Source organism: Homo sapiens, chromosome 19 (genome assembly GCF_000001405.40).
Source record: "Homo sapiens chromosome 19, GRCh38.p14 Primary Assembly".
In the NCBI taxonomy this organism is placed as follows: domain Eukaryota; kingdom Metazoa; phylum Chordata; class Mammalia; order Primates; family Hominidae; genus Homo; species Homo sapiens.
In genome coordinates this window covers 9,409,821-9,691,875 of record NC_000019.10, presented here as the reverse complement: position 1 = coordinate 9,691,875, position 282,055 = coordinate 9,409,821, and the positions used below count along the sequence as shown (strand labels likewise).

The 282,055-nt window shown below is 43.7% G+C and overlaps 6 protein-coding genes, 5 long non-coding RNA genes and 3 pseudogenes across 89 annotated transcripts in view, besides 18 other annotated features; 10 read left to right on the top strand and 4 right to left on the bottom strand.

Annotated features, from left to right (window-relative positions):
- ZNF812P (zinc finger protein 812, pseudogene) overlaps window positions 1-3,016 on the top strand; it is an 11,917-nt pseudogene extending 8,901 nt beyond the window's left edge. For all 3 annotated transcript variants that reach the window (NR_146446.1, NR_146445.1, NR_146444.1), the window contains one exon: window positions 607-3,016. The product of NR_146446.1 is annotated as a zinc finger protein 812, pseudogene, transcript variant 3 (transcript). The remainder of the gene's footprint in view (window positions 1-606) is intronic.
- On the top strand, window positions 7,780-8,637 carry RPS4XP22 (ribosomal protein S4X pseudogene 22; annotated as a pseudogene).
- Window positions 10,867-11,449: an enhancer, noted in NCBI's record as "NANOG-H3K27ac hESC enhancer chr19:9791103-9791685 (GRCh37/hg19 assembly coordinates)". NCBI's record gives its function as "activates a minimal SCP1, AML or CMV promoter by ChIP-STARR-seq in primed H9 embryonic stem cells {active_cell/tissue: H9 hESC(primed)}" and the evidence as "EXISTENCE:reporter gene assay evidence [ECO:0000049][PMID:30033119]".
- Window positions 15,570-16,569: an enhancer, noted in NCBI's record as "NANOG-H3K27ac-H3K4me1 hESC enhancer chr19:9785983-9786982 (GRCh37/hg19 assembly coordinates)". NCBI's record gives its function as "activates a minimal SCP1, AML or CMV promoter by ChIP-STARR-seq in naive H9 embryonic stem cells {active_cell/tissue: H9 hESC(naive)}" and the evidence as "EXISTENCE:reporter gene assay evidence [ECO:0000049][PMID:30033119]".
- Window positions 16,570-17,069: an enhancer, noted in NCBI's record as "OCT4-NANOG-H3K27ac-H3K4me1 hESC enhancer chr19:9785483-9785982 (GRCh37/hg19 assembly coordinates)". NCBI's record gives its function as "activates a minimal SCP1, AML or CMV promoter by ChIP-STARR-seq in naive and primed H9 embryonic stem cells {active_cell/tissue: H9 hESC(naive and primed)}" and the evidence as "EXISTENCE:reporter gene assay evidence [ECO:0000049][PMID:30033119]".
- Window positions 16,570-17,807: a biological region, named in NCBI's record as "CDK7 strongly-dependent group 2 enhancer GRCh37_chr19:9784745-9785944".
- Window positions 16,608-17,807: an enhancer, noted in NCBI's record as "CDK7 strongly-dependent group 2 enhancer chr19:9784745-9785944 (GRCh37/hg19 assembly coordinates)". NCBI's record gives its function as "activates an origin of replication core promoter dependent on BRD2, BRD4, P300/CBP, MED14 and CDK7 cofactors, with strong dependence on CDK7, by STARR-seq in HCT116 cells {active_cell/tissue: HCT116}" and the evidence as "EXISTENCE:reporter gene assay evidence [ECO:0000049][PMID:35650434]".
- Window positions 16,776-50,069, top strand: ZNF562 (zinc finger protein 562). Of its 8 annotated transcripts, none has more exons than NM_001130032.2 (6): window positions 16,776-16,861; window positions 31,055-31,156; window positions 32,409-32,497; window positions 33,741-33,867; window positions 35,223-35,329; window positions 37,995-50,069. In NM_001130032.2, the coding sequence occupies exons 2-6, from the start codon at window positions 31,132-31,134 to the stop codon at window positions 38,925-38,927; spliced, it is 1,281 nt and encodes a 426-aa protein (NP_001123504.1). In that variant the 5' UTR covers window positions 16,776-16,861; window positions 31,055-31,131; the 3' UTR covers window positions 38,928-50,069. The 8 variants fall into 8 exon arrangements, with proteins under 8 accessions (NP_001123504.1, NP_001123503.1, NP_001287814.1 ...); NM_001130031.2 differs by having other exon boundaries at window positions 31,002-31,156; NM_001300885.2 differs by having other exon boundaries at window positions 31,002-31,156; window positions 37,998-43,222.
- Window positions 16,832-16,891: an enhancer, noted in NCBI's record as "active region_13933". NCBI's record gives its function as "activates an Ori minimal core promoter by ATAC-STARR-seq in GM12878 lymphoblastoid cells {active_cell/tissue: GM12878}" and the evidence as "EXISTENCE:reporter gene assay evidence [ECO:0000049][PMID:35858748]".
- Window positions 50,070-57,013: 6,944 nt separating the features above from the next.
- On the bottom strand, window positions 57,014-70,394 carry ZNF561-AS1 (ZNF561 antisense RNA 1). Its single transcript, NR_122038.1, has 4 exons — window positions 70,231-70,394; window positions 65,016-65,092; window positions 59,459-59,648; window positions 57,014-58,416 (listed from the first exon to the last, which is right to left on the bottom strand). It is a non-coding gene; the product is annotated as a ZNF561 antisense RNA 1 (long non-coding RNA).
- Window positions 70,315-70,734: an enhancer, noted in NCBI's record as "active region_13932". NCBI's record gives its function as "activates an Ori minimal core promoter by ATAC-STARR-seq in GM12878 lymphoblastoid cells {active_cell/tissue: GM12878}" and the evidence as "EXISTENCE:reporter gene assay evidence [ECO:0000049][PMID:35858748]".
- ZNF561 (zinc finger protein 561) lies at window positions 70,644-84,547 on the top strand. Of its 12 annotated transcripts, none has more exons than XM_011528434.3 (7): window positions 70,644-70,714; window positions 70,827-70,960; window positions 72,294-72,444; window positions 73,710-73,785; window positions 74,705-74,831; window positions 77,773-77,855; window positions 80,540-84,547. In XM_011528434.3, the coding sequence occupies exons 3-7, from the start codon at window positions 72,389-72,391 to the stop codon at window positions 81,674-81,676; spliced, it is 1,479 nt and encodes a 492-aa protein (XP_011526736.1). In that variant the 5' UTR covers window positions 70,644-70,714; window positions 70,827-70,960; window positions 72,294-72,388; the 3' UTR covers window positions 81,677-84,547. The 12 variants fall into 12 exon arrangements, with proteins under 12 accessions (XP_011526736.1, XP_005260207.1, XP_006723001.1 ...); XM_005260150.3 differs by having other exon boundaries at window positions 73,697-73,785; XM_006722938.4 differs by lacking the exon at window positions 70,827-70,960.
- Window positions 70,883-71,465: an enhancer, noted in NCBI's record as "H3K27ac-H3K4me1 hESC enhancer chr19:9731087-9731669 (GRCh37/hg19 assembly coordinates)". NCBI's record gives its function as "activates a minimal SCP1, AML or CMV promoter by ChIP-STARR-seq in naive H9 embryonic stem cells {active_cell/tissue: H9 hESC(naive)}" and the evidence as "EXISTENCE:reporter gene assay evidence [ECO:0000049][PMID:30033119]".
- A 10,989-nt stretch (window positions 84,548-95,536) lies between the features above and the next one.
- LOC105376914 (uncharacterized) lies at window positions 95,537-101,407 on the top strand. Its single transcript, XR_936311.3, has 2 exons — window positions 95,537-95,632; window positions 101,137-101,407. It is a non-coding gene; the product is annotated as an uncharacterized LOC105376914 (long non-coding RNA).
- Window positions 101,795-102,441: an enhancer, noted in NCBI's record as "OCT4-NANOG hESC enhancer chr19:9700111-9700757 (GRCh37/hg19 assembly coordinates)". NCBI's record gives its function as "activates a minimal SCP1, AML or CMV promoter by ChIP-STARR-seq in naive H9 embryonic stem cells {active_cell/tissue: H9 hESC(naive)}" and the evidence as "EXISTENCE:reporter gene assay evidence [ECO:0000049][PMID:30033119]".
- Window positions 106,982-107,793: an enhancer, noted in NCBI's record as "NANOG-H3K27ac-H3K4me1 hESC enhancer chr19:9694759-9695570 (GRCh37/hg19 assembly coordinates)". NCBI's record gives its function as "activates a minimal SCP1, AML or CMV promoter by ChIP-STARR-seq in primed H9 embryonic stem cells {active_cell/tissue: H9 hESC(primed)}" and the evidence as "EXISTENCE:reporter gene assay evidence [ECO:0000049][PMID:30033119]".
- On the top strand, window positions 107,372-131,547 carry ZNF121 (zinc finger protein 121). Of its 3 annotated transcripts, none has more exons than NM_001308269.3 (5): window positions 107,372-107,415; window positions 122,794-122,874; window positions 123,701-123,781; window positions 124,171-124,228; window positions 124,767-131,547. In NM_001308269.3, the coding sequence occupies exons 4-5, from the start codon at window positions 124,226-124,228 to the stop codon at window positions 125,934-125,936; spliced, it is 1,173 nt and encodes a 390-aa protein (NP_001295198.1). In that variant the 5' UTR covers window positions 107,372-107,415; window positions 122,794-122,874; window positions 123,701-123,781; window positions 124,171-124,225; the 3' UTR covers window positions 125,937-131,547. The 3 variants fall into 3 exon arrangements, with proteins under 3 accessions (NP_001295198.1, XP_016882728.1, NP_001008727.1); XM_017027239.2 differs by lacking the exon at window positions 124,171-124,228 and adding an exon at window positions 107,528-107,690; NM_001008727.5 differs by lacking the exon at window positions 124,171-124,228.
- Window positions 108,608-109,420: an enhancer, noted in NCBI's record as "NANOG-H3K27ac hESC enhancer chr19:9693132-9693944 (GRCh37/hg19 assembly coordinates)". NCBI's record gives its function as "activates a minimal SCP1, AML or CMV promoter by ChIP-STARR-seq in naive H9 embryonic stem cells {active_cell/tissue: H9 hESC(naive)}" and the evidence as "EXISTENCE:reporter gene assay evidence [ECO:0000049][PMID:30033119]".
- Window positions 109,421-110,234: an enhancer, noted in NCBI's record as "NANOG-H3K27ac hESC enhancer chr19:9692318-9693131 (GRCh37/hg19 assembly coordinates)". NCBI's record gives its function as "activates a minimal SCP1, AML or CMV promoter by ChIP-STARR-seq in naive H9 embryonic stem cells {active_cell/tissue: H9 hESC(naive)}" and the evidence as "EXISTENCE:reporter gene assay evidence [ECO:0000049][PMID:30033119]".
- Window positions 124,992-125,493: an enhancer, noted in NCBI's record as "NANOG hESC enhancer chr19:9677059-9677560 (GRCh37/hg19 assembly coordinates)". NCBI's record gives its function as "activates a minimal SCP1, AML or CMV promoter by ChIP-STARR-seq in primed H9 embryonic stem cells {active_cell/tissue: H9 hESC(primed)}" and the evidence as "EXISTENCE:reporter gene assay evidence [ECO:0000049][PMID:30033119]".
- Window positions 151,010-152,209: an enhancer, noted in NCBI's record as "CDK7 strongly-dependent group 2 enhancer chr19:9650343-9651542 (GRCh37/hg19 assembly coordinates)". NCBI's record gives its function as "activates an origin of replication core promoter dependent on BRD2, BRD4, P300/CBP, MED14 and CDK7 cofactors, with strong dependence on CDK7, by STARR-seq in HCT116 cells {active_cell/tissue: HCT116}" and the evidence as "EXISTENCE:reporter gene assay evidence [ECO:0000049][PMID:35650434]".
- ZNF426-DT (ZNF426 divergent transcript) lies at window positions 152,146-153,210 on the bottom strand. Of its 2 annotated transcripts, none has more exons than NR_134920.1 (2): window positions 152,878-153,210; window positions 152,146-152,740 (listed from the first exon to the last, which is right to left on the bottom strand). It is a non-coding gene; the product is annotated as a ZNF426 divergent transcript (long non-coding RNA). The 2 variants fall into 2 exon arrangements; NR_134921.1 differs by having other exon boundaries at window positions 152,146-152,470.
- Window positions 152,864-152,933: an enhancer, noted in NCBI's record as "active region_13931". NCBI's record gives its function as "activates an Ori minimal core promoter by ATAC-STARR-seq in GM12878 lymphoblastoid cells {active_cell/tissue: GM12878}" and the evidence as "EXISTENCE:reporter gene assay evidence [ECO:0000049][PMID:35858748]".
- Window positions 153,134-153,183: an enhancer, noted in NCBI's record as "active region_13930". NCBI's record gives its function as "activates an Ori minimal core promoter by ATAC-STARR-seq in GM12878 lymphoblastoid cells {active_cell/tissue: GM12878}" and the evidence as "EXISTENCE:reporter gene assay evidence [ECO:0000049][PMID:35858748]".
- Window positions 153,190-153,925: an enhancer, noted in NCBI's record as "NANOG-H3K27ac-H3K4me1 hESC enhancer chr19:9648627-9649362 (GRCh37/hg19 assembly coordinates)". NCBI's record gives its function as "activates a minimal SCP1, AML or CMV promoter by ChIP-STARR-seq in naive H9 embryonic stem cells {active_cell/tissue: H9 hESC(naive)}" and the evidence as "EXISTENCE:reporter gene assay evidence [ECO:0000049][PMID:30033119]".
- Window positions 153,231-168,653, top strand: ZNF426 (zinc finger protein 426). Of its 4 annotated transcripts, NM_024106.3 has the most exons (8): window positions 153,231-153,301; window positions 153,531-153,617; window positions 155,520-155,668; window positions 156,597-156,688; window positions 157,910-158,036; window positions 158,951-159,031; window positions 160,809-160,891; window positions 162,240-168,653. In NM_024106.3, exons 3-8 carry the CDS (start codon window positions 155,644-155,646, stop codon window positions 163,494-163,496), a joined length of 1,665 nt encoding a protein of 554 aa, NP_077011.1. In that variant the 5' UTR covers window positions 153,231-153,301; window positions 153,531-153,617; window positions 155,520-155,643; the 3' UTR covers window positions 163,497-168,653. The 4 variants fall into 4 exon arrangements, with proteins under 4 accessions (NP_077011.1, NP_001304984.1, NP_001304985.1 ...); NM_001318055.2 differs by lacking the exon at window positions 157,910-158,036; NM_001318056.2 differs by lacking the exon at window positions 160,809-160,891.
- A 2,382-nt stretch (window positions 168,654-171,035) lies between these two features.
- Window positions 171,036-184,068, top strand: LOC105372268 (uncharacterized). 3 transcript variants are annotated; one of them, XR_001753862.2, is made up of 3 exons: window positions 171,036-171,741; window positions 177,222-177,361; window positions 181,369-184,068. It is a non-coding gene; the product is annotated as an uncharacterized LOC105372268 (long non-coding RNA). The 3 variants fall into 3 exon arrangements; XR_936308.3 differs by lacking the exon at window positions 171,036-171,741 and having other exon boundaries at window positions 177,160-177,361; window positions 181,369-181,665; window positions 183,320-184,068; XR_936307.3 differs by lacking the exon at window positions 171,036-171,741 and having other exon boundaries at window positions 177,160-177,361.
- Window positions 172,372-173,229, bottom strand: LOC100418883 (actin beta pseudogene; annotated as a pseudogene).
- On the top strand, window positions 185,184-246,000 carry ZNF560 (zinc finger protein 560). 5 transcript variants are annotated; one of them, XR_007066601.1, is made up of 13 exons: window positions 193,260-193,338; window positions 193,661-193,748; window positions 216,507-216,592; window positions 217,551-217,677; window positions 218,617-218,697; window positions 220,498-220,580; window positions 221,358-221,484; window positions 222,166-222,246; window positions 222,689-222,771; window positions 223,542-225,403; window positions 245,277-245,382; window positions 245,540-245,688; window positions 245,909-246,000. XR_007066601.1 is itself a non-coding variant. In XM_011527697.3 (10 exons), the coding sequence occupies exons 3-10, from the start codon at window positions 216,563-216,565 to the stop codon at window positions 225,300-225,302; spliced, it is 2,373 nt and encodes a 790-aa protein (XP_011525999.1). In that variant the 5' UTR covers window positions 185,184-185,304; window positions 193,661-193,748; window positions 216,507-216,562; the 3' UTR covers window positions 225,303-225,521. The 5 variants fall into 5 exon arrangements, 4 of the variants coding, with proteins under 4 accessions (XP_011525999.1, NP_001338607.1, NP_689689.2 ...); XM_011527697.3 differs by lacking the exons at window positions 193,260-193,338; window positions 245,277-245,382; window positions 245,540-245,688; window positions 245,909-246,000 and adding an exon at window positions 185,184-185,304 and having other exon boundaries at window positions 223,542-225,521; NM_001351678.2 differs by lacking the exons at window positions 245,277-245,382; window positions 245,540-245,688; window positions 245,909-246,000 and having other exon boundaries at window positions 217,551-217,673; window positions 223,542-225,521.
- LOC105372269 (uncharacterized) lies at window positions 229,347-256,235 on the bottom strand. 2 transcript variants are annotated; one of them, XR_007067133.1, is made up of 3 exons: window positions 256,104-256,235; window positions 231,537-237,525; window positions 229,347-229,850 (listed from the first exon to the last, which is right to left on the bottom strand). It is a non-coding gene; the product is annotated as an uncharacterized LOC105372269 (long non-coding RNA). The 2 variants fall into 2 exon arrangements; XR_001753860.2 differs by having other exon boundaries at window positions 229,347-231,786; window positions 237,372-237,525.
- ZNF266 (zinc finger protein 266) lies at window positions 256,303-279,447 on the top strand. Of its 45 annotated transcripts, none has more exons than NM_001370378.1 (12): window positions 256,303-256,592; window positions 256,683-256,768; window positions 257,017-257,078; window positions 257,641-257,801; window positions 258,093-258,208; window positions 271,658-271,811; window positions 272,577-272,825; window positions 272,981-273,110; window positions 273,245-273,371; window positions 273,968-274,048; window positions 276,134-276,222; window positions 277,156-279,447. In NM_001370378.1, the coding sequence occupies exons 9-12, from the start codon at window positions 273,338-273,340 to the stop codon at window positions 278,599-278,601; spliced, it is 1,650 nt and encodes a 549-aa protein (NP_001357307.1). In that variant the 5' UTR covers window positions 256,303-256,592; window positions 256,683-256,768; window positions 257,017-257,078; window positions 257,641-257,801; window positions 258,093-258,208; window positions 271,658-271,811; window positions 272,577-272,825; window positions 272,981-273,110; window positions 273,245-273,337; the 3' UTR covers window positions 278,602-279,447. The 45 variants fall into 45 exon arrangements, with proteins under 45 accessions (NP_001357307.1, NP_001357306.1, NP_001357326.1 ...); NM_001370377.1 differs by having other exon boundaries at window positions 258,090-258,183; NM_001370397.1 differs by having other exon boundaries at window positions 258,090-258,208.
- Window positions 256,383-256,512: an enhancer, noted in NCBI's record as "active region_13929". NCBI's record gives its function as "activates an Ori minimal core promoter by ATAC-STARR-seq in GM12878 lymphoblastoid cells {active_cell/tissue: GM12878}" and the evidence as "EXISTENCE:reporter gene assay evidence [ECO:0000049][PMID:35858748]".
- Window positions 279,448-282,055: the final 2,608 nt, after the last annotated feature.

The window sequence follows — 282,055 nt, the reverse complement described above, 5'->3', positions numbered from 1 at the left end:
ACTGCAAAATACCGACAAGTACATATTCCCACATATGTAACTAGACATTGAGGATTGGAACAGTTTCATGAAAATCTACACTATTTTGCTGGGTACAATGGCTGATGCCTGTAATCCCAGCAGCTTGGGAAGCTGAGGCAGGAGAACCACTTGAGTCTAGGAGTTCAAGACCAGCCTGGGCAACAGGGAGACCCTGTCTCTACAAAAAATAAAAATTTAGCTGGGTGTGTTGCCATGCAACTGTAGTCGAAGCTCCTTGGGGCACTGAGGCAGGATGATGACTTGAGCCTGGGAGATTAAGGCCGCAGTGAGCTGTGATTCTGCCATGGTACCAGCCTGGGTGACAGAGTGAGACCCTGTCTCAAACCACCCCCAACAATTAAAAACAGTTGTTTTTTTTTTGAGTAATTAGAGCCAGTGGCATAAAATTCTAGCAAAAGATCCCATCATTCAATCTGGAAGAAATCAAGAGGGTAGGAAATGAAAAAAAAATTAAACATTAAAAAGTAAAATGATAATTGTCACCAAAATAATGTTTCTGTGTTCAGATGGGTGAAATCTCTTAATATGTCTGAAAACATTTTAAATCCTTTATCCCTTCATCAGCAGACAAGAAGCTACAGTGGATGGAAACTCTGAGAATTGTGGAGAGGTCTTCAGTGAATGGTTTTGCCTTAAAACACACATGAGAGCTCAGAATGGAGGGAACATCTTTGAGGGTAATTGTTATGGAAAAGACATCCTCAGTGTGCACAAGGAAGCCTCTATTGGACAGGAACTTTCCAAATTTAATCCATGTGGAAAAGTCTTCACCTTAACTCCAGATCTTGCTGCACATCTTGGAATTCTCAATGCAAGACAACCATACAAATGTAAGGAATGTAGAAAAGGCTTTAAGTATTTTGCAAGCCTTGATAATCACATGGGAATCCACATTGGAGAGAAATTCTGTGAATTTCAGGAATGTAGGAGAGCCATCACTCATTCCTCACACCTAAAGCAGTGTGTAACAGTTCATACTGGAAAGAAATCTAAAAAGACTAAGAAACATGGGAAATCCTTCACTAATTTTTCTCAACTTTCTGCACATGTGAAAATTCATAAAGGAGAGAAGTCCTTTGAATGTAAAGAATGTGGAAGATCCTTTAGAAATTCCTCATCCTTTAATGTTCACATTCAAATTCACACTGGAATAAAACCACACAAATATACGGAATGTGGGAAAGCCTTCACTAGGTCAACTCACCTTACTCAACATGTAAGAACTCACACTGGAATAAAACCCTATGAATGTAAGGAATGTGGCCAAGCCTTCACTCAGTACACGGGCCTTGCTATACACATACGAAATCACACTGGAGAGAAACACTATCAGTGTAAGGAATGTGGGAAAGCCTTCAATGGATCCTCAACCCTTACTCAACATAAAATAATTCACACAGGAGAGAAGCCTTATGGATGTGTTGAATGTGGGAAGACCTTCATTACTTCTTCCTATCGTAGTAAACATTTGAAAACTCACCATGAAGAAAGGCCCTTTGTATGCAAGATATGTGGGAAAGCATTTCTATATTCCTCACCCCTTAATGTTCACCTGCAAACTCATACCAGAGAGAAAGCCCTCATATGTAAAGAATGTGGGAAAGCTTTTGCTGTTTCCTCACACCTAAGTAGACATGAAAGAATTCACACTGGGGAGGAACCCTATGAATATAAGGGTATGAATGTTACCATTTAGCTCATTGGTTGCCATCTTTAATTAGTGGCAGTGACACTAAAGATATTCAGATTTGTCCTAAATGCCTTTTGGAGGTTGTAATGGCTCATGAATTGGCCTTGGGTGCCATCACAAGGGTCTGAAATTAAACCTACAGGTTCTGAATACAACATCATGGTTGCCTGAGTCTGGGCATCTGTGAAGAAGGGTAATGGATGGTGAGGTCAGTACTGCAGGCTACCTTACCTTGGTGATTAGGTTTCTAAGATCATAGCATTAAGAATTTCTGTATGAGATAAGTCATCTAGATTGGTCCCAGCCCCTGTTAGTAGCTGCCAGTGTGGCACATTCATGTCAAAATTTCCCAGAAGCCAAGATGATGTAGGCCCCAGAGGTGGGTTGTTAAAAGATGCTCCTCTAAGGGTCTCTTCTGTTCCCACGGATCCTGCAGAGCATGGCAGGTATGAAACCATCCTTAACTGCCAGTGCACTTTCACAGCTGATTATTTCTGTGTCCCCTTCTTGTAAAATCTATGATATGTGACAGCCTTACCTGTTCTGTCTTCTCTGTCCATTTTAGGTGGCACAACCTAAGTGGAAGTGTCTCTTCTAGTATAATCCAGTCTTTGTGCTCACGTCTGTTAAGATGGCTGATATAGTCCATGAATCCCACTCATGATCTCTTTGTCAAATGATTGTTCAGCCACACTTTCAGGATTCTCTTCAGTACAAGTTTTCTAATTTTTGCATTATGGATAGGCTGAGAATTTTCCAAATCTCCAGGTTCTGGTTCCTTTTTCTTTAACAATTTCTTCTGCAATTCAGGTCTCCTCTTTTGCATTTTACTATAAGCAGTCAGGAAGAATGAAGCTTCCTGTGTCCTTTAACACTTTAATTACAGATCTTAGTGATACATACCCAGTTTTATCTCTCTCAAGCTCTACCTTCCACAAAATGCTAGAATACAGTTTTGCTAAGTTCTTCACCACTTCATATAAAGGGTTGTCTTTTCTTCATTTCCCAATAGCATGTTCCTCATTCCCCAATGACACCTCACCAGAATCACCCTTACTATTATTTCCAGCTTGCAAATCAGAATTTTTCCAGCCTCTACTCATTTGTCAGTTTCAAAGCTGCTTCACATTTTTAGTTTTTTTATTTGTTTGTTTGTTTTTAATTCCAGTGCCTCACTTCTCAGTGCCAAAATCTGCCTTAATCAGCTCAGGCAACCATAACAGAATACCACAGAACAAATGGCTTACAAATTCATTTAATTTTAAATAAATGAGGTTAAAAACACAAAATTTTATTTTTTGAGATGGAGTTTGTGTTTTTAGTTAACCATGTATCTTGGAAATCACTTAATGTGAGTTCATAGAGATCTTCATTCATTTCTAGAGCTGCAGGATACTCCACTGGTTGATGTACCATATATTCAGATACTCTAATACTTGAGAGCATTTAGGCATTCAAATTGAAATTACAAACAGTGCTGCAATTAATACTGTTGAACTTATTTGAATTGTTAAAGGTTTACCTTTAAGGCAAATTCTTAGAAGTTTAGACTGAATCCTGGACTTAGTATAAAAAAAAATTCTTAAAAGTAGCATTGTGGCTGGGCACGGTGGCTCATGCCTGTAATCCCAATACTTTGGGAGGCCGAGGTGGGTAGATCACTTGAGGTCAGGGGTTCGAGAACAGCATGACCAACATGGTGAAACCCCGTCTCTACTAAAAATACAAAAAATTAGCAGGGTGTGGTGACACACCTGTAATCCCAGCTACTCAGGAGGCTGAGGCAGGAGAATCACTTGAACCCAGGAAGTGGAGGTTGGGATGAGCCAAGATCATGCCATTGCACTCCAGCCTGGGCAACAACAGTGAAACTCCATCTCAAAAAAAAAAAAAAAGTAGGATTGCAAGGCCAGGCACAGTTGCCCATGCCTGTAACCCCAGCACTTTGAGCTCCTTAGTTCGAGACCAGCCTGAGTAAAATGGTGAGCCCATCTCTAAAAAATATACAAAAATTAGCTGGGTGTGGTGGCTCATGCCTGTAGTCCCCAGCTACTCTGGAGGTTGAGGTGGGAGCATCGCGTGAACCTGGGAGGTGGAGGCTGCAGGTAGCCCAGATTGCACCACTGCACATTCCAGCCTGGGGGACACAGCAAAACTCTCTCAAAAAAAAAAAAAAAAAAAAAGGGAAAAGAAAAAGTCCGTGCACGGTGGCTCACACTTGTAATCACAACACTTTGGGAGGGCAAGGGGGTGGATTGCCTGAGCTCAGAAGTTTGAGACCAGGCTGGGCAACATGGCCAAACCCTGTCTTTACTAAAAATTAAAAAAAATTAGCCAAGTGTGGTGGTGTATTCCTGTAGTCCCAGTTACTAGGGAGATAGGCACAAGAATCACTTGAACCCAGGAAATGGAGGTTGCAGTGAGTTGAGATCGTGCCACTGCACTCCAGCCTGGGCAACAGAGGGATACTCTGCCTCAAAATTAAAAAAAAAAAAAAAAGAAAACGGTTTCCAGATTGCACAGGTAGTGTTTTTGGGTATTGCCAATTCCTTCTCTGTAGTATCCAGCCTCCAAATTGTCCCCCAATAATCTCTGCTTCTCAATACTCATACCTTTGTGTAGTCCTCTCACATTGTAGCAGGCTTCGTCTCTGTGACTAGCAGAATGTGGCAAAAATCATGTTAAGTCACTGCTGAAGTTTGGGTTACAAAAGACCACACACATATGGAATCTCACTGGAGTCCACACAGTGAAAGCAATCTTGAAAAAGAAGTTTGTTGGGTAGGGCAAGGTGGCTCAAGCCTGTAATCCCAGCACTCTGGGAAGCTAAGGCAGGCAGATCATTTGACGTCAGAAGTTCGAGACCAGCCTGGCCAATATGGTGAAACCCTGTCTCTACTAAAAACACAAAAATTAGCCAGTGGTGAGCTGAGATCATGCTATTGCCCTCCAGTCTGGGCAACAGAGCGAGACTTAGTCTCAAAAAAAAAAAAAAAAAAAAAAAAGGATTGTTGGAAAATTCAGACTTTGTGATGTCAAAAGTTACTAGCCTGTAATACCAACAATTCAGGAGGCTGAGTCAGGAAAACTGCTTGAGCCCGGGAGTTTGAGACCAGCTTGGGGAACTTAAGGAGACTTCATCTCTACAAAAAATAAAAATAAAAAATAGCTTGGCATGGTGGTGCATGCCTGTAGTCCCAGCTACTCAGGAGCTGAGATAGGAGGGATCTCTTGAGCCCAGGAAGTCGACCCTGCAGTGAGCTGTGATCACACCATTGCACTCCAGCCTGGACAACAGAGCAAGAACCTGTCTCAAGAAAAAAAGCAGAAAAAATGGTACTACAAAGCTATAGTAATCAAAACAATGTGGTATAGGCATAACTAGACATGGAGACCATTGTTATAGCATAAAGAGACCAGAAATAAACCTTCACAGATATAATCAAATGGCTTTTGACCATGGTGCCAAGAACCTTCAATGGAGAAAAGGCAGTCTTTTTTCTTTTTTTCTTGCTGGGCTGCATTTCCAGGAGGTTAGGCATTCTTAGTCGCAGGAAGAGATAGGAGGTCGGCATAAGATACAGGTCATAAAGAGCTTGCTGATAAAACAAGATGCGGTAAAGAACCCAGCCAAATCCCACCAAATCCAAGATGGTGACAAAAGTGACCTCTGGTCATCCTCACTGCTCATTATAGGTTAATTATAATGCAGTAGCATGCTAAAAAGTCACTTCCGCCAGCTCCATGACTTTTTACAAATGTCATGGCCATGTTTGGAAGTTTACCTATATAGTCTAAAAAGGGAGGGATGTAGGCCGGGCGCGGTGACTCACGCCTGTAATCCCAGCACTGTGGGAGGCCAAGGCAGATGGATCACAAGGTCAGGAGATCGAGACCATCCAGGCTAACACGGTGAAACCCCGTCTCCACTAAAAATACAAAAAATTAGCTGGGTGTGGTGGCCGGCACCTGTAGTTCCAGCTACTCACGAGGCTGAGGCAGGAGAATGGCGTGAATCCAGGAGGCGGAGCTTGCAGTGAGCAGAGATCGCGCCACTGCACTCCAGCCTGGGCGACAGAGCGAGACTCCGTCTCAAAAAAAAAAAAAAAAAGAGGGATGCTAGGTTCCAGAAAATCTCTGCCCCTTTCCTGAAAAACTTATTGACAACCCACCCCTTATTTAGCATATAATCAATAAATAACCATAAGTATACTCAATAGAGCAGTGCATACCACTGCTCTGCCTATGGAGTAGCCATTCTTTTGTTTCTTTACTTCTCTAATAAACTTGCTTTCACTTTATGAACTCCCCAAATTCTTTCTTGTGTAAGATCCAAGAACCCTCTCTTGGGGTCTGGATCCAGACGCCTTTCCATTAACAATACCATCATGATCCAGGAATCCCACTACTGTGTATATTTCCATAGGAAATGACGTGAATATCTTGAAGAGATATCTGCATTCCCACGTTCATTGCAGCCTTCTTCATAATAGACAAGTATGGAAACAACCTAAATGTTCCTGGACATTTAGAAATGAAGAAAATGTGATTATATATGTGAATATTATTTAGCCTTAAAAAGAGAAGGAAATCTTGTATAATCTCACATATATGTGGGCTGTAACATAGCCACATAGTCCTTGACTCACAGAAGCAAAGAGGAGAATGCTGGCTGGGCGCGGTGGCTCACGCCTGTAATCCCAGCACTTTGGGAGGCTGAGGTAGGTGGATCACGAGGTCAGGAGTTCGAGACCAGCCTGGCCAACATGGTAAAGCTCCATCTCTTCTAAAAATACAAAAATTAGCCGGGCGTGGTCGTGGGCGCCTGTAATCCCAGGTACTCAGGAGGCTGAGGCACAAGAATCCTTTGAAGCCAGGAGGCGGAGGCTGCAGTGAGCCAAGATCCTGCCACTGCACTCCAGCCTGGGCACAGAGTGATACTCCATCTGAAGAAAAAAAAAAGTGGAGAATTTTGGTTGCCAGGGACTGGGAGAATGGGGAGAGACTGGAGAGACATTAGTCAAAGGGTATAAACTTTCAATTACAAGATGAAGAAATTCAGGAATTTAATGTACAGCATGGAGATTTTAGTTAACAATACTGTATTGTCCAGCTGGGTGTGGTGGCTCACGCCTGTAATCCCAGCACTTTGGGAAGCAGAGGTGGGGGGATCAAGAGGTCAAGAGATCAAGACCTTCCTGGCCAACATGGTGAAACCCCGTCTCTACTAAAAATACAAAAAATTAGCCCAGCATGGTGGTGTGCACCTGTAATCACAGCTACTTGGGAGGCTGAGGAAGGAGAATCGCTTGAATCTGGGAGGCAGAAGTTGCAGTAAACCAAGATCACACCACTGCACTCCAGCCTGGTGAGAGAGAAAGACTCCGACTCAAAAAAAATAAAAGAACAAAAAACAAAAAACTGTATTGTATACTTGGAGTTTACTAAGACAGCAGATTTTAAGTGTTCTCGACACAGTAAAAAAGGTGACTGTGAAGTGATGGATACATAAATTAGTATGGTAGTGGTAATCATTTCACAATGTTTATACTAAACATCACATTGCACACTTTAAGTATATACAGTTTTTCTTTGTCAATGAGGTATCAATAAAGCTTGTGGTGGGAGGTGGGGGAGAAGTGTTAGCAGAAAAACTGGATATAGACATGCATAAGAAGGGAGTTAGACCCTAACCTTATACCATATATAAAATGAACTTAAAATGGATCAAGGCCAGGCACGGTGGTTCACACCTGTAATCCCAGCACTTTGAGAGACTGAGGCAGGGGAATCACAAGGTCAGGAGTTTGAGACCAGCCTGGCCAATACGGTGAGACCCCGCCTCTACTAAAAATACAAAAATTAGCCGGGTGTGGTGGTGGGCACCTGTAATCTCAGCTACTTGGGAGGCTGAGGCAGAAGAATTGCTTGAACCGGGGAGGCAGAGGTTGCAGTGAGCTGGGATCACGCCATTGCACTCCAGCCTGGGCAACAAGAGCGAAACTCCGTCTCAAAAAAAAAAAAAAAAAAAGATGAAAAATCATTAACTCTTTCCTTGCCTAACACAGCCATGGCTCGTGGTCCCAAGAAGCATCTGAAGGGGATAGCAGCTCCAAAGTATTGAATGTTGGATAAATTGACTGGTGTGTTTCTCCTCATCCATCCACCAGTCCCCACAAGTTGAGAGAGTGTTTACCCCTCATCATTTTCCTAAGGAAGAGACTTAAGTATGCCCTGACAGGAGTTGAAGTAAAGATTTTCCCACAGCGGTTAAGATCGATGGCAAGGTCCGAACTGATATAACCTACCCTGCTGGATTAATGGATGTCATCAACACTGACAAGATGGGAGAGAATTCCCAACTGACCTGTGACACCAAGGGTCACTTTGCTGTACAACGTATTACACCTGAGGAGGCCAAGTACATGTTATGCAAACTGAGAAAAATCTTTGTGGGCACAAAAGGAATCCCTCATCTGGTGACTCTTGATACTCACGCCATCTGCTACCCTGATCCCCTTATCAAGGTGAATGATACCATTCAGATTGATTTAGAGACTGGCAAGATTACTGATTTCATCAAGATTGACACTGGAACCTGTGTATGGTGACTGGAAGTGCTAACCTGGGAAGAATTGGTGTGATCAACAGAGAGCGGCACCCTCGATCTTTCAAAGTGGTTTACGTGAAGGATGCCAAAGGCAACAGATTTGCCACTAGATTTTCCAACATTTTTGTTATTGGCAAGGGCAACAGACCATGGATTTCTCTTCCCCGAGGAAAGGGTATCCGCCTCACTATTGCAGAAGAGACAGACAAAAGACTGGTGGCCAAACAGAGTGGTGGATGAAATGGTCCCTGAGTGACATTTTAGATCTTTGTACATAATTAAAAATAATGTGGCATGGCCGGGCACAGTGGCTCACGCCTCTAATCCCAGCACTTTGGAAGGCCGAGGTGGGTGGATCACGAGGTCAGGTGTTCGAGATCAGCTTGACCAACATGGTGAAGCCCTGTCTTTACTAAAAAGAAATACAAAAAGTAGCCGGGCATGGTGGCATGCACCTGTAATCCCAGCTACTCAGGAAGCAATGGCAGGAGAATCACTTGAACCTGGGAGGTAGAGGTTGCAGTGAGCTGAGATCGCACCACTGCACTCCAGCCTGGGAGACAGCAAGCCTCCATCTTAATAATAATAATAATGTGGCATGATTTTTAAAAAATGGATCAAAAACCTAAGTGTAGTGTAAGAGCTAGAGCTGAAAACCTATTAGAAGAAAACATAGGTGAGAAAGCTTCATGATATTGGAATTGGAAATGACTTCTTAGTTATGTCATCAACCACACAGGCAACACAAGAAAAATTATGAGTTGAACCTAATCAATAATACAAATTTTTTGCATCAAAGCATAATAACAAGAGAATGAAAAGACAATCTACAAATGGGAGAAAATATTTTCAAGTCCTGTATCCGACTGGGGACAAATATCTGGAGTTTATTTTTAAAATTTCTAGAACCCGAGAGTAACAACAACAAAACCCAATTCAAATACAGAAAAAGGACTTGAATAATATCACCAAAGAAGATACACAGATGGCCAATAAACACAGGAAAAGATGCTCATGAAAAGATGCTTAACATCACTAAACATCATGAAAATGAAAATCAAAACCATGCTGGATGTGATGGCTCACACCTGTAATCCCAGCACTTTGGGAGGCTCAGGGTGAGGGATTTCTTGAGACTAAGAGTTCAAGACCAGCCTGGGCATATTGTGAGATTTCATTTTTACAAAAAAGATTTTTTAATTCAGCCAGGCATGGTGGTGGCATGCACTTGTAATCCCTGCTACTCGAGAGGCTAAGGTGGGATGATTACCTGAGCTCAGTAGGTTGAGGACTGCAGTAATCCATGATCATGTCACTGCATTCCAGCCTAGACAACAGAGTGAGACCCTATCTCAAACAAACAAACAAGATTAAACAGAATTACCATATGATCCAGACATTCCACTTTGGCATATATATCCAAAAGTGTTGAGAGCAGGTGCTCAAAGAAATATTTGTACACCAATGTTTATCTCACTAGTATTCACAATAGCCAATCCCTGCCAAACTGCAATTTTAACACACTTGATTGTTTGAAACATAGCATGAACAAGCCTATTTTTAGCCATCTCGAGTGTGCCTTCTTTGTATTCTCTGAAATTATGTGCAATATCTGATAGCCATAGATAAGATAACTCCAGAGGCTATGAAAATCCCATCCCCCTGCTGTCCTGCAGAACCTTTTTTTTTTTTTTTCTTTTGAGATGGAGTCTCACTCTGTTGTCCAGACTGGAGTGCAGTGGCAAGATCTCGGCTCACTGCAACTTCCACCTCCCGGCTTCGAGTGTTTCTCCTGCCTCAGCCTCCTGAGTAGCTGGGATTACAGGTGCACGCCACCACGCCCGGCTAATTTTTGTATTTTTAGTAGAGATGGGGTTTCACCATGTTGGTCAGGCTGGTCTTGAACACCTGTCCTCGTGATCCGCCCCACTGGCCTCCCAAAGTGCTGGGATTATAGGCATGAGCCTTCTTGCCCGGCCCTTCAGAGCTTTTTAACTGGAAGATATGCTGTCAGTTTGGTGAGTATCATCATTTAGTTATTTATAAGCCCCCTCTTTGATTCCCTTTCTCCTCTGGGAGTCTCTCTTCCTTTCCACGCTTTCTGAGAAGTGACCCACAGGTAGAAGCCTGTGGATACTCTCTTGCTGTTTCCTACCTCCGCAACTGCTAACCTGTGAAAGCACATCCCAAATGAAGCTTGTATGCTATTGCCGCCTTGTAGTTACATCTTTTTCCTTACTCAGCCAAGAAATCACTTGAACACCTTACATGCGTGTATGGTTTTATTTTTCACACTTAGATTACTAGTCCATTTGGAGTATATTGTATATGATATGAAGTATAGATTTAATTTCATCTTTTCTCTGATAGCTAACCAACTGTCTTAGACTTTCCATTACAAATGGCATTTTTTCCCTATCGATCTGAAACACCACTTTTTTTTTTTTTTTGACATGGAGTTTTGCTTTTATTGCCCAAGCTAGAGTGCATTGGCACGATCTCGGCTCACTGCAACCTCTGCTTCCTGGGTTGAAGCGATTCTCCTGCCTCAGCCTCCCGAGTAGCTGGGATTACAGGCACCTGCCACCACACCTGGCTATTTTTTTTTTTTAATTGATCATTCTTGGGTGTTTCTCGCAGAGGGGGATTTGGCAGGGTCATAGGACAATAGTAGAGGGAAGGTCAGCAGATAAACAAGTGAACAAAGGTCTCTGGTTTTCCTAGGCAGAGGACCCTGCGGCCTTCCGCAGTGTTTGTGTCCCTGGGTACTTGAGATTAGGGAGTGGTGATGACTCTTAACGAGCATGCTGCCTTCAAGCATCTGTTTAACAAAGCATATCTTGCACCGCCCTTAATCCATTTAACCCTGAGTGGACATAGCACATGTTTCAGAGAGCACAGGGTTGGGGGTAAGGTCACAGATCAACAGGATCCCAAGGCAGAAGAATTTTTCTTAGTACAGAACAAAATGAAAAGTCTCACATGTCTACTTCTTTCTACACAGGCACGGCAACCATCCGATTTCTCAATCTTTTCCCCACCTTTCCCCCCTTTCTATTCCACAAAACCGCCATTGTCATCATGGCCCGTTCTCAATGAGCTGTTGGGTACACCTCCCAGACGGGGTGGTGGCCGGGCAGAGGGGCTCCTCACTTCCCAGAAGGGGCGGCCGGGCAGAGGCTCCCCTCACCTCCCGGATGGGGCGGCTGGCCGGGTGGGGGGCTGACCCCCCCACCTCCCTCCCGGACGGGGCGGCTGGCCGGGCGGGGGGCGCTGACACCCCCACCTCCCTCCCGGACGGGGTGGCTGCCGGGTGGAGATGCTCCTCACTTCCCAGACGGGGTGGCTGCCGGGCGGAGGGTTTCCTCACTTCTCAGACGGGGCGGCTGCCGGGCGGAGGGGCTCCTCACTTCTCAGACGGGGCGGTTGCCAGGCAGAGGGTCTCCTCACTTCTCAGATGGGGCGGCCGGGCAGAAACGCTCCTCACCTCCCAGACGGGGTCGCGGCTGGGCAGAGGCGCTCCTCACATTCCAGATGGGGCGGCGGGGCAGAGGCGCTCCCCACATCTCAGACGATGGGCGGCCGGGCAGAGATGCTCCTCACTTCCTAGATGGGATGGCGGCCAGGAAGAGGCGCTCCTCACTTCCTAGATGGGATGGCGGCCGGGCAGAGATGCTCCTCACTTTCCAGACTGGGCAGCCAGGCAGAGGGGCTCCTCACATCCCAGATGATGGGCGGCCAGGCAAAGACGCTCCTCACTTCCCAGACGGGGTGGCGGCCGGGCAGAGGCTGCACTCTCGGCACTTTGGGAGGCCAAGGCAGGCTGCTGGGAGGTGGAGGTTGTAGCGAGCTGAGATCACGCCACTGCACTCCAGCCTGGGCACCATTGAGCACTGAGTGAACGAGGCTCCGTCTGCAATCCCGGCACCTCGGGAGGCCGAGGCTGGCGGATCACTCACGGTTAGGAGCTGGAGACCAGCCTGGCCAACACAGCGAAACCCCGTCTCCACCAAAAAAATATGAAAACCAGTCAGGCGTGGCGGCGCGCGCCTGCAATCACAGGCACTCGGCAGGCTGAGGCAGGAGAATCAGGCAGGGAGGTTGCAGTGAGCCGAGATAGCAGCAGTACAGTCCAGCTTCGGCTCGGCATCAGAGGGAGACCATGGAAAGAGCGGGAGAGGGAGACCGTGGGGAGAGGGAGAGGGAGAGGGAGGACACCCAGCTATTTTTGTATTTTTAGTAGAGATGGGGGTTTCTCCATGTTGGTTAGGCTGGTCTTGAACTCCCGACCTCAGGTGATTCACCCACCTCGGCCTCTCAAAGTACTGGGATTACAGGCGTGAGCCACCAGCCGAGCCTATTTTTTGTATTTTTAGTAGAGACGGAGTTTCACCATGTTGGCCAGGCTGGTTTCCAACTCCTGAACTCAAGTGATCCTCCTGCCTTGACCTACCAAAGTGCTAGGATTACAGGCATGAGCCACCACGCCCAGCAAAATACCACATTTATGAACCAAATTTCTACATGTTCTTGGGTCTATTTATAGATATTTTATTAGTCTGTTTCTGCTTCATGCACTAGTACCACATAGTTTTAATTATAGAGGCTTTATAGAATGTTTTCTTATTTTTATTTTAAAATAATTCTTTGTCTTGCGTGAAAATTGTCAATAGTATGTTTTAATATCTGCTGCTCATCATTGCTTTTGTTTTTGTTTTCCTTTTTTTTTTTTTGACACAGTCTCCCTCTGTCCCAGGCTGGGGTGCAATGGTGCGATCTCAGCTCACTGCAACCTCCGCCTCCCGTGTTCAAGCAATTCTCCTGCCTCAGCCTCCCAAGTAGTTGGGACTACAAGCACGTGCCACCATGCCCAGCTAATTTTTGCATTTTTAGTAGAGACACGGTTTCACCATGTTGGCCAGGATGGTCTTGATCTCCTGACCTTGTGATCTGCCTGTCTCAGCCTCCCAAAGTGCTGGGATAACAGGCATGAGCCACAGTGCCCGGCCTTGTTTTTGTTTTCTTGCTTATTATCAGATTTTCTTTTTCCATATAAACTTTTAGCATCAATGTACCTAACTCCAGAAAAAATTTTGGTGTTTTTATTGGGATTATGTTACATTTCTGAATAAACTTGGGGAGAATGTCTGGTATTACTGCTATTTTACAACATAGGAAATGCGGTCCTGGCCCATGTGGTAAGATCAGAAAAATAACAATAGAAATACATATTTTTGGTCAGGCTTAGTGGCTCACACCTGTAATCCCAGCACGTTGGAAGGCCAAAGTGGGTGGATCATGAGGTCAGGAGTTCAAGACCAGCCAAGCCAATATGGTGAAACGTCTCTACTAAAAATACAAAAATTAGCTGGACATGGTGGCGCAGGCCTGTAGTCCCAGGTACTTGGGAGGCTGAGACAGAAGAATCGCTTGAACCAGGGAGCAGAGGTTGCAGTGAGCCAAGATTGTGCCAATGCACTCCAGCCTGGGCAACAGAGCGAGACTCCATCGCAAAAAATAAAAGAAAAAAGGAATTTTTTAAAAATTTTATTGTTTTTTAAGGAGACAGGGTCTTGCTGTGTTGCCCAGGCTTGTCTCCAACTCCTGGCCTCAAACGATCCTCCCATATTGGCCTCTCAAAGTGTGCTGAGATTACAGGCATGAGGCAACGTGCCCAGCCAGAAATACATACTTGGTGAAGAAAAAAAAAATCAAGATTTATAGAAAGTATTATTATATTGAAAATGTGGCTGTGCGTGGTTGCTCATGCCTATTGTAGGGAAAAGAAAGAGATCAGACTGTTACTTTGTCTATGTAGAAAAGGAAGACATAAGAAACTCCATTTTGATCTGTACCCTAAACAATTGTTTTGCCTTGAGACGCTGTTAATCTGTAACTTTAGCCCCAACCTTGTGCTCACAAAACGTGTTGTATGGAATCAAGGTTTAAGGGATCTAGGGCTGTGCAGGATGTGCCTTCTTAACAATATGTTTACAGGCAGTATGCTGGATGAAAGTCATCACCATTCTCCATTCTCAATTAACCAGGGGCACGATGCACTGCAGAAAGCAGCAGGGACCTCTGCCCAGGAAAGCTGGGTATTGTCCAAAGTTTCTCCCCACTGAGACAGCCTGAGATATGGCCTCATGGGATGGGAAAGACCTGACCGTCCCCCAGCCTGACACCCATGAAGGGTCTGTGCTGAGGAGCATTAGTAAAAGAGGAAGGCCTCTGTCTCCTGAATGCCCCTGGGAACGGAATGTCTTGGTATAAATCCCGAATGTACATTGTTCTCTTCTGAGACAGGAGAACACTGCCCTGTGGCTGGAGGTGAGACATGCTGGTGGCAATGCTGCTCTGCTATTCTTTACTACACTGAGATGTTTGGGTGGAGAGAAGCATAAATCTGGCCTACGTGCACATCCAGGCATAGTACCTTCCCTTGAACTTATCTGTGACACAGATTCTTTGCTCATATGTTTTCTTGCTGACCTTCTCCCCACTATCACCCTGTTCTCCTGCTGCATTCCCCTTGCTGAGATAGTGAAAATAGTAATCAATAAATACTGAAGGAACTCAGAGACTGGTGCCAGTGTGGGTCCTCTGGACGCTGAGCGCCGGTCCCCTGGGCCCACTGTTCTTTCTCTATACTTTGTCTCTGTGTCTTATTTCTTTTCTCAGTCTCTCATCCCACCTGATGAGAAATACCCACAGGTGTGGAGGGGCTGGCCCCCTTCACCTATAATCCCAGCATTCTGCAAGGCTGAGATGGGCAAATCACGAGGTCAGGAGTTTGAGACCAGCCTGGCCAACATGGTGAAATGCCCTCTGTACTGAAAATAGAAAAAATAGCTGGGCATAGTGGCAGCCACCTGTAATCCCAGCTACTCAGGAGGCTGAAGCAGGAGAATCACTTGCACCCAGGAGACGGAGGTTGCAGTGAGCTGAGATTGCACCACTGCACTCCAGCCCGGGCAACAGAGTGAGACTCCAGTCTCAAAAAAAAAAAAAAAAAAAAAAAAAAGTAAAAAGAAAACGCAATGGAAACAGCAGGTTCTATAAAATAAAGAATGAAAAAATAGGCTGGGCGCGGTGGCTCACGCCTGTAATCCCAGCACTTTGGGAGGCCGAGGCGGGTGGATCATGAGGTCAGGAGATGGGGATCATCTTGGCTAACACCGTGAAACCCCGTCTCTACTAAGAATACAAAAAAATTAGCTGGTTGTGGTCGCGGGCGCCTGTAGTCCCAGCTACTTAGGAGGCTAGGCAGGAGAATGGTGTGAACCCAGGAGGCGGAGCTTGCAGTGAGCCGAGATTGCACCACTGCACTCCAGCCTGGGGGACAGAGAGAGACTCCGTCTCAAAAAAAAAAAAAAAAGAAAAAGAAAAAGAAAAAATAAAGGCCTACAGAAAGAATGACTGAATGGAAGAGACAGACCATGCCATCTATCACTGGCAGGTTTAATATGGAAGAATCATGGAAAGGCTCCAGGAACATGAGGAGCGGCATACAAAAAAGCTTGACACACACACACACACACACACACACACACACACACACACATATATATATATTTTTTCTTTTTGAGATGAAGTCACGCTCTTGTCCCCCAGATTGGAGTGCAGTGGCGCAACCTCGGCTCACCGCAACCTCCGCCTCCCGGGTTCAAGCGATTCTCCTGCCTCAGCCTCCTGAGTAGCTGGGATTACAAGCGCCTGCCACCACACCCAGCTATTTTTTTGTATTTTTAGTAGAGACGGGGTTTCAGCATGTTGGCCAGGCTGGTGTCAAACTCCCGACCTCAGGTGATCCGCCCGCCTTGGCTTCCCAAAGTGCAGGGATTACAGGCGTGAACCACTGGCGCTTGGCCTTATATATATATTTTAATAGAGACAGGGTCGAGCCGGGCACAGGCCTGGGCAACAAGAGTGAAACTCTGTCTCAAAAAAAAAAAAAAAAAAAAAAAGAAAAGAAAAAAAAAGACACACGGTCTTGCTATTTCACTCAGGCTGGTCTGGAACTCTTGGACTCAAGCTATCCACCTGCCTTAGCCTCCCAAAGTGCTGGAATTACAGGCGTGAGCCACTGAGCCCGCCCAGGATAAGCTTTGGAGGAGCATCCTCTGGGGTGCGTCCCATCCCCCATCCCCGCCTTTCCAACCCGTCTGGGCACCTGAAACGCGGGCTAGGCCGGGTCCCACCTCTAAACCGCCCCCAAATATGGGCCCCACCCCTCGCCCACGGTTCCGTCCAGAGGTCCGGTTCTAAACTCATCTTTTTCTCTGAACCCGTTTCTGCATCCCGCTCCCTGAGCCAACCCCAGGCACTGTCCGGCACCCACCCAGGAGGAAACTAGAATTTCTTTGTCCTACGTGCCTGAAACTCAAGCCCTGGAGCCCCACCCGGCCGGAGGCTCGGAGCGGAAGTGACGTCAGTGTGCCACCGCCATCTTTACCGGCTGTGGCTCAGCATGGTCAGTGCCGTTTAACCTTTATTGTGGTGGAGTCCACCCCGCTGTGGTGAGTTCTACCTGCTTGGGGGTCCGGGACATACCAGCGGGGCGGCAAAGGAAGGATTGGGCGTGGTCGCCCAGGAGCCTCTCAGATCCGCCTAGTTTCACTCGCTTTTCTAGGGGCTGTCAGTCCTCCTGGTGCGGCCTCTGGCCAGTTCCGAGAGGCCGCACAGTCCGTCTGGCTGCGTCGGGAAGTGTGTTTGTTCCGCCTCCGCCGGGTGTTTTCTTGAGTACTTTCATCCGCTGTGCTCCTCTCTTGAAAAGCTTGGAAAGCAACCTTTGGGAGTTTTTTTCTTTCCGAAAGGAAAAGGATTTCTGCCCTTCTGGTGAGGTTGGCTCTGGCCCCGCATTCTCCCGCGTCTGGAACCTATCTCTTCCGGCATGTTCCTGGTGAGCAACGGCGGAAAAATGGTTTCAAGAGGGCTGTGACTTCCATTTATTTGCTAAAAAATGTCTCATCTGAGAATCTGGCGTTGTCTTGATGTCCTTTACTTTTTTTTTTTTTTTGATTTGGAGTCTTACTCTGTCGCCCACGCTGGAGTGCAGTGGCACGATGTTGGCTCACTGCAACTTTCACCTCCCGGGTTCAAGTGATTGTTAGATATGAGTTTTAAATTTCTTTTTAAAAAATCAATATGTCAGTATGTTTAATTCTTTGCCTTCTACTTTTAAACTTCTCCGTAAAGCAACCTTTTTCGATCACCTGCTCCACCCTGACTCATTCTGATTACCTGCTCCACCCAGACTTATTTCGATTACTTACTCCACCCTGACTCATTTTCCACCCTGACTCATTCCAATTTCCTGCTCTGTTATAACCATTTTCCCCAACAAACCACTCACCCTGTCACTCTCTTTAAATTAGCCAATTGGAATTAGTTTAGCCTGTGGGGTCTAACCCTAGCCATCGGGGAAGGACAAAGCGGCAGGGGCCACTTTCCTCAAGAATAAGAACCCCTTCCCCTCCCTTGTCCTGGTGTGTGCTCACCATTGCTCCATCTGTGAGGGCACACCCTTCTGTAGAAGTAAATTGCCTTGCTGAGAAAAGAAAATGTTATATTTGAGTGCTTTTTTTTTGTGGCATGAAAACTTTATAACATGATTCACCTGCCTCAGCCTCCCGAGTAGCTGGGATTCCAGGCGTGCACCACCACACCTGGCTAATTTTTTATATTTTTGGTAGAGATGGGGTTTCACCATGTTGGCCAGGCTGGTCTCGAACTCCTGACCTCAAGTGATCCACCCGCCACTTATTTTTGACACATTACATTCAGATGGAAAAAACATAGTTGTTTAGGGTGTGCCCGTTTTTGTATGTAAATATGAACGCGTGTAGACTAAGCCTTTAGTTTTTAATTTTTATTTTCTTGCAGGTTATTTTTTTTCTAATTGTTACCAGCTGCAAGCCTTTCTACTTAAAGCCAGGCCAGATGCACTGGCTCACACCTGTAATCACAGCACTTTGGGAGGCAGAGGCAGGCGGATCACCTGAGGTCAGGAGATCCAGACTAGCCTAGCCAACATGGTAAAACCCTGTCTCTACTAAAAATACAAAAATTAGCCGGGCTTGGTGGTGGGCCCCTGTAATCCCAGCTGTTGGAGATAAAAAAATAAAACGCTGGGTGCTGCAAAGTGAAACCAGCACTCAGGCAAAAGTTTTCTCAGCAACGCAATTTATTTCTATAGAAGGGTGAGTCTCGTGGATGGAGTGATGGCGAGAGTACACCAGATAAGGGAGGGGAAGGGGTTTTTATTTCTAACGCTGGGTCCCTACTTCTGTGTCTCTCCCCCGTGGGTTAGGGTCAGACCGCAGAATCTAAACTGACCCTATTGGCTATCTGTGAATATTTTCCCCAAATAAGGAAGGGTAGGGGGATGTGTGAGTCATGATGGTGGGATGTGCAGTTTCAAAGAGTGGAATAGCTGCAGAATGAGTAGCCAAGGGAACAGATGTGAGTTATTGATTAGAGCTGATGGGAAGGTTGTTTACAGTAACTAGAGGCAAGGAGGCATGGAGAACAGGAAAGTTGAGTTTGAGAACAAAGAACAAGGAAGTTTACAGGCTGAACTTTTGAAGAGAAATTCAGAGAAATATATTGTATCTTACACAGCTACTCCGGAGGCTGAGGCAAGAGAATCACTTTAACCCGGGAGGCGGAGGTTGCATTGAGCCGAGATCCCGCCACTGCCCTCCAGCCTGGGTGACAAGAGCGAAACTGTCTAAAAAAAAAAAAAAAAAAAAAAGAAAGGCAATAATACTCAACTATTCTCTTCATCTGAAGTTCTTAGGTCTGTACTTCCCCACAGTGCTTCAAAACAGAGGCCTCCAGGAACCAGGAAGAAAGAATGGAGGCTTTATTACACTGACACTAGAATTATTTACTATTATAATCAGAATAGTATTCTAGTATCAGTGTAATAAAATATCTAGTATCTGTATAATTTATTAAGAGCATGTTTGGACTAAGTGTAGTTTTTACATTTTTTTCTGAAAAATTTGATCCTAAGGAAAACTTGAACATCTAACACACCCAGTCTAGTAGATTTACTTAATTTTTTAGCATTTTATTTCTTTCTCCTCATGTAAATCTTACAGTGAACAATTTGAGTGTAAATTGAGCATAAATTGTACATGTGATGCTTGACCTTTAAATACTTTGTAATGCACCTCCTAAAAATAGGCATTGTCATACTAAAACCACAATACTAGTATTTCACTTAAATTAAAAATAATAATGTCATCTAATGTCTACTTTCCGTAATAACTAAAATTCTCCTCATTGATTCAACGTATGCTCTTGGGTGTTTTTGGATCTAAGATCCATTCAAGATTTTTGCATTGCAATTGTCAGTGTCTTCAGTGTCTTTTTGCCTATAACAGTTATTACTGTCCATTATATTGACTTTCAGAGAGTCACACTCATTCTCTTAGAAAGTCATACAATCAGATATTTCTGATTGGATTCTCATGGTGTGTGTAAATATTCCTTTATTTCATGCGATTTCCTACAAACTTGGAATTGGGTCCAGAGGAGAGGCTGACAACAGTTGTTTGATAATGGGTGACAGTATGTACTTCATGCTTTGGGGACCAGAAAGTCTCAAATTACTCAGTTCAGCCTTAGTTACTTCATGTCCCATGACTAGTTGTTCATTCTCTGTCATGTGCTAGTGGCAAACCACAACCTGTTTCTCAAGAGAAAAACAGTTAATCTGCACAAGAGGGCATGGATTGACTCTGCAATACCAGAGGGCTGTACTCTACATCTTCTGTTGGTGCATGCCGGAGGCTTCCAATAAATAACATGCCATTTAACATGGACACGTTGAGTATCACTGGGTCTGCTGGATCAGGTGGACCAAGTGCTTAGGAAGCTTGCATTGCAGCCTGAAATTGCTCTTGTCTACAGTTGAAACTAGAATCCTTACAGGTAACTGTGTGGGGCGTTAAAGTACATGCAAATGTATGTGTTGCCTCCAAAATTCAAGAGGTCTATGGATGGTAGTTTTTGAGAAACCTCCATGCTGGGTTTTTTTTCTTTTTTTGAGACAAAGTCTTGCTGGATCACCCAGGCTGGAGAGCAATGGCATAATCATGGCTCATTGCTCCTTGTTAATGGTAGGTGGTATTAGGTGCAGTAACTTGGAGTGACATCTTGGAGGGATGTCTTTACATGATCCAGACAAGGGAATATCTTTACCCACAGACATGGTGGCCCCAGAATCTCCCACTCCCTATTTTACAATCCAGAAAAATTTTTTTGATTCATAATAGATGAACATATTTTCAGAGTACATGTGATAATTTGATACATTCACATAATCAGGGTAAGTAGCATACCTGTCACCTTAAATATTTATCTTTTCTATATTGTAGGAACATCGTTATTCTCTTAGCTGTGTTGAAATGTATGATAGATGCGTATTAAGTGTAGTCACCCTACTGATCTATTGAATACCAGTTCTTATTTCTTCTAACTGTATATTTTACCGATGAATCAACCTCTTTTTTTTTTTTTTTTGGGAGATGGAGTCTCACCGTCACCCAGGCTAGAATGCAGTGGCATGATCTTGGCTCACTGCAACCTCTGCCTCCTCCCGGATTCAAGTGATTCTCCTGCCTCAGCCTCCCGAGTAGCTAGGATTAAGGGGTGCACCACCACACCCGGCTAATTTTTGTAGTTTTAGTAGAGACGGGGTTTTACCATATTGGACAGGTTGGTCTCGAACTCCTGATCTCACATAATCAGGGTGATCTGCCCGCCTTGGCCTCCTAAAGTGCTGGGATTACAGGCATGAGCCACCTCACTCAGCCTAATCAACCTCTCTTTATCTCCGTCTCCTTCCTACCCTTCTGGCCTCTAGTAACCATCAATCTGTACTCTATGCTCATGAGATCCACTTTTTAGCTCCCACATGTGAGAATATGGGGTATTTGTCTGCTGTGCTTGGCTTATTTCACTTCCATGATGACCTCCAGTTCTATCCAGTTGCTGCAAATGACAGAATTCCATTCTCTTTATGGCTGAATAATAATCTGCTGTCTATATATACCATATTTTCTTTATTCATTCTTTCATTGTTAGACACTTAGGTTGATTCCATATTTTGGCTATTATGAGTAGTGCTGCGGTAAACAAGGGAATGTATATATATCTTTTCAAATATATTGATTTCCTTTCTTTTGGATATATACCCAATGGGATTCCAGATCATATGGTAGTTCTATTTTTAATTTTTTGAGAAACCCCCATACTGTTTTTTTTGTTTTGTTTTGTTTTTTTTGAGATAGTCTTGCTGTGTCACCCAGGCTAGAGTGCCATGGCATAATCATGGCTCACTGCAGCCTTGACTTCCTGGGCTCAGGTGATCCTCCCACCTCAGCTTCCTGAGTAGCCAGGACTACAGGCCTCCACTAATACACCTGGCTAAGTTTTTTTGTTTGTTTCTTTGATTTTTTGAGACAGAGTCTCACTCTGTCACTCAGGCTGGGGTGCAGTGGCACGATCTTGGTTCACTGCAACGTCCGCCTCCTGGGTTCAAGCAATTCTCTTACCTCAGCCTCTGGAGTAGCTGGGACTACAGGTGCACGCCACCATGCCCAGCTAATTTTTGTATTTTCAGTAGAGACAGAGTTTCACCATGTTGACCAGGCTGGTCTCAAACTCCTGACCTCAAATGATCTGCCTGCCTTGGCCTCCTAAAGAGCTGGGATTACAGGCATGAGCTACTGTCCCTGACTGGTTGTGTGTGTGTGTGTGTGTGTGTGTGTGTGTGTGTGTGTGTGCGCGCGCGCGCGCGCGCTCGCGCGCGTGCATGCAGACAGGTCTTGCCAGTTTCAGACAGGTTTTGTGCGTGCATGTGTGTACAGACAGGTGTTGCTGTGTTGCCTAGCCTGGTCTGGAACTCCTGGGCTCAAGTGATCTCCCACCGCAGCCTCAAGTTTTGGGATTAAAGGCCTGAGCCACCACACCTGAATATTGTTCTCTACAGTGGCTGTACTAATTTATATTCCCACCAACTGCATACAAGGATTATCTTTTCACCATATCCTCATCAGCATTTGTTATTCCCTGTCTTTTTTATAAAAGCCACTCTAAATGAGGTGAGATGATATCTCATTGTGGTTATGTGTGATTTGTATTTCTCTGATGATTAGTGATGTTGAGCATTTTTTTGTATGCCTGTTGGCCATTTGTATGTCTTTTTTTTGAGAAACATCTATTCTGACCTTTTGCTGATTTTTTTATCGGATTTTTTTTGTTATCAAGTTTGAGTTCCTTATATATTCTGATTATTAATCCCAGGTGGATAGTTTGTAAATATTTTCTCCCATACTGTAGATTGTTTCTTCACTTTGTTGATTGTTTCTTTTGCTGTGGAGAAGCTTTTTAGCTTGATGTAATCTCATATGTTTGTTTTTGCTCTTGTTGCCTGTGCTTTTGAGATCTTCCCAAGAAATCTTTACCCAGACCAATGCCCTGGATTGTTTCCCAAGGGTCTTCCTCTACTAGTTTTATAGTTTCAGGTGTTAGATGTAAGTCTTTAATCTGTTTTGACTTTTTTTTTTTATGCTGAGAGATGGCATCTAGTTTTATTCTGCATATGGTTATCCAGTTTTCCCAGCAGCATTTATTGAAAAGACTGTTATTTTCCCATTGTATGCTTTTGGTGCCTTTGTTGAAAATGAGCTGTCTGTACATGTGTAGATTTGTATTTAGGTTCTTTGTTCTCTTCCATTGATCTATGTGTTTGTTTGTTTTTTTTATGTCAGTACCATGCTGATTTGGTTATGATAGCTTTGTAGTATATTTTGAAGTAAGGCAGTGTGATGATTCCAGCTTTGTTCTTTTTGTTCAGTATTTCTTTGGCTGTTTGAAGTCTTTTATTGTTGCATATAAATTTTAGGATTTTTTTTCTATTTTTGCGATGAATGTCATTGCTATTTTGATAACGGTTGCTCTTAATTGTAAATTGCTTTGGGTAGTATTGTCATTTTAACAATATTCTTCTAATCCATGAGCATGGAATGTCTTTCCATTTTTTTTCTGTATTCTCTACAGTTTGTTTCATCAGTGTTTTATAGTTTTCCTTGTATAGCTCCTTCACATTTTTGGTTACTTTTTATTTTCTCTTTTTTTCAGAGGTGGGGTCTCACTTTGTTGCCCAGGCTGGAGTACAGTGGTGCAGTTGTAGCTCATGCAGCAGCCTTGAACTCCTGGGCTCAAGGAATCCTCCTGCCTCAGTCTCTTTTGAGTAGCTGGGACTACAGGTGTGTGCCATCATGCCTGGCTAATTTCTTTTTTTTAATTGAGACTGAGCCGTGCCATGTTGCCCAGGCTGGTCTTGAACTGTTGGGCTTAAGCAATCCTTCCACCTCAGCCTCCCAAAATTCTGGGATTACAATTGTGAGTCATCATGCCTGGTGCTGGCATTTTATAGTCTTTGCAGCTATTGTAAATGTGATTACTTCCTTGATTTCTTTTTCAGATTGTTCACCGTTGGCGTATATAAATGCAACTGATTTTTGTATGTTGATTTTGTGTCCTGAACATTTACTGAATTCATTTATCAGTTCTAACAGGTTTTTGGTAGAGTCTTTAGGTTTTTCTAAATATGATTATGTCAGCTGAGCATGGTGGCTCATGCCTGTAATCCCAGCACTTTAGGAGGCCAAAGCAAGAGGATCACTTGAAATCAGGAGTTCAAGGTCAGCCTGGGTAATATATTGAGGACCCCTCTGCCCCCAGTCTCTAAAAAAAAAAAAAGTTAGCATTGTCACACATGCCTGTGGTTCTAGCTACTCGGGAGGCTGAGGCAGGAGTATCACTTGAGCCCAGGAGACCAAGGCTGCAGTGAGCTATGATCACCACTGCATTCTAGCCTGAGCAACAGAGGGAGACCCTGTTTCTAAGGAGAAAAAGGTCATGTCATTGGCAAACATGGCTAATTTGACTTCTTTTTTAGTTGAGATGCCCTTTATTTGTTTCTCTTGCCTAATTGCTCTGGCCAGAACTTATAGTATTATGTTGAATAGAAGTGGTAAAAGTGGACATCCTTGTTCTGTTCAAGATCTCAGAGGAAAGACTTTCAATTTTTCCCTGTTCAGTATGATGTTGGACGTGGGTGTGTCATATATGGCCTTTATTATTTTGAGGTATATTCGTTCTATACACAGTTTGTTGGGGACTTTTGTCAAAAAGGGATATTGAATTTTATCAAATGGTGTTTCAGCATCTGTGGAAATCTCATACGGTTTTTATTCTTGGTTCTGTTAATTTGGTACGTCACATTTATTGATTTGCATATGTTGAACCATCCTTGTATTTCTACGATGAATTTCACTTGATTGTGATGAATGATTTTCTTAATGTGTTGAATTTGGTTTGCTAATATTTTGGTGAGAATTTTTGCAGGTATGTTCATCAGTGATATTGGCGTGTAGTTTTGTTGTTGTTGTTGTGCTCTTGTCTGGTTTTTGATATGAGAATAATGCTCACCTTGTAGACTAAGTTTGGAAATATTCTCTCCTCTTCAATTTTGTTTGAGGAGTTCAAGTAGTATTGGTATTAGTTCTTTAAGTTTTTGGTAGGATTCAGCAGTGAAGTTATCAGGTCCTGGGCTTTTCTTTGATGGGATTCATTTTGTTATCACTTTGATCTTGTTATTGTTGTGTTGAGGTTTTCTATTTCTTCATGGTTCAGTCTTGGTAGGTTGTATGCACCCAAGAATTTGTCTATTTCTTCCAGGCTTTTCAGTTTGTTGGGATATAGTTTTTCATAATAGTTTCTAATGATTGGTTGTATTTCTGTGGTTTCTGTTCTGTTTTCTTTTTCATTTTTTATTTTATTTGGGTCATTTTTTTCCCTTAGTCTAGCCGAAGGTTAATTTTGTTTATCTTTTCAAGTAATCAACTTTATGTTTTATTGATCTTCTGTATTGTTTTTTATTTTCAATTTTATTTTGGCTCTGGTCTTTATTCTTTTGTTCTACTAATTTTGAATCTGGTTTGTTTTTGCTTTTCTAGTATTTTAAGGGGTATCATTAGGTTTATTTTAAATTTTTCTACTTTTTTGATGTATGTGTTTACTGCTGTAAAATTCTCCCTTAGTACTGCTTTTATCCCATAGATTTTGGTTTGTCAACATACCAAAACCAAAACAAAGTTCCATTGTGTAATTTTTTTTTTTTTTTTTTTGAGACGGAGGTTTGTTCTTGTTGCCCAGGCTGGAGTGCAATAGTGCGATCTCGGCTCACCACAACCTCTGCTTCCCGGATTCAAGCGATTCTCCTGCTTCAGCCTCCCGAGTAGTGGGATTACAGGCATGCACCACCATGTCTAGCTAATTTTGTATTTTTAGTAGAGACAGTGTTTCTCTATGTTGGTCAGGCTGGTCTTGAACTCCTGACCTCAGAAGATCCACCCACCTCGGCCTCCCAAAGTGTTGGGATTACAGGCATGAGCCATAGCAACCAGCCTCTTAAATTCTTTTGATTTTTTTTTTTTTTTTTAAAGACTAGGTCTCTCTCTGTCACCTAGCCTGGAGTGCAGTGGTGTGATTATGGCTTACTGCATCCTCTACCTCCCATGCTGAAGCAATCCTCCCACCTCAGTCTCCTAAGTAGGTGAGGTGCACGCCATCACACCTGGCTACTTTTTGTACTTTTTAGTAGAGATGGGTTTTCATCATGTTTCCCAGGCAGGTCTTGAACTCCTGAGCTCAAGCCATCCACCTGTGTCGGCCTCCCAAAATGATTTCCTTTCTTTAAAATTTCCCTAGGTCACCGCCTCCTTTTCAGCACTAGATGGAATCTTAAACCCATGTTTGCCTCTGCTCTAGCAAACAGTCAAGAATACTGCCCATCCAGAATTGGGGAGTCCTAAAGGGCATATTCCAGCAATGTGGGAAGGCTGGCTGTGTGTTCTGCCCAGGGGACCTGTGTAGCATACCCCTACAGTATGCTGCTCCCAGGGCTGGGGATGGTAGTCCTGCCTCCCCTCTTTGTCCCTGGATGTCCTCAGGGTATTTCTCCCTTCAGGCTCTTGTGATGCTTCCTGTGGGTTGAGACAGGGAGGGACTGATCTTTTACCAGGGAACCCAGGATGGTGGAGAAGGTGGTTGTCCACCTTGAGCTCAGTTTTTTCCAGTGTAGAAACTGAATTGGTAGAAATTTTCCACATTCTTGGTGCTGGATTAAGGAGAAGGGTGTTGTGGATATGGAAATTTGATTCTCTTACCATCTCCTTGGAGTTTTTTTCACTTCGTTGTAGCCACAGAAACTGCTTTTTTTTTTTTTTTTTAGACAGAGTCTTGCTCTGTCCCCAGGCTGGAGTGCAGTGGCACGATCTTGGCTCACTGCAACCTCCGCCTCCCAGGTTCAAGCAATTCTCCAACCTCAGTATCCTGAGTAGCTGGGACTTCAGGCGTGTGCCACCATGCCCAGCTAATGTTTGTATTTTCAGTAGAGACAGGGTTTCACCATGTTGGCCAGGCTGGTCTCAAACTCCTGACCTCAGGTGAGCCACCTGCCTTGGCCTCCCAAAGTGCTGGCATTACAGGCATGAGCCACTACACCTGGCCTAGAGCTGTTTTTTAAAGCACATGTGTGCATATATAGAAATGTGTTATATAAACGGTGGTATTTGAGATATTTTCTTTTCTTTTCTTTTCTTTTTGAGACAGAGTCTCACTCTGTCGCCCAGGCTGTACCTCATGATCCACCCGCCTTGGCCTCCCAGAGTGCTGGGATTACAGGCATGAGCCACCATGCCCAGCTGGTCTCGAACTTCTGCCCTCAGGTGATCCACCTGCATCAGCCTCCCAAAGTGCTGGGATTATAGGTGTGAGCTACTGCATCCAGCCCTGAGAAACTTTTCAAAAACGGCAGAAACCCAAAAGTCCTCAGATCACATATATGATTACATCCATAAGCCAAACCGTGCAAGAAATGTACAAGATAATGTTGGAACACATGCCCTGTGTGAAAACAATCAGTGACTGTTAGGGTCTTGTCAAAAGGAAAGGAGCCATCTTGAAGACAGTCCACTGGCCAGTGGTGGAACAACTTAACCATAACATAATAGTTTTTGTAAGTACTGATAACAAATCCAACCCAAAATGTGCAGCCCCTCCTTGGGGAAAATTAAACTTTAAGGAACGTTAAAACAAGTGAACTATAATTCCAGCACTTTTGGAGGCTGGGGCGGGTGGACCACTCGTGGTCAGGAGTTCCAGACCATCCAGACCAACGTGGAGAAACACAGTCTCTACTAAAAACACAAAAATTAGCCAGGTGTGGTGATGTATGCCTGTAATCGCAGCTACTTGGGAGGCTGAGGCAGGAGAATAGCTTAAACCAAAGAGGCGGAGGTTGCAGTGAGCCTAGATTGTGCCATTGCACTCCTGGCTGGACAACAAGAGTGAAACTCTGTCTTAAAAAACAAAACAAAACAAAACAAATTCACAGACCAGGTGTGGTGGCTCACACCTGTAATCTCAGCACTTTGGGAGGCCAAGGCAGGCAGATCACCTGAGGTCAGGAGTTCAAGACCAGCCTGGCTGTCATTGTGAAACCCCATCTCTACTAAAAATACAAAAAAAAAATAGCTGGGAATGGTGGCATGCACCTGTAATCCCAGCTATTTGGGAGGCTGTGGCAGGAGAATCACTTGAACTAGGGAGTCCCAGCTACTCTGGAGTCCTGTAGTCCCAGCTACTTGAGAGGCTGAGGCAGGAAAATCGCTTGAACCTGGGAGGCGGCGGCTGCAGTGAGCCGAGATCGCGCCACTGCACTCCAGCCTGGGCGACAGAATGAGACTCTGTCTCAGAAAAAAAAAGAAAAAGAAAAAAAAGAACAATAGCTACAGTGGTGGCAATCGTGCTACTGCAGTCTAGCCTGGGCGATAAGAGCAAGACTCCGTCTCAAAAAACAAAAACAAAACAAAAAAAAACCCATCTACACAGTCAACCAGTGTGATGATTTTTGGAATGTCAGGACCCTTGAAGACTATATTTTGGAAGTGAACAGGAAGGAAAATTTATGCAGTCTGGAGGCAATGGTGTGGAGTGATTCTGGCTGTTTCTTTTCTTTTTCCTTTTTTTTTTTTTTTTGAGATGGAGTCTCGCTCTGTCACCCAGGCTGGAGTGCAGTGGCGCAATCTCACTTACTGCAAGCTCCACCTCCTGGGTTCATGCCATTCTCCTGCCTCAGCCTCCTGAGTATCTGGGACTACAGGCGCCTGCCACCATGCCTGGCAATTTTTTTTTTTTTTGTATTTTTAGTAGAGACGAGGTTTCACTGCATTAGCCGGATGGTCTCGATCTCCTGACCTCGTGACCCACCCGCCTCGGCCTCCCAAAGTGCTGGGATTACAGGTGTGAGCCACTGCACCCATCCAGTTCTGGCTGTTTTTTCAAATTGGCATAGAGATAAGGCCATTATCTACATTAGTTGTGTACCAAGTGGCAACTGTTGTGTTCATTCTTTTCAGTAAAGAACAACATTTAGAACAATAGCTGGCCAGGCGCAGTGGCTCACATCTGTAATCCCAGCACCTTGGGAGGCTGAGGTGGGCACCTCCCGGGTTCGAGTGATTCTCCTGCCTTAGCCTCCTGAGTAGGTTGGACTACAGCATCCATGAGTGGCTAAGGTTTGTATTTTTAGTAGAGATGAGGTTTCACCATATGGGCTAGGCTGATCTTGAACTCCTGACCTCAAGTTCACGCCATTGTCCTGCCTCAGCCTCCCAAGTAGCTGGGACTACAGCCGCCCAACACCACAACTGGCTAATTTTTTGTATTTTAGTAGAGACGGGGTTTCATTGTGTTAGCCAGGATGGTCTCGATCTCCTGACCTTGTGGTCTGCCTACCTTGGTACTCCCAAAGTGCTGGGATTACAGGCGTGAGCCACTGTGCCTGGCCTGTTGTCTATATTTTCTTTCTCTCTTTTTTTTTTTTTGAGATGGAGTCTCGCTCTGTCACCCAGTCTGGAGTGCAGTGGCATGATCTCGGCTCACTGCAACCTCTGCCTCCCGGGATCAAGCAATTCTCCTGCCTCAGCCTTCTGAGTAGTCGTGTGCCACCACGCCCAGCTAATTTTTGTATTTTTAGTAGAGACAGGGTTTTGCCATGATGGCCAGGCTGGTCTTGAACTCCTGACCTCAGGTGATCTGCCTGCCTCAGCCTCCCAAAGTACTGAGATTACAAGTGTGAGCCACCGCGCCTGGCCATCTTTTGAATATTTTAAATTCTGTTTTTCATCATCTTAGGTACACAATGAAGTTATCAATAACACACGTGGCTAGTGACTACTGAGTTGTTCTGTGCAAGTCTGGGCTGTCTTCTGGTCATACTGGGGGGTAACAGCATATACAGGGGATCAGGCTCTAGGGTCAAATATCAGACCAATTACTAGGATTATTTGAATGTAGGTTTTTTTCAGTATTAATAGAGGTAATAGGCCAGGCATGGTGGCTCATGCTTATTATCCCAGCACTTTGGGAGGCCAAGGTGGGAGGATTGTTTGAGCCCAGGAGTTTGAGACCAGCCTGGGCAACCTGGTGAAACCTTGTTTCTACTAAAAATGCAAAAAATTAGATCCAGTGGTGTGCACCTGTAGTCCCAGCCACTTTGGGGGCTGAAGTGGGAGAATCACTTGTTTGAGACCAGCCTGGCCAATATGATGAAACCCCTTCCTTACACATTTCTTTTTTGTTGTTGTTGTTTGAGATGGAGTCTCGCACTGTCACCTGGGCTGGAGTGCGATGGCACAGTCTCAGCTCACTGCAACCTCCACCTCCCGGGGTCAAGCGATTCTCCTTCCTCAGCATCCTGAGTAGCTGGGATTCCAGGTGCCCACCACCACACCCAGCTAATTTTTTCTATTTTTAGTAGAGACAGGGTTTCACTATGTTGGCCAGGCTGGTCTGGAACTCCTGACCTCGTGATCCACCTGCCTTGGCCTCCCAAAGTGTTGGGATTACAGGCATGAGCCACCGTGCCTGACCAACCCCATCCTTACTAAAAATATAAAAATTAGCCAGGCATGGTGGTGCATACCTGTAATCCCAGCTACTCGGGAGGCTGAGGCCTGATAATCACTTGAACCTGGGAGGCAGAGGTTGCAGTGAGTCAAGATCACGCCACTGCATTTCAGCCTGGGCAACAGAGTGAGACTCTGTCTCAAAATAATAATAATAATATAATAATAAGGCTTGACGATGCACACCTGTGGTCCCAGCTATTCAGGAAGCTGAGGTGGGAGGATCACTTGAGCCCGGGAAATGTAGGCTACAGAGAGCTGTTGTTGTGTCATTGTACTTAAACCTGGGCAACAGAATGAGACCCTGTCTCAATAAATAGATAGATGGATAGATACATAGATACATATAGGTAATGATAGCTGTTGGGAAGGATGGTTATGATAATTAAGTGAGCATGTATATATAAAGCTACTAGAGCTACTTCTGACATACTAGTCCTCAATAAATGTCAGTTGCTGTTATTAATACTATCATTACTGAGTGACGATACTGAGTATACAGTTTTTGGTGGCCTTCACATCTGTCACCTGCAGAGAGAAAGCTCATGCATAATGTTCAATGACTGATGTTTGATGCTTGTTGTTTGGTGATTGGTATGAACAGGGCCTCAGATAACCCTGTACAAAGGGGAATGGAGATTGCCTGTATCCACCTAGATTCATAAGCTGCCCTGAGGCGATCTTGGCATCAAGAAAGACAGCATTGAGGCACATCTCACCATCAGCTTCAGAGGATGTCAGCCTTTGATATGTCCCATGGTAAGTCCTTGTTGATGCTCTTTTTCAGAGATTCTGCTTTAGGTCGCCCTCCACAACATAAGAGTCCAGTGAGCTGGGCCTGAACAGGCATGCTGCTTTTTTTTTTTTTCTTTTAGATGGAGTTTTGCTCTTGTTGCCCAGGCTGAAGTGCAATGGCATGATCTTAGCTCACCGCAACCTCCACCTCCTGGGTTCAAACAATTCTCCTGCCTCACCCACCCGAGTCACTGGGACCACAGGCTAATTTTGTATTTTTAGTGGAGACGGGTTTCTCCATGTTGGTCAGGCCGGTCTTGAACTCCCGACCTCAGGTGATTTGCCTGCCTCGGCCTCCCAAAGTGTTGGAATTACAGGCATGAGCCACCGTGCCTGGCTGCTGCTAGTTCTTTAAGGAGGAATTCAAGTAAGACGCAGAATGCTCTTTTATTTTATTCATATTTTTATTTATTTATTTTTTGAGACCGAATCTTGCTCTGTCACCCAGGCTGGAGTGCAGTGGTGTAACCTTGGCTCACTGAAACCTCCGCCTGCTGGGTTCAAGCAATTCTCTTGCCTTAGCTTCTTAAGTAGCTGGGATCACAAGCATGCATCACCAGGTTCAGCTAATTTTTTTTTTTTTTTTTTTTTTTTTGAGATGGAGTCTCACTCTGTCACCCAGGCTGAAGTGCAGTTGCATGATCTTGACTCATTGCAACCTCCACTTCCCAGGTTCAAGCAGTTCTCTGCCTCAGCCTCCTGTAGTTTTTTTTTTTTTTTTTTTTTTTTTTTTTTTTTTTTTTTTTTTTTTTTTAGTAGAGACGGGGTTTTGCCATGTTGGCCAGGCTGGTCTTGAATGCCTGACCTCGAGTGATTTGCCCACCTTGGCCTCCCAAAATGTTGGGATTACAGGCATGAGCCTCTGTGCCCAGTCAGAATGCTGTTTTAGAATTCAGCCCTGGTTTGTGTGCCTTTGGAAATGCTACATAAGCTTCATGAGTGTTACTACTATGGGCAGATAGTCACATTTTTCAGGGTGTAAGTTTCCTTGAAAAATGAAACTGTTACCCTTTACACAACAGGCAGCTCAGCCCATATCTGCTTTTCTGGGTCTAGGTGATACAGGACTACTACGGCATTTCATGGAAGTGTTGTGTGTGTGTAGTTTTTTCGAGTGTGCAGGAGCATATGGGAATTTCAAGCTAGGATGGAATGACTTCTGGGCATAAGAATGTGGGCAGCTCTGGCTTCTCATGCCTTCTTACTTTTCCACTAGGGTTTTTTCCCAGGGAACCAATCTGTCCTTTTGAAGAAAAGACAAAGATAGGAACGATGGTAGAGGACCACCGGTCAAATTCTTACCAGGTAAACAGAAAATGTACCGTTGTACAAAATGACATACTTACATCCAATAGGTAGACACATTTCCTTCTAGACAGACTCATCTCCAGAGTTTTCTTAGAGCAAATGAAGCCTTACTCAAGGACTGAATCCCCAGGTGAATTTCCCCAGGGAATGAAGTCTCCTATACATAAAGTGTTAACTTGAAGATCATTCCAGTAGCTCGGTAATTACTACTTAAGCTTGACCTTCATGGTGCCAACTGCATCTTTCTTACATTGCTGGGTGCGGTGACAGATGATAAAGCAGATGAAAGTGTCCTTTTATCAAATAATTAATTCACTCATCAGCATTTATCAGGTATCTGCAGTGTGCTGAGGAGTGTGCTGCCCAGAGACCAATGGGACAGGAAGAGCTCCTAGCCTGTTTGTGCTGAGATAATGTAAGCAGTGTGCAGTGGCTCATGCCTGTAATTCCAGCTACTCAGGAGGCTGGGGTGGGAGGAGCACTTCAGCCCAGGAGATTGAAGCTGCAGTAAGCAGCGATTGTGCCTGGGTGGCACAGTGGGACCCTGTCTTTATATATAAATAAATAAAAAGATTGGATAGATAGATAGATAGATGCTAGATAGATAAAAATTAATGTTTAGGAAGTACTGTTCTAATCAAAAATTAAAATTAAAAAAAATTAAAAAATTAAAAATAAATAGATCAGACAAAAAAGATTTAAAAATTTTTTTAAAAAGTACTGTTCAGATGGGCATGGTGTCTCACACCTATAATCCCAGCACCTTGGGAGGCTGAGGTGGGCCGATCACATGAGGTCAGAAGTTTGAGACCTTCCTGGCCAACATGGTGAAACCCCTTTTCTACTAAAAATACAAAAATTATCCAGGCGTGATGTTGCATGCCTGTAATCCCATCTACTTGGGAGGCTGAGGCATGAGAATCACTTGAACTTAGGAGGTGGAGGTTGCAGTGAGCCGAGATCGTGCCATTGCACTCCAGCCTGGGCAAAAAGAGCAAAACTCTGTCACAAAAAAAAAGAAAGAAAGAAAGAAAAAAAGTGCTGTTTAAGGCATATGCCTGTAGGAGGTCAACCTTGATTGTTTAGACACAAGAGCTCCTGAGACATTAAACCCTGGAGTAGATCATGGGAGACTTGAGAACCACGTATAAGTGAGTATAAGGTTCCCCTTTCCTCATTCTCCAGTGAATATTGGTGGAAGTGTTCATTGGCTCAAACCAGCATGTGTTTGATGACTTAGGATTCAGTGACGTTTGATGATGTGGCTGTGGAGTTCACCCCAGAGGAGTGGGCTTTACTGGACACAACTCAGAAATACCTCTACAGAGATGTGATGCTGGAGAACTACATGAACCTGGCCTCTGTGGGTAAGAGTAACATCACTTTGCTTGGCATGGTGGCCTGCACCTGTAGTCCCAGATACTTGGGAGGCTGAGGTGGGAGAATCGCTGGAGCCTGGGAGTTTGATACTAGCATGGGCAACATTGTGAAACCTCATCTCTAAAAAAAAATCCTAAGAATAAAGACTAGGCCGGTCCCGGAGGTTCACGCCTGTAATCCCAGCACTTTGGAAGGCTGAGGCAGGCAGATCACAAGGTCAGGAAATCAAGACCAGCCTGGCTAACATGGTGAAACCCTGTCTCTACTAAAAATGCAAAAAAATTAGCCAGGCATGGTGGCACATGCCTGTAGTCCCAGTTACTCGGGAGGCTGAGGCAGTAGAATCGCTTGAACCCAGGAGGCAGGGGTTGCAGTGAGCCGAGATTGTGCCACTGCACTCCAGCCTGGTGACAGAGTGGGACTTTGACTCAAAAAAAAAAAAAAGATTTTTAAAGATCCACTTTGCCTGAGAAGATTTAAGCTGTTTTTCTCAGAATTTCAGATATCTCTGACTTTTACTTTCCATCTAGTCAAACAAAACTACCAGTTCTGTTTTTTTTGTTTGTTTGTTTTGCTTTTGGTTTTTTTTGGTTTTTTTTTTTTTGAGGGAGTCTCACTCTGTCACCCAGGCTGGGGTGCAGTGGCAGGATCTCTGCTCACTGCAAGCTCTGCCTCCCGGGTTCTTGCCATTCTCCTGCCTCAGCTTCCCGAAGCTGTTCTGTTTTTTTGTTAAGTTTATCATTTTGATATATGCTCTTTATCCTGATCTTTCCTGCTTTCCTTTCCTGATAATTTTCTCTTCCTGTTCCCCATCAGTTGTAATTTTCACAGAAGCAGTTTGTTATAAACTATCTAAACACATCAGTTGTGTAATAAACCCCACATCCTTATAGCCAAATTTTTGACATACCAAAATCCTCAAGGTTCTCTTGTTTTCTTTTTTCTTTTTTTTTTTTGAGATGGAGTCTCGTTCTGTCACCCAGGCTGGAGTGCAGTGGTGTGATTTCAGCTCACTGCAACCACCGCCTCTGGGGTTCAAGTGATTCCCCTGCCTCAGCCTCCTGAGTAGCTGGGACTACAGGCACATGCCAACGCGCCCGGCTAATATATATATATATATATATTTTTGTATTTTACTAGAGAGAGGGTTTCACCATTTTGGTCAGGATGGTCTTGATCTCCTGACCTCGTGATCCACCCACCTCAGCCTCCCAAAGTCCTGGGATTACGGGCCTGAGTCACCGTGCCTGGCCTGTGGCTTTTATTTTCATACTGTGTTTAATTTGAAAACAAGGACAAATGACTAATTTTAAACTAACACATTTCTTCTCTAAACCCTTAGATTTCTTTTTCTGCTTAACTTCAGAATGGGAAATACAACCTAGAACCAAACGGTCATCACTTCAGCAGGGTTTTTTGAAGAATCAAATATTCACTGGGATACAAATGGTAAGATTCATGAGGGATACTTATTTTTTTCTTCTGTTTTTTGAGACGGAGTCTTGCTCTGCCAGGCTGAAGTGCAGTGGCACCATCTCAGCTCACCGCAACCTCCAACTCCCAGGTTCAAGCGATTCTCTTGCCTCAGCCTCCCGAGTAGCTAGGACTACAGGCACCCACCACCATGCCCAGCTAATTTATTGTATTTATAGTAGAGACAGGGTTTCACTATGTTAGCCAGGATGGTCTTGATCTCCTGACCTCGTGATCCATCTGCCTCGACCTCCCAAAGTGCTGGGATTACAGGCGTGAGCCACTGTGTCAGGCCATGAGGGATATTTCTTAATTTCCTCTCTCAGAAAAGATTGAGAATTCCATTCTAAAAAATCAGCCCAGTTAGTGGTGTGGTTTACATCTGTAATCCCAGCTACTTAGGAGGCTGAGGTGGGATCATCATTTGAGCCCAGGAGTTCAAGACCAGCCTAGGCAGTATAGCAATATACCATCTCTGATTTTAAAAAGAGGCTGGATGTGGTGGCTCATGCCTGTAATCCCAACACTTTAGGAGGCAAAGATAGGTGGATCACTTGAGGTCAGGAGTTTGAGACAGGCCTGGCCAACATGGTGAAAACTCTGTCTCTACTAAAAATACAAAATTAGCTGTGTGTGGTGGTGGGCACCCGTTATCCTAGTTACTCGGGCGGCTGAGGCAGGACAATTGCTTACCCAGAGGCCGAGGTTGCTGAGTGAGCCAGCACTGCACCACTGCATTCCAGCTTAGATGACCAAGTGAGACTCCATCTAAAAAAAAAAAAAAAAAAAAAAAAAAAAAAAAAAAGAAAGAAAAGAAAGTGAATCCTGTAATCCCAGCACTTTGGGATGTGGAGGTGTGTGGATCACTTGAGGTTAGCACTTTGAGACCAGCCTGACCAACATGGTGAAACTCTGTCTCTACTAAAAATACAAAATTAGCCAGGTGTGGTGGGCACCTGTAATCCCAGTTACATGGGAGGCTGAGGCAGAATTGCTTAAACACGGGAGGTGGAGTTGGCATGAAAAAGAAACAGCACAAATGAGAGATACTTGAGAGAGAAGTAGCCTGCACCCTTGAGGGAGCAGGGTCTCTGGAGAGATAGTCTGAATGTGATGAATTTTCTGATGTTCCATACCTGTATAACTTGTCACTGAAAAATACCGACAAGTACATATTCCCACATATGTAACTAGACATTGAGGATTTAAAGTTTCATGAAAATCTGCACAATTTGGCTGGGTGCAATGGCTGACACCTGCAATCCCAGCACTTTGGGAAGCTGAGGCAGGAGAATTGCTTGAGTCTAGGAGATCAAGACCAGCCTGGGCAACAGGGAGACTCTGTCTCTACAAAAAAATAAAAAATTAGCCGGGCACGTTGGCATGCACCTGTAATCCAGGCTCCTCAGGAGACTGAGGCAGGATGATGGCTTGAGCCTGGGAGTTTAAGGCTGCAGTGAGCTGTGATTGTGCCATGGTACCCAGCCTGGGTGACAGAGTGAGACCCTGTCTCAAACCACCCCCAACAATCAAAAAAAGACAGTTTTTTTTTGAACAATTAGAGCCAGTGGCATAGAATTCTGGCAAGAGATCAAGAGGGTAGGAAATGAAACCATGGAAGAAATATTGTAAAAATTATGGTTATCAAAGTAGGCTGACTTGGTAGCTCATGGCTGTAATCCCAGCAGTTTGGGAGGCTGAGACGGGGGTTTCTTGTAGAGTTTGAGACCAGCCTAGGCTACATACCAAGACCCTGTCTCTATAAAAATAAATTGAGGCCGGGCGCAGTGCCTCATGCCTGTAATTCCAGCACTTTCGGAGGCCTAGGCAGGCGGATGAGAAGGTCAAGAGTTTGAGAACACCCTGGCTAACATGATGAAGTCCCATCTGTAGGAAAAATACAAAAATTAGCTGGGTCTGGTTGCACATGCTAGTTGGCAGGCTGAGGCAGAAGAACCGCTTGAACCCAGGAGGCGGAGGTTGCAGTGAGCCGAAATCGTGACACTGCACTCCAGCCAAAGTGAGACTCCATCTCAAAAATAAATAAAATAAAATAAATAAATAAATCAAAAAATTGGATGATGCATGCCTCTAGTCCTAGCTACACAGCTTTTAGCTAGGGTGATCACTTGAACCCAGCCAGGCGTTTGAGGTTACAGTGAGCCATGATCACTGCAGTGCACTATAGACCAGGCAATGGAGCAAAACCCCAGCTCTGAAAAAAGTAAAACATGTTGTGCATGGTGGGTCACGCCTGTAATCTTACCACTTTGGGAGGCCAAGACAGGCAGTTCACCTGAACTCAGGAGTTTGAGACCAGCCTGGGCAACTTGGCAAAACCCATGTCTACAAAAAAAGTAGAAAAACTCCCCAGTGCAGTAGTGCACACCTGTATTTCCAGCTACTCGGGAGGCTGAGGCAGGAGAATCACTTGAGCCTGGGAGGTGAAGGTTGCAGTTAGCAGAGATTGTGCCACTGCACTGTAGACTGGGAGATAGAACAAGACTCTGTCTCAAAAAAAAAAAAAAAATTAAACATTAAAAAGTAAAATAATTGTCATCAAAATAATGTTTCTGTGTTCAGATGGGTGAAATCTCTTAATATGTCTGAAAACATTTTAAATCCTTTATCCCCTCATCAGCAGACAAGAAGCTACAGTGGATGGAAACTCTGTGAGAATTGTGGAGAGGTCTTCAGTGAACAGTTTTGCCTTAAGACACACATGAGAGCTCAGAATGGAGGGAACACTTTTGAGGGTAATTGTTATGGAAAAGACAGCATCAGTGTGCACAAGGAAGCCTCTATTGGACAAGAACTTTCCAAATTTAATCCATGTGGAAAAGTCTTCACCTTAACTCCAGGCCTTGCTGTGCATCTTGAAATTCTCAATGGAAGACAACCCTACAAATGTAAGGAATGTGGAAAAGGCTTTAAGTATTTTGCAAGCCTTGATAATCACATGGGAATCCACATTGGAGAGAAACTCTGTGAATTTCAGGAATGTGAGAGAGCCATCACAACTTCCTCACACTTAAAGCAGTGTGTAGCAGTTCATACTGGAAAGAAATCCGAAAAGACTAAGAACTGTGGGAAATCCTTCACTAATTTTTCTCAACTTTCTGCACATGCAAAAACTCATAAAGGAGAGAAGTCCTTTGAATGTAAAGAATGTGGAAGATCCTTTAGAAATTCCTCATCCTTTAATGTTCACATTCAAATTCACACTGGAATAAAACCACACAAATGTACGGAATGTGGGAAAGCCTTCACTAGATCAACTCACCTTACTCAACATGTAAGAACTCACACTGGAATAAAACCCTATGAATGTAAGGAATGTGGCCAAGCCTTCACTCAGTACACGGGCCTTGCTATACACATACGAAATCACACTGGAGAGAAACCCTATCAGTGTAAGGAATGTGGGAAAGCCTTCAATAGATCTTCAACGCTTACTCAACATAGAAGAATTCACACAGGAGAGAAGCCTTATGAATGTGTTGAATGTGGGAAGACCTTCATTACTTCTTCCCATCGTAGTAAACATTTGAAAACTCACAGTGGAGAAAGGTAAATGCAAGATATGTGGGAAAGAATTTCTGTATTCCTCACCCCACCTGTGAACTCCTACCAGAGAGAAACCTTTTGTATGTAAAGAATTTGGGAAAGCATTTGCTCTTTCCTCATGCCTAAGTATGCATGAAAGAATTCACACTGGGGAGAAATACTATGAATGTAAGGATATGAGTGTTGTTACCATTTAGCCCATTGGTTGCCATCTTTAATTATTGGCAGTGCAAAGATCATCAGATTAGTCCTAAATGCCTTTTGGAGGTTGTAATGGCTCACAGATTGGCCTTAGATGCATCCCGAGGGTCTGAAATTAAACCTACAGGTTCTGAATACAACATCATGGTTACCTGAGTCTGGGCATCTGTGAAGAAGGGTCATGGATGGTGAGGTCAGTACTGCAGGCTGCCTCACCTTGGTGATTAGATTCCTAAGATCATAGCATTAACAAGTTCTGTACGAGATAAATCATGCAGATTGATCCCAGCCCCTGTTGGTTAGTGGCTGCCAGTGTGGCACATTCATGTCAAAATTTACCAGAAGCCAAGATGATGTAGGCCCCAGAGGTGGATTGTTAAAAAGATGCTCCTCCAAGGTTCTCTTCTGTTCCCATGGATCCTGCAGAGCATGTCAGGAGTGAAACCATCCATAACTGCCAGTGCCCTTTCACAGCTGATTATTTCTATGTCCCCTTCTTGTAAAATAAGAAGTGTGACAACCTTGACTGTTCTGTTCTGTCTTCTCTGTCCATTTTAGGTGGCACAATGTAAGTGGCAGTGTCTCTTATAGTATAATCCAGTCTCTCTTCTCACTTCTGTTAAGATGGCTGATATAGTCCATGAATCCCACTCATGATCTCTTTATCAAATGATTGTTCAGCCACACTTTGAGGATTCTCTTCAGTACAAGTTTTCTAATTTTTGCAGTATGGATAGGCTGAGAATTTTCCAAATCTCCAAGTTCTGGTTCCTTTTTCCTTAACAATTTCTTCTGCAATTCAGGTCTCCTTTTGCATTTTTGCCGAGACCAGCTGGGTCGTGGAGACCCTAACCCAGTGGCTCTAGAGGAATTAAGACAAAGACACAGAAATATAGTGCAGAGTGGGAATCGGGGCTCACAGCCTTCAGAGCTGAGCTTGAACAGAGTTTGACCCACATATTTATTGACAGTAAGCCTGTGATAAACATTATTCCTATAGATTGTAGATCAGCTATAAGTATTCCTTATGAGAAAGAAAGGGACAGGCTCTGGCTTGTTATCTGCAACAGGAATATGTCCTTAAGGCACAAATCACTCATGCTATTGTTTGTGGTTTAGGAATGCCTTGAGCAGTTTTCCAGTTTTCTGCCCTGGGTGGGCCAGGTGTTGCTTGCCCTCATTCTGGTAAACCAGCAGCCTCCAGCATGGGCGTCATAGCCATCACGAGCATGTCACAGTGCTGCAGAGATTTTGTTTATGGCCAGTTTCTCATTGCCTGTTTATGGCCAGATTTGGGGGGCCTGTTCCCAGCACATTTTCCTGTAAGCACTCAGGAATAATGAAGCTTCCTGTGTCCTTTAACACTTTAATTACAGATCTTAGTGATACATACCATTTTATCTGTCTCAAGCTCTACCTTCCGTAAAATGCTAGAATACAGTTCTGCCAAGTTCTTCACCACTTTATATCAAGGGTTGTCTTTTCTTCATTTCCCAATAGCATGTTCCTCATTCCCCAATGACACCTCACCAGAATAACCCTTACCAACCTTATTTCCAGCTTGCACATCAGAATTTTTCCAGCCTCTACTCATTTGTCAGTTTCAAAGCTGCTTCACATTTTTAGTTTTTTTGTTTGTTTTTAATTGCAGTACCTCACTTCTCAGTACCAATATCTGCCTTAGTCAGCTCAGACAACCATAAGAGAATACCGCAGACCAAATGGCTTAGAAATTAATTTAATTTTAAATCAATGAGGTTAAAAACACAGGATTTTTTTTTTTTTTTTTTTTTTTTTTTTGAGATGGAGTTTTGCTCTTGTTGCCCAGGCTGGAGTGCAATGGTATGATCTTGGCTCACCGCAACCTCCACCTCCTGAGTTCCAGTGATTCTCCTGCCTCACCCTCAGTAGCTGGGATTATTGGCATGCACCACAAACCTTAGCTAAGTTTGTATTTTTAGTAGAGACAGGGTTTCTCCATGTTGGTTAGGCTGATCTCCATGTTGGTCAGATCTGACCTTTGGTGATCCACCTGCCTTGGCCTCCCAAAGTGCTGGGATTACAGGCCTGAGCCACCGTATCTGGCCCAAAACACAAATTTATATTCTCACATATCTGGAGGCTGGAAGTCTGAGATCAGAGTGCCAGCATGGTCAACCTCTAGTGAGAGCTCTCTTCCTGGCATGTAAGTGCCCACTTCCTCATGTTTTCACACGATGGAGACCAACAAATAGGTCGGTCGGTCTCCCCCCTCCCCGCCCCCTTCTCTTTTCACATACAGTCACATTGAGGTTTGGAACTTCATATGAAATTTGGGGGGTCACTGTGTGTGTGTGTGTGTGTGTGTGTATGTGTATATATATATACATATATATACACATATGTATGTATACCTAACTCCTAAAGTGGAACAGTAAGAGTCATTATTTATAGATTATCTGATTCTCTATGTGGAAAGAGAAAAGAATCATATTAAGTACTTTGGACTGAACAATGACCCCCAAAATTCGTATGATGATGAAGCTCTCTCTAAATATTTTCTTGCTTTACTGGACTGATTTTAACCCGCTGCACAACACCAACTAAAAGTAGTAATACCAGCATACTTGTCTTTGCAGTTCTGGTGAGATATGCACTCTATTTTGTTGGTTTGGCTGTAGGCTTTTATTTCTTTTTTATTTTTTGAAGAGGTTATGTCCTGTCAGGGAACCAGCCCCGATATTCACATAGGTTCTTTTCTATTTTCCCTAAGTGTCAGCCAACTTGAGAAATAAAGGGACAGAGTACAAAAGAGAGAAATTTTAAAGCTGGGTGTCCGGGGCAGACATCACATGTCGGTAGGTTCCGTGATGCCCCACAAGCCGCAAAAACCAGCAAGTTTTTATTAGGGATTTTCAAAAGGGGAGGGAGTGTGCAAATAGGTGTGGGTCACAGACATCAAGTACTTTACAAGGTAATAGAATATCACAAGGCAAGTGGAGGCAGGGCGAGATCACAGGACCAAGGTGAAATTAAAATTGCTAATGAAGTTTTGGGCACCATTGTCATTGATAACATCTTATCAGGAGACGGTTTTGAGATCAACTGGTCTGACTAAAATTTATTAGGTGGGAATTTCCTCTTCCTAATAAGCCTGGGAGTGCTATGGGAGACTGGGGTCTATTTCACCCCTGCAGTCTCGACCATAAGAGATGGCTACACCCAGGGGGGCCAGTTCAGAGACCCACTCCCAGGTGTGCATTCTCTTTCTCAAGGATGTTCCTTGCTGAGAAAAAGAATTCAGTGATATTTCTCCCATTTGCTTGTGAAAGAAGAGAAATGTGGCTTTGTTCCACCTGGCTCACCGGCGGTCAGAATTTAAGGTTATCTCTCTTGTTTCCTAAACATTGCTGTTATCCTGTTCTTTTTTCAAGGTGCCCAGATTTCATATTGCTCAAACACACATGCTGTATAATTTGTGCAGTTAATGCAATTATTACAGGGTCCTGAGGTAATATACATCCTCCTCAGCTGACAGGATTGAGAGATTAAAGTAAAGACAGGCATAGGAAATCACAAGGGTATTGACTGGGGAAGTGATAAGTGTCCATGAAATCTTTACAATTTATGTTTAGAGATTGCAGTAAAGACAGGCATAAGAAATTATAAAAGTATTAATTTGGGGAACTAATAAATGTCCATGAAACCTTCACAATCCATGTTTTTCTGCCATGGCTTCAGCCAGTCCCCCCGTTTGGGGTCCCTGACTTCCTGCAACAATGTCCTGCAGGAAAAGTTTTTTCTTTATATCCAGTTTTTACATGATGAATTATTTCCCAATATTTCATAGTTTATGAGGCTGAATTCCTCTTGAATTTATTAAATGCTTCCTTCACATCCTCTGTGATGATCATGTTTATTTACTGATAAAACTCAATACCTAGAACTGCACCTAGCTCATGATGGTACCTAATAAATACTTCAATGAAATGATGTGGTGATGCATGCCTATAGTTTTAGCTACTTGGGAGGGTGGCCTGAGCCCAGGGGTTCTAGACCAGCTTAGGCAACATAGCAAGACCCCATCTCAAAAAAAAAAACAAAAACAAAACAAAAAAAAAACTTGAAGAAGTGAATGCATGGAAAGGCGCTTTTCTAAAACAAATGTGGTCAGGCTGGGTGTGGGGGCTTATGCCTGTAATCCCAGCAATTTGGGAGGTGGGGGTGGGCAGATCATTTGAGGTCAAGAGTTCGAGACCAGCCCAGCCAACATGGTGAAACCCCATCTCTACTAACAATACAAAAATTAGCTGGGTGTGGTGATGTGCACCTGTAATCCCAGCTACTTGGGAGGCTGAAGCAGGAGAATCACTTGAACCTGGGAGGTGGAGGTTGCATTGAGCCAAGATTGCACCACTGCACTCCATGCTGGGTGACAGGGTGCGACTCTGTCAAAAATAAATAAATTAAATTAAATAAATGTGGTATTTGTATTTATTGCTTTTCCAATGTTACATCAACCTTGTATTCCTGGATAAGCTCGACTGTGACATAATGGATCACTTAAAAATACTTCATGACCTTTACTAATATGTTATGGAGCTATGTTTGAATAACATTGTGATTTTTAAAAAATTGTCCCTTAATGATATTTGTATATAATGACTGTCATATACTGTAGTGGGGCATGTTCCTACTATTTCTAAATTCTTAATCTATAAGAGTCATCTAGGTTGGGAATAGTGGCTCAGGCCTGTAATCCCAGCACTTTTGGAGGCTGAGGCAAAAAGATCCCTTGAGCCAAGGAGTTCAAACCAGCCTGGGCAACATAGCGAAACCACATCTCTATTTAAAAATACTACAAGATATTTTCATTTTTTTGGTTTGTTTCTTTGTTTTTGAGTTGGTGTTTGTTTCTTTGTTTTTGAGTTAGTGTTTCACTCGTTGCCCAGGCTGGAGTGCAATGGTGTGATCTCAACTTACTGCAAATTCCACCTCCTGGGTTCCAGTGGTTCTCCTGCCTCAGCCTCCCGAGTAGCTGAGATTACAGACAGCCTCCACCTTGCCTGGCTGATTTTTGTATTTTTAGTAGAGACGGTTTCATCAAGTTGGCCAGGCTGGTCTCAAACTCCTGACCTCAGGTGATCTGCATGCCTCATACTCCCAAAGTACTGGGATTACAGGCACAAGCCACTGTGCCCGGCCAATACTGCAAAATATTTTAAAAAGTTAAAATTATCTCTTCTGGCTGGTCATAGTGGCTCACACTTTTAATCCCAGCACACTGGGAAGCTCAGTCAGAAGGATTCCTTGAGGCCAGGAGTTCAAGATCAGTCTGGGCAACACAGACCCCATATCTCCAAAAAAATAAAAATAAATAAATAAAACAGTTATCAGGCTGGGAGTGGTGGCTCATGCCTGTAATCCCACCACTTTGGGAGGCTGAGGCAGGCAGATCATGAGGTCAAGAGATCAAGACCATCCTGGCCAACATGTTGAAACCCCGTCTTTACTAAAAATACAAAAATTAGCTGGGCACGGTATTGTGCCCCTGTAATCCCAGCTACTCAGGAGGCTGAGGCAGGAGAATCTCTTGAACCCCTGAAGTGGAGGTTTCAATGAGCCTAGATCACACCACTGCACTCCAGCCTGACGACAGAGCGAGAATCCGTCTCAAAAAAAAAAAAAAAGACAACTAGGTTGGGCACGGTGCTTCACGGCTTTAATCACAGCACTTTGGGAGGTCAAGGCAGGGGGTCACCTGAGGTCAGGAGTTCGAGACCAGCCTGGCCAATGCGGTGAAACTTTTGTCTCTACTAAAAATTCAAAAAATAAAATTAGCCAGGTGAGTTGGCGGGCGCCTGTAATCCCAGCCGCTTGGGAGGCTGAGGCAGGAGAATTGCTTGAATCTGGGAGGCGAAGGTTGCAGTGAGTTGAGTTCTTGCCACTGCACTCCAGCCTGGGTGACAAGAGCAAAACTCCATCTCATAAAAAAAAAAAAAAAAAGACAACTAAGGCTTGCATAAGTATTTTGAGAATATTCTTCTAGGCATGTTTTTATTTCCAAATGTGTAGCAAAAATTTATACTTTTTATATTTTTCATTTTTGCTGGTTGTATAACTTCAGTCTCCTTTTGCATTCTGGAATAACTTATTAATTGTGCATTCTTTCCCTTTGCTTGTGTTAATCTTGGTAGAGAGTACCCAGGTTTATGAATTCTTTCAGATATTTCGCTTGAAAAATCTACACTATTTCTTGCATGTTTTCTGTTCCACTAATTCTGTTAGATATTTATATAGTTACATCAGCTTGATTTTCCTCTACTTCTTAGTCTTTCTGTATGCTTTTTAAAAAAATGTGTCTTTTTATACATACTTTAGCTGGAGTTTTAAAAAATCTGTATACCGCTGGGCATAGTGGCTGATGTCTGTAATCACAGCACTTTGGGAGGCCAAGGCAGGTGATCACCTGAGGTCGGGAGTTCGAGACCAGCCTGACCAACACTGAGAAACCCCATCTCTACTAAAAATACAAAATTAGCTGTGCCTAGTGGTGCATGCCTGTAATGCCAGCTACTTGGGAGGCTGAGGCAGGAGAATCATTTGAACCCGGGAGGCAGAGGTTGCAGTGAGCCGAGATCACGCCATTGCACTGCAGCCTGGGCAACAAGAGTGAAACTCTGTCACAAAAAAAAAAAAAAAAAGAAAAAATACTTGAATAATACCAATTAACAATCCTTTTATGTTGCACATTTAGTGCCTGACATTTAATTAGTAATAATTTGGATTAATTTCTAGCATCTAATTTTTTTTGTTTGTTTCATTGTGTTCCCCTCTTTGTACTGATGTGTATTGATCATACCTTTAATTTATTTTATTCTTGATGTTTGAAATTTGTATGTTACTTTTCGTTGTTACCATAAATAACAATTTTAAATATAAGTCTTCCTTAATACCTTTTCTTTCTAACTAAGTGCACTACACTGTTTGAATAAAGTGATTCCCATATACACTTACTACACTTGGAGAGAGACCCAGAAGGAAGTGCATTGTCACACAAGCTATTAGACAGATCTGGTGGCAGAAAGAATAGGCTCCTTGACAGAGGCCCAGTGACACCCTGTGGTAGATTACAGATGTCTTGAGATTACTCTCTGAAGGTGCAATCTCTCTCCTTTTTATGTGAGCCAGTCCTTGCTTTGACCAGTAGAAACCAGCACAACTTTGGTTTGCAAGTCCATCCTCAAGAGGCTTCTGCTAATTAAGTAGCTGCTGTTTTCAGCTAGTAATTTTTGTGGCTGTTTATTACACAGTAAAGGCCAACTGATACACATACCCCTTTGCCCACAAGCCAATAAACTGTGGTTCTTCAGGACCCACTGGGAAATCCTCCAGAACCAGGCCCACTCGTGTTAGCAGTAAAGAATTCTGGGCCAGGCACAGTGGCTCATGCCTTTAAACCCAGCACTTTGGGAGGCTGAGATGGTTGGATCACGAGGCCAAGAGATTGAGACCATTTTGGGCAACATGGTGAACCCCCATCTCTACTAAAAATACAAAAATTAGCTGGGTGTGGTGGCACTCACCTGTAGTCCCAGCTACTTGGGGGCTGAGATGGGAGAATCACTTCAACCTGGGAGGTGGAGGTTACAGTGAGCTGATATTGCGCCACGGCACTCCAGCCTGGTGACAGTGTGAGACTCTGTCTCAAAAAAAAAAAAAAAATTCTGTCAATGTTCACAGAGAGACTGGGCATCTCCCACTATGAGCTGCAATGAGAAAATCAAGATTTGAATTCGTATTCCTCTGCTTAGGGACTCAGGAGGCCGGAAGTCAGCAGGACTGAAGGCCCAAAGAAACAGTTGATGTTATGAGCTGCAAGCAAGTTGCCAGCTGATATGGTTTGGCTGTGTCCCCACCCAAATGTCATCTTGAATTGTAGCTCCCATAATCCCCATGGTGTCGAGGGAGAGACCAGGTGGGAGGTAATAGAATCATGGGGGGGGGTTTCCCCATGCTGTTCAAGTAATTCTCATGCCTCAGTCAGCCAAGTAGCTGGGATAATAGGCGTGTGCTGTTTTTGTCACAGTGAGTAAATCTCATGAGGTCTGTCAGTTTTATAAGCAGCTGTTCCCCTGGACAGGCTCTCTTGCCTTCTGCCATATAAGATGTGCCTTTGCTCCTCCTTCACCTTCTGTCATGATTTTGAGGCCTCCCCAGCCATGTGGAACTGTGAGTCCATTAAACCTCTTTTTCTTCATAACTTACCCAGTCTCGGCCAGGCACGGTGGCTCACACTGTAACAACAACAAGGAACACAGCACCTAAACTCACACTTTTTTATTTTGGTAGAGAAGGTATCTCACTCCATTGCCCAGGCTGTCCTCAAACTCCTGAGCTAGAGTAATCCTCTCTTCTGGGCCTCCCAAAGTGCTGGGATTACAAGCATGAGCCACCATGCCCAGCCAGACATCTTTACATGACATTTTCAAGGTCCAATTGGTCCTAATTCTCCATAAATCCTTTCAGAGTATTAACAATGAAGCAAATCTTGCTAAATCTTTTTATGATGCAGTACAAGATGTATATATGTATCGTTTTTATCACTGATAAAAACAGTACAGTCATTAAAAACTACAGAATTATATTGGTAATGAATATTGGTACAAATTCACTAAGTAAGCCAGGTACGGTGGCTCACATGCCTGTAATCCCAGCACTTTGGGAGGCTGAGGCAGGTGGATCACAAGGTCAGATTGAGATGATCCTGGCTAAAACGGTGAAACCTTGTATCTACTAAAACTAAAAAAATATAGCTGGGCGTGGTGGCATGTGCATGTATTCCTAGCTACTCGGGAGGCTGAGGCAGGAGGTTACAGTGAACCGAGATCACACCACTGCACTCCAGCCTGGGATACAGAGTAAGACTGTCTCAAAAAACAAACAAACAAAAAAATGCGCTAAGTATAATAGTAGCAACTGGGCAAAGTGGCTTATGCCTGGAGTCTCAACACTTTGAAAGGAGGCAAAAGGATTACTTGAGCTCAGGAGTTCGAGACCTGCCTGGACAGCATAGCAAGCCCCCCATCTACAAAAAACTTAAAAATTAAAAAATGCAGTGAGCCAAGATCATGCCACTGCATTCCAGCCTGGGCAACAGAGCAAGACTCCATTTAAAAAAAAAAAAAAAAGAAGGAAAAAAGGAAGCTAGGAAGGAACGGATTAGCAAATAAATTCCAACTGCTTGATAAGAAAATAGTAAACCCAGTGGCATTTACTGCAGGAATATAAGGTTGGCTCTGGCTCATTCGTATCTTTGTATTTGTGCATTCATCATTATGGATGATGCCTGGAATTTGCCCAGAGGGATGCTCAAGACCCTTTCAGACACATTTTTTTTTTCTAAACTTATTTATTTATGAATGACAGAGTCTCGCTCTGTCACCCAGGCTGGAGTGCAGTGGCGTGATCTCAGCTCACTGCAACCTCCAATTCCTGGGTTCAAGTGATTCTCCTGCCTCAGCCTCCCAAGTACCTGGGATTACAGGTGTGCACCACCACACCCAGCTAATTTTTGTATTTTCAGTAGAGGCGGGGTTTTGCCATGTTGGCCAGGATGGTCTTGAACTCCTGAGACCCCCCTGATTCAGCCTGATTCAACCTCCCAAAGTGCTGGGATTACAGGAATGAGCCACAGTGGCCGGTGGTGTTCTTTTTTTTTTTTTTTTTTTCCAGAGACAGTGTCTTGCCATGTCACCTAGGCTGGAGTGCAGTGGTGCAATCATAGCTCACTGCAGCCTCGACCTCCTGGGCTCAAGCAATCCTCTCACCTCAGCCTTCTGAGTAGCTGGGAATGCAGGCATGTACCACCAGGCCCGGCTAATTTTTTTATTTTTAAATTTTTTTTTTTTTGGTCGAGACTGTGTCTCACTATATTGCCCAGGCTGGTCTTGAAATCCTGTTCAAGTTATCCTTCTGCATCAGCCTCCCAAAATGCTAGGATGACAGGGTTGAGCCACTGTGCCTGGCCTCTATTTCTAATGTCTAGGCAGCAACTGTTGTTGTGTTGTTCCTGTTACATAGTCTTATTACCCATTTGATACAAAGTTCAGATTGATTGTTCCTGTTCGTATTCCATTTTGGGTTTTCCCTCTATCTTTGTTGATTTTTTAAAAAATTAAATATGTAAAAGAATAAAGGGCCAAGCAGAGTGGCTCACAGTTGTAATGCCAACAATGTGGGAGGCCAAGGAAGGATGATCGCTTGAGCTCAGGAGTTTGAGGGCAGCCTAGGCAACATAGAGAGATCTCTTCTCTACAAAATATATTTTTAAAAATTAGCTGGATGTGGTGGTGCACGTATGTAGTCCCTGGTACTCAGGCAAAGGACTGCTTGAGCCCAGGAAGTAAAGGCTGCAGTGAGCCATGATAATGCCACTATACTTCAGCCTGTGTGACAGAGTGAAACCCTGTTTTTTTTTTTTTTTTTAAAGAAAAAAAAGAATGTAATTTTAAACATCAGAACTGTAAGGTACTCTGAGCTGGCCATACCATGGTCAAGCCATTGTGACATCCCCCCGCCCTTGTGATAATGTACTTTGTGATATTCCCCTGCCCTTGTGAATGTACTTTATAAGATACATCCTCCCCCACCTAGTGAATGTACCCTGCCATTGGCCCTTGTGACAGTACACCTTTCCTCTCCTTGTAAATGTACTTTGTAACCTTCCTCCCCACCCTTGTGATGATACACCCTCCCCGCCCTTGTGAATGTACTTTGTAACATCCTCCCCGCCCTTGAGAATGTACTTTGTAACGTCCACCCCACTGCCTACAAAAAAAATTGCTCCTAACTCCACCGCTTATCCCAAACCTATGAGAACTAATGATAATCCCACCACCCTTTGCTGACTGTTTTGTTGGACAGCCCATCCACATCCGGATGTAATACACAGCCATTGTTGCTCGCACAAAGCCTGCTAGGTGCTCTCTTTACTCAGACGCATGTAACATTTTGTGCTGAAACCTGGGACATTAGAACTCCTCAGGAGACCCATCCCCTGTCATTACACTCCCTCCATGAGGAGATCCACCTATGACCTCGGGTCATCAGACCAGCCAGCCCAAGGATCGTCTCACTAATTTCAAATCGGTAAGCGGTTTTTTTGCACTTGGATAAGCGGTTTTTTTGCTCTCTACCTAACCTCTCTCACCTCCCTTCAATCTCTCTTCTTTCAGTTTCAGTTTCTCTCCCTTCCTAGTAGAGACAAAAAGCAGACACATTTTATCCGTGCATCCAAAGACTCCGATGTTGGTCATGGACTTGGGAAGACAGTCTTCCCTTGGCGTTTGATCACTGCGGAGATGCCTTCCTTGATCATTCACCCACATTCCCTTGATGGCAGGTCAATTGCAGGGATGCCTGCTTTGGCTGCTCACCCACATTAAAGCCCAGGACTCAGTCAGGGATGCCTACTGGAAGACTGGTAGCTGCCCACCTCCATTTCTCCATGTGTCTACCTTCCTCTTTAAACTTACCTTCTCCACTAAGGGCAACCTTCTGCATTCCATTCCTCTCTCTTCCCCCTTAGCCTGTGTTCTTAGAAACCTAACACCCCTTTGACTAACACCTGACCTAAAACCTGAACGTCTTGTTTTCTTCTGTAATACCACTTGGCCCCAATACAAACTTGACAGTTTTTCCAAGTGGCCAGAGAAAGGCACTTTTGATTTGTCTATCCTACAAGACCTAGATAATTTTTGTTGAAAATTGGGCAAATGGTCTGAGATGCCTGATGTCCAGGCATTTTTTACACTTTACTCCCTCCCTAGTTTCTGCTCCCAATGAGACTTGTCCCAGATTTTCCTTCTTTCTCTCCCGTCTGCTTCTTTGTTCTCCACCCCAAGCTCAGAGTCCTCTGAATCCTCCTTTTCCACTGACCCCTCTGACCTCTCTCCTCCTCCCCCAGCTGCTCCTCGCCAGGCTGAATTGGGTCCCAATTCTTCTGCAGCCTCTGCTACCCCACCCTATAACGCTTCTATTACCTCCCCTCCTCACACCCTGTCTGGCTTATAGTTTTGTTCTGTGACTAGCTCTCCCCCACATGCCCAAAAATTTCCTCTTAGGTGGCTGGAGCTGAAGGCATAGTGAGGGTACATGTGCCTTTTTCTCTATCAGACCTTTCCCAAATGAGCCAGCATTTAGACTCTTTCTCATAGGACCCCACTAAATATATACAGGAATTCCAATATCTAACTCAGTCCTACAACTTAACCTGGAGTGACTTAAATGTCATCCTGACCTTTACCCCCTTCCCAGACGAACGAGAAAGAGTTTATTTTCTAGCCCAGTCCTACAAAGACACCCACTGGCTTCATGAGCCAGACCTCCAAGAGGGCACCAGGGCAATTCCCTGAGAGGATCCCCATTGGCAATACCAGACGGAATCCCCAGGTATAGCTAGGCAAGATTACATGGTCTCCTGCATAGTTGAGGGGCTCAAAAAGGCAGCATACAGTGCTGTTAATTATGACAAGCTAAAGAAAACTACCCAATGTAAAGACGAAAACCCAGCCCAGTTTATGGCCCAATTAGCAGTTACCTTTAGATGCTTTACAGCCCTAGACCCATGGGGGACAGAAGGCCCCCTTATCATTAATATGCATTTTATCACCCAATCCACTCCTAACATTAGAAAAAGAACTCCAAAAATTGGATTCCAGCCCTCAAGCCCCACAACAGGATTTAATCAACCTCGCCTTCAAGGTGTTCAGTAACCAAGAAAAAGCTGCCAAGTGCCACCATATCTTGGGATTCTTTGTAAGCCGTGCCCTGTCTGTGAGGGCCCCCACTGGAAGTCAGACTCTCTGACTCACATGACCACCACTCCTAAAGCTCCTGGAGCTCAAATCCAACGTTCCTTAGCTGACTCCTTCCCAGATCTCCTTGGCTTAGCGGCTGAAGACTGATGCTGCCCAATCATCTCAGAAGCCCCCTGGACCATGATGGACACCAAGCTTTGGGTAACTCTTACAGTGGAGGTTAAGTCCATCCCCTGTTTAATTGATATGGGGGATACCCGCTCCACTTTACCTTCTTCTCAGGGGCCTGTTTCCCTTGCCCCTGTAACTGTTGTGGGTATTGATGGCTAGGCTTCTAGACCCCTTAAAACTCCCCAACTCTGGTGCCAACTTGGACAATATTCTTTTATGCACTCTTTTTTAGTTATCCCTACCTGCCCAGTTCCCTTATCAGGCTGAGACATTTTAACTAAATTATCTGCTTCCTTGACTATTCCTGGACTATAGCCACACCTCATTGCTGTCCTTATGCCTGATTCCAAGCCTCTTTTGCATCCTCGTCTCATGTCTCCCTACCTTAATCCACAGGTATGGGATACCACTATGCCCTCCTTGGTGACTGATCAGGCACCCCTTACCATCCCATTAAAACCTAATCACCCTTACCCCACTCAACACCAGTACTCCATCCCACAACAGGCTTTAAAAGGACTAAAGCCTGCTATCACTCTCCTGTTACAGCATGGCCTTTTAAAGCCTACAAATTCTTACAACTCCCCTATCCTACCTGTCCAGAAACCAGACAAATCTTACAGGTTGGTTCAGGATCTTTGCTTTATTAACCAAATTGTCTAACCTATCCATCCGTGGTGCCAAACCCATATACTCTCCTATCCTCAATACCTCCCTCAACAACTCATTATTCTGTCCTCAACCTCAAAGATGCTTTCTTCACTATTCCTTTGCACCCCTCATCCCGACCTCTTTTTGCTTTCACATGGACTGATCCTGTCACCCACCAATCTCAGCAACTTACCTGGACTGTACTGCCACAAGGCTTCAGAGACAACCCCCATTACTTTAGTCAAGCTCTTTCTCATGATTTACTTTCTTTCTGTCCATCTGTTTCTCACCTTATTCAATATGTGGACGACCTTCTCCTCTGCATCCCCTCTTATGAATCTTCCCAACAGGATACCCTCCTGCTCCTTCAACATCTATTCTCAAAGGGGAATCATGTATCCCCCTCTAAAGCCCAAATTTCTTCTCCATCCATTACCTATCTTGGCATAGTCTGTCATCAAAACACACGTGTTCTCCCTGCTAACTGGGTCCAGCTAATCTCTGAAACCCCAACCCCTTCTACAAAGCAACAACTCCTTTCCTTCCTAGGCATGGTTGGATACTTTTGCCTTTGGATACCAGGTTTTGCCATCCTAACTAAACCCCTACATAAACTCATAAAGGGAAACCTGACCAACCCCATAGAACCTAAGTTTTTCCCACCCTTCTTTTCATTCCTTAAAGACAGCCCTAGAAATAGTTCCCACATTAGCACTCCCTAACTCATCCCAATACTTCTCCTTATGTACGGCTGAAATACAAGGCTGTGTGGTTGGAGTTCTTACAGAGGAACCAGACCCACAGCCTGTAGCCTTCCTATCCAAGCAACTTAACTTCACAGTTCTAGGCTGGTCCTCATGTCTATGTGTGCTGGCAGCCACCACTTCAATACTTTCAGAGGCCCTCAAGATCACAAACCATGCCCCACTTACTCTACAGTTCTCATAATTTTCAAAATCTATTTTCCTCCTCACACTTGGTGCATATACTTTCTGCCCCCACACTCCTCCAACTGTACTCACTATTCATTGAAACTCCCACAATTACCATTGTTCCTGGCACAGACTTCAACTCGGCCTCTCACCTTATACCTAGCACCAAACCTGAACCTCATGACTGTATCTCTCTAATCCATATGGCATCCTCCACATTTCCCCATATTTCCCTCTTTCTTGTTGCTAATCCAGACCACACTTGGTTTATTGATGGTAGTTCAAGGCCAAATCGTCGGTCACCAACAAGGGCAGGCTATGCTGTATTGTCTTCCACATCGGTCACTGAAGCTACTGCCCTGCACCCTTCCATTACCTCTCAACAAGCCAAACTCATTGCTTTAACTGGGGCTCTCACCCTTGTAAAGGGACTATGTGTCAATATCTACACTGATTCCAAGTATGCCTTCCACATCCTACATCACCATGCTATTATATGGGCAGGAAAAGGTTTTCTCATGACACAAGGGTCCTCCATCATCAATGCTTCCTTAATAAAAATCCTCCTTAAGGCTGCTCTACTGCCCAAGGAAGCCAGAGTCATTCACTGCAAGGGGCCTCAGAGGTCACCAGATCCCACTGCTCAAGGCAAAGCTTATGCTGATAATGCAGCAAAAGAAGCAGCTAGTATTCCCACATCTGTCCCTCATGGCCATTTTTTTTCCTTCTCATCTATCACTTCCACCTATACTCCCACTAAAACTATGACCTATCAATCCCTTCCTACTCAAGGCAAATGGTTCTTGGATCAAGGAAAATTCCTCCTTCCTGCCTCACAGTCTCATTCTATCTTATCGTCCTTTCATAACCTCTTTCATGTTGGTTACAAGCCAATGGCCCATCTCTTAGAACCTCCCATTTCTTTTCCATCATGGAAATCCATTCTCAGGGAAATTACTTCTCGGTGTTCCATCTGTTACTCTACCACCCCTCAGGGATATCTTAGGCCCCCTCCCTTTCCTACACATCAAGCTCAATGATTTGCCCCCACCCAAGACTGGCAGATTGACTTTACTCATATGCCCTGAGTCAAAAAACTAACATACCTTTTTGTCTGGGTAGATACATTCACTGGATGCATAGAGGCCTTTCCCACAGGGTCTGAGAAGGCCACCATGGTCATTTCTTCCCTTCTGTCAGACATAATTCCTCGGTTTGGCCTTCCCACCTCTATAGAGTCCAATAACAGACTGGCCTTCATTAGTCAGATCACACAAGCCATCTCCCAGGCCCTCGGCATCCAGTGGAACCTCCATTCCCCTTACCATCCTCAATCTTTGGGAAAGGTAGAAAGAACTAATAGTCTGTTAAAAACACACCTCACCAAGCTCAGTCTCCAACTTAAAAAAGACTGGACAGTACTGTTACCATTTGCCCTCTTTAGAATTAGAGCCTATCCTCAAGAAGCTACAGGGTATAGTCCATTTGAAGTTTTATATGGACATACCTTCTTGTTAGGCCCCAACCTCTTGCCAGACACCAGCCCTCTAGGTGACTATCTTCCAGTCCTCCAGCAGGCTAGACAGGAAATTCGCCAGGCTGCTAATCTTCTCTTGCCTACTCCAGATTCCCAGCCATATGAAGACGCCCTAGCTGGACAATCAGTTCTTGTTAAGAATTTGACCCCTCAAACTCTACAACCTCAATGGACCAGACCCTACTTAGTCATCTATAGTACCCCACCTGCAGTCCACCTGCATTATTAACATAAAAAGGCAGGAATGTAAGGTCCTCTGAGCTGGCCGCATCATGATCAAGCCATCGTGACATCCCCCTGCCCTTGTGATAATGTACTTTGTGATATTCCCCCACCCTTCTGAATGTACTTTGTAGGATACATCCTCCCTGCCCTTGTGAATGTACCCCACCCTTGTGACAATACACCCTCCCCACCCTTGTCAATGTACTTTGTAACATCCTCCCCGCCCTTGAGAATGTACTTTGTAACATCCACCTCCTGCCTGCAAAAAAAATTGCTCCTAATTCCACTACCTATCCCAAACCTATAAGAACTAATGATAATCCCACCACCTTTTGCTGACTGTTTTGTCAGACTCAGCCCGTCCACACCCGGATGTAATACACAGCCATTGTTGCTCACTCAAAGACTGCTTGGTGGTCTCTTTACTTGGACATGCGTAATAAGAACTAACAGAATGTTATGCTCAGAGAGCTCAGAGAGGTTTCCCTTTCCCTATCCTCTACATCTTGTTTTTGTTTTTGTTTTGGGACAGAGTCTTGCTCTGTTGCCCAGGCTGGAGTGCAATGGCACAATCTCAGCTCACTGCAACCTTCACCTTCTGGGTTCAAGTGATTCTCCTGCCTCAGCCTCCTGAGTAGCTGGGACTACAGGCATGCACCACCGCACCTGGCTAATGTTTGAATTTTTAGTAGAGACAGGGTTTCACCATGTTGGCCAGGATGGTCTTGATCTCTTGATTTCATGATCCGCCCGCCTTAGCCTCTCAAAGTGCTGGGATTACAGGCATGAGCCACCACGCCCAGCCTCCATCTTGTTCTTACCCCACCATTCTGTTCTAGCTGTTCCCATCCATCCCCAATAGATTCTGAATCTTATTATTTTCAGAATAATCCTATCAGTGTTTCCCTATACTCAGAATAAACAGATAATTATGTATTTTCTTTTTCTTTTCTTTTTTTTTTTTTTTTTTTGAGATGGAGTCTCACTCTGTGGCCCAGGCTGGAGTGCAGTGGCATGATCTTGGCTCACTGCAACCTCTGCCACCCAGGTTTAAGCAATTATCCTGCCTCAGCCTCCCAAGTAGCTGGGATTACAGGCGCCTGCCACTGTGCCCAGCTAATTTTTGTATTTTTAGTAGAGACGGGGTTTCACCATCTTGGCCAGGCTGGTTTTGAACTCCTGACCTTGTGATCCACCTGCCTCAGCCTCCCAAAGTGCTGGGATTAGAGGGGTGAGCCACAGCACCTGGCCTTTATTTTCATTTTTTTATTTGTATTATTATTATTATTATTATTGTTTTTGAGACCGAGTCTCACTCTATCACCCAGGCTGGAGTGCAGTGCTGTGATCTCGGCTCACTGCAACCTCTGCTTCCTGGGTTTAAGCAATTCTTCTGCCTCAGCTTCCCAAGTAGCTGGGATTACAGGCACCCACAACCACGCCCGGCTAATTTTTTGTATATTTAGAAGAGACAGGATTTCACCATGTTGGCTAGGCTGGTCTCAAACTCCTGACCTCAAATAATCCAACCTCCTCAGACTCCCAAAGTGCTGGGATTACAGGCATGAGCTACCGTGCCTGGCAACAGTTTTTATTTTCACTTAACCATCTATCTTGGAAATCACTCCATGTTAGAAATAAGTTCTTGGTGCCACAGAGAGAGACCAGCACTCAAAAGAAAAATTTCTCAGCAAGGCAAGGTTTACTTCTGCAGAAGGTGGCTGCTTGCGCCTGTAGCAGTCTCAAGAGCACATTGGACAGGGAAAGGAAGGGGTTTTTAACCCTAATGCATCATAGCTTTTGCTTCTGTGTTTTTTCCTCATTGGCTGGTGGTTGAACCACACAATGTAAGCTGATCCCGATTGGCAGTTTCAAATAGAGTAGGGGTATGGATTACAGTGATAGTGAAGGGCAGTTTTGGTCGGCGGGAAAGACAGTTTCTGCGGGAAGGGCAGTTTACAGAACAAAGGTTACAGAACAAAGGACAACGAAGTTGGACCTTTGTAGAGCAACTCATTTTGTCTAATAATTTTCCCCTTTTGATTTTGTAGTCCTTCCTCTTCATATATTTCTAACAGGATCTGGCTTCACTGCTCTTCTTGGTTGCTTAGAAATAAACGTTTATCTGAATAGGGTGGGGGAGAGTTGTGGGAGGTCTTGGTAAGGGCTGTTTCTATGAGCTTTTGAACTAGTCCGCAGACACAGGGTATAATACAGCACCCTAAGAGAATGAGCACCCCTATTATGATCACAAGGGAGGTGAGAATAGAGGCCATTAGTCCTTTCCATCTACCAAACCATTTTTTCCATTACACCTGTAAAGGGATCATTCATTCCCGAATTTTCAGCTAGTTCATTTCCTAGAGTGGTGAGGCCTTATAGACCCTTAGTGATAGTTACATCAGGGGCTGTATTATTGGGGATACAGGTACAACATTGGACTTCCACTAATATCATGTCAAGAGCTATTCTATTTTCCCAGGCCATTTGGCTGGTGAAACCCAATTGTTCAGCTATTCCTTTAATGGCATCCCTGGTGTAACTGACAAATCGTTGTTGGTTATAGTATATGTAATTTATCCAGTCTACATTTTTATTTATAGTAGACCACAAGAAAAGGACAGACTTGAATCCAGCAGCTATTTGATTTCGAGCTTTGAATTCGTTTGGTACCCCTCAGGGGACCCCGATAGCATCTATGTAGATATCGGGGTCAAAGGACCCTTGAGGGGCTTTCCTTTTTTTCTGAGTTAGTTGGTTTTTGTTTGGCTGATGAAATGCCAGGGTGAAAGGGATAGACAACTGGATTAGAGCCCAAGTGCCACTCCAGTTGCTTGGCAGCATACCCACTAGAGGGCCTCCGCAATACTATCAAACATCTGCTCATGGATAGACAAGGGCAGTCTGATTGGTGAGCTCTTCAAAAGGCTTGGGTTCACTGCATCCTGTTAGATTCCCAAAGAATGCCAAGTTTTCTCCCTGTTGTGAGAGACATGAGGAAAAATTGGCATCAGACGCTGGGAGCTGGATGGCCCTTGGGGGCTGACACACAGGGCGGTCTTTCACTTCTGGGAAAAGCAGTAAGAGAGTGCCGCATGACTTATTACCCCAGGCTGTGGGATGCTGGAAAGAGCTACCATGCAGTCCATACCCGGTTGGTTAGACCATCCAAGCAGAAAAGGAACTATTTTTGTTTCTGGCCTACCTGTTGCACAAGCGTAACAGTCACTTTTGTTTAGAGTATGAACGGAATATTTAATCCATTCCAGCTAGGCATTTGCATCCTGATACCCGGTTTCAATGGCTAGGGTTTAAGTCTTTGACTTCCACTATGACCACTTTAGTTTTGTCATTAGGTAGTGGCAAAATAGTTGTTTGATTTGGAGGAGGGTTTGGAGAGGGGTTACCCCTAGGAGGTGGGGAAGGGTTGCTAAAGCGCATTTCAAAGGACCCTATGGGATCTGTCTCAGCCCACTTCGGTTCCTATGCCATAGAAAAGACCTAAAGTGGGCTCAAGATCGATGGAGGTAGGGGTAAGATAGAAATTTGCACTGGGTTGCATTGATGATGTTGGCAATTAGAGGGGGCATTTCCTTTGGTGAAACGAAGATATGGTTTTAAAGAGGCGCAGCTTCCTGGGGAGGTCCACCCTTGATGCTTAGTAGTCCATAGGACATTGTTCCAGGTGGAGCAGAACCTTTCCCAAAACGTAAGGGTTTCGGCTTCTACCAAGCAAGAGTTGCGTGAATGTAAGAGGTTAGAATCTACCCTGGAAGGACAGAGATATTTCTACAAGGAGGATAGCTGCTTCTGGTTTTGGAGGTCCCCAAAGTGTATGGCAAGACATGCGTCAAACGTGATTGTTTGAGGAGAGAGTGATCTGGTTACATTGATAATGAAGTGTCCTTGAGTAGTTAAGGGAAGAAGGGAAAGACAGATTAGACCCTTTTGAATACTAACTTGGAAGGCATTGGTCTTGGAGTGACAGCCCATGACTCTGTAAGGGTGGGGTCCTTTTTACCTGGAGTGCTGGGTCCATCCTTTTTCAGCCATTCAGATTGCTGTTTCATTCATCAAGAGTACCAGATGAGGTCCTCCTAAGCTGGTTCAAGCTTTCCCTCTTCCAACTCTTGATGAGAACGTGATCCCCAGGCTGGTATTGATGTACCGGGAACTCCAGGGGTGGTGTTTGTGCTAGGAAGCCTTTCATCCTGAGGGAAGAGAAAGTGGAAGACAGATCGAGTATATAATTTTTGAGGAACTGATCCTTTGTTTCAAATGAAACAAACTTTGTTTCAGTGAATGTCAGTAGTAGAGTGTAGATAAGGCAACCCATATAGGATTTCATAGGGAGATAGGCCAACATCTCTCTGAGGGGCAGTTCAGACACTTAATAAGGCAGTGAGAAGGCACTTAGTCCATAGTAACTGAGTTTCTAAAATTGATTTGGTTAGGTGGCTTTTTAGAGTCTGGTTCATCCTTTCTACTTTTCCTTATGAGGGTGGGTGCAAGGAGTATGATATTCCCATTTTATTCCTAGTACTTAGGCTAGTCCCTTAATGACATGTGCAGTGAAGTGGGTCCCATTGTCTGAATCAATGTTTTCTATCAGTCCAAACCTGGGTATAATATTTTCTACTAATGCCTTAATCACATTATTAGCAGTTGCACTTGAAAAGGGAATAGCCTCCACCCAGTGAGTAAGGTGGTCCACTATTACTAGCAAGTACTTTAGGTGGCCTATTGGGGGCATTTTGGTGTAGTCAATTTGGACACTTTGGAATGGTCTCAATCCTGGGCTTTTTCCCCCAAAAGGTGGTTTCCTTAGGGTTTTTTTAAATTAGTTTTCTTACATATTAGGCAACTATCTGTAACTTATTTTGCTAGGGTATAAACTCCTATACACCCATAAACTCTGAGAACTGCATCGCACACAGCTTGAGGTCCCCAATGAGTCCCTTGATGCAGTTGAGATAGGACTTCCCTCATTAGGGGTTTTGATAGCATTTCTCTTTGGTCTGGTAACATCCATTTCCCTTCTGAGTTTTCTTTAGCTCCTATTTTCCTTAATTTCTCTTTTTCAGTGGGAGAGAAGATGTGAATTGCAGTTGGGGAAGAAAGACAAGGGGTTAGGTGAAAAATGGGCATTTTGGGAGAAGAGGCAGCTTGTTTGGCTATTTGGTCTGCAAGTTTATTTCCTTGGCTTTTGAAAGAAATATTTCTCTGGTGTCCTGGGACACGCAGGATGGCTATCTCTTCTGGTAGCTGGAGATTTTCCAATACCTGAGTGATTAACTCCTTGTGGACAAGGTCCTGGCCTTTTATTCAGTCCAGATCTTTCCAAAAGTATGGACTACCCCGAAGGCATATTTGGAGTCAGTGTAAATAGTCCCTTTCCCAGTTATGGCTTGATTTAATGTGAACAATTCACATGTTTGGGTGGACCAGTTATTGGGCAGTCTTCCTGACTTTACCTCTGTGAGGGCTTCCCCATTGACTACCGAGTACCCATTGTGTCTTTTCTCTTCAAATACCTGGGAGGAGCCATCTATAAACAGGTGTTGCCCCGTTTTGAATGGGGTCTCGCTTAGATCAAGCCTGACTTTAGTTTGATAACAGATTAGATCCAGACATTTATGTTCAGGGTCCTGGGGATTGGATTTCCCATTAGGAAAGCGGCAGGGTTGAGTGTTTTTTCTGTGGTTAGGGTTAAATCATCTTTTTCTAGTAAGATAGCTTCATATTTTAAGATTCTTGAATCGGTAAGCCATCTGCCTGCTTTTTGGTTTAGGATGGTTCTAACCTGATGGGTTGTGTTTACAGTGAGGTTTCCCCCAAAGGTTATCTTCCTGCTTTCCTCTGTAAATAGGGCAGTTGCTGCAACAGATTAAATACACTCGGGCCACCTGTGGGTTAGTGGGTCAAGAATTTTTGACAGAAAGGCTATAGGCTGCCGGTGGCCCCCGTGTGTTTGGGTGAGCACCCCTAGAGCTATCCCTTTATTCACATTGACGAAGAGGTGGAATGGCTGTTCTAGGGAAGGTAGAACTAAGGCAGTTATGAGCAGGTGTTTTAATTCCTCTACTTGTTGGACCTCCCGTGGTGTCCAAAGAAGAGGATCAGGTCTCTCTTGAGTAAGTTTCAGGCATAGAGGCTTTGTTTTTAAAGCATAAAGTCAATCCATAAGCGACAATATCCAGTCAACCCCCAGAATTTCCTAAGCCCTTATTTTGTTTCAGGCAAAGGTACGGCTATGATTCCTTCAGTTCGTTTGGGGCCTAATCTCTGTTTGCCTTTGCTTATTAAGTATCCTAGGTATTTTATCTCAGGTTCCACAAACGAGTTTACTCCTTGAGACCAGCAATCCGCGTTCCCTCAGAAAATTTAGAAAGTTAATTGATACTGCTGTTACCCAGCCCTTGGTGCCTCCTGAAATTAGCAGGTCATCCACATATTGGAGCGGATATATGGATGAGGGGAGGGGAAAATTCTCTAGGACTTGTTCTAGAATTTGACCAAATAGATTTGGGGAGTCCACAAACTCTTGGGGCAGGACTGTCCATCAGTACTGTTGCTTCCAACTGGAGTGAGGGTCCTCCCATTTGAAAGCAAACATGTCCTGGCTGTCCTCTGCTAAGGGGCAAGCCCAAAAGGCATCTTTTAGGTCTATTACCATGAACCATTGGTGGTCATATGGGATTTTGCTGATAATGGTATAAGGGTTGGGGACCACAGGGTGAGTAGTCTGGACTATTTGGTTAATAGCCCAGATATCTTGCACTAGCCGTGATCCATGTGACTTTTTTACAGGCAACATTAGAGTGTTATAAGGAGGCATACAGGGTTCAAGGAGTCTGTCATGGATGAGACCTTTGATTATAGGTTTTAAACCCATTCTGCCTTCTAGGGGAATGGGGTGTTGTTTTCTTTTTACTATTTCCCCAGGAGGTTTTCGTTTTATATGAATTGGCGGAACTTGAATCTTCCTTGATTTCCCTCCTTTAACCACACATCAGGGTGGATTTGGCTTTCTTTAGGGGCGGTAAGCAAGTTTAAGGAAGTAAATAATTTTCCCTGATTAACATATAGACCTATCCCCAATTTAAACATTAAGTCCCTTCCTAACGAATTTGTCCCTGCATCAGGGATTAACATGAATTTAATGGCGGCTGATCTATTCTTGAATTTAACTTCTGTTTCCTCCAAAATTTTTGTTCTAAACCTTTCCCCCTTTACCACCGTGACGAACAGCTCCTCTGCAGAGCAGGCTACATTTGATGAAAGGTAGCAAACAGAGGAGCGAGCTACTCCTGAATCTATTAGGAAAGTGAAAATTTCTAGCTTGGGTCCCACCTGTAGATTTATCAAGGGCTATTGGTGGGATTTGAGATAAAAGAGACAGAGCCTCTGAACCCCCTATTCTTCTTCAAAAGTCATGAGTGGGAGGATTTCTCTCTCTTTCTCATTCGGGACATTCTGTCTTAAAGTGTCCCAGTTTCCCACATCTGAAACATTTATTTTCCCCCTTTTCCCTTCTTGCCGTTAGGTCCCCAGGTTTTATCCCTTTTCTTTCCTGTATGTGACTTTGCAGCTAGTGGCTTAGAACATTTATGGGACCTATTTCCTTGTGTCCCTTGTTGAAGGGTGGGCAGTGGAATTTTTGCTTTTTGTTTCTGCTTTCCTTGTCTTTTCTCATATATACCTTTTGGGCCTCCTTTAGAAGTTCTTCTATGGAGCTATCTTTCCAATTCTCTATTTTTTTGACAATTTTTTTGTAATTTCTGGCCAAATGTTGGTGACAAAGTGGAGTTTTAACAATCCTTGCCGAAGTGGATCTTCTTATTTCTAAGCCTGCGTATTTTCTAACTTGCTCTTAGAGTCTGTTTAAAAATTCCATGAGCTCTTCTTCCTTTCTTTGTTGTATGTTGAATGCTCGGGAAATATTTTGAGTTCAGGGTACTGGTTCCCGAATTCCTTTAATTATCATTTCCCCGAGATCCCTCATATTTTCTTGGTGAGCTGCATTGTGATTGTCCCATTGAGGGTCTTGGAACAGAAATTTTTGGTCCGCTGCAGAACGTTTTGGCCAGGAGGATGTTCACGTTCCCTGACTATCACAGTGGCCCTGTGGATCACAGTCCTTTCCTCCCCTGAGAAAAGAATATCTAAAATGGACATTAGTTCAGCCCAAGTATACAACTGTGGCCCTAAAAATTGATCAATTTGATCTGCTACCCAATAAGGGTCATCTAACAATGGTTTGAGTTCCCTTTTGAAGTTTCTGACTTCTGAGCTGGTTAAGAGGGCATTAATGCAACCAATGCCCCCTCCCCCCAGTGGGACTTCCCTTAAGGGGACAACCGTTGGGGCGGATTCCTTTGACAAACAAGGGAAAGGGAAGTTTTGAATGTCCTTTCTACATTGTTCTATCTCATGTTGGAGGTTTCCTGGGGGAGGGACATGTTCAAGGAGGTGACTAGGAAGAGCATGGGTTGTTGATTCCCTGGGGACAGGATTATATGGGGGAGGAACTGAGATATAGACATACATAAGAATGGAGTTGGACCCTAACCTTATACCATATATAAAAATTTACTTAAAATGGATGAAGGATGGGCGTGGTGGCTCATACCTGTAATCCCAGCACTTTGGGAGGCCAAGGCAGGTGGATCACAAGGTCAGGAGTTCGAGACCAGCATAGCCAATATGGTGAAACCCCATCTCTACTAAAAATACAAAAATTAGCTGGCCATGGTGGCAGGCGCCTGTAATCCCAGCTACCCAGGAGGCTGAGGCAGGAGAATCACTTGAACCTGGGAGGCAGAGTTTGCAGTGAGCTGAGATTGTGCCACTGCACTCCAGCCTGGGTGACAGAGCAAGACTCCATCTTAATAATAATAATAATAATAATGTGGCATGATTTTTTAAAAATGGATCAAAAACCTTAGTGTAGTGTAAGAGCTAGAGCTGGAAAACTATTAGAAGAAAACATAGGTGAGAAAGCTTCAACTGGAAATGACTTCTCAGTTATGACATCAACCACACAGGCAACACAAGAAAAATTATGAGTTGAACCTAATCAATGATACAAATTTTGTGCATCAAAGCATAATAACAAGAGAGTAAAAAGACAATCTACAAATGGGAGAAAATATTTGCAAGTCCTGTATCTGACTGGGGACAAATATCCAGAGTTTATTTTTAAAATTTCTAGAACCCAAGAGTAACAACAACAAAACTCATTTCAATACAGAAAAAGGACTTGAATAATATCACCAAAGAAGATATACAGATGGCCAATAAACACACGAAAAGATGCTCATGAAACGATGCTCAACATCACTAAACATCATGAAAATGAAAATCAAAACCATGCTGGATGTGATGGCTCACACCTGTAATCCCAGCACTTCGGGAGGCTGAGGCCAGGGGATTCCTTGAGATTAGGACTTCAGGACCAGCCTGGGCATATGGTGAAATATGGTCTTTACAAAAAAATTTTTTTTAATTCAGCCAAGGATGGTGGTGGCATGCACCTGTAATCTCTGCTACCTGGGAGGTTGAGGTGGGAGGATTACCTGAGCCCAGTAAGTTGAGGACTGCAGTGATCCATGATCACGTCACTGCATTCGAGCCTAGACAATAGAGTGAGACCCTGTCTCAAAAAAAAGAAAAAAAAAGAACGATTAAACAGAATTACCATGTGATCCAGATATTCCACTTTGGCATATCCAAAACTGTTCAGAGCAGGGACTCAGAGATATTTGTACACCAATGTTTGTCTCACTAGTATTCACAATAGCCTACCCCTGCCAAACTGCAATTTTAACACACTGGATTGTTTGAAACATAGCCTGAACAAGCCTATTTTTAGCCATTTCGAGTGCGCCTGCTTTGTATTCTCTGAAATTATATCCAATATCTGACAGCCATAGATAAGATAACTCCAGGGCTATGAAAACCCCATACCCCTGCGGTCCTTCAGAGCTTTTTTTTTTTTTTTTTTCTGATGCAGGGTCTTGCTCTGCCACCCAGGCTGGAGTACAGGGGCACAATCTCAGCTCACTGCAGCCTCCATCTCCTGGGTTCAAGCGATTCTCCTGCCTCAGCCTCCCAAGTAGCTGGGATTATAGGCACCTGGCACCATACCTGCTAATTTTTGTATTTTTAGTAGAGACGGAGTTTCACCATATTGGCCAGACTTATCCTTCAGAGCTTTTTAACTGGAAGATATGCTGCCAGTCTGGTGAATATCATCATTTAGTTATTTATAAGCCCCCTCTTTGATTCCCCTTCTCCTCTGAGAGTCTTTCTTCCTTTCCACCCTTTCTGAGCAGCGACCCACAGGTAGAAGCCTGTGGATATTCTCTTGCTGTTTGCTACCTCCCCCACTGCTAACCTGTCAAAGCACATCCCAAATGAAGCTTGTGTGCTACTGCCGCCTTGTGGTAACATCTTTTTCCTTACTCAGCCAAGAAATCACTTAAACACCCTAAATACGTGTGTGGTTTTATTTTTTACACTTAGATCCCTAGTCCACTTGGAGTTTATTCTTGTATATGCTGTGAAGTATGGATTTAATTTCATCTTTTCTCAGATGGCTAACCAGCTATCTTAGACCTTCCATTTGTTACAAATGGCATTTTTTGCCCCATTTATCTGAAATGCCACTTTTTTTTTTTAGACGGTGTTTCTCTCTTGTTGCCCTGGCTGGAATGCAATGGCACGATCTCCACTCACCCCAACCTCCGCCTCCTGGGTTCAAGCGGTTCTCCTGCCTCAGCTTCCTGAGTACCTGGGATTATAAGCATGTGCCACCATGCCCAGCTAATTTTGTATTTTTAGCAGAGACGGGGTTTCTTCATGTTGGTCAGGATGGTCTCTAACTCGTGACCTCAGGTGATCCACCCGCCTCTGCCTCCAAAAGTGCTGGAATTATAGGCATCAGCCAATGCACCCGGCTTTTTTTTTTTTTTTTTTTTTTTTTTTTGAGACAGAGTCTCGCTGTGTCGCCAGGCTGGAGTGAAATGGCGTGATCTCGGCTCACTGCAACCTCTGCCTCCCAGGTTTGAGCAATTCTCTTGCCTCAGCCACCCGAGTAGCTGGGCTTACAGGCGCCCACCACAACGCTTGGCTAATTTTTTTTTTTTTTTTTTTAGACGGAGTCTCGCTCTATCGCCAGGCTGGAGTGCAGGGGAGCGATCTTGGCTCACTGCAACCTCCGCCTCCTGGGTTCAAGCGATTCTCCTACTTCGGCCTCCTGAGTAGCTGGGATTACAGGCACCCGCCACCATGCCAGCTAATTTTTCTATTTTTAGTAGAGACGGGGTTTCACCAAGTTGGCCAGGATGGTCTCGATCTCGTGACGTCGTGATCTGCCTGCCTCAGCCTCCCAAAGTGCTGGGATTACAGGCATGAGCCAGCATGCTCGGCCATGCTTGGCTAAATTTTTTTTCTTTTTTGAGACAGAGTCTCACTCTGTTGCCCAGGCTGGAGTGCAGTGGTGCGATCTCAGCTTACTGCAACCTCCGCCTTCTGGGTTCAAGCAATTCTCCTGCCTCAGCCTCCTGAGTAGCTGAGATTACAGGCATGCATCACCACACCCAGCTAATTTTTGTATTTTTAGTAGAGATGGGATTTCACCATGTTGGTCAGACTAGTCTCGAACTCCTGACCTCATGATCCGGCTGCCTCGGCTTCCCAAAGTTCTGGGATTACAGGCATGAGCCACCGAACCCGGCTATGTTTTTGTATTTTTAATAGAGATGGGGTTTCACCATGTTGGGCAGGCTGGTTTTGAACTCCTGACCTCAAGTGATCCTCCTGCCTCAGTCTCCCAAATTGCTAGGATACAGGCATGAGCCACCGCATCTGGCAAAATACATTTATGAACCAAATTTCTACATGTTCATGGGTCTATTTTTTGATATTTTATTAGTTTCTGTTTCACGTGCTAGTACCACATAGTTTTAATTATAGAGGCTTTATAGTATGTTTTTTAAATTAATTAATTAATTAATTTTTTAGACAGAGTCTCACTCTGTCAGCCAGGCTGCAATTCAGTGGCACAATCTCGGCTCACTGCAACCTTCATCTCCCAGGCTCAAGCAACTCTCCTGCCTCAGCCTCCCAAGTAGCTGGGATTACAAGCATGTGCCACCACGCTTGCTAATTTTTGTACTTCTAGTAGAGACAGGGTTTCACCATGTTAGCCAGGCTGGTATCAAACCCCCGACTTCAGGTAATTTGCCTGCCTCGGCCTCCCAAATTGCTGGGATTACAGGCGTGAGCCACTGTGCCCGGACTTTATTTTTATTTTAAAATAATGTAATTCTTTGCCTTGCATGAAAACTGTCAATAGTATGTTTTAATATCTGCTGCTCATCATTGCTTTTGTTTTTGTTTTCTTGGTTATTATCAGATGTTTGTTCCTCCACATAAACTTCAGTATCAATGTACTTAACTCCAGAAAAAAACTTTTGGTATTTTTATTGGGAGTATGTTACATTTCTGAATAATCTTGGGGAGAATGTCTGGTATCAGTGCTATTTTACAACGTAGGAAATGTGTTCCTGGCCCATGTGGTAAGATCAGAAAAATAACAACAGAAATACATATTTTTGGCTGGGGCAGTGGCTCATGCCTGTAATCCCAGCTCTTTGGGAGGACCAGGTGGATGGATCACGAGGTCAGGACTTTGAGACCAGCTGGGTCAATATGATGAAACCATGTCTGTATTAAAAATGCAAAAATTAGTTGGGCGCAGTGGCACATGCCTGTAGTCCCAACTACTCAGGAGGCTGAGGCAGAAGAATGGCTTGAACCCAGGAGGCAGAGTTTGCAGTGAGTGAAGATCGCACCACTGCACTCCAGTCTGGGTGGCAGAGCGAAACTATGTCTCAAAAAAACAAAACAAAACAAAACATTTTTTAATTTAAATTTTTTTTATATATATATAGAGAGATGGGGTTTTGCTGTGTAGCCCAGGCTTGTCTTAAACTCCTGGCCTTAAACGATCCTACCATCTTGGCCTGGCAGATATTTTAGGCCAGGAGTTCGAGATCAGCCTGGCCAACCTGGTGAAATCGTTCTCTACTAAAAATACAAAAATTAGCTGGGCGTGGTGGCAGGCGCCTGTAATCCCAGCTACTCCAGAGGCTGAGGCAGGAGAATTGCTTGAACCTGGGAGGTGGAGGTTGCGGTGAGCTGAGATCACACCACTGCACTCCAGCCTGGTCTGATCCAGTGAGATCTGTCGCAAGCAAGCAAGCAAGCAAGAAAGAAAAAGAAAACCCAATGGAATCAGCAGGTTCTAAAAAATAAAGAATGAAGAAAAAAAGGCCTACAGAAACTCTGACTGAATGGAAGGGATAGACCATGCCATTCATTGGCAGCTTTATCAATATGGAAGAATCATGGAAAGGCTCTAGGAACATGAGGAGAGGCATACAAACAAGCTTTATATTTATATCTAAAAAGTAAAGCAGAGGTTCCTCTTCAAAGACGTTCCTTCACATTTAATTAGGAATAAATAGTAACTTCTCTTAGAAGCAAAATTTATTCAAAGACCTGTGCTAACATTCTCAAGTATCTGTGAGCCGTGATAAAGAAATCAATGTACTTTATATTCTTAGCTCCCACAGTTTAGTCTACATATTTGCCCTGGCATGCTTGTACTGGTCCAGGCAAGCATTAGGGCATAGCCTGTTCTTTTTCCTTATTTGAAGATGTTTTGACCCTTCTCAGCATTCCACAAGTTACTTCCTCCTTCCTTTGTTCTCCTCTACCCTTGCCTCTTTTAAAAAGTTATAAGTTGCTAGCCAGAACGTGAGGTCCCATTCCAGCCAGTGGAAACTGGACACAGCAGTAGGTTGGAAGCATCAGGTTATAAATGACCCTATCTCCTTTGTTTGGTGTACTCTCGTGGCAAAACTGCTGGTGAGTATACCGTTTCTGCAGGAAGTAAAAATGGCCTTGCTGAGTAAATTAAATTTATGTTCAAGTGCTAATTTCTTTATGGCACCAGGGAACAAGCATTTTGAACATGTATATTTATATATTTTTTATATATTTATATATTTATATGTATTTATACATATATGTTTATATATATATATATAGAGAGAGAGAGAGAGAGAGAGACAGGGTCTTGCTACTTTGCCCAGGCTGGTCTCAAACTCTTGGACTTGTAGAAAATGAAATAAATACAGGTTCCTCTTCAAAGGGACTTTCCTCCCAGTCTGATTGAAATAAATAGTAATCCCTCTTAGAAGCCAAATTTTCTCAAAGACCTGTGGTAATATTGTTAAATTCTGCCAGCCGTAATAAAGAAATCAATAGACTCTGTTTTTAGCTCCCACATTTTAGCCTAGATATTTGCCCTGGCATGCCTGAACTGGTCCAAGCAACTATTAGGTCATGGCCTATTCCTTTCCCTATTTAGAAGTGTTTTTGCCTCTCTCAACAGTCCACAAGTTACTTCCTCTCTTCCTTTGTTCTCCTCTGCCATTGCCTCTTTTGGGAAGTTCTAAGTTGCTAGCCAATCCAGTGAAGTACAGGAAGGTGAGGTCCCGTTCCAGCCAATGGAAGCTGGACACAGCAGAAGGATGGACACTTCAAGTTTAAAAAAACCCTGTCTCCTTTGTTAATGTGTGCTCTGGTGGCAAGACTGCCAGCCAGTGGCACCCATTCTGCAGAAAGTAAAACTAGCCTTGCTGAGATCCTTTGTCTCAGTGTTGATTTTGTGACACCAAGCGAGCACCCATTCCCAGCAGACTCAAGCTATTTACCTACCTTAGCCTCCCAAAGTGCAGGAATTACAGGCGTGAGCCACTGCGCTCGCCCGATAAAAGCTTTGGAGGAGCATCCCCCGGGGATGCGTCCCATCCCTCATCCCCGCCCTTCCAGCCCGACCGGCCACCTGAACCACCGGCTAGGCCGGGTCCCTCCTCTAAATCACCCCCCGAGTACGAGCCCCTCCCCTCGCCCACAGTTCCGTCTGGAGGCCCGGTTCTAACCTCACCTTTTTCTCTGGACCTAGTTCTGCATCCCCCTCCCTGAGCCAACCCCAGGCCCTTTCTGCACCCACCCGAGAGGAAACTAGAATTTCTGTGTTCTACCCGGTCCTACGTGGCTGAAACTGGAGCCCACGAGCCTCGCCCGGCCAGAGTGTTGAAGCGGAAGTGACGTCAGCGCACCACCGCCATCTTTTCCGGCGCTGGCTCCTCTCCGTCAGTGCGGTTTCGCCTTTATGGTGGTGGAGTCTGCCCAGGCTGTGGTGAGTTCCACCTCCTTGGCGGTCCCGGGGATAGCAGGGGGCGGCAAAGGAATGATTGCGCGCTGTCGCCTAGGAGCCTCTCAGATCCGCTTCACTTCACTCGCTTCTCCAGGGACTATCAGTCCTCCCTGTGCGTCCAGTTCGGAGAGGCTGCGCGCTCTCTCGGCTCACTGCAACCTCTGCAACCTCTGCCTCCAGGGTCAAGCAGTTCTCCTGCCTCAGCCTTCCGAGTACCTGGGATTACAGGCAAGTGCCACCACGCCCGGCTACTTTTTCTATCTTTAGTAGAGATGGTTTTGCCATGTTGGCCAGGCTGGTCTTGAACTCCTGACCTTAGGTGATCTGTCTGCCTCGGTCCCCCAAAGTGCTGGGATTATAGGTGTGAGCCACTGCACCCGGCCGACTTTTGAAAATTTTAGATTTTGTTCTTAAGTCATCTTAGGTACGTAATGAAGTTATCAATAACACACGTGGCTGGTGACTACTGAATTGTTCTGTGCAGGTCTGCACTGTCTTCTGGTCATATGGCGGGGGGGTAACACCATATACAGGAGATCAGGCTCTAGGGACAAGTATCAGACCGACTACTAGGGTTGTTTGAGTGTAGGTTTTTTTCAGTATTAAATAGAAGTAATGGGCCAGGCATCGTGGCTTATGCTTATTATCCCAGCACTTTGGGAGGCCAAGTCAGGAGGATTGTTTGAGCCCAGGAGTTTGAGACTAGCCTAGGCAATCTGGTGAAAACTTGTCTCTACTAAAACTACAAAAAATTAGCCGGACCCAGTGGTGTGCACCTGTAGTCCCAGCTAGTTGGGGGGCTGAAGTGGGAGAATCACTTAAGGCCAGGAGTTCAAGACCAGCCTGGCCAATATGGCGAAACTGCGTCTCTACTAAAAATGCAAAAATTAGCCAGGCATGGTAGTGCATACCTGAAATCCCAGCTACTCGGGAGGCTGAGGCCTGATAATCGCTTGCACCTGGGAGGCAGAGGTTGCAATGAGTTGAGATCATGCCACTGCATTCCAGCCTGGGCAACAGAGTGAGACTCTGTCTCAAAATAATAATAATAATAATGAGTGATGATACGCACCTATGGTCCCAGCTATTCAGGAGGCTGAAGTGGGAGGATCACTTGAGCCCGGGAAGTCTAGGCTACAGAGAGTTGTGTTAGTGCCATTGGATTTCAACCTGGGCAACAGAGTGAGACCCTGTCTCGATAGATAGATAGATAGATAGATAGGATAGATATAGATAGATAGATATAGATAGATATATAGATAGATAGATATAGATAGATAAATATAGATAGATATAGATAGATAGAGGTAATGATAGCTACTGGGAAGGATGGCTATGATAATTAACTGAGCATGTATATATAAAGCTACTAGAGCTACTTCTGACATATCAGTCCTCAGTAAATGTCAGTTACTGTTATTAATACTTTTGTTACTGAGTGACGGTACTGAGTGGGCAATTTTTGGTGGCCTTCACATCTGTCACCTGCAGAGACAAAGCTCAGGCATAATGTTTGATGACTGATGTTTCATGCTTGTTGTTTGATGATTGATATGAACAGGACCGCAAATAACCCTGTACAAAGAGGAATGGAGATTGCCTCTATCCACCTAGATTCATAAGCTGGCCTGAGGTGATCTTGGCATCAAGGAAGGGATGCACATCATCACACCATCAGCTTCAGAGAATGGCAGCCATTTATTTGTCCCGTGGTAAGTCTTTGTTGATGCTCTTTTTCAGAGATTCTGCTTTAGGTCACCCTCCACAACACAAGCGTCCAGTGAGCTGAGCCTGAGCAGGCATGCAGCTGGTTCTTTTAGGAGGAATTGAAGTGAACCACAGAACAGAATGCTGTTTTATTATTTATTTATTTATTTATTTATTTTTGAGACAGAATCTTGTTCCGTCACCCAGGCTGGAGTGCAGTGGTGCAATCTTAGCTCACTGCAACCTTCACCTCCCAGGTTCAAGTGATTCTCTTGCCTCAGCCTCCCAAGTATCTGGGACCACAAGCACATACTGCCAGACCTGGCTAATTTTTGTTTGTTTGTTTGTTTTTGTTTTTGAGACAGAATCTCACTCTGTCTCCCAGGCTGGAGTGCAGTGCCTGTGGTCTCGACTCACTGCAACTTCTGTCTCCTGGGTTCAAGTAATTCTCTGCCTCAGCCTCCCATAATTTTTCTATTTTTAGTAGAGATGGGGTTTCATAATGTTGGCCAGGCTGGTCTCAAATTCCTGACCTCAAGTGATTTGCCCGCCTTGGCCTCCCAAAGTATTGGGATTACAGGCATGAGCCACTGTGCCCAGCCAGAATGCTGTTTTAGAATTCAGCCCTGGTTTGTGTACCTTAGGAAATGCTACATAAGCTTCATGAGTGTTACTACTATGGGCAGATAGAGAGTCACTTTTTTTTTTTTTGAGACGGAGTCTTGCTCTGTCACCCAGGCTAGAGTGCAGTGGCACGATCTCGGCTCACTGCAAGCTCCGCCTCCTGGGTTCACACCATTCTCCTGCCTCAGCCTCCTGAGTAGCTGGGACTATAGATGCCCACCACCACATCTGGCTAATTTTTTGTATTTTTAGTAGAGATGGGGTTTCACCGTGTTAGCTAGGATGGTCTCGTTCTCCTGACCTCATGATCCACCCGCCTCGGCCTCCCAAAGTGCTGGGATTACAGGCATGAGGCACCGCACCTGGACGAGAGTCACATTTTTCAGGGTGTAAGTTTCCTTGAAAAATGAAACTATTACCCTTTACCCAACAGGCAGTTTGGCCCAAGTCTGCTTTTGTGTCTAGCTGACACAGGACTTACTATGGCATTTCATGGAAGTGTTGTGTGTGTAGTTTTCTCGAGTGTGTAGGAGCATATCGGAATTTCAAGCTAGGATGGAATGACTTCTAGGCATGAGAATGTGGGAAGGATGGGCAGCTCTGGCTTCTCATGCCTTCTTACTTTTCCACTAGGGTTTTTTTCCAGGGAACCAATCTGCCCTTTTGAAGAAAAGACAAAGGTAGAAAGGATGGTGGAGGACTACCTGGCAAGTGGTTATCAGGTAAGCAGAAAACGTACTGTTGTTAAAAATGATATGCTTTCATCCAATAGGTAGACAGATTTCTTTCTAGACAGACTCATCTTCAGAGTTTTCTTAGAGCAAATGAAGCCTTACTCAAGGACTGAGTCCCCAGATGAATTTCCCCAGGGAATGAAGTCTCCTATACATAAAATGTTAACTTGAAAATCAGTCCAGTAGCTCAGTAATTACTACTTAAGCTTGACCTTCATGGTGCCAACTGCATCTTTCTTACATTGCTGGGTGCGGTGACGGATGATAAAGCAGATGAAAGTGTCCTTTTATCAAATCATTCACTTATCAGCATTTATCAGGTATCTGCAGTGTGCTGAGGAGTGTGCTGCATAGACACCAATGGGACAGGAAGAGCTCCTAGCCTGGTTGTGCTGAGATCAAGCGTAAGCAGTGTGCAGTGGCTCATGCCTGTAATTCCAGCTACTCAGGAGACAGAGGTGAGAGGACCACTTCAGCCCAGGAGATCGAAGCTGTAGTAATCAGCAGTTGTGCCTGGGTGACACAGTTGGACCCTGTTTTTATATATAAATAAATAAACAGATTAGATAGATGATAGATAGAGGAAAATTCATCTTTAGGAAGTACTGTTCTAATCAAAATAAAAATAAAATTTAAAATTTAAAAATACAAATATTAAAAAATTAAAAATAGATCAGCAAAAAAAGATTTAAAAAAATTTTAAAAAGTGCTGTTTAAGGCATATGCCTGTAGGAGGTCAACCTTGAGTGTTTAGACACAAGAGCTCCTGAGACATTAAACCCTGGAGTAGATCATGGGAGACCTGACAACCACGTGTAAGTGAGTATAAGGTTCCCCTTCATCATTCTCCAGTGAATATTGGTGGAAGTGTTCATTGGCTCAAACCAGCATGTGTATGATGACATAGGATTCAGTGACGTTTGATGATGTGGCTGTGGACTTCACCCCAGAGGAGTGGGCTTTACTGGACACAACTGAGAAATACCTCTACAGAGATGTGATGCTGGAGAACTACATGAACCTGGCCTCTGTGGGTAAGAGTAACATCACTATGCTTGGCATGGTGGCCTGCACCTGTAGTCCCAGATACTTGGGAGGCTGAGGTGGGAGAATCGCTGGAGCCTGGGAGTTTGATACTAGCATGGGCAACATTGTGATACCTTGTCTCTTAAAAAAAAAATTCTAGGCCGGGCGCAGTGGCTCATGCCTGTAATCCCAGCACTTTGGGAGGCTGAGGTGGACGGATCACAAGGTCCAGAGATGGAGACCATCCTGCCTAACACTGTGAAACCCCGTCTCTACTAAAAAAATTCAAAAAAATTAGGTGGGCATAGTGGCAGGTACCTGTAGTCCCAGCTATTCGGGAGGCTGAGGCAGGAGAATTGCATGAACCCGGGAGGCGGATCTTGCAGTGAGCCAAGATCACACCACTGCACTCCAGCCTGGGTGACAGATTGAGACTCCATCTCAAAAAAAAAAATCCTAAAAATGAAGACTAGGCCGGTTGTGGTGGCTTACATCTATAATCCCAGCACTTTGGGAGGCCGAGGCGGGCAGATCACATGCGGTCAGGAATTTGAGACCAGCCTGGCCAAAATAGTGAATCCCCATCTCTACTAAAAATACAAAAATTAGCCAGACTTGTTGGCAGGCACCTGTAATCCCAGCTACTTGGGAGGCTGAGACAGGAGAATTGCTTGAACAAGGAGGCAGAAGTTGCAGTGAGCTGAGATTGCGCCACTGCACTCCTGCCGGGGCGACACAGTGATACTTCGTCTAAAAAAAAATACATTAAAAATAAAAATAAACACTAGCATCATTTCTTGTAGCCTGTTATAGGGCAGATGTATGTTACATGCTTGCTTGTCAATTCTGAAAACAGTGGGGAATAACAGAGACAGTCCCAAAGTAACAGTCCCTGCTGTAGTATGTTTTAATTTACTGTGGTAATCCTGGAAACTTCATCAACAGCATCAGCTTTGTGCTGTAAGAAATATACATCTTCCTTCCCCTATTCTTTGATGTAGTAAATTGGAAACTCCAGGGTTGGAGCCCAGTCATCTGTGTTTTCAGAATCACTGAAGGTGAATCTAATATACTATCATGTTTGAGATCCAGTGGCAGAGTTGTTTACCCATGACAGCAAGCATCTTTTTGTAGTACTTAACTTTATTTCTGCTTTTTTTTTTTGAGACAGAGTCTCACTCCATCACCCAGGCTAGAGTGTAATGGTGCCACCTCAGCTCACTGCAACTTCAGCTTCCCAAGTTGCTGGTATTAGGCACACCTGCTACCATGCCCAGTTAAATTTTTTTTTTTTTTTTTTTGTATTTTTAGTAGAGATGGGGTTTCGCCATGTTGGCCAGCCCGGTCTTGAACTCCTGACCTCGGGTGATCCACCCACCTCGGCCTCCCAGAGTGCTGGGATTATGGTGTAAGCCACTGCACCCAGCCTACTTACTTTATTTATTTATTATTTTTGTGACAGGGTCTTGCTCTGTCGCCCAGGCTGGAGTGCGGTGGTGCAATCTCTGTTTACTACAACCTCTGCCCTCCCAGGTTCAGGTGATTCTCCTGCCTCAGCCTCCTGAGTAGCTGGGATTACAGCCAAGTGTCACTGTGCCTAGCTAATTTTTGTATTTTTAGTAGAGAAGGAGTTTCACTATGTTGGCCAGGCTGGTCTTAAACTCCTGACCTCAAATGATCCACCCACCTCGACCTCCCAAAGTGTTAGGATTACAGGCATGAGCCACCACACCCAGCCTACTTTATTTCTTACTGAAATAAAAGTTTTAGTGCTTTACAGGTGTGTACATAAGTCTGAATTTGGGTTTAATGGGTCAGAGATAACCAATCTTTTTTGGGCACAGAAATGGAGATCTTAGCTTTTATATCCCTTTTGTAATAATTACATTGCTTGTATTAGAAATATATCTCCTGGCCAGGTGTGGTGGCTCATGCCTGTAATCCCAGCACTTTGGGAGGCTGAGGTGGGTGGATTGTCTGAGGCCAGGAGTTTGAGACCAGTGTGTCCTACACTGTGAAACCCCATCTCTACTAAAAATACAAAAAATTAGCCAGACGTGGTGGCACACGCCTTTAGTCCCAGCTAGTCAAGAGGCTGAGGCAGGAGAATCACTTCAACACAGAAGGCAGAGGTTGCATTGAGCCAACATTGTGCCACTGCGCTCCAGTGTGGGTGACAGAGTGACACTTCATCTCAAAAAAAAAAAAAAAAGATTTTTAAAGATGCACTTTGCCTCAGAAGATTTAAGCTATTTTTCTCAGAGTTTTGGATATCTTTGACTCTTATTTTCCATCTTGTCAAACATTCCTATGATCTAATAAAACTACCTGTTCTGTTTCTTTGTTAACTTTATCATTCTGATACATGCTGTTTATCTAGATCTTTCCTACTTTCCTTTCCCGAAAATCTACTCTTTCTGTTTTCCATCAGCTTTAATTTTCTTTTCTTTTCTGAAGTCTTGCTCTGTCACCCAGGCTGGAGTGCAATGGCATGATCTCAGCTCACTGCAACTTCTGCCTCCCAGGTTCAAGCAATACTGCCTCAGCCTCACAAGTAGCTGGGATTATAGGCATGCGCCACCATGCCTGGCTAATTTTGTATTTTTAGTAGAGATGGGGTTTCTCCATGTTGGTCAGGCTGGTCTCGAACTCCTGACCTCAAGTGATCCACCCGCCTCAGCCTCCCAAAGTGCTGGGATTACAGGTGTGAGCCACCACTCCCGGCATTTTTAATTTTTACAGAAGTAGTTTGTAATAAACTATCTAAACACATCAGTTATGTAATAAACCCCACATCATTATAGCCAAATTTTTGATGTACCAAAATCCTCAAGGTTCTCTGGCTTTTATTTTATTGCTGTGTTTAATTTGAAAACAAGTAAAAATGACTCATTTTAAATGAATATTTCTTCTCTAAATCCTTACGTTTCTTTTTCTGCTTAACTTTAGAATGGGAAATACAACCTAGAACCAAACGGTCATCACTTCAGCAGGGTTTTTTGAAGAATCAAATATTCAGTGGGATACAAATGGTAAGATTCATGAGGGATATTTCTTAATTTCCTCTCTTAGAAAAGATAGAGAATTCCATTCTAGAAAATCAGCTCAGTCAGAGGTGTGGCTTACATCTGTAATCCCAGCTATTTGGGAGGCTGAAGTGGGGGTCTCATTTGAGCCCAAGAGTTCAAGACCAGCCTAGGCAGTATAGTAAGATCCCATCTCTGATTTTAAAAAGAAGGTGAATGTGGTGACTCACACCTGTAATCCCAACATTTTGGGAGGCCGAGATGGGTGGATCACTTGAGGTCAGGAGTTTGAGACCAGGCTGGCCGACATGGTGAAACTCCATCTCTACTAAGAATACAAAATTAGCCGAGTGTGGTGGTGGGCACCTGTCATACCAGTTACTTGGGAGGCTGAGACAGGAGAATGGCATGAACACAGAGGCAGAGGTTGCAATGAGCTGAGATTGCACCACTGCATTCCAGCCTGGTTGACCGAGTGAGACTCTGTCTCAGAAATAAAGAAAAGAAACTGAGTCTGTAATCCCATCCCTTTGGGAGGCCTAGGCACGTGGATCACTTGAGATTAGCACTTCGAGACCAGCCTGGCCAATGTAATGAAACTCTTATCTCTACTAAAAATACAAAGTTAGCCAGGTGTGGTGGCAGGCACCTGTAATCCCAGATACATGGGAGGCTGAGGCAGAATTGCTTAAACCCAGGAGGTGGAGTTTGCAGTGAAAAAGAAACTGCACAAATGAGAGATACTTGAGAGAATTAGAGAAGAATTCTGCACCACTGAGGGAGCAGGATCTCTGGAGAGATAGTCTGAATGTGATGAATTTTATGATATTCCATATCTGTATAACTTGTCACCTCAAAATACCCACAAGTACACATTCCCACATAAGTAACTAGACATTGAGGATTTACACAGTTTCATGAAAATCTACACTATTTGACTGGGTGCAATGGCTGACACCTGTAATCCCAGCACTTTGGGAAGCTGAGGCAGGAGAATCACTTGAGCCTAGGAGTTCAAGACCAGCCTGGTCAACAGAGACCCTGTCTCTACAAGGAATAAAAAATTAGCAGGGCGTGTTGGCATGCACCTGTAATCCAAGCTCCTTGGGGGACTGAGGCAGGATGATGGCTTCAGCCTGGGAGATTAAGGCCACAGTGAGCTGTGATTATGCCATGGTACCCAGCCTGGGTGACAGAGTGAGACCTTGTCTCAAACCACCCTGCATAATAATAAAAAAACCCTACAGTTTTCTTTTTTTGAACAATTAGAGCCAGTGGCGTAGAATTCTGGCAAAAGGGCCCATCATTCAATCTGGAAGAAATCAAGAAGTCAGGGAATAAAAACAAGGAAGAAAAATTGTAAAAATTATAATTATCAAAGTAGGCTGACATGGTAGCTCATGGCTGTAATCCCAGCACTTTGGGAGGCTGAGGCAGTGGGGTTTTGTGAAGAGTTTGAGATCAGCCTAGGCTACATAGTAAGACTTTGTCTCTATAAAAATAAATTGAGGCTGGGTGTGGTGGCTCACGCCTGTAATCCCAGCAATTTGGGAGGTTGAGGCAGGCAGATCATGAGGTCAGCAGTTCAAGACCAGCCTGGCGAACATGGGGAAACCCCATCTCTACAAAAAATAACAAAATTAGCTGGATGTGGCTACACCTGCCTGTAATCCCAGCTATTCGCGAGGCTGATGCATGAGAATCACTTGAGCCTAGGAGGTGGAGGTTGCAGTGAGCCAAGATCTCGCCACTTGCACTCCAGCCAAAGTGAGACTACATCTCAAAAATAAATAAACTGAGGTGGGGCATGGTGGCTCACCCCTGTAATCTCAGCACTTTGGGAGGCCAAGGCAGGCAGATCATCTGAGGTCAGGGGTTCAAAACCAGCCTGGCCAACATGGTGAAACCCTGTCTCTACTAAAACTACAAAAATTAGCCAGGCATGGTGACCCATGCCTGTAATCCCAGCTACTCAGGAGGCTGAGGCAGGAGAATCACTTGAACCTGGGAGGCAGAGTTTGCAACGAGCCGAAATCATGCCATTGCACTCCAGCCTGGGCTACAGAGCAAGACTCTGTCTCTAAATAAATAAATAAACAAACAAACTGAAAGATTGGCCAGACATGAGGGTGCATTCAAATAGTTCTAGCTACACAGGAAGCTAAGGCAGGATGATCACTTGAACTCAGCCAGGAGTTTGAGGTTACAGAGAGCCATGATCACACCAGTGCACTATAGTCCAGGCAATGGAGCAAAACCCCAACTCTGAAAAAAGTGAAACATACTGGGTGTGGTGGGTCATGCCTGTAATATCACCACTTTGGGAGGCCGAGGCAGGCAGATCACCTGAGCTTAGGAGTTTGAGACCAGCCTGGGTAACTTGGCAAAACCTTGTTTCTACAAAACAGAAAAATTAGCCAGGTGCAGTGGTGCACACCTGTATTCCTAGCTACTCGGGAGGCTGAGGCAGGAGAATCAGTTGAGCCTGGGAGGTGGAGGTTGCCGTTAGCTGAGAGTGTGCCATGCACTCCAGACAGGGAGATAGAACAAGACTTTCTCTCAAAAAGAAAAAAAAATTAAATATTAAAAAGTAAAATCATAATTGTCATCAAAATGCTTCTGTGTTCAGATGGGTGAAATCTCTTAATATGTCTGAAAATGTTTTAAAACCTTTATCTCGTCATCAACAGACAAGAGGCTACAGTGGATGGAAACTCTGTGACTGTAAGAATTGTGGAGAGGTCTTCAGGGAACAGTTTTGCCTTAAGACACACATGAGAGTTCAGAATGGAGGGAATACTTCTGAGGGTAATTGTTATGGAAAAGACACCCTCAGTGTGCACAAGGAAGCCTCTACTGGACAGGAACTTTCCAAATTTAATCCATGTGGAAAAGTCTTTACTCTAACTCCAGGTCTTGCTGTACATCTTGAAGTTCTCAATGCAAGACAACCCTACAAATGTAAGGAATGTGGAAAAGGCTTTAAGTATTTTGCAAGCCTTGATAATCATATGGGAATCCACACTGATGAGAAACTCTGTGAATTTCAGGAATATGGGAGAGCTGTCACAGCTTCTTCACACCTAAAGCAGTGTGTAGCAGTTCATACAGGAAAGAAATCCAAAAAGACTAAGAAATGTGGGAAATCCTTCACTAATTTTTCTCAACTTTATGCACCTGTGAAAACTCATAAAGGAGAGAAGTCCTTTGAATGTAAAGAATGTGGAAGATCCTTTAGAAATTCCTCATGCCTTAATGATCACATTCAAATTCACACTGGAATAAAACCACACAAGTGTACTTACTGTGGGAAAGCCTTCACTAGATCAACTCAACTTACTGAACATGTAAGAACTCACACTGGAATAAAACCCTATGAATGTAAGGAATGTGGCCAAGCCTTTGCTCAGTACTCGGGCCTTTCTATACACATACGAAGTCACAGTGGAAAGAAACCCTATCAGTGTAAGGAATGTGGGAAAGCCTTCACTACATCCACAAGTCTTATTCAGCATACAAGAATTCACACAGGAGAGAAGCCTTATGAATGTGTTGAATGTGGGAAGACCTTCATTACTTCTTCCCGTCGTAGTAAACATTTGAAAACTCATAGTGGAGAAAAGCCCTTTGTATGCAAGATATGTGGGAAAGCATTTCTATATTCCTCACGCCTTAATGTTCACCTGCGAACTCATACCGGAGAGAAACCCTTCGTATGTAAAGAATGTGGGAAAGCATTTGCTGTTTCCTCACGCCTAAGTAGACATGAAAGAATTCACACTGGGGAGAAACCCTATGAATGCAAGGATATGAGTGTTACCATTTAGCCCATCGGTTGCCATCTTTAATTATTGGCAATGACACCAAAGATTATCAGATTTGTCCTAAATGCCTTTTGGAGGTTGTAATGACTCATGGATTGGCCTTAGATACCATCCTGAGGGTCTGAAATTAAACCTACAGGTTCTGAATACAACATCATGGTTGCCTGAGTCTGGGCATCTGTGAAGAAGGGTCATGGATGGTGAGGTCAGTACTGCAGGCTGCCTCACCTTGGTGATTAGATTCCTAAGATCATAGCATTAACAAGTTGTGTATGAGATAAATCATGCAGATTGACCCCAGCCCCTGTTGGTTAGTGGCTGCCAGTGTGGCACATTTATGTCAAAATTTACCAGAAGCCAAGATGATGTAGGACCCCAAAGGTGGGTTGTTAAGAGATGCTCCTCCAAGGGTCTCTTCTGATCCCACGGATCCTGCAGAGCGTGTCAGGAATGAAACCATCCATAACTGCCAGTGCCCTTTCACAGCTGATTATTTCTGTGTCCCCTTGTAAAATCTAAGAAGTGTGACAGCCTTGCCTGTTCTGCCTTGTATGTCTATTTTAGATGGCACAATGTAAGTGGCAATGTCTCTTCTAGTATAATCCAGTCTCTCTTCTCACTTCTGTCAAGGTGGCTGATATAGTCCATGAATCCCACTCATGATCTCTTTATCAGATGATCGTTCAGCCACACTTTGAGGATTCTCTTCAGTACAAGTTTTCTAATTTTTGCATTATGGATAGGCTGAGAATTTTCCAAATCTCCAAGTTCTGGTTCCTTTTTCCTTAACAATTTTTTCTGCAATTCAGGTCTCCTTTTGCATTTTTGCTGAGACCAGCTGGGTCATGGAGACCCTGACCCAGCAGCTCTAGAGGAATTAAGACAAAGACACAGAAATAGAGTGCAGAGTGGGAATCGGGGCTCACAGCCTTCAGAGCTGAGAGCCTTGAACAGAGTTTGACCCACATATTTATTGACAGTAAGCCTGTGATAAACATTATTTCTATAGATTATAGATTAGCTAAAAGTATTCCTTACAAGAAAGAAAGGGACAGGCTCTGGCTTGTTATCTGCAACAGGAACATGTCCTTAAGGCACAAATCACTCATGGTATTGTTTGTGGTTTAGGAATGCCTGAGCAGTTTTCCAGTTTTCCACCGTGGGTGGGCCAGGTGTTCCTTGCCCTCATTCGGGTAAACCAGCAACCTCCAGCATGGGTGTCATAGCCATCACGAGCATGTCACAGTGCCGCAGAGATTTTGTTTATGGGCAGTTTCTCATGGCCTGTTTATGTCCAAATTTGGGGGGCCTGTTCTGAGCACATTTTCCTGTAAGCACTCAGGAAGAATGAAGCTTCCTGTGTCCTTTAACACTTTAAGTACAGATCTTAGTGATACATAACCAGTTTTATCTCTCTCAAGCTCTACCTTCCGCAAAGTGCTAGAATACAGTTCTGCCAAGTTCTTCACTACTTCGTATCAAGGGTTGTATTTTCTTTATTTCCCAATAGCATGTTCCTCATTCCCCAATGACACCTCACCAGGATCACCCTTACCAACCTTACTTCCAGCTTGCACATCAGAATTTTTCCAGCCTCATTTGTCAGTTTCAAATCTGCTTCACATTTTTAGTTTTTTTGTTTGTTTGTTTTTAATCTGCCTTAATGAGCTCAGGCCACTATCACAAAATACCACAGACCAAATGGCTTACAAATTTGTTAATTTTAAATAAATGAGGTTAAAAACAAATTTATATTCTCACATTTCTCGAGGCTGGAAGTCTGAGATCAGAGTGCCAGCATGGTCAACTTCTGGCGAGAGCTCTCTTCCTGGTATGTAAATGCCCACTTCCTCATGTCTTCACAGGAAGGAAACCAACAAATAGGTCTCTCTCTCCTCTCTCCTTTCTCCTCTCTCCTCTCTCCTCTTTCTCTCTCTCTCCCCACCATCTCTCTCCTTCCCCTCCCTCCCCCTCCCTCCCCCTACCCATCTCTTGACATCATTTCACGATACTTCTAAAGAGCCTATTTTCAGGCCGGGCGCGGTGGCTCACACCTGTAATCCCAGCACTTTGGGAGGCCGAGGTGGGCGGATCACGAGGTCAGGAGATCGAGACTGTCCTAGTTAACACGGTGAAACCCTGTCTCTACTACAAATACAAAAAATTAGCCTGGCGTGGTGGCGGGTACCTGCAGTCCCAGCTACTCGGGAGGCTGAGGCAGGAGAATGGCATGAACCTGGGAGGCACAGGTTGCAGTGAGCCGAGATCGCAGCCACTGCATTCCAGCCTGGACAACAGAGCGAGACTCTGTCTCAAAAACAAAACTAAAAAACCCTATTTTCACATACAGTCACATTGGGATTTGGAGCTTCAACATATGAATTTTCAGGGTTATCATTCAGTCCAAAGTACTTAATATGATTCTTTTCCGTTTCCACATAGACAATCACATAATCTGTAAATAATGACTCTTACTTTTCCACTTTAGTCGTTAGGTTATACCTATATATATATTTTCTTGCTTTACTGGACTAATTTCAACCTCCAGCACACCACCAATGAATAGCAGTAATACCAGCATAATTGTCTGCAGTTCTGCTGAGATACGTGCTCTATTTTATTGGCTTGGCTGTAGGTTTTTATTTTATTTTTTGAAGAGGCTAATCTCTTACAGGAAAGGTTTCTTTTTATATCCAGTTTTTACATGATGAATGATTTCCCAGTATTTCATAATTCATGAGGCTGAATTCCTCTTGAATTTATTAAATGCTTCCTGTGCATCCTCTGTGATGATCATGTTTATTTACTGCTAGAACTCAAGTACCTAGAACTGTTCCTGGCCAATGATGGTATGTAATAAATACTTCAATGAAATGATGTGGTGATGCATGTCTATAGTTCTAGCTACTTGGGAGGATGGCCTGAACCCAGGGGTTCTAGACCAGCTTAGACAACATAGCAAGACCACATCTCAAAAAACAAAAAACAAAACGAATGAATGAATGCATGGAAGGACTCATCTCTAAAATAAATGTGGTCAGGTTGGGTGTGGTGGCTCATGCCTGTAATACCAGCACTTTGGGAGGCAGGGATGGGCAGATCACTTGAGGTCAGGAGTTCGAGACCAGCCTGGCCAACATGGTGAAGCCCCATCTCTACTAAAAATACAGAAATTAGCTGGGTGTGGTTGTGTGCACCTGGAATTCCAGCTACGCAGGAGGCTGAAGCAGGAGAATCGCTTGAACCTGGGAGGTGGAGGTTGCATTAAGTGTAGATTGTGCCACTGCACTCCAGCCTTGGTGACAGAGTGAGACTCCATCAGAAATAAAATAAAATAAATGTGTTTTTGTATTTATTACATTTCTAGTGTTACATCAACCTTGCATTCCTGGATAAGCCCAACTGAGACATAATGGATCATTTTAAAAGACTATTTGATTACCTTTACTAATATGTTATGGAGCTATGTTTGAATAACTGCAATTTTTTTTTCTTCTTGTCCCTGAATGATTTTTTTTTTTTTTTTGAGACAGAGTCTGGCTCTGTGTCCAGGCTGGAGTGCAGTGGCACGATCTAGGCTCACTGCAACCTCCACCTCCCCGGTTCAAGCGATTCTCCTGCCTCAGCCTCCAAGGAGCTGGGACTACAGGCATGCACCACCACGCCCAGCTAATTTTTGTATTTTTAGTAGAGATGGAGTTTCACCATTTTGGCCAGGATGGTTTTGATGTCTTGACCTCGTGATCCAACTGCCTTGGCCTCCCAAAGTGCTGGGATTACAGGTGTGTGCCACTGCACCCGGCCCTGAATGATATTTACATGTAAATTATGACTGTCATATACTGTATTGGGGAATGTTCCTACTTTTTCTAAATTCTTTATCCATCTATATGCTATAAGAATCTAGGCTGGGAATAGTGGCTCAGGCCTGTAATCCCAGCACTTTGGAAGGCTTAGGCAAAAAGATCAGTTGAGCCCAGGAGTTCAAGGCCACCTTGGACATCATAGTGAGACTACATCTCTACTGAAAAATACTACGTGCTGGGCATGGTGGCTCACACCTGTAATCCCAGCACTTTGGGAGGTTGGGGTGGGCAGATCAAGAGGTGAGGAGTTGGAGACCAGGCTGGCCAATATGGTGAAACCGCATCTCTACTAAAAATACAAAAATTAGCGAGGCATGGTGGCACAAGCCTGTAATACAGCTACTTGGGAGGCTGAGGAGGAAGAATTGCCTGAACCCAGGAGGCGGAGGTTGCAGTGAGTTGAGATCGTGCCATTGCACTCCAGCTCTGGGTGACAGAGCAAGATTCCATCTCGAAAAAAAATAGTACAAAATATTTTAAAAAATAATAAAAGTTGTCTATTCTGGCTGATCATGGTGGCTCACACACATATTCCCAGCACTTTGGGAGGCTGGGTCAGGAGGATTGCTTGAGGCCAGGAGTTCAAGATCAGCCTGGGCAACATAGTGAGATTCCATCTCTACAAAAAAATAAGAGTTATCAAGCCGGATGTGGTGGCTCACGCCTGTAATCCCAGCACTTTTGGAGGATAGGCGGGTGGATCCCCTGAGGTCAGGAGTTTGAGACCATCCTGGCCAACATGGTGAAACTCCATCTCTACTAAAAATACAAAAAATTAGCTGGGCGTGGTAGCTGGCGCCTGTGATCCCAGCTACTCCAGAGGCTGAGACAGGAAAATCACTTGAACCCAGGAGGTGGACGTTGCAGTAAGCCAAGGTCGTGCCCCTGCACTTCAGCCTGGGCAACAGAGGAATACTCCATCTCAAACAAAACAAAACAAAACAAAACAAAACAAAACAAAACAAAGGCCTGGCACAGTGGCTCATGCCTGTAATTCCACTTTGGGAGGCCGAGGTGGGCAGATCACGAGGTCAAGAGGTTGAGACCATCCTGGCCAACATAGTGAAACTCTGTCTCTACTAAAAAATACAAAAATTAGCTAGGCCTGTTGGCGTGCACCTGTAATCCCAGCTACTCAGGAGGCTGAGGCTGGAGAATCACTTAAACGTGGAAGGCGGATGTTGCAGTGAGCCGATATCGTGCCACTGCACTCCAGCCTGGGTGACAGAGCGAGACTCCATCTCAAAAAAAAAAAAAAAAAAAAAAAGTACCCAGTCTCTGTTATTTCTTCATAGCAATATGAAAATGGACTAATACGTCAGAAGTTAGAATTTCAAGACCTACCAGGCATTTATTTCAGTGATTCTCAAAAGCCATCTTCAACAGAACCCCTTCCTTTCTCAGATTTCTTCCATTGGCTCCTGAACCTGGTTGGATGGACTGACAGAAGAGTGTTCTTGAAGCCCCCAGAGTGACTCTCCCCACCTGAAAGTAGGGACTCAGCCCTATCCAGAGTTGCAGAGGGCCAGAGAATTGACTGCTGTCTGGCGAGGCTGCCGTCTATCCCCCACTGCATTCTCTAGTCCGTCAGAGCAGAGGGTTTCATCTGTCCTCCACTGAGGCTGCAGTTTTACCCCTGAGAACAGGTGAATGTTCCCCTTTGGGGGAGGATGTGTCTGAAAGGGTCTTGAGTATTGCTGTGGGCAAACTCCACACATCATCCATAATGGTGAATGCACTAATACAAAGATACAAATCAGCCAGAACCAACCTTACATTCCTGGAGTAAATGCCACTGGGTTTACTACTTTCTTACCATGGCGTTGGAATTTGTTTGCTAATTTCTTTCTTTCCCTCCCTCTCTCTCTCTTTCTTTCATCTTTTTTTGTTTTTTGTTTTTTGTTTTTTTGTTTTTTTGAGACGGAGTTTCACTCTTGTTGCCCAGGCTGCAGTGCAATGGCGTGATCTCGGCTCACCACAACCTCGGCCTCCCAGGTTCAAGCGATTCTCCTGCTTCAGCCTCCTTAGTAGCTGGGATTACAGGCATGTGTCACTACGCCCAGCTAATTTTGTATTTTTAGTAGAGACGGGGTTTCTCCATGTTGGTCAGCCTGGTCTCGAACTTCCGACCTCAGGTGATCTGCCCACCTCGGCCTCTGAAGTGCTGGGATTACAGGCGTGAGCCACCGCACCCGGCTCTTTCTTTCTTTCTTTTTCTTCCTTCCTTCCTTCCTTCCTTTCTTTCTTTCTTTCTTTCTTTCTTTCTTTCTTTCTTTCTTTCTTTTTCTTTCTTTCCTTCCTTCCTTCCTTCTTTCTTTCCTCCTTTCCTTCCTTTCCTTCTTTCCTTTCCTTTCCCTTCCCTTCCCCTTCCTTCCTTCCTTTCTTTCTTTCTTTCTTCCTTTCCTTTCTTTCTCCTTCCTTCCTTCCTTCTTTCTTTCTTTTTCACCCTTCCTTCCCTCCCTCCCTCTCCTTTTCTTTCTTTCTTGCTTTCTTTTCTTTTCTTTCTTTCCTTCTTTCTTTCCCCTTCCTTTCTTCCTTCTCTTTCTTTCTTTCTTTCTTTCTTTCTTTCTTTCTTTCTTTCTTTCTTTCTCTCTCTCTCTCTTTCTTTCTTTCTTTCTCTCTCTCTCTCCCCCTCTCTCCCTCCCTCCCTCCCTCCCTCCCTTCGTTCCTTCCTTTCTTTTCTTCCCCCCTCCCCTCCCCCCCCTCCCTTCCCCTCTCATCTTGCTTTATCACCTAGGCTAGGTGCAGTGTTGCAGACACAGCTCACTGTAGCCCTGACCTCCTGGGCTCAAGCAATCTTCCCACCTCAGCCTCCCAAGTAGCTGGGAGTACAGGGGTGCTCTACCACACCCAGCTAATTTTTAAATTTTTTGTAGAGATAGTCGCTTGCTATGTTGCCCAGGCTGCTCTCAAACTCCTGGGCTCAAGCAATCCTGCCTCTATTATACTTAGTGCATTTTTTTTGTTTGTTTTTTGGTGTTTTTTTGCTTGTTTGTTTTGTTTGTTTGTTTGTTTTTAGATGGAGTCTTGCTCTGTCGCCAGGCTGGAGTACAGTGGCGCGATCTCGGCTCACTGCAACTTCTGCATCCTGGGTTCAAACAATTCTCCTGCCTCAGCCTCCCGAGTAGCTGGGACTACAGTCACGCGACACTACACCCAGCTAATTTTTGTATTTTTAGTAGAGATGGGGTTTCACCACGTTGGCCAGGATAGTCTCAATCTCTTGACCTCATGATCAGCCCGCCTTGGCCTCCCAAAGTGCTGGGATTACAGGCGTGAGCCACTGTGCCCGGCCTACTTAGTACATTTGTAGCAATATTCATTACTGATATGATTCTGCAGTTTTTAATGATTGTACTATTTTTATCAGTGATAGAAACAAGATATACATATATCTTGTACTGGCATCATAAAAAGCTTTAGCAAAATTTGCTTCATTTTTAATACTCTGAAAGGATTTATGGAGAATTAGGACCAACTGGACCTTGAAAATTTCATGTAATGTAAAAATGTCTGGGCTGGGAATGGTGGCTCATGCTTGTAATCTGAGCACTTTGGGAGGCTGAGAAGAGAGGATCATTCTAGCTCAAGAGTTTGAGAATAGCCTGGGCAATGGAGTGAGATACCATCTCTACCAAAAAAAAAAAACAAAAAAACTCTTGAGTTTAGGTGCTGTATTCCTTCCATTGCAACTACTAAGTACACTGAGCCAGGGGTATTACTTGAGGCCAGGCATTCAAGGCAATAGTGTACAACTATTACATATCAATTTTTTTTTAGTTGATCTCACTCTGTCATCCAGGCTGGAGTGCAGTGGCATGATCTTGGCTCACTGGACCCTTCACCTCCCCAGTTCAAATGATTCTCCTGCCTCAGCCTCCTGAGTAGCTGGGATTACAGGCATGTGCCACCTCGCCCAGCTAATTTATTTTATTTTATTGTATTTATTTATTTAACTTTTTTTTTTTTTTGAGGCAGAATCTCACTCTATCGCCCATGCTGGAGTGCAATCATGCGATCTGGGCTCACTGCAACCTCCTTCTCCTGGATTCAAGTGATTCTCCTGCCTCAGCCTCCTGAGTAGCTCAGATTACAGGTGTGCACCACCAAGTCCAGCTAATATTTGTATTTTTAGTTGACACAGGGTTTCACCATGTTGGTCAGGCTGGTCTTGAACTCCTGACCTTGTGATCCCCCCACCTCGGCCTCCCAAACTGCTGGGAGTATTACAGGTGTGAACCACTGCACCTGGCCTTTGCCCAGCTAATTTTTGTATTTTTAGTTGAGTTGGGGTGTTGCCATGTTGACTAGGCTGGTCTCAAACTCCTTACTTCAGGTGATCTGCCTGCCTTGGCCTCCCAAAATGCTAGGATTACAGGCATGAGCTACTGAGCCCAGCTTTACATATCAATTCTAAAAAGAGTTATACTTCTAAGACTTTGGTTTTTTTTTTTCTTCCTTTTTTCTGGGGGACAGGGTCTCACCCTGTCACCCAGGCTGGAGTGCCGTGACACAATTGTGGCTCACTACAACCTTGACCTCGTGAGCTCGGGTGATACTCCCACCTCAGACTCCCCAGTAGTTGGGACTGCAGGCATGCACGACCACACCTGGGTAATTTTTGGTACTTTTTGTAGAGACAGAGTTTCAGCCTGTTGCCTAAGCAACATAGCAAGACCCTGTCTCCACAAAAATTTTTTAAAACCTGGCCAGGCATGTTGGTGCACACCTGTAGTCCCAGCTACTTGAGATGCTGAGGCAGAAGGATTGCTTGAGCCCAGGAGTTCAAGGCTATAATGAGCTATGATTGAATTACTGACTCCAGGCTGGGCAACAGAGCAAGACCCTGCATCAAAAAAAAAAAAAAAAAATGTGTTACTTGTCAATTTTATGTGCTTTTTATCACAGTAAAAAGAAATACAATAAAACAGAAGTTACTGCCCGGGCACAGTGGCTCATGCCTGTAATCCCAGCACTTTGGGAGTCCAAGGTGGGTGGATCACTTGGGGCCAGGAATTCGAGACCAGCCTGGCCAATATGGCAAAAACCCTGTCACTAGTAAAAGTACAAAAGTTAGCTGGGTGTGGTGGCATGTGCCTATAATCCCAGCTACTCGGCCGACTGAGGCATAAGAATTACTTGAACCTGGGAGGTGGAGGCTGCAGTGATCTGAGATTGTGCCACTGCACTCCAGCCTGGCCAATAGAGCAAGACTCTGTCTCAAAAAAATAAAATAAAATAAAAAATAAAAAAATTTTAAAAAACCCCAGAAGTTACTTGGGTCAGTTCTTGTTTATTTTTTTCTTTCCGTTTTGGTCTGTCTTGAGCCCCTACCTATATTAAGGATCCAATAGCAGAGTGACTAGCAATGCTGCCCTAACAAGAAATGAAGGGGAGCCAGATGTGGGTGTTTACAGGGAGCCTTTCTTTCAAGTGATACATTTTATTTTATTTATTTATTTGTTTATTTTTATTTTATTTATTTTTTTGAGTTGGAGTCTTGTTCTGTCTCCCATGTTGGAGTGCAGTGGCACGATCTCGGCTCACTGCAACCTCCTTCTCCGGGGTTCAAGCGATTCTCCTGCCTCGGCCTTCTGAGTAGCTGGGATTACAAGCACATGCCACAACGTCCGGCTAATTTTTGTATATTTAGTACAGATGAGATTTCACCATGTTGGTCAGGCTTGTCTCGATCTCCTGACCTTGTTGATCCACCCGCCTTAGCCTCCCAAAGTGCTGGGATTACAGGCGTGAGCCACCGCGCCCAGCAGCCTATTTTTTTTTTAATTTAATTTAATTTTTTTTTTTTTTTTTGAGACAGAGTGTCGCTCTGTTGCCCAGGCTGGAGTGCAGTGGCGCAATATCAGCTTACTGCAACCTCCGCCTCTCCGGTTTAAGCAATTCTGCCTCAGCCTCCCAAGTAGGTGGGACTATAGGCACATCCGCCACGCCTGGCTAATTTTTTTTTTTTTTGTATTTTAGTAGAGACGGGGTTTCACCATGTTGCTGAGGCTGGTCTTGAACTCCTGAGTTCAGGCAATCCGCCTGCCTCAGCCTCCCAAAGTGCTAGGATTACAGGCGTGAGCCACTGCACTCAGCATTATTTCCATTCTATTCTATTCTATTCTGTTCTATTCTATTCTATTCTTTTTTTTTTTTTTTTTTTTTTTTGAGATGGAGTCTCCCTCTATCGCCCAGGCTGGAGTGCAGTGGCGCAATTTCGGCTCACTGCAACCTCTGTCTCCCAGGTTCAAGCAATTCTCCAGCCTCAGCCTCCCAAGTAGCTGGGGTTATTTTTGTATTTTTAGTAGAGATGGGGTTTCACCATACTGGTCAGGCTGGTCTCGAACTCCTGACCTCAGGTGATCCACCCGCTTTGGCCTTCCAAAGTGCTGGGACTACAGGCGTGAGCCACCATGCCCGGCCCATTCCATTCCATTCCATTCCATTCCATTCCATTCCATTCATTCCATTCCATTCCATTGCATTCTTGAGATGGAGTCTTGCTGTGTTGCCCAGGCTGGAGTGCAATGACTTGATCTTGGCTGACTGCAACCTCTGCCTCCTGGATTCAAGCGATTCTCCTGCCTCAGCCTCCTGAGTAGCTGGGACTACAGGCATGAACCACGACACCCGGCTAATATTGTATTTTTATTAGAGATGGGGTTTCATCATGTTGGTCAGGCTGGTCTCAAACTCCTGACCTCAGGCGATCTGCCCGCCTCAGCCTCCCAAAGTGCTGGGATTTCAGGAGTGAGCCACCACGACTGGCCTAAGGGATACATTTTTTAAAGTTAATTAATTATTTATTGATTGATGAATGACAGAGTCTGCCTTTGTCATCCAGGCTGGATGGAGTGCAGTAGCGTGATCTCAGCTCACTGCAACCTGCCACTCCAGAGCTCAAGCGATTCTCCTGCTTCAGCCTCCCAAGTAGCTTGGATTACATGCCTCCACTACCATGCTGGGCTAATTTTTGTATTTTTAGTAGAGACGGGGTGTCGCCATGTTGGCTATGCTGGTCTGGAACTCCTTAGCTAAGTGATCTGCCTGCTTCAGCCTCCCAAAGTGCTGGGATTACAGTGTGAGTTGTCACGCAAAACCTGGTTGACAGGGGGTCCCTCACCTGGGAAACTTGTTTATACTGATAGATGACCTAGGCCGCTCTTTTTTTTTTTTTTTTTTTTTTTTTTAAGATGGAGTCTCCCTGTGTCTCCCAAGCTGGAGCGCAGTGGCCCGATCTTGGCTTACTTCAACCTCCGCCTCCTGGGTTCAAGCAGTTCTCCTGCCTCAGCCTCCCCGAGTAGCTGGGACTACAGGCATATGCCACCACACCCAGCTAATATTTTTGGTATTTTTAGTAGAGACGAGGTTTCACCATGTTGGCCAGGCTGGTCTCAAACTCTTGACCTCAGGTGATCCGCTCACCTTGGCCTCCCAAAGTGCTGGGATTACAGGCGTGAGTCACCGTGCCCAGCGACATAGCTGCTCTTGTCTGACCTGTGTTCAGTTTATGCCTGCCTGATCATCACTCTGACACTGGAAACCTGACCTTGTGTCCCCACCAGCTCCCTGGGGAAATCTCAACCAGGGGCGGCCCCTGGTTCTTCAGATGGTATGTGCAAATTCAAAACACCACCCCAATAGGACATAATTTCAAAGATTTATTGCTTACACGTCCTGGGAAGGGAGGGCAAAATGAGTTTTGAGGACAGTCTTCCATCCATGGGTCACGCAAGGCAGGGATGAGAGGCAGAGAAGGAGGGAGGTTGTGGCAGCTAGCTGTATACATAAGGGAATAGGGTGTGAGTCACTTTAAATTTAGGAGCAAATACATGGATAGTCAGTTTAAAGGAAGTAGGAGGAAAACACTATCTTGGGCAGGAAAGATGTCTCTAGATTCTTTCTAGATTTTTTTTTTTTTGAGACACAGTTTTGCTCTGTCACCCAGGCTAGAGTGCAGTGGTGTGATCTCGGCTCACTGCGAGCTCTGCCTCCCGGGTTCACTCCATTCTGCCTTGGCCTCCTGGGTAGCTGGGAGTACAGGTGCCCACAACCACGCCCGGCTAATTTTTTTGTGTGTGTTTTTAGTAGAGACGGCGATTCACTGTGTTAGCCAGGATGGTCTCAATCTCCTGACCTCGTGATCCACCCGCCTCGGCCTCCCAAAGTGCTGGGATTACAGGCGTGAGCCACCGCGCCTGGCCAATTCTTTCTGCATTCTTATCTCTAGCCACAGGCTTGAGCTGATTGGGTGTGGTGTTTATTTATTTACTTATTTTTTTGAGATGGAGTCTCTGCACCCAGGCTGGAGTGCAGTGTAGCGATCTTGGCTCACTGCAACCTCTGCCTCTTGGGTTCAAGCAATTCTCCTGTCTCAGCCTCCTGAGTATCTGGGACTACAGGCACGCACCAGCATGCCCAGCTAATTTTTGTATTTTTTAGTAGAGATGGGGTTTCACCATATTGGCCAGGCTGGTGTCGAACTCCTGACCTCGTAATCCACCCACCTCAGCCTCCCAAAGTGCTGGGATTAAAGGCCTGAGCCACTGTGCCTGGCCTCTTTGTTAATTTTTTAAAATATTAAATATGTAAAGGAATAAAGGGCCAAGCACAGTGGCTCATGTCTGTAATCCCAACAATGTAGGAGGCCAAGGCTGAGCATGGTGGCTCATGCCTGTAATCTGAGCACTTTGGGTGGCCTTGGCAGGTGGATCACAAGGTCAGGAGATCAAGAGCATCCTGGCCAACATGGTGAAACCCCGTCTCTACTAAAAATACGAAAATTCACTGGGCGTGGTGGCTGGCACCTGTAGTCCCAGCTACTTGGGGGGCTGAGGCATGAGAATCACTTGAACCCAGGAGGCAGAGGTTGCAGTGAGCTGAGATCAGTCCACTGCACTCCAGCCTGGCAACAGAGTGAGAGTCTGTCTCAAAAAAAAAAAAAAGAAATGTGGGAGGCCAAGGATAGAGAATCACTTTAGAGTTGTTGAGTGTGAATTCGAAGTTTCCCTTCAAAGAATTAATATGTCAGTATGCTCAATTCTTTGCCTTCTACTTTTAAACTTCCTCGTAAAGCAACCTTTTCCACCCTGACACATTCTACTCCTTGACTCATTACCTACTCCACCCTGACTCATTCTGCTCATTCAGATTACCTTCTCCACCCTGACTCATTCATTCCAATTCATTTCATAACCATTTTTCCTGCCAAACCACTCACCCCGTCCATCTCTTTAAATTAATCAGTTGGAATTAGTTTAGCCTGTGTGGTCTAACTCTACCCAATAGGGGAATGACACAGCAGTAGGGACCAGGTGCATCAGTAATAAGAACGCCTTTCCCTCCTTTGTGAAGGTGTGTGCCCACCATTGCTCCATCTGTGAGAGCACACCCTTCTATAGAAGTACCTTGCCTTGCTGAGAATTAAAAATAAAATTTTATATTTGAATGCGATTTCTTTTTCTTTTTTTTTTTTTTTTTGAGATGGAGTCTCACTCTGTTGTCCAGGCTGGGGTTCAGTGGTGTGATCTCTGCTCACTGCAAGCTCCACCTCCCAGGTTCACACCATTCTCCTGCCTCAGCCTCCTGAGTAGCTGAGACTACAGGTGCCCGCCACCACGCCCGGCTCATTTTTTGTATTTTTTAGTAGAGATGGGGTTTCACTGTGTTAGCCAGGATGGTCTCGATCTCCTGCCCTTGTGATCCACCCACCTAGGCCTCCCAAAGTGCTGGAATTACAGACATGAGCCACTGCATCTGGCCTCGAGTGCTATTTCTTTTGCAGCACTGAAACTTATTATATAACAATTTGGGGGCTCATCCAGGATTACATTCCCCTCTGGGGGTGGTCTCTGGTTCTCTCTCTTGAGGAGGCATGCACCCCACCCTTTGTGGTGGCCTCATAGGGGAGAAATCAGAACCCACCCATTGTGAGGAATAACCCTAGCTCTAAGCAATGCAGGAAAAAAACAACTGGCCAGCAACCTAGCTTAAAGGATCCTCACATACTGCAGTGATGACTCTGTGCACCTACCAAGGAAGGAGATGCCACAGGAGCCAGTAAAGTATTTCCTTGGTGGTCAGGAACAAGGTAAGAAAGCCACGGGGGTTGGGGGTGGGTGCAGTGAAGTACTCCTTGGTCAGGGTGGCTAAGTGGTTAAAAAGAGGTGAGACATCCCCATTGTTGGGGGGGATTGAACCTCACACAAACCTCCAATAGTAGAAAAGGCAAGAAATTTCCAGAGGGGAAATTGAGCCTTACCCCAAAAGGCAAAAAGTTTCCAGTGAAAATTAAGCCTCACCCTGAAAGGTGAGAAATTTCCAGTAAGGGAAACTGAACCTTGAACCTTACCCCAAAACCATCAAGATGGGAAATACCCCAAGCAAGACAGGGAGCAAGGGGGATAAAGATGGTAACAAAGATATTCCCCCAGATAGCCCCCTAGGTCTCATGCTGAAACACTGGAAGGATAATGAAAGGACTAAACATAGGAAAAAGCAACAAATAATAAAATATTGCTGTTTTATTTGGACTCAGGGACCCATCCTTAATTCCTCAATCTTCTGGCCAAAGTTTGAATCAACTGAGGATGTAATGTGTCAGCTTCCAATCTGATATGTTAATAATAAAAGTCCAGTGTCTCAAGAAGAACTACGCTATGCCCTTTGTTGGAGGCAAGGACCAGCCCTCCTTTTTCCCTTAAAAACAAATAGGGAAGAACCCAATCTGGCACCTCAAAATGAAAAGTCAGAGGAGCCAGATCTCATGCCTAAAGACTCCAGTGCATGGGATCCCCTAAACTATCTTCCTCCATTCAGTATCCCCAATCTTTCCCCTCAGACAGCCACTTCCACCTCAGATCCCATTCTAAACTCCCCCTCTACTCGTGTTATCCCTCCTCCTTATAACCCTGACTCTTGGGAATTACCATCCCACCAGCCTGTCCTCCCCCCAACCTAAATACCCCTCTCTAAAAGGACTCCAGCGTGAGGTAGAACAATGTAAAAAAGATACTCAGAATTTTCCGCTTCCCTCCATACCTAAGAGGTCAGCCCTGACCTTATTCCCTTTGAAAGAGGTACCACAAGGAGTGGGGGCCAATGGCTTTGTAATTGGCTTTGTAAATGCTCCCTTAACCAGTTCAGAAGTCCGGAATTTTAAAAAGGAGCTTAAACCACTACTAGATGACCTTTACAGAGTGGCAGACCAAATTGACCAATTCTTAGGACCTCAGTTACACTTGGGTCGAGTTAATGTCCATCTTGGCCGTCCTCTTTTCAGGGGAAAAAAGGAGTATGATTCCTAGGGCTGCTATGGTACTTAGGGAACGTGAGCACCCTCCCGGTAAAAACGTTCCTACCGCGGAACAGAAATTCCCCACCCAAGACCCCCGGTGGGACAATAACAACGCAGATCACCGGGAAAATATGCAGGACCTAAGGGAGATGATAATAAAAGGAAATCAGGAATCAGTACCCTGAACCCGCAATCTTTCTAAAGCGCTTGATATACAACAGGAAAAGGATGAAGGGACTGTGAGATTCCTAGACAGACTGAGGGAGCAAATGAGGCAATATGCAGGCCTTACTTTGGATGATCTCCTTGGGCAAGGAATGTTGAAACTCCAATTTGTCAGTAAAAGTTGCCTAGACATTTCAAAAAAGTTATAAAAAATAGACAATTGGGAAGACCGTCCTCTAAGTGAGCTTCTCAGGGAAGCTTAGAAAGTACATGTGAAACGGGATGAAGAAAAACAGAAACAAAAAACAAAACTTATGTTTTCCACCTTCCAACAGATGGCTCCAAACCCAGGTACTTCTAGACAGAGCTTCCAGGGACCTAGAAAGTATAAAGGGTCTGAACCCTGTTTTAAAGGCCCCCAGCCTCCATCTGGAGGACAAAGGTCCTCATCTACCAGGCCCCCTAAAGAGTATGGGGGGACAGGGTTAAAGAATCCCAGAACTAAGAGGGAGGAAGGACAAGATATGTGCTATAGATGTGGAAGAACAGGCCACTTCAAGAGAGAATGTCCTGAACTAAGGAGAAAGAAGCCCTTCCACTCATGACTTTCAAGGAATAGGGGGGTCAGGGGCCCTGTCTCTTTTATCTTGAGTCCCACCAGGAGCCCTTGATCAATTTGGATGTGGGACCTAAACATGAGCTTATCGCCTTTTTAGTCGATTCAGGGGCTGCTCGCTCCTGTTTGTTTCCCCCCATCTAATGTTGGCTCCTCCTCAGAGGAACTTTTAGTTTCCAGGGTAAAAGGGGAAGGATTTAGAGCAAAAATTTTACAAAGCACAGAAGTTAGACACCAGGATCGCTCAGCTTATATTCAGTTCTTGTTAATCCCTGAAGCAGGAACTAATTTCCTGGGGAGGGATTTAATGTTAAAGTTGGGCATAGGTCTACAAGTCAGCCCAAGAGAATTCTTCACCCCATTAAACCTACTCACCACTGCGGATGAAAAATATATTAATCCTAATGTCTGGTCCAAAGAAGGAGACTAAGGGAAACTCCAAGTCCCTCCAATCCACATCAGCTAAAAACCCCAGGAGAAGTAGTAAGAAGGAAACAATACCCTATTCCCCTAGAAGGCAGGATAAGGTTGAAACCTATAATCAAAGGCCTTATTAAGGACGGGCTTCTCCAGCCCTGTATGTCTCCTTAAAACACCCCAATACTGCCAGTCAAGAAATCAGATGGGTCATATCGGCTAGTACAGGACTGTAGAGCTATCAACCAAATAGTCCAGACTACCCACCCCGTTGTCCCCAATCCTTACACTATTCTTAACAAGATTTCATGTAATCATCAATGGTTTACTGTAATAGATTTGAAGAATGCTTTTTGGGCATGTCCCCTGGCTGAAGATAGCTGAGATCCCCAATCAGGGTGGAAACAACAATATCGATGGACAGTCTTGCCCCAAGGGTTCACAGACTCCCCTAATCTTTTTGGCCAAAGTTTAGAACAAGTACTAGAAAAAGTTGTCATCCCAGAACAAATATACCTTCTTCAGTACGTGGACAACATTCTTATATCTGGTGAAGATATAGAGAAGGTAACTGACTTCTCTACACATATTCTTAATCACCTGTAGTTTGAGGGGCTACGAGTCTCAACAAGAAAGCTTCAGTATGTAGATCCCGAAGTTAAGTATTTAGGCCACTTAATAAGTGCAGACAAGTGAAGAATAGGGCCTGAACGAATTGAGGGAATTGTGTCCCTACCCTTGCCTCAAACTAAACAAGAACTCAGGAAATGTTTAGGATTAGTTAGATACTGCCGCTTTTGGATTGACTCATATGCACTGCACAGTAAACTGTTATATCAAAAACTTGCTCAGGAGAAACCTAACTGTCTCCTGTGGACTTCTGAGGAAGTTGATCAAGTTGAGAAGCTGAAGGAAAGGCTCATAACTGCCCCTGTTTTAGCCTAACCCTCCCTGGAAAAGCCATTCCACCTTTTTGTTAATGTGGACAGTGGGATAACTTTAGGAGTGCTGACTCAAGAGCATGGAGGCTGCCGACAGCCTGTAGCCTTCCTACCAAAAGCCTCAGACCCAGTCACTTGTGGATGGCCTCAATGCATCCAGTCCATCGCAGCTACAGCAATAGTAGTCAAGGAAAGCAGAAAGTTAACCTTTGGAGGAAAATTGACAGTAAGCACGCCTCACCAAGTTAGAACTATCTTAAACCATAGAGCAGGGAGATGGCTTACTGACTCAAGAATCTTAAAGTATGAGGCCATTCTGTTAGAAAAAGATGATTTATGGCCGGGTATGGTGGCTTATGCCTGTAATCCCAGCACTTTGGGAGGCCGAGGCTGGTGGATCACAAGGTCAATAGATCAAGACCATCCTGGCCAACATGGTGAAACCCCATCTCTACTAAAAATACAAAAATTAGCTGGGCGTGGTGGCACACGCCTGTAGTCCCAGCTACTTGGCAGGCTGAAGCAGGAGGATCGCTTGAACCTGGGAGTTGGATGTTGCAGTGAGTTGAGATGGCACCACTGCACTCCAGCCTGGTGACAGAGTGAGACTCCGTCTCAAAAAAAGAAAAAAAAAAAAGGATGGTTTAACACTGACCACTGATAATTCACTCAACCCAGCAGGTTTCCTACAGGGAATCCAAATCTAAGGAGAGAACACACATGTTTAGATTTAATTGATTACCATAGAAAGGTTCGACCAGACCTAGGAGAAACCCCCTTCTGGACTGGAGGGCACTTATTCATAGATGGTTCCTCCTGGGTGATTGAGGGAAAAAGACACAATGGGTATTCAGTGATTGATGGAGAAACTCTCATAGAAATAGAGTCAGAAAAATTGCCCAACAGTTGGTCTGCTCAAATGTGTGAGCTGTTTGCACTCAGCCAAGCCTTAAAGTACTTACAGGACCAGGAGGGAACTATCTATACCGATTCTAAGTACACCTTTGAAGTGGCTCATACATTTGGAAAAATTTGGACTGAACGAGTTCTCATTAATAGTAAAGGTCAAGACCTTGTTCACAAGGAGCTGATCACCCAAGTATTGAATAATCTTCAGTTGCCGGAAAAAATAACTATTGTCCATGTTCCCGGACAACAGAAAAACCTCTTTTGAAAGTCGAGGAAATAACCTAGCAGATCAGGTAGCCAAGCAGGCTGCTGTGTCTTCTGAAATGCATATTTTTCACTTAACTCCCTACCTCCCTCCTCCTACCATAATCCCCATTTTCTCTTCCACCAAAAAAGAGAAACTAATAAACATAGACGCTAAAGAGAATTCAGAAGGAAAGTGGATGCTGTCAGACCAGAGAGAAATGTTGTCCAAACCCCTTATGAGGGAAGTCTTATCCTAACTACATCATGAGACCCACTGGGGGCCCCAGGCCATGTGTGATGCAGTTCTCAGAGTTTATAGTTATATAGGAATTTATACTCTGGCCAAACAGGTTACAGATAGTTGCTTAGTATGTAAGAAAACTAATAGACATACTATAAAAAGATTACCTCTCGGGGGAAGGAATCTGGGCTTAAGGCCATTCCAAAGTATCCAAGTTGATTACACAGAAATGCCTCCAATAGGTCGTCTAAAATATTTACTAGTGATAGTAGACTACCTCACTCACTTGGTTGAAGCTGTCCCCTTTTCAAATGCAACAGCCAATAATGTAGTTAAGGCCTTAATTGAAAATATAGTACCCAGGTTTGGACTAATAGAAAATATTGACTCAGACAATGGAACTCATTTCACCACACACATTATTAAAAAGCTATCCCAAACATTAGACATTAAATAGGAACACCATACTCCCTGGCACCCACCCTCATCAGGGAGAGTAGAAAGAATGAATCAGACTCTAAAGAACCACTTAACCAAATTAGTCTTAGAGACTCGATTGCCATGGACCAAGTGTCTTCCTATCGCCCTGCTGAGAATTCAAACTGCACCACGGAAAGACGTTGGTCTTTCTCCTTATGAGATGCTCTATGGATTACCTTATTTGCACTCCACTGCTGATATTCCTACCTTTGAAACAAAAGATCAATCCTTAAAAATTATATACTTTGTCTATCTTCTATTCTCTCTTCTCTTAAAACTAAAGGTCTATTAGCACAGGTGCCACCCTTAGAGTTCCCAGTGCATCATCAGCCTGGGGATCATGTCCTCATCAAGAGCTGGAAAGAGGAGAAGCCTGAGCCAGCCTGGGAATCTCATTACTTACTGCTCCTCACTACTGAAACCGCAGTCCGCACGGCAGAGAGAGGATGGACTCATCACACCAGAGTCAAGAACGCGCCACCACCTCCAGAGTGGTGGGCCATAGTCCCAGGGGAAAACCCTACCAAACTAAAGCTAAGAAGAATTTAACTGTCTTTCATCTATTCTATTACTCTTTCTTCTTTCCTCGCTCTGTTGCTGACCATCTAGTTATTAACATAACCAAGTCAATTTTGCCTCAAACTGTTGCATTTAATGCTTGCCTTGTTATACCCTGTGGGGATTTGTCAAGTCAAAGGCAGCTCACTACTTCAGAAAAGCACCTCTGTCCCTCCTGGCTCTCCTCAGACTGGGCATTAGTGAATTAGGACCATTTAATCTGGGAGATTTCCATAAAGATCCCAGTGGAAACCAGGAGTCTTGACCCCAACCCCCGATGTAGAGCTTTTATGCCGTAGTTGGTCCAACGTTCTGTGGACCACCAAAGAGCAAGGATGGACTGCCCTAACCAGTTTTTGGAATTTCCTAAAACCATACATTCATTTACTAAAGGGACAGCCCCCCCCAACTGTCAGCCAAACCAGTGCAACCCTATACAGGTTAGTATTTTGAGCCCCAAAGTTCTCCTTTTCTAAGCCAGTTCCTTTCTTTAAGCCGGTTTTATGGTATAGGGGCTGAGGTTTCAAGGACAGACCCTACTGGATTCTTTGAAATGCGTTTCTTTGATCTCCCGCTGCCTGCACCTGCCTCTTAGCCTTTTTCCAAAACCTCTCACAACGGAACCATTGTTCCTCCTCCATCTAAGGACAAGGCCATGATAGCGATGGTAGAAGTTAAAGACTTAAACTTTGGCAATTGAGACAGGATACCAAGATGTAAATACCTGGTTGGAATGGATCAAATATTCCATCCGCATGTTAAACAAAAGCAATTGTTATGCTAGTGCGCACAGCAGGCCAGAGGCCCAGATTGTCCCCTTTCCACTAGGGTGGTTCTCCAATAGACCGGGCATGGGCTGCATGGTAACTCTTTTCCAGGATTCTACAGCCTAGGGTAAAGAGTCATGCCGACTCTCTGTCTCTGCTATATCCTGAAGTTCAACAACATGCTGGTCAGCCCCCGAGGGCCATCCAGCTTCCATCTCCCAACATTAAGTTCACTTCGTGTCTCTCACAACAGAGAGGAAACTTAGTGTTCCTTGGAGACCTGAAGGGATGCAGTGAGCTTAAGAACTTTCAAGAGCTTACCAATCAGTCAGCCCTTGCTCATCCCTGAGCGGATGTGTGGTGGTATTGTGGTGGACCTTTACTGGACACTCTGCTGAATAACTGGAGTGGCACTTGTGCTTTAGTCCAATTGGCTATCCCTTTCACCCTGGCATTTCAGCAACCAGAGGGAGGAAAGATAAGACTTCGTAAAGCAAGACAAGCCCGTTATAGGTCTTTCAACTCTCACGGCTATTTAGATGCAATTGGAGTCCCACGGGGAATACCAGATCAATTTAAAGCCCAAAATCCAATAGCTGCAGGATTTAAGTCAATATTTTGGTAGGCGACAGTTAATAAAAATGTAGATTGGGTGGGCCGGGCGCGATGGCTCATGCCTGTAATCCCAGCACTTTGGGAGGCCGAGGCGGGCGGATCACAAGGTCAGGAGATTGAGACCATCCTGGGTAACGCGGTGAAACCCTGTCTCTACTAAAAATACAAAAAATTCACCGGGCATGGTGGCAGGTGCCTGTAGTCCCAACTACTCAGGAGGCTGAGGTAGGAGAATGGCATGAACCCAGGAGGCGGAGCTTGCAGTGAGCCAAGATCGCACCACTGCATTCCAGCCTGGGTGACAGAGTGAGACTCCATCTCAAAAAAAAAAAAATGTAGATTGGGTAAACTACATCTATTACAACCAACAGCGATTTATTAACTACACTAGAGATGCTGTTAAAGGAATAGCTGAGCAATTGGGGGCTACTAACCTGATGGCTTGGGAAAATAGGATAGCTTTAGACATGGTATTAGCAGAAAGAGGAGGAGTTTGCATCATTATTAAAACTCATTGTTGCAACTTCATCCCAAACAACACGGCCCCTAATGGAAGTATAAGAAAGGCATTGCAAGGCCTGACTCCTCTATCCAATGAGTTGGCCAGCAATTCAGGGGTAAATTACCCATTTACAGAATGGCTAGAAAAGTGGTTCGGTAAATGGAAAGGAATAATAGCCTCAATTCTCACCTCCCTTGTAGCCGTAATGGGTGTACTTATCCTTGTCAGGTGCCGTGTCATACCATGCATCTGTAGGTTGGTGCAGAGGCTCATAGAAATGGCACTTACTAAAACCTCCTTTAACTATCCTCCACCTTATCCAGAGAAGCTCCTTCTTTTGGAAAATCAAGCAGAACAACTAAGTCAAGACATGTTAAATAAGTTTGAAGAGAAAGCCATAAAAAAAATGCAAGAGGAGGAAGTTGTTGAAAATGAATTATAAATTTCTCTTCAAAGAATTAATATGTCAGTATGCTCAATTCTTTGCCTTCTACTTTTAAACTTAACTTCCTCATAAAGCACCCTTTTCCCAAACCGCTCACTCCATCACTCTCTTTAAATTAGTCAATCGGAATTAGTTTAGCCTGTGAGGTCCAACCCTAGCCAGTAGGGGAACGACAGAGCAGTAGGGACCACGTGTGTCAGGAATAAGAACCCCTTTCCCTCCCTTGTCCAGGTGTGTGCCCACCATTGCTCCATCTGTGAGAGTGCACCCTTCTATAGAAGTATCTTGCCTTGCTGAGAATTAAAAAGAAAATTTTATATTCAAGTGTTATTTCTTTTGTGGCACCAAAACTTTATATGTGACAGACTGGAAGTTCAAGAGCAGCCTGGGCAACATAGAGAGATCTCTTCTCTACCCAAAATATTTTTAAAAATTAGCTGGATGTGGTGGTGTACATATGTATTCCCTGGTACTTGGGCAGGAGGATTACTTGAGCTCACAAAGTAAAGGCTGCACTGAGCAATGATAACGCTACTACACTCCAGCCTGTGTGACAGAGTGAAACCCTGTCAAAAAGAAAAAAAAAAAGTAGAATGTGATTTTAAACATCAGAACTAAACAGAATGATATGCTCAGAGAGGTTTCCCTATCCCTATCCTCTCCATTTTGTTCTTATCCCACCATTCTGTTCAAGCCCTTCCCATCTATCCCCGATAGATTCTGAATCTTATTATTTTCAGGATAGTCCTATCAGTGTTTCCCTGTACTCAGAATGAACAGATAATTACATATTTTATTTTTATTTTTTTGAGACTGAGTCTCACTCTATCGCCCAGGCTGGAGTGCAATGGCGCGATCTTGGCTCAATACAACCGCCGCTTCCCGGGTATAAGCAATTCTCCTGCCTCATCCTCCCGAGTAGCTGGGATTACAGGCGCCCGCCACCATGCCCGGCTAATTTTTGTATTTTTAGTAGAGGCGGAGTTTCACCATGTTGGCCAGACTTGTCCTTCAGAACTTTTTAACTGGAAGATATGCTGCCAGGCTGCTGAGCATCGTCACTTAGTCATATAAGCCCCCTCTTTGATTCCCCTTCTCCTCTGGGAGTCTTTCTTCCTTTCCACCCTTTCTGAGCAGCGACCCACAGGTAGAAGCCTGTGGATATTCTCTTGCTGTTTGCTACCTCCCGCCACTCCTTACCTGTCAAAGCACATCCCAAATGAAGCTTGTGTGCTACTGCCGCCTTGTGGTCACGTCTTTTTCCTTACTCAGCCAAGAAATCACTTACACCCTGAATGCGTATATGGTTTTATTTTTCACATTTAGATCCCTAGTCCATTTAGAGTTTATTCTTGTATATGCTGTGAAGTATGGATTTAATTTCATCTTTTCTCTGATGGCTACCCAGCTGTCTTAGACTTTCCATTACAAATGGCTTTTTTTGCCTCATTGATCTGAAATACCTTTTTTTTTTTTTTTTGAGATGGATTTTCACTCTTGTTGCCCAGGCTGGAGTCCAGTGGCGCGATCTCGGCTCACTGCAACCTCTGCCTTCTGGGTTTCAGCGATTCTCCTGCCTCAGCCTCCCGAATAGCTGGGATTACAGAAAGCCCACCACCATGCTTGGCTAATTTTATTTTTGTATTTTTATTAGAGACAGGGTTTCACCATGTTGGACAGGCTGGTTTCGAACTCCTGACTTCAGGTGATCCTCCCGCCTCAGCCTCCCAAATTGCTAGGATTACAGGTATGAGCCACCGCGCCTGGCAAAATACCACATTTATGAACCAAATTCCTACATGTTCTTGGGTCTGTTTTTAGATATTTTATTAGTCTGTTTCTGCTTCATGTGCTAGTACCACATAGTTTTAATTATAGAGGCTTTATAGTATGTCTTATTTATTTTTATTTTAATATAATTTAATTATTTGCCTTGTGTGAAAACTGTTAATAGTATGTTTTAACATCTGCTGCTCATCATTGCTTTTGTTTTTGTTTTCTTGGTTATTATCAGATATTTATTCTTCCACATAAACTTTAGTATCAACGTACCTAACTCCAGAAAAAACTTTTAATATTTTTACTGGGATTATGTTACATTTCTGAATAAACCTGGGGAGAATGTCTGGTGTCAGTGCTATTTTACAATGTAGGAAATGTGGTCCTGGCCCATGTGGGAAGATCAGAAAAATAACAATAGAAATACATGTTTTTGGCCAGGCGTGGTGGCTCACATCTGTAATCCCAGCACTTTGGAAAGGTGAGGCAGGCGGATCATGAGGTCAGGAGTTCGAGACCAACTGGGCCAATATGGTGAAACCCTGTCTTTACTAAAAATACAAAAATTAGCCGGGCATGGCGGCGCCTGCCTGTAATCTCTGCTACTCAGGAGGCTGAGAGAGAAGAATCGCTTGAACCCGGGAGGCAGAGGTTGCAGTGAGCAAGATCGTGCCACTGCACTCCAGCCTGGGCAACAGAGCTAGACTCCATCTCAAAACAAAAACAAAAACATATTTAAAATTTTTTTTAAACAGAGACGGGGTCTTGCTGTATTGCCCAGGCTGGTCTCAAACTCCTGGCCTCAAACGATCCCTTGGCCTCCCAAATTGCTGGGATTATAGGCATAAGCCACCATACCCAGCCAGAAATACATACTTGATGAAGACAAAAAAAAATCAAGATTTACAGAAAATATTATTATATTGAAAACGTGGCCGGGTGCGGTGGCTCATGTCTATAATTCCAGCACTTTGGGAAGCTGAGGGAGACAGATCATTGGAGGTCAGGAGTTCGAGATCAGTCTGGCCATCATGGTGAAACTCTTCTCTACTAAAAGTACAAAAATTAGCTGGGCGTGGAGGCAGACATCTGTAATCCCAGCTACTCGGGAGGTTGAGGCAGGAGAATCACTTGAACCCGGGGGGCAGAGGTTACAGTGAGCCGAGGTCATGCCACTGCACTCCAGCCTGGGCAACAGAGTGAGATCTGTCTCAAAAAAAAATAAAAAATGAAAAAGAAAAACGAAAAAAGAAAACGCAATGGAACCAGCAGGTTCTAAAAAATAAAGAATGAAGAAATAAAGGCCTACAGAAAGCCTGACTGAATAGAAGAGATAGACCATGCCATTCACTGGCAGCTTTATCCATATGGAAGAATCATGGAAAGGCTCTAGGAACATGAGATGTATACAAACAAGCTTTATATATATGTATACACACATATATATTTTAATAAAGGATGTTGCTATTTTGCCCACGCTGGTCTTGAACTCTTGGACTCAAGCTATCCACCTGCCTTAGCCTCCCAAAGTGTTGGACTTACAGGCCTTAGCCACTGTGCCCACCTGGGAAAAGCTCTGCAGGAGCATCCCCTGGGGTGCGTCCCATCCCCCACGCCCGCCCTTCCAGCAGGTCCGGCCACCTGAACCGCCGGCTAGCCGGGTCCCACCTCTAAACCGCCCCCAAGTAAGGGCCTGTCCGCGCCCACCCGGGAAGAAACTACAATTTCTGTGTTTGACTGGGTCCTATGTGGCTGAAACTCGAACCCAGGAGCCCCGCCCGGCCCGAGGCTCGGAGCGGAAGTGACGTCAGCGCACAATCGCCATCTTTTCCGGCGCTGGCTCCGCATGGTCAGTGCCATTTCGCCTTTATCGTGGTGGAGTCCACCCTGGCTGTGGTGAGTTCCGCCTGCTTGGGGATCCCGGAGATAGCGGGGGGCGGCAAAGGAACGATTGGGTGCTGTCGCCCAGGAGCCTCTCCGATCCGCCTCGTTTCACTCTCTTCTCCAGGGGCTGTCGGTCCTCCTTGCGCGGCCAGTGGCTAGAGGCCGCAGGCTCAGTGGGTCCCAGTCAGGAGCCAGGTCGGGAAGTGTGTTTGTCCCGACTCCGCGCGTTTTCTGGAGTGGTTTCATCCGCTGTGCTCCCTTCTTCAAAAGCTTGGAAAGCAACCTTTGTGAGTTTCTTTCTTTCTGAAAGTAAAAGGATTTCTGCCGTTCCAGTCAGGTTGGCTCCGGCCCCGCATTTCCGCGCCTCAGGAACCTGGCGTTTCCGGCATGTTCCTGGTGAACACCTGCAGAAAATTGGTTTCAAGAGGGCTCTGACTTCCATTTCTTTGCTTAAAAATGTCTCGTCTGAGAATCTGGCATTGATGTCCTATTCTTATTTTTGACACATTACTTTCTGATGGAAAAAAAATAGTCGTTTAGGGTGTGCCTATATCTGCATGTAAATATGAACACGTGTAGACTGTGAGCCTTTAGTTTCTTATTTTATTTTCTTGGACTTAATGTTTTTTGTTGTTACCAGCTACAAGCCTTTCTACAAAAGAAAGGCAGGCTGGGCGCGCTGGCTCACGCCTGTAGTCCCAGCCATTTGGGAGGTCGAGGCGGGCAGATCACCTGAGGTCAGGAGTTCGAGACCAGCCTGGCCAACATGGTGAAACCCTGTCTCTACTAAAAATACAAAAAATTAGCCAGGCGCGATGGCGGGCGCCTGTAGTCCCAGCTACTCGGGAGGCTGAGGCAGGAGAATGGCGTGAACCCGGGAGGCGGAGCTTGCAGTGAGCCGAGATCGCGCCACTGCACTCCAGCCTGGGCAAAAGAGGGAGACTCCGTCTCACACACACAAAAAAAAAAAAAAAAAAAAAAAAGCCAGGCTTGGTGGCAGTCCCCTGTAATCCTAGCTACTTGGGAGGCTGAGGCAGGAGGATTGCTTGAACCTGAGAGGCCGAGGTTGCAGTGAGCCGAGATCTGCCACTGCACTCCAGCCTGGGCGATGAGAGCGAAACTCCGTCTCAAAAAAGAAAGAAAGGCAATAATACACAGCTGTTGTCTTTATCTGAAGTTCCTAGGTCTGTACCCCCCCACAGAGCTTCAAAACGGGCCCACAGGAAGAAAGGATGGAGGCTTTTGTTTGTTTTTTTCAGACGGAGTCTTGCTCTGTCGCCCAGGCTGGAGTGCAGTGGCGCGATCTCAGCTCACTGCAACCTCCACCTCCTGGGTTCAAGTGATTCTCCTGCCTCAGCCTCCGAGTAGCAGGGACAACAGGCATGGGGACCATGCCCAGCTAATTTTTTTTTTTTGTATTTTTAGTGGAGACAGGGTTTCACCATGCTCGCCAGGCTGGTCTCGAACTCCTGACCTTGTAATCCGCCTGACGGCCTCCCAAAGAGCTGGGATTACAGGCGTGAGCCTCCGCTCCTGGCCAGGATGGAGGCTTTATAATCAGAATATTATTCTAGTATTAGTGTAATAAAGTAGTATCTATTGAATTTATTAACAGCATGTTTAGACTAAGTGTAGTTTTGACATTTTTTTCTGAAAAATTTGATCCTAGGGAAAACTTGAACATCTAACACACCCAGTCTAGTAGTTTTTTTTTTTTTTTTTTTGAGACAGAGTCTCGCTCTGCTACCCGGGTCGGGGTGCAGAGGTGCGATCTCGGCTCACTGCAACCTCTGCCTCCCAGGTTCAAGTAATTCTCCTGCCTCCCTAGCATTAGGTGCGTCCATGTGAAGAGACCACCAAACAGGCTTTGTATGAGCAATAAAGCTTTTAATCACCTGGGTGCAGGCAGACTGAGTTCAGAAAAGGAGTCAGCAAAGGGAGATAGGGGTCGGGCAGTTTTATAGGATTTGGGTAGATAGTGGAAAATTACAGTTAAAGGAGGTTGTTCTCTTGCGGGCAGGGGCGGGGATCACAAGGTGCTCAGTGGGGAGCTCCTGAGATTCATTGTCCAGGAGAAGGAATGTCACAAGGTCAATTGATCAGTTAGGTTGGGGCAGGAACAAATCACAATGGTGGAATGTCATCAGTTAAGGCAGGAACTAGCTATTTTCGCTTCTTCTTGTTGTTCTTCAGTTGCTTCAGGCCATCTGGATGTATACGTGCAGGTCACAGGGAGTCTGATGGCTTGGCTTCGGCTCAGAGGCCTGACACCTAGTAGCTGGGACACAGGCACATGCCGCCATGCCCAGCTAATTTTTTTTTGTATTTTAGTAGAGACAAGGTTTCACCATGTTGGCCAGGCTGGTCTCGAAATCCTGAGCTCAGGCAGTTCACCTGCTTCGGCCTCCCAAAATGCTGGGATTACAGGTGTGAGCCACTGTGCCTGAACACTTACTTTTTGAGCATTGTGCTTGTTTTCTTTCACCTCAGGTAAATACATTTTATGGTGAACAATTTGAGTGTAAATTGAGCATAATTGCACACGTGATACTTGACCTTTAAATACTTGGTAATGCATCGCCTAAAAAAATAGCACTGTCATTCTGAAACCACAATACTAGTATTTCACTTAAATAAAAAATAATAATGTCATCTAATGTCTGCTTTTTATAATAACTAAAATTCTCCGCATTGATTCAACGTATGCTCTTGGATGTTTTTGGGTTTAAGATCCATTCAAGATTTTTACATTGCAATTGTTAATGTTTTCAGTGTCTTTTTACCTAGAACAGTTATTATTGTATATTATATTGACTTTTGGAGAGTCACACTGTGGGATATGAGGATATGATGAGGTTTCTCTTCAAATAATCTCATCAATCTTTTATTCTCTAATTCATAGTACCCCCCCTTTTTCTCCTTTTTTCTCCTTTTTGCCTTTGTTAGATGCCCAGGCATGCCACAGTACAAAGCGTTATCAGTACCAGCTCACATACCTTTCCTTACTTAGAAAGAGGACTTTCTAGCTCACTACAGACATCCCTTCCCCTTCCTCTCCACTTTTCTTCTACGTGCCCACCCTATCTAAAAAAAATCAGGTGTTTCACCAACCGGGATTAGTTTAGATTGTACGACCTGACCCCGGCCAATAGGGAAAGGGTACAGGGGCAGGACTTGCATCAGGAGTAAAGGCTCTCATGCCCCTTTGTTCAGGTGTGCTCTCATGGCAACTGGTCAAGGAGGCACCCCTCTGCACAGAAGTAAAATTGCTTTGCTAAGAATCCTTTGTTCGAGTGTTCAATTTCCTTAGGATTTTGAGCGTTATTCCTAACACTCATTCTCTTAGAAAGTCATACAATCAGATATTTCTGATTGGATTCTCATGGTGTGTGTAAATATTCCTTTATTTCATGCGATTTCCTACAAACTCGGGGTTTTTGGCCTAAAGGAGAAGCTGACAACCTTTGTTTGATAAGGGCTGACAGTATGTACTTCGTGCTTTGGGGACCAGAAAGTCTCAAATTACTCAGATCTGCCTTAGTTACTTCATGTCCCATGATTAGTTGTTCATTCTCTATCGCATGGTAGTGGCAAACCACAACCTGTTTCTCAAAAGAGAAACAGTTAATCTGCACAAGAGGGCATGGATTGACTATGGAATACCAGAGGCCTCTACTCTACATCTTCTGTTGGTGTATGCCAGAGGCTTCCAATAAATAGGATGCCATTTAACATGGACACGTTGAGTATCATTGGGTCTGCTGGATCAGGTGGACCAAGTGCTTGGGAAGCCTGCAGTGCAGCCTGAAATTGCTCTTGTCTACAGTTGAAACTAGAATCCTTACAGGCAACTGTGTGGGGCGTTAAAGCACATACAAATGTATATGTTGCCTCCAAAATTCAAGAGGTTTACGGGTGGTAGCTCTATTGACAGTTCTATTTTTAGTTTTTTGAGAAACCCCCATACTGAGTTTTTTTTTTTTTCTTTTTTGAGTCTTGCTGGATCACCCAGGCTGGAGGGCAATGGCATAATCATGGCTCATTGCTCGTTTTTAGTGGTAGGTGGTATTAGGTGAAGTAACTTGGAGGGACATCTTGCAGGGAATGTCTTTTTGTAGGGAATGTCTTTACATGATCCAGACAAGGGAATATCTATCTTTTTTTTTTTCTTTTTTTCTTTTTGAGACTAGTTTTTCTCTGTCACCCAGGCTGGAGTGCAGTGGCACAAACTGGGCTTACTGCAAACTCTGCCTCCCGAGTTCACGCCATTCTCCTGCCTCAGCCTCCTGAGTAGCTGGGACTACAGGTGCCCGCCAACACGCCCGGCTAATTTTTTGTATTTTTAGTATTGACGAGGTTTCACCGTGTTAGCCAGGATGGTCTCAATCTCCTGACGTCGTGATCCGCCCGTCTCAGCCTCCCAAAGTGCTGGGATAACAGGTGTGAGCCACCCGCGCCTGGCTGACAAGGGAATATCTTTACCCACAGACATGGTGGCCCCAGAATCTCCCACCCTCTATTTGAAAATTCAAAAAAAGTTTTTTGATTCATAATAGACGTACATGTTTTCTGAGTACATGTGATAATTTGATGCATTTATATTATCAAATCAGGGTAAGTAGAATATCTGTCACCTTAAATATTTATCCTTTCTTTATTGCAGGAAAATCAAGTTATTCTCTTAGCTGTTTTGAAATGTACAATAGATGAGTGTTAAATGTAGTCACCCTACTGATCTATTGAACACTAGTTCTTATTTCTTCTAACTGTGTATTTTACCCATGAATCAACCTCTCTTTTTTTTCTAGAGACGGAGTCTCACTGTTGCCCAGGCTGGAATGCAGTGGCATGATCTCGGCTCACTGTAACCTCCACCTCCTGGGTTCAAGTGATTCTCCTGCCTGGGACTACAGGCGCACGCCACAATTCCCAGCTAATTTTTGTATTTTCAGTAGAGATGGAGTTTCGCCATGTTGGCCAGGCTGGTCTCGAACTCCTGACCTCAAGTGATTCACCTGCCTTGGGCTCCTAAAGAGCTGGGATTACAGGCATGAGCCACTGTGACTGACAGGTTTTATGTGTGCATATGTGTGCAGACAGGTCTTCCTGTGTTGTCCAGGCTGGCTCGAACTTCTGGGCTCAAGTGATCCTCCCACCACAGCCTCAAGTTTTGGGATTACAGGCATGAGCCACTACACCTGAGTATTGTTCTCTATAGTGGCTGTACTAATTTACATTCCCATCAACTGCATACAAGGATTATCTTTTCACCACATCCTCATCAGTATTTGTTATTCCCTGTCTATAAAAGCCACCCTATGAGGTGAGATGACATCTCATTGTGGTAATGTGTGATTTGTATTTCTTTGATGTTTAGCCATGTTGAGCATTTTTTCCGTATACCTGTTGGCCATTTGTATGTCGTTTTTTGAGAAACAAGTATTCTGACCTTTGGCCAATTTTTTGATCGGATTTTTTTTTTTTTTTTTTTTGCTATCAAGTTGAGTTCCTTATATATTTTGATTACTAATCTTTGTCAGGTGGATAGTTTGTAAATATTTTTTTCCCATACTCTAGATTGTCTCTTCAGTTTGTTGATTGTTTTGCTGTGGAGAAGTTTTTAGTTTGATGTAATCTCATATGTTTATTTTTGCTCCTGTTGCCTGTGCTGTTGAGGTCTTACCCAAGAAATCTTTACCCAGACCAATGTCCTGGATTGTTTCCCCAGTTTCTTCCTCTAGTAGCTTTATAGTTTCAGGTGTTAGATGTCTTTAATCTGTTTTGATTTTGTTTATGCTGAGAGATGGCATCTAGTTCATTCTGCATATCGTTATTCAGTTTTCCCAGCAGCACTTATTGAAGACTGCTATTTTCCCATTGTATGCTTTTGGTGCCTTTGTTGAAAATGAACTGTCTATAAATGTGTAGATTTATATTTAGGTTCTCTGTTCTCTTCCATAGATCTATGTGTTTGTTTTTATGTCAGTACCATGCTGATTTGGCTATGGTAGCTTTGTAGAATATTTTGATATCAGGCAGTTTGATGCTTCCAGCTTTTTCTTTCCTTCTTTTTTTTTTTGAGACTAAGTCTCGCTCTGTCTCCCAGGCTGGAGTGCAGTGGTGCGACCTCGGCTCACTGCAACCTCTGTCTCCCAGGTTCAAGGAATTCTCCTGCCTCAGCCTCCCTAGTAGCTGGGACTACAGGCACGCACCACCATGTCTGGCTAATTTTTTGAGGTGGAGTCTCGTTCTGTCACTCAGGCTGGAATGCAGTGGTGTGATCTGGGCTCACTGCAAGTTCCGGCTCACTGCAAGTTCCACCTCTTGGGTTCACACCATTCTCCTGCCTCAGCCTTCTGAGTAGCTGGGACTACAGGCACCCACCACTGGGACTACAGGCACCACGCCAGGCTAATTTTTTTTTTTTTTTGTATTTTTTTTTTTAGTAGAGATGGGATTTCACCATGTTAGCCGGGATGGTCTTGATCTCCTGACCTCGTGGTCTGCCCACCTTGGCCTCCCAGAGTGCTGGGATTACAGGCGTGAGCCACCACGCCCGGCCCACAGCTGGCTAATTTTTGTATTTTTAGTAGAGACGGGGTTTCATCATGTTGGCCAGGCTGGTCTTGAACTCCTGACCTAATGATCCACCTGCCTCGGCCTCCCAAAGTGCTGGGATTACAGGTGTGAGCCACTGCACCTGGCCACTCCAGCTTCGTTTTTTTTGGTCAGTATTTCTTTGGCTGTTTGAGGTCTTTTGTGATTGCATATACATTTTAGGATTTTTTTTCTCTTTTTGTGACGAATTTCACTGGTATTTTGAGAAGGGTTGCCCTGAATTGTAAATTGCTTTGGGTAGTATTGTCATTTTAACAATATTCTAATCCATGAGCATGGAATATCTTCCCATTTTTTTTCTGTATCCTCTACAGTTTGTTTCATCAGTGTTTTATAGTTTTCCTTGCATAGCTCCTTCACATTTTTGGTTACTTTTTTTTTTCTTTTTCTTTATTTTTCTTTTTTGAGACGGAGTCTTGCTCTGTTGCCCAGGCTGAAGTGCAATGGCTCAGTCTTGGCTCACGGCAACCTCCGCCTCCCGGGTTCAAGTGATTCTCCTGCCTCAGCCTCCTTAGTAGCAGGGACTACAGGCGCACATGCCTCCACTCCCAGCTAACTTTTGTGTTTTTTTTTAGTAGAGACAGGATTTCACCATATTGGCCAGGCTGGTCTCAAACTCCTAACTTAAGGTGATCCACCCGCCTCAGCCTCCCAAAGTGCTGGAATTACGGGCGTGAGCCACTGCACCCAGCCTGGCCTGTAGTTTTGTTGCTGTTGTGCTCTTCTCTGCTTTTGATATGAGAATAATGCTCACTTTGTAGACCAAGTTTGGAAATATTCTCTTCTCTTCAATTTTTTTTGAGGAATTCGAGTTGTATTGTTATTCTTTCAGTTTTTGGTAGGATTTAGCAGTGAAGCCATCAGTTTCTGGGCTTTTCTTTGATGGGATTCATTTTGTTACGGCTTCAATCTTGTTATTGGTGTGTTGAGGTTTTCTGTTTGTTCATGGTTCAATCATGGTAGGTTGTATGCGCCCAATAATTTGTCCATTTCTTCCAGGCTTATCAATTTGTTGGCATATAGTTTTTTGTAATAGTTTCTAATGATTGGTTGTATTTCTGTGGTTTCTGTTCTGTTTTCTTTTTTCATTTTTTATTTTATTTGGGTCCTTTTTTTCCCCTTAGTCTAGCCAAAGGTTGGTTGATTTTGTTTATCTTTTCAAGTAATCAACTTTATGTTTTATTAATATTCTGTATTGTTTTTTATTCTCAATTTTGTTTATTTTGGCTGTGGTCTTTATCCTTTTGATTTAATTGTGAGTCTGATTTGTTTTTGCTTTTCTAGTATCTTAAGGGTATCATTCGGTTATTTTAAATCTTTCTACTTTTTGTATGTACGTGTTTATTGCTGTAAAATACTCCCTTAGTACTGCTTTTATCCCATAGATTTTGGTATGTTGTAGTTTCACTTTAATTTGTTTCAAGAAATATTTTAATTTCCAAATTTCTGTGTGCTTTTGTACCATGGATTTTGATATGTCAACGTACCAAAACAATGTTCCGTTGTGTAATTTTTTTTTTTTTTGAAGGGACAGGGTCTCCTTGTGTTGCCCAGGGTGGTCTCAAAGTCCTGGGTGCAAGCAGTCTCCCCATGTTGGCCTCCCAAAGTGCCGGGATTATAGGCATGAGCCACCACTTTGAGCCTGTGAATCAAGGTTCCTCTTGTTAGTGATTTCTAGTTTTATTCCCTTGTGGTCAGAAAAGATGATATGATTTCTACATTTTTGAATTTGTTGTGACTTTTTTTTGTGGCCTAAGATATGGCCTGTTCTGGAGAATATTCCATATGCTGAGGAAAGGAATGTATCTTCTGTAGCAGTTGGATAAAATGTCCTGTGTTAGGCCTTTTTGGTTTAGTTTATTGCTTAACTTCTTCTGTGTTTCTTTGTTGATTTTCTAGCTGGATGATCTGTCCATTACCGAGAGTGGGGTGTTGAAATCCCCTACTATTATTACTGCACTGCAGTGTGTATCTCCCTTTAGATTTATTAATGTTTGCTTTATATACTTAGGTGCTCCAGTGTTGGGTGCATAAATATTGACAGTTGTTATATCCTCCTGCTGAATTGACCCCTTTATCATTATATAGTGACCTTCTTTTTTTTTTATTTTTGAGACAGAGTCTTGCTCTGTTGCCCAGGCTGGAGTGCAGTGGTGTGATCTCAGCTCACTGCAACCTCCATCTCCCAGGTTTAAGCAATTCTCCTGCCTCAGCCTCGTGAGTAGCTGGTATTACAGGCACACACCACCACACCCGGCTAATTTTTGTATTTTTAGTAGAGATGGAGTTTTGCCATGTTGGCCAGGCTGGTCTTGAACTTCTGACCTCGTGATCTGCCCATCTCAGCCTTCCCAGAGTGCTGGGATTACAGGTGTGAGCCACTACTCCCAGCTATAGAGACCTTCTTTATCTCTTTTTGTTTTTGTTTTTTTGAAATGAAATCTTGCTCTGTTGCCCAGGCTGGAGTACAGTGGCACAATATCGGCTAACTGCAACCTCCGCTTCCTGGGTTCAAGTGATTCTCCTGCCTCAGCCTCCAGTGTAGCTGGGACTACAGGCATGTGCCACCATACCAGGCTAATTTTTTTTTAATTTTTAGTAGAGACTGGGTTTCACCATGTTGACCACGCTGGTCTCTAACTCGTGATGTCAGGTGATCCGCCCACCTCAGCCTCCCAAAGTGTTGTGATTTCAGGCATGAGACATTGTGCTGACCTGAATACGGTATTCTTAGATATCAATTTTTTTCTTCCAGCACTTTGAAAATTTCATCCCATAGCTAAGCAAGGTGGCCCATGCCTGTAATTCCAGCACTTTGTGAGGCTGAGCCTGGTGGATTGCTTGAGCTCAGGACTTTGAGACCAGCCTGGGCAACTTGGTTGTAAAAAGTAAAGTAGACATTTTTCTTTAAAGACTTTTTTTTTTCCATCTAATGAGGAATAAATAACTTCTTTTTAGAAGCAAAACTTATTCAAAGACCTGTGTTAACATACTTAAATATCTGCTAGCTGTAATAAAGAAATCAATGTACTTTATGTTCTTAGCTCCCACAATTTAGCCTAAATATTTGCCCTGGCATGCTTATACTGGTCCAAGCAAGCATTAGGTCATAGCCTGTTCCTATTCCTTATTTGAAGATGTTTTTGCCTTTCTCAGCATTCCACAAGTTACTTCCTCCTTCCTTTCTTCTCCTCTGCCTTTACGCCTTTTAAAAAGTTCTAAGCCAATCAAAACAAGTACAAAATGTGAGGTTCCATTCCAGCCAGTGGAAACTGGACACAGCAGTAGGGTGGATGCGTCAGGTTATAAATGAACCTGTCTCCTTTGTTCGGTGTACTCTCATGGCAAATCTGCTGGGGAGTGTACCCTTTCTGCAGAAAGTGTAAAAATGGCCTTGCTAGGGCCGGGCGCGGTGGCTTGTGCCTGTAATCCTAGCACTTTGGGAGGCCAAGGCGGGCAGATCACGGGATCAGGAGATTGAGACCATCCTGACTAACACGATGAAAACCTGTCTCTACTAAAAAAACAAAAAATACAAAAAATGAGCCGGGCATGTTGGAATGTGCCTGTAATCCCAGGTACTAGGGAGGCTGAGGCAGGAGAATCGCTTGAACCTGGGAGGCGGAGGTTGCAGTGAGCCGAGATCGCGCCATTGCACTGCAGCCTGGGCGACAGAATGAGACTCTGTCTCAAAAAAATGTATAAATAAATTAAAATGGCCTTGCTAAAGAAATAAAATTTATGTTCAAGTGCTATTTCTTTACGGCACCGGGAAACAAGCATTTCAAACATGGTGAAGCCCCGTCTCTACAAAAAAAAAAAAAAAAGAAAGAAAGAAAAATTAGCCAGGCATTGTGGTGCACATTTGTAGTAACAGTTACTTGGGAGGCTGATGTGAGAGTATGGCTTGATCCTGGGAGATAAAGGCTGCATTGAGCCATGATTGTGCCACGGTACTCCAGCCTGGGCAACGGAGTGAGACCGTCTCACAAAAAAAGAAAGAAAATGTCATCCTACTCCCTTCTGGCCTGTGTGTGGTTTCCCTTGAGAAATCCTGTTGCCAGACCAGCTGGAGTCCTTCATGTTATTTGCTTCTTTTCTCTTAATGCTTTTAAGGTCCTGTCTTTGTCCTTGACCTTTGAGAGTCTGAAGATTGTATGCTTTGTAGTAGTCTCATTTGGATTGAATCTGTTTGGTGTCATCTTACCTTCCTGTACCTGGATATTTATATTTTTCTCAATTTTTGGAATCTTGTTATTTCCTTAATAAAGCTTTCAAAGCTTACCCCTTGCACTTGCTGCATTCCCTCTTGAACACCAGTGATTCCTAGGTTTGGTCTTTCAAGGTAATTTTCTGCATCTTGCCGACAATCTTAGTTCCTTTTCATTCTTCTCTTCTGGCTATATTTTCAAATAGCTTTTCTTCAAGCTCAGTGAATCTTTCCTCTGATCCATCTTGCTGTTGAGAGCCTCTACCGTGAACTTTTGAGTTGAGTATTTCTCAGTTGTAAGATTTCTCTTTTTTGTTGTTGTTAATATATTCTAAAGTTTTTTCTGATACATTTCTGAGTTGCTCTTCTGTGTTATTTTGGAGATCACTGAATTTCCTTAAAACTGTTATTTTGAATTCTTAGGGAGCTCACATATTGTCATTTCATTAGGTTCAGTCACTGATACTATTTTCGTCCATTTTAGGAGGTCGTGGTTCCCCATTTGCTGTTGTTTCTTGTGGATGTACATCTGTGTCTGTGCATTGAAGGATTAGTTATTTATTACAGTCTTTGTCTGGCTTGTGGTTTTTATTGGGTATGTTTTCTTTTTATCTTTTTTGTTGTTGTTTTGAGACAAGGTCTCTCTCTGTCACCCAGGTTGCAGTGCCGTGGTGTGACCATGGCTTACTGCAGCCTCTACCTCCCAGGCTGAAGCAATCCTCCCACCTCAGCCTCCTGAGTAGGTGAGGTGCACGCCACCACACCTGGCTACTTTTTGTACTTTTTAGTAGAGATGGGTTTTCATCTTGTTGCTGGTCTTGAACTCGAGCTTAAGCGATCTGCCTGTCTCAGCCTCCGAAAGTGATTTTCTTTCTTTAAAATTTCCCTAGGTCACTGCCTCGTTTTCAGCACTAGATGGAATCTTAAACCCACGTTTGCCTTTGCTATAGCAAACTATCAAGAATACTGCCCATTCAGAATGAGGGAGTCCTAAAGGGCATATTCCAGCACTGTGGGAAGGCTGGCTGTGTGTTCATGCCCAGGTGACCTGTGTAGCGTACCCCTACAGTATGGTGCTCCTGAACAGCCACTCTGACTTGGCTTCTCCTTTGGCCAAGTTATAAAACAGAGTTTCCAGGGCTGGGATGGTAGTCCTGCCTCCCATCTTTGTCCCTGGATGTCCTCAGGGATGTTTCTCCCTTCAGGCATTTGTAATGCTTCCTGTGGGTTGAGACAGGGAGGGACTGATCTTTTACCAGGGAACCCAGGATGATGGAGAAGGTGGTTGTCCACATTGATCTCAGTTTTTTCCAGTGTAGAAACTGTGAATTGGTAGAAATTTTCCACATTCTTGGAAACTTGATTCTCTTAACGTCTCCCTTGGAGTTTTTTCACTTCTTTGTAGCCCCAGAAACTGCCTAATTTTTATATTTTAGATCAGGGATATTGCTGGTGATAATTTTCACAATATGCATTTGGTTGTAGTTTTCTGTCAGGGGATTGAAACCAGCTTGCTTCTGTACTACCATTTTGGAACCGTAAATGCTGCATGCTTCTAATAAAGTTGTCTAAGGTATTTTCAGGCAGGGCACAATGATTCATGCCCGTAATCCTAACACTGGGAGGCTGACGTGGGAGGATTGCTTGAGACCAGGTGTTTGAGACTAGCCTGGGCAACGTAGTGAAACCTCATGTCTATAGTAAAAAGAAAAAGAAAAACAATTAGCCAGGCATGGTAGTATGTGCCTATAGTCCCACATACTCGGGAGGCTGAGGCAGGAGGATTGCTTGAGCCCGGGAGTTTGAAGTTTGAAGTTGTAGTGAGCTATGATCATGCCACTCTAATCCAGCCTGGGTGACAGAGTAAGACCCTGTCTCTAATTTTTAAAAATGTGTTTTCTACTTCCTATTCATTGGATATGATCAGTATAATGGTGTCAACATAGTGTACTAGTGTGGTGTTTCATGGAATGTCATTTTCTCTGGGGATTAAGTTACGACAGAGACCTCGAGAACTGACACATTCTAGGGGCAATGTTATGAAGATACATTGTTGGTCCTGCCAGGTGAAAGGTAACCAAGTCTTGTTTTTTTCAAATTGGTATGGAGAAAAGACATTAGCTATGTCAATGCCTGCATACCAAGTGACAGAAATTATGTTGATTTATCTAGTAAAGGCATTACATTTTGAAAAATGGCGGTAATTGGAGTGATCACCTAAGTTCATGATTTATGAATGATTTCAGTGTGGTAATTGAGTGACAGGTTATGATTCTCCACTGGGATAAATCCAGTTTTTGGCTACTATAGTTTAGACTTTTTACATAGATGGAGCAGTATTCAAGTACAGAGATTGGTACACTATGGCCCATGGGCCATATCTGTCTCTCCATGTGTTTTTTGTATATAAAGTTTAATCAGAACACAACCGTGTTCATTTGTTTACATTTTCTATGGTATTTTCCATGCTACAACAGCAGAGTTGAGTAGCTGCAACAGAGACCATGTGGCCCATAATGCCTAACATATATTTTGTGGCTCTTTAGAGTAGGCTTTGTTAACTGCTTATCTATTTCATTTCTAGGGACAGCACGATCAGTTAGCCACCACCACAGATCTCTGTAGGTCAGGGCATTCTGATTACTGGTACATTTCCACTGTCCTTGATAGTTGATTTTCTCACCTTGTGTTTGGTGATTAAATACTACCTTCTTGATTTCTGCTATTCTGGGTCCCCTTCATCTCGATTGAAAGCAGGGAACTCGGCTGGGTGCGGTGGCTCACGCCTGTAATCCCAGCACTTTGGGAGGCTGAGGCGGGCAGATCACCTGAGGCCAGGAGTTCTAGACCATCCTGGCCAATATGGTTAAACCCCGTCTGTACTAAAAATACCCCCCCCCCTCGCAAAAAATTAGCCAAGTGTGGTGGCAGGTGCCTGTAATCCCAGCTACTTGGGAGGCTCAGGCAGGAGAATCGCTTTAACCCAGGAGGCGGAGGTTGCAGTGAGCCTAGACTGCGTCATTGCACTCCATCCTGGGCAACAAGAGCAAAACTCCGTCTCAAAAACAAACAAACAAACAAAAAAACCCAGGGAACTCATCTCAGTGATGGTATTCTTTGCAGTCATACCTGTCCTATGAAGGAGAATACCAACAGAGCTTTTCAAGGATTACGACACTCCCGCCACTACTCTCTTAATAACCTTTGTGAAGAGAGTGTCTTCTGCTCTGTCAACAAAGGGCGGGGGAGTGGGCTATACAGATGACACATAGTAAATCCAGTGCAACACTCCTGTCTCTCTAGGATTCCCTCCTTCACATTATGCCAGGGAAGCTCTGGCATATGAGCCTCATTAATTATAACAATTTCAGCCCTGAGAACATAAGAAATAACTTTATTTCAGGGGTGTCCTAAAGAAGCTCTCTGATTCTTTTGTTTTTGGATGGAATCTTGCTCTGTTGCCCAGCCTGGAGTGCAGTGGCATGATCTCGGCTCACTGCAGCCTCTGCTTCCTGAGTAAAAGCGATTCTCCTGCCTCAGCCTCCTGAGTGGTTGGGACTACAGGCACGTGCCACCACGCCCTGCTAATTTTTGTATTGCTTGAACTAGGGTGGGCGGCGGCAGAGGTTGTAGTGAGCGAAGATTGTGCCACTACACTCCAGCCTGGGGGACAGAGCAAAAATCTCTCAAAAAGAAAAAAAAGAGAGAGAGAGAGAGATGTAATACTACCCATGATATAAGAAAAGCTACAAAAGACACAATATTCGAGCTTTTGACGATATCGTAAAAAAAAAAAAAAAAAAAAAGATCTCGGCCAGGCGTGGTGGCTCACACCTGCAATCCCAGCACTTTGGGAGGCTGAGGTGGGCGGATCACCTGAGGTCGGGAGTTCAAGACAAGCCTGGCCAATGTGGTGAAACCCTGTCTCTATAAAAATACAAAAAAATTAGCCAGACCTGATGGTGGGTGCCTGTAACCCCAGCTGCTCACGAGGCTGAGGCAGGAGAATCACTTGAACCTGGGAGGTGGAGGTTGCAGTGAGTTGAGACAGTGCCATTGCACTCCAGCCTGGGTGACAGAGTGAGACTCTGTCTCAAAAAAAAAAACAAAACCAGAAAACAAAATAATGATCTCTCTTTGCACTTGGATTATTTCCTATTTGAATACACGTTTTAATGGTTTTTATTTTATTTTTTTTAAGACAGGGTCTCACTTTGTCACCTAGGTTGGAGTACAGTGGTGCAATCATGACTCACTGCAGCCTCAACCTCCCCAGGCTCAGGTGATTCTCCCACCTCAGCCTCCCAAAGTTCTGGGATTACAGGCATGAGCCACTGCGCCCAGTCTTTAATGGTTTTTAAATGTGTATTTAAGTCTGAATAGTGGGTATTTGGTCAGAGATAACCAACTCCTCAGGGCACAAAAGGATGAGATATATGAAATTTGAGCTCTTTTAAAATAGTTTCACTACTCTCTTTAGGAATATAGTTGTTTTTTTCTTGGTTACGTTTGTCATTTCCTTCATAAGCCTCTTCCATTGATGTATCTTTCCCTCTGTACAGGACCTATTCAAACTCAGTCTGTCTCTTGACTGGAGGAGGAGAAGGAAAAGTTGAGCACATTGCCAACCGGAGTTCCCCAAGGTGAGTATGAAGAACACTCCTGGTCAATGAGAAGTTCAGTATGTTTGGAAGCATAATGAAGATATATTTAAAAGATGTACTTTGTCACAGAACATGGGGCCATTGGACTTGGAAGTTTTAGGGTATCTTCAACTTTCCATATTCCTCTCTTTTTCATCTAACCCAGACTTTCATGTGATTTTGCAAATGAGTGCTCTTTTATCTTTTTGTTTATGACTTTAATGTGTGCTCTTTATCCAGATCATTTCTATTTTCCTTCCCTAATACTATTTCTGTTCATTATCTCATTTAATTTCTATAGAATAAATTGTTTAAAAAATTACTAAATTGCTGGGCATGGTGGCTTATGCCTGTAATCCCAGCACTTTGGGAGGCTGAGGCGGGTGGATCTTTTGAGGTCAGGAGTTGAGACCAGCCTGGCCAACATGGAGAAACCCCGTCTCTACTAAAAATACAAAAATTAGCCGGGCCTGGTGGTGGGCACCTGTAATCCAAGCTACTCGGAGGCTGAGGCAGGAGAATCGCTTGAACCCAGGAGGTGGAGGTTGCAGTGAGCCGAGATCATGCCACTGCACTCCAGCACTCCAGTCTGGGTGACAGAGCGAGACTCTGTCTCAAAAAAAAAAAAAATTACTAAGTTTAGACCCCAAGTCCTTACGATTGCCAAATGTTCGTCATGGATAAACTGTTCAAATCTATGTCTGTTTAATTTTTTTGAGTGTGCTGAATATGACAAATAAAAATGAGCTTTATAATTCTGACTTATTTAACCTACTGTTTTGTTCTCAGACCCTATTTTTTTTTCTTTTTTTCTGTTTTACTTCAGAATGGCAAGTTAAAACCAAAGTGTCAGCACCTCAACAACATTTTTTTTTGGCTTAACAAAACATCAAACGGCATACAAATGGTAAGATTAAGATTTCTTATTTACCACACTCAAAAAAAGATTGGGATTCAATTATAAAAAATCAGCAAAAATGAGAGATATTTGAGAGAGGTAACATTTACTCAAGCAGGAGGAATGTCTCTAGAGCAAGGGTCCCCACTGGTACTGTTTCTGTTAGTGTTAGGAACTGGGCTGCACAGCAGGAGGTAAGTGGCAGATGAACGAAACTTCATCTGTGTGTATAGCCATTCCCCATCGCTTGTATTACTGCCTGTCATATACTCCACCTGTCAGTAGCAGCATTCGATTGTCATAGAAGCACAAACCTTACTGTGAACCACCCATGCGAGGGTTCTAGATTGTGTGCTCCTTATGAGACTGATGATCTGTCACTGTCTCCCATCACCTAGATGGGACTGTCTAGTTGCAGGAAAACAAGCTCAGGCCTCCTGCTGATCCTATTTTATGGTGAGTTGTATAATTATTTCATTATATATTACAATGTAATAATAATAGAAATAAAGTCACAGTAAATGTAATGTTGTTGAATCATGCTGAAACCATCCCTATCCCACCCCTATTCCACCCCTGTTTGTGGAAAAATTGTCATCTACGAAATCAGTCTCTGGTAGCAAAAAGGTTGGGGACCTCTGCTCTAGAGGGATACTCTAAATGTAATGCATTTGGGGATACCTTAATCCTATCTTAAAACTTGGTGCTTCAGCATTCTCACAAGTACAAATTATCACATATGTAGCTAGATTATAAAAACAATTTCATGAAAATATACAGGAATTATTTCAAGGTTCTTAGAGCAAATGGCACAGGGTTCTTGCCAGTAGGTTTTCTTCATTCAACTTGTAAGAAATACATGGGGCAGCAACTGTATGCATGTAATGAAAATGGCAAAAATTATAATCATAATAAACTGTCTGATTTCAGATGGGTAAAATCTGTTGATAAATCTGAAAAATCCTTTAATCATCATTCATCCCTTTATTAACAGGCAGAAATCCACAATGGAGGGGAACTCTGTGACTTTATGGAAAATGGAGAAATCTTCAGTGAACACTCATGCCTTAATGCACACATGGGAACTGAAAATACAGGGGACACTTATGACTGTGATGAGTATGGAGAAAACTTTCCCATGTTACACAACAGTGCCCCTGCTGGAGAGACACTTTCTGTGTTGAATCAGTGCAGAAAAGCCTTCAGCCTGCCACCAAATGTTCACCAGAGAACGTGGATAGGAGACAAATCCTTTGAATACAGTGACTGTGAGGAAGCCTTTGTTGATCAGTCACATCTTCAGGCAAATAGGATAACTCACAATGGAGAAACACTCTATGAACAGAAGCAATGTGGGAGAGCTTTTACTTACTCCACAAGCCATGCTGTGTCTGTTAAAATGCATACTGTAGAAAAACCCTACGAATGTAAGGAATGTGGAAAATTCTTTAGATATTCTTCATATCTTAATAGTCACATGCGAACCCATACTGGGGAGAAACCCTATGAATGTAAGGAATGTGGGAAATGCTTCACTGTTTCTTCACACCTAGTTGAACATGTAAGAATTCATACTGGAGAGAAACCTTATCAATGTAAGGAATGTGGAAGAGCCTTCGCTGGGCGCTCAGGCCTTACTAAACATGTACGAATACACACTGGAGAGAAGCCCTATGAATGTAACGAATGTGGGAAAGCCTACAATAGGTTTTATCTACTAACTGAACATTTTAAAACTCACACAGAGGAGAAGCCCTTTGAATGTAAGGTATGTGGAAAATCCTTCAGAAGCTCTTCATGCCTTAAGAATCACTTTAGAATTCACACTGGAATAAAACCCTATAAATGTAAGGAGTGTGGGAAAGCATTCACTGTTTCCTCAAGCTTACATAATCATGTAAAAATCCATACTGGAGAGAAGCCCTATGAATGTAAGGACTGTGGGAAAGCCTTTGCTACATCTTCACAACTCATTGAACATATAAGAACTCACACTGGAGAGAAACCGTATATATGTAAGGAATGTGGGAAAACCTTCCGTGCTTCTTCACATCTACAGAAACATGTTAGAATTCACACTGGAGAGAAACCCTATATATGTAACGAATGTGGGAAAGCCTACAATAGATTTTATTTACTTACTAAACATTTAAAAACACACTGAAGAAAAACTCTGAATGTAAGGAATGTGGAAATCTTTTAGGAATTTCTCATACCATAATTACCACATTTGAATTCACACTGAAGAGAAATTTTATTGGTACAAAGAATGTGAGGAGGCCTTCAGTTATCCCCATTCACTTCGAAGACATGAAAGAACTCATACTCTATGTGTCCCCTATAAATTTTAGGAATGTTAGGGAGCCAATGGAATCTTTTTTTATTATTTTATTTTATTTTATTTTATTTTATTTTATTTTATTTTATTTTATTTGAGACAGAGTTTTGCTGTTGTCATCACACAGGCTGGAGTGCAATGGCATGATCCCAGCTCACTGCAACCTTTGTCTCCTGGGTTCAGGCGATTCTGCCTCAGCCTTCAAGTAGCTTGGATTACAGGTGCCGTCAACCACACCCAGCTAATTTTTGTATTTTTAGTAGAGATGGGGTTTCACCATGTTGGCCAGGCTGGTCTCGAGCTCCTGACCTCAGGTGATCCACCCGCCTTGGCCTCCCAAAGTGCTGGGATTATAGGAGTGAGCCACTGCTCCTGGCCTTTTTTTTTTTTTTTTTTTTTTTTTTTTTTTTTTGTAAGTCGTTGTTAATACACATTCTTTTCTCAAGGGATTGGATTGTGGTCACAATCCAACATTTGAGAACTCACCATGGGGCCATACAATGTAGAAAACACAGAAAGCCCTCATTATTTCCTTAGGCCTTTCTAAGTATATAAGATGTTGCAATGGAGAAGAGAAACCCTATTGATACAAGATACAGGCATGCCCTGTAGATATTGTGAGTTTTGTTCCAGACTACCACTATAAAGTGAATATCACAATAACATGAATCATACAAATGTTTTGGTTTCCCAGTGCATATAAGTTAGGTTTACATCATATGGTAGTCTCTTGTGTGCAGTTGTGTTATGTCTAAGTAAAGTACCTTAGTTTAAAATACTTTATTGCCAAAAAGTGCTAATGATCATGTGAGACTTTGGTGAGTTGTAATCTTTTTGCTTGTGGTAGGTCTTGCCTCAGTGTTGATGGCTGTTGATCAGGGTGGCTGTGGCAGTTTCTTAAAATAAGACAGCAGTGAAGATTGCTGCATTGATTGACTCTTCATTACATGAAAAACTTCTCTTTAGCATTCGACGCTGTTTGATAACATTTTACGCATAGTGGAACTTCTTTTAGAATTGGACTTAATCCTCTCAAACTTCGCCACTGCTTGATCAACTAAGTTGATGTAATATTCTAAGTCTGTTGTCTTTTCAACAATGTTCACAGCATCTTCAGGAGTAGATTTCATTTCAGGAAACCACTTTCTTTGCTTATCTATACAAAGCAGCCTCTCATCTGTTCAAGTTTTTTCACGAGATTGAAACAATTCTGTCACATCTTCAGGCTCCACTTCTAATTCTAGTTCTCTTTTTTCCATCACATCCACAGTTACTTTTTCCACTGAAGACTTGAACCCCTCAGAGTCACCTATGAAGGTTGGAATCAACTTCTTCCAAACTCTGGTTAATGTTGGTTTTTATTTTTTTAATTAAAAAAATTTTTTTTAGAGACAAGGTCTCGCTGTGTTGTTCATGCTGGAGTACAAGTGGGTATTCACCAGCACGATGAGAGCACACTGTAGCCTTGAACTCCTGGCCTCAAGTGATCCTCCTTCCTATGCCTCCTGAGTAGCCAAGACTCCAGGCACACACCACCACACCTGCCTTAATGTTGATATTTTGACCTCCTTCCATGAATCATAAATGTTGTTAATGGCATCTAGAATGGAGAATCCTTTCTGCAAGGTCTGCAACTTAATTTATCCAGATCCCTCAGAAGAAGCATTATTAGTGGCAGCTATAGCCTTATGAAATGTATTTCTTAAATAATAAGACTTGAAAGTCAGAATTATTCCAGAATCCATGGGCTGCGGTTAGCAGACATGAAAACGCCAATCTTGTTTATACCTCCATAAGAGCTCTTGGTTAGTAGGTTCATTATCAGTGGTAATATTTTGAAAGGAATCTCTGAACAGTATGTTTTACAGTGGGCTTAAAATATTCAGTAAACCATGCTGTAAATAGATGTAAATAGATACCACAGGAAGAGTAGATGTAGCATAATTCTTAACTGGCTCTTGGATTTTTGGAATGGTAATTGAATATTAGCATTCATTTAAAGTCACCAACTGCATTGACCTCTAACAAGAAAGCCAGCCCAGGCTGGGAAAAGTGGCTTACACCTGTAATTCCAGTGCTTTGGGAGGCTGAGGTTGGAGGATCACTTGAGGTCAAGAGTTCAAGACCAGCCAGCACAACAGAGCGTGACGCTGTCTCTACAAAGTAAAGAGTCAGCCCGTCCTTTGAATCTTTGAAGTCAGATATTAGCTTACCTAGAGCTGTGAAAGTCCTAAATGGCATCTCCTGAAGTAAGGCTGTTTTGTCTCTGTTAAAACTCTAGTAGAGCTACCTCTGCCATTTATCTAGATATTCTGGAAATGCTTGCTGCAGATTCCACATCAGCAATTGCTACTTCACTTTGTACTTTTATGTTATGGAAATGACTTGTTAAACCTCACGAACTGATCTTTGCCAGCTTCCAGCATTTCTTCTGCAGCTAACTCACCTCTCAGCCTTCATAGAATTAGAGTTAGGGCCTTGCTCTGGATTAGGTTTTGGCTTAAGGGAATGTTGTGGCTGGTCTGATCTTCTATCCAGACCACTAAAACTTATTCCGTGTTAGTGGTGAGGCTGTTTTCCTTTCTTATTATGTGTGTGTTCACTGGAGTAGCACTTTTAGTTTCCTTCAAGAACTTTACATTCACAACTTGGCTAACTGGCACAAGAGGCCTAGATTTTGGCCTATCCCAGTTTTTTTTTTTTTTTTTTTTTTGAGACATGGTCTCCCTTTTGCCCAGGCTGGAGTGTAGTACAGTTATAGCCCATTGCAGCCTCAAACTTACGGGTTCCAGTGATCTTCCTGTCTCCTGAGTAGCTAAAGACTGCAGGTGTGCACCACCATGGCCAGCTAATTTTTTTTTTTTTTTTTTTTTTTTTTTAAAGAGGCAGGACTTTACTGTTTACCCGGCTGATCTTGAACTTAAAACCTCAAGTGATGCTCCCCTATCTGCCTCCCAACACTCTGGGATTACAGGTGTGAGCCACTGCACCTGGCTCTTATCTTGGCTTTTGACATGACTTTCTCACTGAGGTTAATCATTTCCAGCTTTTGATCTAAAGTGAGAAATTTGCAACTCCTTCTTTCACTTGAACAGTTAGAGGCCATTGTGGGGTAATGAATTGGCCTAATTTCAATATTGTCCCTCAGGGAATTAGGAGGCCTGGGAAGAGGAGGAGAGAGGGGAGAGTGGCCAGTTGGTGGAGCAGTGAGAACATAGCATTTGTTAAGTTTGCTGTCTTCGAAGGTTGTGGTTTGTGGTACCCCAAAACAATTAAAATAGGAACATCAAAGATCACAGAGCAGCCGGGCACGGTGGCTCACACCTGTAATCCCAGCACCTTGAGAGGCTGAGGTGAGTGAATCATGAGGTCAGGAGTTCGAGACCAGCCTGGCCACCATGGTGAAACCCCGTCTCTACTAAAAATACAAAAAATTAGCCGGGCATGGTGGCAGGCACCTATAGTCCCAGCTATTCAGGAGGCTGAGGCAGGAGAATCACTTGAATCCAGGAGGTGGAGGTTAGAGTGAGCTGAGATCACACCACTGCACTCCAGCCCAGGTGACAGAGTGAGATTCCTTCTCAAAAAAAAAAAAAAAAAAAAATCACACAGCACCACAGTAAGTATAATAATAAGGAAAATGTTTGAAATATTGTCAGAATTGTCAGGATGTGAGAGACAAAGTAAGCACATGCTGTTGGAAAAAATGGTGTTATAGATTTATTCGACATGACATTGCCACAGGACTTCTACTTGTGAAAAATATCTGTAAAGTGAGATGAAGCAAAGTGAAGTAACATGAGGTATGTCTGTAGCTGTTGCTGTAGTGGTTTCCAAATGGTGGTTTTCTTTTCCTTTTTTTTTTTTTTCTTTTTGGTCTGCATTGGGGTCTTGCTCTGTTGCCTAGGGTGTGGAGTGCGGTGGCATGATCATGCCTCACTATAGCCTTGACCTCCTGGGCTCAAGCGATCCTCCCACCTGAGTCTCCTGAGTACCTGGGACCACAGGCACATGCTAACGCACCCACTTAATTTTTTTATTCGTAGAGCCGAGGTCTCACTATGTTGCCCAGACTGGTCTCAAGCTCTTGGGCTCAAGCAGTCCTCCTGCCTCAGCCTCCCAAAGTGCCAGGATTACAGGTGTGAGCCACCACACCCAGTCCAAAAAGTGATTTTCTAATTCCATAGTTTCTTCTACATTTCTTAACTGGAATTTTGTAAGGAAGAGTTATCCTTATTCATTTATTTACCCATTTACTTGTAGGAGCATGTATCATAAATTCTTAATCTATGGGGTGTAGTTAGCTACTGTAAATTTGATGCACATATTTTTCCAGATTCAATAAGTAGGATCCCCATCAAGCTATCTTCTGAATCTTTAAAAATGTATTCTCCTTATTTCATGGGTATATAATTATTTTCTGGGCAACAGTTTGTTCATGGTACATTTGTCTCCAGCCCTAGACTCAGAAAAATGTAATTTATTTTAATGGAGAATACTATTTAGAAGCTGCAGTCTCTGTGTAGGGAGGTGTTCCTAGGTAATAGTGCCCTGGCTTTTAGGTCTTCTCTATGGAGGATATGGCAAAGACATACAAAATTATATATACGTATCCACACATTAATAACTCTATTTCTATATTAAAAACATGACCACAAGCCAACACTTTTAATTCCACTGCAGCACTGCTGGGTTATTTCTTGCTTTCCAAATTCCCTTGTCTGTAGCTATCTTTCATCACTTGCAAAAATAGCACGTGCTCAATCCTAGATTAAAATATAAGCTACTCTCAGAATTGATAACTCATACCACTCTTTTTAAAAATCAACTAACCAGAATTCAGTTTTTATTCACAGTTCTTATCTTTAGCTCAGGGCGTAATATAAAAGCACTAGGTTTAAAACTTACTTGGTCAGCAGCAATCCACTTCTAGGTACATGTCCAAAGGAACTGAAGAAAGCATCTCAATGTGTGAATGCCTACCTGTGTTCATTGCAGCATTATTCAGAAGAGCCAAGAGGTGGAAGCAAAGTAAATGTCCATTGACAGATGAATTGGTAAACAAAATGCATTATATACATACAATGCAATATCATTTAGCCTTAAAAACAAAATTCTGCCATATGCTACAACATGGACGTTATGCTAAGTGAAATAAACCAGTTCCGAAAGGACAAATACACCCATTTCCACTTATATGGGGTATCTAACGTCAAACTCAGAAGAACAAAGTACTGCGGTATTTGCCACAAGCTGGTGGAGGAGAAAATGAGTTGTTCAATGGGTATTGAGTGTCAGCCACGCAAGATGGAAAAGCTTTTTGAGATTTGTTGTATAAAAATATGCCTATAGTTAACAATACTCTTCGGTACACACAAAGTATGTGAAAGGGTAAATTTTATGTGTTTTTATCACAATAAAAATTGTAATAAAAGAAGTTACTTGGGTCAATTTTGTGCTTTTTACCCCCCTCTTCATTGTTGAATTTTTATCCATTTGATACAAAGTTCATTTCAGTAATTCCTGTTAATTTTCCATTTTGTGTCACACCGTTATCCTTGTCGATTTTTTTTTAAATTAGATATGTAAAACAGGCCAGGCATGGTGGCTTATGCCTGTAATCCCAGTACTTTGGGAAGCCGAGGTGGGCGGATCACCTGAGACTGGGAGTTGGAGACCAGCCTGGCCAACATGGTGAAACCCTGTCTCTACCGTAAATACAAAAATTAGCCAGGCGGCTGGGTGCCGTGGCTCATGCCTGTTATCCCAGCACTTTGGGAGGCCGAGGCAGGCAGATCACAAGGTCAGGAGTTCAAGACCAGCCTGGCCAATATGGTGAAACCCCATCTCTACTAAAAATACAAAAATTAGCTGGGTATGGTGGCAGGCGCCTATAGTCCCAGCTACTCAGGAGGATGAGGCAGGAGAATCACTTGAACCCGGGAGGCGGAGGTTGCAGTGAGCCGAGATCGTGCCACTGCACTCCAGCATGGGTGACAGAGTGAGACTCTGTCTCAAAAAAAATAAATAAAAGGCTGGGTGTGGTGGCTCATGCCTAAGTGGGCAGATCATGAGGTCAGGAGTTCAAGATCAGCCTGGCCAACATAGGGAAACCCCGTGTCCACTAAAAATAGAAAAATTAGCCGGCCGTGGTGGTGGGTGCCTGTAGTTCCAGTTACTGGGGAGGCTGATGCAGGAGAATTGCTTGAACCCCAGAGGCAGAGGTTGCAGTGAGTCAAGATTGCACCACTGCACTCCAGCCTAAGTGACAGAGCGTGACTGTCTCAAAGAAAAAAATTAGGCGTCATGACACCCACCTGTAATACCAGCTACTTGGGAGGCTGAGGCAGAAGAATCGCTTGAACCTTGGGGGTGGAGGTTGCAGTGAGCTGAGATTGTGCCACTGTACTCCAGCCTGTTAGAGAGTGAGACTGTCCCAAAAAAATTAATATGTGAAACAATAGTATGTTTTATTTTATACTGGTTTATCTTTTTTTTTTTTTTTGAGTCAGGATCTTGCTGTGTCACCTAGACTGGAGAGCAGTGGCATGATTGTACCTCACTGCAGCCTTATGCTCCTGAGCTCAAGCACTCCTCCCACTTTAGTGTCTCAAGAGGCTGGGAGTACAGGCATGCACCACCAGGTGCAGGCAGTTTTTAAATTTTTTACCCTTATTTTTTTTTGAGACAGGGTGTTGCTCTGTCACCCAGGTTGGAGTGCAGTGGTGCAGTCATAGCTCCCTGCAGCCTCACACTTCTGAGATCAAGCAGTCCTTCTCCCTCAGCCTCCTGAGTAGGTAGGACTACCAGCGTGCACCACCAGGACTGGCTAATTTTAAATTTTTGTAGAGACAGGATGTGGCAATGTTGCCCAGGCTGGCCTCAAACTCCTGGTCTTAAGGGATCCTCCCATCCTGGCCTCCTAAAGTGCTGGTGTAACAGGCATTAGCCACAACGCCCACCTAATTGCATACTTTAAACATTAGAACTAAACATAAACGTTTTTCTTGCCTTATCCTTTCCAGTCTGTTCTAATCTCACTGTCCTTTACAACCTGTTCCTATCCCATCAGCTATAGGTAATGAACCTTTTTCTCTGAATAATCCTGTGTTTTCTTCTAGCAAAAATGAACATATATATATTTGTTATTGCCCATTTAAAAAAAGATTTCAGGCAGGTACGGTGGCTCACGCCTCTAATCCCAGCACTTTGGGAGGCTGAGGCGGGTAGATCACAAGGTCAGGAGATCGAGACCATCCTGGGTAACACGATGAAACCCCCTGTCTACTAAAACTACAAAAAATTTGCCAGGCGTGGTGGTGGGCGCCTGTAGTCCCAGCTACTCGGGAGGCTGAGGCAGGAGAATGGCATGAACCCGGGAGGCAGAGCTTGCAGTGAGCCGAGATGGCGCCACTGCACTCCAGCCTGGGCAACAGAGTGAGACTCCGTCTCCAAAAAAAAAAAGTTTCATACTATACTCTTGCAGTTTCTATTTTTGCCTAACAGTGTATCTTGATAACCACTCCATATAAATTCATAGATATATCTTCCTTTTTCACCTTCATTCTGTAGCTGCATAATACTCCTTTTGTGGATGTACCATGTAATATTCAGCTGCTCTACTACATGTCATCAATTAGAGAATTCAAATTTGCAATTACTAACAGGGATGCAGTTAGTATTCTTGAGCATGTGTATTTTTGTATATTTAGGCATTTACATTCAGGACAAATTCCTAGAATTAGGATTGCTGGATTAAATAGGTAGTATATTAGACATTGACAAATTCTCTGTGCTAGGCAGCCTCCAAATTGGCCTCCAGTTTCTGCTTCCTGGTATTTGAGGACTACCCTTGTGTAATCCTCTCATACTGTACTATGATTGATATGTGTAACCACCAGAATATGGCAGAAGTTCTGGTAAGCCAGTTCTGAAATTAGGTTATGAAAGCCCACACATAACTGGAGCCCCAGTATTAAAAACAATTTTAAAAAAGAGCAACTCATGCTTCCTGATGTCAAAAGTTACTATAAAACTACAGAAATCAGGCTGGGCATGGTGGCTCCTGCCTGTAATCCCAGCACTTTGGGAGGCCGAGGAGGGCAGATCAAAAAAAATGTGTTCATAAAAAAATGAACACAATTTTTTTTAAGTTCACATGACAATTCTTTTATAAATTAATTGGTTTTAAAGTTGTCGATAAAATTAGATATGTCTTCAAAATTGTCAGCATATATTTTTGTCTGGGTTTACTGGTCTGACAGTGTTGTGTCTGTCTCTATTAGATACTTTAAGTTCATGAAGCTAAACCCAATCTAAAACAATGATCTTTGTGCAATTCTTTTATAAGTGAGATTTACTTAATATTTTTGATTTAATAACAATAGCTATATCTTCTGAGTTATTGACAGAATAACCATGTATTTAGTGTAGGGTTTGAACTTTGGTAAACAATATTAACAGGATATAAAATTGGTTAATAAAAAATAATTTAAAACAATGACTAGCTGTGTCAAATCTTAATAAGTAATCTAGGTGTAATTAGAAATTAAAGGTAACTGTAAATGGAATAAATGTTTATAAATAAACTTTTCATGTAATTTAAAATCTTAAATAATATTAATTATCTGGGTCATATCCAAATAAGATATAAGGCAAACAAATTACTGAAAAAATATATATTCATTCTTGGCTTCTTAAAATTTCTTTCTTTTTTTTTTGAGACGGAGTTTCACTCATCACCCAGCTGGAGTGCAATGGTGTAATCTCAGCTAATTGCACCCTCTGCCTCCCAGGTTCAAGCAATTCTGCCTCAGCCTCCCGAGTAGCTGGGTTTACAGGTGCCCACAACCATGACAGGCTAATTTTTGTATTATTAGTAGAGATGGGGTTTCACCATGTTGGCCAGGCTGGTCTTGAATTGCTGACCTCAGGTGATTCACCTGCCTTCACCTCTCAAAGTGCTGGGATTACAGGCATGAGCCACCGTGCCCAGCTGGCTTCTTAAAATTTCTAAAAAGAGTAGATATATTTTGGTCTATTACTCCAAATACAAATTTAGGAAAAAGTAATTTTTGTGTGAGAATCTTATGTGGTAAATTTTTGTCCTAAGGTAAAATGATTGGTTGTACCAATATAAAAGGAGAAAACTGTAAGTCTAAGACTGAAGGTTTAAGAAAATGATTAAACGTCTAAACAATTTGAATAGGATTTATAAAAGATAAGCCTTACCGACAGTTTATTGTATGATTGTGTTGGCTAGGATTGAAAAGAAATTGTACATAGGATATTTTTTTCCTAAAAATTAAACAGTGGTGTTGGGTGCACTGATACAGGACCAGAATCTGGTCCTCTATATTGAAAACAAGAAGGTGTGTTTTTTTTTGACATATTTATCTGCACTTAATAAATTTGCAAGACGTTTTGTTTGTTCGTTCTAAAATCTGTTAGTAGCCATCTTCTAAACTCTAGTTTCTATTTCGGCCACATTTTTTCCTGAGATCGATTTAATTTCTGTAGTTTTCAGGTTTTAAATGCTGTCCTCATCATTTAAAACAGTAATTTTATTTATTGAGGTGGAATTTCATACAGTTAAAAAAATTTGTAGAGATGATGATGTGGTTTGGATATGTGTCCCCACCCAAATCTCATGTTCAGCTGTAATTCCCAATGTTACAGGTTGTTCCTGGTGGGAGGTGACTTGATCATGGCGGGGTGGATTTCTCATGAGTGATTTAGCACTACCTGCCTCGGTACTGTCCTCGTGATAGATAGTGAGTGAGTTCTTGTCACTCGATTTGGTCGTTTAAAGGTGAGTAGCACCTCCCCCTCTCTCCTGCTCCTGCTTCGGCCATGTGACATGCCTGGTCCTCTGCATTCTGCTATGATTGTAAGTTTCCTGAGGCCTCCCCAGAAGCCAAGCAGATGCCAGCAACATACATCCTGTCCAGCCTGCAGAACTGTGAGCCAATTAAACCTTTTTTCTTTATAAATTACCCACTGTTAGTTATTTCTTTATAACAATGCGAGAACAGACTAATAAAGATGGCATCTAGCTATGTTGCCCAGGCTGGTCTCAAACTCCTGGCCTTAAGTTACTCTCCTGCCTCATCCTTCCAAAGTGCTGAGATTACAGGAACGAGCCACCAAAACCAAAACCAGCCAATTTGTTGAGGTAGAGTTTTGTTTTTTCAGATTTCTCATTCATGTCTCAGAGGCTCAACTTTACTTGCATCTCAGTGTATGTCATTTGCAGGTCATACATCATTGCCTTCTTTTTTTCACATTGAGAAGGTCTGGGATGATGACTGTCTCCAACTTTTTTGTCTGCTCCTGTAAGTTTTTTCTTTGGTTCTAAATCGGCTATTATGGCCTGACACTGAAATATTTATCATGAAGGCCTAGAAAAGCAATGTATTTGCTCTGTATAACTTGATTCTGTACTCTCGGCTTTTCTTGATGTACCTAAATTTTTACACTCATAGCCTTGGACATATTCCTAACTAAATCCAAGCACACTTTTCATCACGTTCAACTTCCAGGTTATTTTTATTTTTATTTTATTTTTTGAGATGGATTCTTGCTCTGTCACCCAGGCTGGAGTTCAGTGGCGCAATCTCAGCTCTCTGCAACCTCTGTCTCCTGGGTTCAAGTGATTCTCTGCCTCAGCCTCCTTGGTAGCTGGGTCTACAGGTGTGTGCCACCACCCCTGGCTAATTTTTGTGTTTTTTAGTAGAGAAAGAGTTTCACCATGTTGGCCAGGCTGGTCTCGAACTCCTGACCCAAGTGATCCACCCGCCTCGGCTTCCCAAGTGCTGGGATTACAGGTGTGAGCCACCATGCCTGGCCAACTTCCAGGTTATCTAAATGCACTTTGCATAAGGAGAAATAATCACACTGTAGAAGGTTTTTCTTTACCTTTTTGGTAGCTGGTCTAAGAAAGGTTTTACAAGAAATTATCGAGATAATTTCCTGTATTGCCTTTATTAAGTTTTTTATCACTTAAAAAAAAAAACCTGGTTGGTTGGGCATGGTGTTTCATGCCTGAATCCCAGCACTTTGAGAGGCTGAGGTGGGAGGATCACTTGAGTTCAGGAGTTCGATACCAGCCTGGGCAACATGATGAAAGCCCATCTCTTAAAAAAAAAAAAAAAAAAAAAGACACACATACAAAAATTAGCTGGGTGTGGTAACGTGTGCCTGTAGTCTCAACTACTGGGGAGGCTGAGGTGGGAAGATCACTTAGGCCTGGGAGATCAATGCTGCAGTGAACTTTTGTGCTGCTGCACTCCAGCCTGGGCCACTGAGTGAGACGCTGTCCCCCATCTACCCCTGAAATAAATAAAAAGAATCAACAAAAAACTCTGGGCTTTAAAAGGATTCATTTTTTCCTAGTAACTCTATTTACTCCTACTAATGACTTTTGATTATCACTGTATTTACATGGATTACTAACAAGTGAGCTGTTATCCTGTTTCAATCAAATGTTTTGAGCCTTCTAACATCTTTGACAAACTTCCCCAAATGCAAATTCTTTTTATTTTATTTTATTTATTTTTTTTGAGACAGAGACTCGCTCTGTCTCCCAGGCTGGAGTGCAATGGCATAATCTTGGCTCATTGCAACTTCTACTTCCTGAGTTCAAGTGATTCTCCTGCCTCAGCCTCCCGAGTAGCTGGGATTACAGGTGTGCGCTAAGATGCCTGGCTAATTTTTGTATTATTAGTAGAGGTGGGGTTTCACCATGTTGGCCAGTTTGGTCTCGAACTCCCGACCTCAGTTGATCCTCCTGCCTCAGCCTCCCAAAGTGCTGAGATTACAGGTATGAGCCACCACGCCTGGGCTTCTTTTTTATTTTTTTGAGACGGAGTCATGCGCTGTTGCTGAGGCTGGAGTGCAATGTCATGATCTCAGCTCACAGCAACCTCCACCTCCCAGGTTCAAGCAATTCTCCTACCTCAGCCTCCTGAGTAGCTGGGATTACAGGCACCCACCACCATGCCCAGCTAATTTTTGTATTTTTTGTAGAGATGGGATTTAATCATGTTGGTCAGGCTGGTCTCGAACTCCTGACCTCAGTTGATCTACCTGCTTCAGCCTCCCAAAGTGCTGGGATTACAGGCATGAGCCACCACGCCTGGCCTGTTTTTATGACTTTTATTCAAAAGATTGTTCTTTACGCAAATGTTTTGTTTTTTTCAGAATTAAGAAACTGTTCTATCTTAACTTACCTCTAATATACCTCTGTTTGATAAAGTATATTTTTTGAGCCAGGCTCTCACTCCATCACCCAGGCTGGAGTGCAGTCATGCTGCTGTAGGACAAGCAAGCTTCAAATTGGGACTTAGCCAATGAGGGTTTTTGGCCTTGGCCAGGAAATAATTCAGGGTGAGCTGGTGGTAGAAGAAAGAAGCTTTATCGAAGAAGCAGTGTTTCAGCTCTGGTGGTGGTACAGCTTTGTGACTACTCCTATGGGAAACCTCATAGGCAGTGTGCTGAGAGTAGCAGCTCAGGGCAGTTTTGCGGTCATATTTATACCTACTTTTAATTACATGTAGATTAAGGGGCAGTTTATGCAGAAATTTGTAGGAAAATGGTGGTAACTTTGGTCATCGGGTCATTGCCATGGAAAGGGGTGGAAACTCCTGGGTGTTGCCATGGCAATGTTAAACTGACATGGCTCACTGGTAGGCGTGTCTTATGGAAAGCTGCTTCTGCCCCATCCCTGTTTTAGCTAGTCCTCAATTTTGTCCAGGTCTGAGCCCCACCTCTGGAGTCAAATTATTCCTCCTACCTCAGTGTGATCACTGCTCACTGCAGCTTCAGCCTGCTGGGCTCAGGCAGTCCTCCTACCTCAGCCTCCTGAGTAGCTAGAACTATAGACATGCACCACTGTGCCTGGCTAATGTTTAATGCCTGCCCCAGCTGCCTGGCTTCTCCCTGCTGTCCACGCCCCCTCCTATCTTGGAGCAAAGTCAGGCCAAGCCGGGTCACCATGAACAGCAGGATAGACATGAGAGAGTCCCAGGGGGAAAGGGGTAGGTCCCTGGTAAGGTTCCTCCTTCTGGCCAGGGACGGCCTGAAGGCTGGTGGCTGGGCTGCCAGTCCCATGAACTGGAATGGTAATTGGTGCCTTTTCCAGGCCCGCCCATGGCCACCCATGGGCCAATTGGCATGCACTTCCTGCCCTCTGAGGCTCACTAAATGTCCCTGGCTCAGCCAGAGCTGAGCAGACAGTGCCACTAGCAGAAGAGAGGAGCTAGTGTCTCTGCTGAGACCCTCAGAGACCTGCAGAGACCACCGAACAACTTGCCTGAGGAGAGGAGCTACCCTCCCAAGGGCCTCCTCTCTGCTGAGAGCTGGACACTCGACAAATGACCTGCCTGCCCACAGAGGGGAGCTACTCACTGTGGGTCTCCTCTGAGCTGTTGTTTTTTTTTTTCTTTTCTGGAGACAGAATTTCGCTCTTGTTGCCCAGGCTGGAGTGCAATGGCACAATCTCAGCTCACCGCAACCTCTGCCTCCTGGGTTCAAGTGATTCTCCTGCCTCAGCCTCCCAGGTAGCTGGGATGACAGGCATGTGCCACCATGCCTGGCCAATTTTGTATTTTTAGTAGAGAAGGGGTTTCTCTATGTTGGTCAGGCTGGTCTTGAACTCTCAACCTCAGGTGATCCGCACACCTCGGCCTCCCAAAGTGCTGGGATTACAGGTGTGAGCCACCGTACCCAGCTCCTCTGAGCTGCTCTAACACTAAATAAAGCTCCTCTTCTTCTTCTTCAACTTGGGTGAAGGTGCCACTGGCAACAGAGGATTTCCAGGGGAAGATAACTGACACCTCAAAGATCCCATAAGAGTAATCGTCAACAAACATTGGCTACCCTTATATTTTTACAACTAAATATTAAAATTTGATATAAAACCATTGGAATCAAAGGAATATAATAAGATTGGCATGAGTAAATCTATGAATGGCACAGAAGGATCTAGAAACTGATACAGGTATATATAAGAATTACTGTTTTAAAAAGGTGGATACAATTGTGTCCATAATAATTCAAAAGTTTAATGTCATAAAATTAGGAGTAACAAAGTTTTAAAAAATTTAAGAATACAACTATTATGTATCCATAATGATGAAAAAATTGTTTTTTGAGATGGAGTCTCTCTCTGTCACCCAGGCTGGAGTACAGTGGTGCAATATTGGCTTGCTGCAACCTCTGCTTCCCGGGTTCAAGCAATTCTCCTGCCTCACCCTCCCGAATAGCTGGGATTACAGGTGCGTGCAACCACGCCCAGCTAATTTTTGTATTTTTAGTAGAGACAGGGTTTCACCATGTTGGTCATGCTGGTCTTGAACTCCTGACCTTGTGATCTGCCCACCTCAGCCTCCCAAAGTGCTGGGATTACAAGCATGAGCTATTGCACCTGGCCCAATTAAAAAAAAAATTAATAAGGTAGAATTTCATATCAGCAGGTCAAATGTAGTGCCTTAGTCTGTTCCTGCACTGCTCTAATTTAGAAAGAAATTTGAAAAGAGGTTTAATTCCACAGGCTGCACAGGAAGCATGGCTGGGAGGCCTCAGGAAACTTTCAATCATGGTGGAAGGTGAGGAGGAAGCAGGCAGGACTTTACATGGTGGAGCAGGAGAGAGAGAGCAAAGGGGGAGGTGCTACACACTTTTAAACAACCAGTTCTCCTGAGAACCCTATCATGAGACAGGGCTAGGGGGATGGTGATAAACCATTAGAAACCACCCCCATGATCCAATCACCTCTTGCCAGGCCCCACTTCCAACATTGGGGATTACATTTGGGTGGGGACCCAGAGCCAAACCATATCAGGCAGTTTCTCTCAATAAGTGGTGCTACAAAAATTGGCCCTCTTTTTGGATGAGATAAAATTGGATCCACTACTCCACACCACATGCCCAAATACATTCCAATAAAAATATATATGTATATACACATATATGTGATCTGCGCACCTTGGCCTCTCAAAATGCTGGGATTACAGGTGTGAGCCCCTGCACCCTAACAAAACATATAAATTTTTAAAGTAATACATTTCAAATGAAAAGATTGAAATCTCTGTCATCTAGAGTTTGAAAAGACTTTTTAGGCCAGGTGCGGTGGCTCATGCCTGTAATCCCAGCACTTTGGGAGGCCAAGGTGGGCAGATCACTTGAGGTCAGGAGTGTTACACGTGTCCGTGTGAAAAGACCACCAACAGGCTTTGTGTGAGCAACAAGGCTGTTTATTCACTCGGGTGCAAGTGGGCTAAGTCTGAGAAAGGAGTCAGCAAAGGGAGATAGGGGTGGGGCAGTTTTATAGGATTTGGGTAGGTAGTGGAAAGTTACAGTTAAAGGTGGTTATCATTTGTGGGCAGGGGCGGGGGTCTCAAAGTGCTTGGTGGGGAGCTCCTGAGACTCATTGTCCAGGAGAAGAATGTCACAAGGTCAAGAGATCAGTTGGGGTGGGGTAGGAACAAATCACAATTGTGGAACCTCATCAGTTAAGGCAGGAACTGGCTGTTTCACTTCTTTTGTGGTTCTTCAGTTGCTCCAGGCCATCTGCATATATACGTGCAGGTCACACGGGTTATGATGGCTTAGCTTGGGCTTGGAGGCCTGACATTCCAGTCTTCTTATATTAATCAGAAAAACAAAATAGTGGTGAAGTGTTGGGGGGCAATGAAAATTTTGGGGGGAGCTATGGAGAGATAATGGGCAATGTTTCTCAAGGCTGCTTCAAGTGGGATGAGGGGCAACATGGGAACCTAGAGTGGGAGAGATTAAACTGAAGAAAGATTTTGAGAAAAGGGGTGATATTGTGGGGTTGTTAAAAGGAGTATTTGTTGTATAGAATGATTGGTGATGGCCTGGATGTGGTTTTGTATGAATTGAGAAACTAAACGGAAGACACAAGGTCTGAATAAGAGAAGGAGAAAAACAAGTATTAGAGGACTAAGAATTGGGAGGAGCCAGGACATCCTATTAGAAAGTGCCCAGGGAGGTCCAGCATAATTATGTGCCTGGTTGGTGAGTTTTTTGGGCTCTACCTTTGAGTTTTTTATGTAGTCTTAATTCAGGGCACACTGATTCAGGTAAAAACAACATTCTAATTTTAGAAATATGCAGAGTCCTCCTTTTTCAGCAGTGAGTAAGTCGAGGCCTCTTCCTGTCTTCTTATATTAATAAGAAAAACAAAACTGTAGTGAAGTGTTCGTGTCCTGAGGGGAACAGGATGCTGTTCAGTCCCATTTGCAAATCGATTTTTTGGAAGAAGGAAAACTAGTGTACATGTGCCTGTCCAATTAATAGGTAGACACATGTAGGTGGAGGAGTCACAGGGAAGAAGAGATCTTGTGTAAGGCAAAACTGGAAATGTAAAGTGAAAAGATGAGAGGGAGCGCCAAAAGAGGTGCACCCAGACTCCTAGGGATCCAGCTGTGTCTGGAATTGGTGGGTTCTTGGTCTCACTGACTTCAAGAATGAAGCTGCAGACCCTCAAGGTGAGTGTTACAGTTCTTAAAAGTGGTGTGTCTGGAGTTTGTTCCTTCTGATGTTCAGACGTGTTTGGAGTTTCTTCCTTCTGGTGGGTTCGTCATCTTGCTGGCTTTAGGAGTGAAGCTGCAGACCTCCGCAGTGAGTGTTACAGCTCTTAAGGCTGTGAGTCTGTAGTTGTTTGTTCCTTCTGATGTTCAGACGTGTTTGGAGTTTCTTCCTTCTGGTGGGTTCGTCATCTTGCTGGCTTTAGGAGTGAAGCTGCAGACCTCCGCAGTGAGTGTTACAGCTCTTAAGGCTGTGAGTCTGTAGTTGTTCATTCCTCCTGTCCAGAGTTGTTCATTCCTCCTGGTGGGTTTGTGGTCTCGCTGGCCTCAGGAGTGAAGCTGCAGACCTTCACAGTGAGTGTTACAGCTCATAAAGGCAGTGTGGACCCAAAGAGTGAGCAGCAGCAAGATTTATTGCAAAGAGTGAAAGAACAAAGCTTCCACAGTGTAGAAGAGGATGTGAGCGGGTTGCCGCTGCTGGCTCAGGTAGCCTGCTTTTATTCCCTTATCTGGCCCCACCCACATCCTGCTGATTGGTGCATTTTACAGAGAGCTGATTGGTCCTTTTTGACAGGGTACTGATTGGTGCGTTTACAATCCCTGAGCTAGACACAGAGTGCTGATTCGTGCATTTACAATCCTCTAGCTAGACATAAAAGTTCTCCAAGTCCTCACCAGATTAGCTAGATACAGAGTGCTGATTGGTGTGTTTACAAACCTTGAGCTAGACACAGGGTGTTGACTGGTGCATTTACAAACCTTGAGCTAGACACAGAGTGCTGGTTGGTGTATTTACAATCCTTTAGCTAGACATAAAGGTTCTCCAAGCCCCACCAGATTAGCTAGACACAGAGCACTGATTGGTGCGTTTACAAACCTTAAGCTAGACACAGAGTGCTGATTGGTGCATTTACGGTCTTCTAGCTAGACATAAAAGTTCTCCAAGTCCCCACCCGACACAGGAGCCCAGCTGGTTTGCCTAGTGGATCCTGCTGCAGGCGGAGCTGCCTGCCAGTCCCATGCCATGCCTGCACTCCACAGCCCTTGGGCAGTCAATGGGACTGGGCACCATGGAGCAGGGGGTGGCGCCCGTTGGGGAAGCTTGGGCCATGTGGGAGCCCACCACAGGGGGGCTCAGGCCTGGTGGGCTGCAGGTCCTGAGCCCTGCCCTGTGGGGAGGCGGCTGAGGCATGGCAAGAATTCGAGCATGGCATGGGTGGGCTGGCAGTGCTGGGGGACACGGCGCACTCTCCGCAGCTGCTGGCCCAGGTGCTAAGCCCCTCACTGCCCAGGGCTGGTGGTGCCAGCCGACTGCTCCAAGTGCAGGGCCCACCTGGAACTTGCGCTGGCCCGTGAGCGCCGAGCACAGCCCCGGTTCCCACCCATGCCTCTCCCTCCTCACCTCCCTGCAAGCAGAGGGAGCCGGCTCCAGCCTTGGCCAGCCCAGAGAGGGGCTCCCACAGTGCAGTGGTGGGTGGAAGTTCTCCTCAAGTGTGGCCAGGTGGACACCAAGGCTGAGGAGGTGCTGAGAGTGAGTGAGGGCCGCCAGCATGTTGTCACCTCTCACAGCAAGGGCAGCAGCCGTTAGAAGTTGTAATGGGGATTGATAGGGCAACTGGGTAGAGGGAGAGGTTCAGTATTCATGGTGTATTAGAAAACTCATAGTGTCTACAAGCAACCTTTCATTGCTATTCATGGGGTTGTGTATAAGTAAACAAGAAGGGGGGCTGGGAGGAGAGGCTGAAGAACAAGGGGAAGGTAGCCAAGGATGGAGTGAAGTGCAGGACAAATGTCTTCCTAAATAATAGTAACTGCTAATGTTTTTAAGTTTGCCAGTATTGATAGAGGGCTTATCTATAATGTGGAGCTAAAAAGCCCCATTGGTTTTGGTAATATGTGTAGTTGGGCTTTGGAGATGAAGAGTGAAGAAGCATAGAGAAGGTGAAATGTTACCTAGGGGAATTCCAGTCAGTCTTTGCCGAGAGATGCACAAAGGAGTGACAACAGGGATAGTAGTTTATGTTGTGAGGGGTTCAAATATGGGTGGAGTAGAATTAATATAAGGATAAAGGTTTTTTTTTTTTTTTGAGACAGAGTCTTGCTCTGTCACCCAGGCTGGAGTGCAGTGGCACGATCTCGGCTCACTGCAAGCTCTGCCTCCTGGGTTCACGTGATTCTCCTGCCTCAGCCTCCTGAGTACCTGGGACTACAGGTGCCTGCAACCATGCCCAGCTAATTTTTTGTATTTTTAGTAGAGACGAGTTTCACCGTGTTAGCCAGGATGGTTTCAATCAAGGATAAAGATTTTTTAAGTAGATGCGGAGAAGAGCATCAGCTTGCTGATATGAAATGTCTGAGGTTTTGCTAGACCTGTCTAGAAAGTAAAGAAGTTCTTCAGAAGGGTAAAGATGAGGGCTGTTAAAGGAGGTTCAGAGATGTAGGGAGACAGGAGATGTTGCCCAGTCGGTATGTAAGGTGGGGACAGCTGTGTAAGAGCAGGAAAAAAGGGAAATGCAAAGCCAGCAATTGTTCACTAAGGAGGGATTAGAAAGAGTGAGGAGGGAGTGAGCGAGATTGATAGTATGTTGGAGGTAATTAGGGAGGGGTAGAGGATGGCAGGAGAATGGGAATGAGGAAAAGTAAAGAAAAGGACTTCATCAGGGTGAAAGAATTGGAGTGTGCCTTGCCAGCAAAGGTCATCTATCCACTCCAAGGGGGAGTTAAGAGTGGTGGTTAGGGGCTAAGACCAGGAGATATCAGCTATGATGGTTTGGAGAAAAAGTGTAAACTGGCAGTGTAGACAAGGGCAGGACATTTATGGGTAGGTGAGAATGAAGAGTAGGAGTATGACTAGACAGAAGATAGCAGGGATGAAAAGTTTTGGGGTACAGTCCAAGTAGTGGGGGTGACTGTGTGAAGCCCTGTTGTAAAGATCAGGGTAAGGAAGAATAGACCTAACAAAATGAAAGGGTGTATTAGGCTCACAAGTGTCACTACTGTTCTTCAGAAATGCGGGTGAGTTTAAGGGAAGTAGGGGTGAGTACTTGCAACTTCCAGGAGGAAGAGGAGAGATCAGGCTGTCTGTCCGATGGGCACAGCTTTATCCTGGAATGGTGAACCCAATGGGCAGGGTCCTGCAGATGGATGGCCATTGGAGTACTATAGATGACTAAGTGGGGTCCAGTCCACCGAGTTTGTAGAGTTTGAGGGGTCAGATTCTTAAGAACTGATCGTCCAGCTAGGGTGTCCTCATATGGCTGGGAATCTGGAGTAGGCAAAAGAAGATTAGCAGCCTGGTAAATTTCCTGTCTAGCCTGCTGGAGGACTGGAAGGTAGTCCCCCAGAGGGCTGGTGTCTGGAATGAGGTTGGGGCCCAGCAAGAAGGTATGTCCATATAAAAGTTCAAATGGACTGTACCCTGTAGCATCCCGAGGACAGGCTCAAATTTTGAGGAGGGCAGGTGGTAAAAATACTGTCCAGTCCTTTTTAAGTTGAAGGCTGAGTTTGGTGAGGTGTGTTTTTAAAAGACCATTATTCCTTTCTACCTTTCCAGAAGACTGAGGGCGGTAGGGGGCATGAAGTTTCCATTGAATGCCCAAGGCCTGAGAGACTGCTTGAGTGACTTGACTAATGAAGGCCAGTCTGTTGTCAGACTGTATAGAGGTAGTAAGTCTAAATCGAGAAATTATGTCTGACAGAAGGGAGGAGATGACCACGTTGGCCTTCTCAGGCCTGAGAGAAAGGCCTCTACCCATCCAGTGAAAGTGGCTACCAGACCAAGAATATTTTAGTTTCCTGACTCAGGGCATGTGGATAAAGTCAATTTGCCAGTCCTGGGCATGGGTGAACCCCTGAGCTTGATGTGTAGGAAAGGGAGGGGGCCTGAGAAATCCCTGAGGAGTGGTAGAATAGCAAATGGAACACTGAGAAGTGATTTCCTTGAGGATAGATTTCCATGATGGAAAGGAAATGAGAGGGTCTAAGAGGTGGGCTAGTGGCTTGTAACCCACATGGAAGAGGTCACGAAAGGAAGATAGAATGAAATGAGGCTGTGAGGGTGGAAGGAGGAATTTTCCTTGATCCAAGAACCATTTGTCTTGTTTGGGAAGAGATTGATAGGTGGAAGTTTCAGTGGGAGAGTAGGTGGGAGTGACTGATGAGAAGGAGAAAAACTGGCCATGAGGGACAGAAGTTGGAAGGCTAGCTGCTTCTTTAACTCCCTTATCAGCATAATTGTTGCCTTGAGCAATGGGATCTGATGTCCTTTGATGGCCCTTGCAGTGAATGAAACAAGCTTCCTTGGAAGTACAGCAGCTTTAAGAAGAGTTTTTATTGAGGAGGCATTAATGATGGAAGACCCTTGTGTAGTAAGGAAACCTCTTTCTGCCCATATAACAGGATGGTGGTGAAGGATGTGGAAGGCATACTTGGAATCAGTATAGATATTGACACGTATTCCCTTTGCAAGAGTGAAGGCTCGAGTTAAGGCAATGAGTTCAGCTTGTTGAGAGGCAGTGGAAGGGGGAAGGGCCATAGCCTCAATGATAGATGTGGAAGACACTATAGCATAGCCTGCCTTTGCCAGTGATTGGTGATTGGGCCTGGAAGAACTACCATCAATAAACCAAGTGTGGTCTGGGTGGGGAACAGGAAACAGGGAAATATGGGGAAATGGGGAGAATGTCATATGGATTAGAGAGATACAATCATGGGGTTCAGATGTAGTATCAGGAATAAGATGAGAGGCCGGATTGAAGTCTGGGCCAGGAACAATGGTAATTGTGGGAAATTCAACGAATGGTGAGTACAGTTGAAGGAGCCAGGGGGCAGAAAGTATATGTGTCAAGTGTGAGGAACAAAATAGATATTGAAAGTTATGGGAACTGTAGAGAGTAAATGGAGCATAGCTTGTGGTTTTGAGGGCCTCTAAAAGTATTAAAGTGGTGGCAGCCACCACATGGAGACATGAGGGCAAGCCTAAAACAGTAAGGTCAAGTTGTTTGGACAGAAAGGCTACAGGGCGTGGTCCCAGCTCTTGTGTAAGAATTCCAACCACACAGTTCTGTACATTGGCTGTGTGTAATGAAAAGGGTTGGGATGAGTTAGGGAGAGCTAGTGTGGGAGCAGCTTCCAGGGCTGTTTTTAAGGAATGGAAAGAGGAGTGGGGAAAGGATTTAGGATCTATGGGGCCAGCTAGGTTTCCTTGTGAGTTTATATAATGGTTTAGTCAGGATGGCAAAACCAGGTATCCAAAGGTGAAAGTACCCAAGCATGCCTAGGAAGGAAAGGAGTTGTTGTTTTGTAGAAGGCATTGGGGTTTGGGAGATTAGCCAGACATGATCAGCAGGGAAAGCACGTGTGTTTTTATGAAGAATTATGCCGAGATAGGTAACGGATGAAGAAGAAATTTGGGATTTTGAGGGGGATACGCGATATCCCTTTGAGAATAGATGTTGGAGGAGCCGGAGGGTGTCCTGTTGGGAAGATTTGTAGGAGGGGCTATAAAGTAGGAGGTCATCAAAATATTGAATAAGGTGAGAAGCAGATGGATGGAAAGAAAGTAAATCATGAGAAAGTGCTTGACTGAAGTAACGGGGGCTGTCCCTGAAGCCTTGCAGCAGTACAGCCCAGGTAAGTTGCTGAGACTGACGGGTGTCAGGGTCAGTCCAAGTTAAAGTGAAGAGAGGCTGGGATTAAGGGTGTAAAGGAATAGTAAAGAAAGCATCTTTGAGATCCAGAACAGAATAATGGGTTGAGGAGGGAGGTATTGAGGATAGGAGAGTATATGGGTTTGGCACCATGGGGTGGATAGGCAAGACAATTTGGTTGATAAGGCAAAGATCCTGGACCAGCCTGTAAGACTTGTCCAGTTTTTGGACAGGTAGGATAGGAGAGTTGTAAGGAGAGTTTGTAGGCTTTAAAAGGTCATGCTGTAACAGGGAAGTGATAACAGGCTTTAGTCCCCTCAAATCCTGTTGTGGGATGGGATATTGGCATTGAGCAGGGTAAGGGTGATTAGGTTTTACCCCCAAGGGATGATAAGGGGTGCATGATCAGTTGCTAAGGAGGGAGTAGAGGTATCCCATACTTGTGGATTAAGGTAGTGAGACACAAGGGGAGGAGGCAAAGGAGGCTTTGAACTGGGGAAAAGGGTGGCAATGAGGTGTGGCTATAGCCCAGGAATAGTGAGGGAAGCAGAGAATTTAGTTAAAATGTCTTGACCTAATAAGGGAGCTGGGCAGGTGGGGATAACTAAAAAGAGTGCATAAAAGAAAGTTGTTCAAGTTGGCACCAGAGTTGGGGATTTTTAAGAGGTTTAGAAGCCTGGCCATCAATACCCACGGCAGTTATGAAGGCAAGGGAAACAGGCCCTTGAAAAGAAGGTAATGTGGAGTGGGTAGCCTCTGTATTGATTAAGAAGGGGACAGACTTGCCCTCCACTGTAAGAGTTACCCAAAGCATCTGTGATAGTCCAGGAGGCTCCCGAGGTGATCGGGCAGTGTCAGTCTTCAGCTGCTAAGCCGAGAAGATCTGGGAAGGAGTCAGTCAGACAGCCTTGGGCCAGAGTTCCAGTGGCTCTGGTAGTGGCTGCCAGGTGAGTTGGACAGTCCGATTTCAAGTGGGGTCCCACAGATGGGACATGGCTTAGGAGGAATCCTGGGCTGCGGGCATTCCTTGGCCCAGTGGCCAGATTTCCAGCACTTAAAGCAAGAACCTGAGGGAGGAGGTCCTGGAGGAACACCTGGCCTCTGTGGTTTAGGCATTTTGAAGTTCTTATGTGCTGGAGATGTGGCTGGGGTTTATCTCACAGCAGAGGCAAGTAATTGCAACTCAGAAATACAACGCCACTTGGCTGCCTCTTCTCTATTATTGTACACCTTCAAGGTGAGGTTAATTAAGTCCTGTTGTGGGGGTTGAGGGTCAGAATCTAATTTTTGGAGCTTTTTCTAGTCTTGGGAGCAGATTGGGTAATAAAATGCATATTGAGAATAAAATGCATATTGAGAATAAGATGGCCTTCTGGCCTCTCTGGTTCTAGGGTGGTAAACTGTCTAAGGGTTGTTGCCAAACAGGCCATGAACTGGGCCGGGTTTTTATACTTGATGAAAAAGAGCCTAAATGCTAACTGACTTGGGAGAGGTTGGATGAAGAAAAAGGAGCATTAACCTCGACTATGCCTTCAGCTCCAGCCACTTCTCTAAGAGGATATTGTTGGGCAGGTGGGGGAGGGCTAGTCATGGAATGAAACTGTAAGCTGGACCGGGTGTGAGAAGGGGAGGTGATAGAAAGATCACAGGGTAGGGAGCAGAGGCTGAGGAAGAATTAGTGAGAGGTGACAGCGTGCTGGCAGTCCTCACAGCCCTCGCTCACTCTTGGCGCCTCCTCTGCCTGAGCTTCCACTTTGGCGGCACTTGAGGAGCCCTTCAGCCCACTGCTGCACTGTGGGAGCCCCTTTCTGGGCTGGCCAAGGCTGGAGCCAGCTCCCTCAGCTTGCAGGGAGGTGTGGAGGGAGAGGCGCGAGCGGGAACTGGGGCTGTGCATGGTGCTTGCGGGCCAGCTGGAGTTCCAGGTGGGCGTGGGCTTGGCGGCTGCACTCGAAGCAGCTGGCCGGCCCTGCTGGCCCCAGGCAATGAGGGGCTTAGCACCCAGGCCAGCAGCTGCACAGGGTGTACTGGGTCCCCTAGCAGTGCCAGCCCACTGGTGCTGCGCTTGATTTCTCGCCAGGCCTTAGCTGCCTTCCCACAGGGCAGGGCTCAAGACTGGCAGCCCGCCATGCCTGAGCCTCCCACCCCCTCCATGGGCTCCTGTGCAGCTCGAGCCTCCCTGATGAGAGCTCCCCCCTGCTCCATGGTGCCCAGTCCCATCAACCACCCAAGGGCTGAGGAGTGCGGGCACATGGCGCGGGACTGGCAGGCAGCTCCACCTGCAGCCCCAGTGCGGGATCCACTGGGTGAAGCCAGCTGGGCTCCTGAGTCTGGTGGGGATGTGGAGAACCTTTATGTCTAGCTCAGGGATTGTGGAAACACCAATTGGCACTCTGTATCTAGCTCAAGGTTTGTAAACACACCAATCAGCACCCTGTCAAAACAGACCACTCGGCTCTACCAATCAGCAGGATGTGGGTAGGGCCAGATAAGAGAATAAAAGCAGGCTACTGAGCCAGCAGTGGCAACCCCCTTGGGTCCCCTTCCACGCTGTGGAAGCTTTGTTCTTTTGCTCTTTGCAATAAATCTTGCTACTGCTTACTCTTTGGGTCCATGCTGCCTTTAAGAGCTGTAACACTCACCGCAAAGGTCTGTAGCTTCACTCCTGAGCCAGCGAGACCACAAACCCACCAGAAGGAAGAAACTCTGAACACATCCGAACATCAGAAGGAACAAACTCCAGACACGCCGCCTTTAAGAACTGTAACACTCACCGCGAGGGTCCACGGCTTCATTCTTGAAGTCAGTGAGACCAAGAACCCACCAATTCTGGATACGTTAGGACCTGGCTCAGCTTGGCGAGGAGCAGCCTGAGGGGGAGGGGAGAGGTCAGATGGGTCCATAGAAAAGGAGGATTCAAAGGACAAGAAAGAAACAAGAAAGATTTGGGATGAGTCACATTGGGAGCAAAGACTAGGGACGGACCAATGTGTAAAGAATGCCTGGATGTCAGGCATCTCAGACCATTTGCCCATTTTATGACAAAAATTATCTAGATCTTGTAGGATGGAGAAATCAAAAGTGCCATTTTCTGGCCATTTAGAACCATTGTCAAGTTTGTACTGGGGCCAAGTGGTGTTGCAGAAGAAAATAAGGTATTTAGGTTTTAGGTCAGGTGTGAGTTGAATAGGTTTTAAGTTCTTGAGAACACAGGCTAAGGGAGAAGAACAGGGAATGGAGGGCAGAAGATTGCCCATAGTGAAGGAGGTAAGTTTAAAGAGAAAGGTAGAGACATGGAGAAGGCAGTGGAGTGGGGTGGGGGTGAGCAGCCCTGGGCTGTAATGTGGGTAAGCAGCCAAAGCAGGCAGCCCTGCAATTGACTTGCCACCAAGGGAATGTGGGTGAATGATCAAGGCAGGCATCCCCACAGTGATCAGACACCAATGGAATGTAGGTGAATAATCAGGCAGGTATCCCTACAGTGATTAGCCACCAAGGAAAGACTGTCTTCCTGAGTCCGTGACTGGAGCTGGAGTTTTGGGTCCACAGATAAAATGTGTCTCCTTTGTCTCTACTGGAGAGGAAAAAGAACTGGAATTGGAAGGACAGAGAGATGGAAGGGTAGTGAGAGAGGCTGGAGAAGAGAGTGAAGAGACTGCTTACCCAATTTGAAATTGGTGAGATGTTCCTTGGGCTAGTCTGAGGACCCGAGGTAGTAGGTGGAGCTCCTCACGGAGTGAGGGTGAGGACGGGGCCAGTCTCCCAAGGGAGTCCCCCTGTCCCAGGTTTCGGAACCAAATGTTACACACATCCATGTGAAGAGACCACCAATAGGCTTTGTGTTAGCAACAAGGCTGTTTATTCACTTGGGTGCAAGTGGGCTGAGTCCGAGAAAGGGGTCAGCAAAGGGAGATAGGGGTGGGGCAGTTTTATAGGATTTGGGTAGGTAGTGGAAAGTTAAAGGTGGTTATCTTTTGCTGGCAGGGCCGGGGGTCACAAGGTGCTCGGTGGGGAACTCCTGAGACTCGTCCAGAAGAAGAATGTCACAAGGTCAAGAGATCAGTTGGGGTGGGGCAGCAACAAATCACAATGGTGGAACGTCATCAGTTAAGGCAGGAACTGGCTGTTTCACTTCTTTTGTGGTTCTTCAGTTGCTCCAGGCCATCTGGATGTATACGTGCAGGTGACAGGGTTTATGATGATTTAACTTGGGCTCAGAGGCCTGACAAGTAGTTCAAGACCAGCCTGGCCAGCATGGCAAAACCCTGCCTCTACTAAAAATACAAAAATTAGCAGGGTGTGGCAGCATGCACCTGTAATTCCAGCTACTTGGGAGGATGAGGCAGGAGAATCGCTTGAACCTGGGAGGTGGAGGTTGCAGTGAGCTGAGATGGCTCCACTGAACTCCAGCCTTGGTGACAGAGTGAGATTTTGTCTCAAAAAAAAAGAAAAGATGTTTTAAAGCAAGGCAGAAAACCTAGAAATTATTTTTAAAAACAATTCTTTTAGCTGCATAGAAAATGTTTTTTACATCAAATGTTGAAATAGTAACAGAGCAAAAGACGTAGTTACCTATTTTCTACATGCATAACACATTGGCTCCTTCCCCTATGGCCGCCCTGCTGCGGCCTCGCCCACAGGCCTGGCTATAACTTCAACCTTTTCCTCTGGGCCTGGACCCACATTCCTCCCCGCCCCCTGCCCGTAGCCCTGCCCACAGGCTTGGCTCTAACCTCGACCTTGCCTTCTGGACCCATTTCTGCCTGCAGCCCCCACGCTGAGCCCACCCCAAGGTCCTCCGCAGCCAAGCAGATGGAAAGTAGAATTTTTCTGCCTCGAGGAGGTATTACACGGCAGAAACCCTAGTCCCGAAACCCCGCCTGGCCCGAGGCGGAGAGCGTAAATGACGTCAGCGGTGCGCCGTTCCTTTTGTGACGCCGGCTGTGAGCGCCTGAGAGTCTTTTTGCCTTTCAGAGTTAAGGCCTCACTGGCCTGGGTGAGTTCCGAGGAGATGAACTGGTTTTGGGGTGAAGGACGGGTTTGGCCCGGACGTTAGAGAGGCCTGGCCCGCTCTGCTCGTGTCTGCTGGGCCCGCTAGCGTCCGCTCGGACCGTCGCTCCTCGGGAGGAGTCGGGTTTATAGTTACGGTGTCCGCAGGGTGTTTTCATCTGTGCGCCCCTCTCCAAAGGCCTCCAAAGCAGCGTTTGTGAATTTTTTTCCGGCAGGAAAATAATTGCTGCCTTTTGCATCCGCGTTGGCTCCGTCCCCAGGATCTTCCCGGTTCAGGGACCTGGCGATTTCTGAGTGTTCCGGTGAGCACTGGGTGAAAGTTGGTTCTAGGGGGCCTTTTCTGTCTTCTCTTATGCAAACGAATGTTTCATCTGTAAGTTTGGTTTCGTCTTATTGTGTTGTGTTTTATTTTTGACCATTACTTTCATGGCGAAAGATAAAGATGCTTTTTAGGTTTATAGGGTGTGCGTATTTGTGTATGTGAATATAAACGTTTGTAGACCGCAAGTCTTTCTGCTAAAGAATACTAAGAATAATAATTCATTATCTTCGAATGGAGTTCCTAGGCCTGTACATCCCAAGAGAGCTTCTTAATCAGACCTCCAGAGGGAAAGGATGAAGGCTTTATTATTCTAGTATCACAATAATCAAATTTACAATGAACAGGATGGTTGGATTAAGGAGTTTGAAACCAGCCTGGCTAAGATGGTGAAACCCCGTCTCTACTAAAAATAGAAAAAAAATTAGCCGAGCGTGGTGGTGGGGTCTTGGAATCTCAGCTATTTGGGAGACTAAGGCAGGAGAATCACTTGAACCCAGGAGGCGGACGTTGCAGTGAGCTGAGATCGTGCCACTGCACTCCAGCCTGGGAGACAGAGTGAGCCTCCGTCTCAAAAGAAAAAAAAGAGAAACGAAGGATGTGTGCATTTTAAGCTACATTGATTGTATATCAATGAAAAAAAAAAAAAGCTGGCTGGGTACAGTGGCTCACACCTGTGATCCCAGCACTTTGAGAGGCTGAGGCAGGAAGATCTCTTGAGCCCAGGAGTTTAAGACCAGCCTGGGCAACATAGCAAGACTCCATCTCTCCAAAAAAAAAAAAAAAAAAAGAGTTAAATATTCTATACAGATGCCACCAAACTGAATATTTGTGGGCCTAGTCAGCCCTAGGACCCCTAGTTTGAGACCCCTGGGAGTAGGTGTGATCTATACCAGGAGTCCAGAACTGTGGTTTTTGTGACTTTAGGGTTTTAGTCTTATTGGTAGAAGGAGGCCTATAGAGTTTTTGTGAATTTGGTTCATGGATAATGAACTGCGGAACTTTCACTGTTTATCATCATTTGACTCCCATTCTGTAGGTGATTGTTTGAGCCACTGTTTCATGTTTGATTAATTAATGATTGTCATTATTATTATTATTATTTTTTTTTTGAGACAGAGTCTTGCTCTGTCACCTAGGCTGGAGTGCAGTGGTGTGATCTCAGCTCCCTGCAACTTCCATTTCCCAGGATCAAGCGATTCTCCTGCCTCAGCCTCCTGAGTAGCTGGGATTACAGCCGCACACCACGCCCGGCTAATTTTTGTATTTTTAGTAGAGATGGAGTTTCACCGTGTTGGTTAGGCCGGTCTTGAACTCCTGACCTCATGATCTTCTGGCCTCAGGCTCCCAAAGTGCTGGGATTACAGGCGTGAGCCACCCTGCCCAGCCAAATAAAACCAAACTTTGGTGGAAAAAAATTAACCAGATAAATACTATGAAAAGGTAGTTCTCTTTGAAGACCCATAAAACAGACCAGTGTTAGGCACAGAGTGGTTTGGCCTTGCCTCTCTGACAGTGTGAGCTGGGGATGCAGATTTGATTTGAGTGTTTCCAATCAAGGCCCAGTTGAGGCTACCCAATACTTAAAAGTGTATTGTGAGATTATTTTTTCTATGTGTGTGTGCAAAACTTGTACTTGCATTCAGGTTCTGGTTTACCACTTCATTTTTTTTTGTTTGTTTACTTATTTTTATTTTTGTTTCTTTAGAGATAGGGTCTTGCTATGTTGCCCAGGCTGGTCTCAAACTTCTAGGCTGAAGCAGTCCTCCCACCCTGGCCTCCCAAAATGCTGGGATTACAGGCATGAGCTACTGCCCCAGCCGGTGTATATGTTTGATGGCTGATGATTAAGTACTGCTTGTTGATTATTGATTAATACCAACAGGAATCCCAATAACCCTGTTTAAAGAGGAATGGAGATTGCCACTGTCCATTTAGATTAATGAGGTGTCCTGAAGTGATGGTGACATCAATGAAAGGAGGGTTCTGACACGTTCTCACCTCGCGGGATGGCAGCTGCTGATTTGTCCCATGGTAAGCTCTGTTGCTCTTTTTAGGATATCCTGTTCTAGGTTCCCTTTACACAATATAGGGTCTAGTGGTTTGGGCAGCTGGTCATGTTGCTGATTCATTTGGGAGGTGCTGAGGGGTGCCAGAACGTGCTGTCTTGTGAGTCAGGCTCTGCCTGTGAATTTTGGAAAGAGGTACTGCATAATCTCCTTCATGAATTCTAATCAGCATGATAGAGTCCCATGCTCTGGGTATATGTTTCCTTATGTGTGAAATGAGACTATTGTACTTTTCCTGATGGGCAGCACAGCTCATCATCACGTTTAGGACTGCTCTGGCATTGTATGGTAGTAGGTTGTATGTTTGCATTTTCTTTCTTTTCTTTTTTTTTTTTTTCTTATACAAAGTCTCGCTCTTTTGTCCAGGCTGGAGTGCAGTGGTGCATTCATAGCTCACTGCAGCCTCAAACTGTTGGGCTCAAGCAATCCTCCCACCTCTGCCTCCCAAGTACCTGGGACTGCAGGCACATGCCACCATGCCTGGCTGATTAAAAAAATTTTTTTGTAGAGATGGGGAGTTTATGTTCACTGTGTTGTCCAGGGTAGTCTCGAACTCCTAGGCTTAAGCAATCTTCTTGCCTCAGCTTCCCCAAGGAGATGGGACTACAGGTGTGTGTTACCACACCAGGCTCATTTTAAAATTTTTTTGTAGAGACGGGGTCTCACCGTGTTGCCCAGGCTGATCTCAAACTTCTCGCCTAAAGTAATCCTTCCACCTCAACCTCCCAGAGCACTAGGATTACAGATGTGAGCCACTGCAACTGGCCTTATGTGTGTTTTCCTGATTTTGCAGGAATATATGGGAATTTCATACTAGGAGGTAATGACCTCTAGGTAGGTGGATGTGGGGATTATGGTCAGCTCGGGGTTCTCTTGCCTTCATTTTCTTACAGGACATTATCTTTCTGGGGACCCAGTTTGCCTTCATGAAGAAAAGACACCAGCAGGAAGAATAGTGGCTGACTGCCTAACAGATTGTTATCAGGTAAAAAGCAGCTGTATTCTTATACATAGTGACATACTTGCATCCACCAGGTAGACACATTTCCCTCTAGGCAGAGTTGTCTCCAGACTTCTTTTTTTTTTTTTTTTTTTGAGAGGGAGTCTCGCTGTGTTGCCAGGCTGGAGTGCAGTGCTATGCTCTCGGCTCACTGCAAGCTCCGGTCTCCAGGCTTCTTAAAGCAAATAAAGTGTCACTCAAGGACTGAATCCCCATTTGAATTTCCCCAAGGGTTGGGGCCACCCATATAGGGAGGTGCTAACTTGGAAATCATCCCAGGCCGGGCATGGTGGCTTACACCCATAATCCCAGCACTTTAGGAGGCTGAGGCAGGCAGATTGCTTGAGTACAGGAGTTCAAGATCAGCCTGAGCAACATAGTGAGACCCCGTCTCTACAAAAAATTTAAAAATTAGCTGGGCAAAGTGGTACATGACTGGACTCCCAGCTACTTTGGAGGCTGAAGTGGGAGGATCACTTCAGCCCTGGAGGTTGAGGCTGCAGTGAGCTGTGATTGCACCACTGCACTCTAGCCTGGGCAACACAGCAAGACTCCGTCTCAAAAAAATTAAAAAAAAAAGTGTCCTTTAAGTTGTTTATCAGCATTGATCAGATGTCTGGAATGTGCTGAGCAATGCGCTCAAATAGATGGAAATAAGATGAGATCTTGGGCGGGCACAGTGGCTCATGCCTGTAATCCCAGCACTTTGGGAGGCTGAAGGGGGCGGATCATGAGGTCAGGAGTTCGAGACCAACCTAGCCAGTATGCTGAAACCCTATCTCTACTAAAAATACAAAAAATTAGCCGGGCATGGTGGCGTGTGCCTGTAATTTCAGCTACTCAGGAGGCTGAAGCAGGAGAGTTGCTTGAACCTGGGAGGTGGAGGTTGCAGTGAGCCAAGATTGCACCAGTGCACTCCAGCCTGGGCAACAGAGTAAGAGTCCATTTCAAAAAAAAAAGAGATCTCCTAGTCTGGTTGTGCTGAGATAAATTCATATTCAAGAAGTGCCATTAATGCACTATGAGTGGAGGAGATGACAGTGAGTATGTTTAGGGTGCGAGGAGTTTCTAGGACCCTTAAAACCTGGGGCTGGTCACTGCAGCCCTTGGAATCCTGCATAGGCATTGGGTCCCCCTTCCTCATCCTCCAGCGAACGCTGATGGGCTTGTTACTTGGCTCCAACCAGCATGTGTGTGATGCTTTAGGATTCAGTGACCTTTGACGATGTGGCTGTGGACTTCACCCAGGAGGAGTGGACTTTACTGGACTCAACTCAGAGAAGCCTCTACAGTGACGTGATGCTGGAGAACTACAAGAACCTGGCCACAGTAGGTAAGACTGGCCTCATCCCTTGCAGCCTTCTATGGAACTGATATGTTTTGTACTTACTGTTTTGCAGCATTGGCAATGTCAACTCTGAATGCAAAGAGAAATAACAGAGACATAGTCCCTGTCCTAAATAGATTTTAATCTACTGTGACCATTCTGAAAATGTGGTCCAAGATTAATAGCAACACCATCTGCCTGTTAGAAATGTACATTTTCCTTCTCCACCCAGAAACCTGGAGTTGAAGCCCAATAATCTGTGTTTGAACAAGTTCTCTGGATGACTCTGATGCACAATAATGTTTTAAAAAACACTGGGGTAGTTGTTTCCCCAGAAGAATGAAGATCTCTGTTATACTTCCTTATTCCTTATTTGTTGTTGTTCTTGTTTTGAGACAGTTTCACTCTGTCACGCAGGCTGGAGTGCACTGGCATGATCTCAGCTCACTGCAATCTCTGCCTCCTGGGTTCAAGCGATTCTTGGGCCTCAGCCTCCCGAATAGCTGGGATTACTGGCATGCGCCACCACACCCAGCTATTTTTTTTTTTTTTTTGTATTTTTAGAAGAGATGGGGTTTCACCATGTTGGCCAGGCTGGTCTCGAACTCCTGACCTCAAGTGATCCACCTGCCTCAGCCTCCCAAAGTGCTGGGATTACAGGCATGAGCCACCACACTCGGCCATTATTTTGTGTTTGAATAAAAGTCTCAGTGCTTTTTAAATGTGTACATAAGCCTGAATTTCGGTTTAGGGGACAGAAGTAACCAGACTGTTTGGGGCACAGTCAGAGTTGTTATTTGCATTTTTCGCCCTTTTGAAATAGCTTCACCACTTTCATTAGATCTGTAGTTCCTGAATCACAGAAAGGTTTGTAATCTTTTTTATGAGCCTCTTCCATTAATGTATTTCTCTGTGCTCAGGAGGTCAGATCATCAAACCCAGTCTAATCTCTTGGTTGGAACAAGAAGAGTCAAGGACAGTTCAGGGAGGAGTTCTCCAAGGTGAGTGTTCATGAAGAACAACTCTGGTTGATGAGAAGTTCAGTATGTTTGAAAGCATAATTAGGAAACTTTTTAACATGTACTTTCTCCCTGCACTCTAAACCCCAAGGTTTAGAGAAAGTTAGGAAATATTTAACTTCCCACACGCTTTTATTTACAGAGCAGTCCCCCCTTGTCTGTGATTTCACTTTTCACGGTTTCAGTTATCTGCATTCAACCATGGTCCAAAAATATTAAATGGGAAACTCGGCCAGGCATGGTGGCCCACACCTGTAATCCCCACACATTGGGAGGCCTAGGTGGGTGAATCATTGAGCCCAGGAGTTCAAGACCAGCCTGGGCAACATACCGAGAACCTTGTTTCTACAAAAAATACAAAAATTAGCCGAGGGTGGTGGGACGCACCTGCTGTCCCAGTAACTCAGGAGACTGAGCTGTGAGGATGGATTGAGACTAGGAGGTCAAGGCTGTGGTGAGATGTGATTGCACCACTGTACTCCAGCCTGGGTGATAGAGTGAGACCCTGGCCACTGACCCCCACCCCACAAAAAAAAAAAAAAAAAAAAGAAAAAAAGAAAAATTTCCAGAAATAAACAAAACATAAGTTTTAAATTTCTCACCATTCTCAGTAGTATGATGAACCCTTATGTCATCCTGCCTGGGGTGTGAATCATCCTTTTGTCCAATGTATCTACACTGTGTACACCACCTGTGAGTCACGTAGCGGTCATCTCAGTTACCAGATCGAAGAATCATAGTATGTACAGGGTTCAGAACTAGCCATGATTCAGGCATCCACCTGGGGTCTTAGAACATTTCTTTAAGTTAATTGTGGCTTTTGTTTGTTTGTTTTGTTTTTTGAGATGGAGTCTTGCTCTGTCGCCCAGGCTGGAGTGCAATGGTGCAATCTCAGCTCACTGCAAGCTCCACCTCCCGGGTTTATGCCGTTCTCCTGCCTCAGCCTCCCAAGTAGCTGGGACTACAGGTGCCTGCCACCATGCCTGGCTAATTTTTTTATATCTTTAGTAGAGACGGGGTTTCACCGTGTTAGCCAGGATAATCTCAATATCCTGACCTCGTGATCTGCCTGCCTCGGCCTCCCAAAGTGCTGGGATTAAAGGCATGAGCCACCGTGCCCGGCCAAGTTAATTGTTTAGATATACGCTCTTTTTTCAGAAATTTCCTACTTTCATTCCCTGATTCTCTCTATTCACTATCAGTTTTAATTTTCATAGCATCAATTTGTAATAAACGATCGAAAAGTTTTACCCCATGTCCTTGTCTTGGCCAATTTTTCCCCCTTTGGATCATTTACATCAAAACCAAATTTTTGATATAGCCCAAATCCCCAAATGTCTTTCTGCTTTTTCTTGCCATGTTTAATTTGAAACAAATAGAAATAAGCCATATTGTTTTGAACTCTTTGCATTTCTTTCTCCAAATCCTTTCATTTGTTCTTGTTGTGGTTCACTCTGTTTGTTGCCAAGGCTGGAGTGCAGTGGTGTGATCTGAGCTCCTTACAACCTCTGCCTCCTGGATTCAAGAGATTCTCCAGCCTGAGCCCCGTGAGTAGCTGGGATTGCAGGTGCTCACCACCACACCCAGCTAGCTTTTGAATTTTTAGTAGAGGTGGGGTTTTGCCATGTTGGCCAGGCTGGTCTCAAACTCCTGACCTCAAGTGATCCACCTGCCTTAGCCTCCCAAAGTGCTGGGATTACAGGCATGAGCCACTGTGCCTAGCTTGAGTCCTTTTATTTGTTTGTCTGTTTTATTTCAGGATGGGAAATGCGACTTGAAACCCAGTGGTCTATACTTCAGCAGGACTTTTTGAGGGGTCAGACATCCATTGGGATACAATTGGTAAGATTTGCATAGGATATTTTTTATTTTCCACCCTCAGAGAAAATCAGGAATTCTGTTATGGGAAGTCAGCAAAAATAAGAGATATTTGAGAGAAGTTGCATACACATGAGAGGGAGCAAAGAATTTAGGGATGCTCCAATTGTGAAACTTGTTTCTTTGGAGCTTTCACACATTCCCACAAGTGTAACTAGACGTTGAGTTTTGTTTTGGTGTTTTTTTGAAACGAGATACTGCTCTGTCACCCAGGCTGGAGTGCAGTGGTGCAATCATGGCTCAGTATAGTCTTGACCTCCTGGGCTCAGGCGATCCTCCCACCTCAGCCTCCCTTGGTAGCTGGGACTACAGGCATGCACCACCACACCCAGCTAATTCTTCAAAATTTTGTGGAGACAGGGTCTTACTGTGTTTCCCAGGCTAGTCTCAAACTCCTGTGCTCAAGTGATCCTCTGCCTCAGTTTACAAAAGTGCTGGGAGTACAGGCATGAGCCACCACATCTGGCTTAGACTATGAATTTTTTTTTTTTGGTCGAGACAAGGTCTTGCTGTGTCACCCAGGCTGGATTGCAGTGGCACAAACATGGCTCACTGAAGCCTTGACCCCTTGGCTCAAGTGATCCTCCCACCTCAGCCTCCTATGTGGTTGGGACTACAGGAACACACCACCATGCCCAGCTAATTTTTTGATATTTTTTATAGAGATGGAGTTTTGCCATGTTGCCCAGGCTGGTCTCTAATTCCTGGGTTCAAATGATCCACCCACCTTTGCCTCCCAAAATGCTGGGATTACAAATGTGAGCTACTGCACCCATCTAGACATTGAATTCTACAGAAATCTGTTATTATTATTATTATTATTATTTTGAGACGGAGTCTCGCTTTGTTGCCCAGGCTAGAGTGCAGTGGTGTGATCTTGGGTCACTGCAACCTCCGCCTCCCAGGTTCAAGCGATTCTTGTGTCTCAGCCTCCCAAGTAGCTGGGATTACAGGCATGTGCCACCAAGCCCAGCTAATTTTTGTATTTTTAGTAGAGACAGGGTTTCACCATGTTGGCCATGCTGGTCTTGAACTCCTGACCTCAGGTGATCTGCCCCCCATCGGACTCCCAAAGTGCTGGGATTACAGGCATGAGACACCATGCCTAGCCAAGATTAAAGTAGATGGCACAACATTCTAGAATAAGAGTTAAGTCATACCACTTAAAATAAATCTACAGGGAAGGACCTGAATGCATGTAATAAAAATGGCATCAATTATAATCACCATTATAATGTTTCTAGCTTCAGATGGGTATGTTCTGTTAATATGTTTGAGAAAAATCCTTAAATCATCATCATCCCTTCAACAGGAAGGAAAACACAATGGAAGGGAACTCTGTGACTGTGAGCAATGTGGAGAAGTCTTCAGTGAACACTCATGCCTTAAGACGCACGTGAGAACTCAAAGTACAGGGAACACTCATGACTGTAATCAGTATGGAAAAGATTTCCTTACCCTGTGTGAGAAAACCTCTACTGGTGAGAAACTTTCTGAGTTTAATCAGAGTGAAAAAATCTTCAGCCTGACACCAAATATTGTATACCAGAGAACTAGCACACAAGAAAAGTCATTTGAATGTAGTCACTGTGGAAAATCCTTCATTAATGAGTCATACCTTCAGGCACATATGAGAACTCACAATGGAGAAAAACTCTACGAATGGAGGAATTATGGGCCAGGTTTTATTGACTCTACAAGCCTTTCTGTGCTTATAGAAACCCTCAATGCAAAAAAGCCCTACAAATGTAAGGAATGTGGAAAAGGCTATAGATACCCAGCCTACCTCAGTATTCACATGCGAACCCACACTGGGGAGAAACCATATGAATGTAAGGAATGTGGGAAAGCCTTCAATTATTCCAACTCATTTCAGATACATGGAAGAACTCACACTGGAGAGAAACCCTATGTATGTAAGGAATGTGGGAAAGCCTTCACTCAGTACTCGGGCCTTAGTATGCATGTACGATCTCACAGTGGAGACAAGCCCTATGAATGTAAGGAATGTGGGAAATCCTTCCTTACATCCTCACGCCTTATTCAACATATAAGAACTCACACTGGAGAGAAGCCTTTTGTATGTGTTGAATGTGGGAAAGCCTTTGCAGTTTCCTCAAATCTTAGTGGACATTTGAGAACTCACACTGAAGAGAAGGCCTGTGAGTGTAAGATATGTGGGAAAGTATTTGGGTATCCCTCATGTCTTAATAATCACATGCGAACGCACAGTGCCCAGAAACCATACACCTGTAAGGAATGTGGGAAGGCTTTTAACTATTCCACCCACCTTAAAATTCACATGCGAATCCACACTGGAGAAAAACCCTATGAGTGTAAACAATGTGGAAAGGCCTTCAGTCATTCCAGTTCATTTCAAATACATGAAAGGACTCACACTGGAGAGAAACCCTATGAATGCAAGGAGTGTGGGAAAGCCTTCACGTGTTCCAGTTCCTTTAGAATTCATGAAAAAACTCACACAGAAGAGAAACCCTATAAATGTCAGCAATGCGGGAAAGCTTACAGTCATCCCCGTTCACTTCGAAGACATGAACAAATTCACTAGTGAGAAACTGTCCATGTAATAAATGTGGGAAAGCTCTCATTTGTTCCAGTTCACTTTAAAGACATGAATGAACTCACTCTGGAGAGAAGAAGCTGCATGAAAATTACTTAATTCCTGTAATCCCAGCATTTTGAGAGGCTGAGGTGGGTGGATCACTTGAGGTCAGGAGTTTGAGACCACCCTGGCCAACATGGTGAAACCTTGTCTCTACTGAAAATACAAAAAATTTAGCCAGGTGTGGTGGGCACCTGTAATCCCAGCTACTTGGGAGGCTGAGGCAAGTGAATCACTTGAACCCAGGAAGCAGAGGTTGCAGTGAGCAGAGATCATGCCACTGCACTCCAGCCTGGGCGATGGAGTGAGACTCCATCTCAAAAAAAAAAAAAAAAGAAAATTATTTGATTAAATTGAGTCTGTTAGAGTACATCCCTAATCCAATATGATTGGTGTCCCTATAAGAAGAGAAAGACACAACTGAGACAACAAATAGAAGATGATGTGAAGTCATCAGATGATGGCCATCTGCAAGCCAAAGACAGAGCACTGGGACAGATCCTTCTATCAAAGCCACCAACCCTGCTGGCACCTTCATCTTGGGCTTCCAGAACTTTGAACAAATAAAATTCTCTTGTTTGAGCCACCCAGTCTGTGGTATTTTGTTGTGGTGGCTCTAGCAAGTGAATACAGTAAGCAATAAGCAAAAACGTTTATAGATTGTCCAAAAGCCTTAATATTCACATGCAAAGCCACACTGGAGAGAAACTATATGAATGTAAGACGTGGGAGAGCCTTCATTGAGTCTTCAGTCCTTTCTACATACAGGAGAAATCACATAGGAGAGAAATTGTATGAATGTAAGGAGCATGAAAAAGCCTGTGAATGTTCACTATATTTTAATATTCACATGCAAGTTGTCTGGTCGTAGACCATGTGAAAATAGAGGAGAAAAAAGGAAAGAAAGTTTCTTTTACTGTGAACGCAAGGAATGTGACCCCATACACCATACTGGAACTTGGAGTGGACTGAAATCCCATTAGGATTGTGGAAAAGCTTACATTAATGTTTTCTACCTTCTAGAAGGTGTAAGAAGTCGAACTGGAGAGAAGCCTTTTACCTGTAATGCATGTAGGAAGCCTTACATTAATTCCACAGAATTTTTTTTACACATGTAAAATTACCTCAGAACCCTGGGAAGGTAAGGAATATGGTATAACCTTTAAATATTTCACATGCCATAATAAGTACATGAATTCTGATAATACTGTACCGTTTCTTGAGTAGTGTTAGTACCTTATACTATCAAAATAATCCTAAATCCTCCCTCTCAGACCTTCCATCATTACTATATTTCACTTTTATGCCTATAAACACACACAAATTAGCATATGTAATCTAATACATTGTAGCTATTTTTCAGAAGTTATCAGATCAATTAAGTATTAGAAAAATAAACATTTTTATTTTACCTTCACTTCTTCCTTCTATGCTCAAAGTTGGATGTAATTCTTATACTTGATCCTCAATACTTAAAGCATTTCCCCCCCTCTGGCTTCTATGAAAATTTTTTGTTATCTTTGATATTCTGTTATTTTTAAATGATATGCCTAGGTATAGGTTTTTGGTGCTCGTCCTTCTTGGTGTTTGCTTAGCCTCCTGGATTTGCGTTTTGGTGTCTGAGTTAATTTTGAGAAATTCTGTCATTGTTTCCCTTTTTTTTTCTTTCCATCTGGTATTTCCTTTATATGTAGGATACATCTTTTGTAGTTATCCCACAGTTCTTATATCTTGTTTTTTTATTCTTCTCTTTGCTTTTCAGGTGTGGATGTTTCTGCTGATATATTCTCAAGCTCTTTAGTTGGCTGTTTCTTGGCCAATAATAAGCCTACCAAAGACATTCTTCATTTCTGTTACACTGTCTTCAATTTCTAGCATTTCTTTGTGGTTCTTAGAATTTCCATCTCTGTGTTTACACTGCCTGTCTGTTCTTGGATGCTGTCTGCTTTATCCAGTAGAACCCATGGCATATCAATCATAATTGTTTTAAATTCCCAGTCTGATAATTTCAGCAATCCTGCTATATCTGGTTCTGGTTCTTACTCTTTCTCTTTAAACTAACTTTTGCCTTTTAGTATGCTTGTAATTTTTCCTTAGCTGGACATGGCATACTGGATAAGAGGAAATGCTGTAAGCAGGCCTCTAGTAATCATGATAAGCTGTGGGGAGAGGGGCAGCATTCTATTGTCCAGGGATTAGATGTCAGTCTTGCAGTGAGTCTGTGCTTCTGCACTGTGAACTTCAGTTTTTCCCACCCTTTAGTTGGGTCAGGATGTATAGAGTTGGCTGGAGTTGGATATTTCCCTTCCTCCAGGTCACTGAAGCTCTGACTAAAACTCCAGGTGTGGTGGCTTATGCCTGTAATACCAGCACTTTGGGAGGCCAAGGCAGGTGGATCACCTGAGGTTGGGAGTTCATGACCAGCCTGAATTGCTTGAATCCAGGAGGTGGAGGTCACAGTGAGCCGAGATTGTGATACTGCACTCCAGCCTGGGAAACAGTGAGACACTGTCTCAAAAAAATAAATAAATAAATAAAAGGCTAGGCGCAGTGGCTCAACCCTGTAATCCCAGCACTTTGGGAGGCAGAGGTGGGTGGATCATGAGGTCAGGAGATCGAGACCATCCTGGCCAACATGGTGAAACCCCGTCTCTACTAAAAATACAAAAAAATTAGCTGGGTGTGGTGGCGGGCACCTGTAGTCCCAGCTACTTGGGAGGCTGAGGCAGGAGAATGGTGTGAACCCAGGAGGTGGAGCTTGCAGTGAGCCGAGATCACGCCACTGCACTCCAGCCTGGGTGACAGAGTGAGACTCTGTCTCAAAACAACAACAACAACAACAACAACAAAAACCCATCATCAATGCTCAGCCTTTCTTAAACATGAACTCATGGTGGACAGAGCCCTATGAATGTAAGGAATATAGAGAAGCCATCACTAGTTACTCAAACCTTATTGAATGTGTGAAAATTTACTCTGGAGAGATGCCCTTTCAGCATAAGAAATGTTGAAAAGGATTTATATAATCCTTCCTTTTTATTTTTATTTTTATTTTTATTTTTATTTTTATTTTTTTTGAGACGGAGTCTCGCTCTGTCGCCCAGGCTGGAGTGCAGTGGTGCGATCTCGGCTCACTGCAAGCTCCGCCTCCCGGGTTCACGCCATTCTCCTGCCTCAGCCTCCCGAGTAGCTGGGACTACAGGCGCCCGCTACCACGCCCGGCTAATTTTTTGTATTTTTAGTAGAGACGGGGTTTCACTGTGTTAGCCAGGATGGTCTCGATCTCCTGACCTCGTGATCCGCCCGCCTCGGCCTCCCAAAGTGCTGGGATTACAGGCGTGAGCCACCGCGCCCAGCCAATCCTTCCTTTTTAATATCCACATACAAACTCACTGAAGAAAAACCCTGAAAATGTAAAGCAATGTTGAAAAACCTAGTTATTTAAATTCATTTCAAGTATATGAACTCACATGGTAAAGAAACCCTGTGAATATAAGTAGTATGATAAATTCTTGAATTTTTTTTTTTTTTTTTTTTTTTTTTTGAGGCAGAGTTTTGCTCTTGTTGCCCAGGCTGGAGTGCAATGGCTCAATCTTGGCTCACTACAACCTCTATCACCCAGGTTCAAGTGATTATTCTGCCTCAGCCTCCCAAGTAGCTGGGATTACAGGCATGTACCACCATGCCCAGCTAATTTTGTATTTTTAGTGAAGGCAGGGATTCTCCATGTTGATCAGGCTGGTCTCGAACTCCTGACCTCCAGTGATCTGCCTGGTTTGACCTCCCAAAGTGCTGAGATTACAGGCATGAGCCATCACGCCCAGCCAGTTCTTCAATTCTTACAGTCCCTTTCCATGTCATTAAAGAACTCACACTGGAGAGAAATCTTATCAATGTTAGAATTGTGGTAAAGCTCTCTGTTGTTCCCATTTACATGAAAGATGTGAACAGTCACATTGTAGAAAAATGCTGTGAGAGTTGGGAATCTGGAACCACTTCTTTATTATCTCAGGTCATAATGAACTTGTAAGAATTCACAGTGGCAGGAAACCCTATGTAAATGGAAAATATGGGAAAGGCTTCATTTAATCCATAGGACTGATACCACAAAACTCCCACTAGGAGAAAACCTATGTTTATACGGAATGTGGGAAAATCTTCACTTATTTCTCAAGCCTTAAAGTGTATGTCAGGATTCCCAGTGGAGAGAAGCCATATTGATGTAAGGAATGTGGGAAAGCCCTTGCCTGCCACTTAGTCCTTGATAAACATTTTAGAACACAAACTGGAGAGAAACTATGAATTCAAGGATTGTGGGAAAACCCTTTTATGTTCCACAAGCTTTAATATTCATATGCAATGTATGCTGGAGAATAACTTGATGACTATAATAAGTGGAATGGCCTAGGTCAGGGATCCCCAAACCCCTGGGCCATGGACTGGTACTGGTCTGTGGCCTGCTAGGATCCAGGGTGCACAGCAGGAGGTGAATGTAGGATGAGCAAACATTACTGCCTGAGCTCAACTTTCTGTCAGATCAGCAGTGGCATTAGATTCTCATAGGAGCATGAACTTTATTGTGAACTGCACATGCAAGGGATCTAGGTTGCACACTCCTTATGAGAATCTAATGCCTGATGATCTGAACTGGAACAGTTTAATCCCCAACTCCAGTCCGTGGGAAAAATGTCTTCCACGAAACTGGTCCCTGGTGCCAAAAAGTTAGGGGACCACTGATTTAGATTATGTCACATGTCCCATCCACTCATTAACATTAAGGCTTTCATCCCTGGGACCTCAAGATAATGGTGGTATTTAGAGATGTGGTTTTTTAAAGAGGTGATTTTAAAATGAGGCAGTTAGAATGGGGCCCTCATTCAATATGACTGGTTTCCTTATAAGAAGTGAAAGAGATACCAGGGTAGCAGGCACAGAATTTTATGTGAAGTGACCGGAAATGGTTACCTTCAAGGCAAAGAGAGATTCCTGGAGGAGATCCTTCTTTTAAGGCTCATTATAGAGGAAATCATCCTTATCTACACTTTGATCCTGGACTTCCAGCCTCAAAAATTATGAGCAAATAAATTTCTGTTGTTTAAGCCATTCAATGTGTGGGGTTCCTTTTTTTGGTCAACTCTATCAAAATAATACAGTAAAGAATGTGAGAAAACCTTTAGATATTCCATAGTCTTTAATATTCATGTTCAGAGTTACAATGGAAAGAAACCTTATGAATGTAAGGAATGAAATGTTTTCTGTCTGTGTAGTGTGTGTGTGTGTGTGTGTGTGTGTGTGTGTGTGTGTGTGAGACACAGTCTCCCTCTGTTGCCCAGGCTTGAGTACAATGGCATGATCTTGGCTCACTGCAACCTCTGCCTCCTGGGTTCAAGCATTTCTCCTCTCTCAGCCTCTGGAGTAGCTAGGATTACAGGCACGTACCACCATGCTCAGCTAATTTTTGTATTTTTAGTAGAGCTGGGGTTTCATCATGTTGGTCAGGGTGGTCTCGAACTCATGGTCTGAAGTGATCTGCCCACCTTGGCTTCCCAAAGTGCTGGGATTACAGGCATGAGCCACCACACCTGGCCTCTTTTCAATCTTTGGTCTGCTAAATGTAAGAAATCACACAGGAGACCATTTCAGTGAATCTAAGGCATGTGAAAAACCATTTTATTATCCCTTAGAGCATCCGAACTCATCTGGTGAAAGAACTTATAAAACTCACATGAGAAAAAAGAATACAAAGAAGAGGTTTCTTGTAGTATGAAATCAAAGAACGTGATCTTGCACAAAATGGAAGAGCTTAGAGTGGATTGAAGCCCCATCATAAGGAATGTGGGCCGGGCATAGTGGCTCACACCTGTAATCCCAGCACTCTGGAAGGCTGAAGCGGGCAGATCACTTGAGCCCAGGAGTTCGAGACCAGCCTGGGCAACATGGTGAAACCTCATCTCTACAAAAGTACAAAAATTAGCTGGTCATGGTAGTGTGCGTCTGTAGTCCCAGCTACTGAGGAGGCTGAGGTGGGAAGATCACTTGAGCCCAAGAGGTGGAGGTTGCAGTGAGCCGAGATTGTGCCAGTGCACTCCAGCCTGGGTAACAGAATGAGACCCTGTCTCAAGAAAAAGTTGACTGAAAAATAAGAGAAACAAAAGGAACGTGGCAGGGCTTTTAAAAACTTCATACCTTATAGAAGGTGTAGAAACTCAGTGGAGAGAAACCTGCTTGTAAATCAAGTGGAATCACCTTTGTTCATTCATAAGGCTTCTTTTGTGCATTGTAAATTGCTGTGAAGCCATGGGAAGGGGAAAAGTGGGATACAACCCTTAGATATTTCACACGCCATAATATCTGCCTGACGGAGCCACCAAGCATGTCCCTTCTTTAAAAGGTCAGGTAGGGGGCCTGGCATGGTGGCTCACACCTCTAATCCCAGCACTTTGGGAGGCCAAGGCGGGTGGATCACTGGAGGTCAGGAGCTCAAGTCCAGCCTGGTCAATATGGTGAAACCCCATCTCTACTAAAAATACAAAATTAGCCAGGTGTTGTGGTGCATGCCAGTAATCCCAGCTACTTGGGAGGCCAAGACAGGAATTGAAGACCAGCCTGGCCAACATGGCAAAACCCCATCTCTACTAAAAATAGAAAAATTAGCCAGGCATGATGGTGGGGATGTGTAATCCCAGCTACTCAGGACACTGAGGCAGGAAAGTTGTTTAAACCCAGGAGGTGGAGGTTGCAGTGAGCCAAGATTGCGCCACTGCACTCCAGCCTGGGCGACGAGCGAAGCTCCATCTCAAAAAAAAAAAAAAAAAAAAAGAAGAAGGTGAGGTAGGGGCTGGGCCTAGTGGCTCATGCCTGTAATCTCCGCACTTTGGGAGGCCAAGACAGGAGGATCACCTGAACCCAGGAGTTCACAACCAGCCTGGGGCAACATAGCAAGACTCTGCCTCTTAAAAAAAAAAAAAAGATCAGATAGGGACGTAGTACTAATCTCTTTCTGAAACTGAATGCTTGACATCTCCAAAGAATTCAGTGACCAGCAAGGGAATGTCCCAGTAAGCTTCGCTGGTCACATAGAAATGGAAACGGAATGAGTGCAGCAGCCTGACATTAGCAGCCTTGTGGCTTTACCTATTGGCAGCTACATCTTTTGGAAAAACTTTATCATAATTTTATCATGCATTTCTCCACCTGAAGCTAAGCTGCTGGCTCAAGGGGACCCTTATTTTCTGGCTGGGCCTCTTCAGTCATGATTGGAATAAGCTGAAAGCTGAATGTGTCCACTGGGTTTCTCCAGGCATCCAGCCTTGGAGTGCAATGGTGGGATCTTGGCTCACCGCAACCTCCACCTCCCAGGTTCAAGCGATTCTCCTGCCTCAGCCTCCTGAGTAGGATTACAGGCATGCGCCACCACGCCCGGCTAATTTTTTTGTATTTTTAGTAGAGGCGGGGTTTCTCCATGTTGGTCAGGCTGGTCTCGAACTCCCAACCTCAGGTGATCCACCCACCTCAGCCTCCCAAAGTGCTGGGATTACAGGCATGACCCACCCTGCCCAGCTCTGGAAGCCTTTCTGTATCACTCTTGTTGCAAATAAGATAATTCATTTTGGGGATACATTCAAATAAATGACATGAAGATGAAATTGTCTTTCTGTTTGTCCTATTCTCAGATAAGACGTGTGGCCCCTTAGTTTTCTGTGGTGGTTTTATGTGATTAAATTTGTTTTTGAAAGAGTTTCTGAATATATTACTTGTTCTGTTATGCACATTTTATAAATTAGCACTTTCTTCATGACTGCAGTTGTAAACACTTTCTCATTTGCATTATATGTTCATTTAACAGTGAGCGTGTGTTTAACTGCCAAGATAAGTTTTTTTGTTTTTGTTTTTTCTTTTTTTTTCCATAAAATCCAGATTCTGCAAAACTTGGGGATTTTTTGGTTTTGCTTTGAGATGGAGTCTCCCTCTGTCACTCAGGCTGGAGTCCAGGGGTGCAACCTCTGCTCACTGCAACCTCTGCCACCTCACCTGGCTGTCATGAGGGATTATTAATAGATGCTTTTAGATAGTCCTCTCTAGTGTCATTGATAATTGGTCATACCATGGGTCTACATGGAATTTCTTTTCTTTCCTTTTTTTTTTTTTAAGGTGTGCACTTTCATTCAACTGCTGTCAAGTCAGTGTACAGGTAAGCCCTGGCTGCCTCCATTCCTCCACCCACCCCTAGGGAGACCAACAGCCTTTATACATCTCAAGTTGGGGGACAAAAATGGGGGGACATGATGGCTGATCATTCAAAATTAAAAATACAAAGGCAAAGATTTAAAAAATTTTATATAATTTACACAAAAGCAATGCTATCACCACCCCATGTGAACTTGGGAGAGGACTGGGCATTCTCCTTAGAAATGGGGTGGCTTTTGGGAGGGCAAGGGACTTCCAGTAAGAATGCACCTCCCAGCCGGGCGAGGTGGCTCACGCCTGTAATGCCAGCACGGGAGGCTGAGGCAGGTGGATCATGAGGTCAGGAGTTCGAGACCATCCTTGCCAATATGGTTAAACCCCATCTCTACTAAAAATACAAAAATTAGCTGGGTGTGATGGTGCACCTGTAATCCCAGCTACTTGGGAGGCTGAGGCAGAAGAATCGCTTGAACCTGGGAGGCGGAGGTTGCACTGTGCCAATTTGCACCACTGCACTCCAGTCTGGGCGACTGAGTGAGACTCTGTCTCAAAAAAACAAAAAAGAGAATGCACCTCCCGATATTTGGAATGACTATTTAAAAAAAGAACAATGTATAATCAAAGTCCTCAGCCACATTGTAGAACGTTTGGGATTCTTCGCTCCAACTAACTGCTGTCACCTTCACCATTCCAGGTTTTAAATCTTAAGCCAAAAAAAAAAAAAAAAAAAACCAATCTTATTTTCTGCATAAATTAGGTTTTTGTCAAGAAAGGTTATAATGTAAGTCACCGTCCGCCTAGAAGTATTTGTGGTAGGGTGGACAATACTGAGGCCGGACTCCTCGTATTCCTGCTTGCTGATCCACATCTGCTGGAAGGGGGACAGCGAGACCAAGATGGAGCCACTGATCCATACAGAATATTTGTGCTCAGGAGGAGCAATGATGTTGATCTTCTTCATGCTGGGAGCCATGGTGGTGATCTCCTCCTCCATCCTGTCAGCAATACCAGCGTACATGGTGGTGTCACTGGACAGCACTGGGTTGGCATCCAGGTCTTTGCAGATGTCAATGTCACATTTCATGATGGAGTTGAGGGTAGTTTCATGGATGCCACAGGATTCCATGTCCAGGAAGGAAGGCTGGAAAAGTGCCATGGGACAGCGGGGACCGCTCGTTGCTGATGGTGATGACCTGGCTGTCAGGCAGCTGGAATCTCTTCTTCAGGGAGAAGCTGGAGGCCACGTGCAGGGACAGCAGAGCCTGGATGGCTATATACATGGATGGGGAGTTGAAGGTCTCAGACATGATCTGGGTCATCTTCTCATGGCTGGCCTTGGGGTTCAAGGGGGCCTCGGTCAGCAGCACCGGGTGCTCCTTGGGAGAAACATGCAGCTCATTGTAGAAGGTGTCGTGCCAGGCTGAGCACAGAGGCTCATGCCTGTAATCCCAGCACTTTGGGAGGCCGAGGTGGGTGGATCACTAGGTGAGGAGATCGAGACCATCCTGGCTAAGACAGTGAATCCCCATCTCTACTAAAAATACAAAAAATGAGTCGGGTGTGGTGGCGGGTGCCTGTAGTCCCAGCTACTCAGGAGGCTGAGGCAGGAGAATGGCATAAGCCCGGGAGGTGGAGCATGCAGTGAGCCGAGATTGCGCCACTGCCCTCCAGCCTGAGCAACAGAGCGAGACTCCGTCTCAAAAAAAAAAAAAAAAAAAAAAAGGTGTGGTGCCAGATCTTCTCAATGTCATCCCAGTTGGTGACAATGCTCTGCTCGATGGGGTATTTCAGGGTCAGGTTGCCTCTCTTGCTCTGGGCATCTTCACCCACGTAGGAGTCCTTCTGACCGATGCCCACCATAACGCCCTGGTGCTTCAGATGCCCCACGATGGAGGGGAAGATGGCCCGGGGGGCATTGTCGCCCACGAAGTTGACCTTGCACATGCCGGAGCCATTGTTAACTACAAGCACCTCAATATCATCATCCATGGTGAGCTGACAGCGGGCGTGTATAGGCGGCAGAGTGGCCAGGGCAAGGCTTTGTGCTCGCGGGATAGATGCAGTCTCAGCGGTCGCATTTCTTCTTTAAAAAAAAAATAAAAAAAAATAGAGATGATGGGGGGCCGGCCACAGTGGCTCACTCCTGTAATCCCAGCACTTTGGGAGGCGGAGGCAGGCAGATCACGAGGTCAGGAGATCGAGACCATCTTGCTAACACACTGAAACCCTGTCTTTACTAAAAAAATACAAAAAAATTAGCCAGGCGTTGTGGGGTGCCTGTAGTCCCAGCTACTCAGGAGGCTGAGGCAGGAGAATAGTGTGAAACTGGGAGGCAGAGCTAGCAGTGAGCCAATATCGCTCCACTGCACTCCAGCCTGAGCGACAGAGCGAGCCTCTGTCTCAAAAAAAAAAAAAAATAGAGATGGGGGTCTCACTATGTTGCACAGGCTGGTCGAGAACCACTGGCCTCAAGAGAGCCTCCTGCCTTGGCCTCCTAAAGTGCTGGGATTACAGGCATAAGCAACTGCACCTGGCCTTTATTTTATTTTATTTTATTTTAAGACTGAGGCTTGCTCTGTTGTCCAGGCTGGAGTGCAGTGGCGCGATCTCAGCTCACTGCAGCCTCTGCCTCCTGGGTTCAAGCAATTCTCCTGCCTCAGCCTCCCGAGTAGCTGGGACTACAGATGCCTACCACCACGCCTGGCTAATTTTTGTATTTTTAGCAGAGATGGTGTTTCACCATGTTGGTCAGGATGGTCTCGATCTCCTGATCTCGTGATCTGCCCACCTTGGCCTCCCAAAGTTCTGGAATTACAGGTGTGAGCCACTGCGCCTGGCCCTTTATTTTTATTTATATATATTTTTTGAGACAGAGTTTTAGTCTTGTTGTCGAGGCTGGAGTGTAATGGCATGATCTCAGCTCACTGCAACCTCTGCCTCCCAGGTTCAAGTGATTCTCCTGCCTCAGCTTCCTGAGTAGCTGGGATTACAGGCACGTGCCACCATGCCTGTCTAATTTTTTGTATTTTTAGTAGAGACGGGGTTTCACCATATTGGGGTGACAGGCATGTCTGGAACTCCTGAACTCAGGTGATCCACCTACTTCAGCCTCCCAAAGTGCTGGGATTACAGGCATGAACCATCGCGCTCAGCTTCCTTATTCTTTTATTTATTTATTTTTGAGGTGGAATCTTGCTCTGTCACCAGGCTGGAGTGCAGTGGTGCAATCTTGGCTTACTGCAACCTCCACCTCCTGGGTTCAAGCGATTCTCCTGACTCAGCCTCCTGAGTAGCTGGAACTACAGCTATTACTACAGGCGTGCATCACCACACCCAGCTAATTTTTAGTAGAGATGGGATTTCACCATGTTGGTCAGGATGGTCTTGATCTCTTGACCTCGTGATCCACCTGCCTCGTCCTCCCAAAGTGCTGGGATTATAGGCGTGAGCCACCACTCCTGGCCTCTTTATTCTTATTTATAAGAAAATTCTCTCTGACCTCGCAGGTCAAATAATAGCTAGTTGTCTTCTCAATATTCATTCTCCCCTACTCCCCTCCCTTTTTTTTTTTTTGAGATGGAGTCTCACTCTTGTTGCCTAGGGTGGAGTGCAATAGTGCAATCTCGGCTCACCACAACCTCCACCTCCCAGCTTTGAGCAATTCTACTGCCTCAGCCTCCCAAGTAGCTGGAATTACAGGCATGAGATACCATGCCAGGCTAATTTTTTATTTTTAGTAAAGATGGGGTTTCTCCATGTTGGTCAGGCTGGTCTCAAACTCCCAGCCTCAGGTGATCCAACCACCTCAGCCTCCCAAAGTGCTGGGATTACAGGCATGAGCCACCATGCCTGGCCACTGGATGAGTTTTTACAACATACTGGAAAAATCAGGTCAACTATATGCTAGTGAAGCCATTAAAGCTTCTATCTAGAAGGTGGTTCAGTGTCTGTGGGTAAAAGAGGAGAGAAGTTAGTCATGGGGCAGATAATAAGTGGCCTCAAGAACATGTCTGAATTCCTGTTTTGAGTCTCCTTCCCTAGTGCTACCAGCCCATCCATCATCCTCCTGCGATATCCATCCTGGTACATTCTTGAAGATGCTCATTGCCTGAGCCAGAATATATGAGTGATGTTTTAGAACTCCTTGACCTTCAAGTAAATGGCAGTAGACTTATTGTTGGAGGAGTGGGTATTACTGGACTTTGTTTGGGAAAACCTGTACAGAGACATGTTGCTGGAGAACTTTAGAAACTTAACCTTGATGGAGCAGGCTGGCCTTGTTCCTTCTTCTTTCGTAATGCAGCAAATAGTTGTTCTTAAGCATGTCTTGTGTTCCAAGATTTGCCATAATAATGGCAAGTTAGTGGTGAACACAAAATGGATGGTTCCTGTCCTTGTGAGGCAGTCTAGTGACTTCCCAGGAAAATAAAAATCTGTTCATTGCACGGATTTCATTTTCTCTGTTATGGTTTTCAAGGATTAGTTCTATATGGGGTAGTGAGTGAGGGTATTTGCTTTTGAGTCCTTGTGAAAATTTTCTACTCTTATTATTTTGCTGTTTCTAAAATTGGACTTGTCTATCTTCAGAACGCTTTAAATCCAAAGTGTTAGAATTCTTTTTATGCAAAGTTCTTGTCTCCTACTCATGACTCCCACATCCTGTGTCTTGTCCCATGAGCAGGGTATCAGCTCTGCAAATGTAGTATGATTAAGAAGGTGTAGCACAAAATGGTGAGGTCAGAGAAGAGAGGAATCCTTCAAGTCACCTGTACAGGTGAGCCCCAGGCAGAAAAGTGTCATTGTGTGGGATAACCTTGTCTAGTGAGAAGCCATTGGAGAAAGATAACAGACAAATAAAGGGGAAGAATTAAAATGTGAAGAAATAATGGGTAAAACTTTCCAAATTTGACGAAAGGCATGAATCTCTAAATCCAAGAAGCTCAGCAAACTCCAAGTAAGAGAAACTCAGAGAGGCCCACAGTGAGTCACATTATCATCAAAATGTCAAATAGCAAAGACAAAGAGTGCTGAAAGAAGTAATTCCTTACATAAAGGAATTCTCTATAGTGAAAAATTTGGGGAGCTGAAAGCCTGAGGGTTGTGACCAACTCAGCATTCCACTGGAGGCTATATGATCAAACAGCAAACTGTTTATCATAAATGCAGCATGTGGGCAAACTCACATCTGCGCCTGCCACCAGAAGTTATGCCTAGGGCAATCGCTCCCTGGTGCTGTGCTCCTTGAGGTTATCTACTGGAATATCTGGAGCCTACTGTTCAAAGAAAGCAGTCATGGAGACCTGCACTAAATCAAGCAACTGACTGACAATCACCCCCTCCTCCCTATTTCCTTTACTCAATAAATATGAAGGGCTCTAGAAGCTCAGGGCCCTTGTTCACTAGAAGCAAGGAGCCCCCAACCCCTTCTTTTAAAACAGATATTTTTGTTTTTGTCTTTATTTCTGTTTGTCCCCCTTTGTTCAGTCCACCAGGGTCTGTGGCAAAGTGGCATCATGAACAGGGACTTCAAGGACGTGAATGAAGAAGGTCTGCTGGAGCAGAGGAAGTGAAGCTAACAAGATGAACGAGGACCTAGGGACAAATCTGCCAGCAGGGAGTATAAGGTCAGTGCTCTAAAGAAGTGCTGGGAATGGGAAGTTCTGAATCAGGGTAACATGGGGCAGAATTTGTCTGTTGAAGAAAAACATTATGTGCAATTGCTTAAAGTTCTGTTGAAACAGCCTGGAGCTCAAGTTAATTCACAGACATTAACTAGGCTTCTGCAGGAGGTTATGACACATAACCCATTGTTTCTGCAGGCAGGCACTCTCAATGTAGAAAATTGGGACAAAGTAGAAGAGGGATTGAAATGGGCTCATCAAAATGTCTCAAAGTAGACCCTTCTGTTTTTTCTGCTTGGGTTTTGGTTCACATGGTCCTACTGCCATTGTCTTCTTATTCTGTCAGACAACAGGAGTCAGGTTCTGAGTCTCAAGAATTAAAAACATCATTTGTTTCTCTGACAGTGCCTATTGAAAATAATGAGCAGGAGAAAGGGGAGGAGAATTGGCTGTTTGCTAAGCAGGAAATAGGAGAGGAGAATTGACCTCTGCCACCCCATCCAGTAACAGAAGTAGAAACCCATGTACAAAAAATTTTGTGTGCTGCTGCTACGGCTGGGGAACCTTTAGGACCTTGCAGTTTTCCTATTACTGTAAGGCCTGATCCGAATGATCTGCAACATCTTTTACATGAGCACAGTCCTGTAGAGTTTAAATTACTAGAAGAATTAAAAGCTAGTGTGGTTAATAATGGGTTGCAAAGCCTGTTTACTATAAGGCTGTTAGTATCAGTGTTTGGAGCCATGCGCCTCCCACCCTTTGATATAAAACATTTGGCTCGCACTTGCTTATCTGTCAGTGCATATCTCGCATGGAGTTTAAATTGACAAGAAATGTGCACAGACCAGGCTGGGCAGAATCATGCCTCTGGTCAAGGAAACACTACAGAGAAAATGCTGACAGGCTGTGACCCCTTTTCAGATCTGGTACAACAATTAACACTCCCAGAGACCGCTTACCTCCAGTCTGCCTTAGCCGCTAAGCATGCTTGGAGCACAATTCCTGAAGAGGGAGTTCCAGTGCAGTCTTTTCTACTTGTCATGCAGGGATCATGGGAACCTTATGGACAATTTATCACGTGGCTGCAAGAGGCAGTGCAGCATCAGGTCCCTCAGGCCTCTGCTACAGAAATGCTTACCATAACTCTAGCCTATGAAAATGAAAATGCAGATTGCAAGCATGCAATGGCTGCTCTGAGATCCACAAAGAGCTTGGGGAATTACCTTAAAGCCTTTCAGGGTGTAGGAACTGAATCATCATTCTACAATGTTAGCTCAAGCAATGGCTAGTTTAGTAGTTGACAAATCTAAAGGGAGCCAAGGGTCAAACCCCAAAGTGGGAAAATGTTAAAATTGTGGAAAAACTGGAAGTTTTAAAAAGGAATGCCACCAGATCTCAGAAAAGAAAGGACTTTACAATGTGGTGTCCTTTCCAGCAGAAAAAATGCCAGGACTCTGTCCTCGCTGTGACAAAGGAAATCACTGGGCTAATCAATGCCACTCAAAATTTCATCAGAATGGCACCCCACCTGTTGGGAAACGATAAGGGGGCCTGGACCTGGGCCCCTCAAACAATGAGGGCATTCCCAGTTCAGACCACAACCCCACTTCAGGGGTGGGTCCCAGGACAAATATTGATTCCCTTTCCCCAGGAACACCAGGAAGTGCAGGATTAGATCTCTCCGCCAGAGAAAGAATTACACTAATTGGAGGAGACAAACCTACCAAAGTCCCCCCTGGCATTTGGGGACATATACCAGCAGGATACATGGGACTAATTTTAGGCAAAGCTGCCTTAACTTGCAAGGCATCAATGTAGTCCCCAGAGTAGCTGACTCTGATTATGAAGGAGAAATTAAAGTAGTTTTAATGTCACAAGATCTTTGGGTTTTTGAACCAGGTGCATATATAGTGCAATTATTGCCTATCCCCTGCAAATTACACCCTTCTCCATGAAAGGAGAAATGAGGAAATAAAGGATTTGAGAGCACAACTGCATGAGAAATCTATTTATCACAACCCATAGCCTCTAATAGACCCACCTGTGTAGTGCAAATTAAAGGAAAAAAATTTTATGAGCTTGTAGATACAGGAGCTGATGTGTCAGTAATATCTAGTAAGGATTGGCCTCCATCTTGGCCCCTCAGATGAACCTCCACATCCCTAGTGGGAATAGGAGCTGCTCAAAGCATTCAACAGAGTGCTGAGATTTTACCTTGTCTTGGTCCGGATGGACAATCATGTACTTTCCAGCCTTATGTTGCAAATATAGCTATCAATTTATGGGGTCGAGACTTACTTACAGCTTGGGATATGTGACCTACAAATGAACACGTTGATAACCCAGGATTTAAAATGTTGAAAGACATGGGATATCAGAATGGGAAAGGTTTAGAAAAATTCCTACAAGGAAACCCTAACCTGATATCAATAACTGGAAAGACAGAAAAAGATAGGGACATCAGGATTTATGATTGGAGTCATTAATATTTCTCCTCTCCCCACTGCTTTGTTGCTAGAATGGCTGACTGACAAACCTGTGTGGGTGGATCAATGGCCCCTATCACAGGAGAAACTAGCTCAACTCCATCAGCTAGTAAAAGAGCAATTAGATGCGTGACATATTGAAGAGTCAGTTAGCTTCTGGAATACACCAGTATTTGTAATTCCAAAGAAGTCAGGGAAATGGTGATTGCTACATGATTTGGGAGCTACTAATGCACAGATTAAACCAATGGGTGCATTACAGCAAGGTCTGCCATCCCTGCAGCCATCCCAAGGGACTGGCCTCTTGTAGTAACAGATCTTAAAGATTGTTTCTTTACTATACTATTACATGAGAAAGATAAGCCTTGATTCGCCTTCTCTGTGCCTTCTATTAATAAAAAAAGAACCTGTTTCTCATTATTAATGGAGAGTTTTACCTCAAGACGTGCTTAACAGTACCAAATTATGTCAGCATTTTGTGCAAAGAGCATTAAAAGAGCCTCAAAATATGTTTCCCACTGCATATATCATTCATTACATGGATGATATTCTTTTGGTTGCACCTACAGATCAAATATTGCATCAATTATTGAGAGAAGTAAAGCAAGCTCTTGTTAAATGGAAGCTCAAAATTGCTCCAGAGAAAGTGCAAACAACTTCCCCATACCATTACTTAGGAACTATTGTTATGGAGAGGAGTGTACGGCCTCAGAAAATGGTTCTCTGTAAAGACAGGTTACAGACTTTAAATGATTTTTGACAATTGTTAGGGGACATTAATTGGTTGCTACCAATTAAAACCACATAAAGGTGTTCTTAAACCACAAACAATAGAATGAAAAATCTGTGCATTAAGGACATGCTCCTGCTGCAGATAACTAGTGAGACCCATCCCTTTATTTCAGCCCATCCCTTTGTTTCCCATAAGGAATACTTTTAGTTAATCTATAATCTATAGAAACAATGCTTATCACTGGCTTGCTGTTAATAAATATGTGGGTAAATCTCTGTTCGAGGTTCTCAGCTCTGAAGGCTGTGAGATCCCTGATTTCCTGCTCCACACCTCTATATTTCTGTGTGTGTGCCTTTAATTCCTCTAGCACCGCTGGATTAGTGTCTCCCTGACCGAGCTGGTCTTGGCAAATGGACCTGCTTATACTAGTAATGCTTTTCAAAATTTCCTACAGCTTTGAGCTATTACTCACAAAACAGGAATTGCTTACAACCCTTGAGGACAAGGAATTATAGAGTAGGCACATCAAACATTACAATGCATGTTGAAAAAACAGAAAGAGGGAATAGCAGACCAGCTACTACCTCAAACAAAACTACACTTAGCCCTATTTACTTTAAATTTTTTGACTCCTGGTATTGGTGGTAAGACTCCAGCAGAAAGACATTGGCAAGTGTTAGAGAAAAAGAGGAAAGTTCTTCTGAAAGTGTTATGGAAATCCCTGGAAGGACAATGGAAAGGCCTGGTGGACTTATTGACATGGGGATGAGGGTATGCTTGTGTTTTTACAGGAGATGGACAAACCATTTGGGTGTCCTCAAGGTGCATGCAACCATGGAACAGGAGACTGGAGGGATCCATGGCGGCCAACCATGGGCCTGGTCCCTCCGGTATGGGCCATGAGCCAGCTGAGCCTGAGTGTGAAGATGGAGAAAAGGCTGACCGGAGTCACGAGGACATCAAACCCCATAACCTGAGGGCAACTCAAGAAAACCACGCAGGAAGCTGAGAAAATGCTGGAGCGTCAGGGCCAGGCAAAAACCCCTGAATCCATGTTCTTGGCCATGTTAGCCATAATGTCCTGTGTGGTATGTTTTCTCTCTGCAGAGGCAAAAACATATTGGGCATATGTTTCTAATCCCCTAGTAGTATGGCTTGTACTTTGGAGTGGCACTCCCCCTGAGATCTATCATGATCAGGGAGCATGGGCTCCAGGACCTCTAACTCCTCCTGACATAGAACAGTTAGACTCTCAGAACAATGTCATCAATTATATGGCCCCACTGGAAGGACTCCCCTGGTGTATCACTACAAAGATATTGCTCAACTGTAGTAGCTGTCTTACAATTCAAGCTCAAGCATGGTTGAGTCACCATGGAAAAGTCATGTGCTTATTAGGTCTTAGTTCTATTAATGTAACTGGTGTGCTAACCAACCATTCCCGGCCCAATCACCCCAATTGTGTTGACTATATGGAATGGATTCCCTTCAATAGTTCCTACCCCGCTCCATGGACCCAATGTCTTGGCCCACTGGCTAGAAAACAATCTATGTTAACTGAAGACATTGTGACTTGGGGACCTAAAGGTCAACTAGATGGTAAAGATAAAATCAGACATCATGGCACAAACTTCACTGTCATTGGTAGCAGACTTTCAATGCTTCTTCTTTACACCACACCAGGATCCAATCCCATTCTGCTGCCAGGGTTGCTTGGCATGGAACAGGCTTTATCCCGCCTCTTCTTCAGTGGCAATATCTAGGTAGGAAAGGTCCAATTCAAGAAACAATATGGAAAGCAGCAGTCCCATTTACAAATGGTACTATCTGGGTAGGGGTACTCTCTAATACTAGTACTGCTACTCGACACAGTTTTGATGTTACATTTGTAAAGAGTATCACCACTAAATTTACGGTTTGTGTTTTTAATCCTTATGTCTTTATGGCAGCTAAGAAGGACCAGCTCCAGGTAAACAATACCCAATTGACCTGTAAATCTTGTCAGTTATATCACTGCATTAATCATAGCACATTGCAAACACATCTCTACCTTGATAATTATGGGTCGCATCCCTGGGATATGGATTCCTGTTAATCTGTCAGAGCCTTGGGCCTCCACCCCTGCTTTGCACTTCATGAAACTTCTAACTCAGCTTACTCATTGTACCCGTAAAGTCTTAGGCATGATAATTTTTGCTATTATTTCCTTGGTCACACTAATAACTTCTGTAGTAATGTCCTCTGTAGCTTTGCATAGTTCTGTTCAAACAGCTCAGTACGTGGAGAACTAGACATGTACCACCAAGAAAATATGGCTACTTCAGAGTAAAATTAACACTGAGTTACAAACTGAAGTGGCAATGTTGAAATCCATGGTTCCATGGTTAGGGCAACAAGTACAAAGCTTACAATTGCAACAGCAATTGTGCTGTCATTTTAATCACACTCATATTTGTGTAACCAACTTAGAATATAACCAAAGTGAGTATCCATGGGACCTTGTGAAAGCCCATTTGCAGGGAGCTTTCACATCCAATATCGCCTTTGATATTGGTGAATTATGAAACAAAATTATTGGTTTAAATAAGCAAACTCAAGAGTTTCAGCCTTCTTTAGAAGCCTGGACCAAATTCCAGTGAGGTCTGGAGAGCCTCAATCCTTGGACCTATCTAAAGCGCCACATTAACATCTCATGTATAGTTCTGGGAATAATGCTGTTCTGTCTTTGTTTTCTGTTCATAGTCTATAAAATTGGATGGACTGCCAATCAGAAAATGAGAGCTGCCCAACCTGGCCTTACATTCATTCAATTAATGCAAAAACAGAAAGGGGGAGATATTGGGAGCTGAAAACCTGAGGGTCATGACCAACTCAGCATTCCATTGGAGGCTATATGATCAAACAGCAAACTGTTTATCATGAATGCAGGATGTGGGCAAACTCACATCTGTGCCTGCCACCAGAAGGTAGGCTGAGGGCAATCACTCCCTGGCACTGTGCACCTTGAGGTTATCTACTGGAATATCTGGAGCCTACTGTTCAAGGAAAGCAGACATGCAGGCCTGCACTAAATCATGCAACTGGCTCATGATCACCTGCTCCTCCCTATTTCCTTTACTCAATAAATACAAAGGGCTCTAGAAGCTCAGGGCCCTTGTTCACTAGAAGCAAGGAGCCCCCTGACCCCTTCTTTTAAAACAGATCTTTTTATCTTTGTCTTTATTCCTGTGTTCATCCTCCTTTGCTCAGTCCTCTGGGGTCTGTGGCAGAAGATAAAAAACACTATTACATGAGATTTTCCACCTTTTCATTGTCTATCCATTTATTCACATTTTCATTTATTCTCAGAGAAGGAACTGTTTTAATTCCTTTTAAACGTTTTTATTTAGTGTTCTTTGTAAAGTTTTCTGTACTTTTCTTTCTAGATTATATCCTTTTTTACTTTCTTTTCAAAATACTTTCTAAATAAAATACCTACCAATTCTAAATAAGATAACATGGAGCTATTTTCTTTGTAAAGCCAAACTCCTAACATTAGTTCTTTGGTCACTGGTTGCATCTTCTCTTCCATAGAAGATGTGAGCATGCAGAAGAAAGAATCCACAAATTTGAAGATAGAACCTTTGAAAAATATCAACTCTGAGGGGACTAAAGGAAAAAGAATGAAGACCAAACAGAACTTAAAGGACCTGTAGTACACCATGCATCAGACCAACATACACATTATGGAAGCTGAAGAAAGATAACAGAGAAATAAAGGGGAAGAAGTAAAATGTGAAGAAATATTAAGCAAAACTTTCCAAATTTGATGAAAGACATGAATCTTTAAATCCAAGAAGCTCAACAAACTCCAAGTAAGAGAAACTCAGTCGGGCGTGGTGGCAGGTGCCTGTATTCTCAGCTACTCGGGAGGTTGAGGCACAAGAATCCCTTGAACTTGGGAGGCAGAGGTTGCAGTAAGCTGGGATTGCACCATTGCACTCCAGCCTGGGCAACAAGAGCAAAACTTCATCTCAAAAAAAAAAAACATTAAAAAAAGAGAAACTCAGGCCTACAGTGAATCACATATCATCAAAATGTCAAATGGCAAAGACAAAGAGTGCTGAAAGAAGTGATTCTCAATACTATTAATAACAAATATGTCATCAGAAATCATGGGGGACATAGTCGGTGAGATGACATATTTAAGAGCTGAAAAAGAAACACTATCAACCAAGAATTCTGTGCTCACCAGAAATGTTCAAAAATGAGGGAGAATTTAAGACATTCCTAGAAAAACTAATGCCAAGGACAGTTACCACTACACTTGCCATACAAGAAATGCTGCTGGACGTGGTAGCTCATGCCTTTAATCCCAGCACTTTGGGAGGCTGAGGCAGGTGGATCACGAGGTCAGGAGTTTGAGACCAGCCTGGCCAACATAGTGAAACCCCGTCTCTACTAAAAATACAAAAACTAGCCAGGTACAGTGGTGCATGCCTGTACTGCCAGCTACTTGGGAGGCTGAGGCAGGAAAATTGCTTGAACCCGGGAGGCAGATGTTTTGGTGAGCCAAGATCGTGCCACTGCACTCCAGCCTGGGCAACAGAGTGAGACTCTGTCTCAAATAAATAAATAAATAAACAAATAAACATAAAAGAGATGCTAAAAGGAGTTCTTCAGGATGGAATAAAAGGATGCTAGACAGTAACTCAAGCTGTGTGGAGAAATAAAGATCTCTAGTAAAGGTAAGTATATTGGAAAATATAAAACCACATTTATGGTATTTTTGTATCTAATTCCAGTTTTTACTTTTTACTGAATTTTTTAAAAATCAATAAAAATTATAAGTGTATGTTTTAGGCATACAATATATAAAGATATATTTTGCAAAAAAAAAAAAAACAACAGAAGCGTGCAGTCGTATAGCAGAATTTTTGTATGCTATTGAAGTTAAGTAGGTACAAATTCAAATAATATAACTTTGGAATGGTAAATGTAATCCTTATGAGGGCTGTTAAAGTTTTGGCTGGGTGCAGTGGCTCACTCCTGTAATCCCAACACTTTGGGAGGCTGAGGCAGGCAGATCACCTGAAGTCAGGAGTTCGAGACCAGCGTGGCCAACATGGTGAAACCCTGTCTCTACTAAAAATACAAAAATCACCCAGGCGTGGTGGTGCGTACCTGTAATCCCAGTTACTTGGGAGGCTTAGGCAGGAGAATCACCTGAACCCAGGAGGTGGTGGTTGCAGTGAGCTGAGATCACACCACTGCACTCCAGCCTGGGCAACAGAGCAAGAAGACTCCATCTCAAAAAGAAAGAAAGAAAGAAAGAAAGAAAGTAAATATGAATGAAAGCCTGGTGTGGTGGCTAACACCTGTAATCTCAGCACATTGGGAGGGTGAGGTGGGCAGATCACATGAGGTCAGGAGTTAAAGATCAGCCTGGCCAACATGGTGAAACCCTGTCTCTACTAAAAATACAAAAATTAGCCAGGTATAGTGGCACAAGCCTGTAGTCCCAGCTACACAGGAGGCTGAGACATGAGAATCACTTGAACCTGGGAGGCAAGATTGTGCCACTGCACTCTAGCCTGGACGACACAGCAAGACTGTCTGAAAAACAAAACAAAACAAAACAAAATCAATGAAAATTAGAAGAGAGTTAAATGATTCACTCTAAAAATCAAGTAAACACAAAAAAATCAGCAGTGGAGGAAATAAGGAGCTAAAAGTATAAGACATTCAGAACACATATAGCAAAATGGCAGGAAGAAAATCCTTCTTTATTTTTACTTTAAATGTAAATGAATCAAACACTCCAAGAAAAAGTCATGCTGTTGAAGAATGGATGAAATAATAAAGACCATGATCAAATCGTATTCTGTCTACAAGAAATTCACTTTATATAAAAAGCAACAGATAGGCTGTTAGTGAAAGGATGGGAAGAAGATATTCCATGCAAATAGCAACCAAAAGATAATTGGATTGACTATAATGATATCAGACAAACGAACTTTAAGTAAAAGACTTTATAATATACAAAGGATGGCAATATATTGATAAAAGCTTCAATTCATCAAGAGATGTAATAAGCCATGCATGATGGTATATGCCTTTAATTCTAGCAACTTGGGATGCTGAGGCAGGAGGATTGCTTGAGCCTAGGAGTTTAAGTTCAGTGTAAGCAACATAATGAGACTCTGTCTTTTATTTATTTATTTATTTATTTTTTTGAGACAAAGGCTCACTATGTCGCCTGGCTGGAGTGCAGTGATGCAATCTTGGCTCACAGCAACCTCCACCTCCCAGGTTCAAGCGATTCCCCTGCTTCAGCCTCCTGAGTAGCTGGGACTACAGGTGTGTGCCACCACACCCAGCTGATTTTTGTACTTTTAGTAGAGATGGGCTTTCACTATGTTGGCCAGGATGGTCTCAATCTCTTGACCTTGTGATCCACCCTCCTTGGCCTCCCAGAGTGCTGGGATTACAGGAATGAGCCACTGTGCCCAGCCGAGACTCTGTCTCTTAAAAAAATTAAAAATTAGAAAAAGAAGATGTAGCAATCATAAACATGCATGCACCAAAAACAGACCCCAAAGTTATATGACAAAACTTAAGGGAGAAATAGATTGTTCTATAGCAATAATTGGAGAGTTATATATGACACTTTTAATAAAAGGACATCTACATAGAAGATCAGTAAGGACATAGCTTGAAAAATACGGTAAGCCAACTAAGCCTCAGAGACATGTAGAACAGTCCATCTGATATCATGAGAACACACATTCTTAAGTTCACATGGAACATCTTCAGGATATGTCAAATGTATATGCCACAGAATGAGTCTCAGGAAATTTATTTTTTTTAATTTTTATTTTTTTTGAGACAGAGTCTTGTTCTGTTGCCCAGGCTGGAGGGCAGGGGTGCAATTTCGGCTTACTGCAACCTCCATCTCCCAGGTTTAAGTGACTCTCCTGCCTCAGCCTCCCAAGTAGCTGGGATTACAGGCATATGCCACCACACCTGGCTAACTTTTGTATTTTTAGTAGAAGCAGAGTTTCACCATGTTGGCAAGGCTGGTCTCCAACTCCTGACCTCAAATGATCCATCCACTCTTGGCCTCCCAAAATGCTGGGATTACAGGTGTGAGCCACCGCACCCAGCAGAGTCTCAGTAAATTTAAAAGCACTGAATATATATAAAGTACCTGTCAGAACACAACAGAATTAAGCTAGAAATCTATAATGGCAGAAAAACATTAAAATACATAAATATGTGTGAATTAACACACACTTAAAAAACAGGAGATCAAGAACAAATTACAAGGCACCTGTTTTTACCACAAAATATAATAAGTACTTGAGGTGGTGGATATGTTAATTAGCTTCGTTTAATTATTCTGTATTATATTCATAAATTATAATATCACTTTATACTCCATTAATATGTACAATGAAAATTTGTCAATTAAAGCAATTAGGTTGGGCACAATGACTCATGCCTGTAATTCTAGCACGTTGGGAGGCTGATGCAGGAGGATCACTTGAGGCTGCGAGTTCATGACCAGTCAGGCAACATAGTGAACCCCTGTCTCTACAAAAAATTTTCTAAAAAATTAACTGGGTATGGTGGCATGTGCCTGTAGTCCCAGCTACTCTGGAGATTGAGGTGAGAGGATTGCTTGAGCCCAGTTGGTTGAGGCTGCAGTAAGCTGTGATTTTGCCACTCTACTCCAGCCTGCCCAAGAGAGCAAGATCCTTTCTCAAAACATATCAAAAAACAAAGTAATTTTAAAATGAGAGGCCCAGATAGCTGCCTTTCCTTTTGCACTATGTGAAGACACAGTGAGAAGACAATCGTATGAACCAGGAAGCAGGCCCTCCTGAGACATTGAATCTGCTTGTGCCTTGTTCTTGGACTTTCCAGCCTCTAGAGCTATAAGAAAAAAATTTCTGTTAGTCACAAACAACAACAACAACAAAAACAAATTACAAAAGAAAACATGTAGAGAAAAACAAAAATGGACAGGACAGACCTAAACTTATAGGATGCAATGAAGAGAGTGCTCAGTGGAAAATTATTATTATTATTATTTGAGACAAGGTCTGGCTCTGGTCCCCCAAGCTGCAGTGCTGTGGCATGATCACAGCTCACTGCAGCTTTGAATTCCTGGGCTCAAGCAATCTTCTCACCTTGGCCTCGCAAAGTGCTGGGAGTACAGGTGTGAGCCACATTACCTGGCCTCAGTAGGAAATTTATAGCTGTAAATACCTATAAATAATTTTATATCTTGAGGAACTACCAAAAAAGAGGAAAGTAAACTAATCTAACAGAAGAAAGGAAATAATAAAGAAGGGAAATACGTGAAATGGAGAATAGATAAGAATCTATTCAATGAGAATCAATGAAACTAAAAGTTACTCTTTGCAATGATCGATAACATTGAAAAACTTCACCTAGATTGACAAAAAAGGCAGAAGATGCAAATAATTAAAATTAGAAATGAAACTGGGGCACACTACAACAAACTATTCAGAAATAAAGATTATAAGAGGATACTATGAACAATTAATTGTACAACTAGTTAGATAACCTAAATGAAGTGGACACATTTCTAGAAACACAGAAATTAACTGGATTAAACAGTAATGAAAAATCTCAAGAGACCTATAACAAGAAAAGAGATTAAATCAGTATTTCAAAACTTTCCAACAATGAATTGTCAATTCACAAATGAATTGTACTAAACATTTAAAGAGTAATCAACACCAGTGTTTCTCAATATCCTCCAAAAAAGTAGAACAGGAGGCCGGGTGTTGTGGCTCATGCCTGTAATCCCAGCACTTTGGGAGGCTGAGCCAGGTGAATCACAAGGTAAAGAGATCAAGACCATCCTGGCCAACATGGTGAAACCCCATCTCTACTAAAAACACAAAAATTAGCTGGGCGTGGTGGTATGCACCTGTAGTCCCAGCTACTCGGGAGGCTGAAGCAGGAGAATTGCTTGAACCTGGGAGGTGGAAGTTGCAGTGAGCCGACATTGCGCCACTACACTCCAGCCTGGCAACAGAGCGAGACTCTGTCTCAAACCAAACCAAACCAAACCAAACCGAAACAAAACAAAACATGAGAGAACACTTTTTTTTTTCTTTTTTTCTTTTTTGAGATGAGATCTTGCTCTGTCACCCAGGCTGGAGTGCAGTGGCATGATTTCAGCTCACTGCAACCTGCGCCTCCCGAGTTCAAGCGATTCTCCTGCCTCAGCCTCCCCAGTAGCTGGGATTACAGGTGCATGCCACCATGCCCAGCCAATTTTTTGTATTTTTAGTAGAGCCTGGCTTTCACCATGTTGGCCAGGCAGGTCTCAAAGTCCTGACTTCAAGTGATCCGCCTGCCTTGGTCTCCCAAAGTGCTGGCATTACAGGCATGAGACACTGTGCCTGGCCAGAGAGAACACTTTCTAAATCCATGAGGCCATTCATTACATTGTTACTGAAGCCAGATAAAAAATATCTCTTGCTGGGAGTGGTGGCTCATGCCTGTAATCCTAGCACTTTGGGAGGCCCAGGGTGGTCAGATTGCTTGAGCTTAGGAGTTGGAGGCCAGCCTGGGTAACATGGCGAAACCTCATCTCTACAAAAAAAAATACAAAAATTAGCCAGGTGTGGTGGCTCATGCCTGTAATCCCAGCACTTTCGGAGGCTGAGATGGGCGGATCACCTGAAGTCAGGAGTTTGAGACCAGCCTGGCCAACATGGTGAAACCCTGTCTCTACTAAAAATAGAAAAAAATTAGCCAGGTGTGGTGATGCACACCTGTAGTCCCAGCTACTTGAGAGGCTGAGGCAGGAGAATCGCTTGAACCCGGGAGGCGGAGGTTGTGGTGAGCCGAGATCACACCACTGCAATCCAGCCTGGGCAACAAGAGCAACACTCCACACACACACACACACACACACACACACACACACACACACACACACACACACAAAGTAGCCAGGCATGGTGATGCGTCTGTGGTCCTAGCTTCTTGAGAGGCTGAGGTGGGAGGATGGCTTGAGCCTGTGGTGGTCAAGACTGCATTGAGCCAAGATTGTGCCACTGCACTCCAGCCTGGGCAATAGTGTGAGACTCCATCTCAAAAAAAAAAAAAAAAAAAAAGCTAAAGAGAAAGAAATTAGAGACTATCTTTCATGAATATAGATGCAAAAATCCTTAAAAAATATTAGCAAATCATATCCAACAGCACATTAAAAGCACTATACACCATGACTAGTGAGATTTATCTAGGAATGCAAGGTTGGTTCAACAAAAGGAAATTTAAAAAATGTAATTCTTCACATTAGTACAAAAGACAAAAAATCCCACAGAATCACCTCAACTAATGCAGGAAAGGCATTTGATGAAACCCAACACTTTTCCTTGATAAAAATTAAGAAAACTGGCCAGGCGTGGTGGCTCACACCTGTAATCCCAGCACTTTGGGTGGCCAAGGCAGGTGGATCATGAGGTCAGGAGTTGGAGACCAGCCTGGCCAAGCTGGTGAAACCCCGTCTCTACTAAAAATACAAAAAAATTAGCCAGGTGTTGTGGTGGGCACTTGGGAGTGCCCACCTACTTGGGAGGCTGAGGCAGAGAATTGCTTGAACCCGGGAGGTGGAGGTTGCAGTGAGCCAAGATCATGCCACTGCACTCCAGCCTGGGTGACAGAGCGAGATTGTCTCAAAAAAAAAATTAAGAAAACTAGAAACAGAAGGGAGTTTATTCAACGTGACAAAACGCACTTACGAAAACACAGCTAACGTGATATTCAATAGTGAATGCCTGAAAATTCTCCCTAAGACCAGGAAGGAGAGAAAGATGTCTGATTTTTCTATTGTTATTCAACATTCTACAGGAAATTCTTTTTTTTTTTTTTTTTTTGAGATGAAGTTTTGCTCTTGTCACCCAGGCTGGAGTGCAATGGAGCCATCTCCACTCACTGCAAACTCCGTAACCTCCGCCTCCCAGGTTCAAGTGATTCTCCTGCCTCAGCCTCCCGAGTAGCTGGGATTACAGGTGCCAACCACCACGCCTGGCTAATTTTTTGTATCTTTAGTAGAGACGGGGTTTCACCATGTTGGTCAGGCTGGTCTTGAACTCCTGACCTCAGGTGATCCACCCACCTCGGCCTCCCAAAATGTTGGGATTACAGGAGTGAGCCACCGTGCCCAGCCTCTACAGGAAATTCTAGCCAGAGCAATTACACAAGAAAATAAAATAAAAGGTTTCTCAATTAGAATAGAACAAATAAAAATATATTTATAGGTGATATTTGATATATAGAGAATTTTGAAGAATCTACAAGAAAACTAGCAGAGCTTGTAATAAATTCCGTAAAGTTGCACAGTACAACATCAAGAGATGAAAATTAGTTTTGTATCTATACACCAGCAATGAACAATCAGAAAAGGAAACTGAGAATGTGATCCCTTTTACAAATAAGTTACATGGGAATAACTTTACCCCAAGAGGTAAAATATTTGTAAACTGAAAATTTCAAAACATTACTGAAAGAGTTTAAAGAAGACCTAAATAGAGAGATATTGTATATTCACACATAGGAAGACTCAGTATTATAAAGATACCAATATAACCCGAAGATTCAACTAAATCTCTACCACAAGTCCAACAGTCCTTTCTTTTTCTGCACAGAATAAGTGAAGAATGCCTGGTATCAGTGTTATTTCATAAAGTAGTACAGGAGGCTTTGAATCATTTGATAAGATTTGAGAAATAGTAACAAATACATTGTTGAAGAAGAAAAAAAAATACAATAAGGCCAGGCATGGTGCATGATGGCTCACGCCTGTAATCCCACTTCGGGAGTGCAGGGCGGGCAGATCACTTGAGCCCAGGAGTTCCAGACCAGCCTGGGCAACATGGTTAGATCCTGTCTCTACAAAATAATAATAATGATGATAATAATAATAATACAAAAATTAGCCGGGTGCGGTGCGCCCGTGGTCCCAGCTACTCGGGAGGCTGAGGTGGAAGGATGGCTTGAGCCTGGAGAGGTGGAGACTGCAGTGAGCCGTGTTCCTACCACTGCATTCCAGCCTTGGCAACCGAGCCAGACCCTACCTCGAAGAAAAAAAGAAAAGAAAAGAAAAAAGAAAGAAAAGAAAAAAATTGCAATATTTACAGAAAGTATCGATAACTGAAAACGCAGAGGAATCAATGATTAGAGTTTAGCAAGGTCAGATAAATAAAAAGAAATAAGAGAAAATAAAGTTCTAAAGACGTGATCGAATGCAGGAAGCAGGCCATTTTGTGGATTGGCAGGTTATCAACTGGAGAGAATCCTGAAAGGGGTCCAGGAACGTGGGGAAAGTTTCTAATGAGCATCCTGAGGGGCGAGTCCATCGCCCGACGTTTCGCCTTCCTGGTCCATTCTGCCACCGAAGCCACCGGCTGGGTCTGGTCCCACCTCCAGCCCCGCCCCCGGGCATGGGCCCCGCCCACAGCCCTGATTTAACCCCCACCTTTCTCTGTGGGTCCATTTCTCTCTTGCCCACCCAGGCACTGAGCCGACCCCTTGATACCTCCGCACCCACGCGGAGGGAAACTAGAATCCTGAAGAGTTCCATCCTGTCCAACTGCCCACACAACGAGCCACGCCCCTTCCAATGCCCCAAACGGAAGTGACGTTGCGGCGCGCCAGTTCTCTCTTTTGGTCGCTGGCGCCTGTTTCCTCAGAGCCACTTTTTCCTTTGTGTTGTCTGGTCGTTCACTACTTTGGTGAGGCTCGTGTGGACTAGTGGGTTGGGCGGTGTTTCGGGGGGTGGCAGAGGTCACAATCGACCCAGGGTAATCGAGGAACCTCCTTACAGAGGCCTGGACCACTCCACAGGAGTCCGCAGGAGTCGCGGAGCCATCGGGTGAGGCCACGTCGAAGAGGCCATTGGGACCTTCGGTCCCCTAGAGGAGCCGGGTGGGAAGTGCAGTATGGGCGCGTCCGAGGGCTGTTTTCAGCCGTGTGTTCCCGTCTTCAAAAGTGTCCAAGCGTTCTGAGGCCTTAAAAAATAAGTCTCCAAGGCAACGTTTGTGAATTGTGTTTCAGAGGGAAAAGAATTTTGCCGTTCGCGTTCGATTGACTCCGTCCCCAAGATCCTGTAGCCCCACGGACCTGGCGACTCCACCGTGTTCGGGTGAGCATTGGGAAAAAGTTGGTTTAAGGGGGCAGCTGCTTCCTTTTTTATGCAAACGAGTGTTTCATGTGAGATTTTGGCATTTTGCCTTTGTGAAACCTGTATATTTTTTATTGACACATTACGTTCCGGTAGAAAGGTGCTTTCTTAGTTGTCTAGGGTGTGCGTATTTCTGCATGTGCATATAAACGTTTGTAGACCGCGAGTCTTTCTACTAAAGAAACCTAAGAATACTCAGCCATTCTTTTCATCTGAAGTTCCTAGCTCTGTACGTCTCCAAAGAGCTTCATAACCAGGCTTCCTGGAAGAAAGGATGGAGGGTTTACACACTAATACTAGAATAATCGAATTTACCATTAACAGGATGACTGTACTAAGTGTATTTTTCCCGCATTTTTTTTCGAAAAAACTTAAACCTATGGGTATGTTGACCATCCAGTACCACGAATAAATATCCATTGTAGCTGCACCTGTTTTTTAGCGTTTTGTGTATTCGCCGTCTCGTAAATAAATTTTATGGTGAACAGTTTGAGAGTCAATGGGAAATTCATTGCAGAGATGAAGCTCGACATTTTTTTTTTTTTTTTTTTTTTGAGAGGGGGTCTAGCTGTGTCGCCCAGGCTGGAGTGCAGTGGCGCGATCTCGCCTCACTGCAACCTCTGCCTCCCGGGTTCAAGCGATTCTCCTGCCTCAGCTTCCCAAGTGGCTGTAATTACAGGGGTGTGCCACCGTGCCCGGATAATTTTTTGTATTTTTGTAGAGATGGGGTTTCACCGTGATAGCCAGGATGGTAAGCTCGACATTTAAGTAGTGGGTAATGCCTGACTCAATGATAAGAGTGTTGTTTTACTAAAACCGTAATACTATTTGCATCAAGAAAATTAAAAATAATAATGTTATCTAATATTTACTATGTATAATAAATGAAAATTCTCCAAATTCTTCTAAAATATAACGGAATGTTTTTGGATCTGAGCTCTATTCAAGATTTTTTTTTTTTGAGAGTTTTTTTGAGGCAGGATGTTGCCTTGTTGCCCAGGCTGGAGTGCGGTGGCATGATATTGGCTCACTGCAACCACCGCTTACCACGCCCAACTTTGTGTTTCTGTGCCTGGTTTATTTCACTTAACGTACTGTCCTCCAGTTCTATCTACGTTGTTGAAAATGACAGGATTTCATTCTATTTTTTTTTTGAGACACAGTCTCGTTCTGTCGCCAGGGTGGAGTGCAGTGGTGTGATCTCGACTTACTGCAACCTCTGCCTCCCTGGTTCAAGCGATTCTCCTGCCTCAGCCTTTTGAGTAGCTGGGATTTCAGGCACGTGCCACCTCGCCCAGCTAATTTTTGTATTTGTAGTGGAGATGGGGTTTCACCATGTTGGCCAGGATGGTCTTGATCTCCTGACCTCGTGATCCGCCTGCCTCAGCCTCCCAAAATGCTGAGATTACAGGCGTGAGCCACTGCACCTGGCCAGGATCTTCTTTGTTGTCTTTTGTTTTTCTTGCCTTCCTCCCTGTCCCCCCCACCCCCACCTTTTTTTTTTCCAAGTTCAGCTTTTTATTGAACACATTTCAGAAGAGGTTTAGTCAAAAAGACCAAAGCCAGGCCTGGTGCGGTGTCTCACGCCTATAATCCCAGCACTTTGGGAGGCTGAGGCAGGTGGATCACGAGGTCAGTAGTTCTCTACCAACCTGGCCAAGATGGTGAATCCCTGTCTCTACTAAAAATACAAAATACAAAAATATATATATATTTGCGGGGTTTTTTTGTTTTTTGTTTTTTGTTTTTGAGATTCATTTTGTCGCCCAGGGTGGAGTGCAGTGTCACGATCCTAGCTCACTGCAGCCTTGAACTACTGGGCTCAAGTGATCCTCCCACCTCAATCTCAGAAAATGTTGGGATTACAAGCATGAGCCACCATCCCTTGCAGGACGCCCAGAATATCTTGTTCCCCGGCAACGTTCCTACTAATTATTTTAGCATCCATGAGTAAGCTGCAGTAAATGAACTTCTTTATATGTAGTTAACATTTTTATAAGTGTATTACTAGGTTAAACCTTTAATATTGGACTTTAGGTCAGAGGACAAATATACATTTAATTTTGCTGGATATTATAAATTCCCATCCATAGGTCTTGTACCATTTGGCAGTTTCTGAATGGATGTATTGTAAAGTGTAAAAATTATTCTGGAGAGAAATAAGGAACAGACTTTAGTTTGTTTTTTGTTTGTTTTTTCTGTTTGTTTGTTTTACTGTTGCTACATCTGAAAATAGATTTTAGTTTTAACTGAAAGCCACTTGTTTTCAAAAAGAAAGTCAGTGTCTTGTTCAGTTTCATCCTGAATAAGAATACTCAAATATATTTTCAGAAGTATAGTGTTCTTTCTTTCTTTTCTTTCTTTCCCCGCCCCCGACTTTTTGAGACAGATTCTTGCTCTGTTGCCCAGGCTGGAGTGCAGTGGTGCCATCTGAATACACTGCACCCTCCGCCTCCTGGGTTCAAGTGATTCTCATGCCTCAGCCTCCCAAGTAGATGGGATTACAGGCATGCACCACCACGCCTGGCTAATTTTGGTATTTTTTTGTAGAGATGCGGTATCATCATGTTGGCCAGGCTGGTCTTGAACACCTGGCATCAAGTGATTGGCCCACCTTGGCCTCCCAAAGTGCTGGGATTGCAGCCGTGAGCTACTACTGTGGCTGGCCAGAAGTGTAGTGTTTTGGTTTATATTTTATGTGTGAGACATTTTATATGAGTGTTGTTTAATTCTTGTGTTGTATATTCTATTTCTTTTTTAAAAATAAATATCCTATTTATTCAGTGTATCACTCCAGCCTGTGGCAGTAATTTTGAATCCAGTTCTATCAGTCATCAAATTCTATAGTCCATTTACAAATTTGATAAGCATGCTGTGTCTTGTTTAATTGCCTTAGCTGAAACCTACAGTAGAATTTTATTATTATTTATTTTTATTTATTTTTTTTTGGTGATAGAGTCTTGCTCTGTTGCTCTGGCTAGAGTGCGGTGGTGCAACCTCGGCTTGCTCCAACCTCTGCCTATAACAGAATGTATTTCCACACTCAGTCAATAGGCAAAATTCATTTCCTTGCAGTTATAGGACTTGTTGCTGGCTGTTGCTAGAGGCTGTGCTCAGCTCCTAGAATCTACCAGCAGGTTTTTTGTTTGTTTGTTTGTTTGTTTTGTTTGTTTGTTTTTTTTTGAGACGGAGTTTCACTCTTATTGCTGTCTGGAGTGCAGTGGTGTGACCTTGGCTCACCACAACCTCTGCCTCCCGGGTTCAAGTGATTCTTTTGCCTCAGCCTACTGAGTAGCTGGGATTACAGGCATTCGCCACCATGCCTGGCTAATTTTTTGTTTTGTTTTGTTTTGAGACGGAGTTTTGCTCTTGTCGCCCAGGGTGGAGTGCAGTGGCGTGATCTTGGCTCACTGCAACCTCTGCCTCCCAGGTTCAAGCAATTCTCCTGCCTCATCTTCCCGAGTAGCTGGGATTACAGGCACCTGCCACCATGCCTGGCTAATTTTTTGTATTTTTAGTAGTGACAGGGTTTCGCCATGTTGGGTAGGCTGGTCTCGAACTCCTCACATCAGGTGATCCACCCACGTTGGCCTCCCAAAGTGCTGGGATTACAGGGGTGAGCCCCTGCACCTGGCCTCCCTCCCATCTTTTAATGCAACATGATAAAGCTTAACATGTTCCATTAAAAGATAAATGCTTAAGGAATGCAGCCCTTTGTTCCTAGCAGATATGATCGTGAATTTGGAGCTGAGATGGATAACTTGGTAACTGGCATGTTCACAGTTTTGCCTAGTCAGCATCCACATGTGCCCATCTATACACACTTTGATTCTCTTATAATGGTTAAGTCTGCATTTCCACTTAACAAGATTGAAGGGAGAATTTCTCACCCCTAAGTGAGAATGTGCACAGCCCCTCATCACAGGCCATATTAATTTCTTTTTTTTTTTTTTTTTTTGAGATGGAGTCTCACTCTTTCGCCCAGGCTGGGAGTGGTGGTGTGATCTCAGCTCTCTGCAACCTCCGCCTCCCAGGTTCAAGTGATTCTCCTGCCTCAGCTTCCAAGTAGCTGGGATTACAGGTGCACACCACCACGCCCAGCTAATTTTTGTATTTTTAGTAGAGACAGTGTTTCACCATGTTGGCCAGGCTGGTCTGGAACTCCTGACCTCAGGTGATGTGCCCACCTCGGCCTTCCAAAGTGCTGGGATTACAGGTGTGAGCCACCATGCCTGAAGCCATGTTAATTTCTACTGAAATTTAGTCATATTCTCCTTGAATATTCTGTTACCTGAAGACTAAATTAAAAATTTAACCTCTAGTAACTTATATACAAAATAGAAATAGAAAAGAGACAGAAGTGAATGATTGGTTTATGTAAATACATGCTTAGAAACTAACATGTATACGTAACAATCAAAGAGAAAACCTGGGGCTGGGTGTGGTGGCTAACACCTGTAATCCCGGCACTTTGGGAGGCGGGTGGATCACTTGACGTCAGGAGTTTGAGACCAGCCTGGCCAACATGGTGAACCCCTGTCTCTACTGAAAATACAAAAATTAGTTGGGCGTGGCGGGCGCCTGTAATCCCAGCTACTTGGGAGGCTGAGGCAGGAGAATGGCTTGAATCTGGGAGGTGGAGGTTGCAGTGAGCTGAGATGGCACAACTGCACTCCTGCCTGGGCAACAGAGTGAGATTCCGTCTCAAAAAAGCAAAAACAGAAAACCTGCCAGACTACTGCAGTTGTTGTTTCTGTCATTGATCTTGAAGTTATAGTTGCTATCCATGGTTTTACTTTTTCGATGAACATTTTTTGTATTTTCCTTGCCCTCAGCCAGAATCAGCAGCTCTGGGCTCTGTACCTGATGGAGTGACTCAAACCTTCCTTCTGAAGGGATCTTGGTCCTCCATTTTCCTGCCTTTTTTCTACGGTAATTTTTTGTTAACCTTTCTAAGTGGTATGGAAGTGCTAGGAGGTTCTAGACATCATTCTTTTTGCCTCAGTTGTATAGTAGTACCCCAGTTTCCCTTTGGTAGTTGAGATTAATCCCTTCAGTTAATAGATTATACCCTCTCACCTCCTTATTTTTCTTTTTCTTCTTGGTTTAATGGATATGAAACTTATAAGGGCCAGATGTTAATCTCACTTTCCAGTGTATTGGGACCAAATAAATAGTTGCCCCTGGGGAAGCATTCCCCATTATGGACTCAGATCTCCAAATTACAGTGCTCTACATTGCTGGGATTGGAAGCAAAATTTTTGTCTTAGAGCTAATTCTGCCTTCACCCATCAATTCCTGGGCCTGTTTGTTCTGACTGTGGTGAGATAGTAGTATCTAGTGATCTCTGATTCAGAGCATACACTGTGTCTTGTGAAACAGAATCCCATTCTTTCAGAGGTTGTCTCCCAGTTGGCCCTGTATCTGAATTTTCAGTAAGCTATTTCACCTTTCATTTAGACTAGCTGCTTCTGAGTGATGGGGTGTGTGATGAGACCAGCTGATGAGAGGGACATGTTCCCACTGTTGCACTTCCTTTGCAGTGAAATGGGTTCCTTGATGAAAGATGGTATTGTGTGAATGCTGTGACTGCAGTGAAAGCATTTTGTGAGTGCATGGATTATGCATTGTATAGGCAAAAGCCTAGTGGATTTGCCTCTCCTCTGTACAAATCTGCCTCTATACAAATCCTATATGGATTTGCCTCTCTACTAGTTAGGCTTCTGGCAAATCCATATCCAGAACACGAGTCTATTCCAGTGAAGATGAATCTTAGTCACCTTCATGATAGGAGTGGTCCAATGTAATCATCTTGCCACCAGCTGGCTCCCCTGGTTACTCTAGAAATTAATGCCCTTGGTTCAAGACTAACCTGGGCAACATGGTGAAACCCCATCTCTATGAAAACAAAAAATCAACCCCCCTACGAAAACCACCCAGATTAGCCAGGCTTGATGATACATGCCTGTAGTCCTAGCTACTCAGGAGCATGAGGCAGAAAGATTGCTTGAGCCCAGGAGATTGAGGCTGCAGTGAGCTGTGATCATGCCACTGCACTCCAGCCTGGGTGACAGAGTGAGACCTGTCCCCCCCCCAAAAGAAAAGAAAAAAGAAATTAATGCCCTTATATATTCAGTTTTGGTTTTTGCTTTTAGCAGATTAGGCACCTAGCAGTAGCATTAGCTGCATTAGCTTTGGTAAATGGAAGTCCATACTGTTGAGCCATAGTAGCCTTTATCCCTGTTTTTTTTTTTTTTTTTTTTGAGACGGAGTCTCGCTCTGTCGCCCAGGCTGGAGTGCAGTGGCAGGATCTCGGCTCACTGCAACCTCTGCCTCCCAGGTCCAAGCGATTCTCCTGTCTCAGCCTCCTGAGTAGCTGGGACTACAGACGCGTGCCACCACACCCAGCTAATTTTTTGTATTTTTAGTAGAGATGGGGTTTCACCATGTTAGCCAGGATAGTCTCAATCTCCTGACCTCATGATCTGCCAGCCTCAGCCTCCCAAAGTGCTGGGATTACAGGTGTGAGCCACCATGCCTGGCCAAGAATCTTATAGGTCTGCCAAGTGTTGCACCTAATTTTGGGGAGCACTAACTAGGAATGACACCTTGGAGGGGATATCTTGATATGGTCTAGACAACTGAACCCACAAATCTTTGTTGATTGGATGGGGCATGGTGGCTCAGGCCTGTAACTCTAACACTTTGGGAGGCCAAGGCAGGCAGATTGCTTGAGGCCAGGAGTTCGAGACCAGCCTGGCCAACATAGTGAGATCCCATCTATACCAAAAAAGATTAAAAGAAAAAAAATTACCTGGTGTAGTAATGTGCACCTGTCGTCCCAGATGCTTGGGAGGCTGAGGTGGGAGGATCACTTGAGCCTAGAAGGTGGAGGTTGTGGTGAGCCGTGATCACACCACTGCACTCCAGCCTGGGCAACAGAGCAAGACCCTGTCTCAAAAAAACAAAACAAAACCAACTTTGTTTATTTAGCTGGCTCTTGAATCTCCCATCCTCTACTTTGTAGCCTGTAAAGGTATCCAAACTATTTACTGTTTCCTGTTCATGGGATATCATGTACAAAATATTTTCAATGTGATGGAGTGTTGCAATGTTTTGTGTAATAGCAAAACCTCTGAAGACTATTTCGGTGGAAAACAGGAGAATTGATATAAGTTATGATAGTCCCCCGTAATTCTCCAAAGTCGATGTGACTTCTGCACAATCCTGAGTGGTGTGTTACCTAGGTCTGGTGATTGGGTGAGAGACTTTGAATCTCCCCTGTGGTGACTCTTATCAGGTTTTTGGCCATTAGACTTGAGACTTCTTGTTACATAGATCAAGCAATATTCCAAGACTTACATTGGCAAACTGTGGCTTATGGGACACACCTAATCTTCAACCTGTTTTTGTAAATTATAATTGGAACAGAACAACTATGTTCATTTGTTTATATATTTTCTGAGGCTTCTTTCATACTACAAGGACAGAGTTGAGTATTTGTAACAGAGACTGTGTGGCCCACAGAGTATAACATTTACTATATGTCACATTACAACAAGATTTATTAATCCCTGTTATAGTAGGGTTCTTATCTGTTTCATGCTAGTGACGAAATGTGATCAGTTTGCTAACACCAATAATCTCTGCAGGCCAAAGCATTCCAATTATTGGTACATTCAGTGTGCCCTTGACATTCGATGTGGCCTCATTGTCTTTGATAGTTAAGTGCTACCCACTTGGTTTTTGGCACTCAAGGTTCTCATCATCCCCATTGAAACAGGGAACTCATCTTAATGATTGTTATCTCCTGTAGTCTTAACAAATGTTTAAAGGAGAATAAACAGAACTTTTCAAGAATGGAAGTATTCCCTTCAGTTATCTATTTCTGAATGCCTTTGTGAAGAGGGTGTCTTCTGGGCCCTTAATGTAGGTTGAAGAAGGGAAGCTGTGCAGATCACATGTGATAAATTCAGTGCAACCTTCCTGTGTGTCTAGGATTCCCTCCTTTACATTAGCCAGGGAAGCTCTTACATATTAACTCTGTTAACTAGGTCATGAGTACAAGTTTCAATCATCCAACCAGTTTAGCTATTAGAATCATGCCATGGTCCATTAGCTAATATGTAAAATTCAAAATGTCTAGTAAGTACCTGTATTAGGCTATTCTCACATTGCTATAAAGAAATACAAGAGACTGGCCGGGTGCAGTGGCTCACACCTGTAATCCCAGCACTTTGGGAGGCTGAGGTGGGCGGATCATGAGGTCAGGAGATTGAGACCATCCTGGCTAACACAGTGAAACCCTGTCTCTACTGAAAATACAAAAAAATTAGCTGGGCGTGGTGGCAGCTGCCTGTAGTCCCAGCTACTCAGAAGGCTGAGGCAGGAGAATGGTGTGAACCTAGGAGGCGGAGCTTGCGGTGAGCCGAGGTCACGCCACTGCACTCCAGCCTGGGTGACATGTCTCAAAAAAAAAAAAATACATGAGACTGGGTAATTTATAAAGAAGTTCCCGGCCACCCAACTGTCTGGGAAGTGAAGAGCACCTCTGCCTGGCCACCGCCCTGTCTGACAAGTGATGAGCACCTCTGCCCGGCAGCCCCACTGTCTGGAAAGTGAGGAGCATCTCTGCTCAGCTGCCTACCGTCTGGGAAGTGAGGAGCGCCTCTGCTCAGCCACCACACCGTCTGGGAAGTGAGGAGCACCTCTGCCTGGCCACCACCCTGTCTGGGAAGTGAGGAGCGACTCTGTCTGGCCACTGCAGTGTCTAGGAAGTGAGGAGTGCCTCTAACCGGCCGCCGCACTGTCTGGGAAGCGAGGAGCGCCTCTGCCTGGCCGCCCCACTGTCTGGGAAGTGAGGAGCACCTCTGTCGAGCCACTGTGCAAACCTCCAAGTGTGAAGTGACAGCCTTGTGTGTGATCTTTCTGCCCTCTCCAAGTTTGCATTTTCAACATTAAAGTTTATTTTTTAATTAAAAGTTTTAAATTGCAGAATAAAAAAAGTTTAATTGGCTCACAGTTCTGCAGGCTGTACAGGAAGCATAGTGACTTCTGCCTCTGGGGAGGCCTCTGGAAGCTTCCAGTCATGGCAGAAGGTGAAGCAGGAGTAGGTACATCTTATATGGCAGGAGCCAGGAGCAAGGGAGAATGAGGGGGAGGTGCTGTACACTTTTAAATGACCAGATCATGAGGACAGTATCAAAGGAGATGGTGCTAAACCATTCATGAGAAATCTGCCCCCATGATCCAATCATCTCCCACCAGACCTCACCTCCAACACTGGGGACTACAGTTCCACATGAGATTTGGTGGGGACACAGATCCAAACCATATCAGTGCTCCATATCAATGAATTTGGGCCTATCTAATGTTAACATTTTAACCTTCTTGATCTAATACCCTTAGAATCCATCCCATACATGTTCCCTGGGTTTCTTGTGATATATTATCAGAGTTGGAATTTTTTTGTTGTGTGAGCTTTTTTCTCTTGCATTATGTTGTATATCTTTCTCCCTGGATTTTGGACTAGTTAGGACTCTAGTGATAAAAATAAGTGATAATGGTGTGGATCTTGAGGAGAATATATATTACCTTCCAAGGTATCTGGACCAAATGAGATTGTCACAAAAATTTCAAGCAGAAGGCTTTCTCCTCAGAAACCAAAGGGTAAGCTACGTCCCTGGTAAGGGAGGCTCAAAGTGTCTTAGGTTGTGTTAGTCTCTTTATTATTGCTATGACATAATACCTGAGTAATTTATAAAGAAAAGAGGTTTCTTTGGCTCAGGATTCTGCTGGTTGGAAAGTCTAAGAGCATGGCCCCAGCATCTGCTCTACTTCTGATGAGGCTCACGTGTTGCGGCAAAACATGGTAGAGAGGCAGAAGAGGAAGCAGGCTTGTGCAAAAGGGACCAAACACAAACAGCAGCCTTGCTTTATAACAGTTAGCTCCTGTGGGAACTAATTCAGTCCTGTGTGAGCTAAAATTCACTTCTGCCTGGTAGCATTAATCTATTTATGTGAGATCTACCCCCATGACCCAAACATCTCATTAGGCCCCTCCTTCCAGTGCTGTGATATTGAGGACCAAGCCTCAACAGGAGTTGTGATGGGGACAGACCACATCCAAATCATAGTGGGGTTTAAGATCATGTTTCTTATCTGGATCCAACCAGATGTCTTCGTTCCAGGTTCCATATTGTCATTCTTCCCTGAATACATTGTACATTTTAAAAAATTCATATTTTCTTGATGCCTCAGCATTCTAACAAACAGGCTGTGAGCTCCCTGCTCAAGTGACCAGATGTACAAGGATGATAAGGTACTTATGCTACAAGTTCTTCTGTTGGCCCTCCCCTGACCATGACCTAGTAACATTCAAATGCACCAATGAAATCTAATGCCTTTTGCTTTAGTACTATACCCCAAGCCCCAGTAAAGGCAGTTGCCCTCAAGGGAGGCTTCTCTCTTAGCTCCCTACATGCTTGTCAGAGCCTCCTGCTTTGGTCCTCCTCCAGCATGGACCCCTGCATGGCATGGCATGCCTCCCTTTCTAGGATCTATGAGTATAATAAATCTAATATCATGAGCCTCTCAAAGTGTAATTGCAAGAGTGTGTTGGAGGGATCCTGAAACATCCCACAAAAGTGACTTAGTGCCCCATTTACAACACAGTTGGTAAAAAGGGTGAAGATCACTTTGAACTGGGGTGGAAAGTCTCTTGTAAGTGCCCTTTGTCCTTTTGTGGCTTGCTGATTGGCCATATAAGTAAAATGCTTATTCCTTTAGAAATGCTTGTTCCTCTGTGCTGAGAAGAACTAGTACTCAGACAAAGAATTTTCTCAGCAAGGCAATTTTACTTTCTGCAGAAAGGGTGGTCCTCGCAGATGGAACAATGACGAGATGACACATGAACAAAGGAGGGAAGCAATTTTTATCCCTTATGGAGCTTGTCCCTGCTGCTGTGTCCTGTCTTCATTGGCTGGAGGTGGACCACACAATCTAAGCTAAACCTGACTGGCCAATAACTTAAAACTTTCCTAAATAGGTAAAGACAAGGGAAAACAAAGGAAAAGAGGAAGTTGCTTACGAAAAGACTTAGAGAAGTAATAACATTTCCAAATAAGGAAGGGGCATAAGCTGTGAGCTGGGACATGGCTGAGCATGTCTAGAATAAATATCTTGGTTAAAGTACAAGGACATAGAATGTACTCATTCCCTTATATCTAACAGCTACATAGGATAGGGCTTAACAAAGAGTTATTAGCACAAAGCAAGGAGGCTTGAAGGAAGTTAGTCTTTAAAAGAAACTATTATTTCTTTTTTTTTTCTTTTCTTCTTTTTTTTTTGAGACAGAGTCTCACTCTTGTTACCCAGGCTAGAGTGCAGTGGCATGATCTTGGCTCACTGCAACCTCCACCTCCTGGGTTCAAGTGATTCTCCTGCCTCAGTCTCCCAAGTGTCTGAGATTACAGGCACCTGCCACCACGCTTGGCTCATTTTTGTCTATTTGCTAGAGACAGGGTTTTGCCATGTTGGCCAGGCTGGTTTCAAACTCCTAACCTCAGGTGATCCACCTGCCTCAGCCTCCAAAAGTGCTGGGATTACAGGTGTAAGCCACCGTGCCCAGCCTAAAAGAAAATATTATTTCTAACACTTATGATTTATTCTTTAACAAGAAGGGAAACTTTGAAGAGGAACTTTTTTACTTTCCACCCTGTACCATTTGGGAAGGCTGCCTGTCTTGTTGGAGTTTATGTGTATTGCTGTGTCATGCTTTGTGTTGTCCCTTCCGAGTGTTGGCCAAGAGTCTTTGTCATAAAGTTTGGACCCTGTGCTAGTCCCCATAATGCACCCCAGGATACTGCTTACCAGCCATGATCCCAGGAAGAGGGGTAATTATCCTGTTCTTCTCCAGGATCTGGAGTCATGTGTTCATGTGAATTGGGCATTTCTTAATGCACATACAAGTGACTGTGATTTGAAGAAGGGACCCTGGCAATAGAATTGGGCTCCTCTTTTGTATATTTGCACCAGCTACACCTTGCTAGGTGCCTCCTATGTTGCGATGCTATTCTGGTTTGGTGCTGATGCTCCCTGCCCCTGCCAGCTCCATGGGTTATGGCAGATGCCTTTCATGGAGAATGGTAGCTCAATGTTTTTTAAAAAGATGAATGGAAGGAGTACTTGATCCCTCTTCCCCTAAGATACTTGAGCATGTTTCTCAACTTATTTGAGGTTACAAATCTTTTGGGGCTGGGCATGGTGGCTCATGCCTGTAATCCCAGTACTTTGGGAGATAGAAGCGGGAGGATCACTTGAGGCCAGGAGTTCAAGACCAGTGTGGCCAAACCCTGTCTCTACTAAAAATACAAAATTAGCTGGGTGTGGCAGTGCACGCCTGTCATCCCAGCTACTAGGGAGGCTGAGGCATGAGAATCAATTGAACCCAGGAGGTGGAGGTTGCAGTGAGCTGAGATCACACCATTGCACTCCAGCCTGGGTGACAGAGCGAGACTCTGTCTCAAAAAAAAAAAAAATCTTTTGGTTAATGTTCTTCAGCACTTTTTTTTTTTTTTTCTTGAGATGTAGTCTTGCTCTGTCGTCCAGGCTGGAGTGCAGTGGTGTGATCTCATCCTTTTTCTGCATCTGTTGACAAGATCATATGATTCTTATACTTAATTCTGTTAATGTGGTTCTAATCACATTGATTTGCATATGTTGAACCATCCGTGCATTCCAGGGATAAATCCTACTTGATCATTATGAATGATAATTTTAATGTGCTGTTGAATTCAGCTTGCTAGTATTTTGTTGAGGATTTTTGCATCTGTATACTTAGGGATATTGGCCTGTAAGTTTCTCTTTGTAGCATCCTTCTTCAGTTTTTTGGAATAATTTCAGAAGGATTGGTTTAGATATTCTTAGATGTCTTATATAATTCAGCCATGAAGCAGTCAAGTCCTAGGTGTGTGTTTGATGGGAGATTTTTAGTTAGTGATTTGGTCTCCTTCTTCATTATTGGTCTGTTCAGATTTTCTCCTTTTTAGTATTTAGTGTTTGGTAGGTTGTGTGTGTCTAGAAATTTGTACATCTCTGCTAGGTTATCCAGTTTGTTGGCATGTAATTTTTCCAAGTAGTCTTTTATGATCCTTTGTATTTCTGTAGTTAACAGTTCTAATGTTTCCTCTCTCATATCTGATTTTATTTGAGTGTTCTTTTTAATTTTTTCTTTTCTTTTTTTTTCTTTTTTTTATTTTTTAAAGGCTTAATTTTATTTATTTATTTACTTATTTACTTATTTTTTGAGATGGAGTCTTGCTCTGTCGCCCAGGCTGGAGTGCAGTGGTGCGATCTCAGCTCACTGCAGCCTCCGCCTCTGCGGTTCAAGCAATTCTCCTGCCTCAGCCTCCCAAGTAGCGCGCGCTGTGACGCCTGGCTAATTTTTTTTTTTTTTTTTTTGTATTTTCGGTAGAGACAGGGTTTCACCATGTTCGCCAGGATAGTCTCAAACTCCTGACCTCAAGTCATCTGCCTGCCTCAGCCTCCCAAAGTGCCGGAATTACAGGTGTGAGCCACCATACTCTGCCAGAAAACAATTATTAATGAGATATGTTATGCTTCTTTTATACTAAGCCTTTAAAATCTGGTGTGCACTTCACATTTAGAGCACACTTCAATTCAGACACAGGTCATTTCAAGTGCTCAGTAGCCACACATGTCTAGTGGCTGCCATATTGGGTAGTGCGGCTCTAGTGCAATGGCTTTCAGCAGTTCTTCTGTTTCTTTTTTTTTTTTTTAATTGATCATTCTTGGGTGTTTCTCACAGAGGGGGATTTGGCAGGATCATAGGACAATAGTGGAGGGAAGGTCAGCAGATAAGCAAGTGAACAAAGGTCTCTGGTTTTCCTAGGCAGAGGACCCTGGGGCCTTCCACAGTGTTTGTGTCTCTGGGTACTTGAGATTAGGGAGTGGTGATGACTCTTAACGAGCATGCTGCCTTCAAGCATCTGTTTAACAAAGCACATCTTGCACCACCCTTAATCCATTTAACCCTGAGTGGACACAGCACATGTTTCAGAGAGCACCGGGTTGGGGGTAAGGTCACAGATCAACAGCAACCCAAGGCAGAAGAATTTTTCTTACTACAGAACAAAATGGAGTCTCCTATGTCTACTTCTTTCTACACAGACACAGCAACAATCTGATTTCTCTATCTTTCCCCCACATTTCCCCCTTTTCTATTCGACAAAACCGCCATCGTCATCATGGCCCGTTCTCAATGAGCTGTTGGGTACACCTCCCAGATGGGGTGGCGGCCGGGCAGAGGGGCTCCTCACTTCCCAGAAGGGGCAGCCGGGCAGAGGCGCCCCCCACCTCCCAGACGGGGCGGCGGCCGGGCGGAGGCGCCCCCCACCTCCCTCCCTGACGGGGCGGCTGGCCGGCGGGGGGCTGGCCCCCACCTCCCTCCCAGACGGGGCGGCTGGCCGGGCGGGGGCTGACCCCCCACCCCCCTCCCGGACGGGGCGGCTGGCCGGGCGGGGGCTGACCCCCCACCCCCCTCCCGGACGGGGCGGCTGGCCGGGCGGGGGCTGACCCCCCACCTCCTGGACAGGGCAGCTGCCAGGCGGAGACGCTCCTCACTTCCCAGATGGGGTGGCTGCCAGGCGGAGGGGCTCCTCACTTCTCAGACGGGGCGGCTGCTGGGCGGAGGGGCTCCTCACTTCTCAGACGGGGCGGCTGGGCAGAGATGCTCCTCACCTCCCAGATGGGGTCGCGGCCGGGCAGAGGCGCTCCTCACATCCCAGACGGGGCGGCGGGGCAGAGGTGCTCCCCACATCTCAGATGGTGGGCAGCCGGGCAGAGACGCTCCTCTCTTCCTAGACGGGATGGCGGCCGGGAAGAGGCACTCCTCACTTCCCAGACTGGGCAGCCAGGCAGAGGGGCTCCTCACATCCCAGACGATGGGTGGCCAGGCAGAGACGCTCCTCACTTCCCAGACGGGGTGGCGGCCGGGCAGAGGCTGCAATCTCGGCACTTTGGGAGGCCAAGGCAGGCGGCTGGGAGGTGGAGGTTGTAGCGAGCCAAGATCACGCCACTGCACTCCAGCCTGAGCAACATTGAGCACTGAGTGAACGAGACTCCATCTGCAATCCCGGCACCTCGGGAGGCCGAGGCTGGCAGGTCACTCCTGGTTAGGAGCTGGAGACCAGCCCGGCCAACACAGCAAAACCCCGTCTCCACCAAAAAAATACGAAAACCAGTCAGGCATGGTGGCGCACGCCTGCAATTGCAGGCACTCGGCAGGCTGAGGCAGGAGAATCAGGCAGGGAGGTTGCAGTGAGCAGAGATGGTGGCAGTACAGTCCAGCTTCGGCTCGGCATCAGAGGGAGACCGTGGAAAGAGAGGGAGAGGGAGACCGTGGGGAGAGGGAGGGGGAGGGGGAGGGGGAGGTCTTTTCTTTTTGAGAAAGGGTCTTGCTCTTGCCTGTGCTGGAGTGCAGTGCTGCAGTCATGGCTCAATGCAGCCTTGACTTCCTGGTCTCAAGTGATCCTCCTGAGTAGCTAGGACTACAGGTTTGTGCTACCATGCCTGGCTTCCTTCCTTTCTTCCTTCCTTCCTTCCTTCCTTCCTTCTCCCCCTTCCCCCCTCCCTTCCTTATTTTTATTATACTTTAAGTTCTAAGGTACATGCGTACAATGTGCAGGTTTGTTACATATATATACATGTGCCATGTTGGTTTGCTGCACCCATTAACTCGCCATTTACATTAGGTATTTCTCCTAATGCTATCCCTCCCCCATACCCCCACCCCACAACAGGCCCTGGTGTGTGATATTCCCCACCCTGTGTCCAAGTGTTCTCATTGTTCAATTCTCACCTATGAGTGAGAACATGCTGTGTTTGGTTTTTTGTCCTTGTGAGAGTTTGCTGAGAATGATGGTTTCCAGCTTCATGCATGTCCCTACAAAGGACATGAACTCATCCTTTTTTATGGCTGCATAGTATTCCATTGTGTATATGTGCCACATTTTCTTAATCCAGTCTATCATTGATTGACATTTGGGTTGGTTCCAAGTGTTTGCTATTGTGAATAGTGCCGCAATAAACATACATGTGCATGTGTCTTTATAGTAGCATGATTTATTATCCTTTGGGTATATACCCAGTAATGGGATGGCTGGGCCAAATGGTATTTCTAGTTCTAGATCCTTGAGGAATTGCCACACTGTCTTCCACAATGGTTGAACTAGTTTACACTCCCACCAACAGTGTAGAAGCATTCCTATTTCTCCACATCCTCTCCAGCACCTGTTGTTTCCTGACTTTTTAATGATCGCCATTCTAACTGGTTTGAGATGGTATCTTATTGTGGTTTTGATTTGCATTTCTTTGATGACCAGTGATGATGAGCATTTTTTCATGTGTCTGTTGGCTGCATACATATCTTCTTTTGAAAAGTGTCTGTTCATGTCCTTTGCCCACTTTTTTATGGGGTGGTTTGATTTTTTTCTTGTAAATTTGTTTAAGTTCTTTGTAGATTCTGGATATTAGCCCTTTGTCAGATTTGTAGATTACAAAAATTTTCTCCCATTCTGTAGGTTGCCTGTTCACTCTGATGGCAGTTTCTTTTGCTGTGCAGAAGCTGTTTAGTTTAATTAGATCCCATTTGTCAATTTTGGCTTTTGTTGCCATTGCTTTTGGTGTTTTAGACATGAAGTCCTTGCCCATGCCTATGTCCTGAATGGCATTGCCTAGGTTTTCTTCTAGGGTTTTTATGGTTTTAGGTCTAACATTTAAGTCTTTAATCCATCTTGAATTAATTTTTGTATAAGGTATAGGGAAGGGATACAGTTTCAGCTTTCTACATATGGCTAGCCAGTTTTCCCAGCACCATTTATTAAATAGGGAATCCTTTTCCCATTTCTTGTTTTTGTCTGGTTTGTCAAAGATCACATGGTGTAGATGTGTGGTGTTATTTCTGAGGCCTTTTTTTTTTTTTTTTTCAGATAATCTCTGCCTGTATTGCCCAGGTGGAATGCAGTGGCATGATCTCAGCTCACTGCAGCCTCTCTCTCCTGGGCTCAAGCTATCCTCCTACCTCAGCCTCCTGAATAGCTGGGACTACAGGCGTGCACCACCACACCCAACTAATTTTTGTATTTTTTGTAGAGAGGGTTTTACTGTGTTGCCTAGGCTGGTCTCGAATTCCTGAGCTCAAGCAATCTTCCCACCTTGGCCTCCCAAAATGCTGAGATTACAGGTGTGAGCCACCATGCCCAGTCCCAGCTATTTTTGAAAGCATTTTTTTGTACAGATGAGGACCTTGCTATGTTGCTCAGGCTGGCCTTGAACTCCTGGGCTCAGTTGATCCTTTTAACTCAGCCTCCCAAAGTGCTGCAATTACAGTTGTGAACCACTGTGCCCGGCTTTTTTTTTTTCTCTTCACCCCTTGATCTATCTAAAGGTTTGTTCATCTTTTCAGAAAACTTTTAGTTTCCTTTATCTTTTGTGATTTTTTTTTAGTTTCATTTATTTCAGTTCTGGTCTTTATTATTTCCTTCCTTCTACTAACTTTCAGCTTAGTTCTTGTTGTTCTTCTAAGTCCTCAAGGTGCAGTGTTAGGGTGTTTACTTGTGATTTTCTTTTTTCATATAGGCATTTATTGCTATTAACTGCCCTCTTTAAATCCTTTGCTTGTTCAGGTGTGTGTTACTTCATTTCCACCTATTTGTGAATTTTCTAATTTTCTTCCTATTGTTGATTTCTATTTTCTTACAGCTGTAGTCAGAAAAGATGTTTGATATGATTTTAAGCTTCTTAAATTTGTTAAGACTTGCTTTGTTGTTGTTGTTGTTGTTTTGTGACCTAACATATGATCTATCTTGGATAATGTTCTGTGTGCACTTGAGAAGAATGTGTATTTTGCTGCTGTTGGATGGAATGTTCTGTGTATGTTGTTAGATTGTTTTGGTCTAAAGTGTAGTTCTAGTCTCATGTTTCTTTATTGATTTTCTGTCTGAATGATCTGTCCGTTGTTCAAAGTAGGGTATTAAAGTCTCCCATTATTTTATTGCAATCTATCTCTGTCTTCAGATCTATTATTAATTTGCTTTATATGTTTACGTGCTCTGTTGTTGTTGGCATATGTAGTCATCCTTTGGAATCTGTGGGGGATTTGTTTCAGGATAACCCCCCTTCCTATAACCCCTCCCCCACCTGTGGATACCAAAATTTAGGCATGTTCAAGTCTCTTATAAAATGATGTTGTATTTGTTTGAAAATCATGCACATCCTCTCATGTACTTTAAAATATCTTTAGATTACTGTAAAACTTAAAGTAAATGCTATGTAAATAGTTGTTTTGCTGTATTATTTGGGGAATAATGAGCAGGGAAAATATGTGCACATATATAATAAAGTTGGACCCATGCATTTTTTTTTTCTGGATATTTTCAATCCATGGCAGGTTGAATCTACCCTAATAAGTGGAGATGTGGTACTCATGAATTCAGATGGCCAATTGTATATTTATAATTATTCTATCTTATTGATTGGTAGATTCCTTTATTATCATATAACGACCTTTGTGTCCTGTTACGGTTTTTGACTTAAAGTTCACTTTGTCTGATATAAGTAATACTTAACTTAGCTGTCTTTTGGTTTCTATCTGTGTGGAGTGTTTTTTCCCCTGCCCTTTTGTTTTTAATTTATGTATGTCCTTAAGGATGAAGTGAGTCTCTTGTAAACAACATGATCATTTGTGTCTTTGTTTGTTTTTTTAATCCACTTGGCCATTCTGTCTTTGAATTGGAGAATTTAGTGTGTGTGCATTCAGAGTAATCATTGTAGGTAGGTACTTACTACTGCCATTTTGTTAATAGTTTTCTTTCTTTTTTTTTTTCCATTTTGGAAAAAAAAAATCCCAGGCTGGAGTATAGTGGCATGATCTTGGCTCACTGCAATCTTCATCTGCTGGGTTCAAGCGATTCTCCTGCCCATTCAAGTGATTCTCCTGCCTCAGCCTCCTGAATAGCTGGGATTACAGGTGCCCGTCACCATGCCTGGCTAATTTTTGTATTTTTAGTAGAGGCAAGGTTTCGCCATGTTGGCCATGGCTAGTCTTGAACTTCTGGCCTCAAGTGATCCACCTGCCTCCACCTCCCAAAGTGCAGGGATTAGTGGCATGAGGCACTGCACCTGGCTCGTTAAGTTTTGTGGGGTTTTTTTTTATATTCTTTGTTTCTTCCTTTGTCTATTTTTGTGATTAATAATTTTCTCTAGTGTACTTTTGATTCTTTACTTTTTATCTTTTGTGTGTTGGCTATACATTTTTGCTTTGTGGTTACCATAAGACTTATATGAAACATCTTATAGCAGGATATTTTAAGCCGATAACTGTGATCACATAAAATAACTATACTTTAACTCAACCTCTCCTCATTTTATTTTTCTGATATTGTAATTTACATATTTTTATATTGTATATCCCTTAATTATTTTAGCTCTTACTGTTCCTAATACTTTTATCTCTTAACCTTCATCGTAAGGATATAATTCATTTATAAACCACCATTACAGTGTTTGAGTATTCTGAATTAGCTACGTGCTTATTTTTACCTGAGTTTTGTGCTTTGTTTTCTTGTTACTAATTAGTGTCCTTTTTTTAAGCTTGAGAACTCCCTTTAGCATTTCTTATTAGGTCTGGTGTCGATGAACTACCTCTGCTTTTGTTTTTCTTTGAAAATCTTCATCTCTTTTTCATTCCTGAAGGACAGCTTTGCTGGGTATGGTATTCTTTGTGAGCAGTTTTTTTGTTTGTTTGTTTTTCCTGACAGCAGTTTATATATGTCATCCCATTCTCTCCTGGCCTGTAAGGTCTTTGGTGACAGGTCTGCTCATAACCTTATTGGAACTCGTTCATATGTGATTTGCATCTTTTTTCATGCTGCTTCCAAGATCTTCACTTTGCTTTTCATTTTTGACTGTTTGATTATATTATATCTTAGGGTAGCCTTGTTTGGATTGAATGTGATTGGAGATGTTTGCCCTTCCTGAGTATGGATATTTATATATTTTCCTCAGTGTGGAAATGTTGTTATTGTTTCTTTAAGTATGTGTTCTCTTTCTTTCTTGTCTTCTTGTACTCCTGTAACTCAAAAATTTGCTCTTTTGATGATGTCCCTTGAATCTTGTAATTTTTCTTCATTTTTGTTTTTTCTCCTTTGTGTATTTCTAAGTAGTCTGTTTTCAAGTTCAAAGATTTTTTTCTTTTCCTTCTCTACTGTTGATGATCTCAATTGCGTTTTTCATTTGATTTGTAAGAACCATAAAGGAAGGAAGGGATAAAAATACAAGCAGAAATTTTAGGAAAAAGAGAACTCATGAATAATAATAAAAGGTGATTTTCTGAGAAGACCCATCAAATAGTCAATATAAGGGGCAGAGTCTGATTTGCGATTGCTGCTCTGCATGTTTTTTGTCCTCTTGCAGGAGCAATGGGCAGAACTCTGAACGCTAACTTCAGTGTTCTACTTGGAACCCTGTTGAAGCAACCAGAGTTGGAAATGAGTTCTGACTTGTTTGTAAAGGATGACATTCTTGTTCTAATTCTTTATAGTCAAAAGTAGAATAGCACATTTTAAGTAAGCCAGGTATCAATTCCCAGAGTCCTTTATATGGCAGTCATTATGGGGGAGTAATAACAACCACAGAGGATTAGACTTAGGGACAAACTTGACTGCATTCAAGTCCTGGTTCACCGCTTCCTAAGTAGATGATATTAGAAGAGTCATTTGTGTTTTCTGAATTTAGATTTTTTTCAGCACTAAATAGGGATATTGTTCAGATAAGTGAGCATATATATATGTATATATGTATATGCACATATGTATGTGTATATATATGTAATGTCTAACATATAACAGTCCCTAGTAAATGGCAGTTGGTGTTATTAATACTCATTTTATACAGAACATATACTATTTCTAGTGGGTTTTACACATATCACCAGCAGTAAAGATTTAATATATGGTATTTGATGACTGATAAGTAACGCTTGTTGATTAATGATTGATGTCTACATGAGTCCAGATACTCTATATAAAGAGGAATAGATTGCCAGTTATCCACTTAGATTTATAAGCTACCCTGATATGTCCTTGGAATCACAAAAAACTGTGTCCAGACATATTTCACTGTCAGCCTCACAGGATTTGCCCTATGGTAAGTTTTTCCAAAAATCTGCTTTAGGTAACCATATTAGTCTGTTCTCACTGCTATGAAAAAATACATAAGACTGGATAATTATAAAGAAAAGAGGTTTAATTAACTCACAGTTCCACATGACTGGGGAGGCCTCAGGAAACTTAACATCAATGGCAGAAGGCACCTCTTCACAGGGTGGCATCAATGGCAGAAGACACCTCTTCACAGGGTGGCAGGAGAGAGATTGGGTGCAAGCCGGGGAAATGCCACATACTTATAAAACCATCAGATTGGCCGGGCGCGGTGGCTCACATCTGTAATCCCAGCACTTTGGGAGGCCAAGGCAGGTGGATCACAAGGTCAGGAGTTCGAGACCAGCCTGACCAACTGGTGGAACCCTGTCTCTACTAAAAATACAAAAGTTAGCCAGGTCTGGTGGCACGTGCCTGTAATCCCAGCTACTCAGGAGGCTGAGGCAAGAGAATTGCTTGAACCCGGGAGGCAGAGGTTGCAGTGAGCCAAGATCTCGCCATTGCACTCCAGCCTGGGTGACAGAGCAAGACTCTGTTTCAAAAACAAAAACAAACAAAAAAAAACCCACCATCAGATCTTGTGAGACTCACTCATTATCACGAAAACAGCATGGGGGAAGCTGCCCCCATGATCCAATCACCTCCATCTGGTTCTGCCCTTGACATGTGGGGATTATCACAATTCAAGATGAGATTTGGGTGGGGACACAGAGCCACACCATATCAGTACCCCATGCAGAATATATAGTCCAGGGCTCTAGGCCTTAGTATTCACACTAGTAGTTCCTTTCTGAGTTGTTGAAGTGTGCCAGAGAGGCCTGTTGTGTAAGTTAGCCCCCTTAAGTGTGTTCTTTGAGAAGAGGTGCTGCATAATCTCATTTGTGAGTTATATCACCATGGGCACAAAAAGACTTACATTCCTCAGGTCTTAAGTTTCTTTACCTGGCTAGGTGCAGTGGCTCATGCCTGTAATCCCAGCACTTTGGGAGGCCAAGTTGGGCGGATCATGAGGTCAGGAGATGGAGAACATCCTGGGTAACACGGTGAAACCCCATCTCTACTAAAACTACAAAAAATTAGCCGGGCGTGGTGGCAGGTGCCTGTAGTCCCAGCTACTTAGGAGGCTGAGGCAGGAGAATGGCGTGAACCCAGGAGGCAGAGCTTGCAGTGAGCCGAGATCGTGCCACTGCACTCCAGCCTGGGCAACAGAGTGAAACTCCATCTCCAAAAAAAAAAAAAAAAGTTTCTTTACCTGTGCAATGAGGATATTATACTTTTACTTACGACAGCTTGGCCCACAATTCCTTTTTCTTGCTCTAGGTTAGACAGAAGTGCAGTGGCATTTTATGGATGTAATGTATATTTATGTGAGTTTATATGAATTATAAGAGAATTTCGAACCAGGTTGGAATAACTTCCATGCATGCGAATGTTGGAACTGTGATTATGTCTGGGCTCTTATGCCTTCTTTCTTTTCCAGGTCTTTCTAGGAACCCAATCTGCCTTCATGAAGAAAAGACAGAGGCAGAAAGGAAGATGGCTTACTGCCTGACAAATTGTTATCAGGTATGCAGAAAATGTATACTTCCACAAAATGACATACTTGCATCACCAGGTAAACACATTTCCTTCTAGGCAGATGTGTCTCCAGAGCTTCTTTAAGTAAATAAAGACTCACTCAAGCACTGAGTCACTTGTTGAATTTCCCCAGGGAGTGGAGGTTCTCATACTGATAATCCTTGAAAAGCATTTCAGCATTTCAGTAATTGTTAATTAATTTTGTCCCTTATGGTGCCAGATATATATTTCTTATTTTGCTGAGTGGTCTGGCAGATGGAAAGGAAGATGAAAGCATCCTTTACTCAAAGGCTAATCCTGGCCAGGTGCAGTGGCTCACACTTGTAATCTCAGCACTTTGGGAGGCTGAGAAGTGAGTGGCATTATCGCTTGATCTTAGGAATTTGAGACCAGCCTGGGCAACATACTGAGACATTGTCTCCACAAAAAAAAAAAAAAAAAAAAAAAATGCCAGGCATGGTGGTGCATGGCTGTAGTCCTAGCTACTCAGGAGGCTGAGGCAGGACGATCACTTGAGCCCAGTAAGTCAAGGCTGCAGTGAGCCATGATCACACCACTGCAGTCCAGCCTACGTGACAGAGCAAGACCCTGCTTCCCAAAAAAAAAGGCTAATCATTCATCGCTGTTTATCAAGTATATGATGCAGTGTACTCTGGGATATCTTTTAGTAGAGGGAAATAAGTTGAGAAAGCACTCACAGTCTGCTTGTGATGAGAAGTTCATGATTGAGATGTGCCATTAAAGCCATACAACTGGAATTGTTAAGTAGTGAAAGAGCAAGGATAGAGAGAGGAATACCTGAGATTTACCTGGGATTATTAAGCTTTGGGTAGATAATGAGAGACCTCACAACTCTTTATAGGCATTGGGGTCTGTTAACTGATTCTTCAGTGAACACTGGTTAATCTGTTACTTGGCTCAAATCAACATGTATGTGATGGTTTAGTACTCCGTGACCTTTGAGGATACAGCTGTGGACTTCACCCAGGAGGAGTGGATTTTACTGGACCCAGTTCAGAGAAACTTATACAGAGATGTGATGCTGGAGAATTATGAGAACGTGGCCAAAGTAGGTAAGACTGCCATCATTTTATGCAGCCTCTTAGGGAAGAGATATACATTGTGTACTTGCTGTGTTCCAGAATTGGTTTGTTCAACACTGAATTCACCAGAGACGTTGTCCCTGCCATAATAGGTCTTAATTACTGTGGTCGTTTTCAAAGTGTGGTCCAGTTTCGACAGCATCACTGTTACTCCCTTAGAAATGTACAGTCTTAGTCTCTGCCTTTGACCTACTGAATCAGAAACTCTCCACTTGGATTGTCATCTGTGTGTTAACTATCCTTCCACATCAATTTGATGCACTATAATATTAAGAATCACTGGTGTAGTTGTATTCTCCAAGTATACAAGGGTCTCTTTGTTTCACTTTTTTTCTTTTTTTTCTTCATTCAGGAGTTTGACAACATACCTTATTTCTGTGACTAAAAGGTTATTGCTTTGTAAATGTGCACATAAGCATGAATTTGCATTTCAGAGGTCAGAGAGCCAATTTTGGGGTGCACAGAAATAAGAGATATTTTCAGTTTTAGTCCATTTGAAATAATTTCACTGCTTTCTCTAAGAACTATAGTTCTATAATGTAAAGTTTATCATCTCTTGCATGAGCCTCTTCCATTATTTTTTTTTTTTTGAGATGGAATTTTGCTCTTGTTGTCCAGGATGGAGTGCAGTGGCATGATCTCGGCTCACTGCAACCTCTGCCTCCTGGGTTCAAGCAATTCTTCTGTCTCAGCCCCCCAAGTAGCTGGGATTATAGGCACACGCCATCACACCCAGCTAATTTTTGTATTTTTAGTAGAGACGGGGGTTTCACCATCTTAGGCTGATCTTGAACTCCTGACTTCAGGTAATCCACCCACTTCAGCCTCCCAAAGTGCTGGGATTACAGGCATGAGCCACTGTGCCTGGCCTGAGCCTCTTCCATTAATGTATCATTTCTTCATGTAAAGGATTTCAGCTCTTTAAACCCAGTGTCATCTCTTGGTTGGAAGAAGAAGAGTTGAGAACCTTGCAGCAAGGAGTTCTCCAAGGTGAGTATTTGTGAAGAACAACCTTGGTCAGTGAGAAGTTCAGTATGTTTAGAAGCTGTGTTAGTCTGTTCTTGTGTTGCAAGAAAGAAATACCTGAGACTGGGTGATTTATTAAGAAAATAGGTTTATTTTGGCTCACGATTCTGCAGGCTCTACAGAAAGCATGGTTCTGACATCTGCTTCAGGTGAGAGCCTCAGAAACCTTACAATCATGGCAGAAGGCAAAGGAGGAGCAGACAAATTACATGATGAGAAAGGGAGTAAAAGAGAAGTTGGGGGTGGTGTCATAGTGTTTTAAACCAGCAGTCCCCAGCCTTTTTGGCATCAGGGACCAGTTTCATGGAAGACAATTTTTCCACAGACCAGGTCTCAGGGATATTGTTTCAGGATGATTCAGGTGCATTACATTTATTGTGCACTTTATTTCTACTATTATTACATTGTAATATATAAGGAAATAATTATACAACTCTACCATAACTCTACTGTAATGAAATAATTATACAATTCTACCATAATGTAGAATCAATGGGAACCCTGAGGTTGTTTTCCTGTAACCAGATGGTCCCATTTGGGGATCTGGGGGTGATGGGAGACAGTGACAGATCATCAGGCATTAGATTCTCAAAAGGAGCGCGCAAACTAAATCCTTCGCATGCACAGTTCATGATAGATTTTGCTCTTTTATGAGAATCAAGTGCTGCCGCTGATCTGACAAGAGGCGGAGCTCAGGAGGCAATTAGGATGGAGAGCAGCTATAAATACAAATGAAGCTTCACTTGCTCTCCTGCCACTCACCTCCTGTGCTGTGGCCTGGTTCTGGTCCATGGCTCCGGAGTTGGAGACTCCTGTTTTAAACTACCAGGTCTCACATGAATTCAGAACAAGAACTCACTTATTACTCCGAGTATGTCACTAAGCCATTCATGAAGGACCCACCCCCATGATCCAAACATCTCCCACCAGGCCCCACCTCCAGTATTTGGCGTTGCATTTCCATATGAGATTTGGAGGGAACTAACATCCAAACCATCAGAAACATAATGAGGGAACTTTTTTTTTTTTTTTTGAGACGGAGTCTCACTCTGTCCCCCAGGCTGGAGTGCAGTGGCACGATCTTGGCTCACCGCAACCTATGCCTCCCAGGTTCATGCCATTCTCCTGCCTCAGCCTCCCGAGTAGCTGGGACTACAGGTGCCTGCCAACATGCCCGGCTAATTTTTTGTATTTTTAGTAGAGATGGTGTTCCACCGTGTTAGCCAGGATGGTCTTCATCTCCTAACCTTGTGATCCGCCCACCTCAGCCTCCCAAAGTGCTGGGATTACAGGCGTAAGCCACCACACCCAGCCCTCTGAGGGAACTTTTTAAGATGCACCTTCTCTCACAAGGTTAAGGCCATTTATCTCAGAAGTTAGAAAATATTCAATTTTTGATACTCTTTAAATTTCCATCTACTCCAACTTTCTATGATCTTATGAAACTATATATTTTGTTTTTCAAGTTCTTTGCTTTGAAATATGGCTTTGGCCCAGATCTTTCCTACTTTTCTGATAACATTCTTTCTGTTTAACATTAGTTTTAAATCTAAATGAGTCAATTTGTAGCAAATTAGCTAAAATTTTGACCCTTTAATCTCATTATTGCCAATTTTTTGACACAGTCTAAATGTTCAATTTAGCTTTCTTTTTTCTTATGTTTATTTTAAAAACAAATATGAATGAGGCCTATAATTTTTAACTCTTTCATTTTACCTTTTTTTTTAAAAAAAAAAAAAACCTCAGTTTATGTTTTTGTTTCAGACTGGGCAATAAAACATCAAACCAGTGTTTCAGCACTGCAGCAGGAGTTTTGGAAAATACAAACTTCTAATGGGATACAAATGGTAATGTTAAGAAAGGGTATTTCTTATTTTTCACACTCAGAGAATATTGGGACTTCCAATATAGAAAATAAGCACAAAAGATAATTGAGAGGAATAGCATTCACTCAAGAGGGAGCAATGTCTCTGGAGAGATGCTCTGATAATGATGAATTTGGGGAGATCTAAACTTAGTGTGAAAGTTGTATCCTTCTAAAATTGGAGTAATGATATCAACAAAGACTCATTTTCTTGTAGGTACTCCTGTCTGTATTCTTCCTTAAAGCAAATATAGACCCTAGTTGAATTTTTCCCAGAAAGTCATACCTCTCATATTGGTGAGGAATTACCCTGGAAATTATCTCAGTATTTTTGTATTTATGAATTAGTGTTCATTTTCCTGGTGCCAACTGCATATTTATTTTTCTGGGTGCTAGGACAGATGGTAAGGGGTATGAAAGTGTTCTTTTCTTAAGGAATTTATCCATATCCTCATTTATCAAGTATTTGTTATGTGCTCAGGAGTGTTTTGCAGTAGAGAGGAATCAAATGAGATGAGCTCCCGGTCTAGTTGTGGTTGATAAGTTTCTGTGTAAGAGGTTCTGTTACAGCCATGTTATTGGAGGAAATTGACAGTGAGTGAATGTGGATAGAAGAGTTCCTAGGGCCACTGAACCTTGGGGTGTAGATAGTGGGAGCACTCAGTACCCTGTACAGGGATTGGGTCCCCCTTCCTCATTCTTCAGCCAACATTGGTGGAGATGTTGCTTGGCTCAAATCAGCATGTGTCTGATGGTTTAGGACCTGGTAACCTTTGACAGTGTGGCTGTGGAGTTCACCCAGGAAGAGTGGACTTTACTGGACCCAGCTCAGAGAAACCTGTACAGTGATGTGATGCTGGAGAACTACAAGAACCTGTCCTCAGTAGGTAAGTCTGGCATCATCCCTTGTAGCCTATTCTGGAACAAGATACAAATTATGTACTTACTGTATTCTAGGATTAGTGATGTCAAATCTGAATACAGTGGGATATATACACACTGAAAAAAAATTTTTTTTAATGAGTAAAATAGGAAATAACAGAGACAGTTCCTGTACTAATGGGTTTTAATCTTGTATGGTAGTTTGCGTCAGTAGCATCACCATCACTGTCTTAGATATGTGTACATTCTCAGACTCGATGTACTAAATCAAAAAGTCTGCTGTTGGGGCCCTGTATTCAGATGAGTAATTCACTCTAAAGTTCAGAACTACTGGAATGGGAGTTTTCCCAGGAGAATCAAGATCTCTCTTTGAGCTTCCATTAGTTTCTATTTTAATAAAGGTTTTAGTGGTTTTTAGAATTTGTATTTAACATTTGCCATTTAGAAAGAAAAAGTGCAGCTCACTGCTAGTGCTTGTTTCTTGGGGCAAACAGGAAATGAGTTAAGCTTGAATGTGAATTTCAGAGGTCAGAGATAACCAGTGTCTTCAGAGAACAGAAAGATGGGATATATGCAATTTAAGTGCTTTTCACTGCTTTAATTAGAAACGTAGTCCCTGTTTCATGGAAAAGTTTGCCATTTCTTGCATGAGCCTCTTCCATTGGTGTATCTTTCCCTGTGTACAGGTTACCAGCTCTTCAAACCCAGTCTGATCTCTTGGCTGGAGGAAGAGGAAGAGTTGAGCACACTGCCAAGAGTTCTCCAAGGTGAGTGTTTGTGAAGAACAACCCTGGTCCATGAGAAGTTCTCAGTACGTTTGGAAGCACAATGAAGTTTTATAAGATGCCCTTTGAATCAGAAGGCTGTCCACTGGACTTGGATGTTTTGGGATATCTTAACTTTTCATCCTCCATTGCTTTGCATCTATCCAGACTTCCCTATTACCTAACAAATGACCTTCTTTATGTTTATGGATTTATTGTATGCTTTTGTTCCAATTTTTCCGACTTTTCCTTCCCTGGTAGTATTGCTTCTGTTAACCATCATGTTTAATTTTCATAGAATAAGTTGTTTTAAAAATTACTAAAACTTGACCCCATATGATTGCCAAATTTTAGACATATATAAATTGTTCAAATCTATCTGCTTTTTATTTAACCTACCATTTCATGTGTAAACTCTCATGTATATTTTTCTCTTTTATTTCAGAATGGAAAATGTGCCTGAAAACCAAAGGGCCAGCCCTTTGGCAAGATAATTTTTGTTTAAAAACATTAAATGGGATACAGTTGGTAAGATTAACAAAAGAACTTTCTTATTTTTCACATTCAGAGAAGACTGGTATTGCATTATAGAAATCAGCAGAAATGGCCAGGCACGGTGGCTCATGCCTCTAATCCCAGCACTTTGGGAGGCTGAGGCAGGCGGATCATGAGGTCAGGAGTTCGAGACCAGCCTGGCCAATATGGTGAAACCCCATCTCTACTAAAAATACAAAAATTAGCTGGGCATAGTGGTGTGTACCTGTAGTCCCAGCTACTTGTGAGGCTGAGGCAGAAGAATTGTTTGAACCCAGGAGGTGGAGGTTGCAGTGAGCTGAGATCGTGCCACTGCACACTACAGCCTGGGCAACAGAGCGTAACCCCATCTCAAAAAAAAAAAAAAAAAAAAGAAATCAGCAGAAATGATAGATATTTGAGAGAAGTGGCATTCACCCAATTCACCCAAGGGGAGAAATATCTGGAGAGAGATCCCATACCTTGTGTGAAGCTTGGTACTTAAGACTTCCCATGAATGTTCATTCCAACATGTATAACTAGACATTTGAGTTTTTAAAATAACTTCATGAAAAGCTACAGGAATCTTGCCAAGATTAGAGCAGATGACATAGGATTCTTACAGTAGGGTTCCATTATTCAAGTTGAAGGAAATCCAAAAGGTAGAAACTATATGCATGTTATAAAAGTGGCAAAAATAATAATTATCATGTTTCTTAGAAGAGTGGTATCTATTAATAAGTCTGCTAAAATGCTTCCTTTATTGTTCATTCCTGTGTTAACAGGCAAGAAACCAAAATGGAGAGGAACTCTATGACTGTAAGCAATGTGAAGATGTCTTCTGTAAACATCCATGCCTTAAGACCAACATGAGTACTCAAAATAGAGGCAACACGTCTGAATGTATTCAGTATGCAAAAGACCTCCTTTCTCTATACAATAAAACCTCTACCATAAGGAAAGTTTCTGTGTTCAGTAAGCATGGAAAATCTTTCCGCCTGATTTTAAATGTTCAGGTCCAGAGAAAGTGTACACAAGATAAATCCTTTGAAGGCACTGACTATGGGAAAGCCTTCATTTATCAGTCATACCTTGAAGCACACAGGAAAACTCAGAGTGGAGAAAAACTCAATGAATGGAAGCAATGTGGGGAAGCATTTACTCACTCCACAAGCCATGCTGTAAATGTTGAAACACACATTATTAAAAACCCCTATGAATGTAAGGAATGTGGAAAAGATTTTAGATACCCTACCCACCTTAATAATCACATGCAAACCCACATTGGGATAAAACCTTATAAATGTAAGCACTGTGGCAAAACCTTCACTGTGCCGTCAGGCTTTCTTGAACATGTACGAACTCACACTGGAGAGAAGCCCTATGGGTGTAAGGAATGTGGTAAAGCCTTTGGTACATCTGCAGGCCTTATTGAACATATAAGATGTCACGCCAGAGAGAAAACCTTTAAATGTGACCACTGTGGGAAAGCCTTTATTTCTTACCCATCTCTTTTTGGACATTTGAGAGTTCATAATGGAGAGAAGCCATATGAGCATAAGGAATATGGGAAGGCCTTTGGTACATCCTCAGGTGTTATTGAAGATAGAAGAAGTAACACAGGACAGAAACGCTTTGATTGTGACCAGTGTGGGAAAGTCTTTGTTTCTTTCTCATCTCTTTTTGCTCATTTGAGAACTCACACTGGTGAGAAGCCCTTTAAGTGTTACAAATGTGGGAAACCATTTACCTCTTCTGCCTGTCTTCGTATTCACATGCGAACTCACACAGAAGAGAGACTCTATCAATGTAAGAAATGTGGTAAAGCTTTCACTAAGTGCTCATATCTTACCAAACATTTACGAACACACGCTGGAGAGAAACCCTATGAATGTATGAAATGTGGGAAAGCCTTCACTGAGCGCTCATACCTTACTAAACATTTACGAAGACACAGTGGAGAGAAGCCATATGAATGTAAGAAATGTGGAAAAGCCTTCACAGAACGCTCAGATCTTACTAAACATTTACGAAGACACACTGGAGATAAGCCCTATGAATATAAGGACTGTGGGAAAGCCTTTGTTGTCTCCTCCAGTCTAGTTGATCATTTAAGAACTCACACTGGATATAAACCCTATAAATGTAATGCATGTGAAAAAGCTTACAGTAGGTCTTGTGTACTAACTCAACACTTAAAAACTCATGCAGCAGAGAAGACCTCTGAATGTAACGCATGTGGAAATTCCTTTCGAAATTCCATGTGCTTTCATGATCGCTTAAAAACTCTCACCAAAATAAAACCCTATAAATGTAAGGACTGTGGGAAAGCCTTCACTTGTCATTCAGATCTTACTAATCATGTGCGAATTCACACTGGAGAGAAGCCCTATAAATGTAAGGAATGTGGGAAGGCCTTCCGTACATCCTCAGGACGTATTCAACATTTAAGAACTCATATGGGAGAGAAACCCTTTGAATGTGACCAGTGTGGGAAAGCCTTTGCTTCTTTCTCAGCTCGTATTGCACATTTGAAAACACACTAGAGAGAAGCCCTGTGGATGTGAAGAATGTGGAAAAACCTTTGCTGTTTCCTCAAGCCTAACTGAACATGTAAAAATTCACAGGAGAAAGTAACACTATCAATGTAAGGAATGTGAGAAAGCCTGAACAGTTGAATCTTTCTAGATATGTACAAACTCACACTGTAGAGAAACCCTGTAAATGTAAGGGATGTAGGAAAACACTAGTTCTTCTCTCTCTCTTTTTTTTTTTTTGATGAGTCTCACTCTGTCACCTAGGCTGGAGTGCAGTGGCATGATCTTGGCTCACTGCAACCTCTGCCTCCCAAGTTCAAGCAATTCTCCTGCTTTAGTCTCCTGAGTAGCTGGGATTACAGGCATGCACCACCACACCTGGCTAATTTTTTATATTTTTGGTAGAGACAGAATTTCACCATGTTGGCCAAGCTAGTCTCAAACTCCTGACCTCATGTGATCATGTGCTTCCACCTCCCAAAATGCTGGGATTACAGGTGTGTGCCACTGCACCTGGCATTCTTCTCATCTTACTGAACGTGTAGAAACACCATGGAGAGAAACCATGTTTTTTTGTTTGTTTGTTTTTGAGATGAAGTCCCACTCTGTAGCCCAGGCTGGAGTGCAGTAGCATGATCTCGGCTCACTGCAACCTCCGCCTCCTGGGTTCAAGCGATTCTCCTGCCTCAGCCTCCCGAGTAGCTGGGATTATAGGCACACACCACTGCACCTGGCTGATTTTTTGTATTTTTAGTAGAGACGGGGTTTCAACATTTTGGCCAAGCTGGTCTTGAAGTCCTGACCTCAGGTAATCTGCCCGCCTTGGCCTCCCAAAGTGGTAGAATTACAGGTGTGAGCCATCGCGCCTGGCCAAGAAACCCATTTTATGTAAGGAATGAGGAAAATCCTTTTGGAAGTCCATATGCCTTAATAGTCACATTGTAATTCACACTGGTGAGAAAACAATGTAAGCACTGTGTCAAAGTGCTCATTTGTCCCTGTTCACTTCAAAGATAGGAAAGAACTTACACTCTGATGATGCTCCATAAAGTTAAAGGCATGTGGGAGAACCGTTGGAATCTGCTGACAATACACTGTGTAAGAGTTCATCCTGAAGCTGTACAATGTTAGAAACATAGAGAGCTGGCCAGGCGCAGTGGCTCATGCCTATAATCTCAGCACTTTGGAAGGCTGAGGCAGGTGGATCACGAGGTCAAGAGATCGAGACTATCCAGGCCATCCAGGCCAACATGGTGAAACCCTGTCTCTACTAAAAATACAAAAATTAGCTGGGCATGGTGGTACACCCCTGTAATCCCAGCTACTCAAGAGCCTGAGGCAGGAGAGTCGCTTCAACCAGGGAGGCAGAGGTTACAGTTAGCCAAGATCATGCCACTGCACTCCAGCCTGGCGACTGAGCGAGACTCCATCTCAAAAAAAAAAAAAAAAAAAATCAATAGCTTTCACTGTTTCCTTGGGTTCTTGGAATGGAGATAAACCCTTTTTATGTAAGATGTTTGATGTAAGATATGTTCAGAAGTTTTATTCTTGCCAAATACTTTGGTGTTTACCTGTAATTTTATAGTGGAGAAAAACTTCATGAAGGTAATAAATGTTGGAAAGTAATTTTTTATATTCTTCGTCCTTTAGTGAATATGAGGGGCATTCACACTTATGAGAAACTGGGCATGTATGGAATATCAGGATTGCTTCTCTGAAACCTGTCAAAGCCTGGCTTTCTGGGTGGTTCTATAGAACTATTTTGGAAGTTTCTTACACCCCGCTGCTCATTCCTGGCATGGTATGTCTTTCTCCTATAGCAACACCACTCTAGTTGCTATACATCCTCTGGGTTACAACTGACCTAAAGTGGGCCTTCAGGATTCAGACAATCCTGTTTTAACAGTGTAGATTCTCTTTTTGGTTTGTCATATTTTTAGACATGGTCCACCTGTAGTGGCTCACACTGGCCAAGGTAAAAGTTATAATACAGCTTTAAAATGTAAAAATACTCTTGTTCCTCTTTTCAAACCTGATCTTTTCAGATAAATGGTCAGGGTTGAAGAAGGGTCTGAGTGGAGAAAGGGTGCACTAACAGATAGTAACTTAAGATACCGTGATTTCATGGCCGTGGAGGGACACCCATAACCCTTCACCTGGAGAGGTGGGAACTCTTGTACTATCAGGCAGTGCAGAGAGGTGGTGGGAACCACGAATGTTGTCTTTGATGCCACTGTTTGGCAAAGCAGTCATATATGCCTGACTCAGTTAACTGCTATGATTGGCAGTATGACCTATTTCTGGGGTTTCATTTTGCCCATGTGCTATGAAAACAGAAAAACTCCTGTGAACATGGATGATCATGATATTCTGCTGTGCTTGACACCATCACTAGCACTTCCTGAACATGGCCCTGGAATACACACACACGCACAAGCTGCATAACCAGGTTCCAGTCTGAGTGGTACAAATTTAAATATTTCTGTTATATCATGTACAGCAATTAAGGCTGTTGTTTCTTGGTGATTCTTTCTGTGGTTCTTAATCCAGCCAGTGTAATGGTAATCCAAAGCTTCAGGTAAGTTTACCAATCCTGAATCAGCTGGGTGTAATAGCTTATGCCTGTAATCCCAGCACTTCGGGAGGCCAAGTCAGGCGGATCACTTGGGCTCAGGAGTTCAAGACCAGCCCGGGCAACATGGCAAAACCCTATCTCTACAAAAAATGTAAAGATTAGCCTGGTGTGATGGCACGTGCCTGTAGTCCAACCTACTCAGGAGGCTGAGATAGGTGTCTCACTGACCCCAGGGAGGTCATGGCTGCAGTGAGCTCAGATCGTGCCATTGGACTCCAACCTGGGTGACAGAGGCCTTGTCTCAAAAACAAAACAAAACCAAAAAAACTGAATTGAGGTCCATGCATTTTCATGTTACATGTTTTCTTATGGAGAGGAAAGGGTTTCAGAGTGGTTCTCTTGTGGTATGAGTGTGATTATTTTAACCCATCTTTGTTGCGTTTAACTGTTACCAGTGACACAAAAGACGCAGATTAGTCTTAATTGCCTTGTGTGACTTCTGTCACCTCACAGACTGTCCTTAGATGCCATCCTGATTGTCTCAAATAAAACCTATAGGTTATTCCTGAAACTTTTTCACAGTTGTTGGAGTATGAGCACTTGTGGGTCACAGGTGAGGTCAATACTGTAGGTTGGCCTCATCCTGGTGCTTGGACTAATAGTGATGTATCACTAAGAAATGATACCCTAGTCTCACAGCCTAGAAATTGCCTAGCTTCAGAAGCTGATTTCCTTTTTTATTTTTTTTAGAAGCTGATTTCTGATTGTTTATATAAAATCACTTGATCTTTGTATACTGAATTTTACTAGAAGCCTTGTTCAACATTCTTTAACATCCTAGTTTTATGTATTTTGGGTTTTCCACATTTCATATTATCTGTAACTGACTTAACTTGTAACCTTCAGTCATTTATGTCTTGTCTAGGCAGAAAATACTAGAATAATAACTAGAAGTAGTAAAACAAGCATACTTTTATTTCTAATCCTAATGGCAGATGTTTTCCATCATTACTAATCACTGTATTGGTTGCTGTAGATTTTTAAAAGGTCAAGGTTTTTTTCTACTTTTCATTGCTTAGGGAATCTTTCCCATGAATGGCTTAAGAATTTATTGAATGCTTTTCCCTGATTCCTCTTTGATGATCTTGCCTTACTCAGAAAATTCAGGTACCTAGGACTGACTGTACTTGCCCTTGATAGATACCTAATATTTAAATGTGTAAGTAAATAAAAGTTTTTTTAAAATGTGGAAAGATAACTGATTGACATTCCAATGTTATATTATCTTTGTAATTCCAGAAAAATGCAGTTTGAGTATAATGGATTAACTTTTTTTTTTGCTAGAATATTTTATATACCTATAGTGTAAAGATTTTTTAAAAATATTATTAACATTGGCATGTAATATTTGCCAAGACCAGGTCGGTCATGGAGACCACAATCCAGCAGCACTAGAGGAATAAAGACATAGACAGAAATAGAGTGCAAAGTGGGATCAGGGGGCTAACAGCCTTCAGAGCTGAGAGCCTCGAACAGAGTTTGACCCACCTATTTATTGACAGCCTGTGATAAACATCGTTTCTGTAGTTTGTAGATTAACTGAAAGTATTCTTTAAGGAGAACAAAGGGACAGGCTCTGGCTTGTTATCTGCAGCAGGAGCATGTCATTAAGGCACAGATTGCTTATGCCATTGTTTGTGGTTTAGGAACACCTTGAGCAGTTTTCCGCCCTGGGTGGGCCAGGTGTTCCTTGCCCTCATTCTGGTGAACCAGCAACCTCCAGTGTGTGCATCATAACCATCACGAGCATGTCACAGTGCTGCAGAGATCTTGTTTATGACTTTTCTTATGGCTTGTTTATGGCCAGGCTTGGGGCCTATTCCCAGCATGTCCCCCTTTTTGTTTTACCAGGGCAATAAAAGCAAAGGCGGCTTTATCACAGTGAGCTACTTCTTGCAGGAGTCAGGATCCGCATCTGCAGACTACACAAAGACAAACAACACAGATTAATAGCACAACCATCATAGAAATCACAGAGCCTCCAAGTGTTTTTATGCATTTCATAGGATTTATGGCTGCCAATCCATCTGCAACTCCTTCAAGCACTCCAGTTCCTGGCATTAAGGTCAGGTGTGCCTGGGATGCTTGAAATATTTGTTCTCTTAATTTTGCAACATCCGAAGACAAGTTTGTAGAGTGTCCTTCCAGATACTTTTTTTTATTCTTTCCCATTCATGGTCTAATTCATTATAAGGGTGAGGAGTGATACAAAAGTCAGAAGTATTCCAGTCGCATTTCAGCTGCATTCCATATTCCAAACTAGCTACTTGATCTCCCACCCACATTACAGTTGGTTGGAGATCATTGATTTGATTAACTATCTTTTGGTCTATTTTAGTTTGAGAGTTCCACAGCAGAGTAGAATTCTTTTGCCATTATTTACAAAATCTGCTGTCTGCACTGATGAATGTAGTGCCACTCCAGCTACTGCAGCAGTAGCTGTGACAGCAATCAGTCCCATAATAATCAAGATTAAAGTAGCAATGAAACACTGAGAACTTCTTAGAATTTTCTGAAGAATTTAGTAATAATATGTACAGAGGGAGAGGGTTCCCAAGGATGGGAAAGCTTCGCCGGTAACCAACTCCTTCTTGAGCTCTCACTGCTAGTATAGAATGATTAGTATTAAACAAGGAAGAGTTCACACAAGAGGACAATCTACCTTCCTGGCAAGTTACATGATAATTAGGGGTGTCAAACTTTAGATCGCCCATTACCAACAAAAGGAGGGTGAACACAACTTTGTATCCAAATTGTATTATTTTCAACAAGTTCTAAAATGTAATTAGGATTATATTGTGATGGCATAGTATATTTTCCTTCCCAAATCTTGATCTTATCAAAAGCTATTAATAGTTTCCACAAATCCTTATGTTTAGCTCCTACAGCGGGCCATATCATTTGAGGTTGAGGTGCCACTATACCGTCATGTTTCCAGATAATAGGAACTCTTGCGGTACTTCTTATCATTTTTACCATCTGATCGTTTTATTCAGACCAGCTGAACATAGTGTGGCCATCACATGCAGACAGAGGTGCAATTCATGCTAAACATCCCCTTAGGGGACCAATCAATAATGATTCCATAGGAATCATGCAGCACCTCTGCCTGTCCTGCAATGCAATCTTCCCAAATGAGTACATTCATTTTTTCTGACCGGGTCCAATCCTGTTTACAAATAGGTTTTTGAGGGCGGTATGCCTCAATTAGAGGAGCAGATTCATTATGGTAAATACTGACACCAGAAAGCATGTGTAACTGCCATAGAGTGATTACGTCCAGGCATTATTGCCAGCCAAGATTGATACTGAGGGGGTGGGCAACTAGTGGCCTTTCCCAAACAGATGGGCGGATGCTTAAATCCTAAAGAAATACTCATAACAGTTCCTTCCCTGTGTGGGTGAGATGGGCCTCTATCATCTGTAGGACCAGGCATCCAAGAGCTATTATTAGTGTATACCTCCACTGGGGGGTCCAGCCAAGTTACAGGCCATAGAAGTGGTGGAAAAGGTAAATATGCCCAATGAGTATAATTGCTCTTTTTGTCAGTCCTTGCTGAAGGAATACTCATGGCAATGGTGATCACCGCTGTCATAAAATTACTCACTGTGACTGCTTGTCCTGCTTTCCTCAGGTTTTCTTCCACCATCTGTGACAGCTTCTTGATCTGTCCCCAGGTAGGTGGCTGCTTTCGATGAGTGTTGCTCGTGACAGTTGGGGGTCATCCTCAGCATCAACTTGGACAATGCTGCCACCAGTGGGTGTTTGGGATCCTCCCAAAACCTCTTCCTCGTTATCTGGCTCATAGTAGGGCTTTAGATATCTCGATGGCACCCAAATTGGCTGTTGATTCTGTCCTGGAGAAACACAAGCATAACCTCTGCCCCATGTTATTATTTTACCTGTTTCACAACCTTTTGTTATCGGGTCTTTCCACCAAACCCGTTGTTCCACTTTCTGTGTCGGTAGAAGGGCTGAGGCAGGGCCTGCTTGTCTGACATAATGTAAAAGAGTCTTGGAACATGTCCTGGGTCCCGGGTCTAAAACCCCTTGTGGCCTATGGAACACCAAGCTCTGTGCCTAAGGATGGAAGGCTGCCCCGCTGCACTACAGTCTAAGCCCAGGGCATAAAACCCCTTGTGGCTCATAAATTGATTGTATCTTGAGTTAGAAGAACCTATTCTCCATTATCTCAAGTAGCAGAGCATATGCTAAACCATCACAGCTACCTTTCTACCCCCACATCCTCACCTGTCTACCCCCATGTCCACACGTCCTCACCACCTGCTTCTTTGATCACCAATAAATAGTGTGGGCTCCCAGAGCTCAGGGACTTCGCAGCCTCCATACTAGTGTTGGCCCCCTGGACCCACCCTATGAACTCTTAACTTGTCTCATTCCTTTGACTCTGCCATACTTCGTAGCCCCCATGGCCTAGTGTTCAGTCTGATCACCCCAACATAGTAGGGCTTTAGATGTCTCAATGGCACCCAAATTGGCTGTTGATTCAGTCCTTTAGAAACACAAGCATAACCTCTGCCCCATGTTATTATTTTACCTGTTTCCCAATCTTTTGTTATTGGGTCCTTTCCACCAAACCCATTGTTCCACTTCTGCCTTTGCAGCTGTCTTCTGTAAATGTTTTTCAGCTGCTGATAACAATCGGCCTTTAGGCAGGCTCAAAAAATTTAAAGTTAATAATGCTAGATTTAGTTGCATGTGTGGAGTCCTATAGTCACTGTCTCCCCCTTTCTGTTTTTGCAACTGCTGTTTTAGGGAGAGATTCATTCTTTCCACTATAGCTTGTCCTTGAGAATTATATGGGATACCAGTAATGTCTTCAATATTCCATATAGAGAAAAATGTAGCTAGAGCTTGGCTAGTATAGCTTGGGGCATTATCTGTTTTAATAGAAGCTGGAATGCCCATCACCACAAAACACTGCAAAAGGTGATGTTTAACACAGGCAGAAGACTCTCCTGATTGGCATGTAGCCCAGACAAAGTGAGAAAAGGTGTCTACACATACATGTACATAAGCTAGTCTCCCAAACGAGGGAACATGTGTGACATCCATTTGCCAAAGAGAATTAGGTTCCAATCCTCAAGGAATCATTTGGCAAGTTGGGCATCGCTGGTTAATAGCTTTAGCTTCTTTCCAGGTAATGCTGTATCTGTGTCTGAGACCAGAGACATTAACGTGTGTTAAATTGTGGAATTGTCTAGCATTAGATATTGCAGTAGCAACTAGGTGATCAGCCATTTGATTCCCTACAGTCAAAGGTCCTGGAAGAGGTGTATGAGCCCTAATGTGAGTGATGTAAAAAGGGTGCATTCTACTCCTAACTGCTGTTTGCAATTGGGTAAATAAAGTCATCAGTTGCTCTTATGTGTGGAATTGTAGCTGAGCATTTTCAACTAACTGTGTAGAACCACATATGAAGAATCAGAAATCATATTAATAGGCATATTAAAAGCAGTCAATGCCTCAATTACAGCCTCAAGCTCCGCTTTTTGAGCTGAAGTATAGGGCGTCTGAAAAACTTTACCTTTCAATCCAGAATAAGAGGCTTTACCATTACTAGACCCATCTGCGAAGACATTCTCAGTACCTTCAATTGGTTTGATTTAGTCATTTTAGGGAGAATCCAATTAGTTAATTTCAAAAAATTGAAACAGTTTCATGTTAGGAAAATGGTTATTGAGAATACCCACAAAGTCAGCTAAATGGGTTTAACAAGTAAGACTATTTATAAAAGCTTGCTGTATTTGTGTCTTTGTGAGAGGGATAATAATTTTTCCAGGATCATATCCGTGTAATTTAACAATCCGAGTTCTCCCATTTCCTATCATAGTAGCAATTCGATCCAAATAAGGAGTCAAAGTCCGTGAATTAGTATATGGAAGGAAAAGCTACGCCACAAGATCTCGCTCTTGAACAATAACACCAGTAGGTGAATGCTGAGTTGGAAAAATGAGCAAATCTAGAGTATTCTCTAGATCTATTCTATTTATTTGGGCCTTATGGACTTGCTTTTCAATTAGCTGCAGCTCTGCCTCAGCTTCTTTTGTTAATTGCCAAGGGCTTGTGACACTAGGATCTCCTCTAAAGATAGAAAACAGAGTACTCATGGCATAAGTCAGAATGCCTAGAGCAGGCGGTATCCAATTAATATACCCTAGTAAATTTTGAAAGTCTGATTCAATGTTTTCTATTGATCCTACATATGGCTACTTTCTGTGGCATTATTGTGGTGACATTTACTAAGGCCCCCAAGTAGACGTAAGGAGTAGTAGTCTGAATTGCGTCAGGAGCTATAATTAAACTGGCATGAGAAATTGAATTCTCCAAGTGACCGTAACATTGGAGTAATATTTCCGGAGTGGGGGAAGCACAAAGAATATCATCCATATGATGAATAATGTAACACTGTGAAAATCTTTTATGAGTAGGTTCAATTGCTTGCCCTACATAAGTCTGGCAAATTGTTGGACTGTTTAACATGCCTTGTGCAACACTTTCCAATTAAAACGCTTAGCAGCCTGCAAGTTGTTTACCACAGGAATCGTAATTGCAAACTGTTCACAGTCCTGCTGAGCTAAGGGGATAGTAAAGAAACAAGTCTTTTAAATCTATGGCTATTAAAGGCCAATTTTTTGGAATCATAGCAGGAGAAGGCAGTCCTGGCTGTAATGCCCCAATAGGTTATATAGCTGAATTAATAGCCCTTAAGTCAGTTAACATTCTCCATTTACCTGGTTTTGTCTTAATTACGAAAACTGGGGAATTCCAAGGGGAGAGAGTTTGAGCTATATGTTCCTTTTGAAGCTGTTCTTTGACTAGTTCATTTAAAGCCTCCAGTTTCTCTTTACTCAGCGGCCACTGTTCTATCCATATTGGCCTGTCTGTCAGCCATTTTAACAGGATAGGCTCTGCAGGCTTACCATCAAAAATGGTATCCTAAGTCTTGGCGGGAACTTTGTCTTTCCGCTTGAAGAGATTCCTTCAAACCTTGCAAATTTTTTCCTAGTTCCATACCATGGACATACCCCATTTCATGCATCATATGTTGACTTTGAGGGCTGTATAATTGCTCAGGAATTAGAACTTGTGCTCCCCATTGTTGTAATAAATGTATGGGGGGAGAGCCCCCATAAATTTATAGGTATAGAAGTTATAATTGGTTGAATAGTCCCAGGTTGTCCATCGGGCCCTTTACAATGCAAAGTATAACTACTTTGATATACTTCAGGGGCTTTATCAACTCCAACTATGTTAAATTGAGCAGGCTGAATTGGCCATGCAGACGGCCAGTGATGTAGAGATATGATTGAAATGTCCACTCCTGTATCTACCAAACCTTTAAATTTCTTTCGCTGAATAGTTTTTTCACAGGTAGGATGGTTATCAGTAATTTGATTTACCCAGTAGGTGGCTCTCCCTTGTTTATTTGTACTGCCAAATCCCCTTGTTCTTTTAGTTTCACTTTTTCCTAGTCCCACATACGGTAAAATCAGAAGCTGCCCTATACGCTCTCCCGGTTCTGCCTTTTAAGGAACAGAGGTAGATATAACGATTTGAATTTCCCCGTTACAATCCAAATCAATTACTCCTGTATGAACCTGCACTCCTTTTAAATTTAAACTAGATCTTCCCAGAAGTAGTCCTACCATTCCTGCTGGCAGAGGTCCGCAGACTCCTGTTGGTACCTTCTGCAGTGGCTTTCCAGGCAGGAGACTCACAGCCCTGGTGCAACACAGATCTACTGAGGCACTACCAGCTGTGGCGGGGGACAAGCATTATACAGGGGTGAGGGAGTGGTCTGAGCCAGGAATGCCCTGGTTTGGAATGTGGCTCAGGATTGGCCCCTCATGGCGTTTCTCGAAATCGGGTTTCCGTCTTTATCAAATTTAGAATGACACTGATTGGCCCAGTGCTTTCCTTTTTTACACTTCAGGTATAGACCTGGTTCAGCAGTTTTCTTTTTTCCATCAATGGGTAGTTGGACCCTCTGATTTTTTCTACATTCTCTCTCGTATGCCCATGTTTCCTGCAGTTGAAACAAGCTTCAGGAAATGGAGCATTTCCTTTACCCACTCTCAGTCCTCCCATGGCTTGCATTAACAGAGTAGCTTTATGCAGATTACCTCCAATACTGTCACAGGCCTTGATATAATCAACTAAATGTGCTTTCCCTCTAACAGGTCACAGAGCAGCCTGGCACTTGGGATTAGCATTGTCAAAAGCTAATAACTGCAACACTATATCCTGAGCAGTTGAATCTGCAATCACCTTTTTAAGAGACTCCTGTAACCAAGCTATAAAATCTGCATAGGGTTCTTTTGGCCCCTGCTTAACAGCACTAAAATAAGGGTATTGTTCTCCACCTGAAGAGATTTTTTTCCCAAGCTCTAATGCACACTCCTCTAAGCTGATCTATAACATCATCCTGCATGACCACTTGTGCGTCTAATGCAGCCCAGCCACCAACTCTCAAAAGTTGGTCGGTAGTTACATTAATTGGAGGTTGAATTTGTGCACTGCAGGCAGCTTGAATAGAAGCTTCATCTGGCCACCAGGTCTTAAACTGTAAAAACTGAGCAGGAGCCAGACAGGCTCGAGTAAGAGTGTCCCATCAATGGGAATCATCTGACTGGAGGTAGCAACATTTTTTGACAGACCCATCACGAAAGGAGAACGTGGTCCATACTGATTGATAGCCTGTTTAAACTCATTCAGTAATTTAAAGGGAAAAGCCTCAAATGTAGCCATAACATTCCCCTGTTGATCTGGGGGGTGTATCCTAACAGGGAACTTCCAAGCCTCTAAATTACCCTCTCTTCTAGCTTGCTGAATTCCTGCCTGAATAGAACTGAGGGCGGTCACTCGGGGCTCTGCTCGAACAGTTGCTGGGGAGACTACTTTTTGCTCAGTGTCCTCCAGAAAAGAAAGATCCAGAGGGTCAGGCCATTCCCTATCTTCAAGGTATTGAGGAGGTGCTGAGGGGCAGGGACAAGCTTCCCCTTCTTGGGTCTCTTTAAGTGGTTGACGGATCTGTTCTTTTATCTCTTCTGCAACATTATCACACTCCCTCTCTTCTTTGTCTCCTTCCTCCTCATCATCAGTGTGAAAAGCTTCCAAGGTGGAATGAATCAGAGCCCACACTGACCAGACAGTTATAGGAATATCCTCAGCACCATCCTTATACGCCTTTTTCAGTGCGCTGCCTACCTCCTCCCAGACCTCTACATCCATATTTCCTCAGTCGGAAACCAGGGGCAATATTTCTCTACCATACTAAAAAGCTGCATAAGTCAGCTAGTGCTAACTTTCACTCCTCCTTTTCTGAGGAGCTGCCGAGGCAGACTCAAATAAGCCTTGTGCCTGCTTGACCCTTGTCCCATTGTTACCCTGATGCTTCCGAGCTCCCCTTCTTACTTACCATGGGGATTGCTTAAGAGTACTCAGGTGTGCTCCAGCGTAGTTCCATGTTCTCCAACCATCGCTCTGGCGACCCTTCGACCCGGGTTCGAGCCCCATGTTTGGGCGCCACTTGCTGAGACCAGCTTGGTCATGGAGACCTCAACCCAGCGGTGCTAGAGGAATAAAGACACAGACACAAAAAGAGAGTGCAATGTGGGATCAGAAGTGCAATGAGACCTTCAGAGCTGACGGTCTCAAACAGAGTTTGACCCAACTATTTATTGACAGTAAACTCATGATAAACATCGTTTCTGCAGTTTATAGATTAACTGAATGTATTATTTATGGAGAACCAAGGGACAGGCTCTTGCTTGTTATCTGCAGCAGGAACATGTCCTTAAGGCACAGATTGCTCATGCCATTGTTTGTGGTTTAGGAATGCCTTGAGAAGTTTTCCGCCCTGGGTGGGCTAGGTGTTCCTTGAGCTTATTCTGGTGAACCAGCAACCTCCAGTGTGTGCATCATAGCCATCACGAGCATGTCACAGTGCTGCAGAGATCTTGTTTATGGCCAGTTTCTCATGGCCTGTTTATGTCCAGGCTTGGGGCCTGTTCCAAGCAATATTCTTTTCTTAGTCTATCATTGCCTGTTTTTTTGTATGAAGGTTGGAGTATTTTCTCCTTTCCTTAACTCATACAGTACTTTCTTATTACAAGTATTATCAGTCACAATTCACTGGCAGAATCAGCTGAATCTGGATTATTTGTTGCCATTGTTATGGGATTTTATTTTCATGTTTTGGAATGAATTCAAAGCATGGACTCAATTATTTTTATATTTTGTAGGCACTAGTAAGGTTTCCAATTTCATCTTTTTAAAGTTTTTATTTATTATTTTCCAATTTCATCTTAAGTCTGTTTTGGCAAGAGTTGTTTTTATAGGTAGTTTTGTATTTTAAAATTTATACTCAATGTTTATATTTTCTGATATTTTAAGTATTTGTGCCTTTTGCTGTTGCATACCTTTTGCATACCCCTTTTCATTCCTGATATCATTTCCTTGTGCCTTTTCTCCTTTATGAAAAACATTAATGTTGCTAGAATTTACTTAGTTTTGTTAATTCCTTTCAAAATAAATGGATTTGATTAGTATATTTTTGGTTTGATTTCTGTAGAAAAGTTGTGTTGACATAACAAATTATCACAGGATGGCTTAAGCAACAGAAATTAATTTTCTCAGTGCTATGGAGGCTGTAAATGTCTTCAGGGTGCCAACATGGTTGGTTTTTGGTGAGGGCATCTTCTTGGCTTGTAGAGTGCTGCTTTCTCATTATCTCTCATTCTGCTGGCTCACCTTTGGCTGACAGATACAGCAAACACTCTTGTGTCTCTTCTTTATAAGGTACTAATACTATCATGAGAGCCCCATCATCATGATCTCATCCAACCCTAATTACCTCTAGAAGCCCCCATATTCAAATATAAACACCTTAGGAGTTGGGATTCGAAGATATGAACATTGTGCGGGGAAGAGTGTATACACAGTTCAGTCTATAGTGTTCTATTTTGTTAGTTTCTATTTTTAATTTTTGCTTCCATTGTAGTACATTATTTTTTCTCACCTTTAGGTTCAGGGCATACATGTGCATGTTTGTAACATGGGTAAATTGTGTATTGCTGGGGTTTGTGATATGAATGATCCATCACCCAAGTGGTAAGCATAGTATCCTGTAGGTAGTTTTTCAACTCTCTCCTCTTCCCCCAGCCTCCCACCTACCCGCCCAGTAGTCTCCAGTGTCTATTGTTCCCATCGTTGTATCCATGATTACTCGCTTAGCTCTCACAAATGAGAACATGTAGTATTTAGGTTTCTGTTCCTGTGTTAATCTGTTTAGGATGATCACCTCCAACTTCAACCATGTTGCTGCAGTGGATATGATCTTGTTCTTTTTTATGGCTGCGTAGTATTCCATGGTGTATATGTACTACGTTTTCTTTATCCATTCCACTGTTGATTGGCATTTAGGTTGATTCCATGTCTTTGCCATTGTGAATATTGCTGTGATGAATATATGAGTGTATGTGTCTATTTGATAGAAAAATCTATTTTCTTTTGGGTATATACCCGGTAATGGCATTGCTGGTTAGAGTGGTAGCTTTGTTATAAGTTCTTTTGAGAAGTCTCCACACTCCTTTCCACAGTACATTCCAACCAACAGTGTATACAAATGTTCCCTTTTCTCTGCATCCTGGCCAACATGTTTTTTGACTTTTAAATAGTAGCCATTATGACTGGTTTGAGATGGTATCTCATTGTGGTTTTGATTTGCATTTCTCTAATGATTAGTAATGAGCATTTTTTCCTATGTTTATTGGCTGCATGTATGTCTTCTTTTGAGAACTGCCTGTTTATGTTCTTTTGCCCTGCCCCCCACTTTTTTTTTTGGCTTACATGGAGTCTCACTGTGTCACCCAGGCTGGAGCGCAGTGGCACAATCTCAGCTCACTGCAACCTCCGCCTCTTGGATTCAAGCGATTCTCCTGCCTCAGCCTCATGAGTAGCTGGGATTACAGATGTTCGCCACCATGCCCAGCTAATTTTTGTATTTTTGGTAGAGATGGGGGTTTCACCATGCTGGCCAGGCTGGTCTCGAACTCCTGAACTCAAGTTATCCTCCTTACTTGACCTCCCAAAGTGCTGGGGTTACAGGTGTGAGACACTGCGCCAAACCATTTGCCCATTTTTTAATGGGATTTGTTTTTTGCTTGTTGAATTAAGTTTCTTATAGATTCTGGATATTAGACCTTTGTCAGATGCATAATTTGAAAATATTTTCTTTTGTAGGTTGTCTAACTCTCTTGATAGTTTCTTTTGCTGTACAGAAGCTATTTAGTTAAATTAGGTCCTACTTATCAATTTTTGTTTTTATTGCAGTTGCTTTTGGGGACTTATTCACAGATTCTTTGCTAAGGCTGATACCCAGAATGGTATTTCCTAAGTTTTCTTCAAGGATTGTTACAGTTTTAGGTTTTACATTTAAGTCTTTAATCCATCCTGAATTTTTGTATATGGTGAAAGGTAGGGATCCAGTTTTATTCTTCTGCATATGGCTAGCCAGTTATTCCCAGTACCATTTATTGAGTTGGGAATTCTTTCTCTATTGCTTGTTATTGTCTACTTTGTAGATCAGATGGTTGTAGGTATGTGGCTTCTTTTATTTTTTAACCTTGATCCATTGGTGTATGTGTCTGTTTTTGTAACAGTACCATGCTATTTTGGTTACTGTAGGCTTGTAGTGTAGTTTGGAATCAGGTAGGGTGACGTCTCTGGTTTTGTTCTTTTTGCATAGGATTGCTTTGGCTATTTGGGCTCTTTTTCAGTTCTGTATAAATTTTAGAATAGTTTTTTTTTCTAATTCTTTGAAAAATGACATTGAGAGTTTGATAGGAATAGTGTTGAATCTGCAGATTGCTTTAGGCACTATGGCCATTTTAATGATACTGATTCTTCCTGTCCATGACCATGGGGTGTTTTTCCATTGTTTTTCAGCAGTGTTGTTTTGTAGTTCTTCTTGCAGAAACTTTAACCTCCTTGGTTAGATGTATTCCTAGGTATTTTATTTTGTGGTTATTGTAAATGAGATTGCATCTTGATTTGGCTCTCAGCTTGAACACTATTGGTGTACAGAAATGGTGATTTGGTGTGGTGGCTCATGCCTGTAATCCCAGCACTTTGGGAGGCTGAGGCAGACTGGTCACTTGGAGGCAGGGGTTCAAGACCAGCCTGGGCAACATGGTGAAACCCTGTCTCTACTAAAAATATAAAAATTATCTGGATATGGTGCTGCATGCCTGTAATCCCAGATACTCGGGAGGCTGATGTGCAGAGGTTGCAGTGAGCCGAGATCGTGCCACTGCACTCCAGCCTGGGCAACAGCGAGACTGTATCTTTAAAAATAAATAAACAAACAAATAAATGCTGATTTTTATACATTGATTTTGTATCCAGAACTGAATTGAGTTTTCTAAATTCTGAAGTTGTTTATCAGCTCCAGGGGCCTTTTGTCAGAGTCTTATAGAGTTTTCTATGTACAGACTCATATCATCAGTGAAGACAAATAGTCCTATTTGCGTGCCTTTTATTTCTTTGATTGTTCTGGCTGGGACTCCTAGTACTATGTTGAATAGCAGTGGTTAGAGTGCGCATCCTTTTCTTTTTTCAGTTTTTTTTTTTGAGACAAAGTCTTGCCCTATCACCCAGGCTGGAGTGCAATAGCGCGATCTCGGCTCACTGCAACCTCCGCCTCCCGGGTTCAAATGATTCTCCTGCCTCAGCCTTCCGAGTAGTTGAGATTACAGGCGCCTGCCACTGCGTCCAGCTAATTTTTGTATTTTTAATAGAGACAGGGTTTCGCCATCTTGGCCAGGCTAGTCTTGAACTCCTGACCTCATGATCCAGCTGCCTCAGTGTCCCAAAGTGCTGGGATTACGGGCACAAGCCATCGTGCCTGGCCTTTTTTCAGTTGTTTTTTTTTTTTTTTTTTTTTTTTGAGACAGAGTTTTGCTCTTGTTGTCCAAGCTGGAGTGCAGTGCAATGGCGCAATCTTGGCTCACTGCAACCTCCGCCTCCTGGGTTCAAGTGATTCTCCTGCCTCAGCCTCCCAAGTAACTGGGATTACAGGCACAGACTGGCACACCTGGCTAATTTTTGGACTTTGAGCAGAAACGAGGTTTCACCATGTTAGCCAGGATGGTCTCGAACTCCTCACCTCAGGTGATCCACCCACCTTGACTTTCCAAAGTGCTGGGATTACAGGCATGAGCCACTGTGCCCAGCCTTTTCAGTTCTTAAGTGGGGTGCTTCCAGCTTTTGCCCATTTAGTATGATGTTGGCTGCAGCTATGTCATAGATGGCTCTATTATTTTGAGGTATGTTCCTTTTTTGTTTTTTTCACTTCATATGGTGCTGACTTTCTAAGTTTTTGCTGTAGGTGTTTTAGCACTCTAAACATTTCTCTTAACCCTGCTTTAGCTGCATCCCAGAGATTTTGGTATCTTGTTTTTTTGCCTTCATTAATTTCAAAGAATTTTTAAATTTCCACCTTAATTTAGCTGTTTACCCAAAAGTCATTCAGAAGCAAGTTGTTCAATTTCCATGTAATTGTGTGATTTTGACAGATCTTGGTATTGATCTTTATTTTTATTTCTATTTCACTGTGGTCTGAGAGTATGGTTGGTATGATTTTCAAATTTTGAATGAATTTATTGAGACTTGCTTTATGGCTGAGAATGTGGTCTTTGAGTGTTCTGTGTGCAGACGAGAAGAATATGTATTTTGTGGTTGATGGGTAGAATGTTCTGTGGATATCTATTAAGTCCAATTGGTGAAGTTTCAAATTGAAGTCCAGAATTTGTTAGTTTTCTGCCTCAGTGATCTAACACTGCCAGTGGGGTGTTGAAGTCTGCCACTATTCTTGTTTGGCTGTCTGTTTGTAGGTCTAGAAGTACTTGTTTTATGAATGCGAATGCTCCAATGTTGAAGGTTAAGTCATCTTGTTGGATTGAACCCTTTATCATTATATAGTGCTCTTTGTCCTTTTTTCCTGTTGTTGGTTTAAAGTCTATTTTATCCAACAAAAGAATAATGATCCGTGCTCTTTTTTGTTTTGCATTTGCATGATAGCTCTTTCTCCCACTTTTTGAGTCCATGGGTGTCTCATATGTGTGAGATAGGTCTCAGAAGGATAGTACTTGTCGTTTTTATCCAGATTGCCACTCTGTCCCTTTTAAATGGGGTGGTAAGACCATTTACATTCAAGGCTAATATTGATATGTGAGGATCTGATCCTATTATGAAGCTGTTAGGTGGTTGTTTTATAGTTTCTATTTTGTTTTTGCTTCAAAAGGTCTGTGGGCTGCGTACTTAGGTTTGGTTGTTTTGTGGTAGCAGGTATCATTCTTTCGTCTTCATGTTTAGAACTCCGTTAAGGGGCCAAGTGAGGTGGCTCATGCTTGTAATCTCAGCACTTTGGGAGGCTGAGGAGGGTGGACACCTCAGGTCAGGAGTTCAAGACCAGCCTGACCAACATGGAGAAACCCTGTCTCCACTAAAAAAAAAAAAAAAAAAAAGCCAGGCATGGTGGTGCATGCCTGTAATCCCAGCTACTCCGGAGGCTGAGGCAGGAGAATCACTTGAACCCAGGAGGCAGAGGTTACCATGAGCCAAGATCGTGTCATTGCACTCCAGCCTGGGCAACAAGAGTGAAATGTCTGAAAAACAAACAAACAAACCCCCCGCCACACGCACACACAAAAACTCCATTAAGGATTTATTGTAAGGCTGGTCTACTGGTAATGAAATCCCTTAGTGATTGCTTGTCTCTAGAAATGTTTATTCTACTCTTATGAAGCTTAGTTTGGTCAGGTTTGAAATTCTTGGTTTGAGTTTCCTCTTCAAGAATGATGAAAATAGGCCCCCAGTCTTTTCTGGCTTGTAGGGTTTCTCCTGAGGAGTCTGCTATTAGCCTGATGACGAGATTCCCTTTGTACCTGATGTGCCATTTCCTCTAGCTGCCTTTAAGCTTTTTTCTCTAGCGTTGACCTTAGGCTGGTGACTGTATGTCTTCGTGGTGTTCATTTTATGTAGTATCTGGCAGGTGTTGTCTGGATTTCTTACATATGGATGGCTACCTCTCTAGCACAATTAGGGAAATTTTCTTAAATTATTCTCTCAAGTATGGTTTCCAGGTTGCTTACTTTTTCTCTTTCTCTCCCTGGAATGCCAGTTATTTGTAAATTTGATCACTTTACATCATCCCATATTTCTTGGGGACTTTGTTCCTTACATTTTTTTCTTTGTGTTTGTCTGACTGGGTTAGTTGAAAGACCAGTCTTCAAGCTCTGAAATTCTTCTGCTTGGTGTAGTCTGTTGATGAAGCTTTCAATTTTATTTTAAAATTCCTTAAGTGAGGTTTTCAGTTCCTGTAGCTTTGATTAATTACTTCTTAAGATGTTTATTTCTTATTTTGTTGATTGCTTTATGTTTGTGTTGATTTTCAATCTTGTCTTGGATCTAGCTGAGCTTCCCTGTAGGCCAAGCTTTGAATTCTCCACCTGTCATCTCTGTGCCTCCATTTTGGAAAGGGACCATTGCTGTAGAGTGAGAGTGACCCTTTGGTGGTGTCACAACATTCAGCTTTTTCATGGTGGCAGAATTCTTACAGTTTCCTTCTCATCTGGAGAGGGTTGGGGCTAAAATATAGAAGAATGTGCTTCTAATCTGTGTCAGATTGTTGGTAGAATTAATTTTGTTATGGCTGTAGAATTCCTTACAGCTTATTTTGTCAATGCCAGCAACAGAGAGTATGTCTATTTTTTTTTTTTTTTTTTTTGTGACGGAGTCTCGCTCTGTTGCCCTGGCTGGAATGCAGTGGCGTGATCTTGGCCCACTGCAACCTCCGCCTCCCAGGTTCAAGCGATTCTCCTGCCTCAGCCTCTCGAGTAGCTGGGACTATAGGCACGCGCCACCATGCCCAGCTAATTTTTGTATTTTTATCTAGAGATGGGGTTTCACCATATTGGCCAGGCTGGTCTCGAACTCCTGACCTTGTGATCTGCCCACCTCGGCCTCCCAAAGTGCAAGTGTGAGCCATGGCATCCAGCTGTCTGCTATTTTTTAGTCACTGATATCCAAATCCCCTTTGAAGGGACTCATCTAATTTTGTCAGGTGAATATCTCTAGATATCTCTATACTATAAGTAAATCAAGTTCTCCTAGGAATATTCTAGGAGATTATTCGCTTTGTGTAATGTGTAATCGACTGAATAGGGACTTGAATTGTATCTGGAAAATTCCTTCATTGTTGCCACATAATGTAATACAGTTGACTGACATTGCATCACTTTTGCTATATTTTCTTGATTAGGAGGAAACTGTTTATCCTACCAACACTCAACAGGAGGGGATTATACCAAGGCATACCAGAGTGCAGGACTCATAAGCACCATCTCAGAATTCTGCCTACTATACAGGTAAACCCCCTAACGTGGATGAATCTCACAAACATGATGTTGTGAAAGAAACCAGAAGTAACAAGAGAATGCATCCTATATTTTATGTGTGTGTGTGTGTGTGTGTGTGTGTGTGTGTGTGTGTGTGTATGACTTGGCAAAATTGGTTCTGGTTTAGGGAAAGGTGGAGTAAATGCAGTTATCCTGTCTGTCCCACTGAATGTCCCACCTGGACAGAATGCATCAGCTATTTGAAGAATCTGAAAAGTAAATAGCAGCAGGGAGATGGAAAAAAAAATCAGCGTTCAAAGTACCACCAAGCAGGCAGTAAGTTTACTAGTTTTACCCCTTCTGGTTTCATCTGGTCTGTACTCAGTGTGGCTGAAAAACCAGAGGCACACATCATGACCAACATGGAGAGTTCCAGAAGAAGCCCTCTGGTTCTGGTAATATCAACAAGGGGGTGGGAGGGGTGGTTTCTAATGCTCAGTGAGAAAGAGAGGGAGATTAATACCTCAGTTTGTTTTCTCCATTTACTTGGTTCCAGCCTCCAAGCAATCCTGTGGTGGCAATGAGACATACCATAGACTTTGAGAGCTGGAATGTGAGATAGATGACCTTCTGTGTAGTCTAGCCTCCAGGTAGAGACACAAAGCATACAACAAAATCTTTGAAAATAAAGCTCTCATTGAAACCACAACTCAGAGCGTTGACTAAAACTTGCAAGCTGAACCCAACTGGGTAATTGTCCAGATTAAAAAAAAAAATCAGCTGAGTGCAGTGGCTCATGCCTTTAATCCCTGCACTTTGGGAGGCCGAGGCGAGTGGACCACGAGGTCAAGAGATCGAGACCATCCTGGCCAACATGGTCAAACCCCGTCTCTACTAAAAATACAAAAATCAGCTGGGCGTGGCAGTACATGCCTGTAATCCCAGCTACTAAGGAGGCTGAGGCAGGAGAATCGGTTGAATCGGGAGGCGGAGGTTGCAGTGAGCCACGATCACACCACTGCACTCCAGCCTGGCGACAGAGCTAGACTCCATCCAAAAAAAAAAAAAAAAAATCTACGTTCTCCATAGGACTTAAAGGCCCAGAGTGTTATAATATTCAAAGTGCCCTGAATATAAACCCAAACTATTCAGCATACTAGCAGCAGAGCCTCACAGGGCTGTGTAACAGTACAAAAGGCTAACATTCATGATATTAGAGTCCTAAAAGAAGAAGAAGATGTGTGATGCAGTAAGTTTTTGAAAAGGTAATGATGAAAAACTTCTCAAATTTGATGAAAGACACAAATATTCAGATTCAAGAAATTTAATGAACCCAAAACATAACCCCAAAGAAATATAAGCCAAAACATATAATAATTAAAGTTGTGAAAGCTAAAGATAAGTAGAACATCTTGAAATTAGCCTGGGAAGTAATAACATGTTACTTATAAGAGAACATTTCGTGGCTCATGCCTATAAATCCCAACAATACTTTGGGAGGGTAAGGCAGGCAGATCACTTGAGCCCAGGAGTTCGAGACCCGTCTAGGCAACATGGAAAAATCCCACCCCTACAAAAAAATTAGCTGGGTGTGGTTGCATGTGCCTGTAGTACTTTGAGACCCTGTCTCAAAGTAAATAAATAAAAGAACAGTTCAGTTGACTGTGGATTTCTTTTTCCTTCCCTCCCTTCTTTCCCCTCCTTTCCTTTCCTCCTTTCCCTCTCTCTTCTCTTCTTTCTTTTTTCCTTCCTTCCTTTCTCCCTTCCTTCTCCTTCCTTTTTTTTTTTCTTTTCTCTTTCCTTTCTTCCCTTCCTTCTTCTCTTTCTTTTTCTTTCCTCGTTCTTTTCTCTTTGTTTCTTTCTTTCTTCTCCCCCCCTTCTCTCTTTCTTTCTTTCTGAGATGGAGTCTCACACTCCAGGCTGCAGTGCAATAGCACAATCTCGGTTCACTGCAACCTCCACCTCCCGGATTCAAGCGATTCTCCTGCCTCAGCCCCCCGAGTAGCTGGGATTCAGGTGCCTGCCACCGCACCCATATAATTTTTTGTATTTTTAGTAAAGACAGGGTTTCACTATGTTCGCCAGGCTGGTCTCGAACTCCTGGCCTCATAATCAATCCGCCTTGGCCTGGGATTATAGGCATGAGCCACCACTCCTGGCCGACTGTGGATTTCTTATAGAAACTATAAAGGCCTGGGCATGGTTACTCATGCCCTGTAATGCCAGCACTTTGGGAGGCCAAGGTGGATCACTTGAGCCCTGGAGTTCAAGGCTGCAGTGAGCTATGATTACATCACTGTCATCCAGCCTGGGTGACAGCAAGACCCTGTCTCAAAACAACAAGCAAAAAAACCCACCAATGGCTCACATCTGTAATCCCAGCACTTTTGGAGGCTGAGGTGGGCAGATCACTTGAAGTCAGGAATTCAAGACCAGCCTGGCCAATATGGCAAAACCCTGTCTCTACTAAAAATACAAAAATGAGCTGGGCGTGGTGGCACACATCTATAATACTAGCTACTGGGGAGGCTGGGCACAAGAATCACTTGAACCTGGGAGGTGGAGGTTACAGTGAGCCGAGATCACGCCACTGCACTCCAGCCTGGGTGACAGAGTGAGCCTCTGTCTCAAAAAACAAAAAACAAAAAAACAAAAAAACACACCACCATAAAGGCAAAGAGCAAATTAAATGACATTTTTTAAGGGCTGAGAGAAAAGGAACACCTTAAAGTTTCTTTGGATGGCTATGTGAAATACTTTCTTAGACTTCTGCCCTCTTAGTTTGTTTGTTACCTGCGTGCAGCCAGCTGCTCAAGCTCCCAGGTCACACCATCTGCACGCACAGGAACTGTGTGTGTGTGCGCGTTTCTCTGTGTGTGTGCATGGTGATTCTGCGCGTTTCTCTGTGTGTGTGCATGGTGATTCAAAATGTGGAATGGCTTCCATGTATTCATGTAGTGGAACTGTGCGTAGGCCTGGATTCACATGCCTCTTTCATATCCTTGTGGTCTCCTTAAGGGACTTTTTTTTTTTTTTTTTTTTTTTTGAGACGGAGTCTTGTTCTGTCTCCCAGGCTGGAGTTCAGTGGCGCAATCTCGGCTCACTGCAAGCTCTGCCTCCCGGGTTCACACCATTCTCCTGCCTCAGCCTTCCGAGTAGCTGGGACTACAGGCACCCACCAACACGCCCGACTAAGTTTTTTTTTGTATTTTTAGTAGAGATGGGGTTTCACCGTCTTAGCCAGGATGGTCTCGATCTCCTGACCTTGTGATCTGCCTGCCTCAGCCTCCCAAAGTGCTGGGATTACAGGCATGAGCCACTGCGCCTGGCCTCCTTAAGGGACTTATATCTCCTTTTTTTTTTTTTTTTTGAGAGTCTCGCCCTGTTGCCCAGGCTGGAGTGCAGTGGCACAGTCTCAGCTCACTGCAGCCTCCACCTCCTGGGTTCACGCGATTCTCCTGCCTCAGCTTCCCAAGTAGCTGGGATTACAGGCGTGTGCCACCACACCCGGCTAATTTTTTGTATTTTTAGTAGAGACGGGGTTTCACCGTGTTAGCCAGGATGGTCTCGATCTCCTGACCTCGTGATCCACCTGCCTTGGCCTCCCAAAGTGATGGGATTACAGGCGTGAGCCACACATGTGGCTGAGACTTTTCTCTTAATGAAGAGAAAACAAGAGAAAAGGATAGGGGTTGAAATACTGAAACATTAATTTTAGGTAAGGGGAGTTGGTCCTCCAAATATATACTAATTTCAGCCAGGTGGGCATGAAAATAAATATCTCAGGCCAGGTATGGTGGCTTATGTCTATAATCCCAGCACATTGGGAGGCTGAGGCAAGCGGATCACTTTGAGTTCAGGAGTTAGAGACCAGCCTGGGCAACATGGTGAAACCCTGTCTCCACTAAAAATACAAAAATTAGCCCTGCATGGTGATGCACGCCTGTAATTCCAGTTACTTGGGAGGCTGAGGCACAGTAATCACTTGAACCCAGGAGGCGGAGGTTGCATTGAGCTGAAATTGTGCCACTCCAGCTTTGGTGATGGAGTAGACTCTGTCTCAAAAAAAAAAAAAAAAAAAGAAAAGAAAAGAAATATCTCAGAGCATTTCACAGAGGTCAACACATTTGAAAAGGTGAGGAAACTTTTAAAGCTGTACTGGTTATAGAGCAAAGTGAAGTACAGAATAGAGTCAGACTGCTAGAGTACACGTCTTGGCTCTGCCTCTTGCTGGCTACGTAATTTTGTAGAAGTTAAATGGCCTCTCTTGCCTCAGTCTGATCTTCCTTTTTTTTTTTTTTGAGACAGAGTCTGGCTCTTTTGCCCAGGCTGGGGTGCAGTGGCTGATCTTGGCTCACTGCAAGCTCCGCCTCCCGGGTTCGCGCCATTCTCCTGCCTCAGCCTCCTGAGTAGCTGGGACTACGGCGCCCGCCACCGTGCCCGGCTAATTTTTTGTATTTTTAGTAGAGACGGGGTTTCACCGTGTTAGCCAGGATGGTCTCGATCTCCTGACCTCGTGATCTGTCTGCCTCGGCCTCCCAAAGTGCTGGGATTACAGGCGTGAGCCACCACGCCTGGCCATCTCAGTCTGATCTTCTGTAAACTGTGGATGAATTTTATAATAAGCTGCCTGATTTGGTACTGTAAGAATCAAATAAGTGAATGCATCTACTCAAATATGATAAGACAAGATTTAGTGGTACTTAGTAAGATTAAATTAGTCCTAGGTAATGATATTTTAAAGAAAACTCATCTGTATGCAAATCTTCTAAATAAAATTTCTAGCAAAACTAATCCAGTTATGAGAAAAAATAGTGCCCTATGAACAGTTTTACTTTAGGATTGCAAGAATGGCTTATTATCAGGAATGTTTTCAACACAACTAATTACTATACTACATTTGAGAGAGAGGAAAGTATTGTGAGGGAAGATGAAAAATTCCATATCCATTTGGAATTTAAAAAGTAAGTGAGCAAGGAAAGGAAAATGAATCCAGAATGGAATGGAGAAGTTTATCTACTGATGTGATTTTTTATGTAGGAAATCCTAAGGAATCCACTAAACTATTAAAACTGATAAACAAGTTCAACAAGGTTACAGGTAACAAGATCAACATAGAAAACTCAGTTGTATTTATGTATACTATCACGGCACAAGCCAAAAATGAAATTAAGAAAACAATTCTGGCTGGGCGTGGTGGCTCATGCCTGTAATCCCAGCACTTTGGGAGGCCTGAGGTCAGGAGCTCGAGACCAGCCTGGCCAACATGGTGAAACCCCGTCTCTACTAAAAATACAAAAAAAAAAATTAGCTGGGTGTGGTGGCGCGTGCCGGTAGTCCCAGCTACTCAGGAGGCTGAGGCAGAAGAATCGCTTGAACCCAGGAGGTGGAGGTTGCAGTGAGCTGAGATGGCACCACTGCACTCCAGCCTGGGCAATAAGAGCGAAACTTCATCTCCAAAAAAAAAAAAAAAAAAGAAAAGAAAAGAAAAGAAAAGAAAACAATTCCATTTATTATAGTATTAAAATAATAAACTACTTGGGAATAAATCTGATAAAAGATGTGCGAGACTTCCATACTGAATACCACAAAATGTTGATAAAGATGAAAAGTAATGGAAAGTCACCCCATGTTGATGGATTAGAATACTTATTATTTTTGAGAGGGAGTCTTACTCTGTTGCCCAAGCTGGAATGCACTGGTGCAATCTCGGCTTACTGTAACCTCTGCCTCTGGGTTCAAGCAGTTCTCCTGCCTCAGTCTCCCGAGTAGCTGGGATTACAGGCATGTGCCACCATGCCCAACTAATTTTTGTATTTTTAGTAGATATGGGGTTTCACCATGTTGGCTAGGCTGGTCTCGAACTCCTGACCTCAAGTGATCTGCCCATCTCGGCTTCTCAAAGTGCTGGGATTGTAGTCATGAACCACCACACCTGACCAAGAATACTGAACATTATTTTTAAGATGGCAGTACTCTCCAAGTTGGTCTATAGATTAAACATAATCCCTATCAAAATTCCAGATGGTGACAGAGTCTTTGCTTTACTCAACTATAGTCAAGCTCCTTAAACTTTTCTTAGGCCCATGTGTACACTTTTGTATATTGAGTTTTAGCAAGAACCCTGCTAAGTCAGTACAATAAGAACCTACCACCCTCAGTATCAGATCACCCTTATAGCTGATCAGGTTCCCGATTCTCTACTATCTACCAATTACAGGCCAAAGTGATCAGACATCATGTTAGGTCAGTTTATCCACCATCCTCCATACCCCTGATATTCCTCTTGGCAATTTTCCACTCACTGACCTTTACTCTTTAACTTGACTATAAATTCCCATTTGCTCATGCTATAATTATTCAGAGTTAGCCTACTCTGTCACCTCCACTGCAAAATCCTACTGCAGTGGTCCCTATACCTAACGTGATGGTACTGAATAAAGTCTGCCTTACTATGCTTTAACAAGTTCCACTGATGTTATTTTTTTTTTTAATTTAGCACTGGCTTCATAGCAGAAATTGACAGGCTCATCATAAACTTTATATAGAAATGGAAAGAACACCAAATAGCCAAACAGTCTTGAAAAAGAGGAACACAGTTGAAGGAGTCACACTTTTGGATTTCATAAAGTGCTACAAAATTGTAGTAATCAAAACAATGTGGCACTGGCTTAAGGATAAACATACAAATTAATGGAATAGAATTGAGAGTCCAGAAGTAAGCCCTCACATATATGGTCAACAGATCTACAAGGCTGCCAGGGTAATTCAATGAAGAATGAAAAGAATGTTTTCAACAAATGGTTCTGGGAGAAATTGATACCATACTGCAAAAGAATGCATTTGGGCTTTTACTTTATACCACATACAAAAGTTAACAGATACCACATTGGGGATTAAGCTAAAAAAATTAAAATATTTAAAAACCCCACAAAAGTTAGCTGACAATGGATCAAAGACCTAAACATACATGTAAGACCTACAATAATTCCCAGAAGTATAGGCAGAAAAGTTTCATGATACTGGATTTAGTACTGTTTTCTTAGGTGCAGTATCAAAAACATTGCAAACAAAAAATTATCAACATTAAACTTGTACTTCAGAGGACACTCATCAATATTATATAGTTTAGTATTCTAAAATATTCCATCAAGAAAGAGAAGGAAAACCTATTGAGAGAAAATATTTGTAAATCATATATATGATAAGGACCTCTCTTCAGAATATATAAAGAACTCTTGCAACTCAATGGAATTTTTTTTTTTAAGATAGAGAGTTTCGCTCTTGTTGCCCAGGCTGGATTGCAATGGCACCATCTCAGCTCACCGCAAGCTCCGCCTCCTGGGTTCAAGCGATTCTCCTGCCTTGGCCTCCTGAATAGTTGAAATTACAGGCATGTGCCACCATGCCTGGCTACTTTTTTGTATTTTTAGTAGAGACAGGGTTTCTCCATGTTGGTCAGGGTGGTCTTGAACTCCCAACCTGAGGTGATCTGCCTGCCTTGGCCTCCCAAAGTGCTGGGATTACAGGCGTGAGCCACTGCACCCGGACCTTTTTTTTTTTTTTTTTCGAAACAGAGTCTCACTTTATCACCCAGGCTGGAGTGCGGTGGCATAATCTTGGCTGACTGCAACCTCTTCCTCCCGGGTTCAAGCGATTCTCCTGCCTCAGCCTCCCGAGTAGCTGGGATTACAGGTGTGTGCTATCACGCCTGGCTGATTTTTTATCTTTTACGATGTTGGCCAGGCTGGTCTTGAACTCCTGGCCTCAAGTGATCTGTCTGTCTCAGCCTCCCAAATTGCTGGGATTACAAGCCACCGTGCCCAGCCAGAAAACAAATTTTAAAAGGGGCAAAGGAATTGAACAGAAATTTCTCCAAAGAAGCATACAAATGGCTAACAAAGCACATTAAATGATGCTGAACATCACTAGTGTTAGGGAAATACAAGTCAAAATCATGAGGTATCACCTCACACCACTAACACAGTTAACATGAAAAACACTAAAGTGTTAGCAGGGACGTAGAGAAGTTGGAGCCCTCATACATTTCTGGTGGGAATGTAAAACAGTACAGCCCCTTTCAAAAACAGTGTGGCAGTTCTTCAAATTCTTAGATAGTTACTGTATGGCTCAGCAATTCCATTCCCAGATATATACTCTAGAGAAATAAAAACCAGCTGAGCGTGGTGGCTTATGCCTTTGTGGAGGCCGAGGCGGGCAGGTTGCTTGAGCTTAGGAGTTTGAGACCAGCCTGGGCAAAACCCTGTCTCTACAAAAAAATACAAAAATTAGCTGGGTGTGGTGGCTTATGCCTGTGGTCCTAGTTGCTCAGGAGGCTGAGGTGGGAGGATCGCTTGAGCCTAGGAGGTAGAGGCTGCAGTGAGCTGTGATTTCTCAAAAAATAAAAGCCAGTATGCACAAAAAGATATATGTGAATTTTCATAGCAGCATTAATCACAACACCCCCAAAGTGGAAACAAACCATATGTCCATCAACTGAAGACAAATCATATATGGTATATACATAGAATGGAATATCATTCAGCAATAAAATAGAATGATCTAGGCTATAATACAGATGAACCTTGAAAAACGGGCTAAGTGAAAAAAGTTATTCACAAAAGATTGTATGATTTTTAGGCCGGGCATGGTGGCTCACGCCTATAATCCCAGCACTTTTGGAGGCCGAGGCAGGACTACTTAAGCCCAGGAGTTCGAGATCAGCCTTGCAACATAGTGAGACCCTGTCTATACAAAAATAAAAATAAATTGTATGAGTATATCCATATGAAATGTCTACAAAAGAAAAATCTGTAGTGATAAAGTAGGTTTGTGGTTCCCTGGAGCTTAAAGAGGAGGTAAATGGGTTTTCCCATTCAAAGATTTCTTTTAGTGTGATTAAAATGTTCCAAAATTATGTTTGAACAACACTGCGAATGTACTAAAAAATATTGAATTATATAGCTTTAAGTGGGTGAACTGTGTTGGTTATATGTGAATTGTATCTCAATACAGCTGGTCTAAAAACCAAAAGGGAAAAATCACAATAATAGCCACATCATTGGGAGCGTAAAAATTTAATGTCTATTAAGCATTTAGGGTAGTAAGATTTAAAAAACAGCTACCGCCAGGTGCGGTGGCTCACACCAGCACTTTCAGAGGCTGAGGTGGGCAGATCACCTGAGGTTAGGAGTTTGAGACCACCCTGGCCAACATGGCGAAACCCCATCTCTACTAAAAAAAAAAAAAAAAAAAAATACAAAAATTAGCTGAGCGTGGTGGCGCGTGCCTATAATCCCAGCTACTCAGGAGACTGAGAAAGGAGAATCCCTAGAACTCAGGAGGTGGAGGTTGCAGTGAGCCGAGATCGTACCACTGTATTCCAGCCTGGGTGACAGAGCAAGACTGTCTCAAAAACAAACAAACAAAAAAGCTACCATTATTATTATTATTACCACGGAATATTATTAGTTGATACAAAACCACTGGAATGAAAAGATTATGATCTTGATATTGGCATAAGTAAATGTATTACTGGCATAGAGTCTAGAATCAGATACAGGTATACATAGGAATTTATAGTTTAATAAACATGGAATTTGAAATCAGTAAATCAAGGACAGTTTATCAATATGTGGTACTACAATAATTGGCCGTGTTTCTGGAGGAAAGAGATATTGTATCCACTATCCCACACCACATACTGAAACACATTCCATGAGTATGAAAGATTTCAATGTTTTTAAAGTAATATGCTGCAGAAGAAAATTAGGAAATCTATATGTAATCTAGAGTTTATGAAGACTTCTTAATGCAAGAGAGGAAACTTAAAAAAGAAAATCTTTTTGAGTTGAAAAATTAACTGCAAAATAGTTACCAGTTCAGTAGATTCACAAAATATTTGATAATGTACATGAACAGTTCTTCATGTTAGTAAAACAGTGTTCAAAATAACTTTATTAACTCCATAAAGGCCACCCACTACAAAGCACAGCAAAAACGATTTCTGGAGAAACTAGAATCACTCCTGCAGAAGTGAATGCCTGATATCAGTGCTATTTTACAACGCGGTATTTTACAACGAGGCCCTGGAACTCACTGTAAGATCTCAGAAAACAATATATTAGTCAAAGAAAAAAAAATCAACATTTACAAAAAGTATCAGCATATTGAATACACAAAGGAATCAACTATTAGAATTTAGCATGGCGTCCAGATAAATGAAATAAGGGGAAATATTGGCCTCAAGTTGAATTGGGCCCGGCGCCGTGGTGCACGCCTGTAATCCCAGCCTTTTGGGAGGCTGAGGCGGGATGATTGTTGGAGCCCAGGAGTTTGAGATCAGCCTGGGTAACATACCTCAACTCTGGGGGAAAAAAAATTAGCCGGGCATGGTGGCCTGCGCCTGTAGACCCAGCTACTCGGGAGGCTGAGGCGGGATGATGGCGTGAGCCCATGAGTTTCGCCCCACAGCACGCCAGCCTGGACTACACAGTGAGACCCTGTCTCAAACAAAAACAAAATAAAAAACTAAAACTAGATTGAATGAATGGAGGAGATAGGCCATATCATGGACTGGCAGGATTATCAAAGGAAGCATCATTTTGAGGGTGCTAGGAACGTGGGAGGAGGTGAGAATAAAAGCTTTTTGTGAGCATTGTGCACATCCTGTGGGGGAGCCCCCACCTCTAACTTTGCCAACACCACCGACCCCACCCTAGGTTAGCCCCGTCCGCAGGGCTGGTTCTAACCTCAGCCTTGTGCTCTGGGCCCCTTTTGGCCTCCATCCCTCAAGGTGAGCAGACTCCAAGGCCTCCAAGGCGTCTCCGTAGCCACTGGGGAGTAAACCAGAATCTCTCTGCCTGAGGTTGTTCAGCTCGGCTGAGGTTGCAGTTCCCGAGCGCTCCTCCAGGTTTGAGGCTGGAGGCGGAAGTGACGTCACGGAGCGCTGCTGTGTTTTCCGGCGCTTTCTCCGCGCCGCCAAACCCGTTTTCTTCCTGGTGGCGTTTGGGCTTAATACAGCTTTGGCGAGGTCGGATGACGGGTGGGAGCCAGCGGTGGAAGGGGTGGCGAAAGTACCGGTTTGCCCCAGGCCGCCGAGGGGCCTCCTTAGAGAGACCTTGCCTGCTCCGCTCGCGTCCGCCGGGGCCGCGCGGGTCCTCCTGGCGCCGCCAGGTTCAAAAAGCCACTCGAGTTGTCACTGCGACGGCCCTGGGCCAGGAGCCGTTTCGGGATCTGTCGTAAGGGCGCTTCCTCACGATTTTTGCAAACACGGTGATTGCCGCTTCAAACTCTTCCAAAGCAATTCTTTGTGACTTTTTTTTTTCCAGAAACAACGAGTTTTCGTCGTTCGAATCAGGTTGACTGGTCCTTCATCCCCCCAATCTCCCGTACCTGGCGAGTCCAGCTCGTCGCGGTGAGTACTGGGGTGAAAGTTGGTTTCGGGGGCTTCTTCCTCCTGTTTTATCTGAGAATTTGTTTTTCTCTTTGCGCATCCTGTATTTACTTTTGACACTCTACATTCAGGTAGAAACATAAAGCTATTTTTTAGGTATCTGGGGTGTGGTTATTTCTCTATGTGAATATAAACGTTTGTAGACCAGAAGTCTTTCTACTGAAGAAAAGCAAGAATACTCAGCTATTCTTTTTATCTGAACTTCCTAGGCCTGTACCTCCCCACAGAGCTTCAAAACGGGCTTTTAGGAAGAAGGAATGGAGGCTTTGAAGTAAGTTGAACATTGCAGGCGTGACACTTAAGGTTTAAATGCTTGGTAATACGTGTCCTGTGGATAAAGACATGTCCTTTTAAAACCATAATACTATTACCCCAGAAAATTTAAAATGTTGTTAATATGTACCCTGTGTAAAAAGGTACAGTTCTCCACTTTGTTCCAATATATGGTTTTGATTGTTTTGGGATCTATTACGTATCCAAGTTTCATGTCTTTTAGTCTCTTTAAAACTAGCAGACACTGTTTATCCGTTATATTGTCTTTTTGCGCAGTCACTCGTTCTTTCAGAAAGTTATACATTTTGGTAGTTCTGATTGTATTCTGTGCCGTGTTTAAATGTATCCTTCATTTATTGGTGTATCCTGTAAATGGATGAGTGTCTGAATGGTTAATTAAGGCATAGTAAAAAAATTCAGCCTAGGGCTGTTCTTAGGGAGGTTGTAAACTAGTGGAGGAGGCTGTCATGTAACCAAGCAAATAAGTGTATTACAAATTGATGAAGGTCTGTAAGTAAAGTAGAGGACAGAATTATTTTCTCTATTTTTCTTTGGAATAGGCAATGCTAAGAAAAGAGTGATATGCAAGCTGAGACCAAAAATATGGTATGATTTAGCCATACTGAAGGGGAAGGAAATAAGAGCTGGGCAAAGCATTCTGTGAATTGGCTGACTCCACTTCTATGGTGAGAGAGAGGAGTGCATCAAAGATTACTCCCAGGTTTGACAGAGTCAGTATTCTTTCTTTGGTTGGGGAAACAATGTGGTGGGATAATTTAATCTTAAATGTATGACAGGAAATAGTAAGTGATATCTTTTGGGAGACAGAGTTTCGCTGTTGCCAGGCTCCAGTGCAGTGGCAGGATCTCGGCTCACTGAAACACTGTAACCTCCACCTCTTGGGTTTTCAAGCCATCCTCCTGCCTCAGCCACCCTAGTAGCTGGGATTACAAGTGTGCGCCACCATGCCTGGCTAATTTTTGTATTTTTGTATTTTTTTTTTTTTTAGTAGAGATGGTTTCAGCATGTTGGCCAGTCTGGTCTCAGACTCCTGACCTCAAGTGATCCACCCACCTCGGCCTCCCAAAATGCTGGGATTACAGGTATAAGCCACTGTGCCTGGCCAAAGTAAGTGATATCTGACAAATGATGTAAATCAAGGGAAAATAGGAGAAGCATGAATGTGTTTTAATTACATGAATAAGAAATTAATTCAAGGGATTAATGAGAATCAGTGCTTGATCACTGAAAAATAAGCTCTCCATGAAAATTCACTGATGTTAATTATTAGTCTTAGGAAATATGTATATTCATAAACAGACAAAACTTCTCTCGTTGTTTTTTTCAATTCACTTTTGGGTTCCTTCTCCTACCTAAATTAGTCCTTCGTTTCCCTGAAGGAATGTCCAGAGTAAGCACTCTGCGTGACTCCTTATAGACACTCATACACCTAGGGGGTTGGCTTGATACAATCCATGTAAGTAAATGACCAGAAAACTCACCTGCCAATGTGGGCTGCCAAAAAGCTGTGAAGGGGCCACATGGCCTGGAAATACAACAGATCTTAGAATAATGTCTGTTAATTATAACATCGATGACGGAAAAAAAATCAAATTCCAGTAGGGCCACTCTGTAGATTCTGCACGTTCTTCCCATGTCTGCATGGGTTTTCTCTGGGTACTCTGGTTTCTTCCCACATGCCAAAGATGCACATGTTAGCTTAATTGGTGTGTCTAAATTGTCCCACTATGTGTGTGTGTGCCCTGAGCTGTTAGGATGGGCTCTGGCCATTTTCATTCTGGAACTGGAATAGGTGGATTGGAGAATGAATGAATGAATACAAACTATTGTAAAATAAAAATTCCTAAAACATTTGATAATGATACAACTGTACAACAGTAAATGGTACCACTTAGCAAGCTGGCCCCATTTGTTATTGTTTTTGAGCTTCTTGGTGGTAGGAGGTGGTCCTTAGAGTTTTTGCTTTGGAAGCATTTATTTGTTTTAACCCACCACTGTTAACTGCCATCACATACCAATTCATCAAAAATTGGATAAATAGCCTATTTTTATTAGTCTTTCTTAAATGTATATATATTTCACATTTATTTCAATATTTAATATTAGAAGTGTTTGGGGTCTTTATTTAGAAGTTTAGTGATGTTTTTGTGACCAGAAATATGCTGTAGGAGCTTAACTCGCTTATATTAATTAGCATGTGAAAAAATTCGCTTTGTTGTATGTCATTTCGCTTAAAGTCTCAGTTTCCAAGAACCTGCTGATGACTTTAAGTGAAGACTTAAATTCTATACATTTTCTCTGTTTGGCACTTAGGGGTTCCAGTGAACTAGCCGCATGTAGTGAAATCATTGATGGGGATTCTGATATAAAGTTGCTGAGGATGTGCATATACTGCTTTTTGGAGAGTGTATTGGCAAACCAATTTCAAAAACTGTTGGCAGTACATACTAGGTTTATACACATACATGCCCTACAGCAACAGTAATGTATACACTATGTGTATCAAGATAAAAGTAAGCCAGGTGCAGTGGCTCACGCCTGTAATCCCAACACTTTGGGAGGCCAAGGTGGGTGGATCACTTCAGGTCAGGAGTTGAAGGCCAGCCTGGCCAACATGGTGAAACCCTGACTCTATTAAAAAAAATACAAAAATTAGCCGGGCATGGTGGTGGGTGCCTGTAATCCCAGCCACTTGAGAGACTGAGGCAGGAGAATCACTTGAACCAGGGAGGTGAAGGCTGCAGTGAGCTGAGATTGCGCTACTGCACTCCATCCTGGGCAACCAGAGTGAGACCCTGTCTAAAAACAAAACAAAACAAAACCCAACTGACTTGAGACCTCAATTACATCTGCATTCTCTTCATTTTTGCTTATTCTTCTGTTAGAAACTGGTCAAAGGTCGTGCGTGCGCTCAACAGGAGGGTGTTATCCAGGGGTATGAATGCCAGCAGGTGGGGATCTCTGGGGTCATATTACAGTATTTGGCCACAGTGTGGCTGTAGCCCACTGGATGGTGAAGTTTGCTGGGTTACTCAGGCGGGAGTTAGTCATAGTCCTTAGGGAAGATTGAAGCAGTGTTTCAAGGCAAAGGCCAGCTGCAATGGGTGGATCAGCCTGTAGGGGGAGTCAGGACACCACTGTAGCTATGAGGCTTGGACTGGTTCGTGTCTGCCCTGGAAGTGCTGTGACAAACACACCTCTGGGGCACACTCACACTGATGGTGATGGGCAGCTATGCACAGGAAATTTGGATGCCACTTTGTTTGCAAGGCCTGGGACTTCAGTGTTCACGTTCGGAGGCCTTTGGGAACAAACCTTTGGGGTACAGGTCATGCAGCAGCATGCATCCTGGCATGCGCATTGTCTGTGTCATGAGGGACACAAGCCATCAAGCCAGTCGGCACATGTGCAGAGGGTGCCTCTGCTAGTGGGAGTCCTTTGAGCATGTGGCGTCCATATTAGGAGGGCCACAGGGTGGTGGTGACTGGGCCAGGGTTTTGTGGTATCCTAAGGACTGTGTTATGGGCATATGGCGTGGACAGAGCACCCTCCAATGCCCTCACACCCACACTGCTGACCACCGTGTCGCAATTGTATCCAGCAGGCAACGCTCCCTTTTGCAGTGTCCATCCCATGTCCCCTTTTAGTATGTTCCTCTAATTAGGTCCTGAGGCTTCTGTCTCTGGAGAGTGGCTGTAAATTCTAGCTCTGTCCCGACCAAGAGGAGAGGTGTTCTGGTGTGTTGGGTGGGTTAGGTACAGAAAAGGCAACACAACAAAACACATCAAGTAGCAGAAGCATTTTATTCCTTACAGATCCGCGAGAAGAGGGTTGCCCTTGAGGTCCTGACAGCAACTCAGGAGACAGCCGGGTGCTAACCAGTGGGTGGGGAATGAGACAGAGAGGACCTGTGGGACTGTGCCTTTGTTACGGTCCATGGGCCTTATCCCTCAGGCTTTCCCAGCGTGGTTGTGGATTAGGTAGACCTGAGCAGTGGGGAGAACTGATTTACATGACTGATGTTGGCCAGTAGGTTTCATTATGGTCAGCAGCTGTGGGGTGTGTTGGGTTTGGGGTCAGTGAGGTGAGGAACAAGTAGGCTATGTCACAAACAGCACACAGGGAGGGGAAAGTTTTAAGTAAGCCAAAGGTGATGGGGTCTGACTGGGTTCCAAATAACTTATGTCAGGCCTAAAAATAGATGTAGGGCAGTTATGTTGGAGGGTATGAGCTGATGATTTAGTAAAGCATATGTAAAGGTTAGTGGTATTGTGTGTAACCAAGGGGCAAGAGTGGTGTGGTTGGATAGGCAAGGCTGGAGGTCAAGATAGAAAGTGAGAAGGGTAGTAGTGTTGCGGGACGATCAACGATGGGAGAGACTGAACAGAGTGAGTTCAGGAAAGGTCTTTAAAAGGTGATCACCTGGCTCAGGAGGACTGGCATCCAGGAAAGTCTGAGCCCTGGACAAAGAAAGCAGCCACCTTTAAAGCACTCTGGCCGGGAGCTACTGATACAGGAAGCGTACTTACAGAAGCGAGAACGAAGGCAGTTGATCAGTCTTTTACATTTATCTATACTACATGTTCCACATCCCTGGGAAACCATGTTTCTGTATTAACCTTGTAACTTTGCAGCTGCGCTAGGGAGGTGAAGCAGGAACTCACTGAGCCTCAAGGAGTGTGAAACTAGCAAGTACAGATAAGGCTGGCTGAGCACAGAAGGAAAAACAGGCAGTTAGTATTCTCTCTTAGGCTACTGGGTGGGGGGGTGGGGTAGGAGGAGGGGCTACGCTACACTTAGCTTTTGCAGGAAAAAGTAAAAATTTTTGCTCGTCTTTGATTGTACTTGTAAAATTCATGAATTCCTTCTTCATTAGAAGGCATCATGGAGTAGGTGGTCCCCTCCCTGGGGTTAAGGAGTTTACCGACATGAGGCAGGTGCCTCTTGGGGAAAACAGTAATCTCCATTAATTTTAGTAACTCCTACCAGATTTTCCTTCAGGCTTGGGTATGTGGGTGTGCACATTTGAGCAGAATGCAAGTACGCTACCAGGATCAGGGGCTAAGCAGACAGTTCAGAAAGAAAAAAATGTTCTGTGTCCATTTGTGTTTTAGGAGAGGCAGTCCACGGATGTCACTGTGTGGAGGTTTTAGTGTAATGGTGGAGTCATCTCCACCATCAGAGTCTTGGGTCAGGGCTGTGTTGCTGGAGGCAATGTTGTTTCCAGCGGTGATATTTTGGGCTAGGACAAGGTCGTCTAGGATGTCACTGGGGTATAAAGTGGATACCCATTGAAGTAGATGTGGCCCTCTAGGTTGTAAACCAACAAAGCATCTAGTAAGACGAACCGTTAACAGAATGATATGTAGCTGTACCTGACAACATGTTTTTGTTTCTGTCTTTTGGTGGAAGTTTAGGTTCAGGTGGGTCCCCTATCAGATGAGCAGCTGCCGGGCCTCTGGGACAATCTAATGTTAGTAAGTCCCAGGCGACTGTGCACCCTCGATTTGGCCTTCAGTGTTTGTGGGATGGGGGCAAGATTGAAAATAAGTTAAGCCCTAGAGCATGATAGAGAATTTCAGGAGTTTGTTTTTTGGACTGGAATTTGAAAAGTAGTTATTTGAGGACATTTTTCTGTCTTTCAGTGAAACCAGTTATCTGAGACCTATTAGGGAAATGAAAGTTCTATTGAATATATTTTTCGAGGCGCTAGCATTATGTATTTTAAGAAATGAAACATGGGTTGGGCACAGTGGCTCGCCCCTGTAATCCCAGGAGTTTGGGAGGCCGAAGTGGGAGGATTGCTTGAGCCCAGGAGTTTGAGACCAGCCTGGGCAACATAGCGAGACCCTGCCTCTTAAAAAAAAAATTAAATTGACAAAAAAGAAGTGAAATATATATGTAGGTTACTAATAATGTCTGTAACTCTGAAGGGAATAAGTAGTGTCCTGGCAAGGCCTCGTATTGTGCCTTTAGTGTTTGGAGAGGTATGGGATTTTGCTTTATATTTTGGGTATCTGTCAGACAAGAGATTCCCAGGGTTTTTTTTTTTTTTTTTCCCACCCTGGAAGGGACAGTTTTTAGGTAATGACCCAATAGTTTATTGTAACCATGAAGAAGGTGGGTCGGTTTGTTGACCTGGGCATCCAGCGCTAAGACAGCTGCCTGAAGTTTGGCCAGGCACGTTGTTTCTTGGGTCCTGTCCTTTATTAGGGACATCCTGGCTAAGGGATGGAAGGCAGCAGCATTCCACTGAGCCCCATCACTTATAATGGTCAGCAGTGGCCTTTGCACAGTCTATGAACTCCCATTAGTGTTCACTTAGTTAATCCCAGGGGCTTTCCAGGTAGTCAGGGGACCTGTGGGAGGGAGGAGTGACCACCTTCAGCACGCTGGCATCAGGCAAGGGACTGAGAACAGGGGAAGCCACTGCCTTCTGCGGGTGGATTAGACCCAAGGGCCTGAGATTGGCTTCATCGTGGCCTAAGGAGGCCTCAGTGGCCAGGCAGAGCTTATGGGGGGTTGTTTCCCTGACCTAGAGCACAGTGGGCAGCTGCATAGGAGGATCACAGGCTCAGGTCTGTGAGATCCTCTGTTTCCAGGAGAGCCCAGTAGATGGCCAGTCACTTGTTTTACTGGTGAATAACAGGAAGTCAGGAGGGGCAGTCTCTCCTAGACGGCCTGGGGCAGCTAATGACCATCGTAAGTGGTCTAGAGACTCCAGCAGGCATTTAAAAAGTTGCCAGTCTCTAGCATGAAGGGAGTCCTTTTAGGAAGTTGATTTTTCCCCCCGTTTTCTTTTTTTTTTCTTCGAGGCATTAATAGGAGTGCTTGTTGATTTTAATTTAAATTATAATTTGTAAATCAGGCATATGTTGCCACCAGAACCCAAAAATTACTAAAAGATACTGGAATTACTTCCCCTTAATGACATGTCAAGAGTTTCCTTGGGGAAGGCTGTTATCGGTGCGGTGCATACCTGTGTTCCTGGAGAAGGTGGATGTTGTTAAGATCTCGTTTGCAAAGATCGTATGTGATGACAGATCTGTTGGGTAGCCTGGAAAAGGTGTGTTGTGTCCCATTGGAGGGAGAGGCAAGCTGCAGCTGAGAGGCTGTTGAAATAGGCACTGAACAGGGCATGTTGTCCAGGCCGGGTGTGGTGGCTCACACCTGTAATCCCAGCACTTTGGGAGGCCGAGGTGGGCAGATCACTTGAGGTCAGGAGTTCAAGACCAGCCTGGCTAACATGCTGAAACCCTGTCTCTACTTAAAATATATATATATATATTAGCTGGGCATGGTGACGCACACCTGTAATCCCAGCTACTCGGGAGGCTGAGGCAATAGAATCCCTTGAACCCTGGGTGGCGGAGGTTGCAGTGAACCGAGATTGTGCCACTGCATTCTAGCCTGGGTGACAGAGCAAGACTCAATCTCAGAAAAAAAAACAAACAAACATGTTGGTCAAATTTATAATTAAAAGCACAATAGTTATTGGTTGTTTATTGAATAAAATCAGGAGTTTTAATAATATTGGGTGTGGGCACCTTGATGGATGGGACCACAGTATGAAGGCTGTAGTAATCCAGCATGAGGTGCCCTTTATTTTCTTTTTCAGATTCAAGAGCAGGCACAATTGGGCTGTCAAATAGAGAAGCAGTAGGGATAATCACCCCTTCATTAATTAGGTTTTATAGAAGTTTTCATCCTTGAGGCCCTGTTGTAACTTACATTGGGCCATGTGAAATATTTCAACTAATTATCCATGGGGTCCCATTTTATCAAGCCAATTTGTAAGTGTCAAAGTCTCACTTTAATTTTAATTTGTTATTTATTATGTTAGCATATTTATACCTAATATGGAATATTTTAGGGCCATGGGTACTATGACAATGGGAGATTTAAGCAAGGCTACAGTTAAAGCGAGGCGTACCTATTTTTTTTCTCCTGTATTTAGTTACCCTTTTAAGATTTTAGGGAGCACAATGTTTGAATTTAGTGGGATCCCCAGGTATAAGTGTAATTTGAGCCCCAGATTGAGTAGGCCTATGCAGTTTTGTTAATTGGTACATTTTACCAAATGTTAGTTAAAGTCTAGTTACCTTTTATTTTTTTCCCCATGTCTCATGGTCTGTGTTTAAATCATTAAGTAATCTAGGGCCAGCGGGATTATGTTTGTTAGACCTGGCATTTGTTTAGTACTTAAAGTTCAAAAAGTTCCTCTTTTTTTTTTTCTTGAACTTGTAACCTCCTAAATCTCGAGGCTTTTTTTCCTTTTTTTTTGGTCTTAGACTTTTAACTGCCTGAAGGGTTCTTAATTTCTGTCTCTGGTTGATAAGAGGAAAAGAAGGAGGGGTAAGGCGCCCAGTGCTTCTAGGCAACAGAGGACTGGGAACTCCAGACCTCAAGACAATCAGTTTCTTTCCCTCTATTTTTTTCTTCTAAGTAAAATCTTCAGAATGGCTTGTATCTCCAGGTGGCTAAAATATTTTTTCCTTTGTTTACCTGACAAGCTCCCGGTGGTCCCGAGTGGCCCCGGGTCCTCTGGCCTCCATTTGTGCTTCCCATCTGACCCCTTTGTAGGCAGCCGCCTTTCTCTCTAGGGTGCCCAGTTGACCTCGTCAGGGTGGGGGCGTAGAGCAACAGATGCAATGGAAGGCAGTGTCCTGGGGATAGCAGACCCCAACAGCAACCTTGCCAGCGAGGTGCCGTCATCTCCCCAGTGAAGGGGTTGCTACTGTTGTCAGAGTGGGAAGTCTGGTGGCCTCGTCTGTACTGCTTATCCATACAGTGGGCAGTCAGAATGCCGGTCTTCCTCTTGCACTCCGCTAACCCTTTGATTGGCCCAGCGCCTGCCTTACCCCTTCTGCCTCTCAGTAGCAAGCCCGTTATGCCAGAGTGAGGCCTTGGGAATACAGTTGGCTTCCTCCAGCCCAGCAGTTCCTATTTGGGGAAGTGACAGCAGTCTTGGATAGTGACTGTCGTGCCCCTCTTGCCCTCTTAAGGCTAGCAGTTGGTGAGTCCTAGGGAGCGCTTGGACTATGGAGGACCCACCCAATTTAGGGATGGGAGTATTGGCAGTGCTTCACAGAGACAACAGGCAGCAATGCACAGCAGCAGAGAGGTACCCCAGCAGGCTGTGGAGCCCTCCCATATGGCATCAGCCATGTGAGTGGGCCAGGTAGTAAACAGGCCAAGAGCAATCTGAAGGCCTGGTCTTGTGTCCCTCAGGTTGTGACCACACACCCTGTTCACCACACTGAATATATTTTCCTCTGTTTTGGTCTAGGGGGTCTCTCTCTCTCTGGAGAGTGGCTGCAAATTCTAGCCCTACCCAGACCGGGAGGAGAGTTACATTCCAGTGTGTTGGGCGGGCAAGATGTAGAGGAGGCAGCACAACAAAACACATGAAATGTCAGAAGCATCCTCCTACTCACAGATCCCCAGGATGGGAGGCTGCTCTCGGGGGCTGATGGAAGTCCAGAGACAGCCGGGTGTTCAACCTGTGGGATAGGAATGAGAGAGGACCTGTTGGGCCTTGCGTTATTAAGGTGCATGGACGTTATCCCTCAGGACTTCCTTTGGGGGTTGTGGATTGGTTGCGCAAAGGAAAGTTCTTATTTATATGACTCTGGTGTTGGCCACTAAGTTTCACTGTAGTCAGCAGCTGTGAGATGTGTTGGATTTGGGGCCAGTGAGGTGAGGAACAAGCAGGCTGTATAACAAACAGCTACACAGGCAGGGGAAGTTTTAACTAAGACAAAGACGATGGGGGTATTGGAGCTGAGATAAATAAACAGCTAACTGGCATATTTCACTTTTGGTTCTTTACCATCCATATGCACTCTCCTACACACATAGGAATTTCTTTGGAATAATTAAACAAGTCTATATTCCTACCTAAGAAGATATGAGGGAAGAAGTCCTCACCCACCCCCAAAGGAGCAGATGCGCAGTTCAAACAGTCCTTTGTATTCCCATGGCACGCCATGTCAATTACTCCTCAAATTTAGTCCCATTCTAACTATTCTGTTTCTTAAAGACAAAATTATAAATGTAACCTCTAATAATGTGTATATAAAATAAAAGTGGGAAAAAGATAGAAGTAAATGGTTCATTTAAATAAATAAACACATGGATATAAACACACATACGTATAACAAGCAGAGAGAAAACATGCAAAACTACATTTCTTGTTTCTGTCACTGCTCTTGAGGTTGTAGTTGATGTCCATGGTTTACTTCTTCAGTGACTAATTCCATATTTTCCCTGCCCTCCACTTGAACCTCAGCTGCTCCGGGTTTTGTACCAGGGAGGAGCAATACAAATCTTCGTTCGCCCAGAGTCCGAATCCTCTGTTGTCCTGCTTTCGTTCAGTTGTGGTTTTCCATTAACCTTTTCTATGGAGTATAGAAGTACTCGGAGGTTCTACACCTCATCACTTCATCCTCCTTGCCTCAATTGTCTAGTAGTGCCACAGTTTCCCTTTGATAATTGGGATTAACCACTCCAGCCAGTAGATTAACTTTTTTCTTTTTTTTTTTTTTTTTTTTTGCCTCTTGGTTTAGTGGTATATGAAGCCCAAAAGGGCCAAGTGGCAGTCTCCTGTTCCAATGCATTAGAACCATAGCTGTGCCCCCTGGGGGGGGCATTTTCCTCTAGGGTCTAAGAAGATCTCCAGACCAGCAGTGCTCTGAGTTGCTGGGAATAAAAGCAAACTTCTGTCAGTGGAGTTAATTCCACCTTCACCCATCAATTCTATTTTTTTGTTTTGTTTTGAGATGGAGTCTTGCTCTGTCGCCCAGGCTGGAGTGCAGTGGCACAATCTCGGCTCACTGCAACCTCCACCTCCCGGGTTCAAGCCATTCTCCTGCCTCAGCTTTCCAAGTAGCTAGGATTACAGGCATGTGTCACCACGCCCAGCTAATTTTTCGTGTTTTTAGTAGAGACGGGGTTTCACCATGTTGGCCGGGCTGGTCACGAACTCCTGACCTGAAACGATCCACCTGCCTCGGCCTCCCAAAGTGCTGGGATTCCAGGCATGAGCCACCGCGCCTGGCCTACTCATCAATTCTTGGACCCATGTATTCTGACTCTGGGGAGACAGTACCATGGAAGGCTTTATGACTCAAAGCGTACACCTTGACCTGTGAGTCAGAATTCCTTTCTAAGGGTTGTCCCCCATTTGGCCCTATAACTGAGTTTTCAGTATGCGATTCCACTTTTCATGTAGATCCACTGCTTCTGAGTGATGGGGTGTGTGATGGAACCAGTTGATTTCAAGGACATGCTTCCATTGTTGCACTTCCTCTGCAGTGAAATGCTTTGCTTGTTTAGAAACTCTGTTGTGTGGAGGCCATGACTACTGATAAAGCATGTTGTGATTCCGTGGGTGGTGGTGCCAGCAGAAGCCTAACTAGTCGAAAGGCAGATCCACACCGGAACGTGAGTCTGTTCTGGTGGGGATGAGTCTTTGACAATTTCCTGATAGAAGAGGGCCCATTACAGCATGGCTGGCTGGTCTCCTCTAAGGAATGGTGCTGTATTGGATGCTCAGTGTTGATTTCTGCTTTCAGGAGATTAGGCCCAGCAGTAATGTTAGCTGGGTCAGACTTGGTAAGGGGAAGTCCTTATTGCTGAGCCCACACATAGCCTTTATCCCTGCTGTCATGAACATTTTTTAATGGGCCCATTGAGCAAGCACTGAGGTGCAGCTAGGTAAAGTAACAGGTATCTTTAGAGCACGTGATTTTGTCTGCTCTATTTCTAGTGGATCACGGCAGGCATTCACGTGGGACACAATCTTTCCTTTCAGAGACGTCCATCCATATACCTTTTCCTAGGTTTCCTTGTTACCACTCTGGTTCATTCCACATTTTTGACCATCCAGCCAAGCCATCGGCAACTTTTGATGAATCTGTGTATGTGTATGCATGCATCTTGTCAACTCTTACTCCAGACCCAGAAGCAGGCCAATACACTGCCTGAAGTTCTGCCACTCGGAAGATTTTCCTTTAGTACTGCCCCCTTCAGGGTCAGCCTTTAGCGGGGCTGTAGTGCTTCTGCTCTGCACTTTTAGCGGGTACTAGAGCTAGTCATTGGACTCGGGGAAAGCAGGAAGCAGCCCTCTGGAATGCAGGCAACCCTGGCTATTGTGCTCATGAGCAGAGGAAGTTGGGGTGCCAGTAAGGATACAAGACTGAGAGCACTAAATATCCACATTAAGTGGCCAGGGGAAACCAGTCTTTGGTATGCAGACAGGCCATGGGTGGTGGCTAAGTGCATAGAAAGAGACAGTATTCCTGTCACCCTTGCATTCTTTGAGTAGTTCAATGCATTTCCTCAGAACTCAGATGCATATTGTGTTATGAATTGTGATGGGGCTGTAGTCTGGGTGTACTTTAACAGTGTTGAGAAGGATCTCAGTTGTCTGTCCAGCCATCACTGGGTGCCTTTAGGCTCCATGCCAGGTCAAGGGGAACATTGGCACCCAAAGATACCTAAGGCTGCCCATGAGATACAGAGACTCCACAAAGAAAAGCAAGTTGCAGTGTCACCCAGCATCATCCAAGAACATTCCTAGAGACTCGCAGAGTTCCTTATGATAAAAAAAAGGTTTTGTTGTGGCCAGGTGCAGTGGCTCACGCCTGTAATCCAGCACTTTGGGAGGCCGAGGCGGGCAGATCACAAAGTCAGGAGATCGAGACCATCCTGGCTGACAGGGTGAAACCCCGTGTCTACTAAAAATACAAAAAAATTAGCCGGGTGTGGTGGCGGGTGCCTATAGTCCCAGCTACTCGGGAGGCTGAGGCAGGAGAATGGCGTGAACCTGGAGGCGGAGCTTGCAGTGAGCCGAGATCGCGCCACTGCACTCCAGCCTGGGTGACAGAGCGAGCCTCCGTCTCAAAAGAAAAAAAAAAAGAAAGGTTTTGTTGCTCCAAAAATAGGAAAGTTCAATGTGTGTATCTATCTACCCAGTAATGTTGTTACAAGATGTATAAAGGAGTATACATTACAGATACACAAGAAGAAATAGACAAGTCCACAGTTGCAGTGGGAGATTTTAGAATTTTTATCTCATGTTATTTAAATAGTAGAGAAAAATGAAGATAGGATGTACATTTGCGAGAGATGAGCACACTGCCTAATTTACCTGTCCAGTGTTGTGTCTGCTAAATGAAGGAAATCACAGGGTGCTTATCTGGAGTTGAGAGTGAAAAGATAGACTGGAAGGGGCAAGAAGGTTTTCATGGGGAGACGAACATGTTTTATATCTTGTTTAGGCTTTTGATTATGCAAGTGTATGCGATTGTCAAAATTCATCCACTGAATACCTAAGATCTGTACTTTTAATTGTACATTAATTACATTTCAAGTTTAAAATAACATAATTGGTTTAGATTTCACCAAATTAAACACATTTGTGGCCCTCTTCAGCCTAAGGATCCCCAGTTTGAAACCCATGGTAGTGGGTACAATCTACACCAGGAGTCTAGACATGGGGTTTCTGTAACCCAGTGTGACCTCAGAGTTTCAGCCTTCTCATTCATAGAATAAAGGCTGTAGCGTCCTTGTGGGGGTGTATCTGGTTCATGGATAATGAACTGTTCAGTTTTCAGTGATTTTCATCGTTCAGATTCCATTCTGTCAATCAGCATTTGCACTGTTGTTCTGTGTTTGATTTATTAAAGATTGTGATTAATTTTTATTAAATTTTATTTTAATTGTATAAATTTTATTAAATTAAAATACATTCTGTTGTTGGGTCATACTCGGTTTATATGGAGTGGGTGTTCAATAACACATGTGGGTAGTGACCATGGTGTTGTACTGTGCAGGTTTAGACTAACGCTGGTCATGTGGGAAAGTAAGAGCAGCCACAGATTGGGTGTCAGGGACAAAATTGCCTGTGTTCAAGTCCTGGTTCACAACTTCCAAACTGGATGATTCTGGACCAAATCCAAGTGTTGTCTGATTGTAGGTTTTCTTTTTTTTCTTTTTCTTTTTTTTTTTTTCCTTTTGAGAGAGAGTTTCACTCTGTTGCCAGGCTGGAGTGCCGTGGTGTGATCTCGGCTCACTGCAACCTCTGTCTCTCAGGTTCAAGCGATTCTCCTGCCTCAGCCTCCTCAGTAGCTGGGATTTATAGGCATGCACTACCATGCCCAGCTAATTTTTGTGTTTTCAGTAGAGATGGGGTTTCACCACATTGCCCAGGCTGGTCTTGAACTCCTGACCTCAACTGACACACCTGCCTTGGTTTCCCAAAGTGCTGGGATTACAGGCGTGAGCCACCGCCCCCGGCCTGATTTTTTCTTTATCAAATAGGGGTCATTGGTATCTACTGTAAAGGGTGGTTATGATAATTAAGCGAGTATATAAAGCTGCTAGTGTGACTTCTGACACACACTGTTCCTCAGTAGTGGAAGTTGGTCTTCCTACTATTTGTAGTGTACACCGTTTTCAGTGTCTTTTCCTCTATATGCTCTGCAGAGAGAGTGCTAATGATGTCTGATGACTGATAAGTAATGCTTGTTGATTAATGATTTATACAAACAGGATACCGTTAACCCTGGATAAAGAGAATGGAGGTTACCTCTGTCCGTGTAGATTCCTAAGCTGTCCTGGAGTGATCCTTGGAGTAAAGGAAAGGTGCTTTGAAGCACATTCAGCCATCAGCCCTGTGGGATGGCAGCCACTGATTTGTCCTATGGTAAGTCCTGTTTCTGTTCATTTTCAGATACCCTGCTTTAGGTGTCCCCCCCCACACAGTATGGAGTCCAGTGGCCTGTGCCTGATCATTCACGCTGCAGCTTCATTTCTGAGGTGCTGATGTGGGCTAGGGAATGCTTTGTTCCTTTTTTTTTTTTTTTTTTTGAGACAGAGTCTTGCTCTGTTGCTCAGGCTGGAGTGCAGTGGCATGATCTCAGCTCATTGCCACCTCTGCCCCCCAGGTTCAAGCGATTTTCCTGCCTCAGCCTCCCGAGTAGCTGGGATTACAGGCGTGTGCCACCACACCTGGCTAATTTTTTGTAATTTTAGTAGAGATGGAGTTTCACCATGTTGGCCAGGATGGTCTCGAACTCCTAACCTCAAGTGATCTGCCTGCCTCGACCTCCCAAAGTGCTAGGATTACAGGTGTGAGCCATCACGCCCAGCCAGAATACTTCATCAGCCCCCTGCTGTGTGTGCTTTGGGAAGAGGTGCTGTGTCTTTCCAGGGAAGAGAAGTTTTCCTTATCTGTAAAATAAGACTGTTACCCTTTTCCCAGTGGGCAGCATGGCTGACTATCCTTTTTTTTGCCTTTACGTGAGGCAGTAGTGCCCTGGAATTGATAGCGGTGGTGTGTATGTGTGTGTTTTCTTGAGTGTGCGGGAGTATATAGGAATCTCACAGTAGGATGGAATGACTTTGGGGTACGTGAATGTGGGAATTATCGTCAGCCCTGGGTTCTCATGCCTTCTTTCTTTTCCATGAGGTCTTTACAGGGACCCAGTCTGCCTTCAAGAAAAGACAGAAGTAGAAAGGGTGGTGGCTGACTGTCTGACAAATTGTTATCAGGTATGCAGGAAGTATATCCTTCTCCAAAATATCATACTTGCATCACCAGGTAGACACATTTCCTTCTACACAGAATTATCTTCAGAGCTTCTTAAAGCAAATAAAGCCTCCTTCAAGGACTGAGTCCCTAGTCGAATTCCCGGAAGGAGTGGAGCCTGTCATATTGGTGAGGGTTTGCCTTGAATGTCATCCCAGTATTTCAATATTGATTAATTAGTCTTCCCTCATGGTCCCAACTGCATAGTTTTTATTTTGTTGAGTGTTCTGACACATGGTAAGGGACATGAAAGTATCCTTTGAGATAATCTTTCCATTCATCAGTGTTTATCTAGCATCTGCTCAAGAGTGTGCTGCAGTGGAGGGAAATCAGATGACCTCCCAGTCTGGTTGTGTTACATACAATCATGTGTAAGAAGTGCCATTCAAGCCGTGTCACTGGAGGGGACTGACAGTGAGTGAGTGTGGATAGAGAGGACCTCCTGGGGTGGGCAATGTGAGCCCTCAGACTCTGTAGGTATTGCATTTTGCAGTGAACACTGGTAGACATGTTTTGTGGCTCAAGCCAGCATGTGTGTGATGGTTTAGGATTCAGTGACTTTTGATGATCTGGCTGTGGACTTCACCCCAGAAGAATGGACTTTACTGGACCCAACTCAGAGAAACCTCTACAGAGATGTGATGCTGGAGAACTACAAGAATTTGGCCACAGTAGGTAAGACTGGCCTCATCCCTTGTAGCCTACTATGGAACAGATTATGTTATGTACTTACTGTATTGCACATCAGAGATAGCAACTCTGAACACAATGGGAAATAACAGACATAGTCCCTGCCCTAATAGGGTTTCATCTACTTGGTGATTCTCAAAATGTGGTGTCAGATGAAGAGCATCACCAGCACTGTTGGAGATGTATGTTCTCAGTCTCCACCTTTGACATACTCAGTGAGAAACTGCAACAGGGCCCCTGTCATCTGTGTTTTAACAAGCTCTCATGAATCTGATGTGCTATAATGTTGAAGAATGAGATGTATAGTTGTTTCCCATGAGAATGAAGATCTCTTTGTTTCACTTAACTTCCTATTTGGATAAAAGTCTTAGTGCTTTGTAAGTGTGTACATCAGCCTGGATTTGGGCTTCAGGGATCAGAGATCACCAATCTTTTGGGGGCACAGACAGACGATATTTGCATTTTTAGCCCTTTTAAAATAATTTCACTGCTTCCATTGGAACTATATCTCCTGAGTTGTGGAAAGATTTATCATCTCTTGCATGAGCCTCTTCTGGTAATGTATCTTTCTTTGTGCACAGGATATCAGCTCTTCAAACCCAGTCTGATCTCTTGGCTGGAACAAGAAGAGTCTAGGACAGTGCAGAGAGGTGATTTCCAAGGTGAGTGTTCACAAAGGACCGCCCTGGTCAATAAGTTCAGTATGTTTATAAGTATAATGAGGAAACTTTTTTTTTTTTTTGAGATGGAGTCTCACTCTGTCACCCAGGCTGGAGTGCCGTGGCACAGTCTCAGCTCACTGCAACCTCCGCCTCGCAGGTGCAAGCGATTCTCCTGCCTCAGCCTTCTGATCTCCTGCCTCAGCCCCCTGAGTAGCTGGGATTACAGGCTCACGCCACCATGCCTGGCTAATTTTTGTATTTTTAGTAGAGGCGGGGTTTGACCGTGTTGGTCAGTGTGGTCTCAAACTCCTGATCTCATGATCTGCCCACCTCGGCCTCCCAAAGTGCTGGGATTACAGGCGTGAGCCACCACGCTTAGCCATAATGAGGAAACTTTTTAAGATGTGCTTCATCTCACAGTGTTGAGGCCATTATTTTTTTTATTTTTATTTTTTTCTGAGACACAGTTTCACTGTCACCCAGGCTGTAGTGCAGTGGTGCGATCTCGGCTTACTGCAACTTCAGCCTCCCGGGTTCAGGTAATTCTCCTGAGTACTCGTCCTCCCGAGTAGCCGGGACTACAGGTGTGTGCCACGCCTGGTTAATTTTTTGTATTATTAGTGGAGAGAGGGTTTCACCACATTGGCCACGCTGGTCCCAAACTCCTGACTTCAAGTGATCCACCTGCCTTGGCCTCCCAAAGTGCTGGGATTACAGGCATGAGCCACCATGCCCAGGTAGGCCATTTCTTTCTCAGAAGTTAAGAAATCTTCAACTTCTCATACTTTTACGCTTTGTCTACTCATTCTTTTCTGTGATAGGACCCGTTGGTTTCTTCTTTAAAAGTTCCTGTTTTGGGCCAGGTGTGGTGGCTCACGCCTATAATCTCAGCACTTTGGGAGGCTGAGGCGGGCAGATCACATGAGGTCATGAGTTTGAGACCAGCCTGGCCAACATGGTGAAACCCCATCGCTACAAAAATACAACTATTAGCTGGGCGTGGTGGCGCACTCCTGTAGTCCCAGCTACTAGGGAGGCTGAGGCAGGAGAATCGCTTGAACCCAGGGGCCGAAGGTTGCAATGAGCCAAGATCGTGCCGCTGAACTCCAGCTGGGGTGAGAGAGCAAGACTCTGTCTCAAAAAAAAAAAAAAAAAAAAAAAAAAGGCCTGGCACGGTGGCTCACGTCTGTAATCCCAGAACTTTGGGAGGCCGAGGTGGGAGGATCACCTGATGTCAGGAGTTCGAGACCAGCATGGCCAACATGCTGAAACCCTGTCTCTACTAAAAATGCAAAAATTAGCTGGGCTTGGTGGTAGGTGCCTGTAATCCCAGCTACTCGGGAGGCTGAGGCAGGAGAATCGCTTGAACTTGGGAGGCGGAAGTTGCAGTGAGCCGAGATTGTTCTATTGCACTCCAGCCTGAGTGACAAGAGTGAAAGTCTTTCTCAAAAAAAAAAAAAAACAAAAAACAAAAACAAGCTCCTTGTTTTGATGTGTGCTTTTTGTTCTATTCCTCAACTTTCCTTCCATGGTAATATTCTTTGTGTTCACCATCAGTTTATAATTTTCATAGAATCAGTTTGTAGTAAACTATGTAAAATTTTGACGCTATATCCTTATTATTGCCAAATTTTTGATATACAATCTTCAAATCTGTCTTTGTGTTTGTTTTTTGTTACCGTGTTTAATTTGAAAACAAATACAGGGGCCGGGTGTGGTGGCTAATGCCTGTAATCCCAGCACTTTGAGGGGCTGAGGCGTGTGGATCACGAGGTCAGGAGTTTGAGACTAGCTTGGCCAACATGGTGAAATCTCGTCTCTACTAAAAATACAAAAATTAGCTGGGCGTTGTGGCATGTGCCTGTAGTCCCAGCTACTCAGGAGGCTGAGGCAGGAGAATCACTTGAACCTGAGAGGCAGAGGTTGCAGTGAGCTGAGACCACGCCATTGCACTCCAGCCTGGGCAACAGAGTGAGACACCGTCTCAAGAAAAAAAGAAAACAAGTACAAATGATCCCTCTCATTTTCAGCTCCATCTGTCTACCCTGTATGTCTCCAAACCCTTACATTTCTTTTTCTCTTCAGCTTCAGAATGGAAAGTGCAACTTAAAACCAAAGAGTTAGCCCTTCAGCAGGATGTTTTGGGGGAGCCAACCTCCAGTGGGATTCAAATGGTAAGATTAACAAGGATACGTCTTAGTTTTCACATTTAGAGATGATTGGGGATTCCATTATAGAAAATCAGAATAAAGCTGGGAATGGTGGCTCACACCTGTAATCCCAGCACTTTGGGAGGCTGAAGTGGGAGGATCACTTGAGGCCAGGAGTTCTAGACCAGCCTGGTCAACGTAGCAAGATCTTGGCGCTAAAAACTAAATTTAATTACATTAAAAGAAAAAGAAAATTAGCAGAATGAGAGCTCTTTGAGATAAGTAGCATTCCCAAAAGGGATAATGACTCTGGAGAGAGACTCAGAATACGATGACCTGGGGATGCTTGAAATCTAGCTTGACACTTATTGTTGTTTTTTTCTTAGACAGAGTCTTGGTCTGTCACCCAGGCTGGAATGCAGTGGCATGATCTTGGCTCACTGCAACCTCCACCTCCTGGGTTCAAGCGATTCTTGTGCCTCACCCTGCTGAGTAGCTGGGAGTACAGGCACGTGCCACCATGCCCGGCTAGTTTTTGTACTTTTAGTAGAGACAGGGTTTCACCATGTTGGCCAGACTGGTCTTGAACTCTTGACCTGAGGTGATCTGCCCACGTTGGCCTCCCAAAGCACTGGGATTACAGGCGTGAGCCACTGCGCCCAGCCAACACTTAGGTGTTTTAGAGTTCCCCTCAAGTACACATTTGTAACTAGATAGTGAGTTTTTAAGACAATTTCATAAAACTCTACAGACATTTGAGATTAGAGTAGATGGCACAGCCTGGCAGGAGTTTTTTGTCATTCCGCTGGAAAGAAATCAAAAGGGCATTACTTATATGTGTGTAATGAAAATGGTAAACATGATAATAATCATCACAGTGTTCCTCTCTTCAGATGAGTGGAATCTGTTAATCAATCTGAACCGTCCTTTAATCATCATTCATTCCTTTATCAACAGATAGGAAGCCACAACGGAGGGGAGGTCAGTGATGTTAAGCAATGTGGAGATGTCTCCAGTGAACACTCATGCCTTAAGACACATGTGAGAACTCAAAATAGTGAGAACACATTTGAGTGTTATCTGTATGGAGTAGACTTCCTTACTCTGCACAAGAAAACCTCTACTGGAGAGCAACGTTCTGTATTTAGTCAGTGTGGAAAAGCCTTCAGCCTGAACCCAGATGTTGTTTGCCAGAGAACGTGCACAGGAGAGAAAGCTTTTGATTGCAGTGACTCTGGGAAATCCTTCATTAATCATTCACACCTTCAGGGACATTTAAGAACTCACAATGGAGAAAGTCTCCATGAATGGAAGGAATGTGGGAGAGGCTTTATTCACTCCACAGACCTTGCTGTGCGTATACAAACTCACAGGTCAGAAAAACCCTACAAATGTAAGGAATGTGGAAAAGGATTTAGATATTCTGCATACCTTAATATTCACATGGGAACCCACACTGGAGACAATCCCTATGAGTGTAAGGAGTGTGGGAAAGCCTTCACCAGGTCTTGTCAACTTACTCAGCACAGAAAAACTCACACTGGAGAGAAACCTTATAAATGTAAGGATTGTGGGAGAGCCTTCACTGTTTCCTCTTGCTTAAGTCAACATATGAAAATCCATGTGGGTGAGAAGCCTTATGAATGCAAGGAATGTGGGATAGCCTTCACTAGATCTTCTCAACTTACTGAACATTTAAAAACTCACACTGCAAAGGATCCCTTTGAATGTAAGATATGTGGAAAATCCTTTAGAAATTCCTCATGCCTCAGTGATCACTTTCGAATTCACACTGGAATAAAACCCTATAAATGTAAGGATTGTGGGAAAGCCTTCACTCAGAACTCAGACCTTACTAAGCATGCACGAACTCACAGTGGAGAGAGGCCCTATGAATGTAAGGAATGTGGAAAGGCCTTTGCCAGATCCTCTCGCCTTAGTGAACATACAAGAACTCACACTGGAGAGAAGCCTTTTGAATGTGTCAAATGTGGGAAAGCCTTTGCTATTTCTTCAAATCTTAGTGGACATTTGAGAATTCACACTGGAGAGAAGCCCTTTGAGTGCCTGGAATGTGGTAAAGCATTTACGCATTCCTCCAGTCTTAATAATCACATGCGGACCCACAGCGCCAAAAAACCATTCACGTGTATGGAATGTGGCAAAGCTTTTAAGTTTCCCACGTGTGTTAACCTTCACATGCGGATCCACACTGGAGAAAAACCCTACAAATGTAAACAGTGTGGGAAATCCTTCAGTTACTCCAATTCGTTTCAGTTACATGAACGAACTCACACTGGAGAGAAACCCTATGAATGTAAGGAGTGCGGGAAAGCCTTCAGTTCTTCCAGTTCCTTTCGAAATCATGAAAGAAGGCATGCGGATGAGAGACTGTCAGCATAAGGAATGTGGGAAAACCTAAAGGTGTCCCTGTTCTCTCTGAAGACATGAAAACTCACTGGGGAGAAACCCTATGAATGTAAAAATGTGGAAGCAACTTTGTATCTCAGGTCTTAATGAACACATATGAATTCACAGTGGAGAAGACCCTGCATCAGGGAATGTGGAAATGACTTTGCTGAATTCTCAAGCCTTACCAAACACATCAGAAATCTCACTGGAGAGAAACTGTATGAATGTAGAGAATCTGGGAATACCTTTCTGAATCCCACAAACCTTAATGTGTGTATGTGAACTCACATTGGAGAGAAACCCTGCAATTTAAATGGTATGGTCTGGATGATGCCCCACTCCATATTTGTAAGCCCTAAGTCCTAGTTCCTTACACTATAACTGTATTTGGACATAGGGTTTTCAAACAGGTGAGTAACTTCAAATGAGGTTGTTGGGTTCGATCCCTAATCTGACATCACTGGTGTCCCTATAAGGGAAACTGAAGGAAGGATACACATGGAGAAGACTGTGTGGATCCACCAGAAGATGGCCATCTACAAGCCAAGGACAGAGACCTGGAACAGATGCTTTCATTATGGCCTCCAGAGGAAACCAACCCTGTCTCCACCTTGATATTGCACTTCCAGGCTCCAGAACTGTGAGGCAATAAATTTCTCTTGGTTAAATCATTCAGTCTGTTATTTTGTACAGCAACCCTAGGAAACTAATACTGTGAGGAACTTGGGAAAAGCTTTAGATCAAGCTTGTCCAACCCGCAGGCCAGGATGGCTTTGAATGCAGACCAACACAAATTTTTAAGCTTTCTTCAAACATAATAAAATTTTTTTGTGATTATTTTTTCCGTTCATTAGCTATCATTAGTGTTAGTGTAAACACAAAAGCAATCACAGGAGAGACGTTCTATGAATGTAGGACATGTGAAGAAGTCTGTAAGTGCTCATCAGATCTTAATACTCACTTCCAACTCTTGTGGTGATAGGCCCTGTGAAAATCAAAGACCATCAAGAAGAGAAAGTTTCTTTTACTATGAAAGTCATAAATGTGACTTCACCCAACATTTAGTGACTTAGAGTGGACTGAGGCTCCATTATTAGTAATGTGGAGAGATTTCATTAAATGTTTATACCTTACATGAGAAATAAAAATTCACAGTGTAGAGAACACTTCTGCTGTAAGGCACGTGGGAAAGCTTTTACTAATTCCACGAGGCTCATTTTACATATCTAAAATTAGACTGCAAGTGAGCCAAGACCCCTACACTCCATCCTGGGTGACAAAGCAAGACTCTGTCTCAAAAAAAATAAAATAAAATTAGACTGCAAATGTCCTGGGAATGTAGGGGAATGTATGGCAACCTTTAAATATCTCACATGCCATAATGTTAACATGAAATCTCACATTGGAGGAAGAACCTGTGTATCCCAGGGATATGGTGTCACCTTATTTCATTGCTCAAGCCTTAATATCTTTGTGAGAATTCACACTGGGGTAAAACCCTGTGATTATAAAAAGGATGCAGGAAGTACTTCATTTGCTTCTCATATCTTACTGTATCACAGTTCATAGCCATGTGAATGTAAGAAATATGGGAAAGCTGTCAGAATCTCTTCACAACCCAGCAGGAAGTAACTTGCAATGAGACCACACAGTCTGTGAAACATGGAAAGCCCTTTGCTGTTATCTCAGGGATTGCTTAAGTAAGGTTTTGCAGTAGAGAGAAATCCTATTAGTGTAAGAGGTTTTGGAGAGTGGTAGTTCAGCTAAATAATGTTGACTTCTCAGATTGGAAAACTCTGACCAATTGAAAATGTTTTATTACTCTTTTAAAATATCCGTGTTCACCTGGTGCAGTGGCTCAGAGCTGTAATCTCAGCACTTTGAGAGGCTGAGGTGAGTGGATTGCTTGAGCTCAGGAGTTCAAGACCAGCCTGGGTAACCTGGTGAAACCCCGCCTCTACAAAAAAGACAAAACTTAGCTGGGCATGGTGGCTTATGCCTATAGTCCCTGCTACCCAGGAGGCTGAGGCAGGAGAATCATTTTAGCCCAGAAGGAGGTTGCAGTGAGCTGAGATTGTGCCACTGCACTCTAGCCTGGGTGACAGAGTCAGACGCTGTCTCAAAACAAAAAATCCATGTTTCAGAGCAGTTTTAGGTTCACAGCAAAATAGTGTGGAAGGTTCAAAGACATCCTATATTCCTGCGGCCACTACATATGCATAGCTTCCACCATCATCAACATACTCCACCAGAGTAATACATTTGTTAGAATTCATGAACCTGCATTGCCACTTCATTATCACCCAAAGTCCACAGATCATCGGTCCTCCCACTATTCCTCCCTCCCTCTCCCCAGCCCGACAACCACTCATCTTTTTACTGTCTCCATAGTTTCGCCTTTTTCAGAATGTCATAGAGTTGGAATTGTGCAGTACGTAACTTTTCAGATTGGCCCAAAGTGATAACTTCACATCCTTCTTTTCCAGTTCAAATGTTGCCTTTTTCAAAACCACTCATGGCCTGCCCCGCCCTCATCCTGTGCCCATAAAAACCGCAGGCTCCACTAACAGAGTAGAAGAGGGTGGGGGCTTTAGTTCTGTCTCTAGAGCAAAGCCCACAGTTATTGGTTAATGAATGCGTTAAGGCACCCACACCTTCCACCAATGTTGAGCTGTGTTCACCCCATGGTGACTTTTGGGGCAGTGGATTGCAGGGTGGGTCTGGAGTGCCATGTGACTGCTCTGCAGGACTTGGAGACTGGTGAAATTTCTGCACAGGTGGCTTCTGGAGCTCCTGGACAAGGCGCACCTTTCCTCAAGAGCGTGACTCCTTGATGCTTGGAATCTGGGTGAGGACAGGATGAGGACATTTAAAAATACTGTTTAGTGTTAGGTTTTTAACTCATTGTTTAATTCTCTGACACAGCAGCTGAGCTTTTTTTTTTTTTTTTTTTTTTTTTTTTCTTGAGATGGAATTTTGCTCTTGTTGCCCAGGCTGGAGTGCAGTGGAGAGATCTTGGCTCACTGCAACCTCTGCCTCCCGTGTTCAAGTGATTCTCCTGCCTCAGACGCCTCAGTAGCTGGGATTACAGGCACGTGCCACCACGCCCAGCTAATTTTTGTATTTTTAGTAGAGATGGGGTTTTGCCATGTTGGCCAGACTGGTCTTGAACTCCTGACCTCAGATGATCTGCCCCTCTTGGCCTCCCAAAGTGCTGGGATTACAAGCATGAGCCACTGCACCCGGCACTGAGCAATTTTTTAAACCAATATATTCTTTGGTGCAGCATCTAATTTAATACTTATTTTAAAACCTAATCCTTTAAAAATCTTTTATTTGCCAGTTGATAGAGAATGTCTGTTTTAAACACACGTTTCTAATGTATAAATCTAATGTTAGCAATACAATTCCAAACCCTTTACTTATCAGTGGGTATTTTATTTAG

Excerpts from the sequence above, each read along its gene's own strand:
- ZNF561 (XM_006722938.4), top strand. The coding sequence starts at position 72,389 with ATGCACATCATCACACCATCAGCTTCAGAGAATGGCAGCCATTTATTT. Across the intron at positions 74,832-77,772 it reads CATGAACCTGGCCTCTGTGG|AATGGGAAATACAACCTAGA; the intron begins GTAAGAGTAACA and ends GCTTAACTTTAG. Across the intron at positions 77,856-80,539 it reads TATTCAGTGGGATACAAATG|ACAAGAGGCTACAGTGGATG; the intron begins GTAAGATTCATG and ends CGTCATCAACAG.
- ZNF562 (NM_001130032.2), top strand. The coding sequence starts at position 31,132 with ATGTCAGCCTTTGATATGTCCCATG. Across the intron at positions 31,157-32,408 it reads AGCCTTTGATATGTCCCATG|GGTTTTTTCCCAGGGAACCA; the intron begins GTAAGTCCTTGT and ends CTTTTCCACTAG. Across the intron at positions 33,868-35,222 it reads CATGAACCTGGCCTCTGTGG|ATTTCTTTTTCTGCTTAACT; the intron begins GTAAGAGTAACA and ends CTAAACCCTTAG.
- ZNF266 (XM_006722623.4), top strand. The coding sequence starts at position 271,787 with ATGGCAGCCACTGATTTGTCCTATG. Across the intron at positions 274,049-276,133 it reads GCAGAGAGGTGATTTCCAAG|CTTCAGAATGGAAAGTGCAA; the intron begins GTGAGTGTTCAC and ends TTTTCTCTTCAG. Across the intron at positions 276,223-277,155 it reads CCTCCAGTGGGATTCAAATG|ATAGGAAGCCACAACGGAGG; the intron begins GTAAGATTAACA and ends CTTTATCAACAG.
- ZNF560 (XM_011527697.3), top strand. The coding sequence starts at position 216,563 with ATGGCTTACTGCCTGACAAATTGTTATCAG. Across the intron at positions 221,485-222,165 it reads CAAGAACCTGTCCTCAGTAG|GTTACCAGCTCTTCAAACCC; the intron begins GTAAGTCTGGCA and ends CCCTGTGTACAG. Across the intron at positions 222,772-223,541 it reads CATTAAATGGGATACAGTTG|GCAAGAAACCAAAATGGAGA; the intron begins GTAAGATTAACA and ends CTGTGTTAACAG.
- ZNF426 (NM_024106.3), top strand. The coding sequence starts at position 155,644 with ATGGCAGCTGCTGATTTGTCCCATG. Across the intron at positions 156,689-157,909 it reads GCCTAACAGATTGTTATCAG|GATTCAGTGACCTTTGACGA; the intron begins GTAAAAAGCAGC and ends GTGATGCTTTAG. Across the intron at positions 160,892-162,239 it reads CATCCATTGGGATACAATTG|GAAGGAAAACACAATGGAAG; the intron begins GTAAGATTTGCA and ends TCCCTTCAACAG.